Source organism: Phyllostomus discolor, chromosome 7 (genome assembly GCF_004126475.2).
Source record: "Phyllostomus discolor isolate MPI-MPIP mPhyDis1 chromosome 7, mPhyDis1.pri.v3, whole genome shotgun sequence".
NCBI classification, from domain to species: domain Eukaryota; kingdom Metazoa; phylum Chordata; class Mammalia; order Chiroptera; family Phyllostomidae; genus Phyllostomus; species Phyllostomus discolor.
In genome coordinates, this window is record NC_040909.2 from 136286753 (window position 1) to 136569494 (window position 282742).

A 282742-nucleotide genomic window follows, 5' to 3' on the forward strand; every position below is an offset into this window, starting at 1 on the left:
TCATGGGAATGTAAAAACGGTCCCTTTCAGGTCTTTTACACGACCTCCTTTCCCACCGTGTGACGCCCCGACAGCACAGTTATCGGCGGGAGCCGCTCACGACAGCAGACTGCAGGGACCGCACTCCTGGGGGTGTGAACAGACACACGACAGTCTCGCTGGACAGAAAGTTCTGGAAGGAGCCTCGGTTGGCCTGGCGGGGCAGGGAGGCAGGAGGGGAACTCAGGGCTTCATCCCTGGGGACCATGAGGCGAACCAGGGAGAGGATTGTGAGTCCTGGGGGCCCCGAGGGGAGAGACACGGGGACAAGCAGGGGGCTTCTGTGCCTCCCGTTGCCGCCCACGTGCCCGAGGAAGACAGCCAGGCAGGACTGCTCCCGACCTGGATTCCTTCAGCTACGGCTCAGCTGTATCCACCTGCAACGTGACATCGTCTGTATTTCTACATTGTGTCCGCATTCCCATCACCACGGAGGCTTCTGTGAACGCCCAGCCAGGGTCTCCCCTGATGATGTCCTGGCATAAGCACCTCTCGCTGTGCACCCGCGGGCTCTCCCTCTCTCACCCTGGACCGGGCACGCTGGCAGCACCATAGAGGGTGGCCACAGACCCGGTCCTCAGCCGGTCCCTACAAGCTGGGGCGATCCTGAGGCATCTCTTACACTGCGCCCCACAGGTCCCGACGAGACGGACTCGTAGCCACAGCAAGTGCCCGCCCACCAGCCCAGCCACAGCACCGACTCTCTCCTCCCCCTGCTCCCCCTTCCCCACCGCGCTGCCAGTGACCCCAGGATGGGCTGCCCACTCCATCTCTTGTCCCGAACCCTGGTCTCAGGAACAGCCTCGGGCATCTCAAACAAAGGCAGAAAAATCGGCTTCCTATTCTCTCTCCCTCTTTCCCCCACAGATAGAGTGGCTACAGCTCTCAGTGTTCATACACCTTCAGGTGTATTATCCTTATCTAAGTCCGTCTGATGCCACCGCTTCAAATTTCAATGTTGTGAAAAGACAAGGACCTGAACTTGACTGACCGCACCCCGCCTTTGGGAAGGCGGGTCACATGACCTCCGCCAGGACAAGCTCCGCACCCCTCCTTAAGGAGCGTGAGCCCGGGTGTTTGAGGGGAGAGGAGGGGCAGAGAGGGTGAGCATGCAGTTCGGCCTCAGGTGCGGACACGCAACGAAACACACGTGTGCAGCCTCTGAGCGCACCAGGCGCCCTCCCAGTGCTCTGTGAATGGTGACCGTGTCACTCCCTTACCTCCACAGAAGATGACCCCACTGACTCCTGTGCAATCGGAGAAACAGAGAGCTGAGTTCCCCAGAGTCCATGCCTACTAAGTGGCAAAGCCGGGACGTGAGCCTGGATCAGACAGAGCGGACCCCAGATCAACAAACAAACCGAAAAACACCCCGAGGCTCCCACTGGGTCCTGATGTTCTGACGTCGGATGAGAAAAACAGACCTGGTCAGAGTATTAGGCTGGGCTCCGCCTTATTTTGGGCGAGAGCTGCCTGTGGGTGGAGCTGGATCTCTGCGACCTTGGTTTTGGGTGATGAGGGGAGGGCGAGCCCACAGACCTGGCTGGTTTCAGGGCAATGCTCTGTGAGTCTGACTTACATTACGTCATGAGAAAACGGTCCTACCTGCCCCTCATGGGACACGCCCACACCGATAGGGCCCTCGTGTCCGGCTGGACAGGCTGTGACCGCGGCAGCTCAGAACACAGGCTCCAGCTGGCCCGCCTCCCAGCTCTTCTCTCTCTAGGCGTGTGACTGCAAAAATCGATGAACTTCCCTCTCAATCAACGCTGCCACCCTCAGTCGAGGTAACGATGTGCCGACCTTTTGGATCATGGTAAAGACCATAATATATATATACACACAAGGTCTGTCTGGAAAAGTCCAGCCATAGTTCATACAATGAGAACAGTTTGCGCGACATCCGTGTAAGCCGGCAGCCAAGGAGAGGGGACTGGAATGTGCATGTGTGAACAATGACGACTTCACTGTACAGTCAGTGGGGGCGGTAGATGCCATTGAGTGAGCATGTGCGCTGTGTGACCATTGCATTCAAACTGACTGAGCAAGCAGAGCAACAAATCTGCATCAGATTTTGCATTAAACTTGAACATTCCTCTGCGGAAGCTATTTGGATGGTTCAGGGACCATAGCTGTGGGCAACTGGTGATTGACAGCTTCATCATGACAACGCACATGCTCATGCATCATGTCTGGTGCAGAGTTTTTTTGGCAAAACATCAACTCATCCAGGTGACTCAGCCCCCCTACAGCCCAGATTTGGCACCCTGTGACTTCTGGCTTTTCCTAGAACTAAAGTCAGCTTTGAAAAGGAAGAGATTTCAGATTGGTCGATGACATTCAAGAAAATGTGATGGGACAGCTGATGGAGACTGGGAGAACCGTGTGAGGTCCCAGGGGGTCTACTTTGAAGGGGACTGCAGCGTCATTGTCCTATGTACAGTGTTTCTTGTATCTCGTATATTCTTCGAGACATGTCTCTATTTTTCATACTATATGACTGGATACCTTCTGGGTGGACCGTATGTACATCTGTATCTGTATCTGTATCTATATCTGTATCTGTATCTATATTTGCATCTGTATCTAATCTATATCTATATCTGTATCTGTATCTATGTCTGTACCTGTATCTATATCTAATCTGTATCTAATCCATATCTATATCTGTATCTATATTTATATCTGTACCTGTATCCATATCTGTATCTATTCTACACCTATATCTAGAGAGAGAGAGAGAGCGCGCGCACACACACACTCTTCCAAACTCCCGTGGGCAGCGCCCGGCCCCTCGGGCCCAGAGTTGCAGATGCCTGGCCCGCAGTTCTCTCCCTGACTCAGGATCAGTGGCCAGGAAAACACTGTCTCCCTCTTCAGCACACGTGGTTTACATGGCGCACGGAAGGTCGTATCTGATTTCCTGGACTGTCATTTGCTCAGGACATCGCCAGGTCCACGCGGTTTCAGAGGACGGGTGGCCGTGGGACAGGGCTGTCGGGGGCGCAGATGCCTGGATGCCAAAGCACATCAGGCAACAGCACCTCGCCGGCTCATCCAGAGGGGTGCTGGTTACAGATAATTATTTCTCCCCTTTTGTGACACCTGTCTCATCCCTCGGGAAAACGCTCTGCTGAGTCCCCAGCTGGCCGTTCCGACGGGGCATGCCACCACTCAGGTGGTGCCGCTCAGCAGGAGAAAATCAGCCGGGGAAGCAGTACACAGCCACAACCCGCCCGTCTCTCCACGAAGGGCCCCGTCATCCAAGCCGAGGTCCGCAGGGTCCCCGCCAATCACCGAGCTGCCCCCCCCCCACGGCATTCCCCCACCACAGCGTGGCACGAAGCGGTTAAGTAAACTGACGAGAACACCTCATTTGTATCCGTTACTGGTACCACGGCTGGTTTTCCTAATATGTCAGGGAAATTGCCCATACTACACCTGTCACAGGTGAAAAATCTGCATAGACATGCATAATGCATGAGTTTCCAATCCCAAAGAGAAAATTGCCAAGAGTTGTTATTGCTCCGATGCCAGTTGTTACAGCGACGTCTCAGGTATAACTGAAGACTCTGGGACACGGCCACGGGTGGAAGAGGATGTTCCACCCACTCCGTGCCCGAGACGGCCTGTCGCGGACCCAGGTAGCTGATGCTGCTCAGTCCCAGCCCCCACGCCCCGCCCGGCAGGGCAGCCCGCAGGGGTGTCCCCGATGGGGCCGGATGTGGGGCAGCTGGCACGAGCTGACGGGATGAGCGGGGTGGGGACGGGGTGGGGACTCCCTAGTAGAATGTGACAGACTTTCAGGCACCAGAAAAGACAATTTTTGTACTTTCCATTCACCTCACTGCTTCTTTAGAGAAAAAACTTGGATTCAGTGACATTATAAGCTTTGACCTTTTCCCCTACAATGTCTGAAATGTTCCCACACTCCTCTCTGAACACCCTTACATCTGGCCACTTTATTGTTTTACTTCAATGAGGTAACAGTTGTTGTAACATTGTAAGGCATTTAAACGCTATGAAAATATACACATTTTTTCCTTTGAGTTAAACTTTAACACTTAGATGTGTATATTCTGTGTATACATTGATAAACTTCCCTTGGGTATATGCACTTTGTATACACATTGTTAACTCTTGGGCGTGTGCACTTTGTGTACACACTGTTAAACTCTTAGGCGTGCACATTTTGGGGGCATTTTCTATGCATTTGTGTACATATACAGGGCCTGGCAGAAGTGACGCCTGCTTGAGTGCGGTGGGTAGGGCAATACTATGGGTGTAATAACTTACAGCTTGAACTTGAACATTTCACTTAAAATGCCACATGGTGTGCTCAAGTGTGATAATGTTATATTACAGAATGACATGCTTATGATTTTGTAATGAAAAACAGGTGTTATTGGTGCTGGACCCTGCATATTACAGATACAAATATTTTTATCACATGAATTATGCTGTCTGCATTATCCATCTCATTGCTTTTTTTCCTTTTTGTATTTGAGCAACGTTTTCATTTAAGAAGAACTTTAGACTGACCAGAACCACCTCACAGACAGCACGGAGAGTGCACGTGTGGTCCGCACCCAGTGTCCCGGTCGTCGGCTGCGGACCTACAAGGCGCACTGGTCCCACTGATGAGCCCCGATCCGGACACTGTCACCAGCTGTGCCGCTCCAGCCGGAAGGTGGACGGCTTGGCCTCTAGTACCAGAACCCTTAGGTCATCAGCAGTCCACGTCACTGGGACTCCTTGTTCCCGTTAGTAAAATACTGAAATAACAGTAACACTCTCTACGTTGTTGGGGGCGTAAAACCAGTGTGTCCGTGCATGTGTGCTCGTTACTTCAAATAGGACCTGACGTTAATTAAAAGCTGAGTATAAATATATCATTTAACGAGTATATTGCCCTTCAGTAAGAGCCGTGTCCTCGAAAGGAAGGTGTTGTTTGCATTTACACGTAAAGTACAGCGCACACACCAGAGACCGCCGGCCTCGCTCACAGCAGGCTGGGCACGAGTGTGCCGAGCTGGCTTTGTGAGAGCAAGACTCTCTCAGAATTACATCAACATTAAGGTGTTGTGTGAAATCTTAGGAATTTTTATATCTATTTTCTTCTTTGAATAAGTATGGGAAATGCTGTTAAAATATCTTCTTTAAAAAAGAAAACAAACATTTCGTGTGTGCCTTCTCCGTGATGTGCACGTGGGATGAAAAGAAAAGACATGGCTTGCCTTTTAACAGAAAGTTTATCCCTTATGGAGGGAGTCCTTCCTAAGAGCCCAGCATCAGAGGAGCTCTGTGCAGAGTAACCGAGAGAGCCTGGGGGGGAGCTGGGTCTGGCTGGAGGAGCTGGGAAGCTTCTGGAAGCCGGCCTGTCTTCCGTGAGACAGAGGTGTCCTTCAGCTGTGGCAGCTGCCAGTACCCAGAAGGCCCCACGTGAGGCTGGGGGCTGGAGGCTGAGGCAGACGCAGATGGCTGGGCAAAGAGGGAGAAGGGGTTTGCTCCCATGAAGGGGGAGAACTCTGGGAGGGCTGCCTGGTTTAGCATGGTGCATCATACCCACGTATTACAGACACCCAGAGTCCGGGGCTGCCTCTCTCGGCCCCGGCACTAATGCAAGCACAGCAGGCTGGGCGGCTCATCTGCAGTTTGAGGCTTATGTATCACGGGTTGTCAAGGGCATCCCCAGGCCAGGGCGTCGCGGAGCCTCCAGGTCTCACCTGTCCTGGTTCCCTGTGCCAAACCACACGGAGACTTCAGGAACCAGTTTGACTCCTTACTCCCCCAAGAGCATTCCCTGAAGGAGACCCCCACCCTGGACGTCGCCACCCTGGGATGAGCGGTGAGCACTGGTCCTTTGGGCTTCTGGCATTGACATCTGCCCAGCATGCCAATCACCTTCCTCGTCGGACTGGATTCCGCCCTTTGTGAGCTTGGGCACAGGGCACAAACCCCCTTTCGCCGTGCAAGAAGTCACATTCCGGCTCTCTCCTGCGCCCCGGCATCTCGGGGTCAGCATTATGAGCAAGTTCAGCCTCCTCATTCGCACCTGAGCTGAGCCTCGACTCAGAAACACCGTAGGACATTTTCTGGAGAGAAAAGGCAGCATCTTCCCCCGTACCTGGGGAGGTGCAGTGAGCTGCAGCGTCCCTGGTCTCGCTTCCTGGTGTCGGCCACCCGTCCACCCCGGGGTCAGCATGCAGGTGCCCGGGGTCAGGTCACTGGCACGGCACCTGCTGGCCTGGCTGTCTCGCCTCACTGCCTGGCCCTCTGAGAACCACCCAGCAATTTCTAACAGACGGCTTCCTCTTTAATTAGCCGGCACAGGGTTCAGTTGGCTTCGGCTATTGCTACTGATAAATCACATCTCGTGAAAAAGATGATCTTTCTGAAATATTCCCAGCTGTGGGGAACTGAACACTGCAGCCCAGAGCCACAGACGCTTCACGGGATTTGCCAGTGGCAGCGTTTGGCCGCGCTCGCTCCTTCTCCGTGCACGAAGGGAGTTGCTAACGGCGTGCCGTTCACCCGCAGACATCCCAGCCTGCGTCGTGGAGAGGCAAGGGCGGCCTCCCACATCATCCCTCATGTGCACAAGAGATTTAACATTAAAACCATGGCTTTCCTAAAAATAGTCCACAGGCAAATGTCCCTCAAGTTTTCAAAATGTCATTTATATGTTTTTTTTCATCCAAAATTCAACCGAGCGTCGTGTTTAGTAATTGCCTGTTATCAGTCTTTAATCTCTTTCCATGTCAATGAGCTGCGTTCCCACCTCTGTCGGCCTTTCACTACATCACCACGTCTGCAGCGTCTGGGGGGAGTCCCCGCACTCCGGACCCCGCCCCACTGCTCCCTGGTTGAATGGTTTTTGACAAGAACACCAACCACCTGGGTCACGTTCCAGCTCCGCCCTCCCTGCATCCTGTCCCGAGACTTGGGGTGCCGGCTGGCATTCTTTCTCCCTCTGGTGACAGACCAGGGGTTGCCTGTGGGAGGGGCCCGGCGGGATCCGGGAGGGGGTGCGCGCGGGGCGAGGGGACAGGTTTGGGGGTGACAGGTGTGCTCACTGCTGTGCGTTGATCCTGCGGACGGCCCCTCAGCGTTCGTACGTAACAGAACAGCGAGCTGCTCGACTGAAACCCGTGCGCTGTCTGTCCCCCAACGCCGCCTCCTTGATACCGTTTATAAAGCGTGTGAGACAGGTCAGGACGTTTGGTCGAATACGTTTGCTGACATACTAAACAAGAGTTAAATTTCAATGCGAGAAAGCCCTGCCCGGTAGGACTCGCAGAGATTACCACCAGGCAGCATGCGTTCTCACTCCGCCGGGTCTTCCCTAAACCTTGCAGACAAGATTGGGCCCTTTGTTCCTTAAGAACCGGTGGGCGGTCTTTCCCAGGACTCGGTTCCCCGGTGCAGAATTTGGCAGGCGTGGATGAAGGGCAGTGTCTGAACGCACGTTTTGCACACAACGTCAGAGCCTGGGACGCACCCGGAACAGGCCCACCCTCTGCCTCAACGCCTCAGCGCGTAAAGCACATGAATATTTTGTAACTGCCAAACTGCACTTCTTAGACCCCCTCACAACTCTCCCACTGAGGCGTGGGCATGTGAAGTAAGGACAGGGAGCGTGGGCCGTCACATCGTAACGACTGTGGGTGATGACAGGTGGGCGCTAGGTTTTGGGGGTGATCCCTTCCGAAGTTATAGAAACATCTCATCACGATGCTGCATGCCAAAACCAATGCAATCTTGAACGTCAGGTGTGACTTAAACACAAAATAAGATCAAAAGCATGGCTCAAATCTGCATCTGCCGCAGGACCGCAGCGAAGCACACTGAAGCATGTGAGCGCGGTCAGCGGGCGGCGGGTGAAACACGGCCGGCCTCAGTGCAGCCACACGCACGGGGCATCTCCCTGCAAGGCGCTGCCCTCCGGCAGTAAGCGGTCGTCTGTTGCTCCTGCAACAAACCGCCGGGAGTCCAGCAGCTGACAGCTCTGGAGACCAAGCAGATCGCCCGCAGGTCTGCAGTGCAGACGGGCTCTGGCGGGACAGCTGGTCTCTGCCCCGCATGGCGTAGGCGGGTCTCGGGCTGGAGGACGCAGTCAGGCCAAGGGCCCGGGAGCCCCGCCTGAGACCGTGCCTCCGGCCCCTGCGGCATCCTCTCTGCGCAGGCCCCCCGAGGGCCTCTGGAGCTTCCTCACAGCACGGTGGCTGGGTTGGAAGGCAGCACTCCCCAAACCTCTAGGGAGACGGGAATGGCATATTTGGGTCGTGCTGTGCATGGCCCCTAGGGTCCCTTCTGCCCTTCTGTTTTGGCTAGGTCAGTCTCAAGTGTCCACATGGGGTTAAAGGAAGGGGACACACCTCCACCTGTGGGTGGGTGGGTGGGGGTGCACCTCTGTAAAGCAGCATGTGGGAAGCACGTATTTCTGGGGTTTTCTTGGCAAAAGACCATCTGCTACCACGGGGTCCATGTAAGATTCACTTCGTATTTCCAAACTGAGCGCTCTCACAGCGCTGTGGTGCTTTCTCACCGGGGCGGGGTGTCCACACCACAGCTCGAGAGCCGTGTGCGGCCCGGGATGGCTGTGAAATCACCCAACACAAGATCGTAAATCTACTTAAAACTCTGAGAGAATTTTTCATGATCACATGCCACAAGGTGCCATGTTTAAGGTGCCGCCCAGGACAACTCATCTTCTTCCAGGTGGTGCAGAGACACCCGAAGGCTGGACACCCCTGGTTTCCGGGGTCTTCACGGTTGCTCCCCTTCAGACTGAACTCACTGCTCAGAACCCCCGGCTGCCTTCACGCGCTTCCCTGGGGAAACAGGAACGGAGACGGAGACATCTTCCAAAAAATGTTAAGGCTCACATTTTAAATATGAGTGTGGAACAATTAAAAAAGATTAAAAAACACCCACACACAGTTGTGAAGTAAAATGCAAGGCATGTTGCCATGAAAAGTGATGAAGTGAATTTGGTGGAAACCGCCTTGGTGCCAGGATATCAACAGCCCATTTGACCGGTTCTGGAGCTGAACGCAGGTTGAGCCCAGGCTTTCAGGTGTCAGTCTGTGATCCCTCATCATGTCCTTCACCTATATTTTAGTTACATCACATAATGGAGGGGGTGTGTGCGTGAGTGTGTACCTACAGGAGGCTAGGCCAACATGATAATATATGATATTTATTATAGATACAAGGCTCGGCACAAATAACGCCCCTTCTTTATTACAAAATCTTTTATTACGAAACCATAAACGTGTCATTCTGCAACATACCAATATCACACTCAAGCACACTACATGACATTTTAGGTGGAATGTCCAAATTAAAGCGATAAATTATTACACCCTTATTGTTACCCTACCAACCACACTCAAGCAGGTGTTACTTCTGCCAGACCCTGTATGAGAGAATAAATATAATATATGGGGAGAGAGAGACAGAGTGTGTGTGCTTTTTATGCTGTCATATTATACAAAAATTGATAAACACACCAAAAATTGCAGTTCGCTAGGAAAAACAGATTTGGGGTTTGACATAAATTATTTAAACTCTGTTCCCACACCCGTGAGTTGCGACACTTCAGGCAGGTTGTTCACCTTTCTGAGCCCCAGCTTTCTTCCTCTGCAGGACGGAGGCGACAAGACCTACTGGACCGAATGGCTACGTGACGTAGAGGGTATTTTAACTTCCCGGCACACAGCAGGTGCTCAATTAGCTTTTGAATTGCTTTTCTGTCCTGTGGCACCAATCGATAGACAGTTTTCCATCGACATTTCCACCTCTGACTTTAATATGTAGCCCATTATGCTCCCGTTCCCTGTCCGAGACCTTGTGTATCTGTGATGGTAGTATGACCTGGGAGAGACCTGATGAGCGTTAAACAATAAACATTTGGAAAAGCAAGTCACTAATATTGACAAGCTTTTTCATATTTAAACAGCTCCTGCAACACCGTATTCCCACACTGTGCTCAGGTCCGCCAGCTACAACTCTGCCCGGAGTGCACGAACGAAGAAACTGCAGCCCGACTACGTTAGCACACTTTATTCCAGAAGGCTGGGAGTCATGCACGCGGGGACATTTGCAGAAAGGCAGGCTGACGTCGTCACTGACGAGCCAGCCTCCAGAGACAGCGCTAAGCAGTCACTGTGAGGGGACCGGGCCAGGCACCTCTGGAGGGCACCGCTCGGGGAGACACAGCCGCGAGGAGAGCGTGGCTTGATCTTGTCAGGAGCTCATAAATGTTTCATGAGGCCTCCTCGGAAGAAAAGGAAGATAAAACCTCTCCAAATGACCTCTTTTGATTTCCTCATAATGGGGAGATAATAAATCCAGATGAAACATCGGGCCGGAATGAAGACCTGCCTTTTGAAAACCTGAAAACGCCTTGTCAGAACCCATTTTCTCCTATCTGATCCTGCGAGCTCCCCACTCCGCTGCACTTGAAGGGAGGGAAGGTTATCAGATCGTCACTGCAAGGGCGCCTGGGAGTCGCCGGGCCGATGGCTCAGCTGGCTGAGCTGACTCTCTTCACCGACAGGGACCCACTGGGGCTGAGCCTGACTCCATCCCAGGCCCCGGGAGTGGACTCTGCAGCCCCACACCCACACTCACGCCCCCTGTGGCCACTGGAGCTCAGTGACCGCCCAGGCGAGGCTGAGGCTCCCGAAGTGAATGGTGTGAAGGCTGCACCCCAGAAATGGAAGCATGTGTGAGCCAGGCCTCTACCTGCTGAGCCAGGCCACGCTATACCCCGGATTTCTTACCATAACACAGGTCCCTGTTTATTCCATCAGCATCAGTGCTCACTGCAGAAAGACAGACAATAGGCCTGGATCTCGAGACTCTCGTGCTAAGCAATGTAAGCCAGGCAGAAACAGTCAAGAGCCATAGGGTTTCACTCATGTGTGGGATGTAAAATGAAAGCGACAAAGGAACAAACAAGGAAAACAAGCAAAAACTCATCGACACAGACAGCTGCATGCTGGTGACCAGAGGGAAGTGGGTGGGGGTAGGAAAGGGAAAGGGGGGTCAACTGCATGGCGGTGGGAAGAGACCTGACTCGGGGTGGTGAGCACGCAGCGCAACAGACAGATCAGGTGCCACGGAAATCCACACTTCGAACCTGTATCATCGTATGAACCACATGGCACCTCAATAACTTGAATTTAAAAAATAAAATGAAAGTTAAAAACTGGTGGATGATGTACCCAAGAACAAAGACAACAACACAATCATTTCCTCAAGAAGCAAGCACAGCCGCTGCTGGTGTGTTACGGGGAAGAACCCTCCCAGGATAAAAAGTCCCGGGGGCGGCTCATCTGTCTCTCCAAAACTCTTTTTCATGCTGCCTTTGAAAATCAGGGGTGATTTACCTGAAGTTCAGGTGGGATTCACCTGGCACCACCGCATACCTAACTCACCAGTCCACAGGCCCCGCGGCAATAGGGAGATAGAGGGCAGAACGTGGTCAGGGAGGAGGGGACGGCAGGTGTGTGCTCAGCTTCCTTTGGCCTTGAAAGAAAGGCCTTCCAAGGTCATTGTGGTTTTTGCCTAAGGCAGCTCACCAATTTAGAAATACATATAAAAAAAATCAGGGAAAGCCCGGAGTTTTAAGTGCCATGATACAGGTACAGTGGAGGCCAAATGCACGTTTTACAACAGGTTTGAAAGTGCTAAGGACATACTGGAATCCACAGCATTCGCCGGTATACACAGCCACACATCAACCGTCTCCCCAAGGTGCCCTGCCGGGAGGCACTCTTTCTCAAAAGGCCCGCTTCCTCCTGCGGGCGCCGGACTCGGCCCCTCCAGGATCCTGCGGCCTCAGGCATTCGCTCTCAAAGAGCAATTTCTAAACATTGGAAGGCTGCCGGACCGCAGCCCCTGGGCGGCACGCAGACCAGCCCTGGGGACGCCCCCGGTGTTCCCCGCCTGCTGGGAGTATTCTAGCCAGCTCGTGCTGCCCCCACTCCCATCTGTAGCTCCGGCTGCTCCGCCGGTTTCTAGCCCGGCAGCAGGGGTTCTGCGGCCACGCCTTCCCCCAGCCGGCAGGGGGCGCCCGCTCACTCGTGAGCCCTGACGTCTGCAGGGCCAGCTGCCCCGACGGCGCATCCGTCGGGAGAGGCTGGGCTGCTGCGCAATAACGCAAACCCTGATGGCCCGACACAGCGCACGCCGACGCCTTGTGCTCGCAGCGTCGGCTGCAGGTGCGGTCCACTGGTGGTCCGGTCTCCAGCAGCGGGGGACGCTACGAGAAGGGAGGCGTCCGACCTGGGGCCGCTCCGACCCAGCCGCCCTTCCACCGCGGCCAGAGCCATAGAAAGGGGCGGGGAGAACCGAGAACGCCGCAGCCGGAAGGGGCGCTCACATCACTTCCGGCGCATCCTGTTCCCCGGGAGTAATTCCCAGGGCTCAGGACGGGAGCCTGGGAGGCCAGGGTGACCTCCGGGCCTTCTGCCCCTTGATGTCCGCAGCGCCAGGAGGGGCCGTGCCTCCAGAGGGGCTCGTCTCAAAGTTAATGCACCCACAAACCCCCAGGGATCTTGTTAGAGTTCAAATTCTGATTCGAGTCTCCACATTTCTAACAAGCCGCAGGCGATGTTGATACTTCTGGTGCACAGACCCCCCCCAGGAGCCAGGCTCCCCGACACAAGGAACGCGGGGAGTCCGCCGCAAAGCCCTGTGCCGCCCTGGGGGAGGAGCTCCAGGTACACCGACCGTCAACCGACCGCAGTCACCGCTGGTCACTGATTGGCCACGTATAAGACAAGATTAGCGGCAAGTTCGAGACTGGACGCACTTGACCCAAACTACCCGGGCTCTCACTCTGCTGGGCCAGTTGCTCGTTGAGGACCCTGGCAGGTCGCGTCCCCTCTGACCCCTGACTTCCTTGTCCATAACGTAGCCATAGTAACAGCACCTCTCCCTCGGAGTCCCGGCAGGGAATGAGACACGGCGCGCATCGCTCTTAGCACGGTCCCCGTGTTCCAGGCACTGCATCTGGCTCTGTCTCATAGGCACCGCCCCATTTCCCTGGCGGGCCACTCCCAGTCCTCGGCAGGGAGAATTGCTGACCCTGAACTCAGTGCTGCCCGAAGTGCCGAGGCTGACAGTGGCCTGCCCCGGGTCTCCGTTGCCTCTAGATTTCTCCACACCATCATCCCAGCAGGCCGCAGCCTCGCTGGGGGACAGGCGGGCTTGGCCACTGAGGGGACGTGACAGGTCCCTCCAGCTGGACCTGGGCCATCGGGGGCTCCTCACCCCCACCCTGGGCCTTGAAACGGACGCTCTGCCCACCCTGCCCGCAGTGGGGCTCTCTTCAAGGACACAGCCTTGAGGCAGCCCAGGGGCCTGGGGACCATCTGGGCGGTCTGCGGGACTGAGCCCCTGAGGGCCTCTGCACGAACTTGAACACTTCCGGCAGCAGGGGCAGGGACCCACACTCTGGAACCCCCGAGACAAGCCTCCCACAGAAGTCCCCTCGCCTCTAGAACCCACCCCAACCTGCCCGCCCTCAGCAGCCCGCCTCTCTTCCTTCTCCCCTGGCTCTCTCTTCCGGGGGCCAGTGTGGGAACCGGCAATATCTCGGGGGGTCAGTGCATTCTGGTTTGGATTACTTAATGTATCAGATAACTCAGGGTAGTTCTTTAGACAGGGTAGTCCACCTCTGTCTTTAGTATCAGACATGTTCAGAAGTTCCCTTCTCACTAAAATATCTTGTTTTCTGTCCATTCCCATCGTTCAGACCCGGTTAAACTGTGTGCTTCTGGGCAAACGGCCCCGATGCCCAGGGAAGCCCCGTCTGCCTGGTCTCAGCCCCCGAGGCAGGCTCCGTGAACCCCGTTGTGGCCATTCCCTTACAAGACGAGTTTTCATGCTGCATGTCTATATATATTGTCTTTTTATTTCTATCATGAACTTAACATTAATTTTTAAAAATCTCGAATAATGAAGGGGATGGTCCCTGCATGGGTAAGACCCCGCCGGGTCAGCTGGATTCCACGCGAGGGGTTAGACTCCGGAGGTCAGGTAGATCCACAGAACACGCAGACTCAGGTAGCAAGCGTCTCAGAGGGAGCCCTGACCATGTGGTATAAGAAAGAGGAGGACAGACAGGCAAGCAGAAAATCACGCCAGCGTAACAACTGAGACAACCCCTGTGGAAGCCTGGGCAGACTTCTTGTGACGCCTCAGAGGAAATTCCACGCTGAAATAAATAAAGCACCATGCACTGTTGACGCCCCAGCCGTGCAAAGCGTGGAGGGGACTGGTGCGGAGAGCGAGTCTACACAAGAGAAGGTCGACCGCAGACTGGACAGCCGCTCCCCGAGGCGGCCGCCGATGCTGCTCCAGCACCTGGCGAGGAGTTCACTAGGTGCCGTGCGACCTTCGCTCCGACTTCAAGGATCCAGGACTCTGCCTGAAAGCCCCAGCAGGTGGAAACCATGACCCCGGACCTCCAGCCGGGGCCCCGCCCATGGCATGGGCACTCAGGAAGGACAGACAACGAGGGATCACACCCGTTTCCCCCCAGGCCCCCGGGAGCTGTGGATCCGGCAGGCGCCCTACACTCGCCTGTTGACCAACAAACACCAAAGCAAAACATTTGGAGCCTCTGGGTGCCGAGTTAGTTTTGTGAACAATGAAAGAATTTTGGACTAGAGACAATCCCTCCCCCAACCTTCCCGTCCTATTGGTGAAGACACAAGCAATAAATGTAATCACCTTGTATTCACATTCGTGCCATAACTATTTCTTACCTGGTGCCTATAACTATCTCCATTATCGGAAATGGTTCAATGCCACAGCCAAACACATGTGAGAGTTGGCAATAACAATAAAGCTGAAAAGGGTCCGGGACACTTCATGCCTCTGTGGAATCGTTATGTTCTTCAGTATTCAAGTGAGGCCAATAACAAGAGGACATTAAAATTTTAGCATCCTCAAACAATGGTATGGTTATTGCTTATTAATTATACCAAAGGAGCCCAGCTAATTCATTTAATAGGTAGCGCTGCATGTGCCAGGGACGGATCAGGCTGAGGCAGCGGGCGGGGAGAGTTCTTTAGAGGGACAACGGCCATGCTCTATTAGCAGGGACTCAGCACGCCTAGGGCCGGCAGAAAAACAGAACAGCCTGGGAAGGACCTCCATGCACTGCCCTTTTGTTTGGAGTGCAGGTTACAATTTGTGCATCATAACCATCGTTTTTTTAAAGATTTCATGTATTTATTTTTAGAGAGAGAGGAAGGGAGGGAGAAAGAGAGGGAGAGAAACTTCAGTGTGTGGTTGCCTCTCGAGCGCCCCCTACTGGGGATGTAGCCTGCAACCCAGGCACATGCCCTGACTGGGAATCGAACCCACGACCCTTTGGTTTGCAGGCTGGCACTCAATCCACTGAGCCACACCAGCCAGGATAACCATCATTTATAACACGAATTATGTTTTCTCCTTCAGAGAAAACTAGAGACCCTCTGCAAACTTCTTTTTTCTTAGCTCTTTCCTCCCAGTGAGGGCAAGAGAGAGGGAGGGAAGGGTGGAGAGAAAGATCTGAACGATTGTTTGGTGTAGCTATCATGACAAGAAATGTACAGAACAAAAGGGAAGCACATTTTGAATTTTAAAAACGCTGAGCCATTGTTTTCTAAGAGCACTTCTGAAATCTGTATCCCATCTTCACGTGTTAATGAATGTATTTCACCACCCAAAGGGGATGGTGTTAATGTTTTTATTTTTAAATCCTGCACCTAATAAGTTGAAAATTATATCTGACAGTTGTTTTAATTAATATATCCTTCATTTCGAGTGCACTTTTCACTGTCAAGTATCTGCCACTGAGGTTAGTCCCGTAAAAGTCCAGCCATTGTTAGTTGTTAATATAATGAGAACAGTTTGCACAACATCGATGTGACCTGGCAGCCAAGAAGAGTGGACCGGAATGCACATGTGAGAACAATGAGGACTTTACTGTACTAGTCAGTGAGGGTGGTAGATGCCATTGAGTGAGTGTGTGCACTGTGTGGTTGTCACATTCAAAGTGACTGAGCACAGCTATGAATCTGCATCAAATTTTGTGTTAAGCTTGAACATTCCTCCATGGAAACTATTCGGATGACTCAGAAGGCCGCCGCTGTGGGCAGCTGGGGATGGGCAGCTTCGTCACGACAACACTCCCGCTCATGTATCATGTCTTGTGCAGTTTTTTACTGAAACATCCAATCACCTGGGTGACTCAGCCCCGCTACAGCCCAGATTTGGAGCCTTGCTACTTCTGGCTTTTCCCAAAAACTAAAATCACCTTTGAAAGGGAAGAGATTTCAGACCATCCATGAGATTAAGGAAAATACAAGAGGGCAGCTGATGGAGATTGGGAGAACTGTGTGAGGTCCCAAGGTGCCTACTTTGAAGGGGACTGAGGCGTCATTGTCCTGTGTACAGTGCTTCTTGTATCATACATCTTTTTCAGTAAGTGTCTCCAGTTTCCATATTATTTGGCTGGATACTGTCTGGACAAGCCATAGACAGACAGGCAGACACAGACACAGATGCACATGTGTAGACAGAGATACGTGTGTTTGTATGTAACTTCTATCTGAGGCCACTCAGTTAACTTGGCATCGGAGCACCCAGCGTTCGAGCCACAATCACCTGCCCAAGAGCCTCCCCCAGTAGCTGCTCGCTCGCTCTCTCTCTCTCTCTCTCTCTCTCTCTCCAAAACTATCAAGTTCTAACTCAGCTAGAACAGTATCAGTAATGCAGCAACATTTCCTGGGAGCGCATTCAGGAGCAGAATCCTAGTCACCCGCCCACCCTCCGACGCCCTCCCCCACCCGGGCTGCATGCCCTCGGCTCCACTGAAGCCCGCTCTCTGCCCTTCATCCCAGCCTCCCCTGCTACCTCCTCGACCCTGCGAGTCTTTCTAATCATCGTGAATGGATACATTCTTCTGCCAATGCACTAAAATTGACTAAGAGCCACCCTCCATCCCTCCGTCTTCCTCTCCACCAACACCCAACGCACCGGGCATCCTGAAGGCTCTAAGGCCAAAGGTGTGTCGAACCTGTTGTCTTCTGTCCGCCACGGGGCTGCCCAAGTGGCCGCTCTCCTCACCTGCTGGAGGGTCAGCGGCGTCCTGTCCGGGCTTTCCTCCTCCAGCCCCACCTCCGGCACGGCACGCCTTATCCCCCCCCCTACAAGGGACCTTCAATCAACACACCGTGTGTGTCGGGACTGTTGCGATTAAAACTCTCCAAAGGCTTTTTTTTTTATCCCCAGAATGAAACCCAGACTCTTCACCACACAAGGGTGGCCCACACAGGGTGGGCACGCTACAATTCGGTTGGATCAGCGACATTAGTATCTCCATTGCCGTTACTGCTGTTTTTATCAATTTAGTGAACATTCTTGCATACTTATCGCATGCCAGGCACTGAGCTACATAGTTCATAAACCCTTATAAACGCCGCCGACCTTCTCAAGTAACTGCTCACGGCAGTCCAGTTGTACGGATGCGGGGACTGGAGTCCGGGGTGATCGAGTACCACACTCAGGGTCCTTGGCACCAGAAACCCCCACTGCATGGTATGCATGTTTCCAGTTTAACTCATTCGAAAGGACCCCACGTCCCTTCCCCAACCCACTGAACATAACATGTTCTGAAAACCAAATCTCCTAGTTTAACTCCATGCTTGCCATCCAGGTCCCTGAAACGCATCATGTTACAGGAAGACAGGCTGTAGGAAGCCAGCTTGACCACACACAATGCAAAGGTTTGCCCGATACAAAATGACAGCTGCCAGAGGTGAGCCCGGACACGTCCTGCAGGCTCCTCCCCCCGCCCGTGCACCTGGGTGACACACTCACGCCTTAGGGAGGGAGCGTCGCCCACCAGCGGGCAGCTTCAGATGCTATGACGTTCACTGTTGCATCGTTTTCATGGCTGCTCTCCAGTCCTGCCTTCCGTGTTTCCTTTCCGGGGCTTTGGAGCCTCAAAACCAACCAGAGACAGTAATCACTTTGAAAATCGGCTCACCTGCTTACAGCCCGTGTCACTTTGAGAATCGCAAAAAAACACCTATTTCCATCCTCACCTGACACTGAGAAACAAGCATTTTCAGTGTCTCCGGTGTACAAAGACCCGGAGAGGGCAGGTGGCTGCCCCCAGGTCAGGTTGTAGAACACGGACCAAGCTCTTCCTTGAACACATTTTCCTAACTCCTCGTTGAATATTTTCTCCTCTAGCCTAAGGCAGTCCTACCGGTGTGGTCCACCGGATTGCACCTGTCTGCTCTGGTCGAAACGGAAATCTCGAGGTTGACATTTGGAGGTGCACGTGAGCCGTGTCCCCAGCACAGGACTGGACGCGGTCCTCCTGTGTTTGTGCTCTGCCTGAGGGCGGGAGCTCAGGTGGGGACCACCCACCCAGCGTAAACCTGAAGACGGTGACCCTGTGGGGGGAGCGTGGAAACTGTCACATGAGGAGGGGCGCAAGCGTCTGCACTCAGCCCCCCCATCAGAGAGAGGAGGGGCATGGGCCTTCGAGTGTCTGGAAAACTTTCAGAAAACCCTGGGTGTGTCTGCACAGCCCTGGGAGCTGCACTCGAGCAGCAGACGGACATTCCAGGGCAACAGACGTCAGCCCCCCAGCCTCGTCCTGCTCCAGCCTCGTGCCTCATTGTCTCCCGAACCCTTTCCACGCGTGAGCCCGTGAATGCGGGGGACGGGCTTTCCCCAAACCGGGCCTTTGCTAATGGAAAGCAGGCGTCTCACAAGCCGGGCCCTGAGCACCTGCCTCCGGAACCCTCCCACTGGGTGGGGGGTTTCTCAGGACCCACACGCCATCCATTCCCCCGCGCCCTGTGTCCATGTTCTAGTTGAAGTCCCCGTGTCATCGTCCTCAGCAGAACTCTGGAGTAAATCACTCAGGAAGGCTTCTAGCTCCCAGGCAGCAGGAAAGGAGACTGAGAATACACGGCGTGGAATTTCAGAGCTCACTCGCCACGTCCAAGCCACACCATCTGAGGCTGGACGTGCCACAGGCATGAGACAGTGAACTTGACGTCAGCAAACAAAGTCTCGTTACTGGCCTCCAACACAAAACGATGTGAGGGAAGTCTCACAGAGAGGGGGAGGTTGGTCCAAATTGTCTGATACGGGATTTCGTGCTCCTCTGTATCCCAACACACGTTGCATGGAATCCATAAAACTAGTTCACTGCAGTTATGTCGTGAAAGAGGCGGCCCTGGGTGTGCGGCAGTGCACACGCGGCTGGAGAACAAGCGCACACGCAGGGAGATGGGGTACACACGCTGCCCCCGGTGCGGGCGGGCGGTGAGCCTGCACGGGACGTGGAGACATTCCCGCGTCAGCAGCGGGGCAGCCACACCCCGGCCCCCCTGGGACCTGGAGGGCCGCCCCCTGACGTGGCTCAGAAGGGCTCTTTCTGCTGGAGATCAGCCCAGTCTGGCCTGCTTTCCCGGGCGCTGGGAAGACGAGCCGCCCCTTTGTGAGGCTCCTTAGAACGGCAGGGCGTGTTCTGTTCTGTGTTTATTTCTTCGTGCGTGCTTCCCCAGCACCCGTGGTGACGTCGGCCCACGGGAGTTGGAGCCTCATCGCCGCAGCGCCCACCGCCCACGATACGGCACGGTCCTTGGCAGTATATTTCAGAAACATGTCAGCCATTTAGGCAAATCTTCCCTAATTCATTTTCATTTAATTGTATTGATGAGTGTGGAGGCTAATCACTTGGGATCGATTTCTATCGATTTGTGTCTGACTGACTTCAATTAAGCCCCGGTGAGTGCCCCGAGCGGGTTAAACTGCGCAGGCGGACGGCACCGGAGGGCCCCCCCCCCACACCGTCCCACCCCCCAGGCGGAGAGTGCGCCAGGGCATGAGCCCGCTGAGACGGGGCTGGGCTGCAGGCTCCTGGGCTGAGGGCTCTGGAGCAATGATTGGGATTCAGCAGGTGTCGCGATGATGAAACACACCTTCTGCAGAGAGATGACCTGCGTAGGTCTGGCCGTGACAGTGAACTCTGCCCCGGAAATAAATAGTTCAAGACCGGTTCTAAGTGCCGCTCCCCTAACAGAGTTTGACCGTAATCGTGCGAAATGGAAAATGTGTACAGAGACGAAAGAAAGGCAGAGAGGGGAGGTCACGCTCATTCAGCCTGGGGCGGTTCTTGTACCTCTGTTTTCTAACAGTAATCCGCAGGATACACCTGCCGACAGGTGCCGGTGCTGACTGCACCTTGTGTAGGGTTTCCGGTCCTCCCAGCATCGCCCGTCCCTCCCTCCAGCCCCCGCTGCAGAGCCCGCCCTGCAGGGTGCGTCCTGCCAGAGCCCCGCCTGGGACCCCTGCCGGGCTCAGCTCCTGGGGCCTCTCTGTGGACCCCACTACAAGGGCCCGAGGAGTGACACTCGGAGCAAGGACCAGTGGGAGCTGCTGCAAACTGGATGTTGTGCCCCAACTCCAAAATGCACTTCCCAAAGCCCCAGCCCCCAGTGCACTGGTATTCACAGGTGAGGCCTGCGGAAGGAACTGCATTCGGAGGAGGTCACGAGGGTGGGGCCCGCGTGATGGGACTGGCGCCCGGAACAAAGACGTGGATGAGGGATCTCTCCGCCGCGTGAGGACGGGGCAAGGAGCAAGCCAGCTGCGCACCGGGGAGAGGGACCTTGCCAGGAGCCGAACCCACCGGCACCTTGATCTTGGACTCCCTGGCCTCCAGAACCGTGAGAAAAACACCTGCCGTTCAGTCGCCCAGTGTCTGGCATTCCGTCCGTCACAGCAGCCAGGCGGACTCACACAGTGATCGGTGAACAAACGTCTCCCCGTCTCCTCTCGAGTGGAGGGCCCGAGACGCTTTTCCCAAGGCTGTGGGAGTGGTTATGCGGGATCAGAGGGTCAGTCACTCCACTCCGTGCGCATCTTCGCCTCAGTGCTGCCTCCCGCAGAGCCTTGCTCCTTCCCTGGCCCTGCTCCCCACAGGCAGTCGAACCCCCGTTCCAGCTCTGGCTTCTGGGAAGCCCAGGCCAGGCCGCTGCAGCTGTCGTCTCAGAGCTGCAGGTGAAGCACCTGAAGCTCACACAGACGTTACTTAGCCGATATTCCGCACACAGAGTCCATCGAACCTGAATTCGCATCAGGGCGTCCGCCACGACGTGCCTCGTGGCAGGAGAAGCCAATCAGCATGGCCCATCCGTTGTCCACGGGAACGAAGGTGACCTCTGACCTGACCCTAGGGGCTGCTGCCCCACCCCTGGCTGTGCTTTGGCAGGCTCTCCAGCACCGACGGACGGACATCCACCCACCCGAGCAACCCACCCATCCAACCAGGAGCGACACAGGACGGACTTCAGGAGCTCCGATCATGGGGTTAGTCTCCGAGGCTCCACGCACCGAGTGACGTACATATGAGGGGTGAGACCCAGCTGACCTCGTGCCCAGGGCTGCCACAGGTCCTGCGCTCCATGTCGTTGGCCTTGGACTCTTCCCGGACTTTCCACTACCGACTACTGATGGGAGAGCCACCGCCGGCCCTGGGCCTCTGTCACCGGGGTCCTGGCGTGCCCTGCGCTCCAGCAGGACCCCAGCCTCCTTGGGACAGGTTCCCAACTTGGGTAAGCGGCCGGCCCCTAAGGACCCTGAGAAAGAAGGGAAGGGGGAGGGAGGGAAGGGGGAAGGAAGAGGGAGGGCTGAGGCTCGGGCTGAAGCTCAAGCTGTGGGAGAGCCCCAGGCCAACTCGCCCTCCCTTTGCTTCTCTCCAGATGCGCCCCACCGTGAAAGACACACGCTTCTCTCCCTCCTCCGACTTACCCTGCATCTGACGGTTCCTGTTGTGCTTTTGTGTCACGACCTCAGTTTTCTCGAGTTTCCCAGACCCTGCAGAGGGGGGGCCAGCAGCTCGGGCCAGAGGGGTCCCCAGGCTGGCCCCGCCTCTTGCATTACATAAAACAATTGTGTTTTAAAGCCCCAGGTGCTTGCCAACTATCTGTTATATAAATTAAATAATAGTTATAGTACAAGGGAAATGAGCTTTATCTTCCCATGGACCATTTAACTGTTTACTCTACAGATGGATGGCCTTTATCTGAGAGGAGGTGGAGGTCTGGGAATCGCAGGTGTCATTAATTACTGAGCATCTGTGATTGGACACGGACTGAGTATCCACAGGCTGTGTTACAGAAAGCAACCATGAAGTTACTGGATTTGCTCAGAAGAGAAGAGCGCAGGTCAGAATTCTCTGCCGACGAGGCCCACTCTCTCAGTCAAGGTCAGGCCCTGTGGGCCAAGGGCGCGCACCCAGGAAGGATCTAGTTAAGGGGACAGGGGGCGAGGGGACAGCCGAGCGCATTTCACAGAGGGCTGTATGCACACAGGACAGGAGACGGGGCTAACCCATCATCCCCGGGTAGGCACCCCGTGGGCACCCGAGAATGCGGGGCCTGTGGCCAGACAACCTCGGGCCAAATGGAGACAGATGATTAAACTGCCTGTGGCCTTGAACAAGCCACCCACCTTCTCCGTGCCTCAGTTCCATTCCCTGTCAAATGAGGCAACTATGGGAACCTGATTCATAGCATTTCATGGTGAGTGAGAAGTGAAATAAATGCTGTAGAGCACGATACTAGGAAATAAACAACACTGATATGTACTGGCTATTATTATTATTATTAATTATTATTATACTCTCAATAGGTTGACTCTCAGAGAAATGTTGAGTCATGGCCCCTGGAAATGTTTGTAGCTCCATAGGGATGTCTTCTTTGATTAAATCTTTTATTATAATTTTATTGCCATTTTAATAGTATTATTGTTATCATTATAGTAAACCATTCGTAACATCACTAAAGGTAAGAAGTTTAACTGAGCTGACATCAGGCAGGTAAAAGACATAGCCCGACTAAGCTACGAATCTTGTTTTACTGTGTCCAGAACAAGAAGGGGCAGAGACACCGTGTATCCAATACCGCACCAGGCAGTGCATGGGAGCCCAGGGGATTCCTGGGGCGACCCCGCCCTGTCCAGTCCAGAACGAGGTTGTATTTCACTGAAGGTATGGAATGGGGTGATGTGGGATAAAGCAGAAGTGAGTGGGAGGGGATGAAACGGGATAAAAAGACCCAGAAGGGGATGGATGGGGTGAATGGGGTGGGATGGGTGGGGTGGGATGGGACAGGAGTGGATGAGATGGAAGTGGATGGGAGGGGATGGGATGGGAGTGAATGGGAGGGGCCAGAGTGAGTGGGATGGGATGGGATGGGAGTGAATGGGAATGAATGAGAGTGGATGGGATGGTAGTGAATGGGGGTGAATGGGAATGAATGGGAGTGGATGGGATGGTAGTGAATGGGGGTGAATGGGAGGAGCCAGAGTGAGTGGGCCGATGGGACGGGATGGGTTAGAAAGCCAGGCTGCTCTGAAGACTGCATCTGTCTTTTTCTCACTTTGACCCAGGGCACCATTCGCATGCCCTGTTCCCGAGGTCCGATGCCCTCCCCACGCCTCCCAGGCCCACCCAGTGAGGGAAGGAGGCCCGGGTGCCGGCACAGTGCCCCCTCTGGCCAGCCGGAGAGTTTCACGTTTCCCCGGGTGCGAAGCTCATCCTCGCTTGGTATTTGTTTTAATGGTTAGAGCGAATGGATTGTGACTATTCGATGATACTGAAAATTAGGTTTATTTGGAGATAAACTCATCTCAAATTGCTAAAACTGTCATCTCAGGTTGCAAATATTCTGTTCACGCTTGAGCAGAAAAGAAAAATACGGCCTCTCCTCCCGCCCCCCCGGTGATCTATAGGAGAAGACGTGAAAACCCATCAAATTAGAATCACATTGTTCTCCCTGGCACGCCGCCAGCTCCTCGCAATATTCAAGGCAATCATTTCATTTCAACAGCCCAGGGAAAAGAATATGTTTGTCTCAGTTTAAAAAAAAAAGTCGGATTAAAACTTCACATTTTAAATAACACCAGGCCCAGCCAGATTCCTGGAGCCCGGCTGTGTGAGACGAGGCTGGCGCGGACACGCCGAGGGAAGTGAGGGAAGAGGGCCGAGTGACGAAGGTGCAGGGGCCCAGCAGTGCGGGCTGGGAGTCACAGAATGCCCCAGGGGCGTGGAGTGCCCCGCGGGGAATATAGCCGGTAACATCGTCATCACCGCTCAGGGGGCCGGGGCGGGTGCCTGCAACACTGGGGGCCGCCCTGTAAAGTCCATGAGGTTCCAGCCTGTTGCTGTACAACTGAGACAAATACAGAACAACGTCGAAGGTAAACTGTAATCGAAAAACAAAATCAGCAAAGGGGGCGGCTCCTCCCAGGGCCCTGCAGACCTCTGGTGCCTTCCGATGTCACGGCTGTGTGGCGGACTCTCCCCTCGGCCCCCTCTCGGGTCTGGTCACCACGGAATGCCGTCTCACGGTGCTGGGACTGTCGGCACGAGGCTGCAGACAGCCCCCCCGGGTGGCCGCAGCAGCCTGTCCCACCGCCGTTCCCAGCTCGAAAGCCCCAGACACAGGCTCCTGGAGCCCACGCCCCTCCCAAACCCGCCGGCTTCACCGGGCCCACGCACACACTTTGCGAAGTTCACCGTAGCACGGGAGAGTTCGCCACAGGGGCCCTGAAGCCAGACCACCACGACCGGACTCCTCCGGCTGCTGCCTACCAGCTCTGTCTTAGGAGACAAACGACTGAAGGTCTCTGGCCCTACACAGGCCCAAGGAGCCCACAGGGATCCCCTAGCACACTGCCATCTGGTGGTGACTCCACGCATAATCACTAGCACCGAGTCCCTGACACAGGCTGACTGGGCCCCTCCCTCTCCACCCCCCACCCCCACCACGAATGCCCTCCCTGAAGACACTCAGCGTCCTGAGACAGTATCAACACGGCCTTCCTCCAGGGCCACATTGTATCCCACTCATGTTCATGTGCCCGCTGGTGGATACAGTGTCTGGGGCAGACAGTTTCAGCATAGTTACTGCTCTCACCCTCCCCTCCCCTCATTAATTCTTTACCAGGGTGTACAAACGGGCCAGAGAGACTTGAAAAACAAAACGCTCCAACAACATGAATAATTACGTGGTATAGGTATAAAGTATTTCTAAGGCTAAACCCTCAGTTATATGTTGGATAACGATTATGAGAACAGTTTGAAAATATAAAGCCCGCACTGTGCATTTTTCTGTGGTTAGAAATGGACTGAGGCAACCCGTACAGTATTTCTTCCCCTCTCCTTAGTGGGTCTGCAATTCCACCAATCTTATTTCCAGTTCAATTATGAAACCGACACGCCACACATACCATACGTTCAAAAACAAATTTAGTTTTCCGAATAATAATTAACGTTGTTTCAAAGCGAGGGCCGCTGTTTATCATTGATTTAAATTAAATATTGAGGAGGAAATTAAAGAGGTTTTTATTTCATTTATTCAGGAGCAACATTACAATTTATACAAATGAAGGCATAATTAAACAGCCTGCCATTAAATTACAATCTGCATCTCGTGTAAGCAAACACATTAAAGCCAAAAATGCTCGTCGTGAATACGAAGCCAGCCTGCCTGGGTGAGAGTTACCCCAGACGGGGGAATGCGCATTGCAGCCACTGCTTTGCTTACTTTCCAAAAAGCCTCGAGGCTCTTTGATACGATCAGACTCGCAGGTTGTGTTACTTTTAAGATACCTAGTTGACACAAAGTAATTCTAATACTACCAAGAATAGCTGGTACCGGGATAACCCCTGGTAGGCACTGAACTCCCAACAACGGATTTCATAACCTCCTTCCCGAGGGGGTGCCACGGCCACCTGTTTGAAGAGCGTCCCTGACTGGCTGGTTGGGTTGACTGGTGGGTCGTTTTGTCCTGTTGTGGGAGGGAGAAGGGGCAGTCCAGTCGTGGCGAGCGGCCCTGGGAGGGAGGAAGGCAGGAACGCCCTCCAAGCCTGGCTGCCCAGAGGGTGTGGGAGGAGAAACGGGCACAGAGAATGACGACACCCAGCACTCGAGTCTGGGAGCCAGGCAGCAGGAGAGCGAGAAGGTGAAGGACCCAGACAGAAGGTTCCGGGAGAAGCTCAGTCCTGCGATCCTTCGGTGGAAGGTGTGTGCTCATCGAAAGCCGTGGTCCTCGAGGTGTAGGTAGGAATTACGTACGAGCTTTGAAAACTCAGGATAAGAGCGTTCCCTTATAGTAGCTGGATGATTTAAACAGATCACTGGGCCTCTCTGAGTCTGCGCTTGCTCATCTGCCAAAGAAAATAACATTCAGGAGCCTCCCCAAGCCCCCAAGGTCAATGTCACATGGTAATAGATGGTGGCTGGTAGCTACTAGGCCCTCCAAAGGAACATTCATGAAATGCTTGAAAATTCGAACTAGAATCGAAAACAGCTTGCAAGAGAGAAGTGCCATCTGGACCATGAATCAAGGAATAGCGGAGATTCCAAAAAAAAAAAAGGGATCTCGGAGAATTTCTCGTTAGTTACCTTTTCCGGCCTCCTCCTCCGCTAGCCCCGCCCCCTTGATATCTGACAGCACGACTGGCCACCAGAATGGCTCCTACTGACTTATGGGCCCTCCAAGGGTGCAGCGCCCATGAATGCTGACCACGGCAAAAACACGCGGAGCAGCAAATACGGACATAGATAAATAAATGAGCAAGCGAGCTGAGCCGCAGCGACTCTGGGAACCACCAGACGGTAGTCGCAGAGCAGCGGATGAGGCGGGCGACAGATGGATCTGACCCAGCGAAACTGGGTGCGGAAGAGACGCGTGTGACGCAGACAGACCTTTCACAGTGGGGGCGCACCTGGGCAGAGACAGCGCGCCTTGTCGCCAGGTGGGTGGGCTCCTTTGAGACGGAGGAGCCCAGTGCTGCCTGCTCCCGGAGCCGGGCTGGGTGCCCAGCGGAGCGCGAGACCCCCGCGGCTCCAGAAGCAGAGCCACCGGCCTGCGTCCGGTCAAGTTCGGCTCTGCAACGCCCTCCGGGGAAACGGCAGTGAGCTCCCCGGTTTCCGAGCCTCTGCCCCGGTGCTGCCACGCGGTTAGAGGCGCTTTCGAAAGCACAACGTGGAGCCTGAAGTCTTTGCTTCTCACTGACGCACCACAGCTCTTTCTACCGGGAGGCTTACCCCGCGCCTGCTTGTGGAACAGCAGGAGAGGGATCCTGTTGCTGATAGACCACGCGACCCAAACCGCGAGGGGTCGGCCCAGGAGCGCAGTGAGGATGCATTCTCTCCGCGGCTCCCCACCCGGCCCTGTCTTAGCTGGGCACACACGGAGTCCTGGAGATTTTCCGTCAGAAACACTTCGGTGCTCCTGGTTTACCTCCTTAACTCCACGTAACCAAACAGATACACTTCAGGGCTTCCAGGGGCTTCTGGAAGCTTCTTTTCTCACATAAAACTATGACTTTTTTTTCTAGCGGATTCTAGCGGGATCCTCTGAACTGCACCTACCTTCCCAGCCACGTCCCTACCGCCTGCCTCCAGAAGGGCTTCAGTTGATCACCGCCCCATGTTGACTCCCCCCGCTCTCTCTCTCCCTCCCTCTCCCTCCCTCTCTCTCTCTCTCTCTCCCTCCCTCCCTCTCTCTCTCTCTCTCTCTCTCTCTCTCTCACTGCTCGCGTCTCCCTCTGCTGAGGGTGAGCATCACTCTTTCCCCCGACACCCTCTGGGCTCTCCAGCCAGCCCCGCCTCATTCCACTCGGACGGACCTCCGTGCTGCCAGCCGGCCAATGAAGACTCTCTCCTTACGTAGGAAGCAGAAGTGCACCGACACCCAGGGGTGCTCCCGCCTCGGGTGCCGTCCACTCCACGAAACCTTCTGGGGGCCACATCGCCTGTCCCGTTAACGCTCCCCCCTCAGAATCAGGGGCTGCCTCCTACAGCTCAAGGCCTGGCCTTGACCCTGACCGTGGGAAAACCGTTCTCGTCCGCAGAAAACATTCCAGCTGCGAGGACACGGCGCCAGGAGTGGCCCGCGCCGTGGTCTCGCTCAGTGGCGGTCGCCAGCTGGGTTGCTTCAGGAGACAGTGGGTGAGACCGGTCATTACCTCTCGGGAGCCACAGCCCTGAAAATTGTTTTCTTTGCCGCTTCCTCTCCTTTCTACCCGAACTAGCAGGGACCACGACAGCTCCCCGTTTGGCTGTGGTGCCTCCAGATATAACTGGTTGTTCCAAAGCAAGATCATTAGCATGATGCAAAATTAATTAGAAAAGTCTGTTGCAATTTATAAATATGCATACGCGGTTCAATAAATCTGGAGCTCTGGATTTCGCCAGGCGCCCCGGGGCGGGAGTCCTGCCTGCCCGTGGCCCACGGAACAGGAAACCTAACCAGGCTGGCTGTGCCGTACACAGAAGCCGTTTATCGGGCCCTAATTGGGATCGGAGACGTTGTGAAGGCGTACTTTTTGGAGTTCGCTCAAATTAATTATCATGGAGCCAATGGGTTTATAGGCAAGCTACTGTCTCACACACAACATCCTCCCCTGGACCAGCTGTCCCCTGTGCTCACGAGCGGCAATCCGATGACTGGGGTGAACATGAGGGGCTGTGAGAGGTGGGGAGAGAGGCGAGGGGGGTTGGGGGGGGGACCCGGGTTTATGGCAGAGGCTGGGGAGGTCGTGAAATAAAACCAGGGGTTTTGCACCTCAGCTCCCGGAACCCAATTCGCGCATCCCTTCCCAGAAGGGAAGAAACACAGTTACTGAGAGGAGGAAGCATCCTGCTACTCGCTGCAGAGGGACAGGCAGCTCCGTCCCGTAGATTTAGACTCGTCTTTAACGCGCGATCGCCAGCCCACTCGAGCGGCCCTGGCGCCGCAGCCCCTGGCTCACGGGACGGGACGGATGGGCGCAGTCTGCCTCCAGGTTACGGGATTCTGGGCAGGGCTACCTGGGAGGGAGCTGGAGTTTGATCACACCCTGGCTGCGAATTTTTAATGGGACCAGAGCCCAGGTGTTTATGTCATCTGCCCCTTCTCTAAATGACGCATGCTAGCTGCCTGGGTCGGGATTAGGATTTGTGACGCTAAAAACACATTATCATCTTAATCAGCGTTTTTAGTTTAATGGGGGCCCCCTATCAGAGCGTGGCACTTGGAGGCCATCTGTAACCCGGCTGACCACCACAGCAGGACCCCTCCCCGCTCCTCAGAACCAGGGACCACAGCCCGACACATCATAGCCCTCGATCACTTGATGTCCAGAGCTGTGTTCAGAGTCGGCCTCGAAGAGCCACCCCTCCCCGGGGATGCCGCTGCTGAGCGGACCCAGCGCTGTGTATCCGACCCAGCAGTTCCACACCTGACATTGCAGACAACGCTCTGTGTACAGCAGTGGAACTCGGAGTGGGGGGGGGGTGCACTTTTGTGTGTCCAAGCCTGCTCCCCAGATTTCACCCACAGGCCTTCTGTGAAATAGGTCAACGTTCTGTGTCCCCGGCTCGTTAAGGGCCAGCAAACTTTCTCCTGACCCCTCGCCTTCCGTCCTTCTCCTCACGCCTCTCTCCCCGGCACGGCTTTCTCCGCCACAGAAGCCCCCCACATCCCCCGGGGGTAATCCCAACAGCTGTCACCCTGTCGGGGGCACATGGCAAACACGGCACGGTCATGCTCCAGCACGCCCTCTCCCACTCCGAGAGTCAAGAGGGGGCACCATCAGACGAGAAGGCACCCTACCCACCGTCCGGCCACATCACACACGGGGAACGTCACGAGTGATTTCTACATAACGGTCTCTAAACCCCTTTTCTGTGAAAGGGACCTGGGGCAGCGCGTGCCTCGGCCGCTCCCTGAACTCAGTGAGAAGCAGGTGAACGTCACACTACCTTGGGGAGGCGTGCGGCCGGCGGCGAGCTGCGGGGACTCTGGGGGCGCGACTCCGACCTTCCGCATTTGAGAGAGTGAGGCTGACAGCGCAAGCGGTTTCCTGGGGAAAAGAAAGAGAGAGACACCGCATCTGAAGCACAGTTCTCGCAAAAGAAGTGACGACTGGTCCCTTGCCCCTATTTGACCTTCAAAATAAGGTGGGGACCATTCAAGGACGAAGGCGGGCAGCGGGGAAGAAAGAAAGCACCAGGGTGGGGGCGATCAGGAGAAAGGCCACCCCCAGGGGAGAAAGCATATGGCAGCTTTCCTGGGACCCTGCCCCAGGTCACGGCCACCGTGTGGGTGTCGGGAAGTTGGGGGAGGGACACTGGAGGGTCCTTCTGGCGGGCAGTGACAACCAGGGCCCACCTCACCTCCTCCTTCAAACTTCATGCAAAAATATGGCAGACCCTGGTTTCAGTGTAATTTCTTTTTAATAAGGATTTTTAAAAAGATTTTATTCATTTATTTTTAGAGAGGGAAGGGAGGGAGATGTCCCATGTCCATCAATGTGTGGTTGCATGGGGCCGTGGCCTGCAACCCAGGCATGTGCCCTGACTGGGAATCAAACCTGCGACACTTTGGTTCGCAGCCCGCGCTCAACCCACTGAGCTATGCCAGCCAAGGCTTAGTGTAATTTTTTTTAAAAATAGCCTCTTGCTATTGGCTGTTTTCAGCCAGCAGGTGACGAGGAGGTGAGCGGGAGGCTGAGGAGCAGAATACACACAGCAGTGGCCGGAACTCGTCACAGCACGTGGATCTGAAGACACTCCCAGGAAGGGCCACGAGGATGTGAGGAGATGGAAAACGGAAAAGTGTGGAATTGCATTAAAGAGAGGGCAAGGGCTTAGAAAGCTTGTATCTAATCATCATTCTAGAGACAGAAAACGGAACAGAAACTGTAGCTTTTGAAGTGATTGCTGATAATTGCACAGGTGTTTGAAAAACACGAGCCCACGGATGTGAGAAACACAGGTACCCTGAGTGGAATAAATACAAGGGGATCCAACCCCAGATCCCGTCTCAAAAGCAGACGGCTACAAACGAACTGGCAGTGCCGCCAGCAGCAGGAGAGAAAAGATTAGTCGTTGGCGAAGGAATGATAACGAGACTGATAGCAACTTCTCAGTAGTCAAGACAGAGAGAGAGACACAGTAAAGAGGAAAAAGAAGCCAAGAAACGTCAACTATCCTCAAAGCACCGAGAAGGAGTCCCTACCACGTTAGCACTCGGCATCGGTAAGACTCTCGCCCACAGACGAAGGCACTTCCAGTCGGACACACAAGTGGAAACCGAGTTTGTCCTGAACAAAATGTCACTGAGTTATTTATTTTGAAAAATAAACACAACCCAGAAGGAAGATCTCTGAAGCAAGATCTCAGCTTTTAAGCAAAAATTTTGTGAACATGAGAAAATATAAACATTGCCTGAATAAAATAATAATAATAACAACAATTCCGTTAAATTCGTGGTTGATAAAATGAGTCACAACCGAAGTTTTGAACAGCTCTCAGTGTAAATAATGGCGGGAGAGAGAAAACCCCCTTGTCAGGGAGAGTGAGGTTAATCGCTCAGTATAAAGATCCAATGGGAACATTTGAAAGATGAATGAGATGCATAACTTAATATCCAAGAGAATAAAACACCAGAAATAAAATGAGAAAATAAATAAAACAACCATGATCAGTTCAAAAGAGAGGCAGATGAAGCTTAATTTAAAAGTTAAAAAAAATAAATAAAATGAGAATTGTAAAAATAAGTATAGATACACTGATAATATAAATAGGCCAAACTCATTAATTAAAAAAATTCCAAATGGATTAAAAATTAACTTCAGCTATGTTTTGTTTATGAGATACCACCCGGAAATATTGAATGTAAGTGTATAGAAAAAGGTATACCACAAAAATAATCATCACAATAAGGCTGGCTTCATTTTCAAATGTCATACAAAATACACTTTAAGACCAAAAGAATAGTTATGAATACAGATGCTTAAATACAGTTTCATACCTATATGACCCTGATAAAATAGTCTCAAAATACTATGTAAGAATAGAGAGGAACAGCCCTGGCTGGTGTGGCTCAGTGAATTGAGTGCCAGCCTGCAAACCAAAGGGTCACCAGTTCGATTCCCAGTCAGGGCACGTGCCTGCATTATGGGCCAGGTCTCCAATAGGGGGAGCACAGAGGCAACCACACACTGATGTTTCTCTCCCTCTCTCTCTCCCTCCTGCCCCCCTTTCTAAAAATAAATAAATAAAACATTTTAAAAAAAGGATAGACAGGAATAAAATTTAAAAATTCCCACTCTAGTAGAAATTTTTGACTCATGTTTCTCAATGATTTACTATGTCAAGCACACAGACTTCGATGTAGATGGGTAAGATTTGAATCACAGAGTAAAGAAGCCAGAGTTAATGGACATGTGGAACCCTTCCTCAACCATAGATCATGCTTTGTTCATAACTAACAAAATGTTATAAATTAAGAAAAAAAAACCTCACCCCATTCTGCACCCTAAAGCCGGATTCAACAGTTTAGAAGTGCTGGCATCATTCAAGGTGCCGTCTCTGGTGCGGGCACGTCAGAAGCCACAGGGTGACAGACTGATGGTGGCCTCTTATGGGACTCTGGGCTCGGCCGTGGGACTGGCAGGAGCTTGGGAAGGAGCTTGGTCACACGTCCTTCTGGGTGGGGCCCGGGCCACTGCCTAGGGAGGCTTGCAGGGGGCTGTGCCAGGGGAGGGGGCACAGAGGCTGTTCTGGACCAGCTGGGAGGCCCACTGAGGTCCCACAGGATCCTGACCGGCCAGGATACCCGAAGGGGAATGGGGACCCCCAAAAAGCCGACCCACCACCACCAAGAGCAGGCAGTTCTTCAGCATGAGACTTTACAAACAGACCAGGGGCGGGGGCGCGGGGGGGTTGTGTGACCAGACACAGAGTTCCAGGCTACCAGAGTGAGCAGGCTTCCAGGGGTACTAGCCAACCCCTCCTCCGGCAGACAAGGAGAGGAAATGTGTCCCTATAATCTCAGTCTTGACTAGGAGAAAGTGAGGTTACAGCTCATGTGGGTATATTTTGCATTTAAGCACTGAGAGGTATTAAGTACCACCAGGTCAGGTCTAGAATAAAAGGAGCTCAACAACTAGTAAAGAAAATAGTAAATAATAACTTTTTTGTTATTATTGGTTGTATAATGGTGTTATCCATTACCATGTATAGCGTGCAGGTAATTATATAATCTATAATATCACGTAACATATAATTTGCATAAGTTATAATGACATAATTTATACTACTATGTAGCACATGATTACATATTTTTATAATTTAACATTTGCTATAGACTGTGCAATTTACACAGTTAGACTAGAATGTTTATATATGTTTTGCGTCATGTGCACACACTCCCCATGCCGCACCGGCGCGTTCGAGGCCCCTGCTCGGGGAGGTCTGTGGATCGCTGGACGGAGGAAAGCAAGCCTCCCCCTGGAGTAGCAGGATGATCCATCCGCACCAGCCTCCGCGGAGCCTCACTAATGTATGTAACAAGAGCACCTGTTCCTGCCAGCTGTGAAACACTTGGTAAGGGGACCTGAGGCTCAGTCCAACTGCCTCGTGTCACCTGCATGGCCCACAGGGAGGGGGACAGTGAGACGTAGGAGGGAGAGCTGCTGGCACCTTGGAAGTGGCGGTGGTTGCTATGGAAACCCTTCTGGAGGGTGCAGAGGAGAAAGTCTGTCTCCTGAGTTCAAGGGACAAACTTCTGAGGCAGGTGTCAGTTGGGGGAGGGGCTGGACCACGGCCCCAGCCACTCGAGGCCCCGAAGAGAAATCTCAGTCCCTAATCGTGGGGGCAGGAGGGTGGAGGGGGCTGACCCGAGGGTCCCCGTCCCTCGGAACGCCTCCATACGGCACTCTCAAGAGAACCCCGAGTGCACACAAACAAGGATGAATGAGTGGTCAGGTGATGAAGTGTAATTCCACCGAGTTCACGGGAAGCCCGCACACACTGCGGGAAGTTCGCTGTGCCGGTGCCGGACCCAGAACCGGCAGTCCGGGAGTTTACGGACAAGGCGGAGCCCCGCCCACAAGGAGAACGTCAGGGAAAGACGCAATACAGCCTGGGCAGCACCTGGGGCTACAGGAGAGCAGGAAGGAAGGGGGGAGCCCCCCAGTCTGCGCCCTGGGGCGGGGCCTGCCGCGGCCTTCCTCGGAGGGAGGGTTGCCTCCTCACCAGAGCCACCGGCGGTCTCCCTCTCAGACGGGGCCTGGCTCCCCTCTGAGCGACCTCAGAAGTCTGGGAGAAGAGACTGGTCCAGGAAGGCGAGGTGACAGACACCCCTGTGACCACCATGTCCCATTAACAGAGGTCAACATGCTCACCTGCTTCAGAATTTTAAATAAATAAAGCTAAAGCACAAATTCAGTAAACGAGTATTACAGATAAACATCTCTTTGTATTTTTTCCCAAGTCTATTCCCCTTCCTCTGCCCTTACAGGAGGTGGTTGTCATGAAGTCACTGTAATTAACTTCTTCTATATTCTTTCCATGCTCACCCGAGGATGCGTGTACTGATTCTTTAGAGAGAGAGAAAGGAAGGGGGGAGGGAGGGAGGGAGGGAGGGGGGAAGGGAGAGGTGGGGAGAGAGAGAGAGAGAGAGAGACATCAACGTGAAAAAGAAACATTGATCAGTTGCCTCCTGTTCACATCCTGACAGGGCATCGAACCCACAGCCTTTTGGTGCACAGGATAACACTCCAACCACGTAAGCCACCCAGCCAGGGCTCAACAAATATTACTAACAAAACAATTACTGTGGCCGGTTTTCCTGGAGCACCTGCTACGTCATCAAGTCGGCCGAGTGCTTCCTCTGTGCCGTCTCCTGACAGACCCTTGAGACACACTGTTATTCCCCCCCCGTTTCGCAGCTAAGCAAACAGAGGCACAAAGAGACTGAAAAAAGTGTACCAAGCGTACATAATCAAATTGCACAGACATGTTCAACTTTGCAACAATGTTTCAAGTAGACATCACCATCGTTCACCCATCGGTTTTTTCTAGAAGACCCCAAGCCCTGGAAGATGGATAGAGTGTGTCCCTTTGTCCCGGTGTCCCTGGGCCCCTGAGAAGTAGCCCTCGACAGAGGAGCACCCTGACTAGTCATAAGTGGGTGAAGGACGGACAGGACAAGGTAACGTCTCCCCCACAGCGCCCCGTTTCCGATCTCAGTGGCAGGAGGCCTTCCTCTGCCCCCCTCCCTTCCCTCCCCTCCCATGGGCCATCTTCCTGCTGCTCCCAGGAAAGCACCCCACCCGCCCACCCACCCCCACCCCCTGCAGGAGAAGACCAGCCCTGCTCAGTGCTTCACATTCTCTTTGCAGTGCAAGCATCAGAGGCAGCTTGGAAGACCAGGCGCGTGCAAGGTGGGCGTGAGCCCCGAGACGTCACAGAGGAGCCGCAGTGGCCCCGGGCAGGCCTGGCTGGGAGGGGCCCCTCGTCATGTGCCAGATTCAGTCACCGGTGCATCCCAGGCTCAGAACCGTGCGGGGCTCGGAGGCCAGGGCGTGAAGGGTGAATGCATGCACACACGGATGAACGGATGCACGGACAAACAGGGAACACCGATGCACCCCTGAGAAAGTGGGCCAGCAGGAGGTACTAACAGATCTCCAGGTGTTGCCGGCTGGACCAGGTCAGTAAATCCTCCGGACTTCCGGGGGCTCAGGCAGGCACCTACTGCGGGGCCCCAGCTCTGGCTCAGGACCGCGGCCCTCTGCTGCCCTCCAGTGGTTCAGCCGGCTACAGCGGGCAAACGCTCCAGCCTCCAAGGGCACTTCTGTGCCCTAGACAGGAACCTCCGCCACGTCGCTCACAGGTGTCACTGCAGTCAATGTCATTGCAGGGAAAGGGAGACACTGACTCTGAGCCTGACCGAGAAAGTCCCAATCCTCTTCCGAGGACCGCTGCTCCTCAGAACGTGTGTGTCGCTCTTCTGCTCATCTTGTGGGTGGGGAACTGTCAGGTGGCGAGCACCGTGACCGGTCGGGAAGCTGTGCAGGTGCTGCATCGGGGGCTGACGGGCCTGCCACGTGGGGACAGACGGCCCCACGTGAGCCCCCGCTGCACTGTCACACGGGGTTCCGTGCACGCCGGCTTTCCGTGAACGAGCGCTTCTTACAGCAAGAGAAGGAAATCTCGGCCCGAACTCCTAAGTTTATTTCGCTCTGTTCCAGGACTGGACGTGTCCTTTGTGTTATAAAGTGCCTTCCTTTTCGTTTGGGGTGTTTCTTTGACCTCGAAACTGACGTTGGCCGTGGGTCCTGCACGTGCCCTGGACAGCATGCCGTGCGAACCCTCCCTGAGGGCCCTGTCCTGGCCAGCGCGGCCCCACCGCAGCATCCCAGAATGACCGGGGTCACATGCAGGAGGGAAGTCGGAGAGCTCTCCCCCAGCTTCCAGCTTCACCGTTAGAACGGGAGAACTGTCGCTGCTGGGGCGCGAGCGGCAGATGTGAGCAATGTCCAGCTCCTCCACTGTCACATTCAGTTCCATTTCAAACTGATCCGAACGGAAAAGGGGAGACAGGACACGAATTCATCCCTTGCTCTGTGCCACGTGCCACGCTCGGCACTGTGCGCACACTTGCTCCGTAACCGCCGCTCTGCCGGAACGAGGAGGCGGCGTGTGGCCATCCGGTGCTGCGGGACGGGCTGCCCAGACTCCCTGGCTCAGCCACAACCCACTACTCTTTCTCACCACACCGTGCGTTGACTGGTGATGTCCCCTGGACCCTGCCATGCGACTGCAGCGACACAGCGGCTGCAGAGAGTCCTCCGAGGGCTGGCCCTAGGCCGATGTCCCGGTTGGCGGTTGGTGCTGGTTATGGCGGAGCTCAGGCGAAGCCGTCGGGGTGCCTGGGGAGGGCCTCTCCATGGGACGGGGTGGCCTTCCAGCACGGTGTGTGGGTTTGGAGAGCCCGTGTCCCAGAAGTAGGCATTCCACGAGGGAGAGAGCAGGCGCTCCCGGTCCAGTTAAGCACAAGGACTAAAGCTGGCCAGGCACCATTTCTGCAGCATCCGAGCAGCCAGAGCGCTCCCAGAGCTAGGTCAGACTCAAGGGCAGGGAGACATGAATACGCTCCGCCTCCGGACAGGGGCCTGGCCAGACCACACAGCAGAGGGGCATGTGGGCTGGGAGATACCGCCGGGGCCGTGTTTAGAAAACAGGGTCTTCTATGACAGTTCACGTATCTTCTCGGGGAAACTGTGCCTCCCACCCCCCAGGGACGTCAGCAGCTAACGCACCGCAGCGTCAGCTCCAAGCTGTGGTCTCGTGAGCCAAACAGGACTCGGCTGTGGCGACCCCTGCGGGGCGAGCCCATAAAAACAGGCCCCGTGAGGGCGGTTTATCTCCGTCTGCAGAACTGTGAACTGAAGATAAAACATCACGCGCTCTACACGGGTCAAAGGTGCAACAGCAGGAGGGGCTGCCGCAGGCCCCTCTGTTAGGAGGAGGGTGCGCGGTGGTACCGGCCTCCGCGCCGCAGGTCCGGAATCAGAGGGGCCGCTCGCGGCCTGAGTCTGGACGCGAGACCCACCCCGATGCTCCCGGAGTGGTGCTGGGGGCTCTGCCCTCCCATCTGAACCGCCCACCGGTGCCCACAGCAACTAGCTCGCTTGTCTGCCGGCAGCTGCTCCCGCCGCTGCCCCCTGCCCTTCTGATGTCTGAGGTCCATTTACAAGGAGGCCCTTTCCATTTGGGACAGTTTCTGTCACTTCTGTCCAAGCAGACAGTGTTACTGCCTGAACAAAACAAGTAACTGAATAACAACAACGAACTAAGCACATGTCTTGTAAGCACTGGGGGTTTGAAGTGAATCTTCTTGAGGGTTAGTCCGGAAGAAAAAAGTCACACAAACAGCCCCCTCTCCGGCTTCCGCCCAGAGCCAGGGGTCTAAGGGAAAATACCCAGAACTTTCGTAGAAGTCTTTTCTGGATTGTGGAGAACTATGAATAAAATTTTGAGTTTCTTTTTCTGAAATGCTAACAAAGAATTTCACAACCACACACCTGAGATGACCTCTGCCCTGTGGACATCTTGGGGGCGTAGCCCTTTGTGGCTAAGAGAGGCTGGTTACGAGAAACAATTCTATTCTTTCACCCAAGAGGTCCTGAGTTCTATTGCATCCAAATTCTTCTGGAAAGCGGAGCAATTACATTTTCAGCTTGTTCCTTTCTGTGTTTACAATGTCATCTGTGGTAAAAAGAGAGAATTTGGTACGTCTGCCATTATGACCAATCATCTGTGCAGCCAAACCCACCAGGTGATTCTGTCGCGTCACCGAGAGCGGGGTTTTCCCTGCCCGGCTGTCTGCCCGCACCTGCCCCATCTCTCCAGCCTCCTCCAGGGCAGCGCTTAGGGCCCTTTCAGACCTGCCCACCGTTGTCTGTCGTCTCTGCGAGGACCTCCAGCAGGGGGTCGCAGAGCCGGGGCCGCCTGCTCTGGGGTTTGGTCTCAGCAGCGCCCCCTTCACCTCTGGTGCCGGTCTCCGCCCTGGTTACTGACTGCTGCGTGACGGCACACCCTGAAACCTCGTGGCCGGAAAACACTACTTGCTTTTGTCTTTCTCGTGCTGCTGTGAGCTGTCTGGGCTCCGGTGACTTTGGTTCACACTCAGGGGCTTTCAGGCTGTTCAGACAGTGTCTGGAGTCGTCCACAGGCTCAGGTGGCCGGACCTTTGCCACAACTCACCCACGAGCCGGCAGCCAAGCAGGGGCCGTTGGACGCTGCACTCGGACACCCTTGACCTTGTCACAACACGGAGCCTGGGTTCTGAGCTGGAACGCTCCAAGAGCAAGTGTCCCGACAGGCGGGGCATGCAGGCTGCTGGCCCAGCGCTGCGCCTTCCACTGGCCCCGTGGACCTTCTGCTGCTGCGTGTTGTCGGTGAGAGCACAGAGCCCTGAGAGAGGCTGGGCTCCATCTCCTGCCGGCCCCTCAGGAGGTCGCACTGCAGAAAGGCTCGTGGGGTGGGAGACGGGCTTGTCACAGCTTTAGAAACTTATTACCCACAGAGGCACTGTTCTCTGATCGTATACATTTTTTTAAAAAAAGGAAACAAACGTTTTGCATTATCTCCCTCACTCAAGGGCACCGCTCAAACAATTATCTTCTATCGATCGTCACTGCTCCTTCTATTTTTAATAAATCGTTTCTCTCGCCTAGAAACATGCCGTGATCTCTCTTATCATAACTCGAAAAACTCTCCACTCCGGAGCCACCTGCCGCTGACCTCCGTCTGCCCTTCGCTTTGTGTCAGGATCTCACCTTCTCTCGCGGCTCCTTTAAACCCCTGGGTCAGGCTGTGCCTTCTCTCCTCCAGCCTTCTCTCCCCGACACCATCGGAAAGGCCACTTTCTGGCGGAACCCGGTGGCCACGGCCCAGTCCTCCTGTCACGTGGCCTTTGGCAGCACCGGCAGAGCTGGGGTTTCCCCTTCAGAACTCCCCACCGAGTTTCCCAGCATCGCTGCCCAGGGCTCCCCTTCTACCCGACGGACTCCTCTTTCTCATTTTCCTCTCTTGGCTTCCTCTCCCTTTGTAACCTTCAACTACGGCAGTACCGCGAGTCTTGGTGTTTGGTCTGTCCCTTTGTACTTTAAAAGCTGTGTTATTTATTACTCCCGATGGCGTCATCCACTATCACGGGTTTCAAGACCTCCTACGTGCTGACGTCCTCCGAGACTGCAGCCTCAGCTTGGACTCTGAGGGAACCCCAGCCCCACATCCCCCAGACCCCCCGCCTGCCCACAATGTCTACCAGGCACCACATACTTCAAACGCCCCGAGCGGAACTCCTGGATCCGCCCCCACCACACACACCTGGAGCCGTTTCTTGTTTGGAAGGTTAGCTGAGTCGATGGAAATGCCAGTGTTCCACGACGTCAAACCAAAAATGTATCAGATCCTCCTAAATGTGTCTCGTCTGCTCAAGCCACAGGCCTAACCCATCGACACATATTCTTTGCCTTAAAAAAAAACCCGAGTGTGAGCACTTCTCATCATTTTCATCACTGCCAGCCCAGCCCGAATCCCGGCCAGGGTGGTCTCAGCCACCTCCTTCCTGTGTCCCTGCATTCAGACTTAGTCCCTGTGACCCGCATTCAACCAATCAGCAGGCCATGCACGTGAAACAGGTGTCCAATCATCGCACCCTCTGCTCACGCCTTCCGCAGGCTTTCGATGTCACTCAATGTCACAGTGAAGCTCTTTCCGATGGGGTCTCCTGCCTGCGGGAGGCGGACTGGGAGGCAGACCGGAGCCAGCCCGGGACCATCAGGAACCGGGCCGCACAGAGGAGGGGAGCTCCGGTGTAATGCGCTTCAGTCAGTCTGAAACCGTCCCTCCCACTCTGGGCTAAGGAAAAACTGTTTTGTCTTCCACCAAACTGGTCCTGGTGCCGAAAAGGTCGGGGGCCGCCAGGCTCTACAGGACCACGTCTTGGGAGGAGCACCGGTCTCTCCCAAGATGCAGCAGCAGCAGCCATACAAGGGGACCCCCGTGCTGGAGGGTCCGTGTGTAGGGCTCATTCCTGACACCGAGGCCTCCTCGCTCTCTACGGCCCCTGCACGAGGCTGGGGTTGCTGCGGGCAACCGTGGCCACGCCCCTACTGCTAGGTGTTCCCGGCGCCTCTTCCGTGGCACGTGCTCCCTGGTGGGCGTGGATCCACGGGCTCCGAGCCACGCCTCTGTGCCCTCCCCCCTTCCCCGTGCCTCCTCCTCTCCATGTCCTTAGCTGCTGTGTGTTTCCCATTGGGGAACCTCCTGGTGCTCTTCGAATCACCCTTGACCAGGAGTCTGTACCAGGGGGAGACAGCTGGCCATCACCCCTGGCACCTCAGCCACCTTCTAGAACGCAGGAGACAGGATGAGTTTGCACACGGCCACGGTGCAGCCTGGGCAAGGGCTGAATTTGTGGATTTCTAGGTTCTTACAAGGACACACACAGTGAAGAAGTCACGAGTTCCCCGTCGGTAAAAATGCCCTCCAAGGCCCTGGCCAGGTAGCTCAGTTGGTTAGAGCAGCCTCCCGATAAACCAAGGTTGCAGATTCGATCCCGGGTCAGGGCACGTGCAAGAAGCAACCAAGGGGCACATGGACGGGTAGAACCACAGATCGATGTCTCTCTGCATCTGTTCCTCTCCCTCTCCCTGCCTTCTTCTCTTTCTCTAAAATCAATAAACAAAACGTAAAAAAGAAATAATGCTCTTCAATTCCCATCCCCGGGAAATCAGTGAAACGTGCAGACACGAGGGAACTTGCAGCAGGTGTGGGGATTCAGACAGCTATAAGTTATCCCTAAATTTGGCACCAAACAGAGCGGTATTTCTGAATAATTCTTTGATGCCTGTCATAAGAATTCGGCATGCGATCCTGTGCTGCGATGCATGCCATAAATACAATAATTTACCGTTTGTTTCTACCCACTAATGAGCGGTGTCGTACTCAACTCGGGAACAAGCACAATTAGAACTATAATCAGTTGTGACACTTTTTGAAATGTTTCTCTTTCATTATTTTTTTTGCTACAGACGAACATTAATAGCTTTTTTGTTTTTTGAGAACACAAATCCCAGTAATTATTCCAGAGAAAATGACAAAGATAAATGACATCCAAGCAGGAAGCAGAATTGATTCGGAGACTGTCGGGGGGGTCGAGATGTGCAGCGGCAGGTAACAGTTGGGGGCTCCCTCCTGACCGGCCCACCAGCACTGTCTAAAGAACAGACAGACAGGAAGGGATCCAGCTCAGCCTCCGGGGCCCCTCTGCTCGCCTGTGCAAAATCGGCCTGCCCCGGGGCCGGCTGTTTTCTGAACAGCCCGCCGGGAGGGTGCAGGCTCCGGATTCAGGAATAGGATGGGGGGGCGGGGCCTGGCTCACCCGGCACTTGCAACAATGTGACTACGGCCAGGAGTTTACCTGCTGTGTTCTGGGAATGCCAGCCCCAACTTTTCCAGCGCTGGTTTGAAGATTTGCTGATATAATATCAACAGGCAATGAAGTAGCAGAGGTTTGTTTAAAAAAAAAAATGGGCTCTAGAGTGGAGCTACCTTGATGTGAATTAGATTTCTGACACTTTTTCGTTGTGTTCACTTAGACCAATTAAAAAGAATAACTAACACGTAAACGAATTGTATGGGACCTGCTCCCTGCCAGGCAGGCTGATCCGTGTCGGCCAGTTGGCGCTCCTTCCTCGTTTAAACAGAAGATCATGACCTTATTCTCCACCCTGCCGCCGTCACTAAGTGCAGGTGAAACCCTCATGAGGACCCCCCCCCTCCTTCAAAAGGCGCTCCCCTTGTGTGGCCGCAGCCCCGTCCTCGGGGGAGGGGGGCTCTCGGAGAGCCCTCCCCTGCCTGCGTTGGCCGTCCCTGCGCTAACCCTCCGTAGCGGGGCTGTCACACTCGTTTTCACCGGGGGCCACATCAGCCTCGCGCTTGCCTTCAAAGGGCCGAAACAACTTTAGGGCCGTGTAAATATAGCTGCTCCTTCCGTGTTAAGGAGTCGAAGTTACATCCGGCCCCTTAGAGGCGACCGGGAGGCGATGTGGCCCCCGGTGAAAACGAGTTTGACACCCCCGCTGTACAGGCTCTTTCTCTCATGGTCGGGCGATCCCTCTGGTCCCAATCCAACCGTATCCCTGCCTGTTTTCAGAGGATTCTATTTGAGACTTTTTACCTCTACAGCCAACGGCCCAGGGCCCAGCCACCACAGAGCACGCACAGACCCGCACACCATGCTGAGGGTCCTCTCGGGGTCTGTGGGAGTGAAGGCTGACTCCCTAACCTCCTTGCCCTCCGCCCTTCTCACACGCACACACACCCACGTGCACACATGCTCATACACACTGGCGCACACAAACACACATTCACACACACACACACACACTAGAGCCACCATGCATTAACTCAAGACAGGTGGCCCCTCCTAGGACTCCCCAGGGCCCCGGTGGCCCTCCAGGCTCCGGAAACGCCACCTGGTTTGGGCCTCTGACCCTTGGCCCCGGTCCCTCCTCAGAGGGGCAGATGGACCCGCGCTCCTCACGGCTCTGCTGCCCTTCGGTCCCGGCAGGTGCCTGCCAGTCGAGGACATGGCTCACGGTGCTGGGTTGTGTGTTTTCCTTTCTTGTCAACGGCACGTATTTGCCGAGGGGGGAAGCAGCCCCCGCCAGCGGGGGCTGGGCAGTTTGCCGGGGGGTCGGTGTTTGTGTGGACAACATTGCATTCTCCTCAGCAGAATCCCACTTCACAGCTGGGCGGCCAGGCACGCCCGGGGCGGCCGGCACGGCATCGCGTGGTGGTCAGCAAGGGGCCAGGCCACGCTCGGGCCAAAGCCACCTGCCCCCCAGCCAGCCGTGTTCCCAGCATCGCCGGGCAGCCTGGCTGCCGGCAACAGCCTCAGGAGAGACGGCGCCCTTGGGCCTCGGGGCAGGTGGGACAGAGCGCAGGCCCTCGCTCCCGAGGGAGAGGCCGTGACTCATGCGTGGCGTCTCTGTGCCTGTGGCACCTCTGTGCTGGTGGCAGGGGCGGAACGCCACAGACTTGCCACAGCCCCGGACCAGACCAGGGCTGCTTCCCGGCTCCGTCTGATGAGCAGCTCCAGTTTCCTACTCAGACGGGAGGCACAGCTGAGACCAGATGAAACACGGGCCCTTGGAAATGTTGACAAAGAGGTCTGCGGAGTACAAGGGGTGTAATCTGCGACATTATTCCCCTTCATCGCTGGCTGGCGGGCTCTTCTGTCTCTGCTACAATGAGACGCTGGTTTCTCTCGGAATCTTTCCCGGCGCGTCCTCCCTGCCCTGACCCTTCCATCTGCAGGTGCGGTGGACGGCGCCTCTTCTCTCTCTCCTCTCTCTCTCTCTCTTCCCTCTCTCTCTTCTCTTTCTGCCTCCCTCCTTTTTTTTTTTGTTCGGTCCCACTCTCCTTTGCACAGACCCCTCTCTTATTAGCTCTTGCCCTCGGACACCGACGGCATTTGTTTAATCTCCACCTTCCCTTGACGTGGAGCGTCCGGAAGGAAAGGCCCTTCGGACTCATCCTTGCATTTCTGAGCGGAGGGTATCGATCACTTCGCAGGTGTCTTTTACGGGTCGTCGGGGTCTGGACAACGCGGAGCAGCACAGCCCGTCCCTCCTGGTACGGGCTAGACACGGCACGGAGCGGCCACCGCTGTGCTCTGGTGCGACGCGGTGGCTCACGGTGAGCTCCTCGGTGACCGAAGCTGGGGCCCAGGCCACGATGGCCCTTTGCGATGAAAGGCAGCACCATGGGCCAACACGCTTTCCCAGTGCTGCTCGCCACCGCTGTCTAGTTTGAAACTATTCTAGTTCGTCTGAAAAAAGAAAGAGGACGTTGTATCCTGGTCACCTTAAGAGTATTTCCACCAGGTCCCCCGCTATCATCCTTTCATTTTAATTGTTCTTTCTTTTTTTTTTCCTCTTTGAACTCCATCTCCGAGAGAGAGGAAGCTGGCAGGGGTCTGCTCACACCCCTTCCTCCGGAGCCGAGGACCCAAGGGCACCCACCGAGGCCGTGGGCGGGCGGAGGGGGGACGACCCCCTTCTCTCCGCCCCGTGCCCTGGCGCCCCAGCTACTCCCTACCGAGCAATTAACATTCAGGCTCATTTTCTCAACTTCATAAAACCTTTCATTTCTGAGCTTTTATTTGGGCCATGTTTTACTTTTCCTAACACCTTTTCCATAATTTATCACTCATTTACATTTCAATTAAGGACGCTGGCTGTTTGTGGAAGCCGCCCCCACGGGAAGAAACGGCGGGGGCTGGGCTCATCTGCATGCCCGTCACTGCAGCCGCGTTTGCCCTGCCGGCACCGAAGAGACTGTCGCCCTCCACGGAGTCCATCCCAGTGACGGAAACTCCCTTTGGGGTGGGCATTTGCATGCGGCGCTGGACACGTTAATGAGGCCGATGCCGGCTGGACTTCACCCCAGGAACCTCTGTCCGGGGGAGTCTCCCATAGAGACGAAACTGCATCACCCAGCACCCCCAGGAAGAGAGATGCCCGTGGCCTTGAAGAACGGACGTTTAACAAGGGAGCCGTCGGAGTCCCATCGCCGCCATCATAATTCCCTTGTTTTCCGTGGACCCGTCTTGCATGAGTCACTTTGCTTTGGGCAGGGAGACGGGGTGTGAGGGAAGTCCCCAGGGACGCCACCGGCTCTGTGGGGGACGTGTTCTGAGGACTTCCTGCCCAAGAGGCACGGCACCTCCTTTCCTGAGGGACCCCGAAACGAGCAACATGCACAGACAGGCTCCCTTCCGTGTCTCTGCTTCAGGAACAAGGGAGCTGTACCTTCCCGTGTGGCATGGAGCTGCACGCTCCAGGTGCAGGTGTGCGTTCAAGTTCACTTCCAGTGTCACTGAGGCCCCTGGATAATCACCGCTCAGATGCGGTGTGCCCACTCCGGGCAACGCACCCACCTCAGTCCACTCACCTGGACTCTCCACGTTTCTCAGAACCCTGCACAACACGCACACCTTGCTCCGTGTGCCCGGCCCGTGCCGGAATCATCAGTTCGACAACTCATCCATTTGTTATAAAAATAGCTAACATTTATGGAATGTGTGCCATCTGCCAGGCATTGTGCTAAACGCTCTACATATGGTAAAGTATTTAATCCTCACGAGAGTGCTATAAGGGACAGGCTGTTATTATCTTCCGTCATTTCTATATTTCTAAAGTTCTTTCTTGCAGGTTCTTTTTTTCTGTCCTGTTTTGCTCTCTCATTCCCTTGTTTTTCTTACTTTGCTTCTTCCTTTTCTCCTCATCCTTCCTGAGCACCTGCTTGGAGATCCCAAGGGCGCCTGGGTCGGTCCGTCAGTTGTATCGGAGATACTGCCCGGCGTGGGATTTGTTCGGTGGTGGGCGAGGCCGTGCGCACCTGGGGTCGGGAGACAGGTGAGCATCTCTACCCCTTCTGCTCAACTCTGCTGTGAAGCTAAAACTACTGTAAACATAAAGTTTACTTCAATAAAAAGTAGCGTTTATTTATAAAAAAGAACGGAGGGGGTGAGAGTGGCGGCCCACGCACTGACCGAGGAGGTGCGAGTCTGTCCGAGTCACACGGCAGAGGAGCTGCATGCGGCGCTGACTTCGGTCCAGCCAGGCGGGCCCCAGGGTGCTGCCCTCGGCCCCTGCAGGGCACCGCGCCTCTGGCCAGTCCTGCTGCAGACGGGGGTGGGTTTCCTGAGGGACTCATGCATGGGGACAGCTTGGTAAGCGCCTCGCTACAGGTGAGTTCTGAGAGCCGGTTTTAGGCATCAGGAGGGGGCGCCTTTTTCGGCCTGACATGGACAGTGAGAACCGGGGTGTGCGGGCACGGGGGACGGGTGTGGCCGGCAGCAAGAGCCAAGCGAAGCCGGCGTGTGGCCAGATAAACGACCAGGGACCGGGCCCTGCCAATGCCAGCAGAGGCCCTGCATGACAACCAGAGCCACGCCGGCGGTCGCCCCGCACCCGTCTCCCGGGGCTGCCAGAACAAATCACCGAGAACTTGGTGGCTTAAAATGCCAGAGAAATATTCTCCCAGAGACCTAGACATGAGGAGTCCAACCTCGGTGCTCCGGCGGGTCCTTGCCCCCTCCGAGGTCCTGGGAGACAGAACCCGCCCCTGCTTCGCCCTGGCTTCCGGCGGCTCCCAGCAGTCCCCGGCTGGTCTGTGGGCGCCCGCCCAGGCCTCTGCCTGCGTCCCCAAAGGGGCATGTCGCCGGCACTGGGCTCTATGTGCCCCCTCACCCCCCCCCCCGCCCCCGCCGCTCATTATAAAAGCGCTCAGCACCGGGCCTGAGCCACGTGCTCATCCAGCGTAGCTTCGCCTCAACCGATCACACCTGGGATGATCCTGTCTCCAAACAAGGGCACGTGCTGCGATTCCGGCAGAACAGAGCTTTTCAAAGACACTAGTCTCCCTCCTGTCGTGCGCCCACTGGCCCCCTAAAAGTCTAGTCCCCCTCACCCGAAAAAATGCATTCGCCTCACCCCAACAGCATCAACTCTCAACCCACCCCAGCGTTAACGCCGAGTCCGGAACCTCATCTGAACGCCGTCAGGTCCACGCGGTTCCCTATCTCGCCTAGATCGCCGAGATCAGGGACGGATGAGGCTAGGACACCCTAACTTACCTGTCGCACAGCTTTTATCTCGGGGTTCCTCGTTCCTGGCCGCCTCGAGTGAACCCCTGCCCACGCCAGGGTTGGCCGGAGACCCGGCCGCCGGCAGGGGGTCCGGCCACGGGGAGGGTCGCTCTCCCTCTGCGGGCCCGTGAACACGAGCCTGCGTCCAGAACACGGTGTAGGGGCAGGCGCAGGGTGGGGCTCCGGGCCCACGCGGGAGGAGAGGGAAGGAATGAAGGAGCCACTGGCCAAGCCAAGTCTGACACCCAGCAGGGCGAGAATCATTGTATACAGCCTGTAGGAAACCCACAACGGTCTTAAAGACAGTTTAACAGGTGGCAAGGCTGGGGGCTTGTGTGGGAGAGACGGACACCGTTCAGAGCAAGCCGCCAAGTGTTGACGGGCAGGACCGGGCCGAGGGAGCTGCCGGGCTGCAAAATGGAGTGTTCCCTGTGCAAGAGAAGGGAGATGCCACAGGGAGGGAGGAGCCCGCGGCCCAGAAGGCAGGACCCAGAGCCCGGGGAGTGCAGCCAGGAGTCAAGGTCACCAGTGGGCAAACACCCACCTCGAGGAGCAGGCTGGCCTGCCCCAGGGGGTGGGGGTGGGGCAGTGTCAGAGCGTGGGGTCGTGGCAACGGGCCCGTCTGGACGCCGGCGTCGCTGTGCGCTTGCAACTTCCACAGGCCGCCGGTTCCTCCCCGTTTTCATAGAGGGGCCTCCGTGTGTGTGTGAGGGAGGGGGGAGCAGGGACCTTCCGTCTTACCTAAGAGGGGTCTAGCCCACCAACGGGCGCCCCGGGGCACACACCTGCTGCAGAGGGGGCAGGACAGGAGCACTTTCACACGGAAGGTGTCGCTGGAGCCTGCTCCCCGGGTCAGAGAAGCCCCGCCCTCGTCCAGATCCAGTGCAGCCCGCCAGGACCTGGGCTTCCGCCGGCTCCGACCCCATAGGGAGGGGAGTCTTGAGGGTCCTGAGCCCGAGAACTTACATCAATTGAGGGGAAATTGTGAGTGTTTTGTAACCTTAGGGCAGGCTCTGCTAAGCTGCCAGAAGTGACCACAAACTCCTCCTCTGTCAGCGTGCCCCCCTTTGGAAATGGGGCGTGGGGGCTTCTTCAACCAGGAGGCGGGCTCTGTTTGTTCATCCACTTGAACCCGTGTGGCCTTGGGGCTTGCTGTAGCAGCGTCACAGCAGAAACGCCGGGACGGGGGTCTGAGCCTCGGGCTGCTGCCCTGCCCGCTCGCTTTCAGATCTCCACGCACACAAGTCCGAGCCCTCATGCCGGAGAGGCTGGTGGGAGGGACAGAGGTGCCCCGCCCCACAGTGCACAAACCCCCAGGTGCGGGCGGGAGGCCACCTTGGACCCTATGGTCCCTGTTCTGTCACCTACAGTCAGTGAGTGACCCCAGGCAAGGCCAGGGGCCCCCAGCCCAGATGGCACAACCAATTTTGAGCAAACTGAATGATGGCTATTATTGTAAGGCCTTGCACTGCGGGATGGCTTGTTGTAGAGCATTAGAAAACCAAGACATGAAGCACATTCTCTTATGCAACCACAGCGATTCAAAAAAACACGGAGGACATTTATTATTCATAAAAATGTAAATAATTTCTTACATGGTTTTGTACCGATGAGGTTAACATCAATCTCCGGAATTGTTCTGATTCATTTCACAGATGAAGACGTTACAAAAGCAGTTACGTGCCTGGATAGAAAAGCTTCTAAAAACTTTATGTTTACACCACTGTGTGTGTTCGTGTCCATTCGCACAACTCCAGGGCAGAGGTAGGGTCACGCCCTTGCCACACCAGACCGCACGGGGCCAGTGCGGCACACGAGCGGTACGAACCGTACGTACAGTGCCTGGGAGACGGCGGCTGCACGACACGCATTAGTTCACGGCCCGCAAGTCCGTGATGCCCCGTGCCGTTCTGTCTCCCTGCAGTTCCCCCCATCCGGAATTTTCTTCTACGGCTCCTTGTCTGACTTTGAACTGAGCCCGTTCAGATTCTCTGCCGCTGGCTCTTGCCACCGCGGTCTGTTTCATTAGTATTGACGGCAGTGACCCCTGGCATGTCAAGGCGTGAACATTAATGACGATGGCTTGTAATTCTAGAAGCCGAGGTTACACGTGTTACTTCTGTGGGTAATTTCCATTCGCAAGTTCATTAAGCCCTTAGAAGTGAAAAGGTCAATAGCAACTCGTTCCCGTGACAGCAAACCCCACAGCACCCCTGCGCAAACCACCCCTCCGCCCCGACGCGCGGCCGGACTGATGGCTGGTGAAGGCAGCTCATAAGGCGGCGCGCGGCCTCTGTGACCGTTTTAGAAAGCCCAACATCACACAGACAGAGGACGTCCCCACGGCCCGCCACCCGGGTGAGGAGGACGCAGAGTGGGGGCAACGTGGGCCCGGAGGCCTGCGGCTGTGCCCACTCGGGATCCCGGCACACAGAGCACAGCGGGGCATGGACACCACGGGCAGGAACGTGTGCGGCCGGGCCTTCGCCGTGCTGCTGCTGCCTCGTGCTGGCGGAAAGAAAAGGAGGAGACACGGTGGATGGCACGGAGATGACCCCGTGCGGAAGGCGGATGGCAGGACGGGAGCCAGACGCCGGGCAGGCACAGCCTGAGGGCAGCAGGGATTCCCAGGCCCAGCGGCTCCGACCTTGGCCCTGACCTGCCCCCCACCCACCACCGCTGGTGAGAGAGAGATGGACACTGCGAGGAAGCTACGCCTTGGGAGCCCGGCTGGGCCTCTCCCACTTGCCCTGTGTGTCGCGGCCTCGAGTGGCCACGGGCCTGGGCAGGGTCTGGGGCCCGCTCCAAGCCTGAGCTGGGGAAGCAAACACAGGTTCTCCGCAGGTTTCCCGCCTCCAACACCTGCATCGCTCACCTGCCACACTCGAGAGCGGAAACCGTGCATTCCAGCGTGATCCGGCCGGGAACCAGTCCCTCCGCGTCTCCGTCTCCCGGGGGCCTTGTCTACAAGGCAGATGCTTTCTCCTTCCTCCTTATCTCCCTCCCTCCCTTCCTTCCCCTCTCTAGTTCCCCCCCCCACCCTCTGTTTGTCTTTCTCTCATTATACACAGGGTCTGGTACAAACAACGCCCTTTTACTACAAAATATTGTGTTAAAAAACCACAAGCATGTAATTCCATAACATAACAATACCACACTCAAGCACACCGTGTGACATTTTGGGTGACGTGTTCACACTGCTGTCCATCTCGTGCGAGATGAGAACCACGTGCCCCGCCGACCACGCCCAGGCGAGCCCCACTTCTGCCGGGCCTGTTACAGATACACATATGAAATCACATGTGTGGTAAAACATTCCATACTCTTTGGTGCCTTATTGTCAATAGGGGCTCAAAAAGCAATCGTGAGGTCTAAGATGCACATGATTGTTTCTCTCTGAGTACTTCTCCACTTCTAGCAGGTGATCACAGCCAGAGTGTTTCGAAGGCACTTACACGAAGGATTTTACGAACGCCACACCGAGCCCAAGGGAACACAAATCATACCGCCCATCGCCCCCGAGCCGAACGGCCGAGGTGTGCAAGCATTACTTCCTCAGCTCACTGCCGCGGAATTGAATTAAAGCCGAATCTGTGTCTGTGCTGTCTAGTTAGGGCTTGCAGGTGAGGGACAGGGCCACTCTCGTTACCGGCCATCTGTCTGTAACGATGCACGAGAGCCAGTTCCCAGGAACGCGGGCGCAGGCGGGCACACAGGGACTCCGGGCGTGGAAGCGCACCCTGGCGGTTCTCACGGAGAGAGGGCTCGCAGATGAAGGAGGCACGGAGCTAGTTAGAGGTAAACCTGGGCTACGACCCCATCTATCAGCCACCTCACTTGAAATGCATCTTCCTCTCTAGAACCATCTCTTCCCAGGTGTCCAGATGCCTGCCCACTGGGCATGCTCAGTGAACAACCGACAGGCGAGTGGGCAGCCAGCTTCCAGAGCAAGTCCACCTGGGACGGAGGACAGCAGGCCGTTGGCAGGACTTCAGGAGGCACGAGGTCTCAAGGACGACCCTGGCGTCTCAGCAGACGGTCCTGGCCCAGGGAAGCTGGACGGACCTGGCAGGCAACAGGGTTGAAGCACATCAAGGCCCAGGGACAGGAAATGTACATCTCACGGGGCTGGCGCCGAGTCCGGCGAGGAAAGGCGGGGACAGCGGAGTCCCAGAGGAGGTCACGAAGGAGGGGAAGGCCCAGCCCGCCTGCCGGGGCTTCTGGGAGTGAGACCAGCACGGCTCCCGTTCTCCCCGCCTCCGCCCTTGCCCGCAGCGAAGGCAGCGGCTGGGGGAGGCAGCGTGGGGCCCGGTGCCTCGTTTTCATGATTGATTGGTTCAGCCTCCAGCGGGGTGAGGACGGAGAGAGCGCTAGGTAGCACGCACTCAGGAAATTTATGTTGCGTCGCTAACCACCGTGTCCGTCTCTCTCCGCCCGGTAAGCTCTGCTAATCCCACACGGCTCCGCATTCCCGACATCCGCACGGTGGCTGGGAGCGAAGGTGCTGCGTGAAGGCAACGGCTATAAAGTCATCAGAAAAACAAAGCTTTCTTCGGAACATTAACTCCTTTCCGGAGAAATCTCCTCCGTGCCTCAAAACGCATTTAGGAGCTTCGCGTCTTCATCTCCAGGCACCACTTTTCTCCCGCAAACGCCCTCCTGGCATCGAACGGGGCCTGGCGGTAGGCAGCGCGGAGACGTTAGCATGAAAAGCATGTTGCCGGGACAGAGAGGCCCGGGACCCTCCTGCCACGCGGGTCCTTCCACCCGCCTTCGGCGCTCGCTTTGTTTGGTAACAGCAGAAACTCCCGGGGGGGGGGGGGGGGGGGCACAATCCGGGAAGACAGTAACTCTGTCCGCCCTGCCGTAAACTGGCCAAAGGCGTGGAACTCCAGGGCCGGGAGAGGTGGGATGAAGAACCACCAAGTGGTTCCACTGGTTTTTAAAATGCCTACAGAGCCGCTCAGCACACAGAGGCTGTCTCTCCTCTTCCTTCTCCGCGTCTCCAGGGTTTCCCTTTGCACTAACGTGGGGGAGACGTCCTGATGGGACGCACCGCTGTCAACAACTCTGCACCTTGGCAAACACTGTGCCATCTGCCAGATGCCACCCCCCCACCCTGGAGTTCCTGGCAGACGACAGCTCCTCTCCCTCCGAGATTCGGCTCACGTGTTTTCTGCCGCCTGGGCCCACCCGAGCCCCATGAAGCGGACTCGGCGCTCCCGTCTCTGAGCCCCCGGGAAACCACAGGCACCCCTCTGGTTCCGTCTCTGCCCTGACAAGCGCAGGGCCCTGCTGGGCTGTGCGCCACACGCTGGGCGGGGGCCGGAGGGTGGCGACACACGAAATCTCCCTCCCTGGACGCTCCCCTGGCACACAGTCGGACATGCACCGTGTTTCTGGGTGTTTGTTATCTGTGGCTGCCTCACTGGTGCCACAAACATCACAGGTTAAAACCACACTGGTGTCGCACGGTGTCTGCGGGCCAGGGTCCAGGCAGGGCTAGCTGGGTGCTGTGCTTTGGGTGTCCTCAAGGTGGGCTGGGGCTGGGTCCTCATCGGAGGCTCAGCCGGGGGAGGGCCTGGGTCCAGGCTCTCTCGGGGTGTTGGCGGAATCTGCTTCCCTGCGGCCGGGGACGCACGAAGCTCTCTTCCCCAGGGAGGGCAGGGCTTCGGCGAGAGTCTGAGAACACACCCGAGGCTCACAGGGCAGAGCAGAACCACGAGTGCGGGACTCTGTCGCCCGTTCACGTCCCCGTGGCCAGGAGCAGGTCGCCAGCCTCCCTCCTTAGGGTGGGGGGGCACGAAGGCACAGAGACCTGGAAGTGGGGTCACGAGGCCCCCTCCGATGTCCGCCCACCACACCACCTGGTCAGCGGCCCTTCACCCCAAACAGGCCGCTCTGTCCACCTTCCCCAGCCTCGGCGTTACGGAGCCTGGTACTGCCGCACACCCTGTCTTTTTAGGTGTTTGAGGGCCTTTGCTCAGCGCCCACCTCGGAGTCCATGGGTCCTCTGAGGACAGAGCCCTGTCCATCCTACAGGACGTCCATAGCACCCAGCACAGGCTGGATGGGTGCAAGGGCCGCAATGCTGCATCTCGAGTGGACGGCCTCTTCCGCTGACAGAGAGAGCAGGCGAGCGTGCACCATCTGGGTTCCCCCAGAGCCCTGGCCCGGCCCTGCCTCCTGCTCCCCTGCGCCCACACGCTCCCCCTGCGCCCTGTGGGGCCCCCCAGAGCCCTGTCTCCCTCACCTCAGGCAGGCTGGACTGCCTTTTGCTCCCAGAAGTGCCCGTCTGCAGGCGGTCACCTGCCCATGGCCGCCCGCCTAGCAGGGCCTGGGACAACACACAGGACCCGGGGGACTCCCGGGGGGATTCCTACAGAGTACCACCACCTTCTCCCAGGTTTGTGGGTGTGAAGACACCAACGTGCTCACTGAGTGGGCAGCAAAGACACGCCACGCACAGAGACAGTGTGTCTGAAGCAGCACGCTCGCACCCCTGTACTCGGCAATCCAGAGCCCGGGAGATTAAGAAGGAAAAGCTCTTTGAAGCAGCAAAGGGTGGCTCGTGCGAGAAATGGGAAAACTGGGGCTTACACAGACGGGGCTTATTAAAGAGCGTGCGGCTTGAACAGTCTCCCCACCAAATTACGAGCCTCTTGAGGGCAGAGCTCCCACCTTAAAAGTCTTACTGTCCTCTGCAGCCAGCACCGTTCAGCGTGGCGCGGGAACTCTGCCACTGATGGTTGGACACATCATCGACCACCAGTCATCAGGACGTGACCACACACAGACACAACAACACATAACATAAGAAATGTCCTGTTACATCACTTCCGGGGACAGCTACTGTCTGATCTTCCCGGGACCTCCTCTTTCTTGGAACCGCCCCCCACGCCGCCAGCCGCATGGTTCCTGCAGAAGCTACTGTCAGTGAGTGACACGGGACCCGACCGTGGTCACCCTCGGTGTTCCCAGGGACGTGCCCACGATACAACGAGGTCCTCCTGTTCTTTTCCCCATGAGTTTGAAACTAGAACTGAGCAGGACCCGCCCCCTGGGTGCCAGGAGCTGTAATGTGTGAAACTCAGTACTGTTTACAGCCACGATGACCCAAAACGGGCTTGAACCTCGGAGGACGCCACCCAGGGGAGCGATGACGAGGAAGACGCACAGAAGAAAAACAGGGAAGAAGGACACAAGAGAAAGCGTTTGGAGGGGTTCGTGTCCCCATCCCAGCGGACCCCCGAAACCCGTCTGCACCTCCATTCCCGGCTCCTGCACGAAACCTGGACGCCTCCCCGGGACTCCTTCTGGCGCCAGGCGGCTCACGCTGCATCTGCGCTGGGTGGAGGGAGGGCGTCAACAACATGCGCACTGACCCCTCACGGCCACTTCAAGCAGGCACCGCTCGCCCACTGGCAATCTTCTTAACCACGTAAAATGGAGACATGGTAAGAAAACACACGTCAGCCCCGGCAGCGGGATGGTTTCAGGTGTGTGTCGGGAGGAGGGACCAAGGGACGGACCTTTTTTTTTTCCGGCGCCCACACGTTTCACGCATTAACAGCCCGGCCTGCCTGTGCAGCGGGCAGGTTCAGCCCGGTGCACACGGGCCGCCAGTGAGAAGCCGAGGCCGTGAAGACCGTGTGTCATGTGAGTATGCGGTCGACTGTCTCATTATCCACCCTCCATCGGCTCCATCTGCCTCCGACTGGCTCGCCTTCTCTCTGCATGTGCACACAGACCCTCCCCCGCCCCCACCGCAGTCGGACCCCGCTCCCAGTCACCTCAGTGTCTCAGGGTCTCAGTGAACAGTACAATCCACTCAACTTTACATACAGAAATGGGATTCGCAGCCCTGGCTGGTGCGGCTCAGTGGATTGAGCGCAGGCTGCAACCATAAGGGTCAGTGGTTCGATTCCCAGTCAGGGCACATGCCTGGGTTGCAGGCCACGTCCCCAGTGGGGGGCACTCCACAGGCAACCACATATTAATGTCTCCCTCTCTTTCTCCTTCCCTTCTCCTCTCTCTGAAAATAAATAAAATCTTTTTTAAGAAACTGTAAAAAAAGGATTCTCAGTTCCTACCGTCCACGTTGGACGATGTTTTACTGGGAAGCTGGAGCGGGGTGAACTAAGAAAGCAGGAACATCGAGGCACTCTGGTCAAGTGGCTTCCAGTCTCCGCTCTGTGAGGCAGTCACACACCCACACCCCTCAGCACACGCGCACACACACACGCACAGACACATACCTGCACACACCGCGGGAGAGCCTGGCGCCTGGCCAGACACGGTAATTACTGCCGTACATTTTCTGAGACAAGTCACTTCTCAGTTTGTTAAATTAATCAAATAACCTTTGCGCAGTGCTGTGACACGGAAGAGAAATGTAAATTTGTTGTCCGCCCTCAGGAAAACTGCACTGTGGCAAGGAAAGAAATACACTCGTGAAGAATATTTCTCAACAATTAGGAAGTGGAGAATGTACCAGCAAACACACAGAAACAACATGAGCAAGTTCAACCGAAATAATTTTACGTAAGGAATTAGCTAAGTAAGTGCTAAAAGACTGGAAAAGCAAAGGGAAATATGGAGGTGGCACAGTGACAGTGACCCCGTGAGTGAGCCCCCCGTCTAGCACCGGGGCCGGGGAGCGGGGGCAGGGAAATCACTCGGGTTCTGAGCCGCTTCAATGAAACACCACTCGGCAGGGCTCCGGGTGTCCGGCCCCCAGCAGGGTGATCGGGGTGATCGGGGCTCTGGCCCCAGGTCCCCGCCCAGAGCAGCCCCCCCCACCCACGCTGCCTGCTCGCCCCTCAGTTAGTTTTCCTCACGCCACCAGGGCAGCAAACGGAGGCCCAGAATGAGGAGGGGAGAGAAGGAGACACAAGGGAAGGGTAATGCCACCCCAGGGCGAGCCAAACCGATTCGCCCTGGACAAAAGGGAGTTGTCCCAGGATGGGTGCTCCCGCCACCTGCTTGATCTCACCCCACAAGGTCCCGCTAGCAGAACGGAGGAGCCGCTGACCGCCGTGGGGGCCCGAGGGGGACAGGTGTGCAAGGAAGTCTCGGGACAGCAGTGGCCGTGTTTAGGTGGCGCTCCTATTCGATATGCACACGTCTAAGGAGGCAGCTGGGCGTGTGCGCCTGGAGTTCAGGGGCGAGGTCCTCCCTGAGGCAGTAACCTTGGAGCCCTCGGCTGACGGAGAACTTTAAACAGTTGGCACTGAACGCCGTGACACTGACTGAAACCCCCAATGGAACGAAGAAGGTAGAAAGGAAAGAGAAACACACTGAGGGGTGAGATCTGAGACATCTGAGGGTCCGTGGCTGGGGACAAGGAAAATCCAGGGAAGACAGTGAAGAGGAGACCGTTCCCGAAGAGCCCTGGGGAGCCCTGGCCACCAAGGCGACAAAGACTTTCAGGCAGAAAGACCGATTACATTGCCCGATGCTTCTGTTATCCGAGATCCAGTGAGGAGGCAGGAAACCCGGCAAACATTTGAACAGAACAAGTTTGAAGGGAAGAGTCATTAGCTGGACACTGAAGACGGGACAAGGGGAAGGTGAGGCACCAGGGAATCCCGGGGCTGGGACCTCAGGAGGCTGCCACCACCCCCTCCGGGGCCGGGGAGCAAGGAAAAGAGACTGGAGCCAGTCGGTGCAGGGGCCTGGGGGCAGGGACCCCGGGGGGCAGGGACCCCGGATGCAGGCGTCTGTGAACTCGGAGAAGGGCCTTTGTGGGGCTGCGCCCCTGACTTCCAGCCAGGGACAGCAGCCAGCCGCGCCAGGTGTCCCTGAGGAGAGAGACGCGGGAAAGCTGGCCGCGGGCCTGCCTGTGGGATTTGGAACCGGACGCTGCTGGTGGGAGGGGACCACCCCAGCCTGGACGGACGGGCACTGTGGGCCACGCTACCAGGAGTGGGGCAAGTGCAGGGACAGAAAGCAAACAGGAAGTGTCCTTTTCCCTTTTACAGCCTTCCCCCAGGCTCGGTCAGGCTGATGACGGCCTGGGGTGGCCGGGGTAAGGGGGAGGACCAGGATGGACCAGGGCCTGGGTGACCGGTGTGACCAGAGGGCCATCTACGTGGACACGAAATCACGGAGAACTGGGGACAGTGAACCAGGAGCTACTACGTGAGGGTTCGGGGGGGCCCTGCGGGGGCCACCAATGGAGCAGCAGCCCCGCTCTGCCAAAAAAAGGGGGGTGCCCACCCGACTGAGCACCACGGCCCTGTGTGCAAGGCGGAACTGGGAGTCTCAAGAGACAAAACAGCAACTTAGACAGAGGGCTGACCTTTCCTCCTGCGAAGCACCAGAGGGTAGGCACCTGGGCATGTTCAAGTTCAAGTTCGTGGCCTGTCACCGCCCAGCTCCACCCACGAGGCCTGAAGGCTGCCATGGAAAACATCTAAGTGGACGCACGTGTCCACATGCCAAGAAAACCTTATTTGCTGACGTGGAACTTCACATTTGCTACAATTTTCACGTGTCACAAAATGGCACACATCTTCCAGCCGTGTAACCATGTGAAAACCATCGCACCTCCTGGGCCAGGGCAGGCAGGCAGCTGGCGGCGCCGTGTCATCCAGGGACCCCGGGTCTCAGCTCAGGCTCCGTCTTCACAATTCAGGACAACGGCGGGAAATGAGACGTGGGCACCGCCAGGCCTTGCTAGAGGTGGGAAGTGGGAATGGGGTTTTGGAAAGACAGGCAAAGAAGTTCTGTGCAAGTTCAAGGACCCGGGGACACCGTGGGCGAAGTGGACACATCAGAAACTGTGGTGACCTAGAAAGGGATGACGCGGGCGGGGAGGGACGCGGCACACACCTCCCCCCACCCAGCCCCGCACTGCACCTGCAGAGCCGGCACCTGCCACAGGTGTTCCTGTCGGGGTGGGACCCTGCGTTTCTTCACCGCCCCTCCACAGCCCACCCCACCCCCGCTGGCCTGGCTGGCTCCGTAAACTGGCCACACCAGCGGGCAGGAAGCCATTGATTTCCCAGTGTTAACATGCTCAAGTCAGATCTGTCTTCACGCATCCAGGTCACAGCGGATGTGAGAGAAACCTGAGACCACAGAAGAGAGGTGCCCAGACCCCGGCAGACGAAATACCGTTCGCCCGCGCACGGATGGCTTTCCAGAGACCACCGGGAGGACGTGCAGAAATGCGGGGGGGGGGGGGGGGGGGGGGGGGGAACTGGAGCTGCCTGGGAGAAGTGAGCTTCCCCATCCACCCCGAGGTGCACCAGCATCACTCACACTTCCAACCAATGCTGGTGAGCACTCGACCCCTGCCCGCTGTGACCAAAAGTTGTCGGAGACCACCGCCCTCTGGCCCACAGCACCCCGCCAGCCCGGTTCCACCGCACCACCCGTGACTCCGACGCGGGGTTTGGCTTTGAAACTTGACAGTTGGGTTTGAGCTTACCTGTGGCTTCCTCAGAGCAGTCCGAGTCTCCGCCTACCTTCATGTGTTCGCTCATTTCATCTGGTGAGATCGCTGCTGGTGTTATACTCATTCTACAGAGGAGGGGAGCGGACACGGGGGGAGGGACATTGCCAGAGACCCCGAGTGATAAGGAAAAGGTCTGGGGTCAGGAGCACGAGGGAGCCTGGTCCTGCCCTGGAAACCCGCCGGCCTGTGGCCTTGACTGTGAAGTCGTCAGCTCACACGGGAACCACCGCGCCCTGGTGACCTAGTAACCAGTGTTCAGAGCAGAATCATCGTCACCTGACCACGCCTGTTAGAGGACTGCCTGATATACAGGGTCCCCTGCAGAGGGGACCAGTTGCCCCAGGCAACTGACTGGTTAGGCATTTGGGGGTGAGTTCTGAGAGCCTGCAAAGCTGCGACTATAAAGAGGGCGGCCCCTTTTGGGTGATAAGCAGAACTACTTGGTAAGACAGGTAGTGGCTCTGCCCTAGTGGAGAATTTAGTACAACAAAGCGAAAGACAAATGACTCCAAGGAAGGTACTGGGAAAAATAATTAGCTATTTAGAGGAAATATAATTACTCTGGGTCCTCACCTCCCCATACGCATCCAAATAAATCTCTCAGCAGTCAGAGGTAAAAATTTGAACAGTACTCAGAAAAAAAAAAACAGAATTGAAAATCTGCCAAATCTTTTGGGAAAGGCTTGGCGTTTCGCATTCCAGAAGAGGAAAAAACACCAAGAATGGAGAAATGGACAGATTTGAATACGTACCAGTTGAAATGCTTTCTACAAAAAAGTAACCTCAATTAAAAAAGGCAAGCGTGTTCTGCTATTCTCAGCAGATAATTTCCCAGGGGTTCGGTGCTGCATAATACAAAAGGCTCCGGCATTAATAAACAAAATAATGGCAAGTCTCCGCTGGGGAAATGGGCCAGGACATGAATAGAGAGAGCTTACAAAAGCAGAACCACCTGAATTTATCAAGCATTTTGAAATACTCAACTTTAAAAATAACACAAACCAATACACCTAATATCATGAGAAATGGATTCGTGCCTTAACATTGGAGAACTCCAAGCTGTATTGACTGTGGGTGGTGCGCACACCGTGCAATATGCAGATGGTATGTTACAGAACCGTACACTGGAACTTATACAGTCTCAGTGACCAGTGTCACCCCAATACAGTCAGTGAAGTTTACACACTCAGAAACCCCCACATTTACCGGCCTGCCTCCTGCGTACACGGGCACCTGGCTGCCCCCCGTCTGGCCTGCCCACAGACAGAGACCAGGACCCCACCTGCCGTCACCGCTCGTGCAGAGCATGTCAGGGTCCACAGAGACCTTCATCACGTCCAGCTTTCTACACTTGAGACAAACGTCCACCGTGGCTTATGTGTGACCCTCGAAACTGGAAACGACCCAGACGCCCATCGCCAGCTGAACAGCTAAACAAACCACAGTCCATCCCTACAATGGGATTCTGCTCATCAACACGAAAATAGACTATTGGTACATGCCACAATGTGTATGGACCTCAAAACAACCCTGCTGGGTCAAAGAAGCCAGACTCCGCCCCCCAAAATAGAAAATCAATGGGAAAATGGCTCTTTGGAAAGATCGATAAACACGATAAGCCGCCAGCCGGACTGAGGAAGAACAGAGGGAAGGAGACGCAAACTGCCGACACCACAAGTGGAAGGGGGACTTCACCAGCCGTTGACAGGGTAAGAAAAAAGTAGGAATAAAGTTATACCCGCACACCAAACAATCCCGGTGAAAGAGACAATTTACCTAAAAGGCATGAACACAAAAGCTCAATGAAAAAGAAACAGATTGCTGAATAGCCCTTTAACTAGGAAAATAATTGAATTCATAGTTACATGTGCCCACACAAAATGAAACAAGAAATATTAAAAATCAATCATCTAAACATCTGCTTGCAGAACCTAGTCAAAAAGAGAAAGCAGGCCAAGGCCAAATAAACGGGCGAAAGGGAAGGTTGACGTCAGAAAACGACGTCATCAGAGAGCAGTAGCAGGTGTGCGCGCGCGCGCGCGCGCTCACGAACACCACGGACATCCTGGAGACACACAGGCTTCTCCTGGGCGCTGAGTCGGTCTTCGCGCCGAACCCCGCAATTCTCTGCCAGACCTGCAGGGGGCAGCGAAGGGCGGGCCCGCTGCCCGGCAGCGGTCCCCGGAGGGTGGGGACCGTGCGGAAACCGCAGTCGGGGGAATTCCTCACGGGCCCCTGGGCCCGTCACCCCGACTTCCCACCGAGAGTCTCAGGCCGTTTTCAGTCTGTGCCTCGTTACAGAGCGGCGCCGCGGGCATCCCAGGGCCCCCCCTACGCCCGGCCTCTCCTCCCTCCCGCCCCGCCCCCTCCACCAGCGTCTGTCCCGCGGAGGCTGGAGACCGCCAGGGGCTGCTCTGGGGCAGCGACCCCCAAAGTCTGAGCCGTCCCCCAAAATGCCTTTCTCTCCATTTACCTGGGAGCAAAACACGGGACAGGTGTCTGCCGTGCCATCGGGCCACAGGAGACTGGGCTCTCGTGGTGTCCCTCCCTTTCCCAGGCCGCCGCGGGACCCCAGATCTCGTGTTGGGTGGATACGACCATGTTCCTCCCAGCCAGAAGGGACGGAGAGCATCCCCGGATCGCATGCATTGCCCTGGGCTGGCCATTAGCCGCCACACGCCTCCGTTTACTTTTCGGGAAAAGGGGGGCAATCAGGGTCGGTATCTGGCCGGTTCTGAGGATGGAACGGACTCTAGGGTCCTCGTCAGCTTTGCATTTCTGCTTCTTCCTGGACCCAAGACACTCCTCCCCGGGAACCCCGCCCCCTCCCCCTCCCCCACCAGACTCCAGGAGGCCTCCCAACGGGCACCCTCCAGCCTCTGTCCTCCGGGTCTCCGCTCAACACAGGAGCCCTTCCAGACGCGCCCACGGGCATAAAGCAAGGCTGTCCAGGTCAAGTCCAAGTCCCTCTTTTCATCTCAGTTAGAGTTAACCTCATCTGAGTCCAGTGGTTCTCCACCCGGGATGTCTCCCCCTCCCCCCACCCCCCGCTGTCCGGCTCTGCTCCAGGGGACACTTACCAACACCGGGTCATCACGCCTGGGGCACACTGTCTTGGGTGCAGGGGCCGTCACTTCTGCTAAACACCCCACAATGTGTAGGCCGTCCGGCATGGCAAAGAGTGACCGAGCCCAAAAGGTCAATGGCACGGAGGAGCCCTGCGGGAACCTGCCACCTCTGACTTAATCGGAGACTCCCTGGGCCCCCCCCGCCCCGGGTGGAGTGGATTCCTGCGCATCTCTCTCAGCCACGAGCGGCGTGTTCCCGGGGGAAGGAAGTTCTGAGCAGCAGTGACAAAGTGTGGGTGGTGATGGGCGGCGGGCTGAGCTTGGGTCGCCTGCTTTCCAGCTGGATTCACCTGCCCAGGTCAGGAAGCTCATATTATCTTGGGGGCCACCGGCAGAGAGTAGCAGGATGTTACGGGGAACCGTTAGGCTGATCGGCACGCGCTGGTGTCACGGAGTTAAACCCCCCACAGACAGGCCTGTCCAACCGTCCATCACACACCTGAAAGCCGCGGGGAATTCTGCACCACCTTAAAAAATGCACTGCCCGGCCCTGCACACTGACGCCGCGTGTGGCCCTTTTGGGGAGAGAAAGCCCTCACTCACGATGAGCGGCTGCTCGGCTTTGACGGACCTTTCAACGCAGCGAGACGAAGGGTGGGCTCTGAAAGCCCCACGGAAGTGCCTGCAAAGGGGTTCTGCTTTGCATCTCCCTCCCGCACTTGCGGTTCCAGCTGTGAAATGCCACCCGCACACCATAAGGGGCACGGCCCCCTGACCCAGCGTGACCTTGCGTGTCCGCCCTGACTTGGGGCCGAGGGTGTAGGCCTCGGCCCAGGCGCCCCCACCTCGGGCCCGGAACACCGCACATCCCAACAAAGGGCATCGCCTGTAAGCAGCAGCACATACCCGGGAATGCTCATAAAACGTTGTACTTATTAATTTGTTTGAATAATACCTGAAATGTGGGTACAGTACACTGCCTTTTTCTCGTAACAGCAGTTGGCCAGGGTGGCGCCTCTCCCAGACCCCTTCCCACCCTCCACGGTGAAGCTTTTGGGGGGTCTTGAGGACCCGGCAACCGCCTCCTGTCCGCACCCCCATTCTGGCCCCATGCTCTCCAGGGGATGATTTGGGAGGCGATGTGCTTGCCTCGAGCCCAGCGTCCCCACGTCACACTCTTTTGAACATTTCTCAGTCCCATGAAATCCCACCTTGGTCTCCGCTCACAGACCCTTCCCATCTAGAAGGATCTCCAGACACCAGCAGCTTCATTGCCTTGACCCACAGTTAGCAGGGTCATCGGGGGGTTCAAATAGGTCACTCATTTTCAGTCGTACCTCACAACATCCTGGGGGGACATGGCATGCCGTCTCCATACTGGCACCTTTGGGGGTTCCAAAGATGGAGGGACACACTCCCCGTGGGTGACGGGCCTGTCCTGGCACACCGCACACCCAGCACAGTGCCTGGGGACACGTGATCTGCAGAATACATGGGTAACTGAATGCCCACCGCTTACTGAACACTTACTATTCACCAACTGCTTGCCACACAGTATCTCGATTCACCGAGACACAAATCTAGGGGCATGGGTGCCGGCGTCACCAAGGAGCACACGCGGACCCTGGAGCAGATGACGGGTAGATCCCTGCGGGGGGCTCACAGCTGGGCTTCACAGCCGCCTGGCCCCACGGCTCCTCAGAGGAGGGAATGCGCATGTGGACCGGGGACCGAGGAGAGGGCGCACGAAGACCCCGGGCGTCTGGCCATGTGTCATGCCAGGGTCAGGCGCAGTGACCCTCAAGGAGGCTGCACCTTAGAGTAACTGTGGAGATTTTAAAACATGGTGCGTGGGCACCACCCCAGAGATTCTGATGGAACTGGGCGAGGGGAGGGCAGGGATTTTTTATAAAGCTCCTAGGTCGTATCAATGTACACTCCGGCGTGATAGCCACTGGGTTAGAGAAAAGGTCCTTTTTCACCGGGTCTAGTTGCTTGATGAAAGAGATAAATGTATGGGCTTCTGTGGGAGGCCAAGAGTGTATCTTTTTAATATTCATATCCGGTGATTCTTATCTTCTCATGAGTGCGGGCACCATTGTACTATGGGTGAGGCCGCTGCGTCCCCTGGCTGGTGGCTCAGTAGATTGGGCAGCAGCCTGCGAACCAAAAGGTTGCTGGTTCGATTCCCAGTCAGGGCACATGCCTGGGTTGCGGGCCAGGCCCCCAGTAGGGGGCATGCAAGAAGCAACTGAATGATGTCTCTCCCTATCGCTTTCTCCCTCCCTTTCCTTCTCTCTAAAAACAAATAAAACCTTTAAAAAAAAATAAAGGTAAGGCAGCTGCTAAGAAGCTCCTGCCCTTGGATTAGGACTGGACCTGAACCTGACCGGGGCAATAAGCCAGATTTCACAAGAGTCAGGGGTGGGTGCAGGGAGCCACTGGGCTGGAGCAAAGAAGATGCTCTCTCCACAAACAGGCCAGTAACTTGGGACTCCTCAAATTCACAGCCTTTAAATATTTGTTTAACATTCATTTCATGGGGTCCAGGGGTGATTGATTTGCTATTAATGTGAAACGTGGGCACAGTTTATTTGGTTTGCACATTTTATTGCTGCGACGGCGTTTTTGTAAGAAGAAAAATCGTTTAATACAGTGTTAGTGTTGGTTTTTTTTGTTTGTTTTGAATCATTTAAATTTTCAACTTGGTCAGGCATGACGTCAGGTTCCATGAAACCCCTTATCCCGTGGCTGTCGCGAGCCCCCGAGTGTTACCGCTGAGAGGCGCAAAGGCTGCCTGCCCTTCTGCGGGGGGGGGGGGGGGGGGGGGGGTTGAGGGGTCGGCTCCTGGAAGGACAGATACAAACGAGCGGTGAGCTCCGCCCTCTAGTGGAGCGAGTTCTAGTTGCAGGAAGTCCCAGAGGAGGGGTCTCAGGGGTGGGCCTGCCTCAGAGCTGCGCCCTTCAAAGGGAAATGGCAGAAAGGGCTTAGTCTCGCCTCGGGGTGCCCCAGAGGGCTTAGCCTGGGTGCGCCCTGTGCCGTGTCCTGGCCGACATGCCTTGGGTAGAGGCGAACAACACAGACGCAATCCTGGCTTTCGGGAAGTCTATATTCTGGCTGGGAGACAGACGGTGAACAAAACTAAACAAAAAAACATCCCTATGGAAAAATGAGCCCTGGCTGGCGTGGCTCAGTGGCGCGAGAACCGGCCTGCAAACCGAAGGGTCGCTGGTTCCGTTCCCCGCACCAGGGCACCTGCTGCCTGGGTTGCAGGGCGGGCTCCCAGGAGGGGGCGCTAGAGGGGCACCCCCACGTTGACGCTCCCTTCTCTTTCTCCCTCCCTTCCCCTCTAAAGGTAAATAAAATCTTTTAAAAGTGAAGAGTAAAAATGAGCCAAGGCCTAGAATAGACATTTTTGCAAAGGAGGTAGACGAATGGAAAGGTGCTAGACATCACTGCGATTCAGGAAAATGCCGATCAAAACTGAAAGGAGGCGGTCGCCTCCCCCCTGTGAGAACGGCTGTGCGGACCCCGGGAAGAGAGAACCCCGAGGCGGACTTACCCGCTGAGACGGACTCCCCGCGGTCCACCGAGCGCCCCAGAGCTTATTGAGGGAGACTCCAGCACGGGAACCCCACGCACTGGGGAGGCAACTCTTCGCTTCCCACACTGTGCCCCACACGTCCCCGCCACCCCTTTCAGCCAATCAACGGAGACCTACCTCATCCAATCAGAACTGCTCCATAACAACCAATCAGGAATCGGCAATACCGACCAATCAGAACTGTGGGAATTGGGATTCCTCATTTACATAAAAGTATCTAACATGGTACTTAGGGGGGATCTTTCTATATCAAAGAGCTCCTCTCCTCTGTCTTTTCCTCTGGGGAGCACACGTTTTTGTTTGGTTTTGATTTGTTTTCAGGAGGCTGCTTCTCCTGCATTTGCAAACTACCTCCATAAAGCCTCTCCTTTTTTTGTTCTAGTGCCTTTTGGATTTATTTACAGCTATTATTTTAAAAGAGAGAGAGATGACAAGTGTTGGCTGCGATGTGGCGAGAAGGGAACCCTCACGCCCTTTTGCTGGGACAGTAAACGGGTGCAGCCACTGTGGGGGGGAAAACAGTATGGAGGTTCCTCAAAAAACTAAAAATACAATTACCATATGATCCAGCAATTCCACTCCTGGGATTACACCCAAAGGAAGCAAAATTATCGCCCCAAAGAAATACCTGCACCCCCATTTCACCGCAGCATTATTCACAATAGCCAAGGGGTGGATGCAACCCAAGCGGCCCCCGGGGGATGAACGAATAAAGAACATGTGATTTTACATACCATGGAGTATTTTTCAGTCTTTATAAAAAAGAAAATCCTGTTATTTGCCACAACATGGATGAATCTGAAGGACATTATGCTATCATACTAAATGCTAAATGCAATATGCCAAAGACAAATATTGCATTATTGCCTGTTGTCACTTAATATGTGGAATCAAAAAGGAAGGAAGGAAGGAAGGGGCCAAACTCAGAACCAGAAAGCAGGAATGTGGTGACCGGTGGCCGTGGGTTGCGGGGAAAGGGGGTGGTTGGTAAAAACGTATGCAAACCGGCTGCTGCAGGACAGTGAGTCTGGGGCATCTGGTGTAACCATGTGGCTAAAGTTGGTACCACTACTGTGCCCTTGGAATTTGCTAAGAGAGTAGGCCATAAATGTTCTCACCATTTAAAAAAGATAAATGTGCAAGGCAGTTTAATTAATGAGACGGGGACAATGCTTTTACAGGGTACATGTAGACCGAATCACCACATCAAGCACTTCAAATACCTCACGGTTTTGTGGATCACAGCACAATGAACCAAAGCCGGCAGGGAAGCATAGGGGGGCCAGGCTGACTGTGGGGTGTGGTCAAGGAGGCCCCCCCAGCAGGTGGAGCTGAGCGGGGAGGGGTTTCACTGAAAGGGAGAGCCATCTGAGGGTGCTAAGGGCGGGGGTGAATTATGTGCTGGTTCCAGCCTGTGGACGCCAGCGCTGTGGCCGCACCAGCCCGGCTGGGTCTCAGGGTTGCCAGACGCACCTCAGCAATAATCAGCAGGGGACCGGGGGTGGGGCGGGGTTGCTCACAGGTGCCCGGGGCCACAGAGTGAAGCCCAATCGAGAGAAAGTTGAGGGGCTCAGGGTTCTGCTTTTATTAGGGCCCTGGCTGGGGGTCTGGGATCTAGGTCTCACTGTTTATCAAGAGCAAGAATTTAAAGTGCAGAAAGGGAAAAAGAAAACAACAAGCCCAAATGGTCAATTATTAAAATCAACCAAGATCTCCAAAATGAAGTGCGGTGGGGGTGGAGAGGGGCTGTGGGTGAGGAAGGGGGGCCACCCAGTTCTTTGTCTGGTCCCAGCTGGCCACTGCGTTTATCCCAGACCGCATCTTCCGGGTGCAGGCCTCAGCTGGCACAGCCTCCTGTGGGCACTTGCATTACAAACCCCAGAAACCCAGCATCGGGACTGACACCCCAGGGTGCCATGGGGTAGGGAACCTGGCTTTGCTTTGGGACAGCAGCTCCTAGGAGCTGGAGAGACCCGTGATGGGGAGCAGTGGTGGGACGGCATTGAACCCAGCCTGGACGAGTCCCCAGCCGACCTGGGTTTCATCCCCTCCAGCTCTGCAATGGGAGTAGCCACCCCTGCTCCGCTACAATAGGACGCCTCTCCAGGTGTCAGAAGAAGGCACCCAGGGTGACACCGCTGGTAACTCAGGGAGTCCCTGCCCTGGAGGAAAAGGAACCTCAGCCTCCTTGGTGGCCCCTCAGTGAGCTGCGTGACTTCCTCCTGCAAGTCCCCCTAGAGTGGCAGCACCTTGTGAAATGAAAGGATCCAAGGATTCCCTTTGCTCTGCGGGCGGCAGAGAGTGCTCCTCCGAAAGAAAGCTGGCCAGTCCTGTCCTTCTCCCAGCGGGGTCGGGGAGGCCCTGCTGAGAAGGCGACTCCCGAGCTGAGGACTGAATGCCAAGCGGGCCTCGTCCTGGTCGGGGGACCCGCCTTTCCTCGCACACCTCCTTTTCCCGGCCCTGGGGCCTGCTCACCACACAGCTCGGTGGGGGCTTGAGGATTGAAATGGGATACATTTATTCATCTAGTTAATCCCAGCTACAAGTCCTAAAAAGCCACACTGCCCCTCCCTAACTCTACCTTCTTCTGTGTTTCTCTCTTGTTTACAAAAACCAAAACCACCTTCACTTTCTCCTGCGCAGACTCCAGGCCAACTGTCTCCGAGGCAGGAACCAAACCTTCCCGCTCCAGCGAGCTTTTCGCTGTTGGCCAGCCTTTGGGCGCCCTCTGCAGGCCACATGGATTCCTGCCAGCTCCGCGGCTCCAGCCAGGGCCCCCAGGGAAGGGTGTCCCCACAATGGTCCCCTCAGCCACAGGCTGCATTTATCATCTGTCCTCCCTGAGCAGGGGACCCCTGTCCCTGGGCAGAGCTGTGAAAGACGCCCCAGGGAGAAAGCCTGCTGGGGCAGAAAGGCTGCTGCCAGCTTAGGAATGTGCTGGCACCTATTTTGCACCCGGTGTGAGCCCAACTCATTCATTCATTCATTCATTCAACACATTTTTATTTAAGTCCTACATGTGCCAGGGCACAAGAATTTCCCTGACCCTCCTGGAGTCCAGTTTGAATTCCCTCTCTGCCTTGCTTGGCCCCCTGAGATACCCTGAGCCCTTCCCACCGTGTGCACCCCGGGAATAGCCACCCCACTCCGGGGTCCTCCCAGCAAACGCAGACGTGATTCCCTCAGCCCCGCCCACATCCCGCAGCAGCGTGTACGGTGCATCCCAGAAACACGAAGTCCGGGGCAAAGGGAGCCAAAAGAGTGTTTATTAATATTGTTGCTGATATATACACATATATATGTGTATATAGACATATATATATATGAGCTACACAAAATGCCAACCCAAGAGCCAAGGTAGAAAAACAGGGGGATCCTATCGGCACTGATGACGTGGTGACCGCGGTCGCCCCTGGGCTGCAGACGGCGTGCGAGGGTGCGCGGTGGGGGGGGGGGGGGGGGGGGGGGCTGCGATCCTTGCCTACGGGCGCGGTGGGCGGAGTAAAGACGCATTAGGGTTCACAGCGGCATGACCCTATAGGTCCAGGTTCCTTTCCAGAGAGGGGGGCCGCACCGGAGGCCCCGCCCCACTTCACTTTCCACGAGGCAGCAGGTCGCCCTCGAAAACTAAAATAACCCGAAATAGACCTAAAGTCACCAGATGAAATGACCCCCGGAGCCCTGCAGCGTGTGACCGGCTCTCGCAAGCCCCCGCCCCGCCCCCCGGGTCTAGCCCGAGTGTGGCACAGCGCAGGGACGCGAGTGGGGTTTGATAGCCTGCTTCTGTCTGTCGGCTGGAAGGGGAGCGGAAAGGGCAGCCAGGGACAGAGTGGCCGAGGACGGCCCTCCAGACCGGTGACGTGTGACGTGCGCAGGCGCAGGTGCGTCCCGGCAGACCGGCCGGACTGGGCGCCTCTCAGGGTCTCCGCTTGCAGATCCCCTCGTTGGACCCTGACACGTGACATCCTACCTGAGTGGCCTGGCCGTCATCAGCGTGGCCTTTCTCCGGGCAGTTTCCTGCATCCACACCCCGACGGGATGTCCGACCCCAGCACCCGGAGGGTGGCTGGTGAGGAAGGGTCCTCAGTGTCCCCCTGCCGGTCCTCCTGCCCCACTACCCCAGCTGCCGGGACGGTCTTCCAGCTTTACGGGCCTCCATTCCCCCCGATGACCCACTCCTGAAGGGCAGGGTCCCACCCGACTAATGTCTGTAGCCCCCGGCGCTTAGCACAAGACCAGGCATTTGTTTTTAAGAAATGTCTTCCAGGATAGGTTGTGGGGACATGGTGCAGGTGACAGTCACGGACCTTCTGATGAAGCTCCGTGCAGACACGTTGGCCCACCCAGCGTGGGGGGCGGAATGAAGGGCCCCCTCCAGGGAAGTCACACAGAACCAGCAGAGACACCTGCAGAGGTCATCGGACACGCCTGAATTACTATTCGCCTTCCACGAGCAAGAAATTGGTGAAGCAGGGAATTTTGTCCAACACAATAATCAAGCCTTTTCTGCCCACGTTATCAAAGACATTCCCGTTGGTTGCAGTGAAAAGTTGGCCAAGGGACATTTGCAGAATCCACACTCCCAAACACCTTAAATTGGACGTCACATTGTTCTGTGTCCGGCTTTGGCCTTTCCCCCACTCTCAACCTAACAATGGCTTGCACTCCGCCCTGAGCAGGAAAAGGGTTTCATTACGGGGATCATCCAATCACGCGCTGAAGGGAGCCGGACCACTCTCGCGTGGAGGCTCCTGGGATCGCGATAAAATAAAATGCTCTGAGAGCTGGAAGCTCAGGCCTCAAGTCTCAGGAGGGTGACCTGCCTCCAGGCCATCATGGAGGACGCACCGTGAGGCCACATAAAGTTTTGACTTCCTATAAAGTTCCCTTAGCGAACCTCTCATGACAAGACATTCCTACGGTACCCCCTAACATTTTGGGATACCCCCTCTCTGCAGGCACCGTCCCAGGCACTCTGCCTCCCCTTCTCATCCATTGCCCCAACAACCTTTCGAAGAAGATACTTTCAGTTCGATGGTACAGACCAGGAAACCGGACCCACGCCCACGGGCGTGGAAGCAAGCCCCAGAGCCTAGAGAGGCCCTGCCCCTCGCAGACACCCGCCACCACGCTGCCTTGCCCCTTGGAACTACTCTGCCCTTGCAAATTCGGAAGCTCACAGGGTCAACGTGAGCCAACGTCAAGGCTTTTCTGCAAAGCATCCGTGGCTGTGGATGGGCTGGCCGAGGAGCTAGAGACGACACCGTGAGCTTTCGAGGAACTGTCGTCAGCAAGTGCCCCCTGAACCCCGACAGCGATAAACTGGGTGCTGATGAGTCAGACAGGCGCCTGTGCTCCGGGAGACACGGTCACATGAAGGAGACCCTCAGGGGACGCACAGGAGCACACGCGGACAGGGGGGATTTGAAAGGAGCGGGCCCCTCCCCCTCTCCCCAGGGCCGTAGCACCCCGGCTGCTCTCACCCCTAAAACTGAGGCGTCCCGTCGGCCCCAGCAGTCTCAGTATTTATTAGCCACAGTTATTTCTAAGCCGTTCTGAGAAGCACAACAAACTGTGAGAACAAAACTGATGCTGGGAATGAAGACGGACTAGAGAGTTGTCTTGGCAGGCATTTTGTTTATAATTTTTATCATCAATAATAGAATGTCCCTGTTTTACATTATATATATTATATGTATATGTATATATATATATTAGATATCTATGCTTCAATAGAAAGAGACATAGAAAACCCTCCGGAGAGGAGGCATGACATGTAACAGCTGACACGCATGTACAACACAGAGATGGACGTTCTGCACGGTTACGACGGACGCTCAGAGGCCGGAGAGTGTTCACGCGGACAGCAGAGCACCCCCAGAAAACAGGGGTGCGCCATGCAGCTGGACGTTTATTGCCATGAGTTCCCACGATGTCCAGGCAGCACATGGAAGTTGAACATGGGATCTGGTGTCTGGCAAAGACAATGGTCGTCGGATGTGCCCCGGCTCCAACACCGCCGGCTCCGTGGTCTTTCAAACGGCCAGGGAGCGGCACGCGTGGCCGGCGGGAGGCGGACGCCCACGGTGGGAAGCCCTCGTCAGAGGGCAGGGCCCCTCGCTGGGCGGAAAGGGGCCGTCGCTGCAAAGGCAGGGTCCCGCCGTGCGTGTCCGGCCGGGACACACAACGCCCGGAGCTGCCCTGCAGGCACCGGGTCCCCCCGGGCCGGACCGCGTGGGTTGGCGCAGGTAACAGGGTCTGCGTCTGTCGGGAACTTGGAAACGGGCCCGGTGGGAGAGGGACCCGAGGACGGGCTGACCCTGCCGTGTGAGGACCGGGACGCCGGGAGAGTCGGAGGAAGACCCACAGGAGGTCCGTCTGCCTCTGCAGACCAGGCAAAGGCTCCTGCCCCCTTCTGTCCTTTCTCAAGGAACCCACCACAGTCTGGCCACCGGCACGGTGGCTCCTTGGGATGCATTCCCCCACCTCTGACCCGGTTTTCCCAAAGCCACGCTGTGAGCATGTGAGGCATCCCTTCTCAGATGAGCCCTGGTTTTATGACCATGACCTTGGGTTACCCAAGGTCACGGTCCAGGTGCTGGGACCGGGAATCTGGTCCCAGACGAGTGTCCACACGTTACGAGGCAATTCCACACAAGCAGGGAAAGGGGCCTGGGACGATGACGTTGTCCACGCCTCCCACCTGCCTTCACACCTCCAGAAGGCGTGTCTCTGGGTCGGTCCCCCCACTGTCCAGGTTCATGTGTCCCCCGGCACAACGCAATCATCCTCTGGGCTTCCTTTAGCCCCACGGAGTGACCTCGGCCTTCGGGGCCACGTTAAACACCCGGGAAGTCTCCGAACTTCCCCTGCAGCCACGGAACAATCCAGGTTTTGTCTGCCTCGCTGCTGTTGTCCTCTCTGACCTCACTTTCGTCCCTGCTCTCTTGGGCTGTTTTTTCTTTTGTTGAACTCAATAGTAACCTTCCCTAGCCCTTTATTTTCCTAAGGCAAGAAGACATTTCTGTGGAAAGATACCCAGCACCCTTCTCAGAGCTCCCCTGAGGTTGTGAGCCCAGCACGCCTCCTCCATTGAGATGTTCTGTCCTTCCACAGACAGGAGGAGCAGCTGGCACGTTTAATGGTTTTGATTTTTTTTTTTTTTGCAGTTGCATCAAAGGCTAACCTAGCATTTCTTTGGAAGTATGCCAGCAGGAGCCACACACACCTGTGCATTCACCTCGGCGCCCCCCTCTGCTAGCTCAGGTCAGAGTCAATGCTCCCTACCACAGACAGAGATGTAAGCAACCACAAAAATAATGTATGGACCGGGCTATGCGTAGAGGACAGCTGGAGAAGTAGGGGCGGCGACCGCTTCACCGAGTTCCAGCCAGCTGCGTCTGCAGCATCACCTTCGTCCCCCCCACACACATACACACACATCCCGCCAATCACCCGCCCACTGCTGTGACACCATGGCTGCTGCGACACCACGGACTTGGAGGCCAGGAAGCATTCCTTCGCCCCTTGCTGACAAAACAGGAGGAGGGAGTGACAGCGCGGCATCACACGTTCCTGCACAAGTGGCACATGGAGTCCGTTAAGGGGTCTATTTACACAAATATGCTCCCTCTGCACAGAGGTTCACCTGAGTTCTGAGGTGCTTGTGTGCACTCCCTTGAGTCAAAAATGGTAACGCTATGCATATGTCCCGGACACACCTCGTTAAATCGGGGCGCGCTCTCCCTGCGAGCCCCTGGGGCTCACCCAGGCTCGGGCTCCCCAGCTCCCAGCACTGCTTCTTTTCTCGTGTTTCCCCTAGAAGCCATCTTGGATGAAACGCCAGGGGGCTGGAGTCTGCTCGGGTAACGTCTGTTGCCTTTAATTAACACCGTGAGCTCGGCCCTTGCAAGTCTCTGACGCAGAGGCACCCGGGATAGCCTGTCCCCGCCCCCTGCCCCCCTCCGCACCCCCGGCCGCTCGGAGCTCCACCCCGGAACGGCCGAGATCTACAACAGGGTGACTTGGCCGAGGCTCTCCTGGGTCTTCGGTGGTTGCGGCGAGCTCCCCGAGGCCATTACTTGAAGTAGTTGAGTCCCACCACCAGGAAGAACTTCTCCAGGAAGAGCTCCGAGTCCAGCACGGCGATGTGGGCGGCGCGGCCGATGAGCGCGTTGGCGGTGCTGGGCAGGGCGTGCAGCACGTTGTGCCGCACCAGCGTGCAGCCCTTGGCCTCCACCAGGGGGCGCAGGAGGTTGTTGATCATCTCCGCGTACACGGGCCCTGCAGGGGGGAAGCGAGCAGGGAAGTGGGGGGCGGAACTCGGCCCGGGAAGCGGGAACAACGGACACTGGGCGTGTGCGCAGGGCAGCGGACGGACCCGGCTGGGCAGAGTCCAGCGCGGGAACGGATGCCGCTCTGTTAAGCCGTCACCGTGAAGGACGCGCGGCTTACCAGTGTGCCGGTCCTTGAGGGCCGTCTTGCACATCTCGATCCTGGCCGAATGGAACGGCACGTAGCGGTCTTGGGGCGAAGCCACCAGCACGACGTTCTTAAAGTACTGCAGGCCTGCAACGAGCCAGGCGGGCGCACTGACCCCGGGAGTCTGCACGCGCCCCCTCCGGTTCGCACGCGCGGGACAGGCCCGCCCTAAGACACAGTGCCCGAGCAGACACCTGGCACGCAGGTGTGCCCCTGCAGAAGGACCTTCCGGGCCGAGAGGCCGGGAGAAGAATCTGCTGCAGAGGAGTGTTCATGCCGCAGAAGGGAGGTGTGGGCGTTGTGCCCGTCCGGCAGGGACGCTAAGGTGACACGGAGCGAGCTACTCTGGACGGGACAGGGGCAAGGTGTCGGGACAGCAAGGTTCTTGTGGGCTGGGAACACTCAGGAAGCCTCGTCCCCGGCTGCCCTCTGCTCGGAGCCAGGACAGGGGGCGCCTGCAGCTCTGAGCCCTTCCTCGCTGTGGACAGCGGGGTGGGGCCGGGTGGCATGCCCTGGGGCCTGCCTGGGAAGGACCAGCCTCCCTGCCCCTGTCAGCGTGAATGGAGAGTGTCTGTCTGCCCTGGGAGGGGGGGGGGGGGCGGGTCTGCCCCTGGGTGAAGGGGCTGTGAGCCGGCCCCCAGGCTTGGGGCCTGAGTGATCGGGGGGTGCAAGGACTGCTGGGAATCGGAGGCCACAGCTCTCCTGGAGAGCGAGCCCCCCCTCTACCCCGGGCACGCACCTCGGCCGCCACCTGGGATGCCTCCCCCAGGCCGTCGGGGAGACTGGCAAAGGGGCGGCTGAGCCCTCGGGTGGCCTCCTGCGAGGGAGAGGCCGTGCCTCCTGATCAGGCCCCACCACGAGCGAGTCCACGTAGCTCGGATGCCAGCCGGGGCTGCAGCAGAGCCCCGGCTCCCATGAGGGACACACCTCCCAGGGGAGGCCACGCCGCCCAGGGGAGGCCACGCACCCACCTGTCTTCTGGCTGAGCTGGTACAGGAAGCACTTGCGCAGGTCGGCATTGTCCCTGAAGGTCAGCTGCAGGAGGGACCCGGATTTCTTCAGCTTCTGCATGAGCCACAGGCCTGGGGACACCGAACCCAGCCGGAATCAGACGCGCGAGACCAAACAGACGTGACCAGGGAGAGAGCAGCGCTGGGCTGTGCTTTCTCGTGAGCACGGTATGGGAGCTAGTGAGCACCCCCTTGTGGCCCCCAGAGAGCTAGGAGCAGAGGAGAGAGCTGCACGCCCAGTCTCAGCCCACGCAGCACCAACCAGAGGCCACCTCGCTCCACCCGGGTCGCCTCCCACCGCCCACGCTCGGAGGAGGTTCCGGAGCCACGGGGTTCCACCAAGAGGAAGGTCTGCCTCTGGCTTCACCCCCCTACGCCCCAAACGAACGGACGGGGACCGGTGCCAGGCTTGGCCGGCCCTTACCTGTGCTCACCAGGGTGCTGTTGTTGTACAGGGTGCCCAGGTGGGGCCCCGACAGCGACAGGAACGTGTGCAGTTTGTTGAGGTAATACCGGAACCGCGGCCTGGTGAGGACCGATCGGATGATGATGTTCCCGAGAGAGTGGCCGATGAAGCTGTTTGGAGATACAAGCGGTGATGGTGACGGTGACGGACGGCAGGCCTGCCACCTGAGAGGCCCCGCCCTGGGAGTACAGGCGCGGTGCCCGCCAGCTCCCACCAGATTTAGGGGCCTCAGCCATGAGATTGGGGCCACCGATGCACCCCCATTGAGCTCAGGACTGGGGTCTCTGTGCGTGGCAGCTGCTGCGCCCGGTGTGGATGGAGAGACGTGTGGGCGGCTGCCCGGCTTCGTATTCTGGGAGCAGCCCCCTCCCCCATCTGTCTCCCTGCCTCCTCTTGGTCCCCCCGGGGGCCCTGGCTGAGTGTCGAGCCGTCCCGGTCACACACAGGCTGCAGCACCAGCTGCTGCTGAGGCCCTCGTGACCCGACCTGGGACCACCTCTCCCTGTGCTCCACTCCTCTCTCATCCCCCCAACGCCCTTGGCCCCCCGCCTGCTCCCCATCCACACCGGCGACCCCCTCCTCCGAGCCTGCTCCACTTCGACTGTCCTCCCAGCTCTGGGGATGCAGCGCAGCGGTACTTTCAAACCCAGTGACCACCGTGGAAACCCTGCCTGTGTCCCGTGCTGGTGGCCGCACCCCTGGGGGCCTGTGTCCCGTGCTGGTGGCCGCACCCCTGGGGGCCTCTGCATCCTCATTTGTGAGACGAGGAGGAAGTGGCATTTTCCCTGAGGCCCCCGTGGGCGGGCACACGCCAGACAGCCCACCGCCACGCCCACACGCGCTGCAGGTACGAGCTGGCTCCCATCAGCCTCGACGAGCACACGTGTCAGCTGAGCCGCCTGCCTCAGTGGGACGCCACCGTCCGTGCCCCTGGAGGCCCCGTGCCTGGGCAGGGAACCCCCCCAGCTCTGTGACGCCCCATCTGGGTGGGCCGGGCCCATGTCGTGGACACAGAGCCTCAGACGTTTCAAGACTTGAAAAGGTTACAGCCGGGACTCAGGCTCAGGGCGTCGGAAGAACAAAGATTCACACCTGGGAACGTTCCACTCAGTCCCAGTCTCTCTCTCCTGCGCCTCCAACGTCCCCTCCCCCGCACACATGCTGAGACAGTCACGGTGTGCCGCCTCCGCTCTGGGAGCCCTCTATGCCACAAGGGTCACCAGTCCATGGCAGACAGCAGGCGTCACGCCGCTCTCGCACACAGCCAACGCTCGGGGCTCCCCCGCCGCTGCGGCCCGGGGCCCCCCATACCTGATCCGGGACACGGAGAGGCTGTACAGCTGGATGTGCTGGATGATCTCGTCCAGCAGCCGGTCCGTCATGGTGTCGAAGTCTGCGAACGTGTCCGTCTGGAGGAGGGAAGAGGGAGAGGAGACGGGGTGGGGCGGGGTCGCGGCGAGGCCGGGCTCTCCCTCGGGCCCTCTCCCTCCACGGGACACCGAGGTGCATGCTGGGAGCGCGCCGCCGCCGGACGCTGGGCCGCAGCCTGGAACTCGCAGCCTGGAACTCGCAGCCCAGGGCCCTAAGGAAGGACCTCGGGGACACCGCAGAGCCCTCGGTCAGATGGAGAGGGGCACGCGAGCCGTCCCCTGGCACCCTGTCCCCATGTCACAGAGGAGGAACCCTGCTCTCAGAGGGGACACGGTCCTGAGCCAGGACCCACACACCCAGGCCGCCCACCTCCCAAGCCCCTGCCCCTCCCCAGCTGGGTCTGTGGGCGTAGCACGGGGCCCTGTGTGTGGGGGAGGTGGCAAACGTCCACTTTGACAAGGATCCCCGGGCCATCCGGGTCTTAGGCAGGATGGTCAGAGGACACGAGAGCGTGACAGGCCAAGGAGAGAGGTCACACGTGTCTGAGTGTCTGGAAGGGCAGACACGGGGCAGATATTCCGGAAGGGTTCCTGTAACCTCGGGGACTGACGTTTGGAAGTGCAGACGGGACCGGGGAGGGAGACTTGGGGTCATCATAGGGGCAGTGTCTCACAGGTGAGGCTGCCCCGCCAGGTCACGGGCTGCCTGGGGCTGTGTGCTGGGGCCAGGAGGTCCCCTGGGCACCTCTCAGGGCGGGGACGGGGCGGGGGGAGTGACGAGAAGGCCCACAGAGCTCCTCATCGCCTGCCTTCCTCGAGCCTTAAGACACTAGAGGGGTGAGGCCAACCGGTCTACTTCTTAGTGTTGGTGGACGAAGAAAGGCCCGTGCCGGCAGCCAGGCCCCCTGCCATCTGCGTGTGCACAGGCTGCCCTGGTGGCTGCGCTGGCGACCTCAGGAAGCCCAAGTACCACGGCCCCGGTACCTGGTTCTTCTCCGACATCAGGAAGTCCAGCTTGCCCCCGGGGAGCCCCAGCTCGATGAAGGTCCTCACCAGCCGGAGGTCCGCGCTGTTCCCTGGAACGACAGGGAGCCCGCCCACGCTAATCCCCGTCATCGGAGCAGGCGCCCCGGGGATTCCTCCCTCCTTCCCCTCCATTTCCCAAATTCACCGTTTTCTGTTGGGGCAGCTCGTGTAACTAAAGCAAGTCCGACCCAGGTCTCCCTGCGTTCACTCCACTGGCCCATTCATTCATTCCATGCCTGCCTGCCTTCCCCCCATGCATCCAACCACTGTCTGGGCAGGTGCGTGTGCCAGACGCACCTTCTCCCCAGGACCCAAGGCCACGTCCCCGTACCCAGCACACTTCCTGCCGCCCCACCGTTGCTGACCGACCCCTCATTGAAGGAGTGGCCGATCCAAATGAATTCGTGTTTATAAAGCAGAGGTTTCTTTTAAGATTTTATTTACTTATTTTTAGAGAGGGAAGGGAGAAAGAGAGGGAGAGAAACTTCAATGTGTGGTTGCCTCTCGAGCGCCCCCTACTGGGGATGTAGCCTGCAACCCAGGCATGTACCCTGACTGGGAATCGAACCTGCCATGCTTTGGTTCACAGCCCGCGCTCCATCCACTGAGCCACGCCAGCCAGGATCGCGCAGAGTTTTGCGGGGGACACCGCTCGGACACTCACCGTCCAGGCCGTGGACACAGACGACCAGGTGAATCCCGTCCCCCAGGCTCTCCTCCTCTTCCTCTGGTGGGAAATACGGCATGTCAGAAGCTAGCACGGATAAGTCACTGTACAGACATCCACCAATCTTCAGCTCTCTCTTAAATTTCTCTTTGGCCTGATAGAAACTGGAGAATACACGAGTTAATCACACGCCGCACTGCGCGCCGAGCGGGGGAGGAGTCGGGCTGGGACGCGGGAGCGATGGGCACCCAAAGGAAGTGTCCGCCCAGGGGCCGGGGATGCGGCCTCCGGGGAGACGGCGGTGGGGGAAGCTCTGTTCTGAGGAGGGAGACGGGTGGCACCCCAGGAAAACCGAGGGCTCCCCGGGTCTGGGTTCTGCAGATTTCCCCGTGGTTCCTGCCCTGAGCAGGCCTGGTGAGGTCCTCTCCAGCCCCCGGGACCCACACAGTCTTTGCAAAGACCTCCCCAGAGTGAACGCTTCTCGCCCGTGGCCCAGGCCACCACGGCCTGGCCACCGCCGGCTTCCCCAGGGCCACCTCCCAGCCTCCGGCAAGAACACATTTCTCTCAACGCCCTGCACGGGCGATGCGGCCTGGTCCCCGCGCCTGTGTGCCTTCGGGCCTGCCTGTCTGAGATGCCTGCTTCTCCCACAAGGTGGCGGTTGACAGCACAGACCCGGGGGTCACACTGCCAAGGTCAGAATCCCAGCTGACACTGACAGCTGGGGGCCAGCCAGGTAACCCCTCTGCCTCCCACTTCCCCGTGTGTAAGAGGGGGCGACCTCATCACCTGCTCAGTACAGGTGTTTTGCGTGGTGAGTGATACAATCTGTGCAAAGTGCTCAGAGCATACTTGAAACGGGTTAAGTAGAAAGCAGCTATCTATTACGAGCCACATCCTCATCATCGTTATCACCATCACCGGCAGCTTAGCTGTCGCCTTCATAAAAAGCCTCTCCTGGCCACCACATCTATTCATACTCACTGTCCCCAGCCCGACGAGTCCCTGTCCCCACCCTGGCCCAGCTGCCCACCCATAAGCCATCCTCTCTGCCTGCTTCCCCTCACTGATGGCTCTCCCCTCGCTGCTAGCCTGCGGGCACAGTGGCTGCCAGGGCAGCACTGGCCGGGGACTGAGAGCTGGACTGGGAGCTGCCCGCCAGCTGCTTGTTACGCTGACAGTGGGGGCATGTGGGCATTTAATAAATAATCTTCACGGGCCCTGGCTGGCGTAGCTCAGTGGATTAAGCACGGGCTGTGAACCAAAGTGTCGCAGGTTCGATTCCCAGGCAGGGTACATGCCTGGGTTGCAGGCCATGGCCCCCAGCAACCGCACATTGATGTTTCTCTCTCTTTCTCTCTCTCTCCCTATCTCCCTCCCTTCCCTCTCTAAAAAAACAATAAATAAAATTTTAAAAAAAAAAAATAATGTTCACAAAACAGCGGTCTGAGGTGGGCCTGCCTGGGCTGTTTCTGTTGGAACTACCGTGACAGAGGTCCCCCTCAGCATCTGGCAAGACGGTGTGTGCGGTGGGGTGCTTCGGTAAGATGACCCTGTGATACACCTAATCAAACACAGAGTTTGCAGGTGCGGTAGCTGTAGGGCTACAAACCCAACACGAGGCTGAGGGGTGGGTTGGGACATCGCCCAAGGGAGGGCAATGTAACCACACACACAAGGGCTGACGAGGCGAATCTGATGAGGTCCCAGGACTCCCGGAGGCCCCTGAAGAGCTGTCCTCCAGAGCGTGCGAACACGGGCGTGCGCGACACTCCTAGAGAGCTGTTCATCATCACAAAAACCAAAAAGGAGACTTGGGTGCCCATCCCTAAAATACTTGGTTAATAAATCATGGCACGTCTATGCAGTGGGACATCATTTAAACAGGAAATGATCATGCAAAAGTAGACTGCTAAACACGGAAAGGTGTTTCCAGTACAGTAGGCTAAAAAAAAAAAACCCCTTAGTTTGTACAGAACTACCCAGTTTTTGCATAAGAAGGATGTATAGATATAGACCCAGGCAGAAGAGAGTGGAAGAACTGACAGGGCGGCTGCACGTGAGACCGGGGCTCACGGATGCTTTCTTTCTACTTCCGCCTGCTGCTCCGCACTTCTGACTGGCACGACGCGAGCGCGTTACTGCGTTTGCACTAGGACACGGCGACCTCGGTCTCGGAGTGGGGTGCACGGGACTGAGCAGCGTGCAGGGACGCGTGGCCGCCCGTGCCGGGCCGGCAGGCTCACCTGAACATCCTCTCGCCGACGTCTTCCTCCCGCTGGCTGCACGGGGCGGACACCACCCCGAAGGACCCCGACGGCTGGTGCGTGATGGGCAGCGGGGTCTGCTTGGACGAGAAGCCGGCCCTGGCGGGCGTCTCCTTGGGCACAGACGAGAACGGGAGGCACGTGGCCGTGCAGGACACGGACAGGTTGACGACCTCCACGGCTTTCAGGCCGTCTGCGGAGAAGGCCTCTGCGGGGGCCAGGTGGGGCCCCGAGGCGGAGGGGCCAGCCCGGGGCTCTTGGTGACTCACGGCCTGGGGGTGGGTGGGGTGAGTCACGGGAGAGCACACCGCCCCTGCCTGGTGGCCCATCTCCGGGGGCGCCACCGCCTCAGGGCTGCAGGGGGCGCTGCTGGGCTGGCCGCCAGTGGAGCTCAGGCTGATGGCCTCCATAGCCGGTGCACAACTCAGGTCAGGGACCCCACGCTCCATGAGGTGCTCCACACCTGTGTTGCCGCCATCGGGCAGAGCGCTCTCCCCCAGGAGCCCACCTGCAGGCGTGCCCTTTGGGGTCTCCACTTGCGCCCTAGGAGAAGATCCGTCCCAAGGGCCTTCAAGGGCTATGATATGCGGAATTGGAAAATTAAGACCTTTGGTTTCAACCCCCGGAGGGGTCTCGGTTCTGCCCTCAGGGCGACAGGGCCCTTGAGGATCCGAGTGAACCCCTTTATCTTCGGGGACGTCTCTGGAACCAGGGCCCTGCTGGCTGTCCGCGTCCTCAGAGACCACCTCCACGAGAGAACAGCTCCCCCCAGCGTCCTGGGTTCTGGGGCCACCCCTGGGCTCGCTGCAGGGTCCTGGGGCGTCTGTGCTCTCGAAGTGCCCGGCCGGAGTTTCGGGGAGACCCCCTCCTCGCGGCGCAGCGTCCGTGTCTTCGGCAGGCTCCTCGGGGCTGCTGATCTGGGGCGCCGACGCCGACTTGGTCAGCTTGGTGAGCGCCAGCTCCCGCTCCTCCTCCTCGAAGGGCAGGGAGCTGATGGAGGTGAGGGACGCCTGGATCCCGCTGGGCAGGCTGGCGTTGCTCTCGGTGCGCCCGCCCTCCAGGGAGTTGCGGTGCAGCCCGTGTCTGCGCGCCAGCTGCTGCGCTCCCTCCCGGTCCCCGGGCAGCTCCGGTGCCCTGCTGCGCGCCTCCGACCAGGCCACGGAGCTGGGCTCGCTCTCGATGCCGGAGTCCGAGATGACGGAGGAGGACCTCTTGATGGCGGCCCCCGAGAGCACGGACGCGTCCTCCCGCTCCTCCAGCGGGGGGTCCCTGGGGGGCGCCCTCCCGGCTGCAGCAGCGTGCAGGGGATCGCACGGCTCGCCGGGGGAGAGCTTCACGTTGAGCGGCGGCGTGGGAGCATCCTGGGTGGTGCCCTCCCCCAGAGTCCCGGACTCAGGGGGCGTGGTCTCCTCTGAAGAGGTGGCACCGGGGCCCCTCCCACCCGCCACCCCTCGGCTGTCCTCTGAGTCACAGTCGTCTCGAAAGTGCTCGCGCCCATGCTGGTCACTGACGACCACTGTGGGCTTGGTGCTGGACCTCACGTCCACGTAGTCCGGGCCACCCTCTGGGCTGGGGCTCCTCCCGGGCCAGCTGTCGTCGGCCAGGGAGCGGGTCCCGACGACGTCAGGCCCCTGGCCGGTCCGACGCGCACCTTCGGGCGAGCCTGCGTCGTGCGGGAACTCGCCGAGGGTCAGGTACACCTGGGACTCAGAGCAGACATCCACGTGGCCGGGGGTGGCCACGGTCTCGGCTGACACCGCACAGCCGCTCGCCTCTTCGTCCGAGTCCGTGCGCGGTGGCCCCGGGCTGGGCAAGACGAGGTACGGCCGGAAGGGCGATTTTCTGCTTTCCGGATGGTTCTCTCCTCTGCCTCTCAGACACGTCTCTGCAGGACTGATTGCTGGGACACCAAAACGAGGGTAAATGTTCGAATCTTGCCCTGGGAAAGGAAAAAAGAAAACCACGCACTGTAGTTTAAGACTCTATGGCCACAGAGTACCCCAAAGCCCGGCTGCATCAGAAGGAACTGGGCGGGACTCTGTGCCCGCCTGGCTCCTCGGAGGTGAACTCTCAGTTCTCAGGATTCCCCAGTGGTGGGGGCGTCCCGGCGTTCAAGGGCCCAGACAGCCCAGGGTGCCCAGGTGCCCCACGGTGAGTCCTTGGAGAGGGTGTGCCAAGGCGACGACTCGGATGGGGGTGGCAGTGACCGGAAGACCCGCCATGCCGTTCGTGGTTGGAGCTTTGTGCCAGGTGATACCAGTTCGGCCTCTGGCGGGGAAGGTGGGCTGGGGGGTGAGGTCAGCCGTGTGGCCGGCCATTCAACCGACCACACCTGCATAATGAACCCCCAATAAAAACTCTGGGTACCGAGGCTTCGGGTTCCACGTACACCAAACAGCAAAGATTGGGGGGTGGGGAGGGCTGGTCATCTATTTTATTTAAAAAGTTTAAATCCTCCTTGTGGTTTTAATAAAAGGTAAAGGATTATAATCACTATCGAACGTTCACCAGAAGTAAACCACGGAGGCACTTGATGTAAAAACGGCGTGGGGCTTTGAAACATCATCGCCCCCTCCCTGTCAGTGAAGTTCATGGTTGGGTGTGGATCAGCCTCCTCACCTGGACACGCTCTCCACATCGTGGGAGGCAAAGCCGATGTTGCCTCCTCTGGGGGAACCGCCCCCCAAGCTACAGCAAGGCAGGCACCCTGTGCGGCAAAGTCCCAGCACCCCTCTGCACACACGGAGTGCCACACGCCCACCACCACACTGCGATCCACAGGGCACCTCTGGCTGCCCCGGGAGAGCAGGGCTTGCGCTGTAGGGCTCTCTCGACCCCCAAGGCTGGCACGCAGTCAACGAACTATGTTTGTAAAATGAACTGAGAAGCGAATGCCAGCAGCACAAAGCCGACGAGTCTCACTAACTGTTTGTGTGGGTTTACAAAAACGCCAGTTCAATTTCACGTGGCCCCACAGACGGTCCCCAGCACACCCCACAGGCGGGCCCTGCACTAGACAGACTGTGGCCAGGGAGAGGGGAAGCGGGGTTACTGATAACAGCGAACCAGTCTGTGCCTTTCAAGGACTTAGAAAACGTGGAGAGACACAGGCAGGAACAATGGAGTTGGTTCTCCTGTCAAAAGAAGGCGGCCGTATCTGGAGAACAAGAACTGACCTTCTTTCGAGAAGCGGGTGAGGGGTCCCGCCAGGAAGGGGACGGCGTGGGCAGAGGCCCAGAAGTCCGCAGGGCCCAGCCTGGCAGAGCACTGGTTAACCCCCACGAGGGGGGGAGTGGGTGTGACCGGGGTGGGGAATAGGGGGCCCGGTCAGGCAGTGGAGAAAGCCTGCCATCTGGATGAACTTGAATGCCCTGCACAAACGTGGAGTCCGGGCTTTGTGTCATGTTTTACTGTCACCGCCACAGCCCAGGCCGCGTGAGAGCCGGGTGTCACTGCTAACCAATGCCATTCGGGGACACCCACTCGGGACCTCCTTCGTGCGGTCGGTCTGCAGCGTTCTGTGGACGGACCTCCCCAGGGCCGGCGGGGTCCTGCAGACGGCACTCACTGCCCTGTGGCCCGGTTCTACACCGTCACCAGTGGCCGGAGCCAGCAGCAAGTGCAGGGAACCTGCCCCGCTGTGCAGGCCCCCGGCAAATGGCTCAGCCCCCTCGGGCCAGGGGAGGGAGCGTGGGTGGGAGCAGGGACCACAGATAACGGGGCCAGAACCTGCGAGTGCCTGGCGCACAGTGGGCGAGTGCGCAGCGCACAGTAGGCGCTCTAGCCGCGGTAAGGTGGCAGACCACTCTGGTGTGCAAATGCAACTCTTCTAGTTCCCTTCTCACTGCACTAGAGGGTGGACTGCAGACGCGGCAACATCATTTAAAGTTACAAATATTCAGGCGGCCGCCCGGCCCTTGGGGAAATGGAAGACAGTTCTTGAGTCGCCGACACTTGTGCTCTGGGATGGAGGAACCGTCCGAGCACATTGTGAGGAAGTGGGAGGCCCAGGGAGGCGTCGGGCTGTGAATGGGGACATGCATGTGTCTGTGCGAGTCTTTTTAGGGACGGGGTGGGTCAGGCGAGAGGTGCTGGGACACAGCCAGGCCTCTGGGCGCAACGGCCCTCAGGCAGATGGCCGGTCAGTGCTGGGGGCCCCGTCTCAGCCGAGCCCCACGTCCCGAGCACACGACGGAGGCCGCAAAGGGAGGCCGGCCCTGAGACACGAAGCCGATCTGGACAATGGGCAGCTCAGAGGACCTGCTGGGGCAGGTGTGTGCCCGCAGGGGGCTGACGTGGGGCGGGGAGGGGCGGGGAGCCCCCTGCAGACCGAGGTGGGCTCTCCAGCTAATGCTGCAGGGCGGGGGTCTGTGCAAGTGCAGCTGGTTTGTAAAATCAAAGCTGGGCACTTCGACGGTTCACAGGAGCTGATGGCGTCGTAAGGGGCGCCTCCACCCGGGACCAGGGTGCCTGCCTGTGAACACGGGCGGCACAGGAGACTAGGACGCAGCTGCACCCGAGCCCAGTGACGGTAACAGCAGAGGGTCTGGGAGCGAGGGCTGGCTTCCTTGCAGTTCCTCCGCCAACCCCTCTAGCCCTCTGTGGCTAAATCATTAAGCTCTGGCGGATAAGAACATAGAGACGCGAGCGCGCGCGTGCACACACACACACACACACACACACACACAGAGTCTCAGTGCTGAGGCCAGCTTCCTCCCCCAGCCCGGCTGGCTGCCATCGCGAGAGCCGCAACATGGGCGTCATACCCCGTGTGGACACCAGGTGTCAGGGTGCCACTGACAGCCAAGGAGCATCCTTCCTCCCCGCAGGGCAGGCAGCACTGTCCTCGGAAGTCACCGGGACTTTTGAACATCCTGCCAGTCTCGGCTTGCGGACACCCTGGGCCGTGCGTGGGCACCTGGGCCGTGTGGGTAGAAATCCTCGCTGTGGCGGCGAGACAGGCGTCGTGGCCTTCAGAATCAGGGTGAACTCGGCTGTGAGGGATGGTCTTGACTTGCTGCCTGCTCTTTCAAGCACACTCACACGCCGTGTGCCTCAGTTTCCCTCCGTGAAATAGGGCTCGTGGGATTAAAACGCTAAAACGTGGAACGCCTCCCGCTTGGCAGAGGGCCTGGCATGTTCTGACCCCTGAAGGGGTCGTGGGCGTGTTCCAGCTGCTGGCTCCCCGGGGCGGGGCTGGGGGGCGGGGGGGGCACAGAGACGGGCCTCAGTGCCTGTCCCGGCCTGCACCAGGCTCTGCCGAGGTGACCCGTCCACTCACTGAAAAACAGTGCAGCGCCAGCAAAACACACTGCGTGTGAGCCAACACACACAGACCTGCTCTCCTTCCTCCCTGAAAGGAGTCGCTCTGGGTTAGCGGAGGAACGCCCTTGCCGTGGGACCAGGAATGACTTTCCCTCTCAGCTGCACGTGGAGATAAGAGAGGCCTCCCTCCCCGGCGCTCTGGCAGCAGGGAGAACGTGGCTGCTTTGCAGGTGAACACATTCAGGCACTTGGTGCCGTCCCTCCCCACACGTGGGCGAGGGAGTCTTTACTGCAATCGTCCCGTTGTTGCTGGGCTTGTGAGTGTCACTGGAAAAGGAACATTCCCAGCAGCCCCTGCACCTCGGTTTGGTGTCTCCCCTACGAAGGGAGAAGGGGCTCCTTCGTTCCCGCTGCCCTTGGGACGCGCACAGAGCCCCTGCCTGGAACCCCCTGGCAAGCCCCTCCCGCCCCCGAGCCCCTCCGGAACAAAGGAGACACACCTGTCGCAGGGCAGTCCACGTATCTGTCCTCAAAGATGACCGGCAGGGTGCTCCAGTCGCCGTCGATGTCCAGGCACTCCGCGGGCAGCGGCGGCATGGCGGTGAGGTACTCCGAGCTCCGGATGTCCAGGGACAGCTGGCTGTGGGACTGGACCCTGGGGAACGCACGGCCAGGTGAGCGCCCGAGGATGCGCTCGAGCGCCGAGCCCCACGCTCTCCCCGTTTCTGGTCCGCCGCTGCTCATGGCCCCTCCCGCCTTGCCCAGAGCAGTGTCTCCGCCCGACACAAAATGCCCCTCTCTCCCCCACAGTTCTTATTCTCCACAATCTCATCAAGAGTTTATTTCGTCTTGAAGAGTGCGGTGTCTATCCTAGCCCATGCGTCAGGTTAGAGGCTCCTATCTACTCTTAGTGGAGTGCTTGCAAACTCGTCTCTTCCGAGTTATGCCGCGGGGCAGATGTCACCATCTCCTCCCACAGGGACGTGTGTTTTCCCACACGCTCACACATTTGGCCTCTCCTGTCCGTGTGCTCCCTCCCGCCGCTGGCGTGCGACGTCCTTGAGACGGGAGATTCCTGTTGTTCCCCCCGGGGACCCCACCGACACCCGAACCAGGTCCGGGCCACGGCCCGCAGGGAACAGGTGTTTGCCGCAGGAGGGGTCTCCCCCTCACATCTAAGCAGCTCGTTCAGGGGGGCTCGGGGACTGGTTTCACGTCCCAAGTGTCACACGTTACAGAACCAGGATCTCACACCCCGCAAATGGGAGCTGACATTCAAGGTCTTCCCGCCACTCCCACCGGACACTAAACGAAAGGCGTTAATCACAGCGGTCACGGTACGACGTCCAAAGTCTTTACCCTGGTCAACGCGGCCCCCCAGGAGCGGGCCCCCGCCGACCTGCCCGGCCCACCCCGCTCCCTCCTCCTTCTTGCCGCTGGTCAAACACTTTGTGTCCCCACGGGGAGCTGCCCCCGAGACCCCTGCCGCCTGCACAGTCTGTATCTCGGTCAGGCAGGGCCTGCGACGCCCCGGGCTCTCTCCTGTCCTCCCGCTAGCATGGGCCTCCCCTCCCCCAGGGCAGGGCGGAGCCAGTTCGCCCTGGCTTGTGGGAGACCGTTCGTTGTCCACGCGTCTCCCCGAGTCCGTGTTCGGTGCTCATCGAGGCTGACCACGGAGGGAGCAGCCCCACGGCGGGACGCGGCCACCGCTGCCGGCCAGAGCTGACTGCACTTGCTGGTCTCAGGGCTGGTCACTGAGAACCGCCGAGGGCAGCGGCCACTCCCCTCCTCGCCGCTACAGCCCAGCCTGCCCATCTCTCCCTCTGCATGAGCAGCCCACGGGCACTGTGCCTTCCCTTCGCTCCCTGCCGTGTCCTCGGTGCCCAACAGTGAGGCGGGTGGCTGTGTCACCCATGGGTCCCTGTCTAACCTCCCTGTAGCTGCTGCTGTGGGCTCCACCTGTGGGGGTGTCCTTGTACGGTCCTCACAATTATTATCCGGCCCATTTCAAGGGAAATAACGTTAGGGAAGGTTTAGAAAAAAAACAAACAAGGAAAAAAGGAAAAAGCAAAGGTGACATTAAAGGAACTCTCCCAAGGACCCTCCGGAGGGAAATGGAGGGGCAGCTTTTGAACCCAGGTCGGCCAGGGCTTCATCGTCCATCCACCAACAAAACTCTCCTGGCGAGGGCTGTCCGAGAGTCCCAGCGCTCCCCCACGGGCACGCGCTCCTTGGGAACTCCACCGTGGCCGGCCGTCGGAGGCCCCCCGTGGCCAGGGAACCCAGGACGCAGACTCCCCGACACCTGCCATTTCCCCCCAGCTCCCCTGACCTCGGCTGTAGAAGACACATCCCAGCGGCTCCAGCTGGGGGCCGGACTGAGCGCAGGAATAAATGACGGAGGGAGAGTCTCTCCGTGTCTCTGAAGAAGCTATTTTAACCGGCAGATGGGTCTCTGTCTCGGTGCCCCCCTCGCTTCCACGGTCCACGAGGCAAACTGTGAGTGTCGGTGTGCGTCCCACACGCAGGGGAGGGGCGGGGTGGGGGTGGAGGGGGGATGAGAGCGAAGACCTTCGGGTGTGTCCTGAGTGATGGGGGTGAGGGGGGGCAGCACCTAAAGGGTCTCTCCCTCGGGACCCGCCGCGGCACCGCTCACACCGCTCCGGCCGCCTGTAGCTCTCCTGGGGCACCTGTCGCCCGGAAACAAGGGAAACCCTGGGACTTGTGTGGCGAAGGCCATACACCATGGAGGGGCCGCTGCCCCTCCCCTCCCCACCCCCGTCACTCTGAGCGAGGAGGACGACACCTTGCCTCCGCCCTCTGACCTTTCCTGGTGCGTCCTCATTTCCCCTCTGATTTCGCAGGAAGGGGAACTTACAAATCCATCAGCCCCCCGGAAGAGGCCATTTGGTGTTAAGTCTTAGGCTGAACGCACGTCATAGCCACCGCACGGTCCCTGGCAAAATCTGTTTTTTTTTTTTCCTGACATAGGCTGTAGCCACACCATCTGCCTCTCACTCATTCTGCAAAGGACTCGCACCCACGTCTTCAGGGCCCAGGAAGACCGGCCTCAGTCTGCGGCTCCGCCACGACGCTCCGGGACAGAGAACTCGGCCGCTGGCCGCTGCCGCCTACAGGCGCCCGCCTCGGCCACGCATCTGAGTCCCCGGCCCACAGAGCAGCCGCAGCCGCAGCCCCGGGGGCACAGGCGGGGTGGGGGCTCTCCCGCGCAGTCGGAGGCGAAGGGCGGCAGCCGCCACTCGCTCGGAGCACCAGCGTCCCGGGTGCCCATGACGCGGGGGCACAGGTCGGGGGCTACTTACAGGTTCTCCTGGAACGTGAGGGCAGCGGGCTTCTGGTGCTCCGTGTAGAAGAAGGCCTCGGAGAACCTGCGGACCTGGGGACGGAAGGCGTGGGGAGGGTTTCATTCCCTGGGTGTCGGGTGGGCATTGCCTTGATGTTCATGAGGAGCCTGGGGCCCCAGGAGGCAAGCACTAAGAGAAGGGGCTGAGCCCCCACCACACCCCACAGAGGTCAGAGGTCAGAAGCAACAGCCTGTCTCTTCCTCGGAGAGGGGCAGGGGCGGCGCCTCTCCCAGCTCTCGCTCGAGCCTGCTGTACGCACACAGTGTCACGCGTGCGTACGAGTCTGCTCTTGTTCAAGCTTTCTGTCGTTTTTGCATCTAGGTCTGAGACACTTGACAACAGGGACCATAAAGACACATGGGTGAGACAGAATGTGGGAAGCCAGTCACACACACGTGTCCCCGACACGCTTTGGGGACTCCAGGATTCGGTCCTTTTGCCGCCTTTGATTGTGTGTCAGGACCCGCCCATGCTGGGGGCCAAGAAACGCACCCAGGGGGATGCCTTACACTTCGAAATACCGTGTATGTTTGCCATGTACATTGCACAATTTTTGCCCAAGTTTTTGAAGGAAGAAGAAGGATGGGCATTACACTCGGGTATGACGATGACATGCCATGGGTATGACGAGGATCCTGGGCATAATGCTCACAGAGACATGGGCGGGTGCTATACGCAGCAAAACACGGTGCTTTCCAAAACACCTTCGGGGCACCTGGAATACCCCGTGGCTCGGGCCCTGCCACCGTCCGGTAGCCGAGGGAGGTCTCTTATGAGTGGCGGAGCCCTGGCCTGAGCGGCTATGCCAGGCCACAGCCACCTCAGGGCAGCAGGTACACGGGCAGCCAGAACCTGCCCTGGGGCCCTCGGGGTCCCCCCCCCCAGTTCTTGCTCTGCCCAGAGAACGCACTGCCGGGAAGCTTCACCCAGGGGCCACTGGCGTGGGACGCTCGCCGAGTGACACCTTACCCTCAGGGTGTGATGCTCCTGCGCCAGGTGAGTGGTCACGTGGGCGTGCAGGGTCACCGTGTCCAGGAACTGGGTCCACAGAGCCGTCAGGTGGGAGGCGAGCCAGGCGAGGTCCTTACTGATCTGCTCGGCTATCTGCTCCGGGTTGTTCAGCACCTGGGGAGGCGAAAGGGTGGAGGTGGGGGTGGGGGTGGAGGGCGCTCCCCCCCGGGCACCACTGGGGGCTTCTTCCTGACGGTGCTGCTGACGGCTCTGCTCTGGCAGCCTGCTCTCCTGTCTCGAGGCGAGGCTCTCTGCCCCCCTGCACCCCGAACTCTGCTCTCTCTGCTCCCTTGTACCCCAAACTCCGCTCTCTCTGCCCCCCTGCACCCCGAACTCCGCACTCTGCAATCACCACAGCTTCCACCCATCGACACTGGCTATTTGGCCAGGGGAACACAGGCAGTTCATGTGCAGGACCGCCCACCACAGAGCCACGCAGCCCCCACACAGTAGGTGTGGCCACAATGTCTCCGGGGAGGGGGGGAGGATAAGGTTCCCTAGAGCCTCCCAGCCCCAAGCCGGTTCGGCGGTTTGCCCACAGTGGGTGCCCGGCAGCCCCAGCAGCCTCCTCTCCCGTTACTCCGGACTCCTCCAGGGGGGCCGCAGGTCGCTCCCCGGAGACTCACAGGAGCCGACCCACCGACTCCCTGCTTCTTCAAGGAGAGTAACTTGAGCTCAGGGGAGGTGAGACAGAGGTCAAGTCTCCCAGGAGAGGCCGGGAGCCGACTGACAGGCCTGACCCTGCCTCTTAGGCCTCGCCATGTACTCAATAAGCACTCAGGTCCCCTGACAGCCCCCCGGCCGAGCCCCGACCCCTTCTGGCAGCTTCTGCCTGATGTGTGAACCAGCCATTTCCCAGAAGCCTTCTAGTCCTGGGAAGGTCTCTTCCATCTTTATATTCCCAGTAAAAGGCGCAGAGTCAGTGCTTAATAAATGTACAGGACGTTCACATGGAGCAAAGACACATACGGGTCGCTGCATTACTGTAGAGCTCCGTGTTTGCAAACTGTCACCTGAAACAGTTTCCACCTGTGACCCCATCCCTGGAGAAGGATGCAGTCAAGACCGGATGTGGCCACTAGGTGGCGATATCGTGCCTCTAAAACCCTCAGGGCTCTGGACCCAAGTTTTAGGGGTGTTGTGTGGTGGTGGGGTTCTGTTTTTTTCCACTCCAATCACCAGGCTAGCCCTGCAGCAAACCACCCCCGTGTCCCTTTCCCTCCCTGTCACCAGCCACACCCCTGCAGCCGTCGGCTAATTCCGTTGCTTTGTGTCAAATAAAGCCCAGGCACCCTGGGGCCCGGCACCGAGTGGAAAGCCAGCCGTGGGTCTGTCCCTCGTGAGATACGTCTGGCAGACTCATCGGCTGAGTCCTCCGCTGAACCGCTGCAGGGACTGCATACGACTGTAGGACAGGGACTCCCATGTGGCCTTGGGTTCAGGCCCCAGGCCCACAGCCGAGAGGCTCGGGGGCTTCCAAGGAGCCACATACTTTTGCGAGCACTTGCGGGAAGTGAGTGGGGACACGCCCGTGCCTCCCAGCGGGGCTGCTGTGGGGGCGGCGTCCTGCAGCAGGGCAGGTGGGGGTGCACCCAGGACGAGGATGCGGGAGCTGGCCTCGGGACTGTTTTCGTGTGAATGTGGTCGCCTGCTGCTTCCCGCCTAAAGACGCCCCACTCTCCTCCCACCTCCCGTCTCCGGCCCCCAGAACCTGTTGCTTCCCTTCTTCATGGCCCCCTGTGACTGGGAGTTAGTCCTAGCTTTGCCCTGGGCGCGGCACACAGGCCCCTTCCCGGGGAGCCTGGGCCCCCCCAAGGGCCTCAGTCACCCCACTGCCTCCCTCCCGAGGGCCCTGCTCATGGACCCCCAAGCGCAGCCCTGCACCCACACCCCCCGCCTCCAGCCCCCGGGGCCTGGACGGCCCTCCTACATAAGTCAGGGCTCCCTCCGTGCTCCGGGCTCGGCTCCCACGCAGCCCCCCCTCTCTGGGGCCCACTAGCTCCTGCCTCCTCACAGTTCACAACACGCCCTGCTGCGGTCCCAGACCACGCAGGCGTCTGTGTCCACACCTGTGACCCCCATGGCCTGTGCTCCCCAGCGGGGTGACGCGCCCGTCTCTGCACCTGTGTGAGTGCCACCTCGTCCCAGCCTCACAGTGGACAGGAGGGGACAGGAAGGTGCTGGAGAAGGTGTCACTAGTGACATGCACCTGCCCAGCCTTGCTGAGCACACGTCCTTAGTACGTCCTCCATGAATCTGTGGCGAACGCTCACTACCCTCTGCATCATCGCATGGCCAGAGCTTGCCCCCTGCCGGGTCTGAGTCCTCCGGGCACAGGCACGTGGTCCCCATCGCCCTCTGGGAGAGGCACGTAGCTGGCAGCCAATCAGAGCTCGCTACAGGGATGGGTCGTGGACAGGGAGGCGTGGCCTCGGCTCCACAATACAGAGACCTGTCAACCCAGTGAGTTGGTCCAAAACGTGCAGCACAGAGCCAGGCGCACGGTGGGTGTGTAACAGGCGTGCAGCGACTTAGGGTCACGGGATGTTCGTGTGCTTTTCCGCCTGGAGGGGGTCCTGTCTTTCGTCTCCATGTCCTTATCAAGCACGCAGCCACGTCTGCCCTGCACAGGACAGCCCCTCGGGCCCGGGGGTCAGCCCTGCGCTTACCTGCAGCTCCGAGCACAGCTGGGACAGCGTCTCGTCGACAGCAAGGGACTCTGGGGAAAGAGAGGACCGCACACCGTGAAACGCACTCGCCGGGAAACGCAGCCGCTGCCGACCGCGGGAGAGAAGCAGGGTGTCACGTGGGCACTAGAGCCACGGAAACGGGACGCCCCAGGGGGATGCCCTTCGGCCGGTCCCTGCTGCCCGCGGGGGTCGTGCTGGTCAAGCGGGTGAGCAGCCGTGGAGCCCTGCGACTCCACTCTCCCTGAGGTCACCACAGACTCCTGGTGCCATGGGATGCCACGTCCTTTCGTGCCTTTGCGGTACCTGTGCGTGTGCACGCACACACTCACACTCACACGTGGGAGACCCCTGTGGGACAGGGGTTTGCATCTCCACTGTGTGGACGGATGAGTGACCGGAAGTGCAGAGAGGGCGAGCAGCGGAGCTGAGCCACCGCCCAGCCCTGTGCACTCGGGTGCTCCTGACCGTCACCGCCGTCCGTGCCACGGGAGCGGCCCTGGGACCCCGCCGTCTCGTGGGCAGGAACCCGGGGCCGGGGCCCTGTGTGACGGCATGCTCACAGTCTCGCCCGTGTGCGAACTCTCCCCCAGCTCCATGGCACTGGGGTCAGGGGGCAGGGGACACGCAGCAGGCAGGGGGCCGCAGGGTGGGCGTCCCCTGGGCCCGGGCCTTACCCAGCTCCGTGTGCGGCAGCTCGGGCACGTCCCGCATGACGCTCAGGAAGTAGGCGCGGAGCCCGCGGTGGGCGCGGAGGAGCAGGAGGCACAGCCCCCGGTGCCACCGGTGCGCGCGCTGCATGCAGCTCTCCGAGGGCGCGTAGAAGCCCCCCTGCTGGGTGACAGAGGCCAGCGTTCAGAGTCGTCGCAGCACGTGGCCTGGTCCCGAGAAAAGTGGGGAGAGGGCCCGGGGTCTCTTCCCTGCCCCCCCCCCCCCATGTGCATGCAGGAACGGCACTGCAGTCTGCCACGCCCGTCTTAGCACGCTCACGTGACCAGAATAACAGCCGCAATGACAATAATGGGCACAGTAAGAATAACAGCAGAGGCTGATGATGACGAGGAGGAGGAGGGGGAGGATGGCAGCGCTGGCCTCACAGGGTTGTGGCAGCCAACGGCACCCCTTACAGGCCCCTCTCCCTCGTCCCCGTGAGAGCAGGGCCTGGGGACAGACAGAGGCGGGCTCCTCGGAGAAAGCGCACTGCTGGCAGCCGGGAGGGCGCTGTGAGGTGGCCAGGGGGGCTTTCCGGGGGAGGCTCTGACCGCGGACGCGCAGGGCCTCGCGAGAAGCCCGGCTCTGCGTCCCGAGGTCCCTTCTGGTTGGAACATAAGAGACGCGTCCCACAGGGTCTGGAACCAAAAGGCTTTTCCGTCTCATAAGCACAAAGTCCCACCGCCGGACGCCTGCGCCCCCAGGCACGCATTCGCACGTCCTGTCTTCCCCACCCCAGGGTGGGTGGTCAAAGGTCAGCCCGGCTGCGGAAAAGCAAGAGGAGCTGGTGCAGAGCCGGGCGTGAGGCTGCCTGCCCGGACCTCAGAGCAAGGGCTCCGCTGTCTACGGAGCACCTGGGGCGTCCAGCCACGCTCCCTCTCATGGACCGCCCACAAGCCCCGCCCATGAGCCCCGCCCACGAGCCCCGCCCACGGCAGATGCTCCGATTCTGATTCTCCACGTGAAGTGGAGATACGCAAACGAGGAGATGCAGCACGGAGGGCCCGTTCCCCCGGACCCGTGCTCTCCTGCGTGCCCTTCTAGAACATGTGCAGGCATGTGTGTGCACACACTAGACATGCACAGATAGGTCCCGAAAGCACACGCAGACACACGCGTCGGCGAAGGCGCCGGACATTCTCTGGTCCTCGCTTTGCTCGCTTGTGCCTGGAAGCTCTCTTCCTTAGCGGACCAGGTCGTAAACGGTAGGAACCCCTGTTCCCATTGCCCAGATTGAAAGACGGCGGCCCCAAGACCCGAATGACCTATCCGAGGTCACGCTGCTCTGCCGGCAGTGGACGTGACCCCTGCGTTCCAGCGCTAATGGGGGCAGTCCTTCCTCGGTGTACCGCACAGGCCTCTGGGAACCGCGAGGGGTGGCGGGCAGGTGTCCGGCCAGGTCTGCGTGCCTCGAGGCGTTAACTGAGGTCCTGCAGTGCGTCCGCTCACTGCGACTGAGCCCAAGTGAAATCAGACAGCGGACCGGCGATGCCGTGGACTCCAGCGGCTCCGGGTCCTGGGCTCCGGTGCCAGGCCCTGCCGCCTGCTCACCCCACGTCGTCCCATGTACGGACGGTGTCTGTCTCCTCTAGAGGGAAAGTGCCCGGCCCATGGAGGAGGCTCAGGAACCATGAATCTGTGATCGAGTCTGACTTTGGGACTCAACGCCAATGTTACGGAGTCTTGGAGAGAGACATAGAAAGTTGGGGAATCGCCACACGGCTTACTCAGCATGGTTACTGAGATCAGACGAGGACAAAATGCTAATCCAGAAACAAACCCAGGGGGGAATCATACGGCCGAGGAGTGTGATACACAGAACAAAGAAATTACTCACCAGTGCCGCCCTTGGAAAGAGGCTGATTCGAGGGCCCTTATGGCCGCACGGAGCCCGGGGCTGCAGGGCCGGGACGGGCACCCCCATTAGGACGGCACGAGGAGGATGCAAAGCCTCCCACAGTTGCCCCCGCACAGCGAGAGAACTTCCCCCCAGCACCACACACAGCCCACCAGTCCTATGATTACCATCCGTGGGAACCCCGCGTGGGTCCTTCCTCTGACGGCTTCCGTGACAGCTTTCCCGGGAGCAAATCGGTCAACTCCCACACCGCCGAGGGGTTCTGACCGATTTAACCCTCTGAAAGCAGTGACTCGTTACTAGTCAGGTAAGTTGACAGAGTACCCCTGGGTGATTCGTGGTTACGAAGAGACAAGTCCAGAATTCCCGATCAGTGCGGACATGCTCTGCTGCCCCACGGGGTCCTGTTCCGAGGTCAGCAGCACCCGGTCCTCTCGGCGAGAGCCCGTGAGCGGAGGGATGACGGACGTGGCAGGGGGAGGGCGGGCCGGCCGTCAGATAAACCGATTAGTCTTGCGGCCTGTGAAGGGTCACGCGATGATCCCTCCCGGCCCCAGGAGGCCAGTTGCGAGATCACAGACGCAGATGCATCTGCGGAATAAGTGAGCTGTCAGTCTCTGGGACTGACACCGCCGCCCCGGGACACTGTGACCATTGTCACTGCCCCGGCTCTGGAAGCCGGAGAGGTTCACTACGGTGTGCCGAAGATGTAAAACAATTCCACACTCTGTGATTTTAATTAGGAAAGGTATTGCATTGCTTCCACGGACACCGAGGGGGCCTGGAGTCGGCATCTGTAATCCCTCTCCCGCTGAGTTCTGAGGTCTGTCCCGTGAGTGTGGCCCTTGTCTCTCCCCTTGGGACTTCCAGCAGGCTTCCCACGCATGGCTCATTCCACACGTGGGAACCTGAGAAGCAGACCTGAGCAGGCCAGCAGGCCCTAAAAACAGACTTCACCGCCCACTGCCGCACACACACGCACCTCACGGCACAGCGGCCGCTGTCTGGGAGTCCCTGGGACCACGGCCAAGAGGGGGAGCGATGGGGACCGTCAATGTCAAAGTCAGAGTCCGTCCAGGGCAGAGCTGTGACTGCAGTGAGATGCGCCTGACTCCAGAGTCCGCACTCCTAACTGCGGCCGGTGCCTGCCCCCGTTATCGGACGCTCCGTGAACCCTGGCGCTCCCGACCCCCGAGGGAAACAGGCCAGTCTGCTCCGAGAGATGATCAGGGCAGGCGGGGGCCCGCGGCATCGAGATGGTGGTATTAGAGCGTCCTGGTCTCTGTGAAGCCAGCTTCAGGCACGTCTGGTTGTTATCGGCACGATCGTCATCATCGCAAAATCAAAAGGAGAGTGTTTTGCACAATAAATCACTGCTTGCTTCGGACTTTCCGATCAGCTCTCGTGAAGCGTGTGTCAGCTCCGCCTGACGTTACGGACGATGAGACAGAGGGGTCAGCCTCCCAGGGTGTCAAGAATCAAGACTTTGCTACAAACCAGTGTTTACCAACATTAATAGACCAAAAATAACCTGAACGCATTTTAAGTGAAGTTTGGATGGTGTCGATGGTCACATCGGGATCTAGTGTCGCTGTGTTCACAGCTGTGTTTGCCTCCGGGTCCGAGATCACGTGTTAGACGCAGGGCTACCAAGGCGGCAGCACTTCTGTTCTTCACCGCGGCGAGGGCGCCTGACTCGGTTTCCACGCCGGTCGGCACCTGCCGACTGCCCGTCAGCTGGTGATCCTCTGTTGGGTGCGGGAGCACCTTCTCCGTGGCGTACAGCCCCCTGTGTGTTTGTGACCACTGGTGAAGCAGGAAGAAGAACAGCAAGACCCACGAGCAACGTGGGAGCTGAACAGGTAACGTGAGGGAGGCGCTATGCTTAGCAGAGTGTCTGGCAAAGAAGGAGCGCTGGGCAAAGCCTGGGAGACCGCACTGTGGGGATACAGGCGAGGGGCGCGCCAGCCCGTCTGCAGGTGTGGGGGGCCAGGTGACAGAGTTCTAAAACGCACAGAGGGGCCAGGGCGGAGGGCCCAGCCAGTGGAGTGAGGACACAGCCGTCACGCCGACACCCACACTACACCAACACTGCTCCTTCTTCTCTGAGCTGCAGAGATCGCGGTAGAGGAAGGGGACATTGGGGGGGCCGGCACCCCATTTCCCTGCAGTCTTCCTAGCCCAGGGGCCCGCCCCCCGCTTGTCGGTACTGTGGCAGAGCCTCCAAAGGCCGTGAACAGGCCGGTTCCCGCGTCTGCTGGCACCAGGGCTCTGCAGACAGCAGACCCTTTGACCTCAGCGAGGAGGCTCTGACCCCCCCCCCCACGTGAAAAGGCCGACCCCCTCTGCCCGGACGTCTGCAGCGGCAGCACCCGCGCCAGCCCGCCCTCCCTCCCTGGGGCGCTCCACTCCATCGGCTCCTCGTTAGAGGGATTCCCCCGGCCGCACGCAGCGCTCGGGAAGTTGCGAGCAGTTGGCAAATTGGATTCTAAATATTTAATTAGGAACACTCCACCACTCAAACGGAACAAACAAATTTGTTGTCAGATCATCATAAAACCCCAAACATCTCCCGACGAACGTCTTTATTTTTACCGTCTCACTCGCAGGGAGGCTGCGCCTGAAGGAAAGGCGTCACTGTTCTCCGGTGTCACAGGGGGAGCGCGTCTGGTCCAGACCGCCCGGCCGTCGCTACGTGGGATGTCTTAAAGCTGCGAGAGACGGTGGGCGGGGAGAGGCGGGCGCAGGCCCCGCTGTCGTCGGGGCCCACCCGGACGGGGACGCTGCTTTGCAGATGGCAGGCTCGGAGACCGCGGGCAGGGACCACGGGCCCACGGGCACCACTCCACGTGGGAGGGAGATGCCACCCACCGTACACGACAGTTGACAAGATGCAGCTATGTCATAAATCACTGCCTCTTTGATGCTGGGTGCACTGTACAGCCACTCTGTGAGTCGTAGCTACACTGAGTGAAACGGTGCTTATTACTATGCTCACTGTTCCAGTGAATTCTATTGTCTGTACTGATACCGCTGGAGCGTCAGGAGCCTGTCACCTCATGTCCCCACACCATGAGGTCACGCTCAGGGGGGAGGGGAGGCGGGCGCGAGGGGGAGAGGAGGAGAGGACGGCTCGGGTCGCCGTGCTGTCTTCACTTTGCTGTGCTGCTCTTGTTTTCCAGGGCTGTGGTTCTGTACGAGTGGGCTCGCTGCTCCGGCAGGGGCATCTCTGGGGGCAGGATTCTAGCTCACAGAGAGTCAAACACGGAGGCAGGTTCTCTCCCCGATAAGCTGTTGTGTGTGGATTGGAGCTAGAGAACGGTGAAAGCAAGAGGCGGAGAGACACGGGAGGGACCTGGGGGCTGTGGGGGGCGGGTGGTGGTGGATGGACTCAGAGAGGAAGCCAGGCTCCTCGGGGCCGGGACCCACTGGCAGGCCGCACGGAGCGGGCACCGCACAGAAGGGGCGGGGTGGATGGACGGGAGTGTGCCAGCCCACGGGCAAAACTAGCAGTCACCCCCCTCCTGTTACTTCTGACTGTGATGGCACTGAAATCAATGAGACCGATAAAAACAGGGGAAGGGAAAAGTTAGCTCGGTATTGACCCTGTGCCAATCACACTAAAACCTACGAACCGTGAGCACGGCTGTGAGGGGCGTGTGTTCTGCTGGGAAGCACGGTTTCAGTGCGTGCAAACACAGTGCACAGGAGAGAGCCCTCTCTTCGGAACCATCTAGAGCCGGGTTAGGATTCTGGTCCGAGTAACAGTGATGAGGAAGGATGCCTGGGCTCCCAGATTCTCAGTTTCCTCACGTGCAGAGCGGGTCTCCTACTTAGAAACGTTCAAGGACGTCAGGAGACTCGGAAGAGATCAAGCTTGCCAAAAGCGAGCACTGGGCACAGCACGTAGTAGGTGCTCAGTAAACCCCCCTCCTCCGCTCTGCTTCCTGCGTACTGCATTTCTGCGTCCTGGGGTTTGCCACCGCCACCGGCCTACACTCCGGAGATCCTGTCCCACCCCTTCAGTGCCCTGGCCCTAAAGCACACGGGCGCGTGCACGCACACACACACACACACACACACACACAGAATAGACTGAGCGACACAGCCAAGGAACTTCTCACTGACGCTGGCGACGTGCCCTTCGAAAAATTAAATCGAACCAAACCAGAAAACGCAACCATTTCTGAAATCCCCACGACACACATCAGCTGTGGTGAGCCGCGAGCACGCTGCCGGTGATGCCGAACGCTGGTGCACGCCGCCGCGCCGGCCCGACACGCGGGCGCGGCAAACGCCGTTAATAATCACCCCGCTGAACGCGAGTGATTTGGTTTCCATGGGAACGGGAGGTAATATTGCACCACGGCGCTTTGATGGATCTTTTATTATTTCAATATTTGTAATCTGATTTTTCAAGACAATAGAAACTATCAAATATATTCAATTATGCATAGCACCGGAGACAGGGAGCGTGGGGTTGGAATGCTCCTTCCATCCTGCGAGTTTTTCGGTGAGGAAAGGACGCGGATGGGGAGGACAGGCCGAGGTTTTGGGGGCAGGACCCCAGGAGCCAGCCCCCCTGTAGTCTCCAGAGCCACCGAGCCTGGATCCTGCCCCTGGCGGCTTCCACCACGGAGGCAGCCTGGTGACCCGCCTGTCACAACAGCGTGTGTTACTGCTGCGTCACTGACTCACACTCCAGCACAAAAGCTGGTCCGTGGCAGAGTCCGATTTAAGTCTGGATCATCTCCTCCGAGTCCAGGACGGGAAACACAGGGACCCTTTCAGCAGCCCACGCCCAGTCCTGGGCCACTCGGTGAATCATCACGAGCAGGCGGCGGTTTGCATTGGCTGAGATGGAGCGGTCAGGAGCACGGACCAGTCAGGGAGCCCTCCTGCCGTGTTCGGGAGGAAGGAGCGATCCATACAGGGTGCAGGTGGGGTGGGGCGAGGGGTGGACAGGGCGTGCACCGTGGGAGGCTGGTGCCGGCAACTTGGGGCTCTTTCCCGCCGTGTGCCGACCTGAAATCAGGCCCGCAGGTGTTGGAGCCTGCCACCCTGGCTCCTCCTCCCCACTGTCCACAGTGGGACCCGGGCCCAGTCCATCCAGCTCTCCAAGCCTCCGTTTCCTTATGTCCAAGATGCAGGTGGTGCTCAGCTCAGGGGGCGATCGGGGGCACTAAACAGGACACAGCACAGGGAGCATCGGGAGCCAGGTGGTGACGGCCGCCCAGCTGGGGCCCACGTCCGGGGCCCACGTCCGGGGCCCCTGCTGGTCTGAAACTGCACCGTGGGGCTAGTTACTGCCCCCGGTCTAGGAGCTCGGAGTCTGGTGAGAGAGCAGCTGGGAAACAAGCAGCGACAGTGAAATGCGCAGGGTCAGTGAGAAGAGTGAGCAGGAGCCACGTGGGGCCCAGGGCAGGGACTCCTAGGCCGCCCCGGGGTCAGGGGGTGGGCAGCTGGAGGGCTCTGGAGGAAGAAACCTGGAGTCAGCGAGCCCGGCGGGACACGCAGAGGCACCGCGGGGAGAGCTCCCGCTGCCTTCCGCACGGACACGGAGCGTGCCCTGGTGGAGCCGGCCCGAGCCTGGACTCCACACCCGGTATTTCACGTGTGCGTGCTCTCCAGCTCAGAAAGGCGCTGCACTCGAGCACTCGGGCAGAGGGTCCGGGCGTGGGCCCGTGTGCGCCCAGCTCCCAAGTCGGAGCCTGTGGGTCCACTCCCGGAGACCTCCCCAGGGAAGGGGTAGAGGGAATCACCGGTGGGGGGCGGGGGGGCTTTTATAATTCTCCTTTCTTTTTATTTCCTTTTTTTTTGATGTTGACACTGTTACAGATGTACCCCCTTCTCTCCTCCTTCGCCCCCTCCTCCAGGTCCTCACGCCAGCCGGGCTAAACCGGACCCTCGAAACGGGGCGCAGACACGCGTGAGGTCATCCGAGGCTCCCTGGGAGGCCCCGCTGTGCGCTCCTGGCCGACACCGACCGCGCCGTCCCCAGCTTCAGGGCAGCGCCAGGGAAAGACTCTCCCTGCCTGCCTGTCACCGCCGTCATGTCACCGCCGTCGGAGCTACCGCACAGTGCCAATCTGCTGGACTTGCGACAGCTACATCCATGTTGACAAACACATCCGAGCCAGGAAGCGGGGAGGCTCCACAGACTCGTGTCGGCGGTGGGCAGAGCGGTGTTTGACAAGGGAACTTTGACAGCCCGAGCTCCGTGACAGAGTCCCCCGAGCCAGCTTCGGGGGCCAGGGGGGGGGGGGGGGGGGCGGGTGACAGCGACGCCAGCCTTTCTCAGCTGTCTCTCTGAGTTTCCCTTCCTTCCTCTGAAACGTTCGTGTGCCTCTAATCCGGGGCAAGACATGGGGAGAGAGGAGGAAGAGGAGAGGAAAGCCGGGCTACAGGTGACAAATAACCCTGCACACTCAGGGCACACACCACGGGAGCTAGGTCTCCGTCCCTGCAAAGGGCACACTGGGGGTCAGTAGTCTGGGGGCCCGTCCTAGGAGCAGGGACCCAGGGACCCTCCCACCTGTGGCCCTCTCAGCGCTAGCGTTCTCTGAGCCACCGCGCAGAGGGACGGACAGTCTGGAGCCTCCCGCAAACCACTGTTAAGGAACGAGCCCTGTGTATCCCACGGGCTGGGGCCCGACCCGTGGCCCCGGACTAACTGCACGGGAGGCTGGGAGGCTGGGGGGCTGGGGGGCTGGGGGGCTAGGAGACGTGCCTTCCACTGTGCCTGTTCACAGGACGCGGGGCTGGGGCGCATCCGGCCAGTCTCTGCCACCACCACCGCCACTCCGATCGCCCACGCTTCTCTCTCTGTCCCCCACCCAGAACAGCCTCCCGCGAGGGGAGCTCTCTCCTGCGCTCACGGTGTCCTATTCCAGCTGCAAGATTTCTGAGGACCTGGAGGCGGGTTAGCGCTCCGTCCGGATGTGGCTCCTCTCGGCCCAGCATGGCTCCTATGGCTGTAAGCGAACTGTCCTACCCGGCGCACCAGGGAAGGAACGGGAGGGGGGCTGGCGTGGATACCCCCCTGGGGAGGGGAGGAGAACGGGGACCCAGGGCAGCCGCAGGTCTGCCGCCACCGGAAATCCCGCTGTGCTGGGCGGGGGAAGGGCTTCTTCCCTGGGGCCAGGTTCTGCTGCTGGTTGGGTCTCCTGGGTCCCTCCCCCTGATCCACGGGGCCTGTGGTCCCTGGGCCTGCCTTCCGGGAGGGGGAGGGGGAGGGGGACAGTGGGGAGTACGGCCCTGGGGACACACAGGCGAAGCCCACTCCTGGCTCTCTGGCAGGGGAGGGCCAGGTGTCGGGGTCACTCCCCAGTGGTCTCGAAGTCGAAGCTCGCGGTTTTGTCGATACGGCCAGACTGGGCATGCAGCTAACCCCTCTGTTTCTGGTCTCTGCTACGTGCTCTTCAATCTGTTTCATTTCTTTGATTTTTTTTTTTTTTTTTGCTTCTGGGCCTCTCTCCGTAAACGAGATGGAGGCTGGCTTGAAACTCTCTGGGTCGATACGGAGGAGACTTGAGACGTTAATCCGGTTTCTGCCCAGGGCCGCCGTCACTTGACTCAGCTGAGACGTTTTCCTGGGACCTGGCCATCTTAACGTGCGTGTTCAAGAAGAAACAGGCTTTTTCCCAGGTCTGCCCATCGCCGTACTTCTGCACAGACCTTCCCGGCTGCTCTCCCGGTGTGACGCACGGACAGCCGGGTCTTCTCCGCGCTCCCCTGCTCCTCGTCGCCGCTCCCTGAACAAGCCATGGGCAGCGCAGCCTCCAGCCCCAGCACAGCGACGACCATCACGGCTGAGTGGGAGGAGCTACTGGCATCCACTGGGTGGGCACCCGGAATGCTGCTGAACACCCCGAGGCACAGAACAGGGCCCGTCAGCGAAGACGCACCCAGCCCCCCAGGCTGTGCTCCCTCCTCACGTCCGTGACCAGGACACAAAAACGAGGAGACATGATCGCTGCTCCCAGAGCCAGATTATGACTGCTGGGGGCACAGACACCGGTGTGGGGGTTCCCCGAGGAAGTGAGGGGTGCCGAGTTGAGGGGGACACAGGGGGGAATATTGGGACCCCTGTCACAGCATCATCAATGAAATATAATATAAAAATAACTAAAAAGATTTAAACTTATATTTGTATGGCTGTGTTGATATAAAGATGAAGATAATCCAAACTGGATCAGAACCAATTTTTTAAAAGATTTTATTTATTTATTTTCAGAGAGGGAAGGGAGGGAGATAGAGAGAGAGAAACATCCATGTGCGGTTGCTGGGGGTCATGGCCTGCAACCCAGGCATGTGCCCTGGCTGGGAATCGAACCTGCGACACTTTGGTTCGCAGCCCGCGCTCAATCCACTGAGCTACGCCAGCCAGGAGAACCAATTTTGTTCTGACTTGGAACACAACTAAAGTCCAGCTGGCCTCTGACGGTGTCGTGAGCCCTGGGCTCTGGGCCGGCTACGGTCAGCCCTCACGCAGACGCGAGAACCTAACGCTGCAGCATCTCACCGCACCTGTGCCCCCAGCGCTGCCTGGGCACCTACAGCCTGTCAGCGACGGTGGGAATGCGGAAATGGAGACGCCCCCAGGTGGAAATGGAGACGCCCCCAGGTGGGGCCCGAGGATGCCATTCTGTCAATTCTGTGTCTCTAGCTCCTTGCACAGAGCCTGAGACACCTTAGGCGCTCCGTAAGCGCGTGCTCAGTAAACAAACCTGCGGAGACACCGGTGTCCAGAGGCAGCCACACAGCACAGCGTGCCAAAGGCTCTGATGAGGGTCTGAGTCTCTCCCACGTGACTCAACACCTTCGTGAAGGGGACGAAGTGTCGACGACAACAAGCACAGGTGTGTGTAGAGCACGGACAAAGTGCAAAGCCCCCGATAAAACCAGAGGGGAGAGTGAGAAGGGGGGCATGCCTGGGAGACGGGAGATGTCTGCCCAGGAGCTAGCTCTGTGCCTCAGTTTCCCCCACTTCACCTCGCCCTGCCAGAGCCACGCCTCCCGTCAGCAAGAGGGGGCTGCCACGGTCCGAGGCTCAGCGTGGAAGCCAAGCGCCCCGTGGAAGTGTGTGAAGTGAGCGTCAGTCCCTTCGAGGCAGGTGCTGCCCTCAGTCCCACGCAGCTTGACTTACACAGGAGACGGCCCCAGAGCGGCAGCCTGCACCGTCTCCTGCATCTGGGAGGCCCTCTTCCAGGCCAAGCCGAGGACGGAGATGTTTCCCTGCGGTGGCTGCTGCCGAGTTGCTCCCCGACAGAGCCACCTGCCCCGGCTGCGTGCCACACCCCCAGCGGAGCCTCAGGGATCTCTGCAGGCCAGCAAAGCCCCAGGGCCAGCAACGGACCCGCTGGGGATCCCTTCACCTGCACAGTCAGCCTGCGAGGGTGTCCATCTCCTGCCCTCAGAGGTGCTCGGGCCCCGGGCTCTGACCCTTGTTCACTCAACGACGGTCTCCCGAGGGTGTGCCCCGTGCCCCAAGCCAGGCGCACACAGGTGAGTCGTCGGCACCACCGGGCAGAGCAGAAGAGCCCGCGTCCCTGCTGGGTTAACCGTCGGCCTCGTGGCCAACGATGGGGGTGGGGAGGAAGCATCGCAGGCCGACGAAGTCCACACCCCAGCCTGGTCGCTGCCTGGCCGCATGACTGCGGGGACCTGGCTGAACCCCTCTGCGTCCATCTGTCTGCCTGCAGAAGGAGCACCAGGGGGGACAAGGTTCCCGGGCATCAACAGCGCACCCGGGAGCAGCGCGGGTGTGCACCAAGGAGACCTGAGGCGGTCGGCATCAGGTCTGCAGCCTGCCGATCTACCCTGCGGTTTGGGGGGTCCGGCCTCAGCTGTCGCATGAGGAGACTCCTTAGAGTGAGTTCACCTCTCTCGGACACGTGTGTGTCTGCCTGCACGCACCTGCCACCCGCTCCGATTCTCCGGAGAATCGGGACTCACTCAGCGAGCAGCTGTGGAGCGCCCCCCGCTGTCCAGGCAGGGTCAGAGCTGCCGCAGGACCAGCAGCAGAGCGGCCTCCGGGACACCCTCACGCAGTCCTCCTCCCACACGATGGGAAACTGACGCCCAGAGAGGGCATGCGTCCCACGCAGGGTCACACAGCAGGTTCAGGCTGGCGCTGAAGCCAAGAACAGAATCACACTGGAGTCCCTTCCCTTGGCTTCCGGCCCGCGCAGCCACACTGGGGCCCTCGGAGCAACGTTCGATTGAATTATTATTCGATGTAAGTACGTGGATCCGCCAGAAGAAACATAACGCTAGCAGAGGGTTTTACGGAGCACTTTGATGCCCGGCCGTAAGCTCCGGGCTTTCATGCGCTTACTCCTCTGATCCCAGCCGCCCCGCCGGGCGGCACCGGTGCCCCTCTCCACAGACAAGCCGCGAGTCGGACGGAAGAAGTGATTCCCCCGGGGCCGAGCTGCTGGCCCCGATCGGGAGAGACGCAAGCCCTCACTCCGACTCTGACTCCGAAGCCCGGGAAAGGGGCTCCGGGGGGAGCGGGGCTGACGACGCAGGGACGCAGGGACTTGGCACGTCACCGCGCCCCTCTCCTCCCCGTGCTCTGTGACTCGTCCGGCCGGTCAGCTCACTTTGCTCTGAGACGCGAGTTTCCGCAGACGCCTCTGCACGGAGAGCCTTGTTGTGCAGGGAGCACCTGCTCTCCAGCCCCTGAGCTGAGGCTGCAGCCTGCTCGGACTCCAGGGGATTCCGGGGGGATTCGCTGGTGCGTGGGGCTTCTGGGGGATTTGGGGGCAGAGCCCGCAGGGCTGGCAGGGGCGGTGCAGTGGGGAGGGGGTGTATTCTTTGCCTGGCTGCCCTCGCCCGGTGGGAAGGAGGGGTGGGCGCCGCACGGAGCCCTCGGCATTGGATGGGGTCCGGAAGGGGTCCAGATGGGGGGCGGGGTGCGCGGGAGAGAAACATGTCCTGAAGATACGCCCGTGAGCAGAGCTCCAAGAGCACGCTTGCAGCTGAGTGCCCACAAACAAGCCCTTTCATCCGACGCCGGCAGAAGACACGGATGTCTTCTTTGACACACAGCCCCAAGAACAGCCAAGAAGAAGATTATTTAACAAAGACGCTACTGCATCCCCTGCCTGGTAGGAATCTATTTCTGTGCCGTTTTTACACATATTAACTCCCGAAACCCTCTCCGAGACGCAGGTGCCACCCGTCTGGGAGTGGAGGAGCCTGAGTCCCGACGAGGGTGAAGGAGTCCCCCCCCCACGTCACACCGTGTTCCACGCAGTGGGACTCTGTGGCCAGAACCGTCTCCCTGCGTGCCCCGTGGCCACAGTCTCAGAGGCGCCGATGTGGCCGGGTCACGCTCTGCCTCCTCAGCTGAGAGGCAGGGACCCCCCGCCCGCCATCCCGCACCAGGCCGAGGGGCTCTGAACAGTCCCCTGGGCACACCCACGTCCCTGGAGACCCCTGTCTGTCCCTCCACCACACTCTGTCTGCGGGGACAGGACAGAAAGTCCACGTGGCTCCACTCCGTCTCCGCCCAGCCTTGCACGTGAGCACGACTCACACAGTGGCATTAATCACTGGCCCCACGCCCGTCGCTATGACCCCGGGAGGGCCCTGAGTGTCAGCAACCCCGCTCTGCAGGTGGGGAAACCGAAGCTCAGGGATATGAGCCAACGAGACTCGCAGCCAGATTTCGAAGCCGGCTGGGGTCCGCCCAGCTTCCAAGGCGACCACGTGCACGGGGGGAAGCCCTGCACGACAGGCCCGTGACCCCCAGAGAACCACGCCCTTCAAGGGGCCACGTGGAAGAGACACTGTAAGAAGACCCTTTCCCCGCCGGCGCTGGCCCCAAGGCCTGGCCTTCGGGATGGGTCTGATGAAATCGCAGCAGCGAACGGATGGGTCAATGACAGGGAGAGACACACACGGAGCGAGGAACCTCTAAGCGGGACACTGAATAACGCTGGACTCTCACGGGACCCGCGGCGCCCCGCCCCCTCGGGCGTTACCTCCGAGGAAGTCGGCTTGCAGTACCCGGCTCCGAAGACCAGGTTCTCCAGGGAAAGGCTCGACTGCTCCGGCCCCGCGTCCGGGCCGCCCTTCCCGAGCCAGGAGCCCCTTCCCGGGCGGGTGAAGCTGCAGAGGAGAGAACGGAGGGGGGAGACGGGATGTACACGGGGTGACGGCGTCGCCACGTCAGCCCCCTTGGGGGGTGGAGGGCCGACCACAGAGACCCCGTAGGGGGGTAGTTGCAGTAGGGCCATGGGTGTCAGGGACCGCCGTCCGCGGTGTCCATGGTGGCTGGAGACACGGTCATGTGCCCCCCACACAAGAACAGACCCTGTCCAGTCCCTGTACGTCACCACCGAGATCAGCTGACCTGGCGGGACAGCGGCCATCCAAGGCAGCCCCGAGGGGGACTGGGGTCACTGGCAAGATGACCTGAACTTATCTCCTTTGGGTGTATGGCCGCCCGCTTGACCTTTCTGGCTCTCATCAGTCGACACGTGGACAAAGTCCCCCCGCACTCGGTTCCTCTTTCTTCCCGTCTCTTCTACTAAGGGTCCCGGTGGTCATCGCCTCAGAGGGTAAACGCTACGGGCAGACTCGCCTTATTCCCCAGGCAGGTCCCGAGTCTCCCAGGGCAAAGGCGTGAGAGATAAGCAGCAGCCTCAGACGGCGGCCTCTCGAGCGCAGGTGGAAACCTCGGGGAGGGTTCTGATCCACTCTGCGTCTGCTGACTCCACTCACTCACACGTTCCTGCAGAGGCTCGCGCCACACGCCAGGCAGCGAGTCGGTGCCACGGAGGCAGGATCGTGGAGGCGGGGGGGACCCTCACCGTCAACATGGCCTGGTCTGGAGAGCGGCAGGTGCACCAGGACGGGGGCAAACCCAGGCCAGCGGGCACAGAACGGTGCGTGAGCCAAACGGGGGGGACAGGACGGCTAGACACAGCTGTCACTTGAGGACAGCATGGCCGGGTGGTCAAGGGGCAGCCCGTGAACCCCACGGGCCAGGGCTCGGCCCCCGCAGTGGCCCCCGTCCGCCCTGGGACACGGGCACAGTTTCTAAATGTCCTCATGTCTCTGTCCCTTCGGGGGGGCCGCAAGGGTTTCTCGAGGTCAGGCAAGCTCAGCTTTCAGCCCCGCGTCTGGCGAACCGTGACGACTCAACAAATGCGGGCACCTCCTATCGGAGTATCACGCACATAACACAATCCACGTGAATAACGTAGTCATTATTACATTCATACAGCTCTTGTTGATCTGATTTGTTTCTAACTGAGACTAGAAGCAAGTGTCCAGCTTGGCTGGGAGGAACGTTCCAGAAGCCACACAGAATGTATCTGAGCAGCGATGCACGCAGCACATTCGGGGGCCACACTGCACATGAGTAACTAAGAAGACGCGTTATCTGGCCAAGGCGCGGTCTAGCGGAGATTTTCCAGTGCGTCCGAATCCCTCCTGACTGAAACCCCGGGAGGGTTAACAGTGGGATACTTCTCCTCAGTCTGCTCCGGGGGAGGGAAGGTTCTTTCGAGGTTAAGTTTTCCTTTCACACCTGCTTCCCTCTGGCGGGGCTGAGCTGGCGCCTCGCAAACGGCTTCGCTAGGAAACCAGAGCCCGGCCTGTCTGACAGGCATTTCCACCTCTGCTGTCCAGGCTCCCCCTCGGTCCCAGCCGCGGTGAGCGGAGGCACAGTCAGGCTTCCCGAGGAGAGAGAGAGCACGCGCAGGGGACGGCTCTGTTCTTAGCCCTGCCCTGGAGGGGCCGCCCCCTGAGGGTGAATTCCTGCCCCGGCCGGGCTGCGGGGGCGGGCGGGGGGTTAGGGGTGGTGCTGAGCCCCACTCCGGCCTGGCCACTAACACCTTCAGGGGACAGGACCCACTAGTGTCTCTGTCTCCGAGAGGAAGGTGGCTGTCTCTGGGCATTAGGGGACGTCTCCGACGAGGCGCAGTGAGAGAGAGAACAGCCAAGCTGGGCGTAGAATCCATGTCTCCAGGGCCGATCTGTACTGTGCTGGTTACAGTCCCGGGCTCCCGGCCTGTGTCCCCGTGGCTCCTAGGGCCCTCGGCTCCCCCGCCCGCCTGTCCCCTGCCCCTCAGTGAGGCTCAGCGCCGGACCCTCCGCTGGGGACAGGCTGCTGTGGCCTGTGCTGGTCAGCACCGGCCACCGCCGTACCTGTCGTGCACCCCCCACGGAGGCGGAACAGAAAGGGGCCCCCCCGCCGTGCCTCGGGGCCCGCGTGGCCGTACCTGACCAGGGGCTGCTGCAGGGCCACCAGCGCTGCGTGGACGGTCACGGTGATCACCGACAGGTGGAAGTAGTCGAACATGACGGGGACCTGGTGGTGCAGGCCCCTGCGCGGGTGGAAGTGCAAGCCAAGCGTCCGGCTGCTGATCACGGGGGCCCCCGCCACGTCCCTCAGCCTGGAAGGCAAGCGAGTGAGCTCCCGTGAGTGGCGGCGGCAGGTGACTTCTGCCTTCGTCCGGGCAGGCATGCACGACAGCCTGGCCCCGGCCACCCACTGCACACGGGTCATCCTGTCCAACCCCTGCACGGACGAAGGGAGACACTGCTTTTCCCACCAAAGGCAGGTAGAGAAACTGAGGCTTGGGGAAGGGAAGACAGGCATCACAGCTGCTCCCTGTTGGGTCGGCCGCCCCTGACACCACACCCCCGTTGGTGACCGCAGGGAACCTGGACTCCGTCCAGGTCCAGCCCCACAGGGCCCCTGCCTGGCCCCCCTCACACACACGCCGCATCTCCCGCCAGGTGTCCCGTGCTGCGCTGCCTGCGTGAGTCCGTCCTTCCACTCCACTCCTACCCCTGAACCCCGGGAAGGGTGACCAAGTCATCTCCACGGCCCCAAGGCCTAGCCCAGCACGCGGCAAACTGCAGGAGCTGATCAGACTTTCGCTTATTGAAAGGAGTGACTGGAAGAACACAGGCACCCTGCGTTCGCTGCAGCGTCACTCACAGTCGCCGAGATACCGTGCCCCCAGGCCTCTGCAGAGCCGCCGGTGGTGACGCGAGACCAGACAAGAGCAGGGTCTCTCGCCCCGGTGACGCTGACGCTGGGACGGAATAGTGCTGTGGCCGGCGGGGGTGCCGCCCTGCGCTCTGCAGAACGCTTGGCAGCAGCCCTAGGCTCGATCCGCTGCGCCAGGGTCACAACCCCAAGCGGCTGCGCACATGGAGATATGTCCCCGGGGGTCAGGCTCCCCGCCGCCCCTGAGGTGAGCCCCTCCGGAGAGCCCCTCCACCCCGACACCGCGTGCCATACCCCTCTGCATCCTCCCCGCGCAGACCCAGTGGCTCTGAGCCGCCGTCTGCCTGGGGGCCGTGCCAAAGCCTGGCGTCGACACCCGGGACGCGCTGCGGATGCCTCGTCATCCTGAACCCCGGTTTATGAGAAAATATGGCATTTTTGATTCTTCCGCAGCCGCCGTCTCCCTGTTCCTCTCAGCTAACCTGACACTCCTCGGGGGCCTGCTCTGACGGGTATTAAGTGCTTCCTGTTGTGGAGAGGAGACGCCGTGCGGTGGCCACGCCCTTGGGCTGGCGTGGGTATGGTCTCCCTTCCTCGGCACAACAGACCTGGAAGGGGCGGGGTCTACAGTGAGCCCGCTGCACACATCGGGCTACTGAGGTTTCGGAAGGGGCAGGGACGTGTCCGTGGCTCGGAGCCCACAGGGCACGGTGGGAGAAAGCCCAGAGGGTTCGGGGGGACACGGGAACAACGCCGGTGGGGCGCTGCTGCCGCGCCCGCAGGTTAGGAACCGGCCACCGTCTGGAAGGGCTCTGCGCTCCGCTGGGTGCTAGAGTGACGGTTCTGGGGACCGAGGGGGGAAGAGGAGACTTCTCAAGAACCCACCATCCCACCAAGGGGCAGACAGAAGTGATGAGGCCAGCAGGCGGCCGGAGGGGCTGGGGGTCCGCACAGGAGTGAGGACTCGGTGATGCCACACCCAGACAGCCCGGCAGCACCACGGACAGAGGCCCCGACTGCACACCAGCAGAGAGAGGCCTGTCCTCACTGGGCACTGCCGTCTGGTCTCTGACGGCTCAGACCCCTCCTCAACTCTCCTCCCTGTGGGAGCTCCTGTGACCATCAGACACACCTCGGGTATGGGCCGTCCCGGAGAAGGGGGCGCGGCAAGTTCCGACAGGGAGTCTGGGCTTCGGGGGAGCTGGGAGACGATTCCGCCAGTTCTGGCCCACTGGCCCCCGACTCCCCGCTCCCCAGGGGATAAGGTGACCTATTGCTGGTGACGTTGTGGAGACCAGGATCGAAGATCAACCCCCAGAGTGGCCAGAGCGTGCTGTGATGCCGCCAGCAGAACCAATGGAGGGGCAGTGCCCCCCGGAACCTTAAGCCTCAGGAGAGGGGTCTTCAAGTGAGCTCACCCTGCAGGCCCTAGAAATGGGGCCCTTGGGCCTGGGTGCCTGACTGATCCCGCAAGCGCCCTCAGGAGGGAAGATGAGGGCGGCGGCCGCATCGGCCAAAAGAAGACCGAGCCGCAGAGCAGGGGAGGGGACCCCACCCACCGGCGGCGAGGGTCGGAGGGCCGGGGTTCACTTCCCAAAGGCCAGATGTGGGTTCTCTGGAGAAGAATCTTACGAAAGAGCTCCCTGCAAGGGGTGAACACGCCAACCACGGGAGGCCCCGCGGCAGCACGGAACGGCAGGAGAGGAGCTGGAGGGCTGCCCGAGGGCGCCGTCTCCAAGGAGCACCGCGAGCAGCGCCAGGGACCAGGCGCCTCCCTCTGCACCGGGCGGAGAGCCCGTCAGCACGCGCGCCTGTGGGCTCCAGCACTGCCCGTGCAATCTGCACGTCCCCGCCGTGCCCGGCCTGCACCGCCTGCACTGCCCCGTGGGGAGGCGGGAAGGACACACGGCAAGCGGCCTGCTGCCCAGGGAGTCCCCTCCCCAGACAGAGCCTGGGGCCCGGGGGGTGAAGCAAGGGGACAAGGACAATGAAAAGAAGCTACGAACTGGGTGAGAGTTTGGAGATCCGGTCATACAGTTGACCAGATTTCTCAATGCCTGGAAATAAGGACTATTTATTTATTACCCACCCCTCCCCCACCGCCCCGAATCCCGGAGGGGCTCTGGCTCTACCAGTGACCCTAGGGAGGGAGGCGGAGCCTGCGGGAGAAGTGCAAAGGAAGCAGGTCCGGGAAAGAGGAGCGCAAACAGATTTTCGGTGTCAGATGGCAGGGACCCAAGAGCAGATATTTGAATCAAGTCGTGGGGTGTCAGCGGACCCTCCTCTGAGTCAGGAGGGGCCTTGAGTCAGAGGGGGCCAGCTCAGAGAGGCCTGCATCTAAAAACCTAACGAACACCGTGCTGGAAGTGCGTGGCGGGGCCAGGCAGGAGCAGGTGCAGACCCCGAAAGCCGGGAGTCAGGGTGCCCTGTGCCTGAAGTGCGGAGTTTGGAGTGACTGACCACGCAGGTGAGCTGAGCCCCCGCCCCTGGGGAAGCCGTGGGTGCGGACGGGGCACCGCAGCAGCGGGTCGGCACCTGTCTGAGGGCGTCCTGAGGCGCGTGGCCATGAGGAGGCCCCCAGGGAGGGAAGGGCCAGGGCCCGGGGGGGGGGGGGACGTGACACCACGATCCAAGGGTTTTGGGGGACACTCACTGCTGCTCGCTGTCCGTGAAGTGCAGGTCCACCTTGAGCTGGAAGTCGACTTCACTCAGGGCCTCTTCCACCTGCGAGACAGACAAAGTTCCAGGGAACTCAGGGGCCAGGTCAGGCCCAGGTGAAAAGTTCAGCCGGTCCCTTTCCTGAAGTTCAGAATGGGAATCTCGCCACGAAGTTAATGGTTTAGGACTGGAGCAGAATTTCCACGTCTGCTCCGTGGAATTCTGATCGAACAGGATGTTTGTGAGTATTACATTACGTGGAAAACAGGAGGGACGGATGTACTCCAACTTGGGGGAAATCCAACCTGCAGAAAACCACTAGTGAGACCCCTTTTCTACGTGGCCGGGCTTGTGAGAGACTCCTTCTGCCCACAGGTGATCTGGGGTCGCTTCGAGCAGGGTGCGGTGACCCAGCGCAGCCCCCACGTGGGGACATCGGAGGCGTGGTCCCCTCTGCCCTCCGGCACCCTCGCCTGCTCCCGCTGCGGCCCAGGGGTGCAGAGAAGCAGCTGCTCTCGGGACATGCAAGTCACTTCCCACGGCGGCTCGGCATCCTGAGAAAGCCCATCCTTTGTCCTGAGAGCCGGTCCCCGTCACCATTTATTCTTCAAGACACCTCAGCATCTTATGTCCTATCCAGGGCTGCATCTATTCTTAGCTTTCAAAAAATATCTGTTTTCACTAATTAGCACAGGAATCTGTCTGTCTGTTGTACCTGCCGGGTGCACACGTACCTTTCGTAGATGCTACCCCGCCCCCACAGGAAACACTGTCACCTCCCTCCCCAGAGGGAGCTGCTTGCTCAACACCAGACCTCACCCGGCTCCTCCCCGTCCCAGCCCGGGCAGAGCCCTCCTCTCTCCCCTGCAAAGCGCAGAGCCCTGGTGTGTTTGACCTTGGCATTCAGTGCTCCCTGTTAAATTTGCTTCAGGTTTATGACCTGGAAGCGTGAGAGTCCAATTTCATCTGGAGACACCAGTTTTTTAGCCCTCATAAAGTTGCAAACATTTAAAAATCAAGCAATGTTACATTTCTAGTATGGGTTTCAGCTTATGGGGGGGGGAGAAGGAGAGGGAGGAGAAAAACAAGCACCACAACCACCACCCCCACAACTCAACAACCCCCGGCCATTCCTGTTGCCCCGTGTCCCAGTCAGCCGGTGTCAGTGAGGGGAGACTCATCTCCGTTCCTTCCGGGTCCCCGGCTCCAGGGGTAGAGCGTGCCATGCGGAAAATATTCATGTATCCTGAGGGATAAATAGAGCTCTTCTCCACCCCCACCCTTCTTGGGTTCGTTTCTTTGCCAGAATGCTCTCATCCACCGGGAAGGAAATCTCTCACCTAAAAGCCTCTTCGGAAAGAAGTTCCTGGTTAAGCATAGCTCGGGCAGAGACATATGGGTGGAATTTATCTTTAGGTCCCCGGTGTTTTAAAATTTGTTGTGAAAAAAAGCATTTAAAAGTTAACATTCTGTGGATCCGAAGGCTATGAATAACTTCGTCTCCTAGCTTTGTTTTGCATAATCAGGAAGCTCGCTTTGTACACACAGCCCAAGCCCCGCAACCTCCTGCCTCCACTTCCTGGGGGGGGAGAGCCAGGCCAAGCGTGGCCCCCCCCACCCTTCGCAGCTCGCACTGGCGGCTGAGCCAGGTCCACAGTGCACGCCAGCGCCGCACCTGCCCGCCACGCCGCCGGAACCTGGGGGCCAGTCCTGGGCGGAGCCCGGCGATGACGTCACCGATGTCTCAAGAAATCTTTCACTTCAAGGTGCTCCAGGGTGAAGTCACCGGCTGCTCTAACCACTCATTTCACATTTGGCTGTTGGCTTCCTGCCCCGCCTTCCAAACACACATGTTCACAATTGCACACACACACGCTCACACACTCACATGCAGTCCACAGGTCCTTCCGTCAGTCTGCCTCGTCTTGATTAAACATATCCCCTTCCTCCGAAGGTCATTTTTTCCAGCATCCGGAAGCAGCTTTGCACAGAGTCGTGAAAACACCGGGAGCCAGCACCTACACAAGGCTCACCGTGTAGCTCCCGGGATACTGTTGAACATGCATACAACTGTGAGTTAAGAAGTACCGTCCCCACTTTCAAAGGAGGACGTGGAGGCTGGGTGTGGCAGAGCCACTCTCCGAAGCCTGGCACGACAGACGGGATCGCTGCCCCTCCCTCCTGTAAGCACCCGGTCAGCAGCGGCCTCCTCTCCGCCGCGGCTGCCGGGACGCTCGGCACCGCGCGTGCGGGCCGGCGTGAGCAAAGGTCCCTCTCCGCGTGTGTTCCCGCTGCACGGACCCCGGGCTTCCCCCCTCTCTGTTTTCCTGCACTCCTGCCCACGCTATTGCTACTCTGCTTCCTTTCACTAGACTTGGCACGCGGGAAGCTTCCCCAGATCTCCTGGGGGGTCACACAGAGTGTTTAAAGTAAAAGACCCACCCAACCTCCGCACCCCCGCTCCTCACGGCCATCATTCAAACACCCCATCTCATGCCTCAGGCTTCGGTGGCTTCTGCCCTCAGTCACCCCTGGCCCTGACTTCCTGTGTCCCCCCTGGGTAGACGGACCCTTCACGGCTGCGTCTCCTGCAGCGCGTGGGACACAGGCTCGACGCGTGGGTGGTGCCTCAATGTCTGTCCGCCATGATGGCTGTGTGCTCGCGTGACCGTGAACTCTGGCCACCCGGCATTTCAGATATCGTGAGCAGACAGATGGTCGCTGGGTAAGAGCTAACGGGTCCATGCGGACACGCGGTTTTATGGGCAGATCCAGTTAACTCCCACCGTCGCCGATCTGTACCCAGGGATCAACCGTAACAGCGCAGCCGTGGGGGTGGCCCCGAACACGGGACTAAACCGCCAGCTTGCAGAGCCCAGTGAGTTCTCCCGCAGAAGGAGACAAGACACACCGTCCAGCCGACGCCCCGTTCGACCGCAGCACGCAGGCCGGTGCCGGCTGGCGTGAGCCACGCCTCCAACTCGGTGTCCGGAACCTTAAACGAGAACGGCTGGAACCCGCTGGGGCCGGAGCGAGGCTCCGAGGGCGTCAGGAGGGAACAGTGACCGAGGCACCCGAGGGAGGCCCAGACCCGGCCTGCAGGGACAGCCGCTCTGCCCAGGAAGGAAGGTCCTGGAGACCAGCGACAGTGCCCCCTTAGGAAGTGCCCTTCTCACCACTATTCGGGGGGCCTGGGCTTCAGCACGCGCCCTACCCTGAGCTCCGCAACACTCAGTCTTTTCCTGGCCTTTCCCGTGACCAGCAGGGTCGGGGAAGGAAACAGGGGACACACTCCAGGTGAGGACTCCCAGGACAGTCCCTGGAAGGAGGAACTCACAGACCCTCCGTACACTGGGGCTGCCGCACCCCCTGGGGCCGGGGGAGTCGGAACGGGAGAGGGAGCTACTCGGCACAGCCCCGCCTGAGGCCTCTGGTGGAGGCACACAGACGGTGACAGGCTGGCGAGCACTGGACCCCCGCCTGTCTGGGGGGCGATGGAAACCCTGATTCGCAGCCCCGGCCGCTCCTGGGGGGGCACTCGTCCATCACAATCGGCTTCCGGCTACTGGCGAGAAGCCGAGGAACTCGGAGGCGGAAAGAGGTGGGGATCCGCGGCTCTCCGGCGTCACACTGGCCTCGGCACGCCCATGGGCGCAGACCTGCCCGTGACCCGGCACCCACAGAGCCCGGACAGGGGATACGCTGGCCCCGTTCCCCTCTCTTCCTCCAACCACCTGCAGGGCCTCTCACGGGCCAAGCCCAAACGGGACCCACAAGGTAAGGACACAAGGACACAGCTGGTGGGTGTGGGCAGGCAGCAGCCTCCAGGGCCCGAAGCAGGTGTGGAAGGCACACAGGGGAGGGAGGGAGGGAGCAGTGAACGGATAGGCAGCACAGCTGACAGGGGGTCATTCTGGCTTTTGATCTGCTTTCTAGAGCAAGTGCCCGTGGCCACTGTGAGGCACCCGGCTGACAGGGACCCGGCTGACAAGGCTCACCGGGGAGAGTCCTTTCTGTTTGCCAAGAAGGGCTTCCAAAGGCCCCCAAAAGAAGGGGCTCCAAATTCAGCTTTCCCTTCTCCCAGCTAAGCCACCACCCACTCATTATTTGCCGGGATGCCCCCGTGGCCGGGATGCAGAGAGAGACAGGAGGCTCCAGCCCCGACCGGCCCGTGCCAGGCGGGAGGGTGGCCGCAATCTGCAAGGAAACCCGTGCCCCTCACCGCACTGCACCGCCCCGACAAAGCTGCTGGCCGTCCAGCGCCGACAACATGCCCTGCTCCCCTTCCCGGGGCCTTCGGGCCTCGTCTGGGGCCTCCAGGCCCACCCACCTCTCCAGCCTCGTCTCCCGCTCTGTTCCCTGCACCCACCAGGCAGGTCGCCTCGGCTCCACTGCTTCTCCGCAGCTCCGGCAGGAGCCACCGGCCTCCTGCCCCCCTCAGGGCCTCTCTCTGTCCCTGCCAAGCCCCTCCAGGCAGGCCCTGCCCCCGGGCTCTTGGCATGCCAGGCTCTTCCGCCCCCCAGCACTCGGGTCTCAGCTCCACGGTGGCCTCCCTGGGAGGCCTCTCCTGCCTGCCACTCGTCCTCCCGAGAACAATCTCCACCCTCGCGGAGTCGGGTTGAAGCTGAGTGCCGGCGGGCCATCTCGTTGCTGGAGCATCTACCAGGAGGCGGGGCAGGCCCTGCAGAGGGGGCGGGCCAGGAGGCCTCTCCCACGGGCCTCCACCGGGGAGCGAACTCCTCCTCCTCCTCCTCCTCACGCCCCTGGAAATTTATCTCACCGTCGAGCGAGCCAGCCGAGCACACAGCAGTGGGAAGGCCCAGGGACAGAGGCCCACGATTTATTAATCGGACCACGTCGGGATGTATCGATCTAACACTAACAGAGCGGCCCCGAGACACCAGGGGTATTTTCCCATTTGCTGTCTCATCTTTCGCCCATCATTGGTGTGTGTAGTGGGAGGTCAATAAACCCTTGGTGGAAGGATGCGCTAACGAAGGGAGAACCAGTGAGAAGGCCGTGCCTCCAGCCGCACAGGGCACGTGGTCACTACCCAGACCGCAGGAGAGGAGGACCAGAAGCCACAGGGGTGAGAGGAGGGTGTCGGGTGGCCAGGAGGTGTGCCTCTGCGCACCACCTGGGGACGCCTCTTACCAGGCACCCTGGGCCAGGAGCGCACTTCCGCCTCACTGCAGAGGGCCGGCAGGAAACCCGCCACTGGAATGAGGCGGCAGGGAGTGGAGGTGGGACCCGGGGCCTGGAGCAGTGGTCTGGACCTCGGACATTCCTCTGCTGGGCGGGCATTAATCTGATGGGTGAGGCTTCTGCGGTCAGGCTCCGGGCAAACGGAATGAGGCTCCCGGGCCTCTGGGCTTTTACTCATGCTGTTCCCCGCTGACACGCCCTCCCCTCTCTCTCCATCTGCCGCACCTCCAGTGTGTGCCTCTCAAAGCCAGCTGCTTGGAGAAGCCGCTGACCCCTCCCAGAGCACACCCGTCCCCCCCCAGAGCACCGCTGCCCCTCCGTCCACGCAGAGAGCACTGTGGGTACCCTCGATCCGGGTGCGTGGTGACACACTGCCAACACCGCGTTCCTGACCCTTCCCAACGCCTCCAGGGCAGGAGCCTGCTGGCTGCCTTCCTCGGGATCCCCCTCACCCCAAGCCTGCACCCCCGCCCTGCACCAAGCAGGTGCGCACAGAGCATGCCCGGACCGATGCACAAAGGGGCAAAGGGAAAGTGAGGAGGAGGGTTGGCAGGTCAGTCAGTGGGAATTCCCAGAAGAGGAAACGGGCGAGTGCAGGCGTGGAAGAAGGGGCGCGCCAACGTGAGCGATCGCGGGCGTGTCCTGCAATCACGGACCCCCCATCGGTCAGGCTGCACAGCGAACCCACAGCTTCCGTGACCGTCCTCCCCTCGACGGAGAGGACAGGCGCAGGGAGGGACCGCGCGTGGCTGCCGGTGGGTCCCACGACTCACCCGTTCCCCGTCCAAGAGCAGGTGAGCGCAGAAGACGGCGACGTCGCCGATGGGCACCTCCTCGTTCCTGTACAGGATCTGGAAGACCCGGCTGTGCATGGTGCTCTCGCAGACGTGGGCCGAGTGCAGGCTGCTGCCGTCTGCAAGACACGAATCCGCGGGCGTCCGTGAGCCCCGGGACCAGCCAGGGCCCGCTGCCCCCTGGGGTGTCTGTCCCCATCAGCTCAAGGGAAGGAATGGCCCCAAACCGCACTCCACGCCCAAAGATTAAAACCACGGCAGAATGAGGCACCATCACGTAACGATTTCTGTTCATCGAATGGGCTGGCATCTCAGAGAACCTGGCTCAGCCCCTTACATAGACCACGTCACTTGGCCGGATCACTTGCTACACTGTCGGCCATGCTAGGTTCCTTACCTGCAGATGCGTCCCCTCCTCCGTGAAGCCCTCCGTGACCCTCTCCCCCAGGAACAATGAGGAAGCCGAGGACAGAAACTGCCCTTCGCCTGCAAGGACACCCACACAGTCGCCCTCTTCTGCAAGTGGCATTTGCACAGCACGAAGAGCACTCTGTCTTGTGTTGTAGGCAAAAGGGCTCATTCTAATTGCATTAGATACCAAATTTTTTAAGGGAACTTGCCCATCTCCATGTCCTCCGACATGTCCCAGATCTACCCTGACCCCCCAAGACCATTTCAGAGTTCGGTGGAACTTCTAGATGACACATCTCCCCAGCGAGCTCGGGAGACCAGCACCGCTGACCCGAGTCACCGCGGAGAGCAAAGGGCGGATGCCCTCCCAGCGCCTCACGCGTGCACGGCCCGGTCAGGAAAACACAGGACTGCTCTGAAGTAATCGATGCTCGTGTTTACACAGGGCAGCGATTCCCTTCGAACAGTGGCCACCGGCTTGTACGTCACAGCTTCCTAAGTGCTTTCCAGGTGCTCCTGTCCGCAGTCCTTGCAGGGAGTTGCTGGGCCAGGTGTGGCTGCACACGGGAAGGCCCGGGTCCTGAGAAGAGGCAGGGCCCCACTCTCCGCGGTGCCACAGGGCACTGCGTGGATTCCTCCTCGAGTGTGTCTGTGTAACACCTGAGAAAACGGCCTCCAATAAATGCAAATAAAGCAAAATGAAAAGCACCCACCGCTCACTTAGCAGAAGGCCGGTACTCTATGAAACCCCACTGAAAAAATGAAATAGCACGGTTACAAAGGGAGCCAAGAAAATAAGGAACATCCTTCCAAACAGCAAAGGAAAAACTGCTCTGGTACCTTGTGTACTGTTCCCAGACGGCTTCGAGTCCCTTGGAAACGAGGACAAAACGTCCCTGTCACCTCCCAGCACACAGTGACATCTCAGCCGACACCTGCCTTGCGGCTGCCGAGTGGGAAGCAGAAACATGTAAAACCCCAGCTGGTTTCCAAGGCCGCTGGGAGGCACCTGCTCTTCAACGGGAACTTCGTCGTGAAGGGCCTGGAGCAGCCCATTTGAGCCTGTTGGATTCACAGTGACGTGGCCCTGAGGTCGCCGTGACCCTGTGTGCAACTGCCTCTCCGTCTCTTATTTGCAGCGCCAGCCCTTTATCACTGTCAAGGTGTAGTTCATCCATCAGCCAGACCGACGCCGTGGCAGAGGACGGAAGGTCAGAGCAGCACGGGGAGGAACAGCCAGCGTGACGGTCCAATCACTTGTCTCCCTGGACAAGTGACATCACCCCTGTGACAGCGGCTTGCCACGTGACAAATGGGCATATCCACAATGGCCCCCTGGGGGCAGCGTGGACATAAGGAGGATAAAATAAATCAAGAGCCTAAGCCCGGGCATGTAGCAGGCAGGTAATGCGCAGCAGGATGACCTTCCAGTCGGGGTCGGACGCAGGCCTGAGCCCTCTCGGTGGACGCCATGCTCACTGGCCGCACTTCCGTGGTGGACTGAACGACCCTGGTTTGGAGGTTGACACACTAGGCCGCCCGACTCAGCAGTCTCTGCAGAAGGCCACCGAACCCCACGGTGCCCCGTGACGCCCAGGACAAGGCACCCCTCACACCCGATGGAACGTTCTATGTCGTTTTCTCACCACTGTTAAGTAGGACGTAACACAGGTGTCTTCTTCCAGGAGGAGGCTCGCTGATCACGAGGAGCCCGGTGGGACGGTGGGATGGTGGGCATCTCGGGGACAGCGCCGGCCTGCTTTGCTCCCGCCGGAAACCTCCCTCCTTAAACCACAACCCGCACTTGGGCGCCCTGCCCGCCCCCTCACTCTGACACCAGGAAGGGAGCACTGCTCTCTGCTCCTGGGCAGGCCGCACCCCCCCACACACTGGGGGATGTCCTGTGCCGGCTCTCCTGCTCACTGTGCTGAGCTCTGCTTGGAAGACACGGGGCACCAGGCACCTCCCGTGCTGCTCCCCCTCCCGGCACCCAGGCCCTGGGCACCCAGAGGTGCGGGAAGCGCGTGCTCTCTGAGCCCTGGAACCGCTCGCTCATGCTGTGGGGTGCTGCCCCTTTCTAGCTGCGGGGTAAGAGCCACTTTTTATTTACTGTTTGGCAGCCAGACTTCTATTGAAGCAGCCCAGTGGTTAGGGGCCGACTATGGGCGTCTGATGTGTCTCTCTTTGGGTCGGGGTTGGTGCCACGCGCACGTATCTGAGAGCGGGGCTGGAACTTCCAGGGGAAGACAGGCGGAAGGCAGGTGGGAGGAGAAGGAGGGGGCGGAAAGGAAAAGGGGGGGCTGGTTGGAGGAGAGAGAGCAAGGCAGGGAGGAAGAGGAACCAGTCAAGGGCCCCACCCCACCATCTAAGAACCCACTCCGCTCCGCTTCATCCAGAGTTCCAGGCCAGAAGGCAAGGGGGGAAGGCCTTTTGGTTCTCACGTTTCTTCTCCCAACAAAATGTGAGCCATCCACACTCTGTGTACCCACGTGCCTCTAAGGGTCTGCAGCTCGAACGCCGACCTCCCCTCGGCCAAGCGCCCTGCCCAGCCCTCCCGGTCCCTGTGGGCGCGATCACAAAGTTCCGGTGCTGTTCCCGCGGACCGCGCTCTCTGCCCAGAGTCCAGGCCGACAACAGCACTCCCCGGGCCCTGAGCGGCAGCCTGAGCCCTCGCCCACCCTGAGAACTCGACCGTGCGCAGAGGGCCCCCTCCCCCCACAGAATCAGGTTGTGCTACATCGTCAAAACGCTGGGAGAGCCCCCCCACCCCCCAGGCATGAGGACGGCCGGGTGAGTCTGAGCTGTGACCAGCGCAGGTGCTGAGAAGCTGCCGCCGGACTTCCTCCGACCTGGGCCGCCCTCGCCAGGGAGACCCCTCCGGCACGCTGGCGCTCACGGCGCTGGAGAAGCCAAGTCAGGTTCTAAGCAACTCAAGGTCAAGACCTTGGCTTTCTGATGGTCTAGAGCAGGACCCCCTTCTGTAGGGCAAGCGTGCAGGCTTGCCCACAATTCTAGACTTGCCCACCGCCCCACCTCCGTGCTCTGTGGCCTTGGACGGGCCATGACGTCTGAGGGAGAGTCACGCCCCACCCACTCCTCATAACAGACCCAAGGCTCCAGTGAGACGAGGAGCCGAGGAGTGTGCGGTCAGCTGCACAACTCTTCAGAGCCCGAGCGGGTTTCCTGCGGAGCCGAGGGTGGCGATGGCACTGATTCCTCACGCCAGACAGTCTTCTGCCCACGTCTGGGAACAGGATGACAGAAGGCCCCTCGAGGCTGAGCTCCACTGTCCTTTCCTAACCAGGTCAGAGAGCAGGCAGAAGAGAAAGCCGCCTGGAAGTGGGGGTTCGCTGCTTCCCCAGGAAACGGCCGGCGGGGTTTCCCCTAACGTGGGGGTGTTTTCCGACTGGCAGGGAGGGTGAACACAGCACCAGGGTGAGGAGCTAGAACCTTCTGCAGCCCCAAGAAGGCTGCTGCTTCTCCTGGAGACCTGTCACCCCAGCACGGTGGACCAATGTGCACAGGGAGAAAGGAGACCCCTGGGAGGGAAGGGGACAACATCCCGGTGACTCTGTCTGGAGTCTGGAGGTTGGGGAGGCCTGCTGGTCGGGGACAGGCCTGTCCCACCGCCGAGGTGTCGGCACACTGTGTGCATCGGGCATCACGGGCAGCTGTTTCCAGGAACGACGGTGCCCTGACAGAAGCTGGGGCCCCGGGTGGTGCCTCTGGATGCTCACCCCAGCCCCAGGGCTCAGGAGTGAGAGCTGGTTGGGCCACACTGTGGCCTGCAGTCTCATCTGGCGCAAAGCCTGAGCTTTGACGAGCAACGGTGGAGAACGTGGGCATTGCCTGAAGCGGCAAAACCGGGACTCCTGAGGCGTGGGCCCTCAAGGCCCAGCAGGCCCCTGGGCCAGCAGGGAGCTCGCCATGGAGGGTACGGTAGTCCCCCTGACTGTCGGGCACCTGTCCCCAGACCCCCAGGGGCCGCCTGAAACCCCAGGTAGTCCCTAGCCCTATCCAGGGTGGGCAGGAGGAGGCTCACGGTTCTTCATACGGAAAAAGACGTGCAGGTCATGATGTTAGTACAACGGCTTTATGAACTCAAAGGCACGTCACAGTGCAACTGTGCGCCCACTGTTGCCCACACCTGTACATACTGTTTTTTCCTACAAAAAAAGGTCAATTTATAAATTAGTCATAGTAAGGGGTTAACAACAACTAACGGCAAAGTGGAACAATAATAAAAGTTATCGACTGTGGCATATCCTTCCTCACCTAAGGGTATGTGCATTGACTTGAGAGAGGCAGAGAGGAAGAGAGAGAGAGAGAAACATCAATCGGTTGCCTCCCACATGTGCCCAGACCAGGGATCCAACCTGCAACCCAGGAATGCACCCTGATGGGGAACTGAACCTACAGCCTTTCTATTACGACACGACACTCCAACCCACTGAGCCACACGGCCAGGGCCGACTGTGGCATGTTTAATTATAACAAGGGTGACCGAACACAGGCCCTGCCATGCTGCCACAGCCCCTCTGACAACCCAGACGCCGCAAAGTGACCGGAGGGCAGACATGCTGGACGAGGGGATGACTCACATCCCGGCACGATGGTGACATTTCAACACGCTATCCAGAACGGTGCACTATTGAAAATTTATGAACTGTCTATTCCTGGACTTCTCCATTTAACATGTTGGACCATGGTGGGCCGCAGGTAAAGGAAAGCACGGAACGTGGAACTGTGGGTAAGGGGCTCCAGAAACCCCCCTTAACAGGGGCTCCTGATGCACGGCAGGGGTGACCAGACCCCCTTCCCTCTGTGCTGGCATTTGGAGGGCCCCATCTCCCTGGGGAACCTCGGAGCTGTCGGGCGCCGGGCGGTGGGAACGCGGTGGGCACCTCTGTCTCCGGGGCATTTAGACCCACAGGCACCTCCGTGGAGTGTCTGGAAGGATGCCAACGCACCTGTGCCTTCGGTTCCTGAAGCGCATCACTCGGGTGACACATCAGTGCGGGCTGCGTTTCACTTGTCATTTTTATTGTCTTTTGAAAGAATATCCAGCATTTTGAGTGCTTTCTACTTCACGTGTGCTGCTGCACACAGAACATTAAATACCTGGCTTCCGTGCACGTGGACGAGCTTGTGTCTTGTCCACGACCCCATATTAATACGTGTCTATGATTTATGCCATCACAGACATGTATCTGTTTATTAAATTCTTATCAATCCCCTTGTGCATCAGGCCCCAGGCACAACCCTGGGACGCAGCAATGAGCCATCAGAGGGGTCCCTGAGGGGGGGTGTCCCCCACACCTGTCCCCGGGCTGGTAGTCCCCCTGCTGTCTGTCCCGCAGGTGTCTCCTTGTGTGAGTGAATCCCTCATCCTTCCAGACCCACTGCCTCGTTGGCGCCATCTTGGGCAACCCACCCCCCCTGTTCCGACTGAGCTGGCCACTCAGGCACCACACTCGCACGCTGGGTGTGAGCAGAGCTGGTGCTGTTTGTGAGCGCTGTGACCTGGGGAAGTCCCTTCTCTGTGACATGGACTTCACACCGAACGGCTTTGCTCACGTCTCCCATCCAAGCGCTAACCGGGCCCGACCCTGCTTAGCTTCTGAGATCAGACGCGATCAGGCGCCTTCAGGGCGGTGTGGCCACAGATGGGTTTGCTGTACAGAAGCTAGCCTGAGTCCGGGGTACTTCCCATTCCTCTCCCACTTGGGCATAAGAGCCTTTATTTCGCTCACGAGGAGACTCAGGGTCCGCCGAGGGTAAGTGCAGCCTCGCCGTTGAACACAGTCTAGAAGGAGATCACACAGTGACCTCAAACCTCAGGGCTTGTCCCTCATTCTCTCACCCCCTAGTGTGAGGGTTCCCTCATCTCTCACGTCACCAGACAACCGCAGGGGCAGCCGGTCAGACACACTGCCTGCCCCTGGTGGTGACACAACAAGGACAGAGGGCTCCCTTCCGCGCTCAGCCCGGAGTTCCCCACCCCGGCCCCTCCTCGCTGCGCTCCCACGACTCCGCCACTTCCGCTGCACCGCAGAGGACGCTCCGTCCTGGAAGGCTGGCTCCGCCGGTTGTGCACATTAGGGCCACTCGAACTTCCCTCCGTGCACCCATCCGTGGAGTATTCATGAGTGCGGGGGGGGGGGGGGGTGGCAAGGGGGAGGGCTGGGGGACATTTCCCGACGTGAGCGGTGGCTGGCGTATCCGGGAGTCCGACTCCTTGCCCACGCCGCATGAAAACCCAAGCCGCGGGGCAGACCCTGGCCTGGTAGAAACCCCCGTCTCCTGCAACCGAACCAGAGGACGGAGGACAAAGTGCCACTTAACCTGCTGAAAGCGACCAGGCCTGATGCCACAATTTACTAGCAAGTGTCCGCCCATCCACACCGAGCGGGCTTAATTACTTAATTACAAACCAGCCTGACGGGCCCATTAAGAGAGCCCAGCGAGGTGGTCGCTGGAGAACATTGTGTTAGCCAACCCCGTGCGTGCGTTGCTATGCAACCTCAGACGGAAGCGGCCAGCATGCGCCTCTCGAGGATGCATCTCTTGGCCACACACCGAGCTGAGCCTCGGTGTGCTCACCTGTGCGGTGGGGATGGGCAGGAACAGCCGGCCCAGGACGGGGAAGAGGCTGCCTGGCAGAGCACCCAGCGTGGGGTCTGGTATTTGCCAGGCGCTCGGGGAAAGCGCGGTGAATGACTGTGCCACTGGGCGGGGGGTGCGTGGTGGGACTGTCCGAAACGAGCCACGACAGAACACCGCCTGCTCACCGAGAGCTCTCGGGGCAGTGGGTCGGGAACCCTGCCGCCCTGCAGTGCTGGTGTGGCCCGGGGCTGCGGCCGCCGCCTGAAAAGACAGAGCATGGGGCAGCTCCCTGCCTGCTCCGGGAGACTTGGGCTGAGATTTGAACTCGGCTGGCCTCGGTCCCTTCTTAGCAAAAAAGTCAACAACAGCAGGACTCCGCACCCCCCTTCCCTGCTGACAGAAAGGAGGTCCCAGCACCCCTCGCTCCTTGGGATGGCCCCCCCAAGCCTCCCGAGTTTCCAGGTGGTAAGCCTGCGCACCGGTCTAGATCCAGGTCTTTGCTCCCTAGCAGGGGTTCCTCTCTCCCCAGGGACCCCAGCCCACCCCAAGGCTCCCCGGACGTCTCATACACTGAGAATGTGCGAGTGGGTGACGCCAGCCCACCTCCCGAGAGTGCGTGATCTCGCACACTCCCCGCACTACCCTTTGGGTGTCAACTACACACCGTAAACCTACACCCCCAAGACAGAACCTTCCATTGACGTTCCCGAATGCGCTCCCCCACCCCCGAGATCTCTTGCCCAGAACGGCAGGACACCTCCTGGTGGCCGCGGATCCTCTTCCCCTGTCTCCCCTCGGTTCCCTGCGGACGCTGGGGGTTCGCACTCAGCCCGCGGTCCCAGCGAGGCCCTGCGGTGCCCTGCAAGGGTTTTCTCTCCGTGTTGACCCTGGAGACTTTGTCTTCGGCCCCTGCCGCGACCACCCTTCAGTCTACCACTGGACAGTGTAAAGCAGGCATCATGGACCCCCCGCCCCAACACAGAGAAGGAAACTCAAGTTCTTTGCTGTGGTGCGATTGGCCCCCTTGATCAGTGTGGAAGCCACAGTCAAGGTGACGGCTTAACACCGAGCTGGCCCTTGTGCGGTGTCCAGGCCGGGCAAACAGTGACCAAACGCACAGCTGACCATGGCTCCCCGTGAGCCAGTCCACAGACTTGGCAGCCGTGGTCACCAGCACCGTGTTCGCATGAACTGGGCCTGGGCTCGGGCAGCGAGTCCGAGGAGGCGGCTGCTTCCTGCCAGGTCCTCACACTGAGGATCTGGCCTCCACGCCGCCCCTGCCCTTCGCCAACAGCCTGCACTAAGTCCACCGAAATGCATGATGCAGGGCCTGCTGAGAGGGGTACAAGCCAGGCTCCCCCTCCTCACCCTAAACGCCATTCTGCCTGCGGGTCATTAGGAGACACAGCCAGTGGGAGGCAGAGAGCCCCGTTTACGTGACTCAGACTTTCCTGGGCCACCTGTTTGGCCACACGCTTCCTGAGAGCTAAGCATAGTCACAATTTTGGCTAAGCGAACATTTGTTCGAGTGGTGTCCCCTCCCAGTCGTGGCCCCGGCGTGTCCCACGGAGCACAGAGCTGCTCTCCAGCCCACGGCGACCTTGGCTTTAATGGGAGACCAGGGAACTCAGGGTCGGCTGCGACTTGCTGCAAAGCTAGTGCGGAGCCAGGAGTCACTGCCGAGGCCAGGCGCTACTCGGCGTCTATCTGGACAGAGATGGGGGTTCCCTCGGGGGGCCAGTCCCACTGCCCCAGAATGAGCCACACGGGCCAGGCCAGGAAGATCAGCAGCCTCAGCGCCCCCCAGGAGCTGCACCCCCATCCCCCCGACACGGAGCCATGAACGAGTGGAACTCCGCATCCAGAAAGCCTTCTCAGCTGCACCCTCTCCGCCCGTGCCCCACCTGCCCCTTCTGGACTTCGCCCTGACCACGGGGGCGCACGCCTGGGTCATGTCTGCGGTCAAGAAAGGGGGCGGGATCGTCCACGAGGGCCAGCCCAGGAGCCGCCCGTCAGAAGGCATGCCCGGCACGGCGGTGGGCAGCATCCCACGGGCCACCTGCCGCCTTGTGGGCCCTAGGGAGCGAGAGGGCCTGGGGGCGGGGCCAGGCCTACTGGCCAGTGTGGAGGAGGCTTGGAAAGGTCAGGCCAGTGGCCGCTGTTCCAGCTGCTCGCAGCAGACGCCCTGTGTGAGTGGAAATAAACACAGCGCCTCCACACCCCATGTGGGTCAGCCAGCCGGTCTTCCCAAGACCTGGCCCCACGGCCAGGCTGGGTGTCCTTGCTTCAGCCAGAGTGACCTGAGCTCTTGTCCTCCAGGATGCGGTGAGCTATGCAGCTGACAGTTCCTCCTCCCCGTCCTCGGTCCATCCTTCTGCTGCACATCTGTGCCACATGTCCCAGCTGCGCCGTCCGTCTGTGCACGAACTTGGGAATGACTGCCGGGCTGGCTCTCTCCCTCCAGATGGCCTGCAAGCCTTAGCATCCCAGGTCACCTGGTGACTTGGATGGGTCACCCTTACTGCACCTGACACCTAGTCGTTGACCTTGGACTCGACACACAGCAAATGCAGGATGGACGGGTTTCTACCACACAGCCAGACCAAGCTCTGGGACGATTCTTGATCTGAACTCCTACACGGCCACCTTAGCCCCACCTACAGCTGGCCCCGCCTCGGACACAGCTGGGGCAGCTGGAGTGAGCAGCAACCACCCCCTTACAGGACCCGACACTTTGGGGAGCAGGACCTCGAGGCACTGGTGCGGGAGCTGATCCCGCCCCCTCGTGCTGGCCCATTTCAAACCCTGGTGCACGGCCCAGGGCGAACGTGCTCACCTCTGTCTCCTATTCATCGACTCCTGGACACCACTCAGCCTCCGAAGACGCCGCTCACACCCCCAAACCCTCACACTCCACTCATCAAAAGTATTAACAACCCCAAGGCCCGGGCAGGGCTGGAGACTCACGAGAGTCCCCGCTGCCGAAAGAGGCCCATTAGAACTCTCTTCCCGTGCGTGAATGTCAGGAGTGCCACACACCGAACTGCCACTTCTGACGGCCCGTCGGGGGCCGGTAGTGTGGGGTCCAGCTCAGAGACACGGCAGGATGACACGAGGAGTCTAGAGAGCTGCTATAGGCCACGGGGCCCCAAGGGGGACACTGAGGGGCTTGGGTTAGCGTCTAGATTTCCCCCATTATGAGGGCACGATATTCCTGTAATCGCTTTGATTTCTTTCTGTAAAACGGAGCTGTGATCCTCCATTCCAGGGGTGTCGCGTGGAGCAAATCGGATGATGACAATGAGCGTCTGCGGCTCGCTGTAAAGAAACACTGCGGTCCGACGTTCTAATGCCGTTCTGTCTCGTCCGGGGGGATCGGCTCACGCTGACACCTGCTTTGCCAACCACAGGTTCCCTCCCATCAGACCTGGTGGTCTCTCGCTAACTCCCAGGGGTCCCTGCATGGTGCTGCCCCGAGGGGGGGGTCGCTGACATTCTCTCTGAACACCCTGTCTCTCTGACACTTTCCTCCACCAAGCTTTCTCCTTGACACCCCTCAAGACCCTGTGTCCTTTATCCCTTCTTCCGAGGTCCTTCTCTCACTCCCGCCTCTGTCCCGGGAGCAGTTACCCCCTGCTTGCTGGGAGCACCTGTCACAGAGCGTCCCAGAGGGACGGGTCTGTGTCCTTCTGTGACCAGACCGAAGCACGTCAGGGCTGCTGAACTTGCCCCCGCCCCCGCTCCTGCCTCCTAGTGAGGAGCTGGGCCCAGGAGGCTGGGATTCGCATTGGTTAATGAACGGAGAGCCTCATCCTTCCCTCAAAATCCTGCCCGTGTCTCTGTGGCCTCGCAGGCCATCGCCTCCGCCTGGAGATTGTGTCACTGAGTGAGGCTGGAGGCAGCAGGGAGTGAAGAAGTCTGATCTGTATGCAACTTCCGGCTCTCCACTCGCCTGCCAGGGCTGACCCTTCGGAGCCTAATGTCCTTCCTGGTAAGTGGATCTCGGGGACCTCCTCTTCCGGAGGGTCATTGTGAACGGGAGAGGACACAAGGACAGGTGTTGCTGTTTTGACTAAAAATGTGTACCTACTCCCACCTTATGCCCCCCATTTACACACGCGGGTGTCCCATACAGTCCCCGTGCTATTTGATCCCCCATTCCCGCCTCGCCTCCATCATTCTACGAGCTGTTTGGGGACCCGGGGCACAGCACCGTCACATGGGGCCCTGCCCTGTGGCCTCAGTGAGCATTTTGAAGAAACTAAGACTCTGGCAGAATGGCTGGTGGGGCCCTAGCCTGGGACCTGGATTCTGCCCACAGAGGAGCTGAGTCCTCAGTAGGAAAGGCCACCTCTCTGTCCACCTCTGAGCCACCATCCTAGGTCTGAGGTCAGCGCATCCAAGCCGGGGGCTGGGAGCTAAAAGGAAAGCACACGGTTCTGTGGACCCATTTCACAGGTAGGAACTGCGAGGCTCGGGGTGGTGGAAACTCAACCCAAGTGCAGACCAGCACTGAATTCCAGGATCCGACACCAAGTCCAGGGCCCTCCCCTCCCCCCTCCCCCACGCTCCCTGGGACAGTGGAGGACCATGTCTAACGATCTCTCAGTGCCTTTGTGTCTGAGCGAATTCTATAACCAGCCCCTGAAAGCCGAAGCGACACCTGCCTGGGCGTCGGCCAAGGCTCAGCCAGCGGGCTCCAAACTCCGGGCTCGCGTAGCTCTTCATCCTCAGAACCAACCACTGCCGCCCTGCAGTCACCTACCAGGTGGCCCGTCCACGAGCTAAGTTCTCTCGGCCCAGACAGACCTACTGCCCCGGGCAGCACGCAGCTGCTTGCTAGACGCTTGTTGAAGGTGGGTTTAAAGATATATTAGTTTGGAAAAAAAGGATAAAGCCATTAATCCATCGACCTTTAAAAATTTTTTCAAATAACTTCCTTCCCACTTGATCATTAGAAAACAAATGACAGAAACATGGAGAAGTGGGGTCGTCTGCTCGACACGACGGGGCGACCACCGGCTGCAGCGTGAGCCCGAGGCACCCGGCCCCTCGGCCCTCCTCGCTGACGGAGTCTCGGAGACGCGGGCTCCTCCTTCGGACGCAGAAACGGGGGCCCATTTCCCCTGGAAGCGGCGCTCGGCGTACGCCTCGGACGATGGATGGACGTCTCCTTGCGCCGCGGCTACAGGTCTGTGAGGACGGGGTGGGCCGAGCACGCCGGTTCAGAAGGCTGAAGCAAAGCGCGCTTGCTTCAAGGAAGGTAAATGGGAACATTCATTTTCAGGAGTCACGGCTTTTATGGTGCTCTAAACCGGACCCATATCCACCCAAACTTCTCCACACTACAGCAATCAATATGGGAACGGTGCTCAGGTGAGGCTGGCAAGCCGGATGCAGGCGGAAGGCAAAGCGTCTTTACATGACGTCTGGAAGGGACGTGAGGTTCTTGCCACTGGTCCTCGCACCCTTGCAGCCACCCATCCAGCCACCGACTCAACACCCAGCCCTGGGTGACACAGGCGTGGCACCACGCAGATGACCTGTAACGAGTCTCTTTCCTCGTAGGATGTACAACACAGAAAGAGAAAGAAAAGCAGCTCTCGGGTCATGGATGCCACCAATGCAAAAGCAGGAGGAAACAGGAGTGCGGACACTTGATTTGGGGCGGGGGTGCTGACGGCCTGAAGATGGAAACAACCATGGTTACGGGCTGTTGAAGTTGAGTTCCACAGAGGCCGCAGCAGACTGCCGTGCGAACCAGTGTGCAGAGCCAGACTGGGAAGCAGAGCTCCCGGAGGCAGGGGCTGTGGGCACCGCCCGCGGAGCCCATGGTGGGGGCAGGAGAGAGGCGTGGTGCCCGTGGAGGGGAAGACAGGCAGCGGACAATAAATTCTATTTGTGTAAGAATGAAAGCCCCACTTAGGCTGATAGGCAAAAGCTTTGATACATCAGACTTCAAAGTGAACATTTATTTTGCTAAAAATATCCTAAACACAAAGTGAAATGCCGATGTACAGAATAGGAGAAGTGATTTTCTGTGTGATGGAGCGAAGAATCGCCCTCAAAGACACGGCTGGCGGGAAGGTAGGAAACAGAGTGACATCACTGAGGAGCAAAGGATCCGAAGGAAAAGAAACCGTTGTAAACAGGCCATTCATAAAAAAGAAACGGAAACAGATAAGCATTGTGCACACAGACGGTCCACCCTCGCTCCCCGCAATCAGGGAGGTGCAAACCCGCACAAGACACCTGATGCGCCCTCCCAGGTGTGTAGGCTGATGCGCCCTCCCAGGTGTGTAGGTTGTGCGCCCTCCCAGGTGTGTAGGCTGATGCGCCCTCCCAGGTGTGTAGGCTGATGCGCCCTCCCAGGTGTGCGGGGGAGACAGCCTCATTCTCCACCAGCAGAAGCTGCCACGGGCACTGTGAAACACATGCCCAGTCTTCTCCCTGGACCGGCTCTTCACACAGGCGTGCCCAGAAAGGCTCACTGGGTCACTCACCATCATTTACAAACCCCCCAAGCAGGGGCACAGTCCCCAACTGGGGGCACAGAGGGTGTGTCGGTGGAGAAACAGGTGTTGATGAGTGATTCTCCCTGCGTGAGGACGCACACCTCACCGGGAAGGAAAGAGGGGTTGCAGCAAGGGTGGCATTGGGGTGAGCCTGCAGGGCAGGGGTCCGGGGTGGGGAGGCCCTTCCAGGTAAACAACATCCTGAAGGATCTGGAAGACAGGCGGGGAGACGAGCGGGAAGGGCGGAGGGAGGCGAGGCCATGGCATCAAGCCCACACGCGCGCAGGCACGCAGGTGAGAGAGGGGCAGGGGCTCTGACGGACAGCCCGGCCTGGGGCGTGGCAGTCTGCTCGTGCAGCATCCAGGGCTCCAGATGCCTTTGTCCCCGCCCCTCCTCCTCGCATCCGAGCTAGGGGATGACTGAGAAAAACATCCTACCGCAAGATTCAGGCACTGCCATGCACGGCGACTTGTCTGAGATCCCGCTACCCTTGCTTTTACGTGGAGTCCAGAGTCACGGCAGGGGAGCCCACGGGCACAGCCCGGGGGCTGGGCCACGATTCGGACTCCCTGGGCAGCCCCAGCCTACAGTGTTGCCTGTGACAGGCAGTGGGAGGCTCCGCTCAGGGGCTGCCAGCTGGGCTCTCGGCACCTCTGTCTGCAGCCTGCTCTGTGCCCTGCTGATCTGCAAACCCACCCGCCGTGTGCTACGTGAGACTTTTCGTAAAGTGGACACGCATGTGCTGGCACTAACTGACCTGCGCCGGCTGATACGAGCCTGACTCGCACGCAACACACAAGCTGGCTGGGCAGTGTCCGGACCGAGGTGGTTGTGTTTAGACGCGAAGGAGAGCCAGTCTCGGGGAAGGGCCGAGGACTCGACAGGTCATCTGCGTGCACCCCCACGAACGAGGGTGTGCCTGCCGCGTGGCACTCCTGAGGCCGGACGGGTCCTGGGGGCTCCTGGGCAGAGCATGCCCGTGTCACCCTCATGCAGCCTCCCAGAAAAGGCGCTGGGCTCCAACCTGTCCACATCGCAGAAATGGTCAGACACATCCCATGGCATACATGACATGCAACGTTACGGGGGAGTTAACACCCAGCATAAGGCATAACCACAAATTCACAATAAACAAAAATAAAAGATGTAATAAGTGGCTGAATTATCTCCGTTTTCTTTACATGCGGAGAGAGACTAGAAAGAGGCGTCTAGAAAGAAAAAACGGAGGAGAGGAGAGAGAAGAAGGGAGCAAGGAGGGGAAACGGGAAGGAGAGAGGGAACAGTTCGACAAAGGAGATGACGCGCCAAGTGCCGTGCTTACATCCATATGACGCCCAGCAGGTGGCGTTACGGCGTTATTTCTATCCCAGCCCTCCTGGTTTGGGATATATTCTCAGTGCACCCGGGTGCCTGCTACAATCAGAAGAAACCCACCCCAGGACGCTGCCCGCCTGACGAGAGACACAGCTGCCCGCAGTCCCTGCTGCACCCCCCCCCCCCCCGCCATGACCCTGTCTCTCCCCGTCCCGGCTCCCAGACCTGGAGGCCGCCACCTTCTGTCCTTTCTCCGTGGGAGCTAGCTCGCCGGGAGGAGAGCGGGTCACCCCGGCACCCGACACACGTCTGCCTCAACGCTAAAGTTCCGCCCTGGCGGCTCCTCCCTTGGGCTAGTCATGCCCTCGCCCAGGCTCCTTGCTGCAGGAGCCCAAGGACGGCTGACGCCGGACACGGAGAGCCGCTGGGGACAGACTCCTCAGACCGAGTCCAGTGAGCGGGGCAGCCAGGCCTGGGGGGAAGGGACCCCACCTGAGGGCCCCAATGGGCTTCACCATGGACTCACTGGAGCTGCAACTTCGCAGAGAGACAACGTCTCCTTGTCTAGAGAACATGGCTGCTGGCCCCTGGGTGCAGGCGTTGATGACCGAGTGGGGGAGCAGGGACGAGTACCAGCGGCGTGATCCTCGCCGTCACTGAGCCCTAAGCTCTGGGGGCCTGGGCAGGGGAGCACCGGGGTCTACACCCAACTATGTGCACACAGGGTGAATGCCACAGAGCAGAGGCACCCGGACTCGGCCAGGCCTGTGGACGGAGTGCTGAAGGAGGAGGAGGAGGAGGAAGGCGAAGGGGTGGGAAGACAGAGGGAGAGACACACACGTGCCTTGTCTCCCACACGTCAGTGGGGACGCTGACCCCCGGGCAGCACCGATGCGTGCTGATGGCAGTGAGAGTCGTAAGGGACGGGAGCGGAAAACCTTGTGGGAAGAGGACGAGAAAGCAAGGCCACTCCCACGTGACGAGGCCACGGAGCTGCGGGTGCGATGATGCAGTGACACAGGGTGTGAGCAAGGAGAAACAGAGGGTGTCACACACATCCCGGGGCCGGGGGGAAACAGAATCAACCGAGGCAAATTAGTTCCTGAGAAAGTGGGAAGCAATCCAGGCTGAGCCAGGGCAGGTGTCTGGGGGGGGCGGGGGGGAACTTGAAAAGTTTCATTTCAAAGACCTCAAAGACAAGGCTTAGAAATGGCTGGTAATGGGCACACTCTCGGCCACATCAAAGGCCTCTCCGTGACTTGGGCCCTGTCTCGCTGAGACTCCCTCTTTGAAACCCAACCCCATCCTGTCTTTCTCTCTGGGTTCTGTGGCCAGTCCCTCGCGAGCTGCTTCTGATCGGCTCCCCGCCGAGTTCAGCCGGCCAGAGGTCCTCCGTGGCCGGGCTTCAAACCCGAGGAATCTCCACGGGGAACTCATGCTCGACTCGGCCTTTAACCCCCGGTGTCTGCTGGCGAGCTAACCTCAGCTCAGACCCTCCCTGGGGCCGACGGCGACTCCCCCGGGCTGGGCCACCGATGCTCTTTGTCACCACTCAGTCCTTCACAAACTCAAGTCTGTGCCCAGCGCGGCGGTGTGGTTCGGGCAGGCCGCTTGGCGGAATGATTCCGATGCCCAGCGTCTGCTGGGGGAGAGCATAGAGCCACGAGGCCGGTCTGGTTGGCACGCAGGCTTGGAATCCGGGGCTGGGGAGCCTTAGACGAGGTTGCTGGGTTTGGTTTTTTGTTTTTGTTTTTGTTTTTTTTTCCCTGATTGTATAAGGCAGGGCATGTGTAACGCTTACAGTAATCTCTGTTTGCGTTTGTGTGACAGACACCTCCGTGCTCCCATCCACCCCCACATCGGTTTGGGTTCCGCTTTTCATTGTAAAGTCTCCCCCCGTGATCACTCTTTGCCTTGGTGTTATTCAAGAATTCTCAGGTTGATTCAAAAAGGAAGGTTTCAGCAAAGGTCCCCGTGAAGGGCACCAGCCTGAGCCCGTGGGGGGGACCCTGGAGTGGGCCACGCACCAGCTCGCCCTCCTGAGCCCACAAGCTGGGCACATGCCCCCCGACTAACCGCCACAGGGTCACAGCAGGAGCTGGCGGTGCAGGCAGGGACAGTGACAGAGCACTCCCGGGAGCCTGGGGCAGACCTCCGAAGCGGCCCCGGGTGTCCGTGACTGCCAGCCGCCCTGCAGCGGGGTGGCCTCCTGGGCTGGGCGTGCACAGGCGCTCGAGAAGGAGCTCCGACTCATTGACCAGGGAATTAGCCATGCGGCAGGGGTTGGGGGTTGCTGTGGGAACCTGCGTGAATTCTCTCCGCCAGTCCAGTGGGTTGGGGGGCCGAAGGTGAGGGGGGAAGGGGTAGGCAGTCGACACGGAAGGAACCGCAAGGACGGGGCAGGAACGCCTGCTGAGGACGGAGGGCCTGGGAGGCCGGGCAAGCTTCCCGGTTCCATTTCCAGGACGAAGGGTAAGTGACCAGTTGGGCCCGGACCCCAAGGGAGCGGGGTCACCAGTCCAGCGGGCCCAGCAGGTCCCTGGCCTGGGCAGGGGGCCCGAGGTGAGTGGGCTTCGGCGCCCCGCCGCTGGCGCGCATCCTGCAGTCGCAGCCTGTGCAGGCTCCGCCCCCCGGGGCAGCTGAGCCCCACTTCCCTGGGGCCCCAGCGGGGTCCTCCCAGCCCGGGAGCTGCAGTGTTTCACCTGCCTCATCGTCTCCATGCAAACAGGCATTTTTGATATTTAGGTGCACTTTAATGGACCCTGAAAGGAAATTAGACTGATTCATTTGAAGAGTAAATGTCTCTCTCTCCCCGCCCCCTATGCTGTGAAACTATTGAATGCTTCCACTTAATAGAAATGGAAATTACCTCTCAAAACATGACTGAAGCTAATCACGGCAATTTGTACACGTTTCCGCGATTCCCGGCGCTCCCTTCCCTCCCGCATCCATGAGCGACGGCTGGCAGGGGCCTGTCTCGGGCCAAACCACTGGCCAGCCTCAGTAAGAGGGAACGGTTTCTGTCCCCCGAGTCGGACTGCAGGGGTCAGCCCCCTCAGGCAACCCACTGTTTGTTTAGCACAACCTGGTAGGAAGAGACGGCGAAAATCTGCGAGCTAGCACCGTTTCGGTGGACGGGGAGAGCCAGAACGAAGTGCACTTGATGCGGACTCACAGCCACGGGCGTGCCGAGGGCTTGGACCCCAAACCAAGGAAGCACACCTCTGGGACCCAGAAAAGGGGAGCAAGCCCCTGAGGCCAGGACGGTCACATTTTTTAATTTCTTCAGGTTCCTCTCCCTGCAATACCTTAACCCTCACATTGGAATGGACTATCATTTACCTCTGTTCTCAGGCCCATGTGGCACTGTGATTTGTAATAAATAATATATATTTGGTCTTTGCCCCTTTTCTGACACAGAGCTTCTCAGGCCCTTGGAGTTTTCGGAAAGGGTAGAAAGGTGTCTTTTGGTTCGTTCAGGAGGCCACTTGCAGGAGTGAGCCCCTCCCCTGGGGGTCTGACGCCGTGTGCAGGCGAGACGGGGTCAGGATCGACCTGGACCATTCCTGCACACACATGTGTATGTATGTATATGCATAAATGCTGACACACATAGAAAGTTTGAAACCAGTTGCACATGCATTTACATGGGTGTACATAATAAAATTATTATGCATGTGGGCATACATGTGTGTATATATGTGCATATGTATCCCATGTATGTATGTCTTGTGATTATTGCTAAGAATAATGAAAGTCACACTGTGTGACTTCTAAGAGCCCCTGCAGCCCAGAGGAAGAGTGTGGCCCCTGTCCTCTCCGGCCCAGCCTCTGCCGCACAGCTCCCGGGGGCTGGCCATGTCTGTCCACAGGCCTCATCTCAGCAATGGTCCAGGGACGGGGGCTGCCCAGCTCTGACCCATCTCTGTAGAGCACCCGACTGTGGCCGCAGTACAAGGAGCCTCACAGTCTGTGTCCTTCTTCAAGTCCAAGGTGCTCGCACACACCACACAAACCAGGGAGCAGCACGCCCCACTGGTCTCAGGCTGGGTTCCAGCCCAGTGGGCCCAGCCTCCTCAGGGTCCATCCTCCTATCCAGTCTTCAGCCGTCACGCGCAGCCACACCCTGCCCAGGCAGCCTCAGCCCCCCTCAGCCATGCTGCGGGCTCCCTTTGTCTCAGTGAGGTCAGATCGCCCTGTTTCAACGTCCCCCCTTGTCACCTTCAACTCGGGGACACTCCTGTCGGCTCCCTGTGCAGGCAGTCCTGGAGTCCCGGCCAGCATCCTTGTGAGCAGAGGAGAACGGCAGCTGTGCTTGCTCCCCCAGCTGCGGTCAAGCACTGAGCTGGGCCTTCCCCCCGCCCCTGTTCCCCCAAGCCCGCCGCCCCAGGCAGAAAGCCTCAGGAGCCCCGTCAGAGTGGAAGGGAAGCCAGGGCTCCCATGTGGAAGGGCTGGTCCCGGCACCGCCGTGTGGCTCTGCAGTAGACGACAGGGACGCTGATGTGCCTGTGAGTCTGCCGTGGGACCTGCCTCGCTAATCACCAGATTCCTCCATCTAGCGCTCTCCGTCGCACGGAAGTTCAAGGAGCACAACTGGAAGGCATCACAGGGACTTCCCCCTCGGATGTTCTGGAAGAGCCAAGGACGTCCTGGCCTCGGCGACTCATTTAGAGGCTCACCTGCGAGGGATACTTTTCTATTTCCGGGAACGACCAAGACCCCGTGGACTTGAGACTGGTGCTGAACTTGAAGGCCAAGTGCTCCGCGCGGCTCCCACACCTGCACAGAGCGTCTCCCTCTGCACCGCGCTCCCAGCCCCACCAGCAGCTCTGACGCGCCGTCACAGCTGCAGTGCGGCCGCCTGTCCCCATGTGTGCCCCTTCCGTAACGCCGCGCCTGGGGTCTTCCTGGAGCGCCCAGGGGGAGGTCCGCTCCTGCCTGCTGGGAGCTCAGAGCCTGTCTCAGTCTGTCCCGAGACACACGACGGACTCGGACAAGAACAAAGCCTGGGTTTCCAGAGAAACCGCCCCCCCACCAGATCACCTTTTTTAAAAGCGTTGAGAAAAGACAGCACAATGAGATGCGAGCTGTGGCTGCATTTCGCACGGGGGATTGTGATGTTTCCCCATTCACGGGGTCGAGTCACAAACATCGAGCTTAGAAAACTCAATGAGAAACTGTTGTGCCTCTAGAGGAGCCGCATCTCAGCCACCTGCATAGCTGCAGTGCATGCCCACGCAACGTGGCTGCCGGAGCGCGGGCAGGTTGCAGAGGAGAACCGAAGTGCGGAACTCTGCCCCCTCCTTTGTGAGACCACAGCGTGCTCGGGCACAGCGCGGGGCTCGTGTCGCCCCAGCGCTCTCGCTGAGTCTGGCTGTGCCTCTGAAAGTGAATCCAGCTGCCCGGAGGGCCGGCTGGGCCTTGGCACCCACTGTCTCCCTTCTCACCTTGGCTCATTCTTACCGCCCGCCACCTGTCATGCCATAAACACCTTCGCTCTGCTCTGTTCAGGTCCCGGGGACATAGGTCACGGTGTCCCTTCTGCCCGGTCTAGCCTTTCCCACCTGTATCTGTGGGGCTACTTCACCTGGTCCTTCCAGGCTTCAGGTGAGGCCCCATCTTAGTTTCTACCTCTGCTGTACCCCTGTGGCACCTCTGTCCACCCACCTACTCCAGAGGCCGGGCTCCTCCGGGCCAGGAAGGCAGCCTCTGCACCCCAGGGGTGTGTCCTGGGACCAGCAAAATGTCCTTAAGCCAACAGCTCCTCTGTGCCTAGCAGCCACCTCATCCAGCTACCAGTTATTACGAGCTGGCACCGTCCCATCACTTCCGTGCCCAAGTCATTCAGCCCGACCGCAGCCTGCCACCTCCCTGCACAGCGGCGGGGCCTGAAGAACAGCTGGTTAAATCGCGTGTCCAAATCCGCCCAGCGGGGAAGTGTCTGGGGAAGGATTTGAACCCGGAAAGTCTGGAGTCGGCGGCCCCCCCACCCCTGCACTCTGCAGGCTGCTCTGGGTACAGCAAGCCTTTTCTATTTCCACATTGGACATAGGCAGACTAGCCCCGTGAAATCATTCGTCCCAATGAGACCGCTCAACTAGTGAGTGTCGGGCATCACTGGACCCCGAGTATGTTTTAACTCTTTCTGGCTCCTCGTCAATAGGTCATGGCTCACTCGTCAATAGGTCATGGCTCACTGTCTAATAATATGTCATATATATATATATGTATGTATATATATTTCCTTTAACTCAGAAGCAGGTGCAGGAAGTAGAACGTTCGTCTGGATGACTGCCTGCAAGTGTGAGTGGGCGCTCCCCCCACCCATGCTCCGCGTACAGAGGGAGCCCGTGGAGGGTGGAGTAGGGCTCCCTTCCCCTCCAAGCCGGACGGGCCCTGCCAGTGACCCTGACCAATGGCATGTGGGGGAGTGGCCCCGTGCCAGTCCCCAGCCTGTGCCTGAGGAGACCTACAGTCTTTTTCTCTTCCCTTCCCGGGAAGCTGAGCCACCACGTGAGAAGTCAGGCCACCCAACGGGACGGAAGCCCAGCGTTCCCTCAAGCGCTGCAGCCACCCGAATGCAGGGTGGGCCCGGCGAACGAACACGTCCCCGATGCGCCCCCTCCATGGAGCCCGCAGCAGAACGCGGCACCTGAGTGCCCAGCCGAGCCCCCGGTCAAACCATACGATCTCACTCCTGTGTGGAACCTAACGAACAAACCGAACTGACAAGGCAAATGGGGACGGACTCACAGATGGAGAGCAGGAGGACAGCTAGTCAGGGGTGAGGGGTGGAGGGGTCGAGCGAACGGAAAAAGGACTCACGGACGAGGACAACAGGGTGGTGACTGCAGCGGGAGGGGGATATAAGGAGACTAAATGGTCGTGGAAAAAATACGATAAAGATTAGATTAAAAAAATAAAAAGAATCAATCAGTGTTTTAAGCCGCTAAGGTCTGGAGGCCTGTATAACGCAGCGATGTCTAACCGGAAAGAACACAGGCAGGAAGTCCAGGTTGAGGAAGCCATCGGAAACCCCGCCCGCTCCCGCCGAGCCCGGGAGCGGGCCTCACCGTAGCTGCGGCTGGCCTGCGTCAGCCTCCTGTTCCAACTACTGTGCTCGCGTGAGACTCCCGGGCACTGAATGCCTCCTAATGACCCCGTGTCAAACTACACCAAGGAAGAAAGTCGCTTTTGACCTGCAATTGCATTTCATTTTTCTTGTCTTTCTCTCTGTATGGCCCTGTCTTCATCCTTCTTCCCCAGGCTGCCCGCTGGGCACTGCCCGCTGGGCTCTGCCCGCTGCGGGGGCCCCACCTGCCCCTGGTCCTCACGGCAAGGGCCTCCCGGCTCCCAGCGGGGCTCGGCCACTGCCACTCTACTGAGTCACAGAAGACCTGGAGCCCTCGCCAGCCTGGCGTGGCTTCCATCAGACCTGCAGGGCGTTAGTCCCCCCGACTTCCAGCTGTCACCCCCAAGTCGGCGTCCTGTCCATGCGCACAGGGCCCGCCGGCCTCGCAGCCCCGGTCCAGGGACCACGCACAGGTCGGACTGATGGGACGCTGACCGTGGGCCAGGTCCTGCCCCGGCTCCTCTGCCCCCAGAACCTCTGTGGAACGCAAGACAGACTTTCCTTTGCACACTCTAAGGCAGGAGCCTGTGGAGGACGGATTTTTAGCCACTTCTCGGGTGAGGAAAGGAAGCTCCAAGTTGCCGTGGCCCAAGGTCACACGACTAGTTCATACAACATCAGGGTTCACACCCCCTACTCTCAGTCGAGTTCTTCTGGCAGAAACTGGGGTATGGGGGGGCTATAGCACAGGCCACGGCAGAGCTGGGGGTGACCGCCATCTCGGGTGCCCGACTTCTTCCCCAGAGAGAGGAGGAGCGTGGAAGAGAAGAAACAGCTTGGGAGTGTGGCAGCTTGACTAGCGTTTAACACCTGACTCTGCCGGAGTCGGGGGAGGAGCAGGAGGTGTCCAGTACCTTCCTCTTTCTAGAGCACAGGTTCCAGTCACCCTGATGCCTGGCAACCACTGTAGTCCCCTGGATGTCCTCTGAGTGATCCGAGGGACCCGTTCCACCCTTCCCACACCTCTCACGCCTCCTCCAAGGAGGGGCGGAGCAGACCAGGGCATGTACACTCCTACTTGGTGGGAGTGCAAGTAAATGCAGGCAATTTTGTGCACCGTGCCACAACTCCCACAATGGACGGTCTGACAGCCAAGCCATTGGCTGTTAATCACAAAAGAACTTTCCGGATGGCGGCTATAACTAGAACTCTTATCTCCACTGGACTTACTTTGTACAACATTCTTGGCCAGTTTCGCCTGTCCGGTGAAAGCGAAACAGATTCTCCGTAGTTCCGTGTTTTTATCTCCTGACTTTCTCTCTCCTCCATCCTGAAATCGGTCTCCTTCTCCCTGAGGTCGGGCTGAGCGGCACATTCTCCCAAATCTACCAATGTCAATCTCTCTACCAGGCCATAAGCTCACTGCCCAACCTTACTGCTTACGGAATGAGGTTTCTATTTCTGACCCAAAGCCCTATTATGCTGAATACCTCCTGGGAGCCCTGGACACCCGCCCGTACACCAACTGCCCCCAGTTGGAACATGGACTGTGTTCGGCAGTCATGCCCCGAGCTGAGAGTGTGGCATCGGACTCCCCCTCAAATGCCTACTGACTCGGCCCCTGCACCCGGCTGAGCTTCCAGGTCCCTCTGACAGACAGCAGGGCCCCCTCCTACCCCCGCGCTGCTGGGTGCCGTTTCCACCCTCTTCCTCCCCGGTGCGACTTGAGCGAACACTCCCCCGGCCAGCTTTATACCAGGTCCCCCGAGACGGCGTTTCCTCCAGCCAGGCGTCCCTTGCAACAACGCACATGCAACGGCCACACCAACGGCGCGTCTCCATTTCTAAACTCACGCAACTGCCGGCAGGGGCTCGCCAAGTGTCTCCGTGTACCCCGCACTGTGCTTAGCCCTCGCGCACAGCCGTCAGCGCCGGTCTACCGCCGGCGGCGAGTGCCCCACCGCCACCCTCCTGCTCACCTGTCTGTCCAAGGAGCGAGGCACTCAGTCTGTGGGCGATCCTGGAGGGCACCTTCAAGGTCACTCGGATCTGGTAATACCTAAGGAAAGAGCAGAGGGCAGGCAGCTGAAGCTCACACTTCTTTTTGTTGGCTTCTTCTGAAATCACCGCGTCTTAACCCTTAAGGTCACAGGGAACCGTGGGTGTTTCTAGGCAGCGGGTGTGCGCATGTGCCATCGAGGGGGCTCGGTCCATCGGCAGGAGAAGTGGGCCAACCCGGACGGGAAGCCGGGCGCACCTGAGATCACGGGAGGCACACACAGGCCGCTGGGGATGGGGGCAGGAAAAGGGACAGACAGGTCGCAAGGCACAGGGACACGAAGGGGAGTGGTTTCTCTTTAGCCAGAGACTAAAGACTGTGTTTGCATGGGGCTTTGCTCCGTGGTGGAACACACATGGAGACGGAGTCACCTTGCACCATAGACAGGCACTTGCTCCAGAAGCCCAGCAGCTGAGCTGCGCATTCTGGGTCACAGCCGATCACTATGCCCAGTGCGTTTCTCTGGCCCGTCTTCAATCTGCCAGTCCCGTTTCCAGCTTCCACCCTCTTGTGACATGGTGTGGGCTCCTGTGCCACCAGGACACCCTCGGAGCAGTCCTCTGCGCGCAGGTGCGGAAGCATCTCCTGCAGTTCTGCGCCTCAAGGTTAACGGCCCTTTCCCTCGCGTGTTACCGGGCACATCTGTCCCATCACAACTGTTCTCCCCTCCCACTGATGGTGAGCTAGCCCGTGAGTGAGACAGAGCGCAGCGGGAGGGAAAGGGACCATGGACACGCCGGTCGCCCACGGCTCCCTGAGCTCATGGCTGGGGGCTCCTTCGCCGCCGATGTCCTCGCACCGGGAACATACGTGTGGAGTGTTTCTGTTGACACGCCCGTGGTAAACTGAGGAAATGTAGGGCGAAGGGCCCTGGCACTGGATTCTTGTAGCTTGGGCCACATCGTCTGAGAGCTGTGTGGCTTTGAACACATCACACAACTGGTCTGGATTTGGTTTTGTTGCTGTAACATGGAAGGTTTGTACAATGGTAACTGTCCTGATGTCTGCTTCCAAGAAAGACTGTGTGGACATACGGTCTCCTAGCCTCCCCACTAAGTTCGCTACAAACTCTGGGCAGCGTGCACACGGCCAACAAAGCAGCTCCTCCGAGGCGGAAATGAATGCGGGGGCCACGTGGACAGCCGGGCTCTCCGCCCGCACCTGGCAGGAACAGGAGCACAAGTACACCCAGGTGGTTTTGACAAGGACACCCAGGTGGTTTTGACAAGGGCTGAAAAGCAATCCAATGAAGGGAAGTAGCCTCTTCAATAGATGGTCCCGAAGGAACCGGACATCCCTTGGCCAAACTGAAACCCCAGCGAGACACTCAACTGAAATCTCACACCTGATGCAAAAACTAACTCAAAGAATATCACAGACTTAAAGGCAAAGGGTAAAACTATAAAACGTTTAAGAAAAAAAAGTAGAAGGCAGCTTTGGAATCTAGAGCTAAGCGAAGAGTTCTTAAACTTGACCCTAAAGCATGGTGTGGAAATTTAAAAATCGATACATTCAACGTCATCAATACCAAAAACTTTTCCTCTGCAAGGTGCTCTGTGAAGACGGTGAAAAGACAAACCACAGAGTGAGAGGAACTGTTTGCAAATCCTGTGGGAGTGACCCTCCTCAAGGATTCTGCGTCTGTGGATTTCCCTGCCCGCTTCGTTGGGGTGAGTTATGGTGCCATTGGCCACAAGTTCAATGTCAGCGAATCAGATATAATGCAGAAACCCACCCAAACAGAAACACACCTAAAACAAGGTCAGGTATTGGCCAGCTGACCGAAGGGCCATGGCAGAGGCTCCCAGGACCCTGTCGTCCCCTGGGAGCAAAGGCTCAGCAGACGGAGACACTTCAAACCTCCACGAGATCCCACAGGGAAGCCCCACAGCCATGGGCTGCGAGCGCCCTCGTCGGGTGAGGGAGACCAAGGCAGACCAGGTTCCCGCCCTGCGTGCCGGGGCAGCCGCGTCGTAGCAGGAGCCCGGCACCGCTGAGCGGCCACATCGGTGGTGCACCATGGGACGCTTCAGCATTTCAGGGAAAGGCAGACACTTGTATTTTCATAAAACAACTCTAAAACTGTAAATGGTGGCTCCTAAATCAACGACAACGGCGAGAGCGGTACCAGCCATCCCGAGCAGAATTAGCGGCAGCGACCCGGCCCTCTGTCGACAGCACGAAAGACACGTGCAGGCTGGATTCCGGCGGGCCCGTAACTGCCAAACTCTGATTTATGCAAACGCAAAAGGACCCTGGTAGTCCTTCTTTAATAAAAGACCTACTCGTTTCAAAAATCCCGTCATTATAGGAAAAGACACAGATCCCACCCCAACCCCCATCACTACCACCGGCTGTCAGGTTCCAACGGCTTCTTCGCCGGACGTAAAATGGGTCGGTCGTTGCCAGAAGCAATGCATCACTTTCCGATCAGACCGCGCCGGGAGCAGCCACCGTTATTATAGTTGAGATTTACGGAGCACCCCTGCGCCGGCGCCTGTGTCAGCGGGACTTTGGAGCGCCCGATCTTGCTCGGCCCTCCATAACTTCTCCGTGAAAGAAAACACCCTCGAGAGTGCCAACCCGATAAAAACATCAGGTCACTGTTGATATCGGACTACTTATCCGAAGTCGGGAGGCCAGCCAAGGGCAGGCGGAACTCTAACGCTAGAGGCACAAGCTTTTCTACGCCTTTCAGGAGTCACCGTCGGTTGCATAAATCAAAACCCTCTTATAAACGATTCCAAGGCACCGTCTGAATCGTTACTCCTGAAAAACACTGATGCCACTGAACGGTGGGTGCTTCAAGGGCTTAGTCGTCATGGTGAACGTCAGATGCTCTTACAAGAAGGTGTTGAAAAGAAATGAGCTTCAGTTAGGCTCATCCGTTCGGGCCCCGTCCTGACTGAACAGAAGGCTTCAGGCTCCTGAGCTGTCCCCTTTGTCTGACATGGACCTTCTGCCGGCTCATAAATCCACACGCCAGTTCACTCGTGACATACCCGACGGTGTTTAATTCTCTCAGGAAATCTTTGATGCGTTTACCATGATTTCCGTCCTGAAGATGAGAACACTGACCTCCAGAGTGGAGAAATGTGTAAATATTCAGCACATATGCATTAAATAACATTTAGGAGCAAATCTCCAAAACGAGCTTCTTGTTTCATTACAAACACCCTTTAACTACCTGTAGAGCCACCCCCTTCCAGCCAGACCCTCAGAAACACGCTGTGAGGGAAGGCAGCTCGCAGCTCCTTCCGTCCCCGGGGAAGGGGCCAGCGGGGGGAGAAGGTGGGGGAGTGAGTTCCGGTCAGAGAGAGCAGAGGTGCCCAGCACAGAGGGTGGACGACTGCGGACTACGTGCCAGAAAGGCTGAGTCATCCATTTGATTCCTCAGGGGGAGTAAAAATAAAGAGTCATCCTTGGCTGACGTCCCTCAGTCAGCGCGACCCTGAAGTGTGCCCTTTCATGGTGTGGTCAGCAGGTTGGTGCCTCCTCCGTGATGCTTACGTCCCCGCCTCTGGCACCAAGAGAAGTTCCGGTGTTCAAAACAATTGTGAAAGGAGACCCAGGAAATGACCGGGACATTTCCACCCCACACTCACAGACTGATGCATCTGTTCTGACCGTCCCCGCCCACCGGGACCGGACTGCCAACATCCCGCTAAGTCTGAGTGGCCTGCACAGCAAACCGGATAGTTTTTTCAAGAGGAGGTGACTCCAAGAGCTCGGTAAAATTTGTGTGTATATTGCGACGTGGTCAAAACTTAACGATCGTGACGATTCCTGTAGATCCTGCCGATATTCACAGCGACGACCCTCCTGGTCTCCCTGCCAATCTGCAAGAGCCCACGGAGCTCGCGCTGTCCGAGGTCGGCTCCGAATCCACAGTTCCCCGCCCCGTCCTTCCAAAGAAAGAGGACTTGGCCCAGTGCCCTCATCCCCCCGCTGGGAGAACCACGAGCCAGGGGACCGCAGCCGCGGAACCACCGTCCCGTCCCCCATCCCGGAGCTGCAGCGTTGCAAGCGGTGCCCTGCCCCCAGGCAGCGAGCGGCGCGTCCTCCGTCCGCCCACTGTTCTCGGGGACGCTTCGTGTCCTCTGGCTCCAAGCGGCGAGCTCGAAACCGGCCGTGCTGGGGGAGTTCGCCTCGTGGAAACCACCGATGCTACCGCTCTCCCTTTCTAGGCCGGTTTCAGCACCGAGCAGCACCCCCTCCCGCCGCGGTCCTCTCTCCTCGCGACCCGCATCACCCCGCTCTTGTAACCAAAGGAAACGTGAACCCTGAACAGGGTCGATGACTGGGCGATTTGGAATCATTCTAAGGGAGCCACTGCTGGGCGCGACTCACACTGTCAAGCCTTCTGGAAATATCTGTTTGATTCCTTGGAGACCCCTCATTAAGGAAAACCACACGAATGGGGCCCCTGGGACAACTGTCCCCTGACTCGCCGGCAAGAAGGGCCTTCACAAGGCGCGTGCCCTTTGCACACGGACTTGGAGGTTTACACACAGTGTCCACACCTCTTCCGCCACTGTCCCCTCTTCCAAACCCCGAAACAAAACGCCAGTGGCAGCAACGACGATGACGGCACCCAGTGTGGTGACTTCGGACTATTTAAACTTCTCTGAACTCCCGTCTTCTCACTCGCCAGCGGGGGCGCCCGTGGCTTTGTGGAGTTGCTATGGACAGGAATGAAAACTGCGGGCATTACTATCGCTCTTCTAACTCCTGCATGTCGGCTCCAAGCTGTTCATAGACACAGGCCCCTATTCATGCAAGCGGCTTCTTAAGAACTCAGACCAGCAACCCAACCAGGTAGCCTCGAGGGTGAGACACTGCACACAAAACTCGGGTGGCTGAGCTGCCGGGGCCGCGTGCAGGGCCTCCGGTCCCCACATCTCGTCTGCCGAGTCTGCTCACACCACCTGGAGGACCTGTTGCCGCGCCTCATGAGTCAGTCCAGATGGGCTTTCTCATCTGCCCGGGCAGCCGTGAGTCCAGGCTGGTCAAAGAGAAGCAGCCAGTGCAGCTCCCTCTGCAGGGAGAAGGAAGGCTCCTTCCAGAGGGCCAGCGCGGAACGGGGTTCGTCACGAGCTGCCTGGCACCGAGTGACACTCGACAGGTGGCGGCCCGCCTCCCTTCGGATTCGAGGGAGCGTTTGATTCTCCTCGCGTGCGTGTTGCTTGATTAAATGAGGCTGCGTGCGAAGCCGGCTTTCAGGCTTCTCGCACAGCTTGAAATGACACGGGCAATTTAGAACCTCAGACCAGAAAATCTGCCATGCAACCTCACACTGCGACGGAGGTCTCTGCAGGAAGAACACTTCTAATTGGCGAGACCGGATCCTGCGCGGGACCCCAGCCATCGGGGCGGGGGCGGGGGGGAGGGGGGAAGGCTTGGGAAGCAAACACCACTCACAGGTGGTTCGGGTGCACGGGACAAAGGCGAGGCATGAAAACGCGACGGAACCCCAGGGTGCTGGCTTCCACCCCAGACAGGCCAGGTGTTGAATCCTGGATTTGCCACTCATGGGCGGGGTATGACCTTGAGCGATTCATTTTCTCTCTCCGAGCTTTGGTTTTCTCAACTTACAAGTCAATCGCTGTGACGGTGAAATGGGCCACGGCCCGTGGAGCCCCCAGCACAGTGCCCGAGGTACCGCTAACACCGAGTCCTTTGCCAGCCGCCGTGGTGCTCATTCCCAAAACTCCGCTCGCCCGGACTGCTAACGGGACGTCAACACAGAAAGGGCGAGGAGGGCCCCAGAGGCCACCCAAGGGGTTTGCGGGGTCCCTGGTGTGGACTCGTCATCCACCCAGTGTACCAACATATCTGGGCATCGCTTCATTCTTGGATACGGACTGATACTGAGTGATAAGAGGAGACCTTCGACCAACAGATGGACAAGGTATCTCATTGTTCTTTGAAGCACATCGTGATTATTAGCAACAACAACAGCCACAACGTCAGAGGGAGGACACAGGAAGTCGCCCGCTCCTAGAAGCCGACCTTGAGCCGGGCCCCATCCCAGCTGTTCGGCGCGCCGTCTCATTCCACCTGGAGAATAATCACGAAAGATGCCCGCTGTCTCCTCCACGCTTCCTACCAGGAACCTGGTGTTTCAGAAAAGGTGTGTCTTACTCATAGATGGATAGCTCAGAAGGAGACCTGAGATGGAAGCTCGTGGCTATGACACTCCAAGGATGCAAAAGGACCCTTCAGAGGGGAGTCAACCCAACCACGCCCGCAGCAGATGCCTAGGTACGTGATGACCCACAACCAGAGCACGAAGGGCCCGAACACTGAGATGCCGTGCCAGTGGCAATCACAGAAACGCCATTGCACGCTTCTGTCTGCTCCGCTCACACGCCTGCCGCTCCGTCACGCTCAACTGCAAACTGACCGGCGCTGGGTGGGAGGCGCCAAGACTGGGGCTGAGGGCGCACAGGAGGGTGATGAAATTGCTCTTGCCCTTGGGGGGCCTCCAGGCAAGCAGAGGAGGTGGCCAGACTCACAAATGATGACCGTAGTCCCAAGGAGGCAGGTGCTCGGGGTTTCTGAGAAGCGAGGAAGGCAAGGTCCGCTCAGAATGTGGAGACATTCCCTGACGCGGGGGGCAGGGCACGGCCAAGTCAGAAGGGAACTGACACTGGTCCCTAAAGGTAGTGGAATGTGCATGAGAGACCCCTCATGTCAAGAAACAGGGGCGAAAACCAGAGGTCAAGGCCAGTGGGACAGAGTGGCTGGCCGCAGAAGGCAGGATCCCGGGCGTCACCCATTTCCAGCAGAGCTGCACTATGACGCTGGTCTCGGGGGAGCCAGGCTGGGACTGTGTTCAGTAGGTCTACAACTCCTGGGGAGTCGCCGTGTGCTTGTGCGTGTCAGGGTGCAGGCTGCGGCTGAGCGCGGGATGGCGGGGGACGCCGTGCACGTTGTATGCCTCTATGCCTGAGTTCGCCTGCTCATCCAGGGTGTGACCCACTTTCCAGGAATAAGTTAGTGCGGCTGAAGCCACACGCTCCCCTGAGTACGCCCCGAAGAGCGGGCAGGTCTGGGCCGGGCTGCGGAAGAGGGAACAGCGTTCAGGGTCAAAGAGGAGTCTGAGAAGATGCAGAGGGTGTTCCTGGAGAAGGGGAGAGTACAGGGGCCGGGGGGAGTCGAGTCCGGCCGGAGCACAGGACGGAGAGGGAGGGACGAGGCCTGGGTGTTTATGCTGGCACGGGCTACTGCGTACCCAGACGGCCCCGCCCCCTCCACCCGCGGGTGCGGGTGTGCTGGTTAAGGCACCACTGCGAGATCAAACAAGGTGTGTGGTTTCAGTCTCAGATTCACCGCCCCCCCACCCGTGTGGCCTCTCCGAGCTGCCACTTCCTCCTCTGCCACCTGCAGGTAAACCATTAGACCCACCGCGCAGGGTTGGGGGAGGGTGACATAATGTGTAGCACCGCGGCCCCAGACGCGTCTCCCATAACCCTCAGCTGGATTAACAGCATCATTGCCACTCTCACGCTAACACAGAAAGCCAGCGGGAGGCACCGTGTGCCTCGGTGGGGAGGGGAGGTCTTTGCAGTCACGCCTCGGTCGGACCCCGGCCCTGCCGCCTGCCAGGCGTGCAGCCTCAGGAAAAGTGTCCCTGACTCAGTTCGGGGCATCGCCAGTCCGAGGCGGACAGCACCCCGCCTCTCCGAGCCTCAGTTTCCGCATTTGCCAGAGAGAGGTGAGAGCACTCATTTGCCGCTCTGCCGTGACGGGTAAAGGAGGCGACACAGGAAGGTGCCGGCACTCGGGAGGGACTCGGAAACACGGGCGCCGAGAGCACTGTTTTGGGTGACGCCGCCTTCGGCCCGGCCTCCCTCCTGAAGAAGAGAACCACACAACACGCCCCGGCTGGTGTAGCTCAGTGGATTGAGCGCGGGCTGCGAACCAAAGCATCGCAGGTTCGATTCCCAGTCAGGGCACAGGCCTGGGTTGTGGGCCAGGTCCCTAGTGGGGGCCACATGAGAGGCAACCACACATTGATGTCTCTCTCTCTCTCTCTTTCTCCCTCCCCCACCATCTCTAAAAGTAAATAAATAAAATATTTATTTTAAAAAAGAACCACACAACCTGGCATGGGTCATGCTTCCCCACACGGGCTATGACGGCAGGTGAAGTAGGTCACTACACCGTGCCCGGGAAACAGCCAGCTGGCTGAGTGTGGGGGACGGACAGGCAGAGGCAGAGAGATGACGGGCACACACCCCCGCCCACCGTCGCTCGGAGCTGCGCCCCGATGGACTGACCCCCCACCCCCTGCCCTGCCGGCAGAACTCGCCTTCTGAGAAGGAACTGCCACCACCATGTTCCCCTCCCACGACCCTCTGTGTCTCTCAGCTGTCTCCTGACACGAACACTGCCAGGGGCCTGAAGCCGTTCTGGAGTCTTCCGGGGACTCTCCTTTTCCCCCTTGGTGTAAGAATGTCCATGCCCTCATCCGTCAAACCTGTGTCCGGGCGGAACTCTGCAGACAGCTCGGCCACCCAGAAGCTCCCTCTGGCTGCAAGGGCCGCTCGGCCAGGACGGTGAGGGGGGACGCTGAGCCTCACCGTCACGCTGGGGGGCAAACTGCAGCCGGAACGTCTCCGCAGTCGGGCTGCCTGGGGGGGCCAGCGGGACCCCCGCAGGTCGGCCGAGAGGCTCAGAGGAGCAGCCCATGCTGCTGGGACCTGGGGCCTCGGCCCCCCGCCTGACGGGGCTGCGGCCTCGTGGTCACGGCTGTCGAAGATAACACCCCCAGTACCGTGAGGGCTGGCTCAGCAAGTTGGCCAGGCAGTGGGCACCATCTAAGCGGACTGGACAGAGGGGAGAAAGGGACAAGATCCCCCACGTGTAGAGAGGGACACAGAGGCCGCCTCGTAAAGCTCTGGGCGCTGAACCAGGAACGGCAGCTTGACTGGGACCGTGCCCGTCACGTGGCCGGCTCCAACAGGCTGCGTGTGTGCTCGGCTCTCCCAGTGCTCTCTCGCACACACACACACGCACGTGTGTGCACACGCACACACTTCTCTGCCTATAAAGCCAGGGTACCTGCTCTTGCTTCTGCCGCAGGCACGCCCAGCTCATTTTCCCTGTCAGTTGTTTTGCCGCCGCCTCAGCCTGCACTGCAGGCGCACGAAAGCAGCAGTGGGGTCCTTCCCAGCTCTAAACTCAGCGCCGTGGTTCTACGGCATCACTGTTCTTGCGGCTGGTTCCACGGCTCGCAAAGCCTCGGGAGGCGAGACCCGGGCCGGGCTTTGGCCGGAGAAGGTCAGTAACTAGCCATGGTCTGGCTAGGGACAGGAGAAATGGAATTAGAGCCGAGACCTCTGTCTCTCAGGAGACACAGCTGTGTCCCTGCTGTTCCCCTCGCTCTCTTGAAGAGGCCTGAGTGGGAGCCACTTGGAGTGCAGAACCGGAGGGGCCACACACGGGGGGCCGGGCCCTCGGCTCTGTCCTCAGTCCACGGGGGGTAGCAGGGCCTGCGGGGGGTGGGGAGGGCTCTGAGCTTCCCACAGGCATCCCTGCAGGGCTGCCATCGCCCCTGCCGGGCTCTTCCCCCCCCCCCCCCCCCCCCCCCCGCACACCCACCCGCATGTCCTCAGCTGGGGTTAAGAGGATAAAAGGCTTAAAGCAGCAGCAGCCTGCTGGAGTCACAGATTCTAAAGTAAAAAAAGAAAAACCGGGATCATGGTTAACAGGAATGTGGATTCACTGGAAAATAATCCAGAATGTCCATCTCTGTAAGCACTTGGGTAACCAACCTCTGCTCATTCTCCGTGGAAATGATTATAACGATGGTGTTTTATGGGGAGGGGAAGGTCACATTTGTATGGAAATATTAATGATGGGATTTGAGAGAAACAAAGCCTCTTAGAAATTATGGGGCCCGCCCAGCCCCCTTGTGCTGGATGGAAATGCAAGAATCCCAGGTCAGCCTGATTTAAACAAACACAGAGAACGATTTGGTTTGCATGGGTGGGAACTCGTGGGACTGAAATGGCAAATTACAGCCATGGCGTTCAGTGTCAAAACCGTACCCCCTGGCCATTCATCGGGGGCACACTGTCTTCACAGATGTGTCCCTGGTAAAGCCCTGGCCGTGCTGACCTTGTGGGTCCGCCTCCACTCCGACCTCCCAGCCCTTCCCTCTGCACAGCTGAGCACTCGGGGCGGCCCTCCCTCTGCCATGTCGAATGCCCTGTCCCCCTTGAAGTGGGGGTGCTTTAAAGGAATCTCAGCACAGGAGGCCTGTCCGGAAAATGTCCAGCCACTGTTAACATAATAATAACAATGGTGTGCATGACATCCATGTAACCTGGCAGCCAAGGAGAGCGGACTGGAATGAGCAAGTGAGAACAATGACGACCTCACTGTGCTAGTCAGTGGGGGCGGTGGATGCCACTGAGTGAGTGTGTGTGCTGTGTGGCCGTCACATCCAAAATGACTGAGTGAATGGAGCAGCGAGTCTGCATCCGATTTTGCATTAAGCTTGGACATTCACCTGTGGGAACTCTTCAGATGACTCAGAAGGCTGCCGCTGTGGGCAGCTGGGGACTGACAGCTTCATCACACAACATGCCCGCTCATGCACCGTATCTTGTGCAGTGTTTTTTTGGCAAGACATCAAATCACCCAGGTGACTCAGCCCCCTATAGTTCAGATCCGGCACCCTGAGACTTTTGGCTTTTTCCAGAACTCAGATCACCTTTGAAAGGGAAGCGATTTCAGACCATCAGTGAGATTCAGGAAAATACAACGGGGCAGCTGATGGCGGTTGAGAGAACTGTGTGAGGTCCCCCAAGGTGTCTCCTTTGAAGGAGACTGAGGCGTCATTGTCCTGTGTACAGTGTTTCTTGTATCTTGTATCTTTTTCAATAAATGTTTCTATTTTTCATATTACATGGCTGGATACCTTCTGGATAGACCTTGTATTTTACTAAAAGAAGTAAAAAATAAAAAAAGGGATTGTGTGTGACAGAACCAGACGAATCAATTCATTGATCCCTGGCAAGCAAAGATAATTGCATCTCTGAGTCTATTAAGGCCCATCAGGGCTGGTTAGCTCATCTCACAGCGAGCTGGCCGTCCCCGGGCGTCAGGCTGTGAAGGGCAGCGTCGCGGCCTCAACGCAGACAGCCTTTTCTTTCCAGAGCCACCGGACGTACAACTCAGCCGGTCTCCCTCCGGGACAGGAACGGCGGGTGGGTTTGCTCCAAGAGGGTCGCCGTCCTAACATTCCTGTGAGCGTCTGAGCTCTCGTGTCGGATCCGAGGGTCTGGCTACAGGTCCTTCCGGCACACCCGCTCTGCGGACAGGACTGAAGCCACCTGCAAAATCCCCGGCCTCTGGGAAGGGAACCTTGCAACGACACTGTGGAGAAGGCACAGCAGAGAGGCTGAAGATGACTCTGAGCCTCCAACGATGAAAAACTTCGCTCCATGAATTCACTCTCAGTGGGATTGAGAGCCTCGTATAAATTAAGATCAAAGATGAAATTTAAATTCATTTTCAAGGACCTATCTCAGCTCCCTTTCAGCTAACAACATTAGACACGATGGCTCACATTCTCATAAATAGGGATAAACCAGTTACTTATACACTGATGGCTTCCAAATACCCACAGAATGGGCTGTCACTAGTCGCTCACTTAAGGACTGTATTTCCTCATGAGAAAGTTACTGCACATAAAACGACGTCTCCCCCTGCTCTCTGACCCCCAGACCCACGCTGGAAAGCCCACCCGGGGGCTCTGCGGGAGCTCGAGCAGCAGGAGTACATGGCGGGAGCTGAGACCCACTGTCCCATTGCGGGACGGCAGCCGGCATGACCCCGTTGAGAAAGGGCTGGTCTGGGCCATGAACTTCCCTGCAATCACGAGTCTGACAGAGCCAGGCTGGGATGAGTGCTACCTTCCTCCACCTCCCGCCCCCACCCCCCATCTGTGCGCTTCCCCTCACTTCGATCCTCCGGGCGTCACTGAGCCCTTCTGAGCTGCGCCTGTCTTTCCAGGGCTGCTGCATGGCCGGCTCCCACCCATCAGGTGACAAGGGACAAGTGACAGTTCTGACACTGTCTCCTCCCAGGGCAACTTCCCTGACTCTGCCCACAGATTGGATCCTGCATCTGCATCCCCTCCCAGCACCCCAAACCCGTCTTTGTTACGGAACGCACTGCCCATCACGGGCCCTTTCTGTGGAGTGTCTGCCTTCTCACTGGCGGGTAAACGCTGGAAGGGCAGGCTGCCTTGCCTCGTCCCGGCTCGAGAGCCGACTATAATGACACATGTCGGTGTCCATAGCACCAGGTGTGTGAGCGGATGACAGAACCAAACATAAGGTGTGCCCCAGGAAGAGGGAGGGGATTCCTAAAAACTGGCTGAACACAGTCAGTAAGAGCCGTGTGCAGGATGGTTGGGGGAGGGCTTCAGCGAGGAGCCAGACTTTGTGCAGGGCACAGTTTTTGTGGCAGACATTAGGAGGAAGAGGAACAAGGGTCTGAGCACAGACAGCAAGGTGGAAGAAGGTCAAGGTCGAGCCGCTCAGGCTGTGAGCACGGGCTGAGGAGTGAGAGCGGGAGTGACCATTTAGACAGCAGCTACCTGACGCCAGGCACCACGCCAGCTGTTCTGCCTGTGCTAATTAATGCAGTTAGCACGGCGACCCCCTGGGGCAGACTCTGCCATCGCCACTTGATGGGCGATAACGTGGTGGCTCCGAACGTCTTAAAGAGATGTCCTCCCATCCTCAGCGCTTGTAAGTAGTGGATCCTGGCTTCAAAGTCAGGTCTGAGCCCCAAGCCAGGGTCCCCAAGGCCCCCTGGGCCCTGCCTGTTGCCGGGGTGAGCGTGGCTGCGAAGCACAGGGGCGACAATTCACGATGCTGGTGGGCTGGTTCGAAGAGGTGCTTTTCCTCTGAGGATCCGCCTGGGTCAACACAGACTTTGGGTAAATGCGGGTTGGCTGTTTGCTCCCAGCAAACATCAGCGAGAGGTGGCACACGATCTGGGACCGGACGGACCACCCACAGGTAAACATAAATGTGCCACAAGCAAGCGGCTCCCGGATCGGGGTGATTCTCATGCAAAATTCTGAGTTCGGTGTCCATGTGGCTCCAACACAGCATCTCACAACAAATCCCGGGGAGGAATCTACTCGGCCGGATGGGGAGACAATGAGCTGAGGTGCCTGGGCCATCCTTGACCTCCGTTCAAGGGGACATTTGTCATCAACTGGAGAAGCCAAGTGACACTTGGATGACCACGGTCAAAGCCAGTGTGAGGAAGGGTGCTCTCCTTCTTTTGCAAGCCCCAACTCTGGTTTCTATCACCCAAGGATCCCACGGAACCCGTATTTAATCGTACATCCCCGTGACCCCCAAATGGAACGGCTTCCCCAGTCCCCACCTTCCTTCTGTGTAATGCCGTCAGCAGACCACCCGCTGCCTTGCACCCAGGCCCCGCCCTGCGCACGGGGCTTGGGCTGCAGCAGTCCCTCCCCCGCGGAGTGCTTACTGGGTAGAGCAATCACGTTTCCCCACAAGCGTGGCTCCAGGGGGACTCAGAGCAGAAAAATCCTTAGCCCTGGAACACCGAGGACTATGCCTGTTGTCAGAAGCTCCCCTCACAGGTATAGATTCTTGACTGGCATCACACCCAGCCTATCCGCAGCTGTCTGCACTAGGACCCAGGGGCCTGGGGACCACCAACCTCACCACCTGATTGCCGAGGGGACCTTCCAAGAGAGAGAGCCTAGAACTCGCTCCGCCCCCTGAGAGGTCCACCTGCCTCCACCCAAATGCTGTCTGGGTCAGTTTAGGAACGTAGGTCCTATGAATCCCACCCTCGAGCACGTGTGATCGTAAGAGTGTGTCCTTATCCACACGGAAATGATGTCCCTAAATGTCCACGCTCCTCGACACCACGGAATGCCGGCATTAAGAACGAGGAGGCACTTGTGAGGGCCCTCCTTGTTCTGTCACACGGACCAGGGGTCGGGCACCAGCTCTCGATGGTCTGCATGTTGACCGGTAAGACCGTTTCTGAGCATGCAGCCCCTCAAAATGTGTACGTATTTGTAAATCGTGCGCATGTGCAATTCTACTCATGCGTACAATGTGCACTATAAACATAGGAAAAGGTCGTTCAAAAGCTAAGAAATGCAACAATCCATGCTTTAAAAAATAATTTTATGTTTAATGGAACACACAATCTTTTTGTTCATACATATACACGTGAGTGATTCAAAGTTCTGGCTGTAATTCTCCCTAACTCACTATTAGAGCTCAGTGGTGAGCATGGCTAATACGATGCCTCCCAAACCACACGGAGCTAGGAAGGTCAGCCGGACGACCTGCTGAGTGAGTCACGATTTCCGTCCTTTCCTTGCAGCCTGCCTTCCCGATGGCACGGGGGTCTGCTCGTGTTTGGGGTGCGTCACTCCGGAACATCTGGGTTTCACACAAGCCTTAGGCAACACCCGGAGCCCCAGTCCACAGGCAGGATGAGGTGTGTTATGAATAATGATGCTCACAAATCTATCTACCAACTTTTTACTAAGTCCAAGTAGCTCAGTCCACTCATTTTTTGATCTGATGAACTCGTCATGCCATCTCTGTGGGTGTCATCGACAGGCTCGGACAAGGGGAGCATGGGTGGGGCTCTGCCATTTCCTGGGGTTTGCCACCACGCTTCCATTATTAACATTACCTTTGATTCACGATGCTTCTCTTACAGGGCTTGTTTCTGAGCCATTTGCTACTCCATGGGGGTCGATGCAGTTAAAACAAGAAAACAATGGGCAGACGTCCGTGACTAGCTGGCCACCAACTGCAATACACTGCAGTGCGAGGGGGGCACAGTCCACTCAGCGGACCTCACTGAGAAGCTGCAGGGCACCTGCTTCTTTTTGACGCTCGAGGGACCGAGTGGAACTCATGACCTTGAGCCGTGTGGACTCGACAAGGCTGCCAGGGGCTGCGATGTGGGGGTCTGGTTGTTCAGGAGGCTTGACTTCTCGCTGAGTTCTGGCTAAGACAATTGCAGATGGACACGCTGTGCACCCCTGGGGAGGGCGCAGTCCACTTCAGGGCCCAGGCTCACGGAACAGGAGCGATACAGGGTCTTGGACGAGGAAGCCCGTGAGAGCCGTGTCCCTGCCACTCTCTGCCCAGGCCCAGGTCACCTGCCTGGCACCATATAGGTGACACCACTTGCTCCTACGGCTGGTGATAAGGCGTCAGGAGACAATGAACAGAGAAGTGTCTAACACTATGACAGACCCATGACATTATCAAAATGCTTCCTGTTTTTAAACAAATGAGGAACCTGGAGAGCAGAGCGGAGGGAGATGACCAAGAAGCAGGAGCCAAGCCAGGACTGAGGGGTCCAGCCCCAAGTCCAGGCCCCTCTCGCCACTCCACCGAGTTCTGGCCGAGAGAGGGGGGCTGGACCAAGGGCGATGGGTGTCCAGAGACGCAGAGCTTTGCCAGGTCAGAGCCCGTCTCCAGAGCCCCGCCCAGAACCCCCCACGTCGCTCCTTCCCCTGGAGCACACAGCTGGCCTCAGACCATTTCCTAGTGACGCAGGTCAGCTGCCCCAAGGACTCCGAGCCACCCAAGTCGGTCTTCCGTACCGAGACACGTGAGAGGCACGTGAAGCTTTCACTTCAGAACACTTTGAGTCCCTTTGAAGCTCAACGTGGCAGACAAACGCACACAGGTTCTTCCTCTTCCATCAAGAGATGGCGACCTTTTCCCGATCTGGAGTCCAGCCTGGCCTTGTCCTGGCTTTGGTCCACAGAAGGCCGTGGAAACAGCGTGATGCTGGCCCTGAGGCCAGACTACAAGGGGCTGTGCACGTTCCCACCTCGCTCTCGGGGCCCAGCTGCAGACCAACGGGCCAGCTGGCTGCACAGTGAGAGCCCGCAGAGGGCAGAACCCCAGCCTCCCGGCTGCCAGCCCCCCACCCTAAGCTCACCCAGCAGAGACCAGCTGAGCCCTGGTCCGGCTCCGCGGAAGGAACCTGCAGGCTGAGCCCAGCTCAGGTCACCTACGCGCATCAGGAGCTAAACCCAAAGTCACCGTGTCGAGTCTCTGAGGTTAGAGTCATTTGTCACGCAGCGAAAACAAACCAACGGGTGCCGACGGCTCTGCTCCCTCACTGCGCACACACCTCACACAGCGTCTGTGAAGGCAGGTTCCCTGGTCCGTACCTGGGGAAGGGCCGCAGTCACGTGAGCACAGAGTCCTGGGCTGCGTTTAGGTGCCATCTGTAACCATTCCGTGTCCTTGTTGCCACTTGCAATGACCCTGAAAGGTAAGCCTACCCTGCGAACCCACTGGGATCCTGCGTGGACCGGCCAAATTCAGAGGACGCCCTCACAAACTGGACACCACTGCCCTTCACAATGTATTTCAAGAGGATGCCGTCAAGTCTCAGTTTCTGAGAGAGCAGCTTATCAGAACCAAACAAGCTTCATCTCCGATGAATTCACTTCCCCCTAACACGGACTGACAGCTTTAGCGGAAAGACCGACCAAGAAGAGAAAAGGCAGGAGAAAGTGCAGGAGGAGAGAAATTAGCATCTCTAGTCTCTCGTATACGGCTTATTTGTAAATGCACTAGAGGTCTGGATTTTCCACTTGGCAGGAAAAATAATGGATGTCCCGTTTCCATGGGTCCCAAAGTTCCCAGGACCTGTCCTCCCTTCTCCACCCCCGCACCTCCGCCCCGCCCCACCCCCCGCCAAGAGGAAACACACACGTACCCCCACAAAACACAAATAGAGGAGCGGACTCACCCTCTCTGAAAGAGGTCCACGTTATAAAACTTGTGGAGCTCTACAGAAAACTCAACCGTTCCTTGTACTTCAGACATGATCTTTTTGGCGCATTACCTGCAAAACAAGAGAGAGAGGACAGCTTGAGCTCACACCCGCCCGGCACAGACAACCCGCGCTTCCAGGACAGCAGACCACGCAGCTGGACGCAGGTGGGCGGGAGCATCTGACGGACGGGGCCGTGACGTGTCTGTCCCTTGGATGTCCTCCCATCCCTCCTTTCACGGAGAAAGGTGCAGGGAGGTGAAGTGACCTGTTCAGCATCACTCAGCTCATGCCTGGGGGCGGGGGCAGGACTGGGATTCCGAGATCCTGGTTCTAAGGCGGGGTTCAGAGGCAGCCCTTCCCCCCACAAGCACCTGCTTCACGGCCAAGAGCCAATGGAGCCCGGCCACTGTGCACCTGGGCGGCCCTGAGCTAGTCACTTCCTCCTCGACTTCCCAGCGTCCTTGTCTGCAACGTGGGGACGGGAAGTAGCACGTGGCTCTAGCCGATGGCATGACCTTGAAACGAACTTGCCACACAGAGCCCTTGGCCCAGTTCCCAACATGCAATAAACACTCAACAAATGGGACATACCAGGAATGACAATTAATAATTGAAAGCACTTTTTATCCTGGTGAAAGTGCTACAGAGCCCATTTTCTTTCTGCCCCCGAGACAGCTCAGGAGCAGACCACCGGACTATGGTTCAGAGCCCCCGCTCCCCGACCGCACGAGGCCGCGCTGGGACTCCCCTGCGCCCCAGCCCTGACGAAGGGCCGTCCGGGGAAAGGCTTCTGAGGACGCAGAGCGCCACCCGCCCCAGCCTCTATAAATCCTGCCGGAGGGAGTTTCAGGCTGATGAGTGGGGACAGGCCTGGCGCCCACAGTGTGCCGAAAACCCACTTCCTTAATGGCTCAGCCGTGGACACGTGCCCTGGGTCCCCTAGCTCACAGGAGCCAGTCAGAGTCCGACCGCCTCTCAACGTCAAGTTCAAGCCATTTCCAGGAAAAGGCAGGTGGAGGGGCCAGTCACTGAAGCCACCTCCAGGCACAAGGCTGCACCCGCCCCGCCCAGAGCAGAGCTGAGCCGGAATCAGCCTCCCTTAGGGCAGGCGGGCCCCTGAGGACTCCTGCTCCCTTACATGCGTCGGGGAGCACGTCCGGCCACGGGGGGGCGCTGTGGAGGTGAGCAGGTAGGTGAGAGGCTTCGGTCACTTCATCACCACTCATCAGAGGTAGCAGTTAGTACTGCCATTTCTGCCTTCGGCTCTGTGGGCACAACTCGGAAGGCCCCCCGTGGGTTCCACACCCGAAGCACTGGGCTTCCCCTTTATTGCTGAGGTCCCCGGCCGGCTGGGCGCCGCGTCCGTTAAGGCTGAATGATGTTTTGCACTTTCCACTGCAACATGTCTAAGATGTTTACTCAGTTGTTTACATTTTCTAAAGCGTTTGAGAACACTTTCGTTGCCTCTGAGGAGATTTGGCAAAAACATCAAGAACCACAGAATATTCTGGAGAAATACCACGATCCCAAACCCGCCGTCAGCTACTGCTCGGCAGCCGACCCCTTTACACACGTGTTTTTCTTTAAAACGTAATCTTCCTTCTCAAACATCAATCTTCCAAGTGTGTGGCCTTTGAAAGGTGGAACGAGAAAAAGCTGCCGTGCCGATCTTCCCACGCGCCAGCCCGCACCTCGCGGAAAGGGCGGGCAGAGTCAGCCGCTCGGAAGACTGTAAGTCACAGAACCACGCGGGGTGCGTGCGCGGGAAGGTTTGGGGTGAACCTGCTCCTGCAAGAGCTGCAGCTCGGAAGGGGCCGGGCTGGGAGGGCGCTCCGCATGGGGCAAGCTCCCCAGCCCCAGACCTCCAGCGGGTCCCAGCGTACTGCTTCCCCCCCCCCCCCCCCCCCCGCCGCACGGAGAGACCTGCAGGAACCCTTTCAGGACGCCCTACAGCGGCCCCCCCCCCCCCCCCCCCCCCCCCACTGTGCCCTCAACTCCAGGCGACCAGTCTGACGAGGCAAGAGACAAGGCACCCCAGTTTTCCTCCTGATGACTGTGGGAGCATCTGCTTCGCGGCCCAAGAAAATGATCTCCTTAGAGACGAAAGCCGGCATTTCTTCATCAGAGAAGGAAGCGGCACCCAAGAGCATGCTGCTTCTGTCTGCTGCAGGACCATCTCGGCGGCACTGGGGCCCACCCCAGGCTCAGCTCTGCGCGGGGCCGTGCGCAGGCCACTCAGCATCTCAGAGCCTCCGTGCTTCCCTCCGGGAAAGGGGCCCACGCCGCCGTCCCTGCAGGGCTTTGCTGAGGCAAACACGGGGTGTCTGCCGGGGCTGCTGGCCGCGTCAGCTCACCGGGGCCCAGCCCACAGGACCACTCCAAGGAAGCCCCAGGGAGAGCCGGCCCCCTGGGCCACACGCTGGGGCCATCGGGTCACACAGATCAGCAGGGAGAGAGCCAGGCCACCGCTGTGGTCCACGGGGACAAAGGCCACGACAGAAGAATGTACAGAGAAGGCAAGGACACCCAGAGGTGATGACGTTGACCCGTGGGACAGCCTGCCCGAGTCTGCCCAGCCTGAGGGACACGGCTCAGCCCATCGGCACCTGAACCACCTCAGGCAAGACCTTAACCTCTTACGCCTCAGTTTCCCCAGATGGACATTGCTATGGAGTCTGGCATATAGTAAGTAGTTAAACGAGTACAAGCTGTCACCATAGAGCGTATAAAACCGGTGTTGTGGGCACGGCAGGAGAGCAGCAACGGCTCACCTAGGCAGGCTGCATGCTTCCCTGGGGCGTCTGCCCGGCAGGGGCCGGAGCGACACCAGCACTTGGGGAGGGGTGGGGTCTCTGACTCTCCTCCGTCCCAGCAACGGCAGCCCCAGCAGCCCGGCCCCTTGACCTTTAAAAGCACTTTCTTTCTGTCCCTGTGGAAACCACCTACGTGGGAGCACTGATGGGTTTATTCCGCACGGGAAGGCGATGGTAACAGAAGCAACCACACTGTACCAGGGGGTCCTGCTTTCCTCGGGGTCTGTGCCCCTCACAGGCAGCACCCTAAGAAGTGGGTGTGACGGCAGGCAAGGTCCCACGGCCTGGGCAAAGCCAGCGAGTGCAGCTCGGGCAGAGGCCCTGAAGCCCACGAGACAGAAACCACCGCCTGGCTCTTAAAGGGCAGGAAGGCGGTGCTGTCCCTCCGTCCTGCCTGAAGGGGATCAGCGGGGGTGGGGGGGGCCCCCCCCGCCTCTGGGCAGGGTGCCGGGACTGACAGCACCGCCCGTGCAGCAGCGGGACGCTCTGTTTGCCCTTCCCGAAGCCGCGGCGTAAACAGGGAGGAGGTGAGACCGAGCGCCAGGCTGCCACGGAGCGCGTCAAGGCTGGCATTTCCCACGCGCTGTCTGTCGGTGCCCCGGCCACGGCACTTTCCACTGTGATTTTGCACGCCTCTGTCATTAGCTTCCCAAGTGTGACCGTGACTCAGCCTGCGTCTGCGGTCCCCGAGGACCCGCCCACGAGGTCGCCAAGGCTCCACTGCCAGCTCGCTCCCCGGACGTGGGCGCCCAACACCCAGCACCCCTCGCAGCCAGAGCAGAGAGCCACGTAGGGACACCACAGGGAGGCCTGCACTCGGATCTGAGCCGGCGTTTTCTGGGGCTTCCGGGGGGCTGACAGGGAGGCAGGCACCCCCCTGCCTGCCCCGAGCTTCGGGTGGGGTGCAGAGACAGCTGAACACGCAGCAAAGCCCCGGTTCTATTCTGGTCCGGCGGGCCAGCTCCTTACCACGAGCCGCTGTCCCGCAGGTAGGCGCGGCCCAGGGCAGGGGGACGCTCCCCGGCCGCACGGACCCAGCTCCAAGCTCAAGGGCAGCCCAGGGCGGTGGTGGGCGGGACTGAAGACTCACCCACCCCCCGAATGGAAACAGCTCTCAGGCTGCCTGTCACACATGTACATGAGGTTCGGAGTTTAAGCATCCCCTTGAAATAAAGTCCGGCCTTCCCTGTCTCTGCCGCCATTCCTGCAAACTGTTCCTTCCTCTTCTGGTCCCCGGCCCAGGGCCCCCCCTCCCAGCCAAACCCGGCCCCCCCCCCCCCCCCGCGACTTGTGCCTGGAGTCTCTTCAGGGAGCCCCCTCAGCCTCGGCCTCGGCCAGAAGACTGGGCAGCACATTGCCGAGTGTGAGGACTTCGGCTGATGAGAGCTCACGCTGCAGTGGGAACGAAGCGGGGGCGGGGGGGGGGGGTGCCTGTCCCAGCAGCAGCCCAGTCCACCCTGTCCCCCTCCTCACCTTCTCCTTCTGAGCCACATGGGGCCAGAACAGTGCTGTGGAGGACCTGAGTTTGAACCCCGCCGTTTCTGGCTTTGTGGCCTGGGGCAAGTCATTAACATCTCCCCAGCTCCTAGGTACAGTGGGTGGGGGGAGGCGGGGAGGCGGGGGGTGGGTGACATCAGCTCAGCACAGCCCTGGCACCAGCAGGGGACAGTGTGAGGGGGTGGGTCTCTCTTCCCCAGGCCGACCTTCCTGCCCTCTCTGCACCCTTCCTGTCCCCTGGGAAGGAGCTGGAAACGGCCTCCCAGTCTCTGCTCAGAGGAACCTCTCGGTCAAGTTGTCTGGGAATCACCCGAGAAACAAGGTCCCCTGCCACTCGCTGTCCCCCTGGGCACGGGCTCTCACTCCACCCACAGCAGCCCTGTGGGGGTCGGCATTCCTGTGTTACCCACAGGATCACTGAGGCTCAGACTGGCCACAGGGCCCCGCACCCCAGCGCCACTGGCCGGGGGAGACGGGTCCCAACCCAGGTGTGTGCACCTGAGAACAGCAGCAGGGGAGTCAGGCCGCCAGCTGCGCCCACACAGGGAGTCGGTGCTTCAGACAAACCCCTGGAAGACGGGGAGGGACGTCGTGACAGGCACAGTTGGGGCACACTATTTAGCAGGGGACGACTGGGTCACTTGCGTGCCTTCTCAAGACCTTCACTGTGCCCCACGTCTCGGCCCGTCTCCCCACCACCACCCTGTGAAACCACCCCCACACCCCAGCATGGCGCTGCCGACACCTGGAGTGGACACCGAGCCACTCGGTGCCACCTGCTCCCACCGGGAAAGCCTGTCCCGAATCCCTAGGGCTCATCACCGAATGAGACTGCAGTTGCATTAATTGTATCTAAATGCCTCCACCTACACCGCAGACCCGCCTGCACAGCCCTGCCGGGACCTCCCTCCCTCTGCTCTCCGGCCCCGCCCCGGTCCCTGGGTCCTCGGAGGGGTCCCCTGCAGAGCCGCCAGCCCCCAGATCAACGGAGCCCGGCAGGCAGACGCCCGCCCTGCTGGCTTGGCCTGGAAGGCCTTTAGTGTGCACCGCAGGTGGGCCCCACCCTGAGCCAGACACACAGCTTGGGAAAGCCAAGGAGCGCCAGGGGGTGGCGGACACAGAGACGCCTGGGTCTGCCTCCAGGCTCCACCCCTCACCACCTGGAGGCCCTCCCCAGCCTCTCCTGGGTCCGGCCTCTCCGCTTCGGGCCCACGGGGTTCCAGAGTCTGGACGGGAGGGGTGTGAGGTGGACTCCCATCCCCCTGGGCCCCGGCTGCGTCTCCCCGGAGGCGGGCGGGTGTCTGTCCTGGAGGCAGCAAACATCTGTCGAGCACATCTCATGCCCCAGACGGCGTCCGGGGCTCGGGGCACTGCAACGAGAGAGAGCCCTGCTGACCTCTGGGCACTGGGGGCAGCAAGCCGGAAAGTCCTGGACTCCTAGAGGCCGGGATGTTGACTCTCTACTGCTGGGCAAAGGATTTGGGCAGATTATTCAAGTGTGCCGTGTCTCGTGTTCTTTGTCTACAACATGAGAACAACAGTGTAATCACCACGCATCTGTGATGATCACAATAACACACGCACGTCCCCACCACAGCCTGGCTCACAGCCTGAGCCCCTAGTCGATGCTCTCCTACGGGCGCCCTGCACAAGGGGCCCAGGGCTGCAGTGTCGGCTGCCCTGGCGTGAGCTCAGTCTCCTGGGCGTGGGCCTCACTGTACCCATCTGCTCAGCGGGAGGAGGGCAGCTCCGCTTCCCGGAAACACTGCGGGCTTCAGGGACAGTCAGGACCCACTGGCCGTGTGGCCCGGGCTACAGGCTCTCTGGTGGCCCCTTTCCCTGCTGTCTCCCCCAAGGGACCACACACCCCGTGCACGCCCCTGACCTTGCGTCTATCGGGGAGGCGCAGTGGCCAGCACGCAGTCCCAAAGACGTCAGTCAGTAAAGGAAGGAAGGGAGGGAGTGCGAAGACAGACAGACGCTCCCCAGCTGTGCGGTGAAGACCACATAAAACAGCTTAAGCCCCTCCTTGGTGATGCGCAGGCTCGCTGAGCCCCCAGGACCTGGGGACAGAGCAGGGGGGTGAGGAGGGTCTGCAGGACAAGCAGGGTCTCGGGGTCCTACCTCCCCAGCACCCACCCCGGCCCCATGCACTGGAAGTGAAGGCCCGATGAATATGGTCTGTGGGCGAGTTCGTTCATCTAGTCACACCTCACAGCTACTTGGGTGCAACCACTGTTACGGGTGCAGAAAGCTCACCCAGAGCTGCAGGGACACCGACCCTGCTGGCCCTGCCTCCCAAGGCCAGTTGCCCCGTCACCCTGCCCCTGGCTCCGTCCCCCAGGCAGCACCTGCTTCCGCTGCAAAGGGCACGCACGCCCCTCACTTGTCGTGGAACACACGTGGCTCACTCAGTCAAGAAACCAAGGAGACAAACTGTACACGTGCAAGAAGTGGTTTCCTGGGCTGACGTGTCCCAGGCCCCAGCTAACCTTGGCCTGAGCCGCGGTGTGTGGTCCCCCACCCTGTCTGGGAAGCAGAGTGGTGGGGTCACCCACCTGACCAGGCGGCCAGCCCCATCCTGAGCTGCCCATGAGCTCAATGAGCAGCTTCCATGCACGCAGGTCCCACAGGCACTTGCGGCCACACAGGGGCCTGGCTCTGGGACAGAGGAAATGGTTCCTAAAGCTCCGGAGCCAAAGGCCAGCACGCCAGAGCCTCACGCACAGCAGGGACAGGTCTCAGAAGCACACCCACGAAAGAAGCCAGACACTAAAGGCCACGCATTGTATGAGTCCAGTCTTATGACGTGTCCAGAGCAGGGAAATGCATAGAGATGGCGTGTGTGGCTTCCAGGGGCCGTGGGAGAGGTGTCAGTGGGCGACGGCTACCTGGTCATGGGGTGTCCCTCAGGAGCGATGACCACGTTGGGGACAAGACAGAGGTGACAGCTGCACCACACGGTGATGTGCTAAAGGTCACCGAACCCTACACGTCAAATTGCAAATCTCACATTGCGTGAACTTCACCTTGATTGCAGGTAGGCAACCCCCAATATCACACCTGTGTTTACAAAGGGACCCTCACATCCGACAGCCCAGTCAAGACACACGAAACCATTCCACACGAGAACCCGTACGGCCTGATTGTGTGTCTCCGCTCTGACCTCAAGGCTGCCTGCCCCCTGCCTTGGGTTCCAGTTCCTGGTCTAAACTCCACTGTCATCCGGGAGTGACCTCAGACCTCCGGTCCCTGGAGACCCTTCCTCTGAAGAACGCACTCCCTGGGGTCTCCCGGCCTCGAGAACAAGGTGCTGCTGCCACCCCTTGCGAGTCACCGCCCTGCTGGGCCCCGGAGGAAGGCTGACGGCCCCCTCCCCCCAGGCACCACAGCTGAGCTCGGAGCCTGGGGCAGCATGCCCCGCCTCCCCCGTCCCTGCCTGGCCCTGGCCTGGGAGCTGGGCTCGCCCAGACATGGACCCCAGCCTGCTCCTCTGCCTCAGCTCAGGCTGTACTGACTCAGAGGGGGCCCGGGTTCTGCGGCTCAGCGCCCCCAGGGCTCTGTGAGGGTTGGTGTGCGGCTCCGTCCCTCCTGTACCACAGTGACGTGCAGCTAAGTGGCACCTGCGGGGGCTGAGTGGGGTCAAGGTACAGATCGGCCCAGTCCCCTCGGGGGCTCCTGGGGTCCGCACAGATGGAAGGGCGCCGGGAGGGAGGAGGCACCCATTGCATTTTCAAGGGTATGAGGGTGCATCTCCAACCAGAAGGATCCTGCTAAAAATAGCAGTTCCCCTCTGGATGATTTCACATGAAATCTGCTCACTTTCCATGTCAGAACCTCACTACCTGCCTTCCCCACCCCTGCAGGCCTCGGGGGGGACCTGGAGCAGAGGTCTCCACGCTGCCTGGAAGGCTGAGCCGTGGGTGTCCATAGAAACCAGCCCAGTTCAGAGACGCCCATGGGCGGCTTCCGCTCACCCACGCACCTGCAGCCCCCACGCCAGGGCGCGGAGTGATGGGGGCGTGCTCTGGGGAATAACGCTGCGGCAGCCCCTAGAGGCTCCCGGGGGGGGGGGGGGGCAGAGAGAGGGCGGTGCAGGGAGCGGGGGCTGGGGGGAACGTTCCCCCAAAGCAGAGGTCTTCCATTCATTTGACGGCAGCGGGCTGATGTCATGGTTTTATTCGTGCAGTTTAAAGGTGCCGGGGCAGCCCCGGAACATACTGTGTGCCGCCGGAGAGGGCGGGGGTCAGGCCCCAAGAGGAAGGAGGGAAACGCCTTGTCTTTCGTGTGGACTCGGTCCCCGCCCAGCCTGGCCCTGCCCCAGCCTCTGCGTCCCTCACACAGAGCCTGGTCAATCTCGGGCAGGCCCGTGCTCCGAGGCTGGCCGGGGAGGGGCACACGGCTCGTGACTGGGACTTGAACCCGGGCCTCCGAGCCTCTGAAACAGCTCGTTCCACCCCGAAGTCTTGCTGGGGAGCTTGAGTCTCAGCCCCTCGTTAATAAAGGAAGAACAGGAGTAGAAGAGTGGTTTTTTCAAAGCACCAGTTTAGGGCTCTTGCGACACAGCGTCCGTGTCATTATCACGTGCTTATTTTCCAGCGGCTGTCCCGGGTGGCATCCCGCGTCCCAGCAGAAACAGTGACAGGGCCCCCACTCACTCCCAGAGCGGCGGGGCTGGACAGTGTCTGACTGTCCTGGCCACAGCAACACTCTACGGCGTGCCTTGGTGCCACTGGCCTTTTGCTCACGAAGCAATGGAGGCTCAGACAGATGAATCATTTCCATAGGTGCACAGTAGAGTTCAAGTCCAGTCCGTCTAAAGGAGGGGCTGAGCAGTCACCTTCACCCACCATTTCCTCTCAAAATGAGTGGTTTTGGGTCGTGTCCCATCAGCCCCAGGGTTCGGGAGAGGTGTCCCTTATGATCCATGGAGGGAACTAAGGGGAGCCAAGTGGGAGGGCTCAGGGGTCCTACCACCCCCACTGCCAGGAGACCGGGCCCTCTGTCTATTGCATGGAAGACAAGGGCTTCTGCATGACTTCCTTAGCGAGGGGGGAAAGTCCTAATAAAATTCGCTACCCAAATAGTCACGCCTGTGCCACCCCACCCCAACCTCAGAGGGCAGAACACGGAAAGACAGCAGGAAGTCCCGATCACAGAAGGTACCGGAGCTCACCTGGCCTTGGGGGCCCTGGACCAGGTCATAAGCCATGAGTATCTGTCCTCGTTGACTGAGATCACCCAGCCAAACACAGTCTATTTTCTCCTTAATGTTGCCTTTCATTGGCACGCACCCTCTCTGACCCCTGAGCTCCTGCGTGCGCCTCCGTTTTGCTGCAGCGGGTCGCAGGCTGTTCCCCACGCCCGTGTTTTCCCTTCACGTCGGGGGCCCCAGGAAGGGGATCTTGTTCCCACCTGTTCTCCAGGGGCCTGCGGAATGCCTGGCACTGTGTGAGCTTCGGTGAATGGCGGATGGGTGCACGGATGCTTGCGGGGAAGGAGTCAGCTCCCCGTGCCGACCCCTCTGGAACCTGGGCTCTAGGGGTTCTAGAAGCATGGCGGTGCTTGGTCGCAAGGCCACCTGGCTAATGGGGCAGCCAGAGGCAGCCCTCAGAGACCGCTGCTCAGATGGGGAGGGAGACCTCGAATGTCCCCGAGCGGGGGACATGGGGCACATGGATGCCACACACCGAGACGCCGTGCAGAGTGGCGGGCTGCTGCCTCTCCGCTCAGGCGTGGCTCAGGCACACGTAGGAGGCACTTCTGGGGACCAGGGCCTGGGCGGTAGACCAGAAGCCCGGTCATTGCCACAGGCTAGCACCCCGGTGTCTCCCCTGGTTTATCCCCATCTCACCCTCCACCCACCACCTTGGGATGGAAGTGGGAGGAAGGGGAGAGTGAGCGGGGGGGCGGGAGAGATGACTCAGGGGAAAGTAGGTCAGCCGCCTCCTCTCCGGCAGAACCCCACGGGGAAGGCGCCGCCTGGCACCGCCTGCGGAACCCCCTCGCACGCCGGTGCCAGCCTGGTTGAAACCCATCCTCGGCAGGGACCTCGCCACCTCCCGAGGCTACAGGACCTTTTTGTCCCTTGGGCTACCCACGGGCTCGCTCCACACTGACGGGGGGGACCAAGCCCTAACTGTAGACAACTCCAAAGCCCAGACTCACACGCCCTGTTCGTGGGCCGAGCTCCAGGCGGCTGGGAGCTGGGAGGAGCGCTGCCCCCCACGGAGACCCCAAACGCTGGCAGACGCCGCGGTCTACTGGTGTCCGGAGGCTGCAGAGGCTAAACCGCCAGCCACATCGGTGCCCGGAAGGGGACGTCGCAGTGCAGCATGCTGAACGGGCAACGGGGAAACTCAGAAAACTCACACAGTGCCTGGGCTCCGAGGCAGCGCCCCCCTGAATCACACAATGGGGCACCGTGTTACAGAATTGTGAACCTGGGCACTTTTATCCGAAACGTTAGCTGGTGTTGGATCGAAAGAGGTTTCCACGCTCGGCTGCAGCCGGGAGGAAGCAGGTCAGGCAGGGGTGGAGACCACGGGGCTTCTCGAGGCCTCTGCCCTGACACCTCCTGACACCTCCTTCCACGCACGTCTGGGGCGGCAGGTCCTCTACCTCCCCCCTCCCCCCCCCCAACTGAACCTTCCTCAGTGCGTGTGGTCTCCTTGGCCGTCCCTGCCCGACAGCTGCAGACCCACCCAAATGGCGGGGCCGGGAAAATCACCAGCGAGCCCACGGGAGGCCCGCGGCGCACACCCCCACCTTTCTTCCCCGAGGCAGCGACAGCCACGGGCTGGAAAGGGGCCCAGCGGCTTCCCAGCCCGGGCTCGGAGCCAAAGATGGGCCCTAGGGACGTTTTCCCAGCGATTTCCCGGCTTTCAGCAAAAAGGAGGAAAAATGTCCTTTTAACACCGGCTGACACAGCAGCGGGACCTGGAAGGACAGGGACGAGAGTCTTTCTAGCTAATGCGGCGTTTCCCTGCAGGGATCTAACGACCCAGGGCGCTTCCCGCCTCCAGAGCCCGGCAAAGCGAGGGGCCGCCGGGCAGGAACTGTTGTTGCTCTGGGTAGTCAGTCCGGTTGCAGGTAAAGCTACGAGAGCAAACTCACGCCACCACTTCCGAGCACCGTTTGGCTTAAGAGGATCTTCACAGCAAGTATCAGCATCCTGGGGACTCAGGCCTGGTCTTCCCCGGGCACGCCGGGCTCGCCACACGCATGCACACTGCTCATGTGCCAGTTTTCAGGACCCCATCTGGGCCTCTCCTTCTGTAATGGGAACCCAAGACGTTTCCTCGATGGCTTTTCAAAGCACGGCTAACACTCACTGCCACCAGGTACCTCTGCAATGCTCCGTGGGCCACGGTCAACTCCAAGGACCTGTCTCTTACTTCCAAACACGCTGGTCACAAATGCATCCCAAAGCCATGTGGAGCCAACCACACGGTCACCATCACCTTGCACTGAATCTCAAAATCGCTCACTGTGGGTGTTACCCTTAATAATCAGATCCAGCCTGAAGTGAGCGGTCCCTAGCTGCCAGGCGCTCTGCTGAGCATGGACACTCGTGGACGACTTGATCTTTACGATGACCTTTGAGGCGGGATCACTCCAGCTGAGAAAGACTCAGAGGGGGCAAGCGATGTGCCCACAGCTCCAGGAGGATAAATGCGACGTGGAACTGGACCCCAAGGCACAGCCTTTGAGGGGCTAGACTTCAGCCTTCGAACTCACTGGGAAATATCACGTGTGGTCGGCGAGAGGACCACACCGCTCTGGGCAAGGCTCCTCGCCAACGAGACGTGTCCCGGAGGGAGCTGGGACGGAGCCTGGTCGTGCATTCACAAAGCCGCTCAGAGAGCGAGCAGTTCTGTGCCTCCCAGGGGTGCTCCCTACAGAGGCCACATTCGAACGTCCCTTGTTCACGGGGACCCCCTCGCCAGCTCCACAGAGCATCCCTTCTGCAATGCGCCTAGCCCAACCGAGACAGAAGGGGACCTAGGTTTCATTCATTCACCCTCTTTAGGGTGGGCATAGCACAGGCTCAGCATCAGCCAGACTTGACGTTCCATCCTGGCTTCACCTCCTGTTGCTCCGTGTGGACGGACTCGGAGGTTCACCTGAGCTGTGTAGCCCACAGACCGGCAGGGCAGGCTCTGTCCTTGGTGCTGACGCCACACAAGTGCACGAGGCTCTGCAAGAACCGAAGGATTTCGTCCAGTGAGGTCAGCACGGCGAGAAAGAATCTTGAGCCTGAACTCACACCTCAAAATTGTGTGTCAAAGGACTCACCGTCATATGACTAGGTGCCCAACTTTATTTAGAATCTGATCAGGGTAAATGAAAATAAAAGCAGGGTACTACTTCCCACGGACCAGGATGGCCATGATGGACAAGGCGGACAGTAGTACCGTGTGTGTGTGCTCATGGGGTGAGTGGAACTTTGATGCGCACTGAGGAAGCGTAAGTCGGTCTGATCACTGGGAAACTATGTAGCAAGCAATGTCTATTAAAACTAAACATGCACACACCTTACAGCATATGTGATTCTTAGCAATATATTAAAAAATGCACACACGTGTGTTCAAGGACATGTAGAGGAATTCTGTACCATTTTTTGTAACAGCCCAATAGTGGAAATTGTACAAATCTCAGCGGGATGGACAAATGAATCAAGCTGGGCTCACACTTTGCACACCATGTGTCAAGGAATGGAATTCCACTGCACACACTGAAATGGGTGAATTACACAACCACACCTGAGGAAGGAAGCCAAACACAAAAGAATATGGAGGGTGTGACTCCATGTATGTGAACTTCAGACACCAGTCAAAACTAACCTACAGCATCAGAAGTCGGGAGGGTAGCGCCCCTTGAAGATGGTGGTGGGTAGTGACCAGGAAAAACCAGTTCTGGGAGTGTGGGTGATGTCCTGGCTAAACCAGGTTTTTGAGTTTGAGGGAAAAAACCATTGAAATTATCATTGAAATGTGTACTTCAATGACAAAAATGTTTAAAAGCTTCTTCCATGGCACTGCTATGTTAAGATATGCCTTTTATGTTGATTTTTTCAAAAGTCCTATGTTTTATCCTGAAACAGAAACTATGTTTCAAAGATACAAGTAGAAGTTTCTGAGCCTTGGCCTCTAAGACAGGAATCATGTCTACGCTCCCACAGTGGCCGTGAGAACCGAGTTGCAACGACACCCTAGAATAATACACGCCTGCAGTGCAGAACCACCCAGCTCAGTAATGTTGCACCAGGCTCTTCCCCCACAACCCTCTCCCCAAAAGACCCCAAGGCCCAGCGATCTTAGTGGGGGTCCCTGCCAATTCCCTAACGAGGGGCTAATGAGGTCCCACTTTCTGTCTAAATTGTCCTTATTTTTAGATTTACCTTTGCCCCTGCTGCTTAGGATCTGTCCTTCAAAACCTAACTCACACATTTCACTTTGTCGGAAGTCTTCCCTGATCCTTCACTCGAGTATTCTGTTCCCCGCGCCGTGTAGCAGGCAGTGGCCGAGGCCCTGAGGACCCGAGGGTGAAGGAACAGTCACATCGCCCGTCATCCTGGGGCGTACAGACCTGGCGGGGAGGGTCCCCTGGCATCGCTCTCAGGTGCCATTCCCCATGGCGGCCACCCCCGCGAATGGAAAGCACAGGGAGCTTCACAACCACGCGGCGGGGCCTTGGGGCCGGCGCCGGAGGTCAGTGGAGTTAATCAACCTGCTCCCCGGGTGCCACTGTGCCCGCACACACTTCCTTGCGCTGTAATCCATTTTCCTATCCGCGGCCACTCCCGCCCACGAGCGCCAGGACCACGTCTCATTCACGGCCTGATCCCATGTCCTAGAAACCTCGCATGGCCTATTACAGGTGGCCCGCCAGATCGCCCTTGCACTGACGGTTAGCGTCATCGCCGCCATCCCCGCTCTCCTGGTGGCCGCCTCCGTGGTCCGAGGGAGAGGCAGACTCCGGCTGAGCGAGCCCGGGGGGATGAGCTCTATTCTAAGGGTATGTTCTCGGCACCTAAAGGAAGACAACAACAATTTGTTGACGACAAAGAAACCAGAAAGCTGACCAGCTGCAACTGTCTGTCTGAAACGCTCACTTGCTCCCAGAACCTCCTTTCCATCTGGCTCCCCGAGAGCACCTGCCAAGCCGGGAGCCGGGCAGCTCCCCGTCAGAGCCTGTTTGCAAACCCCGGACCACAAGTGCATTTTGCACTGAGGCTAGGAAAAACCTCCGCTCCCGAGGAGGACGGCCAGCAGGGACCCCGCGAGCCCAGGGCACCGATCCCCATCGCTGCCTCAGCCCAAGAGATGTGCTCATCAGTTCCTTAAAAAAAATCAGACCTGGATTTTAAACAACATCTTTAAGAAAATCCTCTCCAGCCACCATAAACAGACACACTCGCTGAGACCAGAGAAGGTGAGTTCCAGCACCCAGAGCAGGCCAGACAACACCGGGCCTTGGGCCTCGGCTTTGCTGGGGTTTTGTTTGGTTTTATTTTCTTATGCAGGAGCCCTCCCACGGTTCCCAGCTCCTTGGTTTTCTCCCAGTACTTGGTGGGCTTGTGTTGTGCTTTCTCCCTTTCTGGGGGGCGGTGGGGGAGGGGCGCTGGACACGAGGCGGACCTTCCAGTGCACGGCTCAGCGCAGAGTCGCGCTCTCTGCGGGCACAGCGCTGTGCAGCGGGGCTCCGGAACTTACCGCTCCCGTGCACCTGAGGCCCCGCGCCCGCCGCACCGGGAAGGGTGGCACTCCAGCCGGGGCAGCGTGTCTGGAGAGGAAGGACTGCACAGAGGGAGGGTTCTGTGTCACCTTGTCACTCCCGCATTCGATCCCTGCCACCCCTTGGCGGCCCCCCGCACTCTGCAGGTGTTTCACGCACACCTCACTCGGCCGCCACAGCCGCCCCTCCCGCTGTGCTGTGACCGCACCCCCTCTTCGCTGATCGCCTACTGTGAGTCACCGCCCAGTCAGACACTTGGCAGAGGCCACTGGGGAGGCTGGGAACACTGCGGGGACATGCAGTACACGTCCGGGTGTCTACGACAAGAATGACGATGCGTGACAGGATCACCCAGAGACTGCGTGACTGACGCAACGACGACTGTGTTCGCTCCTGACTCAGCGGGTCAGGGATTCAAGCAGGACGCCGCCGGGTGACTCCACATCCCGCCGGGGAGCCCGCGGGTGGGGCTGGGAGGTACAAGACGTGTCTCTGAGACCCCAGCCTGCCTGGCGAAAGCATGGCTACCGGCTCTCCCGCAAGGGTCTCTTTCCTGTATAGTCTTCCTTGAGTCTTCGAGCGTGTCCTCGGCCACATGGGGCTCTCTCCCTTATCCAGCCCTCCTTTCCCCAGCCAGTCTTGGAGCTCTTTCCACTCTCCTTGGCACAGACGGAGGGGTGAACCCCCCTCTCCTAGTAGGATGCAAATGCCTTAAGGTCCACGACCCACCTGACCCAGATCCACAGCCGCCACGAAGACACCGAACACAGCATGAGCACGCGCCGTGCTTTCGAAGGAAGCCGCTGAGCTAGACACAGCAGTGCAGGCGGGGCCATCACTGGCCTCAGCGTCTCGGGTGCAACGGGACCCCAGAGGACCCTGATTTTCTCGCAACGTCCAGGCACCCAATCCAAAGGAACACGGGGAGGAAAGGCAATGGAATGGTATCCATCCGAGCACTGGATTTGGGAACTCGGATGGGAAAAGTTCAAGGTCAGACAGAGCACTGAGGCAGGAGGCGGGAGGCAGCATGCAGTGTATAGACGCCCAGGGGTGGAGGGCAGGCGGGGGCGGGGCCCAGAGTGTCACAGGGAAATCAGGTCGGACTTCTCCAGCGAGGAGGAGCTACTTGTGCTCTGGGAGCCGTGTTAGCGGTTTGGTGCACACCTACTCCTCATAAAGGAGACTGGTGAACAGACAGCCTCTCTCTTTCAGCCAGGATGAGGTGCGCGCTCAGCAAGGGTAGGGGGCTGAGACTCTCGTGGCCACAAAGCGGCCGGCGCCCAGATCTCCGGCCTTTCTTCCCGGCCACCCAGGTGACCGAAGCAGGAAGAACTCCCTTCGGAAAGGAGAGAGAGAGCAGGGTTGCCGGAGAGAGAGGGAGGTACGACAGGCCGGGGCATCCGTCAGGAGCGGCTGCCATGACCCGCGGAGACAGGAAGGAGTCGTCCCCAGTGATCCATCAACCCTGGACACTGAGTGGAGGAAGAGAAGGAACAGCCTCGGATGGTGTGGAGGCAGCCGCCTAGGGGAGGGGCTCCCAGGGGACAGCCATCCCTCCTTCTGGGGCCCCTGACGTTGAACCGAAGCCCCCGCCGAGGGTCCGGGGCTGCCGCTCTAGCTCCGGGACGCACGCAGCCGAGACTCAGACTGGCATCGGCCGCGAGGACGGAGGGTTGTTAGCGGAGCTGTGTTCCAGCCCCCGCTTCCTCTCTGAGTCATGTGCGCGTGAATCATCATTGCCCGCCTCATATTCTAGAGGCAAGTGTGTAATTTGTCTTCGCCAAGAAAAGAAATAAATTGCTGCCTAAATATGAAACCAACGTTGCTTCTGAAGTGCTCGGATTTCGTCACCTCTGACCCTCTGTCTTTTCTCCAGGGTCAGAATAACCTGGAAAGGGGTTTTTTTTTATAAGAAAAGGAGTTAGCATGAGCATCCGCTGAGCCCCTGCCCTGCCTGCGGCTCCGCCCCGGGCTTTTCCACGTCGAGGCAGGTGTGATCATTCCCATTCCACAGGGGAGGGGCCTGGAGCTATGAGAGCCGTTTACTGGCCCAGGTCACAGGGCCAGCGAGGAGCAGAACTTGGGGCGCCGTCGGAGTGTGTCGGGCACCACTGCCCGGCTTCCGACGCTCCCGCCCCCTCCCACCTGCTCACGGCATGAGACAGGTACCAGAGCGACTCCGTATCACAGTTCCTTTTGGAAATGACCTTCAGAGCTCTCCGAATCATGCCTACATTTGTTGTCTGACGCCACCTTGGGACACCCAACCCGTTAGCTGCACATGCAGAGGGGTTACCAGCCACGCCTGGGTCTGAGGGTTGACAGTGGGGGAGGGGGGAAAGGCCAGAGTGTTCCCCTCATTGCACAGGTGTGCCGCTGTGCTGCGGTCTCACCACTGTGTCCAAACACAATGGTGACACGATTACGTCACTTATTACCATGCGCTAATTCAAACATTACTCGTCAAACGCAGTAACAATACAGACAGTTTACGTACAGAGTTTGGGAAGGCGCCGTGTATTTTCCAGTTCACTGTCTCACCGGGCCTTGCATTCTTTATGAGAATTAGGTCTGCAAAACGATATTTCTAAATAAAACCCTCACAAACGAATCAAAACACAGAGCTGAAGATCGCAGATGGCCTTCTGGTCCGCGCTCGAAGTGATCTCTCCGAATCACAGTTTTGATCGCGGGAGCCTTCTGTTTAGACTATGGAGGGGGCGTCCATCTGGCTCCCCGCTGGGATCCACGTCAGCTGCCCCAGCCATGGCGCTGAGGACTGGGGGTCTGGACTGGGGATCAGGGCTCGGCAGACGCTTCGGAGCCCCAGGGACACACGGCCGTGCACCTCCCGACTCCTGGGCGAGACGGTCCGTGACAACCTGTGCTCCCCGCTGCACTTGGAGGGGGGCTGGCAGAGTCCCGCTCTGTAGTGACAGTCATCAGAGAGACGTGGCTGGGGCCCTTCACCTTCACCCAACGTGACACTTGGGCAGCATTTCACGTAAAGCTTGTCTTAGCTACGACCATGGGGCCTGGGAGGGCAAACGCAGGGCTAGCAGTGTCCTCGGTGACAAAATGATGAGAGGCCCTGAATTCACAAGAAGAGAAGTTCATCGGACGTAACTTCGTAATGATGGTGTATCTAAATGGGTGAAAAGATCACCCTCACACGGTCGCTTTTCCCATTTCTCTGGAAAATAAGCGTGCATTGCATGTACAAAGTGACCTTTGTCACGGGGATAGGAGGGGGTGGCAGCAACGCGGCTGGAGATGTGGCTTCCTCCACAGGAGCATTTGTCGGGACGAGATCATTGGAGGCGGGCAGCGGGGGGTCCAAGTGCCCGCTGGCTTTGCCGGTGACCCCCGTGCCTGGGGAGCAGCCTTCTGGGAAATGCGCAGGGCGGCTGCGGCTGCATCCCAGCACATCCACCGGCTCCTCGTGAACCCAGCCCGAGCACAGAGGGAACCTCAGCCTCACAACAATCGTAGGAACAAGGCGGAGCTCAGCACCACGAGGTACCGCCCCGGGCTTCTCTTGGGGCGAGGCCGTCTCTTTGCCAACGTGATAGGACGGCACAGAGGCTGGTCCGGCAGGGGGAAGGACGCTCTGTGTTCTGCTGATACAGCCAGGCTGGCAAACGACAACAGTCCCCAAATGCAAACTTAGCAACCACACGTCCACCCTGGAATGGAAAACCCTGACCCAGCATGTCGACATCGGTGGGCGGATTCGATTCAGACCGGGCTGGCCCTGAGGTCTGGTCACAGTGTGGCTTTTTAAGCAGCGTGAGCACAGCAGGAACCTGTCCTGGAGCTGAACAAGCTGGCGACATGTTCCCTAAGGGCTGTGCAACCTTGGGAGCATCTTCAAGTGTTTCCGAGTCCTAGCTTCTGGTTCTGTGAAATGAAGATGAGACCCGGCCTCTCAGGCTTTGGGGAGAACAACATCAGATAATGTGTCCGCTGCAGCGTCTGCCCCTGGTGCACACGCACCGGAGAATGGAAAGCTCCTGCCGCCGGCCTCTTGGACCACCAGGTGCCGAAGACCGACGCTGGCAGACAATATATGAGGCAGAATGAAGTCCAAGTGCCTTGGCTTGTGTGTCAAGGCCACCCTCCCCCTGCCAACACTGTGACGCGCCCCAACAGTCTACCTTCAACCCCTCTGTCCGCCGATAACTCCCATTCCAAATCGGCAGGTCTGGGATGGGATTCTGCTTCTGGTGGGACTGTGCTCCGTGCCTCAGGACTTTAAGGGGAGGAGGGGAACGTAGTGAACGTTAGGTGATGACCTTGGCCGAGAAGGAGAGCACAGGCATCAGGGTCAGGCTGGCTGGAGTGGAGACCCCAGCCCGACTTGTCCCTAGCGGGAAGGCCCACGGCCGGCTGCCTAACTGCCTCAGCCTCGCTTCCTCAGCTGTCAAGAGAAGACCAGAGCCACCCACAGTGGCATGGAGTGCAAGGACACTGGGAGGAGTCATTTTGTCAACGAGGACCACGTGGCAGGCACAATGCCTGCCTTACATTCGCTGCACGGTAGCACTGATTCCCACACACAAGCACCAGGATTCATGAATCACTGACGTCATCATTATTCCTAGGAGGAGCCATGAACTTGGCGAGGGGGTCACTGTGCTCAGGCTAAATTCAACTAACTGGTTTAAGACCTTATTTGTGTCTCAACTACAAAAAAACACCCGAGAGGACAAAAACAGTCACATTCTTTTGGGGGGAATATGCTCATATTAACCAACCCCAAAGGCTTCTAGCGACTCACCTTTGCAAGACACTTTGACATCCTAAAAATAAGAGGCAATTTAAATGCCCAGTTTTATTATAACGTCTTTTTATGGTATTACTCAAGGGGGTCTCAAGTAAGGCGCCCCCAGGAGTCCACCTGTCTCCTCCAGGAGACGGCTCCGCAGCGCCTGGGTGGGGGCCAGGATCCCATGGGTGCCCGAGAGTTCTTGGACTCCTCTTCCTCGGCAGAAATGTGGAAAACACAGTAAAAGACAGTAAAAGGAGAATTCGAGTGCTTTCAAGTACCAGCGACATTCTGATTCCTCCTAAATCTAGTTCAAATGGCACTCCTGTTTTCTGTTTATATGGCTTTAGCGGGGCGGGCGGGGACACCCCCCCTACAAAAGACTACAGTATTTCTGGCCCAAGAGACCAGAGGACAGGACTCGGGGCAATGGCAGCCCCTGTAAAGTGAGGGAGCAATGAGGAAAGGGAAGAAGCCGAGAGGACAGCACACTCTCCACATCCACATCCCGCCCAAACCTCCGGCTGACCCCTACACTGTGCATGGGTGCGTGGGTGGGTGGGGCAGCCCCCCGGGGGCTGGACTCAGGATGGACTCACCAAACTGACACTGAAATGCCGCCTAAGGGGCAGAGTTGCAGTTTGAGTTCGACTGAGTTAACCGTCCACGACAAACCACAAATCACAGGAACATCCACAACAAAGAACAGCCGCTAGAAGAAGGTTACAGGCCCTGGAGTCTCCACGACACAACACTGGCCATCTCTGAGATATGAGTCCAAGGTCGCTCCACACGAGAAGAAACATGAAAGTGCGACCCATTCTTCAAAGACAAGGTAATGGAGACTGATCCCCAGATGATCCAGATACTGGGATTAGCACAAGTTATAATTACGCTCAAAGACATACTGGAAAATATGCTCGCAATGACCGAAAACTACTTATAAAGGTTGTGTATTCCTCAGACTTCAAGGGGAAAGTGAAGAATCACAGAGGGTTGGAGAGTTTTATCTCGCAAAGAGAGCAGTTTTAGGAAAGTTCATTTTCCTGGGGATAAAATATTTGATTAGACCAGCTACAGAAGATTGGGAATGCAATTTAACTACTAATTAATTAACTCAACATATAATTACATAGTTGGTTCCAAGCATTGTCCCGGAACCAACCTAAGCATGTTACCAGCTTTCTAGAACCTTCTGTATTACGTTCACCATAGATTACCCTGCCTTGTGTGAGACAGTGAACTTACATTACATAATTGACTATTGAAATTATTTTGTCTGGATCTTTTTAAATTTTATTTCATGCACCTGCCCTCATCTTTTCCCCCCAAAAGCCGATCTAGGTATCAAAACATTGGCTCCCCACGTGCATTGGACACAAACACAAATGTAACTCAAAACTGTCTTGTCCTCTCCCTCCCCACCCCCACCCTGGCTCCGTGCACACTCTGTGTGGCACTGTGGCTGCTCTCATAACACCCACTGGTGCCTGGTTCAGATGGTCTCCCATACCCCAGTCAAAAGCCAGGCCCTCGAGGCATGGGGGTCATCGCTGCTTTTCCTTGAGCCCCTCCCTACCCAGGCACCTGGCACACAGCGGCCCCAAGCCAATACCAATCCAGCTGCTCAATGAAGTGTAGCAATGACCAACACCAACCCTCCTAAAGCTGCACCGCACCCGTTAGCATTTCATCCCTTTTCACGGAAGGATGCTCCTCCCCTGTAACTGCCATGGAGACGTTGTGAGCGGGGCGGGACTTGGTTAACCCCTGTGGTTAACACAGGTGAACCGTGATGGATGTGACTTCTGTTCAATAACTGGTGCCTGAGAAAAGAAGTGGGTGATCCCATTAGCTGATTCGGGACGTCTCCCACCAGACCATCGGTCTTTACAAAACTCAGATCCCCACTAACTCTCACGGAAATCCCATGATTTCCTGCCCATGGGAAGGCCTCCATTTGTCCACGGGGAGCTTGACCAGGCAAAGCCTCCCGAGCGTGTATCCGTGGAAATCCTTGCTGAGGGGACTCTGCCAGGCTGCAAAGTGCCTTCACAGGTGTGGTCAGCTGTCATTTCGTGCCGGCCCTGTGTGGTCAGCACACTGAGCAGTAAATGGGGGTGAGGGTTAGGTGGCTAACCACATACGGTGCCACCGGGGCGGAGCGTAGGCGTTCCTGGTCCCGAATCCCACTCTAACTCCACCGCGTCGTGTGCCCACCGTGCACCAGGCTCACCGCCAGTGCCAAAGGAAATGCTTCACAAACGAAGTCATATGACGACATCAGAGGGGGACGTGACATCGGGGAAGGGAGCAGTCGGGGCTTCCCTCTGACCGGAGGGCGCCGAGAGCCCGGGTCCTGTGAGTGGGGTGCTGTATCCGAAGCAAAAGGGAGAGGACTCGCCTTGGTCCGGGCTCACTGCGTGCCCAGGCCACTCCCGGGCGCCCCCAGCCGCTCTGCAACTGGGGACCCTGCCTCCCCCGCCAGGCCCGCCTCCCTGAGCTCTGGCTGTGCTGCCGCCCACGGCGGCCTGGACCACAAAACGCATCGGTTCCAGGGAAGGCAGGGCCGCGGCTGAGACCGTGACTCTGCGAATTATCGGCTGCGAGCCAGACCTCGTTCTGGGCCCTAAGAGGAAGCGATGGTGACGGTGAACTTGCTGCTGGCTTCAGGAAGCTTCGGGTCCAGTGGGAGTGGCAGCTGCACTCCAGTCCAAGCCGTTCAAAAGCCCGCCGTGTGCTGAGCTTCGTTCGTGGCAGGGAACCAACGATGCGGGTCGTTAACGCGTCTAACGACCCTGTGTGGCCGGCAGCCGAGTCTCCCTTTCCAGGCGCAGCAGCTGAAGCCACCCGGGCAGACTCAGGTGGCGGCCCTTCCCGCCAACCTCGACCGTCTGGCCCCAGATCCTGTGCCCTTCCCCTTCCACCCCTGCGGGAGGTGTGACGGTAAGTAGAACGGAGACACGCACAGCCTTCTGAGGAAACACGCACACACATGGACCTGGAATGCAGGCGCTGGAGAGGAGGCGAGGACCGAAGGCGGCCTCGGTTATGAGGAGGTGACGCGCAGGTGGCCCAGGGACAGGAGGAGAGGGGCAGGTAGAGGCGAGCACGAGAACAGTGACGAGAAGCACGACAGCACATGACCCGTGAGGACGAACTCAGCGGGACCACCCGTGGTCTCTCGGGAGCCAGTGGGCACGAGGCTGGCATTTCTCCGGGGGCCCTGCTGGGCCACTGAGCGCTTCAGCGGGAGGAAGGGGATATGTGTCTCTTTAATCTGGAAGGACGACCATCTGACAGCAAAGTGAAGGCATGAGCGGAGGAACACGCAGAAAAGGAAGGAGATTAGACAGATCCTATAGTAAAAAAACAAAACAAAAAACAACACAAACCTGACACTGTGCTGTACTCAGGGGAACGAGGAGGAGAAATGGACGGCGAAGTCACTCTGGGGGCGACAATCAGCAAGACTCCCTACAATCAGCTGCCGAGGGCGGACAGTGACGGAGATGCCGTCACAAGGGCGGCGCCCACGAGTGGGGTGGGGCAGGGAGTCCTGCCCGGGACGACCTGCGGTGGGGACAAAGCGTCACTCTGAACGCTCACGTGGTCCCGACTAGGTGTGGGGGGCCTTCCCGGCTCCCAGGACGCAGTGGAGACCCCGGGGTGGCAGCTGGGCTGGGTGCCTCCCCCCGGCTCTGCGGGGGCCTGGTTGCCTCTCCCCGGTCAGCTCCAAGCCCACCTCCTCCTGTTCTGGGACTCTGGGGCTGGGAACCTGCAGGGCACTATACCCAGCTCATGACCAGGCTGACTTCCGGTAGAGGCTGCTGATGGAAGGTTCTAGAGGGAGAACGGGAAGGTACGGGATGGGCTTCTCTGATCCTTCTAGGTCCTGCCTCAGCAGCCCCAGCCACAGAGCCCAGCTCCAGCTCCGACGCCGGTGTCCTTTGGCCCTTCCAGCACCACCCTCTTGAAGCCACCTGCACAGAGATGAACCGTGTCCCTGCCGGCTGCGTGGAGCCCCCCCAGACCACCAGGCACAGCTCTGCAGCAGGCCCTGCCCCGGGGTCTGGGCACGGAGGCTGCGCCCTTGCAATCAACACCTCTTCTTGCAGTATGATTGATCAATAATAACAACTACTCAATTAGTTAATCAATCGTCACATAGTCGTGAATCATCATGCTCCTCATTGTTCATCACTGAGTCCTGCCCACGCCCACTCCTGGCTCTGCCCCCTCCCGTGCTGACATGAGCCATCCCCTGTATGAGATGCCCCGCGTCTGACATGGCCACTGGCGGTTCCAGTTTTCCGGCTGGCCGGAGGACCGCTTTGCCTGGTGCCAGGAGCGCTTCGAGGGGGCACCCCGTCCAAGCCAGGACCCGAAGACCAAAGGTTTGCTGATGTCTCTGAGAGGAACGCCACCTGTCGGTGAGAAGGGAGATGCTGACGGACTGTGGCGAGTCCGACAAGTCATTCCTCCATCGCCGAGGGACTCTTGGGAGGAGGTGACTGTTCCGGCCAGCGCCTGGAGGACCAAGTGGTCGCTGAACTCGGCTACAACGTTAGTGGGGACCACAGGACCCTGAGTGGGGTGGGTACTCCTCACTGCACTGGACACCCAGCAGGAAGAAAACAAAAAAAAAAACCTAGGCTTCAAAATGTCATCATCGACTCCACTCTGACCAGAGAACGAGACTGCTACTGCGGCGGCTTCGAAAGCAGCTCTCATCTCCTAGCTACAGCGCACATGAGGCTAAAGGTCGAGCAAACCTCACTTCTGCAGGTCGCAGCGTCGCAAGGAGACTGGAAGTTGCACATTCACCGAGTCTCCTCTGTGCCCCTTCGGGCATCGGAAGGAGTGGGACACTGACACTTTCTATGGGGACACTTGGCTGGATTGAGACTACCCTGGGGACCTCCTACAATTAGCCGTCATCATTACCGTTACGTAAAGAACCCGGCACGTTGCATTTAACACGTCCTGACATGCTATTTGCATATTTTTTTTCTTTATTCTTTGCCCCACTAGCAAATATACTCCATGAGGACAAGGATATTTTTGTTTATTTGTTGCTTTATTCTCTACCTCAAGCAATGCCTTCACAGAGCAGACACTGACTCCCTGATTATCAAGCAAAGAGGTGTGGTGGAGGAGGTTTGGGGGGGGAAAGAAAGCCAGGGGGGAGGCGAGTGTTGAGAAAGTGCGTCTGTTGGCACACAGAGAGGGAGATGAGAGCCAGTGAGTCGGATGCGCCGTGTACCAGGTTGGATAAGTGGCTCTTTGTGCAGTCCGCAGAGGATGTAACAGACCGTTTACTTGCCCCTCCCCCCACTTCACAGATGAGAAAGGAGAGGCCTCCCAATATGACAGACTTGTCCGAGGTGCGCTGCGCAAACAAGACTAGAAACGAGCCTGCCCGAGTCTTAGTCTAGAGTCCTCAGTTTAAAAATAGTGCGGTTCACTGTGCATAAAAAGACGGGATTACAACACCTCCTGAGAGTTGAGCGTCTCTCTGTGGGTCGCTGTGCGTGTGCATGGGTTTCTGTGTTTAATATTTCATTTTCTCAACACATGTTTACGAAGCACCTGCTATGTGCAGGCACACACATCGCTCACGCAGACGCTATTGATCATCCCCTTTTACCAGGTTTTAAAATCCCCAGGGATAGTGCGCAGCTGGGCCTCAGGTTCTACCTTTCAGATGCAGAATCAATGTATTTATCCACTGTATTACCTTCACCTGCGACAACGCAAGGCCAAACAGAGAGAGAGAGAGAGAGAGAGACAGAACATCAAAGTGAAATGACTCTGGAGGGTAGCCAGAACATTAGGCCAGGCATTCCACAGATTGCAAAACGTACAAAGTAATAGATCTTCAATTCAGCGATTCCCCTGAGGAATGAATTTGCAGCAAACCAGAGGCGTCAACGGGCCTGGCTGTGCAGGGCGGGGGGGCTCCCGCTCCCAGGGGAAGGGCTGATGGGCCCTGCTGGGTCTGTAATTCAATCAGAAAAGAGCAGCTGTGGAGATTGGAAATGGAGCGACTTGGAGGCAACGCCACTGAGAAGTCACAGAGGACCCGCGAGTGGCTCTGGGGAGAACAGCACGCCCCTGTCACCTCGTGGTTTAACCTGAGCATGGGTTACCTTTAATTCAGTCAGTGGGGTCCTGCGGGAGGGCAGCTTCTCCCGAGGAGTCGGGACCTTCCTAAGGCTTTGCCTGAAGTGGAAGAGCACACCCCACAGGGTCCGACCTGCACACAGCAGCCTGCATTCGTGCAGCTGAGGGAGACGGAGATGCAGTCCGTGGTCGACCAGAAAGCCGGGCAGTGGCCGTCTCCTCTCGCACTGCATCAGGGGGAGGCAGGGCCGGTCCACCCCAAGGAACGGACCAGGGAACTGCTGCCCCAGAACTGGTGACTGGGACAGAACTTGAGATTTAGTCTCCATGACTCAAATAACCCTTTTATTATTTTTTTTACCCGAACTGATTCCAAACAATGTTCTGCAAAGACAGAGCTAGGAAACATGAACTCATTCACAAATTCGGCTCTGCAGGGGGTGCACTTATGTGTCTGCACCTTTTCCTACAAGGATCCAAGTTAGAAAATAAAACGCAAACGAAAAGAGACATTGTGTGTCAACCTTCTCAAATCTCACATCGAACCTGGAAGGCAGAACTCACAAATAAAACGGCTAATTAGTCAAACCAAAACACCTTTATTTTCAAAACTGTCGTCCATTAAACTAAGTAAGTGTTTACGACCCACGGACTCTGGGACAAACCCGGCTCAAGGCACTGAGAACAGAGGGGTGGACACAACTGTCCCAAAGAGCCGAAGGCCTCTTGTTGGGGACAGGATCGGCGACAATAACCCAAACAGTGAAAACAACCAAACCCACGGCAGCGGAGTACGGCAGTGCATGTCAGGGGGGACGCCCAGCTTACACGAAGACCAAGAAGGGGAAGGGGCAGCACCCCGGGGAGCCACCCGGACCTCAGCCATTGCAGAGCCCACTCTGCAGGTGACAGCAGCCCCTCGTGTCTCTCCGGCCCCCGCCCACACCTGCAAGGGCAGAAGGGCCTTGCCATGGAGCCCTCCCCCTGGGAGCCGACTTACTGAGCTGAAACAGGGTCCTGAGCCAATCCGAGGGAGGGACAAGAAAGCCCACTGCTTTCACGAAGGAAAAGATCCGTTTTGAAAGGGTCTGTATACCAGGCCGCCCATGTGTTGAAGCCATTGCTTCGGCCAAAGTTTTCTCTTCAAAGGCCAGCCCTCAGGGCCAAGACACCGGCGCGGTGAGAGGGAAAGTGGGTGCCTGGACCACGGCCATGTCGTGGTGTCCCGTCGTCCCTTGGTTCGTCAGCTAGAGAAATCACGGCCCTCGAGGCTACCCTTACAGGACGGCTTTTGAGGGACGTCTAGTCTCCATGCTGCTGACAGTCGTTTCCAAGGGCTGTCGGGTCCCGGCACCTCGGAAGGGACCAGAGAGCCACTGCCTTCACCAGGCAAAGAAACCCAAATGAAACACATTGTGAAACTGTCCCGCTATCGCCAAACAAATAGTGCAGAACCGCGGCAAGTCCGAGGGTGGATCTGGGCATCCTTTCTTCCTGTTTAACTCAACACTTAATAAAATAAAAAAATCCTTGTGGCCATGGATTTAGATTAAGTTCACCGGCAGTGGCTCGCTCCCTGCTGGCGCGGCTGCACAAACACAGAGCACCATTGAACTCGCGATCGGCAGGGATGGGAACAGCTCGTTCCTGGGGACCTACTGTGCGCCAGGTACCCCGCTACACGTCCCACATGCAGCATGTGCTCCCCACAGCACTTCGGGCTCCACGAGGACAAGGACCCTGGCCACCCCGGCTCGCCTGTGCGTCACCGGCCCGCAGCCAGGGCTCAGCCTGGGGCAGACGCTCGATAAACAGGTTGAGCAAAGAAAGAACTCAGTGACGTCTTAAGGAACCAGGTGAGTGCTGGTGTGAACTGCGGCCCGGCTTCACTGAGTGATTTGTACGGTCCATCAGGGCCTACGCGTGGGAACGAGGAGCAATTGTATGACCTTCGGAACGAGGAAGTCCCCCGGGATCCGTTTTAATGTAGGAGCGCGATTGCCCCAAATCCAGCAAAACGGAGTGCTGTTAACACACGGGTCCTTTCGAGGTGCTTCGGAGGTTAAGTGTATCCCTGAGACGTTGTTCTGGTTCTGCCTCGTACGCTCAGCAAAGTCCTCGACTCTCACCCACAGTCAGAGAAATGGAAACCACATTTGGAACCGCGGTCGGCACAACTGTCGCCAAGGCCCCCACGAGCCAGAGCCCCCCGGTCCACAGATTCCGCACAGTTGGTCTGACAGCCTCTCAGCCAGTTCCGGCCAACTACATGAAATTAAGCATAATACAGTGCAAATGATAATAATCACAAAGTGCCAGAGCTTTACATGTTCTGAGAGCTTTAAACGTGTTGCCTCGTTTAATCCCCACGGCCATCTAACAAGTGGGCGGCTTTCATTGCTGTAACGATCCCCAGGCTGCACATGAGGAGCTGAGGAAGACAGGCGTCGGCAAGGCCAATGGACCAGCCACGTCTAAATTCTGGCTCCGCTGCTTCCTGCCTGGCGTTACCCTCCCTGTGAATAAATGCGTGGGTGGGTGGCCGGGTGGGTACATGGGTAGGTGCATGAGTGGATGGGTGGGTGAATGAAGGAACAGCGAGAGACAGGAAACGATTTAGAGGGTGTCACTGCTGTGGATATACAGTCCCTACGTATCCAACTTAATCCATAATTCATGCGAACTGCGGTCGTGTGGGCTGAGTCATGCCAGCGCCGTTGGGGAGGCCAAGAATGGCGGTTGTGTGGGCGGGCTCCGGAGTCAGATACGCCCACCCATCTGCTGGCTCCGCAGCGTGACAAGCTGTTTGGCCTCGAGTGCGACATCTCTGAGCCTCCATTCCTATCTGGAGAATGGGGGGGTGGGGAGAATAAATGATCTGCTGGGAAGACCGTGTGAGGGTCAAGCAGCGTGTTGGCGTGGAGTGGGCGCTCCGGACACGTGTGTGGAAAGAATGAGCCAATGAGTCAGCCACAGCGCCCCCCACAGTGGACGGGGTCTGCATGAAAGCCAGTGGGTTTTCCTTATGTTATGGTTTGAGCGGCAAAACCCCGCCAATGCTACAAAGCCGCGAGAATCTCCAGCTTTGCGTTTGAAACCCCATGCACGCCACCAGGCCTGTGGCTGAGATGCTCTGGCTTTGCTCACGTTCGAGTCACCGGAACGGACTGACTGCCAGCGGTGACCCAGAAAGCCAGAAAGTCAGGTCACCGTCCTATGCCCTCTCTGCATCTTTCAACAGCGGACTTACACGTTGCCAAGCCAAGCGCGTTTCTAATGCAGGCAAAGGGTCTGGAGAAAGCATTTTCACACACGCTGCCCGGGAGGACCAGCTGTTGGCCTCTCTGGTCTGAGACTCTATTGCACTGGTCCGAGAGCCCAGCCTAGGGAGAAGGCATTCTCCCCACTCACGTGGGCAGCCCGTCCTCCAGGTCACGGCGGGCTTAGCTGAGTTTCCTGAGCTGACCCGCCGGCTCTCAGGTAAGACTTGGGTGCCCGGCTAGGAAAACAGGATCATCTGAAAGTCTCCCCAGCCCTCCCCTTCGCTGGACGGCACACCAAAGCGCCTCCCACACCCCCCGAGGCTCCCCAGGACACGTTTCTCTGTCGGGGAGGAGATGAAAAGGACTTTGCCTTGGAAGCGTGGAAGCCGCGATCCTGGCCTCACTCACGCTCGCCTTTGATCTGCATGTCCCCGGATGAAGGGGACGCCGGATGGCGCGGACGGAGCCACGCTGCCTCCCCCGGACCGGGCCCTCTCTCTCGGCTCTGATGTGGCCAGATGAAAGGGAAAGGAGGCCAGGAAAATCCTCCTGGGGAGCTCTGGGGAAGACAAAACTGGGACACGACAGCGCTGTGACCAGGAAAAGAAGAGGAACAAACCACAAAGCTTTCACAGAACTTAAACACACAGTAACGGAAGAATATGCAAAACGTCCCTGGAAAGGAAAGGGGGTCGCAACCGAGTGTCCGTGCGGGAGCTGGAAGGTGAGTGGGAGCCGGCCGGGCCGGGGCCAGGGCCGGGGTGTGCGTGTGCAGACGGAGCAGGTGGGGGTGGGGGGGGGCCAGGCTTGCAGAGGCGGGAGGGTGGGGTCGTGAGGGCCTCCAGCTGTGCCCACCGCTGCGGGACTGAGGCTGCGGAATCCCGTACACAGACCGTGGGCGGCGCCGTGGGCCACCAAGGTCTTCACGTCACTCTGTGCAGGCCAGAGTTCCTCCAGTGTGATGCCCAAACGGATGGCTGCAACGTCACCCAGAGACAGGCACTAAAGATCTAGATCCCGAGCCCTTCCAGGGGGTTTATGGGCTGAACTGTGACCCCTGCTGTGGACTGACTGTGTGTCCCCCAAATTCATAAGTTGAAACCTCAGGCATGGATGGATTCAACAGACACAAAAGCGCGTGGGGCGGGGGAGCTGGGCTCCTAGGAAGCGCCCCGTGCACATCCGTTGCTATTTCTCCGCTTTTCTGCAGCCGCAGCGCCCGCTGGGAGAGGAGCCCTGTGCTGAGACATCCCGTCCTGCATCACCCTTCACCCTCAGGACCACCGGCAAGGCCACCTGCGAGGCAGAGGCAGCCCCTACGTTCTGCAGGGAGGACACTGGGGGCGCGGGTCAGGGACACACTGTGCCCGGAGGCACCTGGACAGTCGGCGGGGCAGCCGGGACCGGAGGAGCCTGCAGACTGTCTGGCTTGGACGCCCCGGGATGTGAGCCAGTGCCCACTCACCGTGCCCAAGTCGCCCACTGTCCCGGGAGCTGGCCCTTTCCTTCTGAGTCCAAAACACGAGCCTGGAGGGTGAAACACTCCCACGCCGGACGTGGAGGGAACAGAGGGTCACGGGAAGAGTTGTGGAACAAATCCACGCCAGTTCGGCACTAACCCACACCTGGCAGGTGCTACCGGGTGTCCCCACAAGGGCTGCTCAGGTGCACTCTCCTCCTCTTGGACCTGCCTCTGAGCAGAAAGGCCCAAGAAAAAAAACATATTCATCCACTTCCCCAGCATTCCCTCCAGCTAAAATAGCCATGTGACCCTGCTTTGGCTAAGGAAATAAAAGGGGAAATATTCTGGAAAGCTTCTGGAATGACTCTTTGTTGTTATAAAGGGGCAGACAAGGCAGGTGAATGGCTGGGGCTGCACTCCTGCTTTCCTTCTTCCTTGAATGCAGATGTGATGTCTGGAGCTGTGGTCATCATGTTGTGACCATGAGACAACAGTGAGCCCATAGGGAAAGATGGCAAAGGACTTCACTTGAAAAACACAGAGCTGATTCTTTTTCAGCAGCATGAAGAAACAGAATGTCAGGAGCCAACTGTCTCCAGGCTTTAAAGTAAACAGCAGCTGCAGCCACCGCTAGCGAAGTCCACTGTCAGCAGAGCCGACAGTCACCCTGGCTGACATTCCCAGGCCGCTTGGCTCTGCGGGGGCATTAAGTTCTCACCATAAACCGGAGAGTGAGCCAGGCTCAGGGGGTGGGTCCCTGTTCCCCAAGGAGATGCCCCACCCCCAAAGCAGCGATTGCCATGGGTAAAAACAGAAACAAAACGAGTTTTCAGGGAAGGTCTGTTTCTATTCAGTTAGGGGATCTGATAACATCTTGCAGCGGGGAACGAATGCAGGAGGTCTGGGCAGCAGCGTGGCGTGCTGACGGCAGGGCGCGCACACCCAACATGGCCCAAGAAACCAGTTACCGGCAGCCTCAGGGCGGACAGGGGACCGGCTCTTGGTTTGCGAGTTCATGTGAAGGCATGCAAGCGAAGTGTCGACAGACACCCCGTCTCTGCAGGGCCACCAGGTGCGGGACCCCCGCGCGGTTTCCTGCACACATGCCCGAGTCCTCACGAGAGCATGTGGAACAAGCAGGGTCACTGCGCTTAACCAGAGGTAACGCTCCGACTCCCAAGGCCGAGTCCCTCCAGGAGCTCACGGCCAGCCCCGACCCGAGCCCAGGCCCGGCTCCCCCGACGAGCCGTGGCCACGGTGGGTGGCGTGTCCCCAACTCTTCCGAACTCCCGCACACACTCCCAGACGAGGATCTGCTCGCCTCTGTCGTCAGCCACTGGGGGAAGACTGCTGCTAATAACCACCCACCTGGAGCAGCATGACTCACGTGGCCGTCCTCCTGTTCAAAGGACAGGAGCCGTTACCGCGCGGTGGCCGGGCTCCTCTCGGGGACCTGAGTCACCCTCCCGGCCAGCCCGGCCAACCAGCCAAGGCCGGCCTGGCAGACGCGGCCGCTGACGGCGGCAACAACAATAATCAGTCCGTCCGGCGTCAATACTCCCAGAAACAAAGGGAAAAACCGACATGGAACAATCCAAGTATTTCCTTGTCCGTGCCGTGGACTCCTGCTTTCTCCAGACCGCAGGCGGTGCGGGGATGGCGCATCTTCCTCCGGGGCTCTTCCCCTTTATTTTGGGTTCGGGGGCTTTGCAGAACGCGTCCCTACCTGGCAGAGCAGGCGGCGTGCAAATTCTTCCTCCAAAGGTTCTCGAGGGCGGGGAGCAAGGCCCCAGGGCCCCAGGGCCTCGCTGGAAAGCAAGTCATCTCCGAGGGGCGACGCTTTGTGGCCCAGCCCAGCTCTGCACGGCCGTCAGGACAGCACGGGGCTGTGCGGTGGGGAGCCTGCCTCTGAGAGCCAGGGTCGGGGGCTGGCGGGCAGCCCAGGCTCGGGGAGAGGCGGGCTGCGTGACAGCCAGGGTGAGCGAGGGAGGCGCTGGACGCCCGACTCACGAGTCAAGCCACGTGGCTCTCCGCGTGTCCATCTTCTCTGTGGGGATTGTTCTGTTCAACTGCATCTGGAAAACAGGGTGTCGGTGCCTTTCCAAGAGCACGGAGAAGAAAACGCTAGCGAGTCACCCATCTAGCAAGCGCAGGTGTGACACGTCAGGAAAGCAGGTGTCCAGCTTCAGAAAGGAGGGGGGGACCCGGCGCGCACCTGGACGTGGGCCCCAGTCAGCATGGTCAGGCGAGCTGCTCTCGGCCCCCCCGGTGGCCCCCGGGGTCGGGGTCGGCAGTCTGCTCTACACGCTCGTCCAGAAATGAACTGCCGGTAGACTGTTTCCGCTACACTTTGTAAAATAAGGGAGAGAGTGAGACGTAACAGTAGTTTCTAAAGAAAATAGCTCTCAAGCCTGCTGTAAAGCCAGCCCACGAGCACGTCCTCTGTGTTAGAAAACAAAGCTGAAGGTCGTGAAGGTCAAACGCCCAGGAAGAAGAAGGCTCTGCCCCCGAGGCTTGGGGTCCACAGGCCCACCCCCAGGACACCAGGCCCCATGGCCAGGTAGTGTGCAGGGAAGGGATCGAACCAGACGCTCTCACCTGCAAGCCCCTAAGTTCTCGAGGGGGCAAGGAGGCCGAGGAGCTGACACTCACGCCCGGGGGGCAGGACAGCCGGGCAGCGAGGGTGGGGGGCAGGAGGAGGAAAGTGGGGGACAAGGGCTCAGCAGGCCGAGGAGGGGAGGAGGGCTGAACCAGGGCTTGGGGGGGGGGCCTGACGGGCAGTAGGCCCCTCGCACAGCGTGACGCCGTCTCAGAGGTTCTGAAGCCTCCCCAGAGTGGGACCCGGCCACCCCACCTCCTGGCGCGTGGTCTGGGCCTCGGCTCCTTGGGTAAGATCAGGGGGACACTGCTCGCCTCGCAGGATGCCGTGAGGGTCCAGCCACCAGGTCCAGCCTGTGCGACGCTCAGAGCCCCGCGGAGACCCTGGGCAAGTGCAGGGAGGCAGTGGGGGGTATGTGCCAATGCGGGTGGACCCTGAGGGCATTACGCTGAATGAGAAAGTCTGACAGAGAAAGACAAAGACATACCACCCGGGTTCACTCGTTCATGGAATCTAACAAACAAACGAAGCACACAAAAAGTCACAGACGCAGGGAACAGAGGGGAAGGAGGGGTGGGGGCGGGAGGGTGGAGAGAGATGGGGGGATACAGTGGGTAAGGGGCCCACTGCGCGGTGACGGGCGGGAAGCCTGAGGTGGGCAAGCGCACACGGCGGTGTGTGCACGGATGCAGATGCACGAGGCTGCACACCTCGAAATTATGTGAGGCTGTGAGGCGATGTTACCCCAATACAAAAGGAAAGAAGTCAGGTGGACGCCACCCTTGACCTCCAGAAGGCTGCGGCCTAGCCTGGGGGACCACCAAGACGGCTGAGATGTCACCGAGCAGAAGTCAACCAAGGGAACACAGGGGCGGCCAGGATGCCCGGGACATTCCCCAGCCCCTCGTAAGGTGGGGGCGACATGACCTTGGTCTGCTATGTCCAGCTCCCAGGGTGGGTCCCATAAAATAGCCCCCCTCTCACCTCCAGATCCCCAGGGATGGACTTCTCAAAAGTCTGTCCAATAGGCACTCAGGCCAAGATGGACGGATGGCACAAGACAGACAGGAGGACAGCCCAAGACAGGAGGACAGCCTGTGCCTCCTCGGAACAGGAACCCCACTTGCAGCTCTGAGCCCTCTGGCCTCGGGGACAGCCCCAGACCAGGCCGCTTCCAGGGTCTTCTACACGCAGGGAGCGTTGGCCTTGGACTTGAGGGCGAGGGGCCGTGCTAGGCAAGGAGGGGACAGAGGCGGGCTCCCCGGGGCTGCAGTGCGAGTCTGCGGTGGAAAAACCCAGGATGGAAGGGTTTCAGGGTGCTCTGCCACCCTCCCAACAGAGATCCTCGGGGCTGCGTGGCAGTGGGCCCGCTGCCCAGATGCCAGAAAAACAAGTGTCACCGGAAACGCATCCAAACGGCCTGGAACTCCGCACTGAGAGCCGGCCCTGCTCCTCGCCCCGCAGCGGGCCCTGGGACGGGCAGCGGCCACACGGAAGCCGCCTTCTCCCGCACCTCGGCCGCAGAATGAACGACCTGGACAGAGAGTCACAACGTTTTAGCAAGTGCCGCACGCACTCGGCAGCCGGGGAAAGCTACGTCACGCTCACTGTTTAAAGAACAATTAATGAGGAAACAGCCACAAGCTGGAATCATGGGCTCCAGGGCAATTATGCAATTAAAAAGATTAGAGCCTGGAGTTCTGCGAGAGGATGTGTCAAGTTGGGAACTGGAAGGAGAAGGATACACAAAGGAGGCGGGCTCTCCCGGCCCCAGGCAAATATCAGGACGCGGAGCGGGGGAAGGGAAGGTCGGAGTCGCACACCCCAAATGCCGCCCCTCGATCCCCCTCCGAGATCCCTTCCTAAGGGAGGCTTGGGAGGCGTGGGCCCCGTGCCCAGCCCTCCGCTGAGGTCCTTCAGATACAGCCTCTCCCGTGACCTTCACCCTCCCAGGAGGGTCAGTCCTATCCCCAGTTCACAGATGGAGTAAGGGGGCTAACGGGTGGGCGACTCTGTCCTAGGATGACAAGGTGGGGAACCGGTCACAAGAGGAACTCAGGGCCGTCCACGTCCCCAGGCACCCCGTCCTTCCCCTCTGTCCGGCTGCCTCTCTGACCCCTCTCTCATGCTCGTGGGTCCATTCCGACCACACCGAATGGAATCTCCGCTTCACTCTGCTGAGCCCCGTGGCTCCACCACGCACTGTCCCCTTGAGGAAGCCACGGGGGCCGGCAGGAGCTCCAGGGGCCCAGCTCTGCCCACAGCCCACCTCACTCCTCCCACCCCAGCCCGGCCTGGCCCCTGGGCCCTGCTCAGCCCCCTGGCCCCTGGGCCCGTGGGAGGAAAGCCCCACGAGTCAAGGAGAAGACCGGCCCGTGCTCTTGACATCTCTTTCCTGGCAGCGCACCGAAGCCAGGGCATGACGAGCACGCAGCTGCAGCGTGACCCAGTTAGAGAGAGTGGGTCGGCATCTCGGCCGGGAGTGAGAAGCAGGTCAGCACGGGCGGAGCAGGAGGCGGGCCTGGCAGGAAGACCAGAAAACGCACGGGAGCGGGCAGTGCGGTCAGGTGGGCGGGTGGGTGTGGGGGTCACCTGGGGGCCACAGAGGGGACGGAGCCCACAGAATGCCCACTGGGCAATGCTATGTCCACCAGCGTTTGCTGGAGAAATTAACAGCTCGACAACGGGATTAAAAATCTCCAGAAAGGGTGGCACTGTGCCTCACCAGGGAGAGGTAGTGCTAACTACCAAGGTAGTGCTTAACTACTGCCAAGGTTCCGGGCGCAGGTCGCAAGCATTCTCACCACAGGAAAACAGAAGTTAACGACGTGACTTGACAGAGACGTTCAATATCTTCAGCTCCGTAATCACTCCACAGTATTTATATACATCAAATCGTCATGCTGTATGTTTAAATATTTGCATGCTGACCATTTAAATAAATGCAATTATGTTCATCAGTTATTGCTAATACAGTTGGATAAAATTAAACCAAATGGATCACAGACCTAGAGGTAATATATAAAACCAGGGAACTCGCAGATGATAACTCAGGAGGAAATCTAGAGGAGCGTGGGGTTGGCGATGACTCTGCAGCTCAAACCCAGTGGCGGGATCCATGAAGGAAAGATTTGAGAAGCAGGACTTCTTTAAAACTAGAAATGTCTGTTACGCAAAAGCCATGGTCAAAAACACTAAAACACTGGTCATAGACTGGGAGCAAATGTTTGCAGAAGACACATCTGATGAAGGATTAGTATCCAAAACATACAAAACAATTCTGAAAACTCAGCAATAAAAAAACAAACCACCTGATTTAAAAATGGGCCGGAGACCTCAACAGAGACTTCACCGAAGAGAATATGCACACGGCAAGTAAGTGCATGACCCACGTCATCTGTCATCGGGGAAATGCAAATCAATCCGCAGTGAGGCACCACCGCACACCCATTAGAATGACCCGGAATAAAGAACACGGCCAGGGTGCGCAGTGACGGGAACCCACGGGTGGGTGCAGACGGTGCAGCTGCTCTGGAGGGCAGTTCAGCGGTTCCGTACAAAACTAAACACAGTCTCACCACACGATCCAGTGATCGCGCTCCCTGCTGTTCACCCAAAGGAGATGAAAAATCATGTCCACACCAAAACGTGCACAAGGATGTTTAAAGCGGCCTTATTCATCATTGCCAAAACCTGGAGGCAATCGAGATCTCCAGTGAGTGATGGATAAATACACAGGCCCATTCGATGGATAATCCATGGAGAAAAAGAAACCGACCACCAAACCGTAAAAGGACATGGAGGAACTTCAACAGCACTAGACACAGTGAAAGAAGTCACCCAGAAAAGGCCACCTGCAGTGTGCTTCCGGCGGTATGACAGAGCCTCCTGGGAAAGACAGGGCCACGGAGACGGTCAGCAGACCGGCAGCGGCCAGAAATTCGGTGAGAGGGACGATGGCCAGGCGGAACCGGAGGGTGTTTAGGGCACTGGAAACATCACGTAGGACCCGGTAACAGTGGGTGCAAACCCACGGACTGCGCCCCACGAAGAGAGAACCCTAACAGACACTGGACTCCAGGTGACAATGATGTGTCACTGCAGAGTCTTCACCTGTTGTCCCAAATGTGTCCCTCGGGTAGGAGCTGCTGTTCGCCTGGAGGCTCCACGTGGGAGCAACAGACACGTGGAAATGTGAATCTGAAACTGTTCCAGTGAACAAACCTATTAACATTTTTGTAAATAAGTGCACAAACTTTGAATTCCGTCCAAAAATAGCTACAAGCACCCTTCTTGAACTATTGGGGAAATACAAATGCGGACCACTCCTTGCATGGTGCTGTGGGGTATTTTTAATTCCCTTCGCCGCCGCGATGATACGTCGGAGTCACAGAGCAGGACACCTCTCCGCAGCTGAAGCACAGTGAGATGTTTGGGTTGCACTGGCCTGAGCTCTGCAACTTACATCCCCACAACCTAGAAAGGTATGCGTGCACGCATATGCCGGTAAAGCAAATGTTCCCCAATGTTAACGACTGTGCAATCTAGGTCTAGAAAGTGCACGTATGCATCACACCCTTCTTCAACTTTTCTGCGTGCGTGAGCATGTTCATCATAAAACTTCTGTCCCACAGCCTCCCTGTGGGATGCACGGGGCCTGGCAGGTGTCACAACACGAAGGCAGTTTGTGTGTGAAAGCGCTTTTTGCTTTCATTACCTGCTAATGGGAGACTTCCATCCCTCTAACGCTGTTTTATTTACGTGTGTCAGGGAGATAAAAGGAGAAAGAAGAAGTTTATTGCGCCTTCTGCCTCATTAGCTCTCGGCTTTTCGCGGTTCACGTCCAGGGACAGAAGGAAAGCTGCGCATCGAACCAGCACGAGGTTTTCAGTGCGCTGGTCCCAAACAAGTCAAGGTCATTGCAATCCCACCTGGATGACGGTCTCTCTTCTCCTCCTTTCGCTCCTCCTTTCTCTTTATGCATAAGGCGTTGAAATTTACATCAGTATTCAAGTTTGCCCGTTAAGTTCCAGGGGCCTCATTGCTGCCGCATCTTTTCCTTGCTGTGGACTCAGCCAGCGCTCACAACAAAGCCTCCTCTTAAGCCCCGAAACTTGAACAGTATAAATGTGATAATGCCCTTGAACTGAAAATAATCGTTTCCTCTCGGCAGGAAGAGCGGAGGGAAACAAAGAGCAATCGAGTTCCTGGGATTACGGAGCCACGTGAGGAGGGGGAAGAAGGAACCATCACGCCTGGACCCAGGGACGGGGTGGCGGGAGGGGCAGGTATGGGGGCGACGACTCTCTGCTCTGGGAATTGAATGGGCAGAGGGGCTCCTTATCCCCTGAAGGAGGAACTTTGGCTGCAGGAAGGAGAGGGAGGCGGGGCTTGTGGAGGGTGAGGGGCCTGGAAACGCGCTCCTGGGGAAGTCTGGCAGGATGCAGGGGCTGCAGAGGGCGATCGAGCAAGGTGTACAGCCGCAAACCCACGGAGAGTAACTGAAGCTGAGGTTCGATGACAACGCCCAGGTCCGTGTTGGCCATGAAAACATCAGAGGACCAGCGCCCATACCAGAGAGAAACACGGCGGCATGCAGGACGTGAGCGGAGAAACAGAGGTGACACGGACCACGGGGAGACAGAAGCTCGGTGACACAGGCGGGAAGAGACCACGAAAGAATGAAGTCAGCAGGAACTGGGAGGGGAAGCAGCTCATGGAGGCAGGGTCCAGCCAGCGAGGCCGCTCCAGGACGAACGAGTGAAACGTTTCCCACGGGTTTAACGACGAGAAGACTCCGGCGATTTGCCCCGGGACAGCACGGTGTGACGAGGACACCACATGGGAGGCATCGGCGACAGTGAGGGCAGACAACCTGGCCACGCTGGTTGTGAAGGGCAGGCGCGAGAACGGGAGCAGGAAGGGGCATGGTGTGTGTTGTGTGCGATGTGAGTTTGTGCACGCTTGTGTGCTTGTGGTTTCTGTATGTGTGTTGTATATGTGTTGTGTGTTGTGTGTGTGGTGTGTGTGTGTGCATAGTTGTATGTATATTGTGTTTCTGTGTTGTGTGTTGCATGTATGACATGTGTTATATGCTTTGCATGTGTGGTTATATATGTGTTGTGTGGTGTGTGTGTGTGTGTGTGTGGCTTCCCCCAGCAGCCTGGACAGCGTCTCCTGTTCAGTGTGCAGTGAGCAGCCCCACACTGAGAGAGGCCGGGACCTGGGCGCAGGTGTGATGCCCTCCCTCTGCCGACCGGCTGGTTAAAGCAGGTTCACTGACTCGGACCGCCGCGGTCCTTCCCCAAAGACGAAGGGAGGAGCCCGTTCACCCCGGATTCGCGTGGAATCCTGTGCATTCAGGATGGAGCACGTGGGGATCAGCACAGTTGTTACTGCGAATGGCTCCAGTTTAGAGAAACGAGGATACACGAAATGAGTTTAATCCTTCTCAGCGTGGAACCTTTTCACCTTTTGTTCCACATAAGACTACGAGCATACGATAGGCTTTTCTCCTTGCCACTGAGAGACGAACGCAGTCGGACAATCTGCAACTTAGCCAGAATAAGCACTGACCTGGTATCCATCCGGGCACAACCTACAGGTGCCCCCCCTCACTCGTCACCACAGAGCAATCCCTGAAAACACCCCAAATCCCCACCCGCCCCGCCCTCGCTCCGCACTCCAAGGACACCGCGGCCCGGAGGACGCAGCACAGCCACCCCGGTGCACCTTCCAGGTCCCTGGGTGGCAAGCCCCGCCCCCCCCACAGGGCCCGCACTCCACTCGGGACTATAAATACCGGAGCGTCCTAAATCCGTGCAGCCATCTCCTTCCTGACGCCTCCTGAAACGGGAACAACGCTCCAGAGTCAAAGCCATTGCTCGAACCAGATTCAGTCTGATGAAGGTCTTTGAGAGCAACTTCCTGAAGGCTCTGGGCCCCGAAGGCGGCTGTCTGAGCCGAGGAGGACAGCCCACGGGCCAGTGTCCGGCGCGCAGCCGCCGCGCACGCCAGGAGCAGCGGTAAAACCGAACGAGGAGCGAGGCGCTCCCGGCCAAGCGGCAGCCATTTTTGTGTTGTTCTTCCGCGCCCCACCGAGACCGGGGGGTGGGGGTGGGGCCGGGGGCGGGGGCGGGGGCGGGGCGGGGCCGGCGGAGACAGACCCGGGGAGAAGGCACCTTCCTGTTCCATTGTAACGTCAGCTTCTGGGTCCCTCCTGCGCACGGGGAAGGGCGCAGGAAACCACAGGCGGAAGGAGCTGTGTCCAGGACGGGCCGACCCCACGGGGCTTCGCCACCGACGGCCGTGGGACGGACGCGCTCGGCACGTTCCACAGCGATCAGTATTTCAGGCGTTAGTGTCCGGTGCCATTTGACGCCATCGGCTTGTCGCAGGCAACACTTGGCAGAGATGTAGCGCCTCTTTCTGAGGGTTGCAGAACCCTTGCCCGCGCTCCGGGGAGCGGCGTCAGCTCCGATTCCTCCTGCACGGGACACGGAGTCGCGTCTGCCCTGCGGACAGCACGTGGCCTGTGCTCCCCGGGCCCTTGGCAGAGGCTGCTGCTGCAGATGTCAGAGCCCGGAGTGCAGACCTCCCACTCCGTCCCAGCCCAGCTCCACCACAACGGCGGGACCCCGGGTCCTCTGCTGCAAGCACACGAGTAATGCCGCCTCTCTCACTGGCTCCAGGGACAGACGGCCGAAGGTCAAGGGGTGACTGCAGGGACCAGCACATCCTGGGCATTCCCTACGGCTCCCTCCTCCCCGTGCGTGCGGGTCTTTGTCCAACGTCCTCGGACCAGACACGGCACCCTGACCGCTCTGTTAGGTCAGCACGTCTCTGCACCCGCTGCCGTGTTTTGTTTCACTGCTCTTCTTCCTATTTGTGTTTTCTTTCTAAATTTCTGCCTTCCTCCCCTAAACCAGAGTCTGTGAGAGGGAGGGCTGGCTTGCTCGCTCTCGGTCCCCAGGGTGTTGGCGAGTGTCCGCCGTTCAACTGACAACGACCTGAAGGGGATGCACGCGTGTCTCAGGCAGTGAAAGAAGCCCACCCGAGAAGCCCACCTACTGTGTGATCACGGCTCTGCGCCATTCTGGAAAAGGTCCCACTACGGAGACGGCCAAGAGGTCAGGGCTCAGCAGGGCCGGGTGAGAGGAGCCGTAGAGGCCCACAGTCACACATTCATCCAAACCCACAGACCACACGCCGCCGGGAGGACCTGCAGTGAACTGTGGGCCTCGGTGATCGGAACACGTCAGAGTCCGCGCATCAAATGTCAGAGACGCCCACCGGGGGGCGGGGCGCTGACGCAGGGGGATGGGACGCTGGCCCCAAAGGAGACGTGGGGAGGGGGGGGGGGCGTCCGCCAGAGATCTCCGTACTCCCTGCTCCGCCTCGCGGTGAACCTAAGACGGCGGTAACCATACAGCCCACTCACTAACAACAGGCGAACGAAAACCGGTGTCCCTCCTAGCATGCGGGTCCCCCCTGGCCCTGGCTAGTCGGGCCACCACAGAGCCCGGAAATTACTTCCAAATGAAAACTCTGACCCAGGCACCCCACTCCCAGGAACGCCTCCCCGGCGAGCCGGTAGCCCGCCGCTGAAAGCGCCCGGGGCAAGGAGTCGGCAAACGTCCTTCCCTCCCGCAGGCTCAGCCCCACCGCCGGGCCAGCCGCCGGGGTCGGGCCCTCCGCGTGCGTTTGAGGGCTAACCCTGCCTGCTCCCTCTGCCTCCTGAGGCCGTGGCCTTTATCTTCTCTGCAAAACTTATCTGCCAAATAGAGATGGACACAGGGCCGCCCCCAACGGGCCAGGCGTGTGAGGAACAACGTGTGTAGCGGCGTCCCTGGAGTACAGCGCCCTCCGGATGAAACACGGTCAGGCGCCGCAGCGCCCAACATCGCGCCCGCTGAAACACGTTCCGTAAACTTCGGCACTGGGGGAACGACAACCGTGATCGTGAAGGTGACAATTGTATCTCCGTATCCTCAGCGCCGCGCTTGGCCCAAGGGACGGCCCCCAGCAATGCTTTCTGGATGGATAAATGAAATGAATCCCAGGTCCTTTATTCTCGGCGCTCAATGATAAAGCGCTCTGAGGTCCTAGCCCAAAATAACGCACATCAAGTGGTACCGCTCTGCACCTGCTCTTCCCACCGGAATAACTGCTGCCGCGTGTCCCCCGGAGCTCTCCCGCTCGGGCAGGCTCTGTGCCTGCCTGAGACAGTCTGTTTCTGAGCACAGCGACAGCCCGGGGCCGGGACACCCCGAGGCAGTTCTCAGCGGGACCAGCTGTGCAGGCAGCACTGGGCTAATAATAAACAAGGCTAAACAATGCAGCTCTCAGCTGGGTCTGCTGGCCGCGGGCCCCTGGGAGCTGAGCGCTGGACTGGCCGTTCTTGAACATCTCATCTTCCTGCAGCCCGTCCCCGGGGCCTCTCTGGAGCCCGGTGAGGGCTGGAGAGCCGGGAGTGGCCGTTCACAGCTGGTGCTGAGCTTGGGGAGCCTGGCTTGGCGGTCAGCTCTCCCCGCCTGTGCTGGCGGCTCCCAGGGACACCGGAGCCCCAGCAGCATTCTGACCCAACTGGTTCCGACATCTGTGCTGGGCTCCGTGGGCTCACCCTAGTTCTGTGGGCTGTGGGCTTCCAGCTGTACAAGGAAACCCCGACTGAACAATGAAATGCTACAAACACTCCCTGGACACCGATGGTAGGACAGCACTGGGGGCAGGGACGGGCCGTGAAGTGGATGCCGTCTTCACACTGCCCACAGTTGAATAGGGAAGAAAAACACACAGACACATCCTTCTACTAAAAGAGAGAATGACACCAAGTACCGGTGAGAGAAATCAGCAGGGGAAGGAGAGGTCCAGAGAAAGAACTGGAGAGAAAGAGAAATTACTTCTAAGTGGAAGAAAGCCCAGCAGGAGAAAACAGGAGGATTTATGCCTCCGTCCCTTCTCATCTTCAACATGGGGACCCTGTCCACGTTCACCCGGTGCCGTGAGCGTGAGGGGGCGCCTCGGCGGGGCAGCTAAGCCCCAGGAAAGGGCTTGGGGATCAGCTGGACTCGGCCGGAATCTGGGTTCGGAGACTCAGTATCTGTGTGAGTTCGGGCCGGCCACCCGGCCTCTCTGCACTCCAGACGCTGCCTCGGCGCAAAGGGATGCGTAGGGACGCTTTCGCTTTGTTCTCTGATCGGTTGTAAAAACATTATCTGTTGTGAAGACGGCCTAAGGAAGTCCACGTGCAGTGACCGGCCTGGGGAAAGGTTCGCCTGTGTGTTGAATGAATGCGCACATTCAAAGAGTGCTCAAGTGCGTTGTCTGGGGGAGGAAAACAGAGAGAAACCCCTGCCTGTTGCTTCTGGCCTCTCCCCACTCTGCCCACTGGAAACATATCAATTCCGGGAGAGAGGGGCCGAGTCTGTGTCGGCCTGCACAGCGCCCCCCGCAGGGAGCACGGTGCTCGGCACGTAATTTGTGTGGGGTGAAATTTCCTTCACAGCCCGATAAGCTAATCTTTCTCAAATCGTTCGCCCGAGGTCGGGCTTTTGTTAAGGGCCGTGCAGGCAGTAGGTCTATTCCTTAGCCATCCAGGCCAACCATGAGAAAAGTGGTCGGCTTCTCTCTGTTCTCTGGGAGAAGAAACAGGCTCCGAAGAGTTAAACTAGTTTCCCAAGTCGGAGCTAGTGACTGGCAGAGTGGAATCCGGGCCAGCACTTCCCAAACCCCAGTGCTCTCCTTTTCACCTCCAGGTCCCTCGGTTGGCGCATCACCACTGGGTGTGTCGGGGTGGGCATGGGACGCAGCACAGACCAGCAGGGCAGGGTCCAGGCGAAGCGTGGACGGCTGCCCCATTCTGTGCAGCGGACCAGAGCTCAGGCTGGGAGCCTTCGGACCAGTCGTGGGAGTCCAGCCCTTTGAGGCTGAATTCCACGCTGTCTGCCCAGCTGCGCGGCTTCAAACCTAGCCAGCCTCTGCTCGTGCACTGAATGACAGCCCCTCCGCTTGGTTGCATTTAACCTCCTGCTCTGTCCCATCCAACCCAGGGTCTGTTCGCGTGCCCTCCTCCGGCTATGTCGGGTGTCCATGCTGGAACAACCGGCTGCCAGAACCACGGCCTTGCCACGGGACTGAGCCCGACAGTGCCGGGGCCACCCACGGCTGGCTTCCCAAGGGCACATGGAATAGCCAGACACTGGCAAGCAGACAAGGTTAGCAGGTGACGTCCCTGCCCCAGTGGAGCTCAGAGTCCACAGGAGAATGTGAAATCCACCAGTTCCATGATGGACGTGCGTCTGCACAGGCCAGGTGACCAGCAGGGGGAATGGGCAGTCCATTCCACACCAGAGTTCAGGCTTAACTGGTGACAGAGAGGTGCACCGGAGATTCTCAGACTGAAGGGGGGACAAATGCCATCTCAGCAGAGGGGGCATGACCGTGGGCTGTGGAGCTGACACCTACCTCGTTCCCAAAGGTGTGGGGAAGGGCCATGGTGCAGAGGGTCCCTCCGTGGCATGGAGAAGGGCAGGGGACAGAGCCAGGGGCACGGACAGAAAGAGCCTCAGAAACCCGCTGGAGAACTGCCTTCCCTCCCGGATGGCTGTGGGATTCTGGAGAAAGCTGGTCCTGCCGGGGCTGGTTTTATAAGTACCTGGCCTATGCAGTCACATGGGGCCCGACACCTGGCCGAGAAGAACCCCAAACTTGGCCCAATGCTCTTTTACCATCTTGATATAAATAACAATTTTCATTTTCATTTTGCACCAGTCCCTGCAAGTTACACAGCTGGCCCCAGGTTCCTTAGTGATGACAGCAGCTCACGCCTGGGAGTGTTCATGGGACAGTGAGCAGGGACAGTGTCACCACCATTTGCTGGTGAGAGAACTCAGGCCCAAGCAGGTCAGGGACCTTGACAGGGGCTACTGGTGGAGGCAGGATATAATCCAGTTAGCTGGCTTCGGAGTCTGTCCTCCTGGCCACTCGCACTGGGTCTCTTCACTCTGCATTCCCACCAGCGAGTAGAGTGCCCTGGGTAGCCATGCCTTTACAAATGTGTTTTTATTCTTTCCACGTCCACTGACCAGCCTTCCACCCATCCATCTAGCTGCTCACCCATCTGTCCACCCACCTGCCACTTCATGCATCTGCTCATCCATCCATTCATCCACCCATCCACCCATCCACCCGCCCACCCATCCATCCACTCGCTCATCCACCCACTTGCTAATCCACCCACCCACCAATTCATCCATCCACTCATCCATCCACCTATCCACCCACCCACCCATCCATCCACTCACTCATCTATCCATCCACCCACCCACCAATTCATCCATCCACCTATCCACCCACTGCCCATCCATCCACCTGTTCATCCATGCATCTACCTATCCACCCACCCACCCATCCATCCACTCACTCATCCATCCATCTGCCCACCCACCAATTCATCCATCCACTCATCCATCCACCTACCCACCGACCACCCACCCATCCACCTGCTCATGTGTCCATCCACCCAGCTTGGTTAAATGTTTTTACTCCCTTGATATAAACAATACCAGTTCATCTATCCACTCATCTGTCCATCCATCCATCCATCCATCCACCCACCCACTTACCCATTCACCCCACAACTCAATAAACTGCATTTTCCTTCGGTTTCCTACAAAACCCATGCCAAGATAGTGCCTGCACCTAGGAGCTTAGATTAACTTGGGTCCAATGAGACTGTGTTCCAAGCACCATGAATAGAAAGTTGAAAACTACTCCACGGGCCTCCACAACCAGGAACCCAAGACTGTCTGCAAAGGAGACGCCCAGCCCGACGCATCTGCTCCGTTGCGGCCGTGACTAAGCCCCCCCCCCAACCCACGCAGGCCGCCAGGGGCCAGCCCGGCCTCGGTCTCAGCTTGAAGTGAGATGCATCTCCGAGGAACATACTGACTTTAAGTTAGATCCACATAATACGTTACACTGACGTCCCAGGCGTTGGACACATACATCACTCACTGGATTTTGAGTCAACAGGCCCAGGGGGACCTCAGTTAAGCCACACAAACGCAGAAGAGAAGACAGGTCTGTGACTGCAGTGGATGTGTTTCCTTGCACTTTGGTTCCAGGTAGTCAACAAAGTATAAAGCAGAAAGGCAAACATCTAAAAGGTCGATTATTTCCCCGAATGAGGAGGGAGGGCACAGACTGCCCTGGGTTCTTTTCTTCCCCCGCCCCCCACCGCACCTGCGCGGGCTCCCGAGTCTACAAGGCGTCCTTCCTGCGTGTTTCAGAATCAGTGACGCAGGGGGAAGGCCTCACGGGAAGGGTCGGCCAGCACCCCCCTCTTCACCCCTTTCCCATCTCAAGCCAGACAAAGCTCACCCACTGCCCAGACCCACACCGCTGAGTGGTTAAAAGCCACTTATTTTTGACTGGGTAGTTTCTGAGTTTTGTTTTGCTTTTGCAACAGATGGCTGAAGTCGAGACGCCCTTCGGCAGGGCCGCCGCCAGGGAGGCCGAGAAGAAATACGCGTCCAGACCAGATGGATTTGGGGTCAGCTTTGGCCTCCCACCCTTGCTGGCTGCGGGACCGTGACCTGATCATTGTCCCTCTCTGGGCCTCGGTCCCCTCAGCTTCCCACAGGGCTCGTGGGGGCCCCACGTGAAGAATGAGTGAAACCGGCACCAGGAAAAGGACTTACTACGGCCGCTCTCACACAGTAGGTGCCTCCCCTCGCCCACGCACCACCACGGAACGCAGCCCCAGCCGGTCACTTAAAGAGGATTTCTGACCTCTTTTTGTTTCCAGTGCCCGCGTGCTTTTGAAGGGAATCTCATTCTATTATCGGAAGCAATTATATTAATATTCATTTTATTCTCCCAAAAGGCAAACACAGGCTGGCACATTAAAATACCAAGCTTGCTACTCTACCTAGAGCACAGGATTCCAACGATAGTCTTATCTTTAAATATTTCCTTTAAACAAACTAAAAGAAAAAGGCAATTTGTTCTCAGTGCATTTTATATGCTGCTTTAACATCAACAAGACTCCACAGCACCCGGGTTCCGCCGTCGCCTCCCTTCCCTCTGCCCGCCGTGACACCTCAGCCATGACGGTGCACCCAGGGAGGAATTTTTCAGAAAACTTACACCAAGTCCTTAAAATGGCAAGTGCTTTTATATTTAATTGCAGCCATTTCCGGTGTAACTTATTTTAGAATGTCTACGCCCCTGCCGCCCTTCAGCGGAGTTCTCAGACCGTCACTCAGATCTTCCTGACGAGGAGTCACTGTCACATGGGAGCGCGAGTCACTGTTTAGGGTCCTCGTGCCTTGGCATCCCCCCCCCCCCCCGCGAGTCCTCAGGCACGGACACCTCCAGAGTCCCTGCACCCACGACCTCAGCCCTCGGCCCCGGAGGGCCCCTCAGCCCACCCCCTGGAGAGGGTCCCTTCAAGGAAGGGTCTCCCCAACTGGCTCAGTTCTCACAGCAGAACGCCAGCCTCACCCGCCTCGGAGCCCACGAATACGGGCTCCGGTCTTCAATCAGAGTCAACGCTGATGCATCTCCACTACCGGGGACCCAGTGTGACAATGGACTCTATCAATTTGATTTATGTATTTTTTCATTGGATTGTCATTCGAACTCCCTAGTGGGTTGCCCATTACGAGAGTTAAAGACGCTAAGGTCGGGACAGGTCAGGTGCCATACGATGACCATGACCTGGAGAGAAACCGGGGTGACGTCTGGGTTACGGGGAAGAGGACCGCACAGACCAGAGCCAGGAGGGGGTCCCAAAAAGGGAGCCAGTGCAGGAGAGACGGATGGGGGAGGGCTCACCGGCCAGGGCTTCCCGCAGAAGCCCAGAATGACCACGCCGGGGAGGCGCAGCGCACAGGCTGAGAGGGGAGGCCGTGGCCCATGGGTGGCGGGAAGGAGTGCGATGTGGGAGTGGAAATCCTCGTGCATCACTCTCGGAGCGCATGTACACGCAGCTGCGTGGAGGGGGGAACAGCTGGCCCAGGTGACGCAGGCCGGCCCATGTGCCGCAGGGTCACTGCGCTGAACTCGGAGGGCCTCCAAGACAATGGTGGGACCTGTGGGGGGAGGAACACCAAGCCCCGGGCGCCGGCATGATGGCCGACGAGCAGCAGCTTGCTCGTGGGTGACAGAAGAAGGTGAGGCTGGTGCAGTGCAGGGCAGGCTGGCCGGTGGGTACCGAAGCGGCTGGCACCCCACTGCCACCCGTCCGATGGCGCTTTAGGAGACGAGCCGGAGAAGGTGGGGCCAAATCGAGACCGGAATCGGCAGTAGGGCCCCTTGGACTCCAAGCACTGCAAAGCTTAGGGCGACCTCTGCTCAGTGCATTTCTGTGACCCCCTTGGGGCACAGACACTCAGGGCGTGGCATGCCCGAATGTCATGGCCCCGAGGAAGCAGCTGTGGGGGAGTTCCTTTGTCTTAAAGGGAGACTTGGGGGCCCGCATGGGAAACCAAAGAAAACGCGGTGGACACGACTGGCGTCTGGCCCCGAGCACCACGCCCCCACCAGGCTGGTGTGGGGCTCGTCACTCTGCTGCGTCACTCCATGGCCGTGCTGGCTGGGGACCCATCGTTGCCCTGCTCTCCTGAAAATCTCGCTCAGCGGGGAGGAGCTGCCCTGCCCAGAAAAGCCTGGGCGGGTGTGCCTCCCGGGGTCAGGTTCACGGCCATGGAGGACTTGTCTCAGGGTGGAGGACACATGGGGCCTTGCTCGCCTGGGCCCCCCTGGCGCAGTCAGGCTGGGACAACGTGAGGCCACGCCCCCATGCATGCCTGTCTTCTCCCCCGTGTTCTCTGCCCCCACCCCCCAGCAACTCTGAGACCCTCACGGAGAGCAGCACCCCCTCAGGCACTCACACAGGAGCCCCTTCAGGGCCCACGTCTCAGGACGGAGGATGCAGCCCTCCCCCTCAGGACCGCAGACAGGTAGGATCACTCCACGGAGGCCAGGTACCCCCCAGCCACTCGGCCAACAAAGGTCAGGCGAGGGTGACCTGCCAACCTGGCCTGTCCAGGTGAGGGGCTTCCCTGCATGCAAGACTTTCCGTGTTCGAACTGGAACAGTCGCCCCAAATAAATGTTGGTCACTCCACCCAGAACTGGGATTTGTCTATACGGCCCTCTTCCATTTCCACGAGAGTTGCCTCGTGCGTCCTGCACACCCGCTATCTCAGGCTTCACCAGAGGCTACGCTGCCCTGTGGGGGCGGGGGCAGGGGGTCTGCAGGCTCCGAGAGCAGGCATCCTGAGGCAGGGGCCGGGAGAGGCCTTCCTGGGACCCCAAACCCCTCTGATGCATTGGTCTTTTTTCTTACAGAGTGACTGCAGACTTCGTTAGATGCTTCGAGGGACCCCTGAGATGATTAAGGTGAAGAACAACCGCCCCGAACCTTGCTGTTATCTCCGGATTACACAGGACAGCGGGGCGCCGCACCGGACATGTCCTGCTCGCGGCCCCGCCGCTCCCCAGCGGAGAGCTGAACACCCTTCTCCGCAGTCGCCACAGCTCGGCAGGTGGGAGCCGGCCGCCGCACTCCTCAGGCTGTCCCCAGCCGTGTCCCCGGAGGGACGTGTCCCTTTCATTTCATTGAAAGGCATTCATCAGGCTTGGCTGGGAGGAGAGGACGGACAGACTGTTCCGGGAGGAGGCGGAGCAGCGGCCACGGCCCCCGTGCGTCTGTCCCCGAACTGAAGCCCTCCTTCCGACCAGGAGCTCCCGACGCACCGGCACAGGCCCAGCTTATTTAATTAATTGTCCCCGTTATTGAAGACCTCCGGCATGACTTCTGCCATACGTGCTTGGAGAGAAATCATCTGCATGCTCACGGAGGGCGGGGGCTGTTCCAAGCTGCTGGGTGCGGCTGCAAACAGGGCAAAGGCCCTGTTCCGGGGAGCGGACCGGCCTGCGGAGGAGACGGCCGATAAAGAAGGAAACGAGCCCCCTGTCGTAACGTCACAGACACGGATGTGGCGAGGGACACGGTGAAGCAAGCGCGAGCGGGCTCCGTGGCCGGGGGCTGGAAGGGGCTCAGGAGGCCAGCGGTCCAGGGGGGCCTCTAGGAAGAGGAGACCTGAAGGAGGGAGGGACCCTGGAAAAACCAGGGGCAGCTCATCCTGGCCAAAGGTGTGGAGATGAAGGGAAGGGAGAAGTCCTCAAGGCAAGAGCGAGCTATAGGGTGTGTGGCTTTCGTCTTTTTTTTTTTTTTTTTTTTTGGATAGGCAGAGGCTAGAAGGACCTTCTGCACCCTCACTCCACACTGCTCCCTTGGGTGGTCAGGTCCTCTGCACACTCTCAGCGAGCACCTCTGTGCTGGCTTAGGGGGTTCCTTAAGTCCACAGGTTCAGCCAAGAACTCTCTTCTGAGCTTGACCGGTATCTCTAGGTCCCTACAGTGTGCACGGATGGCCTCAGCGAGCGAAAGCTCTTCTCATGCAAAACGGAATTCACCGTTTCCCCCTCGAGATCTGGTCTGTCCCCTGTGTCCCCAGGCCCAGGAGCACGAACAAGGACAATCCATCAGATCAAGTCGCCCAACTCAGAGGCATCCCTGGTCCCTCCCTGTTTATTAGACGCTGCAGGATGAGTCATCCGGAGCTTGCCACCACTCTGCCGCCTTTGCATTCCTCGGCTTTGTTCCATCATCTTCATCCCCAGCACCTTCGCCTTGGTGGGGGCCGTCATCACTCCCATCTACCTGGAAGCCCCCCACCACGTCTCTCAGCCCCCTTCTTACTTCCCCGCAAGGCGCTCCAGTCTCCACGCTGCCACCAGAATCCAAAACGCCTACCTGTACCCATCATTTCCCAGTTTGAGACCTTTCCACTGGTGGACAAAGCCAGAGGCACCCCGCTCCCTGGTATCGAATTACACTACAAAGATACGGTCGTCAAAACGGTGTGGCACTGACGCGGGAACAGACACACAGACCCGTGCGGTGGAGAAGAGAGAGCCCAGGAATAAGCACACGCGTGTTCGGTCAGCTGGTCTTTAGCAAAGGTGCCAAGGCCACGCAGTGAAGAAAAGATAGTCTCTTCAATAAACGGTGTTGGGGAAAATGGGTAGCTACATGCAAAAGAGTCAAATGGAACTATTAGCTTCACCCATACACGAAAATCCACTCACAATGGATCAAAGGCTTAAACCCAAGGCCTGAAGCTGAAAAACTAGGAAAACAGGGAAACGCCCCTTGCCATCATCTGGGTGATTATTTTTTTTTTCCATAGAACACCAAAAGCACAGGAAACAAAAACAAACAAAGAAACAAAATGCTACTCCATCAAGCTTAAAAGCTTCTGCACAGCCAAGAAAGCCATCAACAGGGTGCAGAGGCACCTGTGACATGGGAGGGAATATTTGCAAACCAGATGTCCGATAAGGGGTTCATGTCCAAAACGTGTAAGACACAACTCCATACGAGTAAAAATGACCCAGCTGAGAAACAGCCGAAGTCTGTGACCAGGCGCATTGCCAAAGCACACCTGCGAAGAGCCACCAGCTCCCTGGAAGGATGTCCCCCACCATCAGGGAGACGCCAGCCCGCATTGAGATATCGCTTCACACCTGTCAGGATGCTCCGTGTTAATTATTTTTTAAGTAAAAGAAAAATCGGTGAGGATGTGGAAGACAGGGATCTCTAGCACATTGTTGATGGAAGCACAAATTGGCGCAGTCACTGTGGAAAACAGGATGAAGGTTTCTCAAAAATTAAAAATGCAACTGCCGTGTAACTTGGCAATCCCGCCTCTGGGCGTTTACCCGAAGGCGCTGCAGCCCGGATCTCACAGAGACCCCAGGCTCCTCGCAGAGACGCCCGGGCGCAGCCGCCATCTCCACGGCCGAGACGTGGCCGCAACCCCGGCGTCCTGCAGCGGGCTCGTGGACCCAAGTGCGGTCTGCACACACAGTGGACTGTCACTCAGTCCTAAGGAGTCCTGCCATCTGTGAGGACGGGGAGAATGGGCCTGCTCACCACTGGCTCCCAGGGTCTGGCAGGAGGAGGGACACACGGCAGGCTGCTGGTGCAGTCCCTGCAAGGGCACGCCACCGCGCCTCCCAGGCCCCCAAGGCCGAGGGCCCTGGGCCCTGGCGCCAGTTTCCGCAGCGATGCTGAGACGCCCCACCCAGCCGCTCCTGGGGTCTGCGCAGGCACCTCCAAATGACTTCTGACTGAGCAGAGACGCTCGGTGCCACGGGGTGGCCAGCGTCTGGGAAGGCCAGTGAGTACTCAGGATGGCCATGAACTCCCTCCAGCTCTCGGGTGAGGTCGGGCTTCACCCCTCCGGTGTGGTGAAACCTGAATGACGGTGATCTCCCAGGACGGGTGGAGCAGCGGAACGGGGGGTCAGGAGAGCACAGTGCCGGGACCAGTAGAGGTGGCTCAGAGTGGTCAACACCCCCTATGTCCCAGGGTCCTCTCGGACATGCTGGCCCTCCAGACTGGGGATGGTTCCAAAAGGGTCAGAAATTTGGAGGTAGGGATGTGGGCCCCTGGTGCATCGGAGGGTAGAGGTGGACCGGGGATGAGTTCTGAGCCCAGGGCAACCTGAGGGCTACGGATGGAACCTCGGGGAGGAGCGACACAGATTGGTGTGTGGACACACGGAAAAACGGAGCTGGCTGGGGCCACTGACACCATCCAGGACAGGGATGGGTATGGAAACTAAGGCCCAGGAAGGTGGGGAGGCCAGGGCACCAGGCCTGTGAGCAGGCAGTGTCGGAGCTTGGGGGGAGGCCTCAGTTCCCGTAGCAAAATCTTTAGCGTCTTGTACCCTCTGTGGTGTCTCACAGACGGGGCTGTTGGCAAGGGGTCCACTGCTCCCTTCTTACTGCTTTCTTGCTCTGTCTCTCAGAGGCAGGTAAACTAAAGGGAGAAAATGCATTTGGGGCATTTCAAAAACTTCCGGAGTCTCTTATCATTGGCCATTTTATCTGATCTATAATTTGGAATTCGCACATGTCATGTGCTCAGTGCCAGGCACGGCACCTTTCTGGATGCGCACCTTCCCGGCCCATCTCGGCAGGCCGTGGTCATGGAGTCCAGAGGAGGCGGGTGGCGGCCGAGTGGGCGGAGCCAGAAGCAGAGCAGCCAGGGTCCCCCGCCCGTCCCGTCTGATGCTGCGTCCATCAGACAGGGAGAGTGTGCTTACTTTTTTAGGACAATAAAAAAAAGACAAGAAAAATAAACGATTTTTTGGCTAGAGTATTTTGCAGTTTGTGAAATTTCTTGCACCGCCTATGCAGCCACTCCAGCCCTCGGCCTCCCTGGGGGGTGGTGTGACCAGCCATGTTTCCCAAACGAGGAAATGGGGGGACAAGAGAATCAAGTGTCCTCCGCCCAGGCCCCCTCGGAGCCGGGACCCCAACTGAGGCTTTCTGGGTCTACCCTCGGAGCTTTTCCATCGCACTGGGCTGAACTCAGGGAATGGAAGGCAGGGAAATGCATTTTAAAGTTTAAAATCTTCCATCAGATGCTTTCAGCAAATGTTACGCGAAGGCCATTCAACACTGGATTACAGCTATTCCAAAATACCCAGTTGAGAGAAAGTGAGCATTTGAAGGCAACACATGCATTCTTGTTTTCCTTCCTCTGCTTCAGCAGGCCAGCACTCTCCGGGCCTGCTGGGCGTTCTGAGGGCACAGGTGAGCATGCACCAGCTGCTGGGGCCACTGCCACAGAGGAATGGGGGGGTGGGGTTCCTGTCCTCAGGACATCTGAACTCTAGAGAGGGGACAGGCCTGGGTGCAAGCAATGTCAACACGACACAGCACAGGCTGTCACAGAGCTGGTCTGCAGAGCTCTGGGAGCAGAGGGGAGAGAGACAGGAAGGCTTCCCGGAGGAAGGGGCATGTGAATTTGGGCAGCGAAGGGAAGTGAGAGTTGGTCATTGCGGGGAGAGACCAGCATGATCAGCGCAGGGGATGAAAGGGCAGGACACACTGTCAGCCAGTCCTGGCTCCGTCCAAAGTCACGGTCCCCTTGGCGATCCCATCAAGCCACAAGCATCTGGTCCGACCGGGCCAACCCCTGGTGAACATCTGGGCCTACAGAGCAAGTTGGAGGAACGTGAACCCTGCCCACGAGGGGCCCATTGTGTGTCCAGGGTTCCCGCCTCACGCACGCTGCAGTGAGCCCCAGTGTGTGCCCCTCCTGTGGACCTATCCGGTGCTTAGCGCGGCCCCGGCTGAGCAGACCCTGAGTCCCCGGACTAGACAAGAACTGTGTTTGACGGCAAAGCCCTTGACCTTCACCATTTGTAAACAAGGGTGACGGCATGCTGGGTTTCCCTGACAGAGACCCCTTTCTGTGTCCCGAGGGGACTTTGGACCCCAGCACAGCGTCCCTGCTGTGAGTCACTGGCCAGAGTTTCCACTCCCTTTCCCTAGCTGACGGCTGCTTAACGACTCGCTGATCGGAGGAAAGGGGGTACTAGAAGCTAAAGAACTTACAAATATGACACATGGACATGAACTAAAGGGGGGAAGTGGGTGGGAGAGGGTGTACAGGGTGGAGGGGAGTGAAGGGGGGAAATGGGACAACTGTAATAGCATAATCAATAAAATATATTTTTTAAAAAAGAAGGATAATCCCTCTTATCTTCAGGCCACCTTAGGTTTGGAAAAGCGCCCCCCCCATCCATCACCCCACCCACTCGACTGTCACCCGAGCAGGCAAGCTGCAAGCATCGTTCATGTCCCCATTCTACAGATGAGAAAAAGGAGTCTCGGGGAGGAGGAGAAGCTCAAGGTCACACGGCAGGTACGGCATGGGGTCAGAACTCAAATCCGTGTCTCCGCGTCCCTTCTCCGCACCGTCCCATCTGTGTGATCACAGCCACATCTCCTTATGACGACACAAATCCCAGCTGAGATGCTGGGCAGCGCACATGCCCGCCGGCTACGGCATAAATTAAAAGCCCAATTAAAGAACAGGGCCTTTTAACTGGGGCTGATCCCCGTCCCCAGAGGCCGGTGTGCAAAGAGAGAGCCCCAGCTGCCCCTCCTGGAAATCACCTAGAGACCCACTTACCCACAGGCAACAGCCTTGAGACCCGAATTCTTCGCCTAACTTGACCTCCCTTCTCCATCATCTTCTGAGGCCCTGGCCCTGCTGGGCTGGGTCTGGGGCCAGCCCTGGGCCCCTGGCTCCCAGCCTGCAGCCCAGGACAACAGCCCACACCTCCGCACGGACAGCCCGGGCGCCTCTCAGCGCCGACACGTCTCTTAATGTCAAGAGCAACAGAACCCGATGGAAAGCAAACCTCCCTGGCTCAGCCAGAGAACGGAGGCACGTTCTCCAGCTCTGCAAGTGGAGTAGTCTGCCAGGGGCCAGAGTCCTGGGGGTGGCCAAGGAGACGAAGGGTGTCATCATAGCCCCTGTGGTCTTGTTTCGCTGGCAACGGCATGGGTGGGGGTCGCTGGAAACAAGGTGAGGAGAAAGGGAGGGGGCGTCCTGACAGCTAGTTTATAATGTTATTCCCATTCTCGCCCACCCCCTCCAGCCAATGGCAATAACAGCATCAACCCCAGGGACACCCCTGGGTCCCGAAATGGCAATAGTTCCCCCTTCCCTGGTCTAAACAGCCCTCCAGTTGCCGGGTTTGAAGCTGACTGGACAGACCGCGGGCTGCTGTGAGCTCTGGTCCCAGTCCATGTCATAGCTGAGCTGCAGTAACCACCCCCCCACCCTCCCCTTGTCCCCAGCGGAGCCACAGCAAGATGGGTCTCTGGGTCAACCTGAATCACAGAACCACTACCACCAGCCCGCTCACCCCTGCACCGTCTTCTTGCAAACCGGGAAGCAGGACCAAAGGCCGCTCGAACCTGCTCACCCAGGGTCTGGACCAGCTCCCTCAGCCTCCAGCTGGGACTTCCGTGGGGACCACCTCATTAACCCCAGATCCCCCCCCTATGGCTTCAGATCCCCCCCCTCTGCCCTCTCCGGCCCTGTCCAGATGTGCCCGACACCAAAGGACGGGGAGGTTGGGGGAGATCCAAGGGGATAAACCACATTTCGCGGCGGAATCCCTGTTAAGTAATAGAAAGCCATCCAACGAGCATCCACGCTTCCAGAAACGTCACCGCCACCGAGGAGTTTTGCAGCTGCCGACACGGAGCGCTCTCACCTACCTGTCTCCCACCGCAGGGCTCCCCTCCGTCACCTCCTGGGCCACCACTCCCGGGTCCCTCTTGCTCCTCTCGTCACCTTCACCAGCCGCCAACACTCGCAGCTGCGGTGGGTGGCCCGCGGAGTCCCGGGCACCTGTGAGCTGGGTCTCAGGTCCCCTGGCGGCGAGGCTGCCTGAAGGGGGAGCGAGAGGATGCTGCCCTCGCCTCGGCCGCCGCCGTGGTGCTGATGCCGTTGCTATGGTTATGGAACTCCGCAGCTGCCCCCTCTCGGCGCAACAGCTGCCCGGCCGCGGCCTCCGGGCAGCCCCGGCCAACCCGCCCGGAGGCAGCCCAGTGGACGCGGGGACCTGGGCAGAGCCGCCGGCACCACTGCCAAAGAGGAACTGCCTGTGTCTGCGCCTGAGCCTGCCTGCGGGCTCTGCTCACCTCGGCGCCCTTGCTCGTCTCCTTCCCCCGCCGGGACGCGCCAGACCCCGGCGCAGCGCGCAGCGCGCAGCGCGCCCTCGCGGCCTGGAGAGCGCGCCCCGCCGCCGTCGCCGCCGCCGCCGCCCGGCCCTCAGCTCGCGCGCCGCCCGCGCTGCGCGTGTGCCCGCAGGCCGCCCCGCGGCCAAACCCCGCCCGCGCGCCCGTTCGGCCTGTGCGGGGCGCCAGCGGCCCGCCCGACGCCCACGCGCCTCGCTGGCCCACGGGGCCTCGAGCATGCTCAGTCTCTGCGTGGGGGTCGGGAGCTGCCCACCTGAATTAGGGGACTGGGCGCAGCCAAATGTAAAAGGTCCTTCCAGACCCCTGGGGGCGGGGAAGCTAACCCCCACCCCGTGGCTGGGGGAAGGGTGTTCAACTTTGAAGAGGGGCCCAGGGGCAACCCAGCGGAGAAAGGAGCCTCTTGCTCTGCCCCAGCTCAGAAAGGGTGAAAGCCCCACGGGATCTGTAGGTCCAGCACAGTTTTGAGTGTGGATCAAACCCAGTCCTGCCCCGCGCCGCCCCCACCCCCACCCCGGCCGAATCCTTCGATTCAGCACAGCAGGGGCGGAGTGTGAGGACTGGAGGGTGGCAGCGCTCATCCAGGGCCTCAGAGCAGGGAGGGGGTTGGAACTTGACCTTGAGTACAACAGAGGGAAGTCTGGGTCAGCCTTACAGGAAGGTCCCCCAGGCTGCAGTCGGGGGCAGGATGCTACTAAGGCTGGGAGTCGGGGAGTCCTGAGGAGGTGCGCTGTAGTGGTGGGGGGCGGGGACGGCGAGGCCAGTGCGCCTGCCTGTCTGCGGGGGCCGGCCCCGCCCACAGCGCCTGCCAGGCCTTGGACAACGCAGGTGCTGGAAGTTTGCAGAACGGCCGGTGAGTGAGTACTTCTCCGCAGAGAAAACGATGCCCTTCTGTGCCAATGTTAGTCCTTGCAGTGCGAGCGAAATCGTAGGACATTTATTTTGCTGTTAACATTGCATTTTCATGCAACCGTACATTTGAAAGTCAGTGCAAGTCCCCCAAATTTTCCTCTGCGTTGGCTAGTCCCCAGCTGCACGGAGACGCGGCCGGAGTGCAGGCTTTTTGTGTATTCGGATATGTTTCAATTGCCCAGATGAGAGGCCTCCAGGATGCACTGCTGAGTCTAGAGCAAAGGGCAGAAGAGCGTCTCTAAGCAGGCAGCCAACTCCGTGGAAGGAGGCGGGGACAGGTGTGCACGTGACCTGGCTGGCATCGGCGTCAACAGGCAGTAGTGGGCTGCGTGAGAGACTCGTGGGGTGGGTGCGAGCCGTGGAGACGGGCTGGGCGGGCAGCTGGGTGTGCGAGGTCCGGGGTGGGAGTGCAACTTTTCAACGTACACTTTTAAGAAACTTTTCGATGTTTGAACCAGGACTTTATTGCACGGGTCCATACAGACAATGTGTCGCCACCCATGTCTAGAATGTTAATGAAGCTTGAGGTGACCTCTGACGAAACATGCGACCCGTTCCCCCCAGCCCCACCAGACCTCGGTGGTGAAGCAGTATCATGACTGACCACTGTGAAGCCTCCCCCTTCGGTCCCTGCTGTGCCCGTAGACTAGGGGTGACGAGCAAAGGGGGAAGGACAGAGACAGGGACTGAGGGCTCCAGGGTCCAGGAGCACCGATGTCAGCATGAGGGAGCCGTGTGGGTGTGATGTCTGTGTCAGGACCTGGGGGTCTGCACCACAGTGGCAGTCACCAGTCTGTGGTGGCCTGCATGGCACCCATCGGCTGTCCAGCTGGAGGGATGCCCCATGGGCCCCGAGAGTCCTCAGGGGAGCCATGAGTCCTCCTTTGGAGCAATGCCCCACTCCAAATGGTGCATTCCGGGCCCCCCAGGGTGAGACTCTGAACAGCCGGGGCTGTCGGAGGTCTGGAAGGCAAAGGCCCTGCCGCTGCCCAGGGTGCGTGGGTGTGGCCCTCCACTGCCCCTGCCCAGGAAATGACCCACCAGCCATTGAATCCCCTGAGTCAGAAAGCTGACGTCATCTGAGGCTTTCTGGCCCCTCCGTGTGGGTCTCTCCCCCACCCTCCCCTCCCACTCGTCCAATCACATACCTCCTTCTGCCACTGCCACCTCGCCCATAGCGTCTGCAAAGTCACCTGTCACAGGGGCCCCACGAGAGAGGCAGGGAGTGATGCCGTGGACAGAAACAGGTGTCATCATACCTTTCTTTCTGCTTCAAGGTGAGCCACCGGGACAGGGTCCTGGCACCACTGGAAGGGGACACCCCATTTTAAAGAGCCGAGCAACACAGCAAAGCACGGGGTACTTCCGGTCAAGTTTAGTCCTGGCGGCTGAGCCCGCCCCCCTCCGGGGGGCCCCGTGGGTTCAGAGTGGGGATGGGGTCACAGCAGAGTGTGCCAGCATTTTCCTGCCTCCTGGAGAAGGCAGGTTTTCAATGCTGACCTCCTGTGGCAACAAGAAGCAACTGCCAGGAAGGGCTCAGCAAACTCCCGTTACCAGGAGGACCGTGGGAGCCCCCGTGGTTGCAGAATGGCTGGGAGAGGCCACATCCCCAAGAAAGAGAATGTCGCTGCCCGAGGACAGAGGAACACACACCGGGCAGCTCGCCTGGCCTTGGGACCCGGCCGGGCTGCCCTCCCCCCGCACCTCCAGTGCAGTGCCACTTGACCTGCTTGTATCTCAAGTCCCCGTTCTGCGAAACAAGGACGAAGGTAAAATACATCGTGTGGGTTTACAGTGACGTTTACGTGAGTTAAAACTTCTGTGGATTTAAATGGGTTCACACTTAGGACCGTGCCCAGAGGGGAGGGAGGACTCCCTGGGTGAGAGCTGTGGTTGTTTTTTAAGTGTCGGATGGAGTTGTAGCGATCGGAAAGGTGCTCGGGGCGCTGTGCTTCTATCAGTTACGCTTTCTTTCTGTCCCGGTTGCTTCTGAAGCTCCTGAGGGTAACCTCCTGACCCGCAGCAGCCAGTGATGGACAAAAATAAAAATAAAAAGTTCCTACTAATGTCGCTGGATTTTAGAGTTTATCTGATTACATAGCACTGAATAGCTCGATTCTGACTAAGGCGAGTAGAGACAGACCTAACCCTAACCCTAACCCACACCACCGGATAACCCCCCCAAAACCACAGCCGCACCTCACGTGGCCGCTCCAGGGGTGGTGGCTGCCCCTGTCTGACGGCCCCAGCTGAGGGCACGGACCCCCGGCTCCCAGAACCTCTCCGCACGAGGAAGAGGCAGAGCCCAGATCCCGCACAGGGTGTGCCCACGCGGCTTCCCCTCGGCCGGGTCACAACCTTGGGGGCTTCCTGGGTAAAATCCCACAGTGGCCCCGTACACGGAGGGCAGGGGAAAATCCAACAAAGAGACGCGCTGCTCCAGATCCAGGGTGGGCGGCAGGGTTAGGGAGCAGGGCAATTTGCAAGACTCGTCTTGGGCTGCTGCAAGGTGAGCAGATCTCCACGCCCCCGCTCCGAAATCTTGCAGATGTAGAGAGAGGCCTCAAGAGGGCTCAGTCACATCCGCTTGAGGGGCCTCCTATGGCCAGGGTCCAGCTCACAGGCCCCTCGGTGGCCGCAGGCTCTCCAGGACCTCCTCCGACACACTCTGAGAGGCGTCCAGAAAGGTCTGCGTGACCAGTGACTGATGAAATTTCGGGCACAGGATTTATGTTTACGTATCACGTGTAATGATGTCCATTACTTTGCTGCTGAAAAAGCTAGATTTACTACCGAAAAAAAAAGGGGGGGGGGAGTTGGTAACAAATAAATCATTTGTGTCTTTTAGAATGTCAGCAACTTTGAAAAAAAAAAAGAAGACCGTGGAGTGGATTGTACGGTGACAGTAACAAATAACGGCCCTAAGTTGTAAAATAATGATACCATTTTTCAACTGGAGAAAGGTAATATGTATATAAAATTTGTCTCCATCATTTTGAGTTTGTGGATCATTAAATTAAGTGACGACAGTATTGCTTTGGGGACAAATTCTTCTTTTATAAAGGGCACTGCCTTGCCTGGGAGTCGGCCAGAGCGTCCTCACTTCTCCTAATTGAAGCATTGGGGACTGCACCACCGCTCCAGGCCCTGCTCCAGGCCCCCCCACGCCCGCCCCGGCGACGTCCACAGGGAAGGAACGACCTGGACCACAGCCCATGGCCCTCTTCTCGGAGACTCACTTCCTCCTCCCAGTGACAGGGTGCGGTCGCTGCGCCCCATGGGACCGGCTGGGGAAGGAAACCACCCTGGAGTGTGCAAGGGTCCCGCGTCCCCCCCAGACCCCCGCAGTCTTGTGCTGTCCCCTTGGACACAAGTCCCTCCTCCCAGCTCCCCTTCATCATTACGTGACATCCTCAGGGGGATGTAAAGGGCTCGGGGACCGGGGGCAGTTGCCCCCCAAGAGTAACAGGTGGCCACACTGGCACTTCGCCTCCAGAACCGAATCTGCCCGCACGGTGCGCGGGGACCTGGGGCCGTCACCCTGACCCCGGAGCCTCGCTCCCTCTCCATGGTGGAAAGGATGGTGAGAAGAGTGAGACGTCCCTGCTGATTGTGACCGGTCCTGGGTCCCCGGGCCCGCACTCCATTCCCTGCACCCCCCGGGGCTTGCGTGAAAAAGCTCAGGTTCAACACGGAATGGAGCTAAAATGCACACATTTCTCTTACTTGGTGTCAATGCGTGCTCTCTTAATTGAATGTATTTTCGATTGTTTTAAGGGTTTTCTTACGAAGTAGACCAGGCAGATAAAAGCGTATGTCACAAATGCAGAAACAGCACACACACAGAATCAACGTGCACAGTCACAGTCAGTAGTAATAATACTAACAATAACACTCACAATAATAATAATAATAATAATACAAAGCTAAACTGCAAGTGCCCTGTATACACAGTTTCGGGAAGAGCACGCTGCCCCAACCTTTCAGGGGCCCAGTGTGCCCTTGCTGATCGGGGTCCCCTTGGTCCCCCCGCCACCGACTGATGTTACTCTGAATTCTGTGTCACGGAGTCCCGGGCTTGCTTACAGTTCAGCACACGCGTGCACCTCGTGAAATGCCTTCGTTCTTTTAGTGATAGCAATCCGACAGCACGCCTCCTTTGGGACCTGTGTATCTTTTCCCACCACGTGTTTGTGAGTCAGTCGCGTCAATGCAGGTAGCTGTACATTCATTCCTTTTCATTGCTGTGCAGTATTTCATTTAAGATTGAAGAGAGGAGGGGTGGGGGCTGGGCGGGAAAGGCGCAGGGACAAGGCAGCACCAATCAGTAGTGGCGGAGCAGCCAGAGATGCAGATGGCAGCACGGGGAACGGAGCCCATGATATCGTGACAGCCGCGGGTCGGGCCCAGGGAGCACGGGGAGCAGCGGGGGACCCCTCTGCAAAGAACCTGATTTTCCAACCACTCTGCTCTGCCTCTGAAACGAATACAGAATGATGGTGAATGTAAACTATAATTGAACATTTTTAATAAAGTGGGACTCATTTAAGAAATTCTACTTTTGAGGTATACTCACATGTGGGCCGTTTTATCTGTGTGTGCCTGCCTGCGCACCATTTCCAATAAAGCCACTACGAATATTCATAAACTCGTGAATATTCATGAACACAGGCCTCTCCTGGCACACCTGCGCCAGCTTCTCTCTCTGTGCAGCAGGGCGGTTGCTGACAGAGCACACACGTGCTCAGATGGACTGGGTAGTAGCCTGCGATTTTTCAAAACGCACCGTTTCACACCCACACCAGCCGAGGGCCCGAGGCCCCCTGGCTGCCTGTCTCTGTCAAGGCCGGCAGGGCCAGACTTGGCTGCCGCCGACCCACTGACCGGAAACGCTCCCCACTCAGGGACGGTCTGAGGCCGCGCCTTTCTGATGACTCAGCACGTCCACCCTCCTGTGCGCGCTCACTGGCCGTTCTCGATTCCTTTTCCCCGAAACGCTCTCGTTGTTTTGCTGATTTTTATTATGGGATCTTTTGCCTCTTCCTTACGGGTTTGTATGCAGTCTTTACATATGGGTAGCATTCCGTAGGTTCTGTGTGTTCAAATACCTTCTCAAAACATGTGGCATTTGTTTATCCACAATTTCTGCAATGTCTTCTTTGTATTAATGCCGAGTTTGCTTAGTTTTTCTTTTTTCCTTTTCAATTATTTTTTTTATTTTTCAATGACAGTGGACATACAATTCCCTTTGCCTTTTTAAATTTTTTATGTTCTCTAGGACACTTCTCTATCTTGAGGGCACTAAGATCCTCTCCTGTGTTGTTTTTCCTTAAGTTGCCTTCGCTTTTTGCCTGTAACTCTTCCATCCTATTCCCTGAGGGTGCTCACCGTCCCGGCCACTCTCCGCAGGGATCGCCCCGCCGGCTCTGCCGTGGACGAGGGGTCGTGCACAGAGGGGCTGGCTCCGCGCTCCCTGCTGGCTGCATTGATGCGGTTTTCCTCCTTCTTCCCAACAATATGCCACCGTGCACGCCACGCCAGGTTCATGGAAAACTTCGCCATCTAGCAGGATAGTGTCGCACACCTGGCTCCTCCTCGGGAGCGTGTCAGCAGTTCTTGACAACAGGAGACAGCAGGCGTCTGCCAGGAACGCGACCCAGATGTCCTTCTGCGTTTAAGTGTTACACTAGGCTTGGTGAGCCCGGGGAGGCTCCTTCCTGGCATCACGTTGCATCCACGGAACACCCTGGAAATAACTGACATGTTTAGGAAAAGGACGACACAGTTATTTCAGTCTTCCAGTATATTAGAATTGCATCATTTTTATCTTTGTAAAGATTTTATTTATTTATTTTTAGAGCGAGGGAAGGGGAGGGAGAAAGAGACAGAGAAAGACATCAACGTGAGAGAGAAACATCGATTGGTTGCCTCTTATAGGAAAGGGGGGAAGGGAAGGGTGACCAGGGACTGAACCTGGAACCCCGGCATGAGCCCTGACTGGGGACTGCCCAGACGCCCCCTCGCTCGGCGGGGTGACGCCCAGCCAGCCGGGCCACACTGGTCGGGGCAAGTTCATCGTCTTTAAGTTACTTGCAAATGTTATGTTAGGTGTTGACCTAGGTACTATTTATGTATCTGTGCCCAGTTTAAACATACCCTTTTGAAAATAACATTCTCCAACTCTCGGCAGGCAGAAATGCGGCACCATTATTTTCTGTCGTCCACATGCCTGTAATCGGCTGCTAATTCAAATGGCTCATCTGTAGAGCCTTCGGGTTTCTCGCACAGAGAGTTGCATCACCTGAAAATGGCAGCCAGTGGAGCGCTTCCTGTACTTTGTGTTTCTTACAAACGACTTGCCCTCCGAATGCCACCGCTCTCTGGCCGAGCCCCCCTGCGGAAGAGCGAAGAGAGGAAGTGCGGGCGGGACGAGCCCGCGCCTTCCTGTTAGGGAGACCGCTTTCGAGCCGCTCGCTAACGTAGCAACATTCCACTATTTTATCTGTGCGTGTTCATGGATGACCTGCTTGAGGAAGTTTCCTTCCATGCTCGTATTATTAAAGTTTTAAATAATATATCATTCTTGGAATTCTGTCGAATATCTCCCCGTCTATGGAGACGAGAGACTTTGCTCCTCACGGCTGGTCACGGGCAAGTTGTATCAGTGCATTATGCAAAGTTGGCGTGCATTTGCATTCCTGGGATAAATGCCCGTCGGCACAGTGTGCCTTCTTTTCGTATGCACTGTTCTCTTCAGGCTGCCAAGGTTCTACTCACAGTGGTTCCACGATGCTCATCAAAGAGCTGGGTTTGGTCTGTGACGACAAGGTCACTCGCCTCCATCCAACCCGGAGAGGACGGGCCGGGCACGCGGAGCTGGAGGTTCCCCTCCCGGGACCAGGGGCGGGGCCACACTGGGCGCGCCTGGGAAGGGGAGGCTCGCACAAAACGTGTGTCGTGGCCCCTCCTGGCTGTGACAACCTGGGATGCAGTCCCCGCCCCCGGGACACAGGCTCCCTGGACCCGCCCCTCCTTCCCTCACACCCGGCGGGGCCCAAGCCTCAGCAGGTGGCTGCAGCAGACAGGCTGGTGGGGCTAGGGGGGGTTGGTCCAGCGTGCTTCGGCCCCAAGAAGACGGGAGGAGGTGCCACGTCCGTGTGTGTGTGTGTGTGTGTGTGTGTGTGTGTGTGTGTTGGTCCCCACGTCGAACAGCGTGCTCTGCAGTGGGCTCAGAGAACACAGGACAGCTCAGTGGCATCTTGGACAACGGGTCATGATCGGGGAACAGGTCGCCGAAGGCTACAGGCGGCCCACCAGAGGACCGCTCACTGGGCCCAGAACAACCGAAGAGGCTTCAGTAGATGGGGCGTCCACCGCAGCCTGGCTGTGCAGCCCGAGACAAGCCCTTCCCGCAGCTCGTCTGGGAGCCTCGAGGGTGCAGGGGGCTCCCCATAGCTGCGAACTGCTTGACCAATGCTGACCGTCATTAAGAAGGTGATTGCCCGGGACGTGCTCAGGTTCCACCTGTCAGCGCAGCAGCCACGGCGGCCGAGACACCCTGGGCCGGGCCACCAGCTCCTCAGTGCAGCCTGCGTACAGACACACGGGCGTCTGCCAGGCCCGGCTGTCCGTCCCCCGCCCGCTGAGGGGCGTCTGTCCATGCCCCACCCGCCGCACCTCCAGGCCTGCGCTGCGGTCCTGTGGCTCCTTATCTGAATGAAGTTCGTTTTAATACACCTCTCATCAGAACCGCCTCCACCGACCAGAGTGAGTTCATCAGGACGAACATCTGACGTCACACCCACGTGCCCACCCACAGACACGGACGAGGCCCCCCGGCTCTTCCCTCCTGGGCAGCGTGGTGGGTCTCGAGACGAGTCCGCCCAGTCCAAACCCATTCCACAACCCTCAGTCACCTTTTCCAGCCGTCCCCCGGTTCCGATCGCCCAGCAGGTGCGAAAGAGCCTTAGCCAAGGTTTTCCGTTCCCGAGTCAACCCGCAAATTCTCGGTCAGCATTTCTTCCGCAACACAGATGCCCACCTGCCCTGCCCCCGGCAGCGGGGACTTCCGGACAACAGCTGCACGCGGAGGCTGGGCGGCCGGCCGGGAGGGCAGGCGACAGGCCATTAATCAGATCAATTACTGCAGTTATGCTCTAAGTGTGTTTCCAAATGGAGAACACTGGTCCTAGTAAATGAAAACATAGCTTTTATGAGAGTTTTATGGTGTGATCCATTTTGGTACAAAATTAATAGAAAAAAATATAGCGCCCCAAAAGGATTCAAAACCGAGATGAGCTCTGGGAGTGGAGAATGCGGATGATTTTAATTCTCTTCACTGTGTTTTGCCACATTCTCTAAATAGCTATAAGAAATCATTCTTTATGTCGTCAGGCAAAAAGAAATGTTATTTAAATTTTTAAAAATCACCTCAATTCAAATGAGCCAAAATTTTGAATTCTAGTCTTCTGTATATCCGAGCAGTCATCCATGCTCCTTCTCCCCTTCCTCCTCCCTCCCTCTCTCCTTCCTTCCTGCCATCTGTCCATCCATCCTTGCATCCATTCCTGTGTCCATCCTTCCATCTGTCTTCCTTCCTTCCTCCCTCCCTCCCTCCCTCCATCAGGGGGGAGGGGCGGGGACTGTGGTGTGGCCCTCCCTTCACAGCAGCTCTGCTTCTCACTGAGACCTAAATGCATGTCACACAAGGAACAGGGAGCCATGGTGGCTCCGTGGGGCGGCAGCAGCCCCATGAGCAGACCCAGAGCCACGGCAGGCAGGAGCGGCGGGCCCGGGGCCTGGTGGACAATGTCTGAGGTGGCTCCCGCGTCAGACCCTGTGCCAAGACTCAGCAAACTGTGGCATCTATGAAGAGATCGCCGGACGAGGGTCCCAGAAGCCGAGCTGGTGGTGACGGTGATAACCAGCCTGATCCCAGCCCCCCATCCCACCTGTGCTCCCCAGGCCCTGTGCAGCCCCTGGCTGACCCTGAGGAGGCGAGTCACCCCTGGGAACACCGTGCACCTAGCAGGCTGGGGGGCGCAGCCCCGACAAGGAGCCCCCTTCCCGCTTTTCTCCCAGGACCCCACTGACCCCACTGGCTCTGTAGCCTCCAGGCGAGGGCCCCAGCCCTGTCCTCAGTTACAGCATCTGTAAGTAGTGACTGCGACCTCCATTAGCATTGTCGGCCTTTTAGGGCCTTTTTTTTAACATGTATTTATTATCTTACAGCTCTGGATATCTTTTTTTTTTTTAGATTTTATTTATTTATTTTTAGAGAGGGATGGGAGGGAGAAAGGGAGAGAGAAACATCAATGTGCGGTTGCTGGGGGCCGTGGCCTGCAACCCAGGCATGTACCCTGGCTGGGAATCAAACCTGCGACACTTCAGTTCACAGCCCAAGCTCAATCCACTGAGCTACGCCAGCCAGGGCTCTTTTAGGATCTTTTAAGCAACAAAAGAACCAACAGATGTGGAAACCACTCGAGAGAGCGTCCCTTGTGGGTGACCTGTGACCTTCCTCACCCAGGCAGGCGTCGCGCCCGCACATGTCACGTTGCAGGAGCCCGAAGCACCCCAGGAGGAACACAACTGTTTTCCCGTACGGGCTGCTTCTCCGGAGCCGCGAGGGCTCCGGGGACGGTTTGATGTCTGAATAAACACGCGCACCGTCTCCGCGGATGTGAAGGCAATTCACTAGCTTCCCACACAGAGGATCCTTCCCGCTGAAGTGGAGAAGAAGTCTTCATAACAGAGGGTCGCTTTGTGAATAGGAAAATGATGTATCTGTTGCACAATCAGCCATTCCCTCGGCACGCCATCGCCTCTCCCGGGGAGAGTGTGGACGGATTGGAGGAGCCAGGAGACAGAGCGTTTCAACACTTCTTTTCAGAAACAACGGGCCTGCTCTTCTGCTGAAGGGACAGGAACTATCCAATTCAAACCCTCCGTGACGTATTAAGCCCCTGCTGTATGCAGAGAGAGTGTTGAAGGGTTTACAAGCTTCAGGGAGATATCGCTCCCCTGGGAAGCTCCCAATTCAGGCGTAGGTATTACCGTGCAACCTGCGTTACAACCTGCAGGAGGAAGGCCGATCCCAGAACGAGAAAAGGGAAAATGCATGTTTCAGGCTCCGCGGGGGGACAGGGCCGCCAGTGCACGCATTCTCACTGACCTCTCAGCGCAGCGCTGCCGGGGTGTACCGCAGCTCCGTCTCCCAGGTGAGAAGCCGAGGCCCGGCCGGGCGGGCCCACCTGCCCGAGCAGCCCGTAGAGATGCAGGAAGAGACTCACCCGGGTTCCAGCGTCACCTCCTTGCTGCCATCCTGCCGTCTCTGACTGCACGTGTGGCCAAGAAGAAATGTTCTCTCGGGGTTTCAAGTCGGAGCCGCCGCCCCCGAGGGCCAGAGTGCTGACCGTGGCCCAGGGAGCAGGCGTGGCCCACGGGGGGCAGGGCTCAGGCTGCGGCCAAGGGCGTCCACGAGGCAGAGGGCGTCCTGAACATGAGCAGATGGGGCTGGCCGGGCGCGTGTCTACACCTGACAGGGCGGGTGGGAGCAGACGGCGGGGGGCTATAGGCACCTTTTCCGCAGGGAATGCTGGGCCCCTGGGCGAAATGCTGAGCCCACGCCTGCCTGGGCCTTGTGGGGGGCAGAGCGCAGTGGAGGCCCTGCAGCAGGCAGCCCCTCAGCCGGCAGCTTCCGTCTCAGGGTCTCAGGGACTCAGGGTCCAGATGGGGCCTCTCACCTCGGCGGAACAAGGGGCCGGCGTAGTTGTCTCAGCGGAAGTGGCAGGGCCAGCAGGGGCAGGGCCCAGCAGGTGGCAGGGCCCAGCAGGTGGCTGGATGTGGGGGTGGCGTCAAGGCGAGAAGGACTGAGTCGAAGCGATGACTCCGCAGAAGCCCCAGGACCCAGCCTCCTCACCGGGGGGAGGTTGCCGGACACCGCGGAGGACAGAACCCTGGGACACTTGTATTTCAGGGACACACGTCCCTTTGGCCCAAGTGTGCCTCGCATAGTGTGCAGAAAACCTTAAACTGAAAAGGCGAGTGAAATCCGGATATAACTGGGCGTCCTGTGTTTTATCTGGTGGTCCCATCGGAAGGGACACTCCTCTAAGTGTCCCAGGGATTGCTTGACAGAAGGGACCCTGAGTGCTGGGGACCGTGAGCCCATACCCTCTGCAGCTGGCTTCGTCTGCCTGGGGGGTGGGGGGGCGACAGGGGAGCTGCGGGGCTCCCAAACAGAGCAGCTCGCACCCAGTTCGCCCGCTAAGGAAGGGGCCGCCCCTGCCCCGAGGGGCTGTCCCGGTCCAGGATGAATGCCAACGAGAGGCGGGATTCAAGTGAGGGACACAGATGCCACCGTGTGATCGCTCGACTGGGGTTCAGAGAGGGGCTCGGACCGCGAAGACTCCATCCAGAAAGGGAACTCCACTTCCGGCGAGCCCTGGAGTTCCCCACCCCCCCGCCCCTCATCCAGCAGACACGCACTGCCCTCCTCGGATGTGCCGGGCATGGTGACCGGCAGCTATGCAGGTGAGGGGGGGGCTGTGGCCCCCAGGAGGCCTCCTGGTGTGCCGGCTCCCAGAGGCTGGCTGTGCTGCTTACAAGTGGCCCGATATTTCGCTGACCCTCAGCTTCTTGACCTGGAAAATGGGGGTGATGGTGCCTCCACACAAACCAGGTTTCAGGGCCCATCTGAACGAGGTGAGCACCCAACGGTGCTCGCAGAAAGCATGTTGTCCTACCTGACCCCCGCTGTGTTTTCTGTTCATGGAGAGAGACAGACGAACTCGAAATCAGCCAGTGCCACGCAGGGCTACGGGGTTTTAGGAGGGAGGAGGGAGGAGGGGCTCTCCACAGAAGAGGGCGTCTAGCTGCGTGATGAAGAAGGAGTACGGTGTCCTCGGCAGGGGCTGGAAAAGGTTACCTGCCCAGGAGACCTCCTGCAGCCACCCCTCCACCCTTAGCAATGTTCGTCAGCCCCTGAGGTGGGTTTGCATCCTCAAAGCCCCCAGGCAGGCACAGGCCCGAGGCGGCCACCCAGAGAAATCACACCTGGGAAGGACGAGGCACACCTGGCGACTCAGCTCCGCCCCCTTGAGCTGTCTCTGAGGCCAGACCCACCCATCCCGTCACTCCACACTGGCTGTTTCTGCTCCAGCGAGTTTGGCTCTGAGCTTCGTCACGGCTAATTACGCAGCTCCCGTGCTAGGTGACATTTGGCATTCATTTCTCCAACGCTCCGTGTGACCCCCTGATAAATAAAAGATACGGTTTGGTGAAACGTATAAATCGATTCCTATTAAAATTTAAGTGACCCTTTCCTCGGGAAGTGGCGGGCGGGCTGGCTGCTGGGACCTGCATCTCGAATGAGGCATTCACATTCGAGTCTGGCTTTGAACGTGGACACTTCAGGAACTGGACAACAATAAAACAGTGAGCACCACTGTTGCCTGATACACAGGTCCTAATACATGAGTCTCCTCTGAAATAGTGTTGATACTCCTGCAGACCCTCAACGAGCTCTAGATGGTGGCAAAACCCCGAGGAGACGCCCTCGCCTAACTGTTTGGAGATTCAAGCTGAGCTCACGTCACAGACGAGCAGGTGACGGCACACAGTCCATCTTCCTGCACCACTGAAACGTTTCTGAGCCAACATCAGTACGGTTGTTTTTCCTTCCAGCACACAGAGAAGGAGTCCGGTTTTCTTATTTCCTGGGCACGTTAGGAATATTTGACATGTGTGCTTTTTCCTCACTAGTTTTACCTTCGCAAACCAAGGAGAACAGAGAGTCTTTAACTTCAGAGACGTTACAGTCTGACTTATCAACAGCCTCTGCCCATAGGGAAGCACCCCCCATGCACGCCGGTCACCAGAGGCCCGTCTGGGGCCCGGGCAGGGAGCGCTGGGCTTTCATTTCAGCCTCAGGCCAAGGAATGGAAGGGACAGAGGCGGATTCCCAGCGTCCGTCCGTCCGTCCGTCCTTCCCCGTGGGCACAGAAGCCTTCATCCGACTGAGCCCGAGTAAACAAGCAGGCGTGCGCACGCGCACACACACAGCAAACAGGACAGAAACAGGGTTCTCTGCCACCCCGCACCCCACAGGGGGCGGACCTCTGCTCCCCACCCGATGGCCCACTCCCCACACCGACCGCCTACCGTGCTGCCGTCTCCAGGGCAGCTGACCAGCCGGCCGGCCCCTGGCTCTACAGTGGCCTTTCTCCAGGATTTTGCAGCCCTTCCCTGCCTCCCCTCAATTGGCCCCACTTACCTGAACTCCTTCCACCAGTGTCCACACCCCTTCCCAGGAGTCAGCCTTGCACACTCCTCCTCTTGCACCAAAATGAGCTTATCCACACTCACCTCTGTGACAAAGGGAGAACACCCAGGCGATTCTGCCAACCAGCGAGGATCCGGTTCAGGGTCACCGAGGGCTCGTCTTGCTTCAAAAGCAAAACAATGAAATATCCTGCCGTACTGGGCATCCTCCGTACCAGCCAATGTCGTTGTTACAAGCGCCCAACTTGAAATCATTGAAGAAAACTTAAAAATAATAATGCAAATAATATGCAGGAAGGTATTGGCCCACGTGACCAGGAAGTCCCCCGGGGGAGCCCGGCTCAGATGAGACTCAGCCCTGACCTGGCTCCGCTTCTCCCGACCTCACCACTCTCGTTGGAGAGACTGTCCCCACATGGCTGATGGCAGAACGGTCCCCAGGAAGTCCTGCCTGAAATCAGTCACCCACATGAGCCACCAGGCCAGTCGGTGTTCTACGGGTCAGGCTGCCATAACCTCCAGGGTCATCTTTTCTACTGGACAGAAATTACTTGCGTTATTACTAGAGAAAATTGGCAAGTAGACATAAAATGTCACAGAGAAATGTCAAGTAGCAAAATGAAACAGAGGTAAATTCCCCTCCACAATTCAATAATCCTCGGAGGCGCTTGTCAAACAAGGTCCTGTGGGGACATGTCAGGGTTTGCTGTACTTTCTTGACCTTATTTTCAAGTTGGGGGTATTTTTAAAATCAAGTATAATGTTGCAACAGAGAAGTCTAACATTCATGTAACAGTGAAAGGTAATGACAGAGGAAAACTCAGCAGAGAAAAAGATTGTGTACCAACCTGCTCGGGATGTTTATTAACTCCTTACTAATTAGTTCTGATACTAAAAAGAATGTTTTCAAATAATGTTCATATACTCCTGCAAAGGAGCAATTTATAGATGTTGAGTGCTGTTTCATAAGGTCAGCGAGTTTAGGGTGTGGGCGAAATGTCGCAAGGATGAATGGCCAGTGGAACCCGCCTGACAATGACAGCTCACGTAAAATAAATTCTCTACAGGAAAAATTCTACAACTGTGATTTCATAAAATAAGTCCTTATAGTGCAAAAGGTATATTCATAGATCTGAAGATCATTTTTCATTATCTTTTAAATGTTTAAATGTTATTAAATCTTGGAATTATAGAGAGAGGTCTTCATCCTATCAGAATATATGCAGAAATTTGATTTTAGTATGATGAGATGATATTGCAGTACCCAGGTGAGAAAGTGGGGTGGACCAGAGAGTGCGGTGGGGTAGAGGCGGAGGGAGCAGGCCACTGTGAGGACATGACCCCTGAGGGTGCATGTGGACACAAGGCAAGGAGGAGCCTGGGGCAGACACAGTGGGACCAGATGTAACACTGGTGACTCATGGGACCAGCTGGCCAACTGATAGGTTATTTGGGACGGCAAAGGAAATTTCACATAAAAATTCAGATTTCTGTCTTCTCTTAAAAAAGTCAGATGTTAGCACTGGGATAGCAGTCTCCTTGGCCGCTCTCTGCTGGAGTTGACAGGGGGCCGGGTTTTCTCCTGGAAATGCCCTTTGCCTCGACATCCCCAAACCACTGACCCTCCATTGAGTCGTCCGGCCTGGCTCCGGCCCACTCCCCTGGCCCTGAGCTCTGTCTGGGTCTCACCCGGCTGTCGGATCTGATTTCAAAAATTGAAAAGTGGCTCTTATGCAAATGTAAAATGAACCTGCATCCAAGGTGTATTTAACTCATTGACATGAAACCAGCAAGAGAGTAAGGCTAATTCAGAGGAGAATTCAGGAAGCAGATAAGAAGCACACACACACGTATACACAGTCCAACGATCTTATTTCATGTGTGTGCGGGTGTGTGGTTTGTGCATGTGTGCAAGAACAACTTATTTCAGGTGAAGGAAAGTTGTTACATTAGAGACCAACTAGTAAATGCCAATAACACTTTAAGCTCTGTGGTTACCTTTCTTGCCAGGAAGCGAGCCTTTACATTTCTTCTGGGCTGAACCCTAAACATTAGCATTCCAGGCCAGAGTCTGGACCCTAATCGATAGTGAATAGAAAGTAAGAGAAAATCCCTGGAAAACTGGTCACTCTGTGCCTATCGGACGCCGTCCCATCCTGCCATCGACAGGACACGCAGTCATTTTTCAGTGATTTCTGGTATTTTAAAACAGGTTGTCGTTCTGTCTCTCAGCACTTTTACTCAACACTGTATTAGAAGACTTATCTACAACAATCATACAAGAAAAAGAAGTAAAATGCATCCAAAAGGAAAGGAGGAGGCAAAACTGTCACCCTTGGCGGATGACACGATGCTGCGTACAGAAAGCCCTGAAGAGCCCACCGAAAACCTGTCAGAATTAATAAATGAATTTAGGGAAGTTGTAGGATACAAAATTAATTTGTAGAAATTGGTTGCATTTCTATATACTGGCAACAAGCCATCAGAAAGACAAATTAAGAAAAGGATCCCATTTGCACTTGCATTAAAAAGAACCAAGCACCTCGGGCTAAATCTTTGCTTGCTTCTAAGCGTTGGAAAATTGTGTGCTTCCTGCACTCCTGGTTTGTGGGAGCTTCCATCTACAAGGCTGTGTGTGGCCAGGACCCCTTCGGAAACCCGCCCGGGGGGCCGTAGCTGCTGGCTTTACAGGTGCGTTATCCCACCATTAGTCACCTTAATTTTCTGAGAAAATGCACGTAAACCCTGAACGCATGGTTCGGAGACTCAGCTCCCTGCCGTTATTTCCAATCTTGCCCCTACCTATTCCTCCCTCTTTCTCCTGTTGCAAATAATGCTTTTTGATTAAGTTGTTTCACTCTATGAATAAAAACTGGGGCCCTGGGTTTGGCTGGAATGGCATCATTTGCCAGCCAGCGCCTTCAGCGTTTCTCTGAATAATGACCAATCCAGTCTCTGCTCGGCTGGTTGTTGTCCAGTCTCCCTTTGAGAGCCACAGCGCGTCCTGGCTGTGCTTAAACGCAATGACTAGAGGGGAAAATGGATGCAATTATCCCAATAATCTGGGCAAAAAGGAAAACAATAATTGAGTGGAAAACAGGCCTGTGTCTGCAGACTTTACAAGCGAGCTGTCTTCATCACACAAACCCCTCCCGCTGAGGATTCATTTCGTGGATTCTCTCGGGTGGGCTCTCCTCAGAGATGTGGCGGTGCAGAGCACTCGAATCCACAGCCATTTGCTCAGGAATGGACTGTGGGGAGAGCTTTGCCCCGTTGGGGGGGACACAGGGGAGAGTGTGGCAAGTCGGGCAGACCCAGCTGCAATCCCAGGTGCCTGCCCCTGCTGTGACACTAGAACAGAGGTCTGTGCCTCCTGTCCCTGCTCGTCAGGTGCAGACCGCCATGCGGACGTCATCAGGAGGAGGAGATGAAGCTGTCCCTGAGAGCATGGCACCCCACATGCAGCGGGCACCCAGCCAAACCATCCCTACGCCCTGTCCCTTCTGCTTCCGGGAGCTTGTGTGATGGGGGGGGGGGGGTGCCCTCCTGGAGCCAAGAAACCCTCCGAGCACTTGTCAAAGTGTGAGCGATCGTGCCCTGCCGAGACCCGCCAGGTCCGGTTCCGGGGCAGGCAGGCCTGGGGCTGAGGAGACCCTCAGAGGACAGAGAGCCTGGGGTCCCCGACCTCAGAGCCGAGGGTTCCCCGGACAGCTGACATTGCAAAGCAGCTCATTTGTTCTCTTTGCAGGACTGTGTCTGCCAACAAGGCTACACTGGGAGTGGGATGGGAGAATCAGACAAAGAGGGTCCTCTGGTTTGAGTCAGAGGCTGAGCGGGAGTTTTGGGGGGCACTCATGTTGTGGTAGACACACTAACACCCCCCTCACAACAGACCCACACCCTGATTCCCCAAACCTGTGACTAGGGGACCAGCCATGTCAGAAGGGACATTGACGCGGTGATCAAATGAAGGGTGGGGGGCACCTCCAGATGAGCTGGGTGGCCCGATGCAGCCACAGGCGATCCTGCAATGAAAACACCTCTTAACCCGAGCCGGGGGGTTCTGTGAGCTGAGCGACGGAATGTCCCCGGGGGGAGCACTGGTGCACAGGATCAGTGCAGGGGACAGGCACCGTGAGCACCAGGAGGAGGCCAGCGAGGACCCACCGCCCTTCCTTCTCTGGGGTCTTCAGAGCGGGCATGGGAGAGCCGAGACTTACCGCCAGGGCCTCTGCAGGGCCTGGAGGGGAGCACTGGCCGCAGTGCGTGTGAGTGTGTGTGGATTGAGCTACATTCCGTGGCAAGTAAAACAAGAATGAGTGGAGTAATTATACTGAAAACTTTCAGATTTATCTGTGTTGGATTACTCAGTGTCAGAACAGCACTAGCCCGGGGCCCGGGATACCAGCAGAGACATTAAACGTAATTTTTAAAAAAGCTCTCTTGGAACGAGTTTATATTTGAATGCTCTAAAATAGCAGCAGAATTAGAACACAGAGGACTTCTCTCCGCTCCCTTTATGGTTTATTACTGTTTCTATTTTAATGCCTCGTCAGGCTTGATGTTTCCCAGGGCCTAGAACCTGCCACGGCCTGTGTCCAGGGCTGCGGTGGGGACAGAGGTCTGTGTGGAGGGCTCTGTGGTCACCTGCCGCATCACTGAGCCCGTGCCTGACAGGGAGGCGCGAACCCCAACGACTAACAGCCGAGGTTCAACATAAAAGCTTCGCACGGAGACCCGCAGTCACCTCCCCTCACAAAGCAGACGAACAAGGGTGACGACGACCACAGCGACAAGCGCAGAGCAGAGAGAGAGAGAGACGGCCCCCAACACGGAGTCAGGGCTGCCTCTCCGAGAGCCCAGCGCAGTGGCATCAGGGAGAGGTCCGTCCTGGGCTGCCCGGACTGACGCTCCGAGCCCTTCGTGGCTTCTCGGTGGTCACGGCACCTCAGAGCAGGTGCGGGGTGGGGGTGGGGGGGTGACGGGTGCGTGCAGCGAGGGGAGGAGCACAGGCTTTGCAGCCAGCGGCGTGGGCTCTGGTACCACTCCTGCCCCTTAAGGGTCCATGCGAGCCCGCCCCGGGACCTTGGCCTCCCCCAGCCTGGGTGTCTCATCTGGAACTGGGGGAAGGCGCCTCATCGGCAGGCTGCTGAAACCAGTAGGAGTGGCCGAAAGTGTGGCTCAGTGCCCAAGGCAGGCAAGGGCAGGGCCTGGCTATGGACCATGTGAGCAGCCAATGAGTGACCCTGGTCCTCCGCTCTGAGGGACATCCAGGATTCCCAAGGGACCCCGACACGGACTCCCGAGATCACCAAGACTCCCGTGATACACTTCCAAAGCCATTCCACCGTGTGACCTTGACATTCACTAAAGGCGCCTTTCAACAGTGAAGGTCTCTAGAGGCAGGGAGCACTCCGCTACTCCCGGAAGGTGGACACTCAGCCCGTGTCCCTACAGGCATCTGAGCGCAGCCAGCATGACAGGCTCGCACTGCGGCAGGGCCCGCTTCGCCGGGCTCGTCCCTTTGAGTGTGCCGGGCTCATCACAGCTGTCCATGTGCATGCACTCAATCCCTCAGAACAGAGCAAAAGGCACTAGTTATACAGGGAAAGGCTGGGGAAGCCCATGAAGGAAGGAATGGAAAATTGAAAATGACAAAGTTTAGATTCAAATCCTTTGTCCTTCCAGAACTTCGGTCTGTCTGTTGTCCTACATGCGGTCACCGCAGAACTATTTAGAAATTGTGCTTGGATAGGACCTCGGACATGGGAAAGGCCCCCAAATACATTAGTTACTATGGCGCTAAAAGAAAGCGAACCCCACCAGAACCGTGGGACCCCAATGAGGTGATGCGCAGAGCGTGAATTATGCAGAGACGAACGCCGGTGATCAGAACCCCCCCTCTGCCCGGGGAGTCGGTGGCAGGGCGTGGATTGATTTTCCCGGAGGAGGAGGAGGCGCGGGTTTCAATGAGTGAGCTCGAGAAAGCCGAGTTAGGGGGCCGAGGAGAAAGCCGCCACCGCCCGCAGCGTCCCGAGGTACACCGCGGGGACTTTAATGGGTTTGTGATGCGCTCCATTCCAAAGTCATACATGCTCATTTGAAAGGACTTGGAAGTGGCAGCGAAGCAGGAAGAAGAAAATGAAATTACTCACCTACCGGCCAGAGACACGCTCTGTTAATATCCTGATGTTTCCCTTCCTGCTTCGATTTTCCTCTCCGTGTTGCAGGCTTTGACAGGAAGCTGCAGAATGGTTTGTAACCCGGCGGTGAGAACATGACGTGTAGGACTTAGCGTTTTAGGTTATGCCCATCTTTTACGGATAAACGTTTTCTCTTTCTTTGCTCAGGTTTGGAGCGTAATCGTTGTCGCCTGCCAAGACCCCCGCCCCCGGTGACACACCTGTTTTATGTCATCGTCGCCATTAGGTTATTCCTACTTTTCATTGGTCTCTGTAATGATGGAGTGAATATCTTTGCGTGAAACGTTTTTTTTTTCCTTCAAAGTTTCGTCAGTCCTTGGTCGTAGATCCACATGTTATTGTTTGCAAAGTTGGTTCCGTCTGCCTGCAGCGGGGAACTATTTATGGAGCATCTGGTGCGTGCCGGCCCTGCCCTGCGTCGTGAGGATTCAGCAGAACAGGACGGAGAAGGTCCCCACTCTCCTGGGGGTAGTAAGTTCTAGAAGCTTGTAGGCAGCCTCTCCTGAGCCATCCCAGGCACCGGGGTTGCGGCACTCACGGCCACCACCAGTTCAGGCACGAGGAACTTGGAGGTTCAGGTGACAGAACTTGCCTAAGGCCAAACGACACCGAAACAGAGTATTCCAGACATGGGCCCATGCACTTCCTGCCCTCCCACCCTGCAGCCCGGACCCAGACGGAGCTGGGGGCTGGCCTCATGCCCCATGCAGGGCCAGGCGCACTGCGGTGGGTCGCCGTGTCCCCAGCTGTCCGCCCCTGGCCTGTGAGCTCATTAAGGGCTGGCACACTCTCCTGACAGCTCCACGTCCCCAGGGCTCAGCTCCCGAGATGGTATTCAACAGAAAAGCCAACGATCTTGTCCCCTTTTCTCCTTCTAGGGTCTGTTAGAGGAAAGCTGCCTCCTTCCCCCTTACTGTCAGCGAACTCCCGTCTCTGCGGCCCAGCCGTGAACCTGTTGCCAAGGGGGTCAAAGCCACCTAAGACTCTGCCGTCACCAAGGGCTAGTGCATGGGGGACAACACCCACCGTGGGCCCCCCACACTTGAGCTGCCTGCCCTGGGTGGGGTCAGCAGTGAGCACCCAGGGGTTGGGGTTGGGGGGGTCCCCATGAGACTGCAAGAGAGAGCAGGGTTCCGTGAGAACAGGGGGACACTCGCCGTCCGGCCATGGACTAGGCTTTTTCTCTGGTGCTAATGACAGCAGCCTGGTTCCAATGTGACTAATGCCTTCCATTAGCACTTGGGCACAGCCCAGCGGGGACAGGCAATCAGGGGCTTTACCGTGATTCCTTCAAAGCCAGAAATCGCATCGTCATTCCAAACTTTCCCTCGATCCTGCCCCGTAAGGCTAAGCCCAGATGGACTGAGACGGGGCTGAAAAACAGCCCACCTGTCCAGTTGCTGGGTAGCTGGAGGCCTGGGGGCGATTCCCCACCTCTCTGAGCATCACGGTATTCTTCTGGAAAATGGGGGTGCTCACAGCTGCCCAGCCGGCTTCCCAAGTTCATCGCGAAGATCAGATTTTGAAACAACACACAGCAAGGAGTGCTATGATGTATGAATGCCCTACTGTGTGCCAGACGCTGTGCAGGGCACACAGTAGGGTACTTGACTGTCCACGTCTCCTGTGGCCCTCGCTGCCATCCTGGGAGATGTAGTAGGTGGAATGCCGGCCCCCAATGTGGGCCACACCCCGCGCCCCGGCACCTGTGACCATGTTAAGATTGCCCCGCCAATGGGGGTGGAAGCTGCCGGTGGAAAGGCGGTTGCTCGGGAGCTGACCTCAGCCCGGGGGGTGACCCAGGTCGGCCACAGGCCTTCTCAAATGCGGGGGAGTCAGAGGTGCGGCCGTGGGAGCGAGGCCGGCGCGACACAGTGTCAGAAGGACCCCACGGAGGCTGCCGGCTCGGGGGATGCTGGGAGGGGCCGTGAGCCAAGGAGTGCTGGCAGGCTGTAAACGCTGGGAAGGGCAAGGGAATTAATTTTCCTCTAGAGCTTCCAGAAAAAAAAAAACGCAGCGCACTGACTCCTTGACTTTAACCCCTAGAGCCCCGGGCGTGACCCCTGAGCTGCAGAAATGGACAATAATGACAAACGTGTGTTGTTTTCCGCTGCTGAATCGGAGGCTGTTTGTTAGGGAAGCCACCGAACACGGTGCACCGCTATTTTTCCTTTTCTTTCTGTCTGTAAGAGACGAGGAAACGGAGAATCAGAAAAGGGGAATGTCTCACTCGTGGTCCGTCAGCTATCCCTGAACAAAAGTCCGTGCCCTTAAATCAGGCTCCAAGGGCACCGAGTGAGCGCCAGCCGCCAGCGAGCCGAGGACGCTCTGGGGCCGTGTGAGCACGTGATCCTGGGTCCTCGCTGTAGCAGACACCCCTCGGGGGACCCCCCAGGCAGTGGGCCTGCGGTGCGGCCTCCAGCCGGCTATGCAGGCGGACCTGCCTCCTTCCAAAACGGCCCCAGGGCACGTTTATAGACTGGCTCCCTGGGTCCGAGCCAAATTCACCAGCCCCGTCACGGGAGGGAGGTCTGTTTCATTTCTCAAGTTAATGAACAAATGGATTTCCTATTCATTATTCATTGGCTTTTGAAGTTTAATGAATAGCTCAGGGACAGCCATTAAACTTTGGTATTTATAGAAAACCAGCAGCAACCAGGCTCATTACGCAGCGAGCACTCAGGTATCGGTTTATTGTATATCATGAATTTCACGCGTTACTTTATCTGGCGTTTATCAACTCTAAATGTTTAATGAAGAAGGAGTGATGGATTCGTTCGGAAGGTCCTCCCTCTTTGCTCTCCTTCGGTTTTGTTACGTTGTGACCATCCGATGACAGGTTCCCCGGCCCGCGTTGCCTTTTATCTCTGCCTGCGTTCCACCTGTTTGCTTGCTTGTTTGTTTTGTTTGCTCGTTCCCAGGAGAACTGAGCTCTCTCTTGATCTCCATCGGCTGGTTTCCATCATTCCTCTCTCTGCCGGGAAACCAATGTCTTCCCTCCTCTTCTCCCCAGAAAGGCCATGGCTCTGGGGGGTCACGGTAAGGCACACGAGTGGAAGGAAGGGCTTTCCGACACTAGCGCTTTGTGTGGACTTCAAACCAACAACAAAACTACAAGGAGAGGAATGCAACTCCATCTCGAAAGCCCGCCCCCACACCCCGTGTCTGTGACTAGACACATTTCAAGAGAATCAACTTAGATACACTGGCAAATGGAAGACGTTGAGATTGCCATTACACCACAGCCTCTTGGTACATGTATCATTAGCCTAATAAGGAATATCGTCTTCATTTACGTCTTGGTTTTAGGGAGGAAACCAAATGCGCCAGGAGGCGGAACCTGCAACATTTTACTTGTGCAGTAACGGTGACCAGCTCTCACCTGCTCGAAGCGCCCTTCCCCCGGAGACTGGTTCTCTTTAGCCTGTAGGTCAGGTTCAGGGGTTTCTTGTGTTTGTTTTTTTGTTTTGCTTTGTTTTATTTTGTTTGTCGTTTCGGCTGTTGTAGCCCTCCTGCTTAAGTTCCATGACGCGCCCTGTTCTTCCGCGGCAAGAACTTCTCAGCCCCCCTGTGGGGGCCCTCAGCCAGCTGCGTCCCCGCCCCCCTGTGCCGTGGGGCCTTGGCACGGCCAGGGCTGACTTCAGTTACTTTCGGGAAGGGACACGAGGCCAGCGGCCATCTCTCCTTATTCTGCATGATCTCGTCACCAGGCCAACCTCCTCCAAAGCTCTGTTGCCTGCTCCAAGGAGACCAGCGGGTCCACAAGCCCAGTGGGTGAGGGGCACTCAGCTGGAGAGCCACAGAGTCACCCCTCTTCTAGAACCCCCACATTTGTCCTCAGCTTACAGGAGAGGCTGCCTGGGGCCCCCATCTGTGGGGTTAGTTGGGGAGAAGCCCTGCGGGGCCTCCATCTTGCAGCCCGCTGCACCCTTGGCAATGAGGCTCTGTGGCCTGCCCTGCCCTCCCACCCCTGGCGCGTGGGCTGGCCTCGCTGCTCGCTTTGGCCAACAGGATGAGGTAGAAGGGATGCGTTTCTTGGGAGCAAAGGTCGTAGACCGTGAGAGGTTGCCGGCTCTCTTGCTCACTCACTCCTGGAATTCTCCCCAGCCCTTAATTAATAGCTTGCCATTATTTTGATATTTATGCAAATGTTATCTTGAGAACAGGAAACCTGCTAGTTTTGTTCTTCACTGGCTACTCAGCTTCTGGCGCATCGGCCAGCCCGCAGCGGTACCCAAACGACCCGCACTGGGGAAGGGGGGCAAAGAGGGGTGTCTGTGGGGGAGGCCCCCTTGGGTGATGATGACACTTCAGAACTGAAAAGCTGGTGTGACTCTTTGTAATACAGTGAGCAGCATCAACCCCTCCCACCATCCCTGTCAACCTCCCCACCCGAGGTCACGGGTAGAGTCAATGCCTCTGATGAAGTTCATTTGTCTGCATTTTGTGGACTTGTGTTTGCTGGAAGAGACAGAGGGAGGGAGGGGTTGAAGGTACGTGGGAATCAATATGGTAGAGAACCAAAAATGGATGCAAGGAAGACGAGCCCCAGGGGGAGGGGAGACCGAAGCAATGGACACTTTCCACAGACGTGTATGAATATGGGGGGATGTATGGACTCCCGAGGGTGTGGAAGTTCGCACCCAAGCCAGCCCGACCTGGAACTCCGCGGAGGGCCCCATCCAGTATCTGGGTCACATAAGGGAGAAAGAGACGTGATTCCTGACCTCGAGGAAGTTACACTCAGGTCACAACTGACCCTCATGGGCAGGCTGACTTGTCGCAGTCAAGAGTCTCCAAGACGGAGCCCCTCCCAAGGCTATGCTCGTCGCCAGGGGCGGCATGGGTCACAAGAACGTCACAGAATTAGAAGGCAAGGCCCGAACGTGGACCTCTCCTCTGGTCCTGCCTCCCTGAGTGCGCCCAGCCTGGGGCCCGCTCGCCCGGGGGCTCCGCTGGGGCGAGGTGAGCAGACCCACCCAGGGGACCCCCTCTGCCCGGGCTGCACGCGAGGCCACCAGCGGGGCAGAGACATTATGGGGTGGAGGGTGGTCTCCTCTGCTTTGCACCCGGTGTCCCAGTCACTGCCCCCTGCACCCACCCAGGGCTGCTCCGTGGCCACCCTAGCGGGCAGACTAATCAGTATAGGAAGGACACGTGTGTCAGAGACGGAAGGGACGCGTTCAGGGAGAACCGTGCCCATCAAGAACGGTCCCTGTGGCAGCCAGCTCCCCTGACAGATGGCGGAAAGAGAGACGGGACCAGGTTGGTGAACCACGAAACTCTCCTCTCCCCTCAGACGGGAGGGACCGTGTGTGACTGCCTGCGTGACATTTGGGGGAGAAAACGGGGATAGACACTTCGGTGGTTGCTAGGCAGCCTGAAGGCTTTGAAAGATACCAATGTCCTTAATATTAAGGATTTTAAGGCCTGATGGTCAGTCTTCCCTAATACCCTTTCTCTCCACTCAGCAGGGCTCCGGCCCCGGGGCACTGCCCGGGCAGAGTTCTCAGCAATTATGCACACACGATGGCGTTTAGAAAAGGTCAATGATGAACAGGCTTTTAAATTGTTTCAAGATGTGCCCCTCATTAACCCACATAAAAAACCCCGCTGGTGCCCCCGTATCCATCCAACACAAGCGCCGGCGGGGAGTGTGCAGTGAGCGCTGACTGCCAGGTGCACGGCTGGACACTTGAACTCGGGTGCGTTTATGTCACGCTCCGCCGTATCCTCTGAGACAGAAGCGCACAGGCCATCAACAGATGAGGCAGCGAGCGGAGGCCCAGAGAAAGATGCCCCCCGGGACCCGGGCAGAGTCGGGGCTCGGGTCCCGCTGCACCTTTGCCAGAGCTGAGCCGTCTCCCTAATCTGATAAACCGGTGTGCCAAGATACACCCCAAACGAAATGTGGGTTATTTCTTCGTTTTCATCGCCACAATGCTTCTTCGGTTTGGTTTTGACTCTGGGTGGGGTACCGTTCTCAGTGCTCTGTTGCATTACTTCCTTCGATCCTTGTCAGAGTCGGGGGAGGCAGAGACGACTGGAGCAGGTTTTACGGCTGAAGAGCCTGAGACGCTCTGGGGGGTAACGTAAGCTGTCCGGGACCACCCGGCTGGGAAGTGCCAGGATGTCAGTTGAAGGCCCCCAGGCCGCCTGCTCCAGGGCCCGCCGCTCAGCCCCACCCCAGGGTCCAGACCCCAAGCCCACCCCCTTCCTGAACCCAGCCAGCCGTGCTAGGTGTCAGACGCATGCAGAGACCCTCTGAGGTCGTGACCCCCCGCCTGTCATGCACACTACCCGCGGCTCCACCCTGCATCTTGTGTCCCCTCGCCGTCCACCAACACAGCCTGCTGGCTCCGAGACCAGACGTGCCCGGAGCCCCTCCATGCCCACCTCCTCCACGGCTGCCCCCTGGAGAGAGCGAGCGAGCGAGCCCCGCCTTGCACCGGGGCATGACAGTGACCTTCCAGCTGGCCCCCCGCTGGCCTCACTGGAGTCCGTTTTATTCTCGCACAACCAGACGGATCCCTTTAACCCGCCCCTCGGAACACATCACCCAGGGCTCTCGGGACTGCTGCGTGTAGGTGGCTTCCTGTCTCCCGCGGGGGCGTCGGGAGGATGAGGCTGGGGCCAGCCCGGCTCGGGAGGAAGCCCCATCGGCGTCTCTCGGCCCCGAGGTGCGTGAGCAGCAGGCAGCCGCCGGTTCCACGGAAGCTGCAGACACAGAGGAGGTGCCTGGGGACGAGCCGCCGCACAGCCTCCCTAAGCGGTGGCTCTGACCAGCAGGTGCCCTGCCGGGAAGAGCCGGTGCCCAGCGTGCTTCCGAACTCTGCAGCAGGGCTGGGCCGGGCCTCGGGGGAAGCCAACGCTGAGCTCCAGGCTGGTGAGGAGTGCAGGGTGCCTCTCGCATCCTGTGCGGTGAGGGCACGGCAGTGCGGCAGGCCAGACGCGAGGCTCCAACACCCACCTGGGCTGCTCCCCGGGACAGGACTCTCGCTCCAGGCTCCAGGGAGGGGTCCTCCTCCTGCTGACTCAGCCCTGCCTCGGACTGAGGCCCCAGGCACACAGGAGAGACAGTGGGGACTGCAGGTGGCACAGAGTGACAGCAAGGGTGTGGGGAGGGAGCAGGAGCCTGGAGACAGAGGGTGAGAAGCCGGCAGAGAAACAAACAGATGGAGACAGAGGGAGAGAGGGGGGCGTGGGGGGAGGGGACAGACAGACAGAGAGAGGCTCACTTCGGTCAAGACGGAGCCCCCGTGGGATCAGTGCTCTCGTGGGAGACCCCGCAGGGCCCCTCCCTCTTCTGGCGCCCGAGGACACAGGGAGAAGCCACCACCTGCAAGAGGGCCCTCCCCTGGCCCTGCTGCCCTGCCTCAGACTTCCCACCTCGGAACCGAGAGAAACACAGTCCCAGTGTTGACAAGCCCCCCCCCACCCCGCTCTGTGGCCCAGATGGACTGAGACGGACCCCGCTGCTGAGTGGAGCCCGGTGCCTCCGCCCGCACCTGAGCCGACAGGGAGCACATGGGCTGTGCCTTGATCCAGGCCACCGCCCACTCTGGGGCCCTGGCTGCCTCGCCTCACCTCCCAAACGAGGACCAAGACGGCACCCATAACTGCCCCCGGGCCGCTCCTGGGGGTGCCGGGCTGATGGCCCACAGAGTCAGGCCCCTCCTCCCCACCCCCACCCCCCCACCCAACTCAGACCTAGAAGCTGCTTTCCGGCACCGTCCTGGGACTGTGTTGTGGCGCCTGCCCCCTGCTGCCGCTGTCCCCCAGGAAGGAAGCCCCACTCCTGAACCCCAGAAACGACTCCCCTGAAGCCGGCACCGTGTCCCCAGCCTGACCCCACGCAGGGGCGCAACCTCAGCCCCCACAGCACGCGGGACGTTCTCTGCCGCTGCAGGTCTCCCAGCGAAGGGGCCGCCGGGAAAGGCCGGAGCCGCAGGACTGCGGCCTCCCCGACGTGGACCCAGCACGCTGAACGGGTGAACACGAAGAGCTGTCTCCCACAGAACCCGGCTCGTCCCCTGCCTGGCGATTCGGGGTGATGGGCCGGAAGGAGAAGCCGGGGGACAGAGCCCGCCCTTCCGGGGGGACCTGACTACTCACCGCTGTGCGACCCGGAGAGACGCACCTGTCACCTGTCCGGTCGCCGTGTCCTCACCTGCAAACGCGAGGCTAACGCTACGGCCCCGAGACGCTGTGAGAGGCGGCGGCAGGACGGGCTGGCAGACGCTGCCATTTTATCGCTATCGCAGCCTCCTCCGCGCCACCCACGGATCTCACCCTCCGTGGCACTAATGACCCCAAACTCGGCCTCTGTCCCGCCACCGCGGCTGCCGCCGCCCTCTGCACTGCCCAGAAACAGGGCTTGGAGTTCACGGCATTCCACCCTTCCCGGACTGTGACCTCCCTGTGTCCGGGTCACCGGCCACCCCCGCCCCTGGCGCCACGGCTGCTGGGCTTAAGCGTGTGAGCGCCCGTCTGGGAGTGGCCCCATGTCCCTGCTCAGTGTGTCCCACTGCCCACACTGCAGGATGAGGAGGCTGCTCCCAGGGGCAGCTGGCCCAGCGACACCCGCCCACTCTGCATCCCTCCCTGACCTCGGGGGCACGGCAGGGTGGGGGGAGCCACCGAGACTGGCCCGAGCACCCCACCCACGTCTCCCTGGAAACAGCCCGCCCTGCCACACGGGATCTCAGTTAATTCGGCACTTGGAGGCCAGGTTGTCGGGGACGCCTCCCGGCACGCGCCCCTCCCAGAACCAGGTGGGTCCCCGGCTCCAGGTCATGAGAGGCGGGGACCCTAAGGGACGACTCCTCAGGAGGAACGGCCGTCGGAGTGGGAAACCGGTCTGACGTGGTCCGAGCAGGTGTGGCTTTGTTTCATGTTCAGGCCCTTCACCCACGTGCTCCCCCTCCCCCCGTGGACCTGGTAGTGGCGGGGAGACGAGGAAGGAACAGCCACACGGAGCCCAGGAGGAGGGCACAGATTTATTGAGCGCCTGCCGGCGCCGGTGTGTCGCAGACACACGCACACTCGGTGCCGTCCATTGCAGGGCGGACCGGAGGCACGCGTCCCCTAGCCCCGGCCCCGGCCCCGCTGGCCGGCTGCCTGCCCCCCGGAGAGCCCGGGAGTGGCCGCGGGACCCCTTCCTGGACGATGAGAGCGGGCGGCGTCCTCAGTAAGGTGCGCACGGGTCCTACCACGGCTCGGGAGCCTAGTCGACGTGCGGGGGCTGCCCCTCCACTCCGGCCTCCCCGTCGGCGGTCCGGACCCAGGTTCCCACGGGCCACGGCCCACCCAGGGGGCACCACTGCAGTTCCACCAACGCCGGGAGATGGGTCTGTGGCCCCAGGAGGCAGGAGGCGAGGACACTCCTCGTCTCTGTAAACCCCTGCCCCCGCGTCACTGTCTCTCCCGCGGAGGGTGTCCCGGGGGCGTCTGGGCGCGACCGGAAGCAGACGCGCGCCGACTCAGTCTTTTCAAGTTTCCTTCGGAGGAAAGAGGTAAGGCCGGCCAGGGTCTGGTCGGCCTCCGTAGCACCAAGAGTCTCCTCCGCGTGGGCCGCATGGCCCGAGGGGCCGCCAGGAGAGCCGAGAAGCAGGCCTCTGCCCCCCAGGGCACGCTGCCCAACTTCAGAGGTGAGGGCAAGACTTGAGCAAAGCATGAACAGGTGAAATAATAATAATTAATAATATTATTAATGATAATCTGACCGACCGCCAGCTAGCACCTGTTGGTCTTAATAACACGGAGGTCTCTCGAGAAAATAAAACAAAAAACAATAAAAGAAAAAAAAAACGAAGAAAGAAAACAGGTGGCTGAAATGGGTCAAGACCTCTGACCTCCTCGGGCTCTGAGTTCAAGTTTCAGAAATCCGCCGCAGTTTCCTGGCATTCTGGAATCTTCTAGGGGCCCTTCACGTTCCCCGGGCGGGCGGCGAGGCTGGCGAAGTAGGCGCACTGGGAGGGGTCGCACTGGCCGGGGGGGCCGGGCGGGCCGGGGGGGCCGGGGTGTCCCGCGGGGCCGGTCTCCCCTTGCGGGCCGGGCCCCCCGGGGAGCCCGTCTTTGGCATAGCCGGGCTGCCCGGGCTGACCTGGCCAAGGGGCGAGAGACATGGAAAGAGCGTCAGGTTTCCCCCGGAGCAGCCACGCCCCAGGCTCACGGCGTCTACCCTGGGTGAACCGGGCACCGGGCAGCAGGAGCCCTGTGACCTTCGGGACAAGGGGTGGCCTTAACTGTCCGGACGAGGACAGCAACCGGGCACCCCTGGAGAGGAGCAAACACGGGTGGCTGGCGGCCAGGTGCGGAGCACGCCCTCTGATTGAGGGGCGCGGGGAAGTGGCCCTCGGCGTCCTCCCATGCCCCTCGGAGAGGCCCCTGCACTGGGGGAGGGGCACCAGGGCCTCGTCCTTAACCATCAGCCCCAATTCTCGTGTCCTTAGAGTTGCCTAGCGACATGCCATTACCCAGCATCCAACTTGTCCCACAATTTCTCAGCTTTGTCTGTGTGTCGAACTGCAGGCTGGGCCTGCATCAACTACTCTGCACATCGTGGTCAAAGACGATACGAACAGACTGCAAGCAGCTGACAGGTAGACCAGATGGACCCGGAGAGCATTACGCATACACACACTTCCACGCCCCCATGCATCTAGCATTGTACTGTAACATATAATCAACCTGGCTCCCTTTTTGCTTCGGTGACTGGGAAGCTCAGCACTAAGGGCTGCAGTTCACCCTAGCAATCAGATTCCTTCTGAAGTCTTAATAATCACATTACATAATCAGAGTCCCCCATAAAATAAACTCGAAGTAGATTGTTACCTTAAAAAGGTCTTTAGACATGTCATGAATATTAAAATTCATGAGTGCTTTTGTAGTCATTATGTAAACAACCTATAGGCTTAATATTCAGAAACCACCGCACGTAATCCCATGAACGAAAATTAAATGAAACCAGACACCTCAGGGATGCGGGGTTCCATGGCACACCGTGCAATTCCTTCCACTTCCCACTCTGCACTGCGTCCCGGCACGCGGGCCGGCTGCCCTGCCTCAGCCCTGAGGGAGGCCAGCCCCCAGGTCCAGGCTCTCAGAGAGCACACCCCTGGCTCCAGGAACAGGCCGGCCCAGGGCCAGCCAGGAATGCCGGCCCCCCGCCCCTTGGCCACCACCCCCAAAAATGCGCTCTGAGAAAGAGTCATGGGGTGGTAACAAGAGCAGAGAGGAAGAAAAAGGGTTCCACGTTCACGCGAATTTGGGAGAGGGCCAGCTTCAATTAAACACATGTGGGTTTTCAAGCAAGCGTCCTCGGCACGGGTGACAAGTTCACGCGCACCAGGAGCAACTACCAGGGACACGCGCGGGTCCCGCACAGTCTGGGCTCGCTCGGTCCCGACTCGGCTTTCTCAGGACCCGTGCCTGGGATGTGACCTCACAGGCCGCGCCTCAAGGACTCCTGGGATGTGCCACGGCCGCCCAAGCAGGTCTGGAGGCCGGCAGAGAAACCAACGTGTTCCCGTGTCCTTGCAGTTGAACCTGACCCCCTCTCCCACCCTTCCCTAGGGCCGGTGGCAATGCGAGCGGGCTCTGGACACCATGCCTACCTGGGATTCCGGGGGGGCCCATCTCGCCTCGGAGGCCGACACCTGGTGAACCTGGGTCACCTTTGGCTCCTCGCTCACCTGGGAGAAAAACCACGATAAGGTCAGAGACAGGACCCCCGCCACCGTCACCCCGAGCAGGAGGTGCAGCACCTGCATTGCGCTGCAGCCTCCATTCAGAACCGCCCTTGCTCACATGCACCCACACCTGGGTCCCTGACTCCCGTTCACACACTCACATGCAAGCACACACACACTCACCCAGAAACATACACACGTGCCCTCTGAAATAACCGGACACTCCCTCCTAAACGCACGCTCAAACACACACATTGACAAGGAGACTCCAGCACATAACTGCCGATTACACGCCCATCTGCACATTCATACAGGTTAGTGACTGTGTACATACGCTCGTACACACACACACACACACACAGATGCCTGCACACTCACCTGCAGATGCACGTGCTCACACACACCCGCTCACGTGGGTCTCTGCGCTGTCCCCAAAGCCAGGACTGCAGCCCCGAGGAGGGCCAGGCAGCAGGCCAACGGAGCACCCTGCACCCCACGGCACACGGCACACGGCACACAGCACACATCTCACGCCCCACGGCACACACCCAGCACTCGCTCTGCTCTCGAGAGGCCGGAAACCTCAGTGGACAGAGGAAGTGGTGCAAAGACGCGCTCACGGGACAGGACGGGTAAGCGCCACCGCAGGGGTCAAAGCTGACAGATGTGCGGGGGGTGTGGGGGGAGAGGGCCCACCCAGCCTCGAGGGTGCCCGAGGTGACACTGAGTTAAACTGTGCAGATCCGACGGCCCTGCCTCGGTCTCTCTCTCCGTCGCTCGCCTTCCCAGGAGGTTTCCCTAGCGCCTCCTGCTGACAGCGTGCTTTCTTCTGTGACCCCGAGCGAGCCCTTGCTGGTTCCTGGACACGGGGGAGCCTGCTTTGCTGCTGCTTCCACTGCCCTCGGCCCGTCTCTGGTCTTTCTTTGCCTCACGCTCCCTCAGGAACGACTCCTTCGTGCATTTTGTGTTGTGAGTCACGAGAGGTGGGATTTGGACACGAAGGTAACAAAGCCTTTTCTTTTCAGGAGGAGAAACATTGCAGGGAATGAGTGAGTGAACGAATGAATGAATGAGGAAATGGGCCGTGGAGGGGGGCAGATGCTGGCGCACCCACTGCCCTAGCCCAGGTCACGCGGTGGCAGCTGATACGGCACCACCACGCAGGCTGTCCCCACTCCATTTTCCTGCACCAGGGAGGAGGAGCCAGTGATCAGGGTGGCGGGCGAGGCCCCAGGTCCCTCCTGCAGCTCCAGGAGCTGTGAGCCTGCCGGCACTGGGAGCACCCTCGCCTCTGGGCTGAGCGGGTGCAGTGAGGTGCTATGTCTGGGAGCCGGGCGGTCCGCCACCCGCAGACGGGGCGGGCTGCAGCTCCAGCCGCCTGAGCCTGCCGTGAAGCTGGTGTGAGTGCCGTTTTTCTGGACGTCATGTGTCTCGTGCCTCAGTCAGCGCTACACTCAGGGGGGCCTCTGGTGGGGCTCCCTGAGACCTGAGCCGGGGGACGCAGCGGGGACAAGGGTGGGGACGGACGCCGATGCAACCCTCGGGCAGAAGCACAATCTCACAACCCTGTCGAGCCCGAAAGCCGCTTACGCACACGGAACAAGCCCTCGGTGTCAGCGTTCTGGCTGCCACCGAGCTGCAGGGGGAGGACGGAGTAAACCCTGCATCGGTGGCCCCGGGGGAGGGAGGCACCCCCCCCCCCCAGACCCTCCTCAGCCCCCCGGGGGACAGCAGCGCAGGTCTCCTCCTGCCCTCACTCACCTTTGGGGCCCGCTGGTCCAGCCGGTCCTTCCAGACCGCCCTGCCCCGGCCGCCCCGGCTCCCCTGTGGGACCAGCCTGGCCCGGAAGCCCGTCTTTCCCAGGGGGCCCCGGGGGCCCGGGGCGGCCCTGAGACGCCTTCACGTGGGCCGGGGGCACCTGCGCCAGGAGGTAGGCGAGTCTGACTGTGGAGGAGGGGGAGACAGAGGACATGTCAGGAGGCGGGGTGAGGGACACAGGCCGGGACGGTGCCTCCCTGCAGAGCCTGGGGTCTTGGGCGCCGTAGCCAGCGAAGCACGGTGTCCTGAAACCACACCGAGGGCCGCCGCCTGGCACTTGAGCACGCCCCCTGCTGGCCCGGCTGACCCGGGGCGGGAGCGGCCGGTGCTGCCACGGCCCCTGGGCCAGGCTGCTGCCATGTGGCCTTGAACAAGCCACCTGACCTCTCTCAGCCCTCCCGCCTTGTATGCAGCCCGGGGGCAGGGAGGTCACCCGCTCCCCGAGGGTCGGTGGGAGGAGGCTGGAGTGGGATGAGGCACGAAAACCGGGCCCAGCACGTGGCGACCAGGGTCGAGGCTCGAGCCACAGCCTTGGCGGAAATGTCGTTGGTCCAGTAGCTGCCAGTTGGGGCCACTGAGGCAGGGGCGAGCTCCCAGCGGCCTGTGTGGGCTTCAGCTTCCGCATCTACGAAGGCTGGGCTGGACGGGGGGTCGTGAATGGCCGTGACGGAGGCCAGCCACTCACCTTCCAGCTGCTTCCCGAGCTCCTCCTGGATGAGCCGCCGCAGCGTGTCCAGGGAGGCTGGCTCGCCCTGGGGGGAAGGGGGAAGGTTATCCCTATCCCAGGAATTCCCACTGCTACCCAGAGCCCTGGCGTTCGGAAAACCGAGAGGGCCTCCTCGTCACACATGCATTCTCTATGCGGCCTGGACTCGGGGCTCGCCGGGGCCCCTGGGGCCCATCCATCCCTCCTGCGCCTTCCTGCACAGGCTGCTCCCCAGCCCTGGGCCCAGGGGTCTGGCCCCGAGTGTCCCCGGGCAAAGGCCTGGTGGCCTCCAGGACCAGCTCACAGCCCGCCGCCCGCATGCATTCGTGACAATTCTCTCTGACCGGCGGGCCACTTGTCCTCCCTGGCACCCAGGGCCTGCTGTCCCTGCCCCTCAGGGTCTGCTGTCCCTGCCCTGGTCTCGGCAGCCCCACACAGGCTCCCCCTGCAGCCCTGGAGCTCAGCTCACAGGAGCTGAGTGTGTGAGTCGGAGGAGCGCCGTGCGGCCTCGAGGCCCCGGCGGCGACGTGTGACTCTCCCAAGACTCTAAGAGAACGGTGCCCACGCCCATCGGGCAGGCTCCTCCTTTGTCGCCTGAGTCCCTCGGGACTCAGTGCTTGCCTCTCTGGGCAGTGTGTGCCTCCGTGAGGAGGGTGTGTAACTCCAGAGATCTGTCCCTGGGGTGAAAAACGGTCAAAGGACAAAGAAGCTGCCCTACACAGGCCTTTCCTTTTCCCTCAGGAAAAGTGAGATACCCCCCACCCCCGGGCAGACAGAGGAGGCTGCGTCTCCCCGGCCCCTCTGCACAGGGCTCTGGGGCCGCAGAGCGCTGCAGCCCACGGAGCGGAGTCTGGGGGTCTCACTCTGAGTCAGAGCGGGGCCAGGGGGCTACACTTGCACTAACAAACCTGTCAGGGGAGGGTCTCCCTGTCCCCGAGGTCAGACAGGGGCTGGGGGGCAAGGTCACCTGCCCCAGGTCTCACAGGTGACTAGACCCTGGAACCCACAGGAGGCCACGCCCCTCCCTGGCCTCCCGCAGGCCCCGAGGAGGAGCCCAGAGCGGACGCAGCCCGCGCATCCTTACCCTCAGTCCCGGGAATCCGGGCTGGCCCGGAGGCCCCGGGGGCCCAGCCGGCCCGCTGTCCCCAGGTGGTCCTTGGGGGCCCATCAGGCCCGTGTGGCCTTTGTGGCCTGGGATGCCAGGGTCCCCAGGCTGGCCATTCCCGCCGGGAGCTCCTTTGTCACCTTTGACCCCAGGGTCTCCCTGGAGGGGAAAGAAGGGTGTCAGCGTGCAGAGGACTGGGGGGCACCATGTGTCAGCTGCAGGGGACCCCCAACCCTCAGCCTCCCGGAGCACTGGAGCGGCGACCTCAGTCCTGGCACAGAGGCGGCCACGGTCACCCAGGGAGCCTGAAGGGACAAGACAAGTACTCGGACCCAGTCCAGGGCTCCCTCCACCTGCCTGCCGAGAGAGGCCCACCGCGGAGTCTGAGTGCCCAGCTGCCAGCCCACTTCTGGCCCGGGCTGTCCTCCGTCACTGGGGACAGTGGCACCCTGGACAGGTAGCCTCCTGCTCTCGCCTCTCAGCTCTCGTGGGACCACAGAGTATGATGCTGCCTGGGGCCCTTTGCTCCCCAGCGAGGACCCAGAGCCTGTCGTCCTAGACCACAGGTTTGGGAACCCTGGCACCCGGGGGACTCTCCGGTCCGCTGCCCCGTGCGGCTGGCCAGCAGCTCAGTCGTCTGGTGGTGGGTCTGAGAACACGGGGGTCACATGGCAGCCTCAGGGTCAGTGGGGTGCCATGGCTGGGTGGTGGCAGAGAGAGGGGGAAGTAGGGGGAAGAAGGGAAGGAGGCGGTCACTGGGAAGGGGGCTGGCAACGGGTGTGCCCCGGTGGCTGGAGCAGGAAGGCACTCGGAACTGTTAGCTGGGGGACCCCATCACTGGGTGTGGGCCCAGGAGGGAGGGAAGAGACAGTGGGTGAGTCTGGCCCATCCCAGGGGGCTGGGCGGGAGGAGCCTGGGAGTGCGCCCCACACAAAGCCACTCACGGGTCCGTCTGCACTGACTGTGCGGTGACGGCCCTGGGGCGGGGCGCCTTCTGTGTTGCATTTGCTTTTTTTCTTTTTTAATTTGCACTGTTTAACTATGTGTCTGGATGAGTTTTTTCAACAGTAAGAAAAAGGGCAGTGAGCCCTGGCTGGTGTGGCTCAGTGGACTGAGCACCGTCCTGTGAACCAAAGGGTCGCCGGTTCCACTCCCAGTCAGGGCACGTGCCTGGGCTGTGGGCCAGGTCCCCAGTAGGGGGCGCATGAGAGGCAACCACACATTGATGTTTCTCTACCTTTCTTTCTCCCTCCCCTCTAAAATTACATAAATAAAAAATCTTTTTTTAAAAAAGAAAAAGAGCAGTGAATTTAAACCCATATTTAGCCAGATCCGAAGAGGTCGCTAAATGTCTCAGGTGTGATCAGGCCACCGAGAGGCTGTCATCTGTCGGGGACCCTAAGTTCAAGCCCGTGAGCGTCCTGATGCTCTGTGCACCAGGCGCCCAGGCTGTCCCAGCTCTGCGGTCCGGCATCTCCTATGCACTGGGCGTCTCAATGCCACTTTGGGGCCAAGGACTTGTCCCCGATTTCACGCGTCCCCGGGAGTGCCGGGCCGGGAGCCTGGCCCTCCCTGGCGGTGGGCCACGGAACCACTTAGTGCGGGAGGCCCGTCTCAGCCTATTGATTAGGCGTCCGAGAAGGCTCGCCCTTGCGGTCTGGACTCCCTGGCTCCCGGCCGAACCCCAAGCCACCCACGCAACAAGGACTCCCAGAGGCACCTGTGTGACACTGGCCTGGGGGCGGGGGGACCCTCGGCCCCTTCTCAGCCACAGCCCCCTCCCCTGGCTCCACCCCCAGGAACCCACAGCCACAGGACGGGGGAGAGAAGGGGACAGAGGTCCGTGAGGGCGTAGGAACCGCTGACATGCTGGGTCTCCTTCCCGGCTGCCTCTGGCCTCGGCGGACAGCCGCTCCTCCCCCCCCTCCATGTGGGAAACACAGAGAAACCTCTGCAGGACCCGGGGGGCTGTGTCGGGGGGTGGGGAGGTGGGGGTCTGGCGGTGACGTCCAGGTGGCACAACAGTGTGACGGGGGGTGGGGGTGGGGGGGGTGGCCGGCCGACCACACGGAGGCCTGCGGGCACAGCAGGTGTCCCGTTCCCCTGCAGCAGGGACAGCTGCTGCAAGTGGGAGGCTGCTCCCCGCCCCCCTCCCCGCTGGCGTCGCTGCAGAAGTAAATGATTTCCCTCTGTTGTTTTTTTTTTGGAGGAGTGACATGTAAAGAAAGGCTTTCTGAGCGTAACGCCAAAGCGATTCATTATGGAAAAATCTGTTCCCTTGTCGCCCCCCGTGACAAAGCTGGCTGCAGGCAGACTGGCACTGCAGGACCCGGGCCTGGCGCCACTCGGGCGCCGGCACACGGGGGAGGGGGCCGTCAGAGTCTCAGGCCGCCTGCCTTGGCTGCGACCCGCGATGCCACTTCTCCAAATAACAGCCAGTGCGGCGGGGGTGGGGCGGGGGGAGGAGAGAACCAGAAGACCACCACCAGCGTGGAGGGCCTGCTGTCCCGCAGCTCCGGGGTTCCGGGGGTCCCCGCAGGGGCAGTCGGTGGCTCTCCGGGCCGGCCTGTGCACGAAGCATCTCGGGCCGATACCCTCGCCGCCCTGCAAAGGCCCCACGCCCACGACTGTGCTCCCACTCACCCTCTCTCCTTTGGGTCCTGCTTCTCCGGGCTTCCCGGGGGCGCCCTGCAGTAAAACGCAAGACAGACAGGGCGGTCACCCCCCAGGGCCGTCCCATTGGCGGGGGCGCCTTCGCCTCTCGGTCCTGCCCGAGCCGAGTGCTGAGGGCCAGGGCCCTCCTCCGGGGGCTCCCACTCGTCCGGACACTGCAGGCCGGGCGGGGTCCACCCCCTCCACTCTCCCACCCTCCCAAACCCCCGCCCCAGCCCATGCTCGACCCCCTGCCAAGCCCTCCTGCCCCCTTCCCGGGGCAAGCCCCTCTCCTTAGCACCCTGGGGACCCTGCACGAGTTGGTCCTCCATAGCTGTCCCTGCCCTGCCACTCTGGGTGACCCTCTCCCGTCCCTCCGCCATGGGTAGCACCTGTGGCTCTCAACACAGGGGGCATGGGGTCCTTTGCCTGTAGCACACTCCCCGTCTGTTACGGACTCACGTCGGTGCCCCCGCCAGGTCACCTGTGATGGTGTGAGGAGGTGGGGAGTCTTTGGGGGTGACTGGGGGTAGGTGAGGTTGTAAGGGTGGGTCCCCCATAATGGGATTAGGGAGAGTGGGCCTGGAGACTCAGGGGCCGGCTAGTGTCATTATGGGGGGCCGAATCCAATCCACCACCCTCTTCCCAGACCCTAGGACTCTGCAAAATCAATGTCTGTTGTCTCAGCCACCAAGTCTCTGCAATGCTGGGGCAACCAGCAAGGACACTGTCCCTGTATCTGGGAGGTGGGAACAGGGGACACAGGGTGACCGGGCAGCAGGAGGCAGGGGATCCCCTGGAAATGGAGTGGGGTCAGGGGAGAGCTGGGTGCCTGCTCAGAGCCTGCGCTGCAGCCACAGGGCACGGGGACACCAAGAAGGCGCCTCGGAGGGCAGCCGGGGGGCCGAGGGGGCTGGCGGTGAGCAGGGGGAGCAGGGGCGGGTCAGGGAGGGAGCGGTGTCCCTGTGAGCAGGAAGCAAGGCTGGGGAGGGGCAGACGCCCCCCCCCCACACATGGGGCCCTCTGACCGGCTTCAGGAAGTCCCCACACCCTTGTCCAGTTAAGAAAGTGCCCAAACGGGCAGAGCGGCACAGTCTTCCTCACTCCAAGGCCGTGTGCGGGCTGTGGGGCGGCCAGGATGATCTCCCCTGACCTCACAGTCCTGGGTGTCTCCCCAGCACCCACCCACTCTCTCACTCACACTCTGTCACAGGTCGTGGACCTGGGCTGTGGCCCACAGAGCACAGTGACCGGGCGCAGCACTGCGGGGGTGTCTCCTCTGCTTGCCGTGGCCAAGGGGGGGTCGGCCAAGGCGCCAGGCAAGGGCTCTCGGAAACGCGTGCCCAGCGCACGGATGCCGCTGGTGAAGAACTCGACGCATTTCAGAACTAAACGGCCGGAGGGACTGGGGCTCCGACCCTGAGGTGGGGCAGGCAGGACGGGGGCACCCTGGGCTCCGTCTGCCGTCAGCGCCCTGGGGACCGAGCTCAGGGGACAGCTGGGAGTGACGTGCTCTCCTGCATGTTCCGGAACCCCAGAATCATCTGACCGCTGGGTGGAGGGGGACAGTGGAGGGCAGGGCTGGACACAAGGAAGCCAGAGTGGAGGCGCCTGCACTCGTCCCGGTGGGAGAGGGTGACCGACCGGAAGAGGGTCCCCGGGGTGGAGATGCAGTGAGCTGGGCAGGGCTGAGCTGGACTGGACCCAGAGGGACGGGTGAGTCAGGTGCCACATCAAGGCGGCGGCCCTGCCCTGGCTGCAGAATCTGGGGGCCCCTTGCAGATTTAAAATGTGGACTTTGTTCAGAAATCACTAAAGCACGTGTGGGGGGAGCTCGGCTAAGCCCAGGGCCCCATAGGAACCCACTGTCACCCCCCGCCCACCGCCACGCCACGCAGCTGGCCCTGCCTCTCCCGCAGGATGGGGTCGCCCACGGGAGAAGATACTTGCCTCCTTGCCTGGCACTCCCTTCTCCCCGGGCTCTCCCTGCGGGACAGAACATGGCACGGTTAGCTCGGCGGCATCGGCACATGGCCGGTGACAGGACGTTTCAAACCACATCTCCAGCCAAGCCACACTCCAGCAGAGATGACAACCGGTGGCCCGGCCCACACGGAGGACACCCCGAGCAGGGCTGCCTGTGCGGCATAGGCACAGACAAAGGGGAAGTTCCAAGTGGGGCGGGGCCCCTGGGTCGGGGCTGTGGGCCCCTCACAGGGCTCCCGGGGTGCCCGCTGTAGGAACCGTCCAGCTGTGGCAGGGAGGAGACCCCTCCGAGGAGGAAGCTCAGTGAGTGAACTAAGACACCAGGAAGACTCTGGGCTCTGGAGTCGGCCTCCTTCCCAAGTTCAAGTCTTGTCTCCTCCCCGTACTGGATCTGTGACTTGGACAACCTCCTTACACCACCCTTAAGCCACCTGTGCCTCAGTGTCCTCCTCTGTGAAATGGGAACAGCAGCCGCACCGGCCTCAGAGGGATGCCACGAGATTTGAATGTGTTAACGCTCATAAAGCGCTCAGAACAGACCACGGGCAGTGGAGGGCACGTCCTGAACGGGAACCCACCCCCCAGAGCCCCGCACCTCGGCCCCGTCGGGGTTCCCTGCTCACCGGAGGCCCCCGGGGACCCAGGAAGCCAGGGAGTCCGGGGCTGCCGTTCTCTCCTTTGTTCCCCTTCGGGCCCTGCAGAGGGAGAACCAGGTTAACCCTCCAAGGTCAGGGCCGGCTCAGGCAGACTCAGGAGGCCTGTGACCCCTCCGCTCTCTGGAGGCTGGAGACGTCAGCAAGACAGAGGACACGGTGCTTTCCTGGGAGGGAGGGGCAGGGGGCAGGGAGAGATGTGGGGCACAGGGGGTCCCCACGGTGCTGTCACTGGCTGGGGACCCAGATGGGCAGTGTCTCTGTAAACAATGGCCTTTCCATTCAAAGAAACAGAGATAAAATGGGACAAAATACAGGGTCCAGCGCAAATAACACCCCTTTTTTTGTTACAAAATCTTCCATTACAAAAGCATAAGCATGCCATTCTGTACCATGACCATAGCACACTCCAGCACACCGTGTGACGTTTTAGGTGAGACGTTCAAATTAAAGCTGCAAATCATCACACCGGTGTCACTGCCCCACCCACCGCCCTCACGCAGGCGTTGCTTCTGCCGGACCCCCGTTCAGCACAGCGCCCTGATGCATCCGTGTGTGGCCCCAGGCGCCCTGCCGTGAGGCTCCAGGCGTCTTCCCAACAGGACGCTGAGCGCGTGCCCCGGAGGCATCACTCCTTGGGAGAAGCTTTTGGGAATCTTCCAGTTCCAACCTTTCCGGGAAGCCACCGTGTGTGAGTCAGCTCTGGCGGGCCCCACTGCCAGGGGCGTGAGCGCCAGCCTCACGACCCAACCCCCACCCCCCCACCCCGCCCGCTGTGTCGCACCAGCAGCAACAAGCCCCGCAGCAGGGCTCCGGGAGGAGGCCACTGCCTTCCCCACAGAGCTAGACCCCTTCAGGGCAGCTGTCCTGGGCCCCCGGGAAGATGGGGCCCCGTGTGCCTGGGAATGATGAGTTCCCAGGGTGCAGGATCTTCAGTGCTAAAGCTGGGGAGTTTCCCGGCAAACCAGGATGGACCGGTCACCCCAATTTCCAGGGGGACAACAGTTAGGGTCTGCGTGTCGCCCAGTGAAAGTGCTGCGTGACTCACCACCGTACCCTGAGGATGGGGTTCTGAACGGGGCTGCCCATGTGGGCAAATTCAAGTGCAGGAGGCTGGGCTGGGCGGAGACTCCCAGACAGGCCCTGAGTGCGCTACGCCCAGAATCCACCCAACACCCGTCTTCCCCAGCACGTCTCCCCTCTGCCAGACCTGAACCCCGAACCCCGAATCCTTATCCAGTGTCCGGGACGTCACTGACCACACAGTCCCCCTTCCTTCTCCCATGTGTCCTTCCTTTTGCCCTCCCCGCCCCCACTCCTACCGGCAGGAGGACCCTTCAGCCAAAGCTGTGTGGCAGCCACTCCCACGCTGGGCTGCCCGCAAACCCTGCTGTCTGACCCCACCTGCTCACCTTCTGAAGACCCCCAACACCGGCGGGGCAACCTCATGACTCGTTTGTAAACAGCCTCTAACAGGTTTGTCCCTCAGGGTGCGCTGGGTTGCAGCCCACAGAGAGCCACCCGAGTGAGTGCGTTTACCTTGAACTGTAAATGAGGTCCTTCCTGCCTCCTCCCGCCTCCACAGCCCACGTCTGCCCACGGGCCCCTGTTTTCCCATCTCTGCCTCTGGGGAGGGAGACCCGAGCGAGCGAGCATCTGTGACACGGGCCCCATGCCCTGACCTGTCCCGTAGTGGGGGCGGGTACTCACGGGGTTTCCTGGGGGGCCGGGCTCCCCAGCAGATCCGGGCGGTCCACTCTTACCCTGGCAGAAGAGACAGAAGCGGTCACACTGCAGGGCCCCTGTGCCCGGGTGTCAGGGCGCAGGATGGTGGCAGGGAGAGGCTGCCGGATGGGGGGCAGGGGGCTGACCTCACACCCAGAGCAGTAACCGGCCCCCCAGGGCTCTCAGTAAGCTGCTTCGTTACCCACAGACGCTCGTGCAAGGAGCTCATAACAGGGAATTCATGACTGAGTCGCTGTGAATCGACTGAGTCAGTCCGTGCACATGTAAAAGCCTCCCCCGCCCCGTGGTGGGCGGCCGGGCAGCACACGCAGGCAGGACTGACCACGCTGGCCCCCTCGTCCTTCCGCGCAGGTGCCGCCTCGAGGAGCAGAGCAAGTGGCCGGCGCTGACCGCTCTGTCCCAGCGGTGCCAGCCCCCGCTGCCCGGGGGGCATGGCTGCACACCGGTCTGGGCCTGCCCCACCCAAGGGTGCCATACGTCCCCACAAAGCAGATACAGATGCTGAGACATGGGGGACGGGGTGGGGGTGTGGCCTGTCCAGGGTCCTGCCACCGCCCAACACAAAACACAAGGCCCGTTCACTCCAGACTCCGGGACCGACCCTTCCACCCCTGTATGCGCTGACTGGGGTGGGGGGCGGGGGGAGTCCTGTGAACCTTTGTGATTTGGTACAGACGCTTAGCCAGCAAGCTTCCTGGGAGCACGGAAGCCAGAACGTCCAACAAGGCTCTTGGCTCCACATTCCCCAAACTTGAGGATCAGACGAATCCCTATTAAGCCTGGAAGCTCAGCCTCGCCAGGCCAGGCGGGGTGGATCCTGTCCTCTGCTCCCCAGGCTCTGCCTGGCCCTTGTCCCTGCCGCCACCGGGAGCAGCCCACAGGCACAGCCAGGGCCTCGTCTCCCCCTGCGCCCAGCACGGAGCACAGAGCACGGAGCACAGAGCCAGACCTGCAGGGGGCGCTCTGCCAGGAGTGCTCCCGGGAACACACGGAGCCCGCTCCCCACGGGTCCTTCCACCCAAGGACGCGGATGCCCTGCAGTCGGAGAGGCGTGCATTCAGACGTGCCGGCTGCCTGGAAACACATTATGGGGAGGAGAAGCCAACCCCACCCGGGCCCTTCCTGCACGCCAGGCCCACGTGCAGCAGCCCGCCACACACAGCAGAGGCAAACACTGTCGTGCACAGAAATGCGACGCCACCGCCCAAAAGGGAAGGGGCGCTTCCAACGCAGCCGACACAGCACCCACCTCGCGCTACCCCGGCCTCGGTGAGGACGCGGCCTGTCCGTCAGGGGTCATAGAGACGGCCTCACGAGGGCACATGTGATCGGGGGGTGCATCTGCCTCACCTCACCAGATCCCACCAGAACCACATCCTGCTGCTGTCTTCCCCCCCCCCCGTGGCGCAGATGAGGAAACCGAGGCAGCAGGAAGCGCAGAGCCGGCCCGCCTGCGGGGCCGCCCCCACCCGCCCCTTCCAGGGACGGTGGTGCGCCCCTCCTCCCTGCCCCTCCCTCCGCCCGCCCACCGACCCATCTGTGCGCCTCTAAAAATACGCGCCTCAGCTCATCCCTGCGCTAATTTTACCTCCCCTCCTCCTCCCCCTGGTCCTCTCCGTCTGCAGGGGGATAAGGGCCAAGACGCGCTCGCTCAGGGCCGGCACAGCGGCGCGGACAGGAGGGGCGGCTCTGGGCTGCCGCCTGTCACCTGTGCGCCGGAGTCCGTCTGGCTGGGGCCGAGACCTGGCTCCCTCCTGGGCCTCAGGCCACTTCTCAGGAGCCCAGGCCTCGGGAGCCCCTCAGGATCTGTGGCTGCCAGGACCCGAGGCCGCACACAGCACCCCCTCAATGGCTCTGGACTCCAAACTCCGGCCCGGTGACCGTTTCGAGGAGGAGATATCGAAAACACAGGCCCGGGAAGGTGCTGGATGAAGCTTCAGAGGTGAGCTGAACAGGCCTGAGCCCAGATCCGGGCTCCGCCCACCCCTCGGCGGCTGCGTGGGCTCAGGCAAGGCCCCCGGCCTCCCCGAGCCCGAGTCTCTCCTCTGTGAGCATGGCAGCAACAGCGCCCGCCACCGCCCGGGGTGTGGGCAGGGCTCGGGCGTGAGTGCTGAGCAGCGGCCGTCTGCCCAGTTGGGGAAGCCCGGGTAGCACTCCCACACCAGCTGGTGAGAATGAGGTCCCTGGAGAAAAGCTGGACCCCGCTTTATGGCATTCAAGAAAATTCTTATTCAGTGAACGCCAGCCATTGACTGTTGGTTACAGATTCTCTACGACGTCTCTCCGCGTGGATGGGGACAAGTCAGAAAACCACGAGACTGCCTTCGGGGACCCAGGCCGTCGGGGCCAAGCCCCGCCTCCTGCAGGGGGCCTGGGAGGCCCTTCCCGGCCTCCCCGGGGCCTGGCGCCAGCATCCGGCACCTCCTACACCTGTCCTGGGGCATCCACTGTTCCCAACACAACCCTCCCTCAGCCTCGTCTGTGCCCCCAAAAGCACCTGCATGCATTGGGGGCCGTTGAGTGCCACTCCACAGCCCGGGAGGGGAACAGAGCCAGGGGACCACCCTCCTCCGGACCAGACGGCATGGGGCTCCTGGGCCCTCACTGCGGGCCCTGGCCGCTGTCCATTCTCTTCCCTGGATGGACTTGCTGGATTCTGACCACCTTGCCCGGTTGACAGGTGAGGAAGCTGAGGCCCGGGAGAGGGGAAGGACCTCACCCAGCCCACATGAGGCGGAAGAGGGGGCAGGCACTGAGCCCAGACAATGTAACCCCGGACCCTGGACGCAGACCCCGACGCCAGGACAGAAGGGGCACAGGGGTGCCACTGCGGGCCTGGGGCTGTCTCGGTGCCGCCACACCCCTTCCCGAGGGGCCCCTGTGGAGCACCGACGTCACAGCCACACCTCACGCGTGTCTCAGTCTGGGTGCATGTGTGTTTGATCTACAAAGAGTCTTGGGCACCCCAAGAACCAACGTGTGCCCCTTGGGGGGTAGCACCCCTGGGAATGCACGCCCCAGGGGGCCTAGGCCCCTGCCGCGTGCGTAGATGATTCCAGGAAAGAGCCCCGGGGGTGGGGGGCCAGTAGGGGGCTTCAGGCAGGGACTGCTGAGTCACACTGACGCTTCTACAACACAGAGGGCCACCAGGACAAGCCGGCCACACGCCACCGTCACCACGGTCCCAGGCCCTGCCCAAACAGGGTCTCCAAGCCAAACTCACCGGCAGGCCCCTCAGTCCCTGGGGGCCCTGTGGCCCTGCGGGTCCAGCGTCGCCCTGGAACAGAGACAGAGTCCAGTTATCGCGGGGTCACTGCAGGTAGGCCTCGGCGGCTCGGTCCAACGTGGGCCAGAGTTCACCGCGTCTCCCCTTAAAGGGGCCACACACCGTGTCCAACACGTTTCCTCGTTGACTGCCACTGCCGCCACGGCCGCCACGGCCAGCCCATCTCGTGCGGCTGAGTGAGCTCGTGAGCGAGCGAACACACCCATCCGCTCGCTGGCTCACTCAGGGCTCCCTCCGGTCCCCCGGGGGCTACAGGAGCGCCACCCCGACTTGGGGGAGCCCCCAGGGAAGGCAAGCGCTCCTGGGTGCCTGTCTGCTCCCGTCCACTGGGCTGTCACCCGGACCTGTCCCCGCCGCAGTCCCCACAGTGGCAACAATGTCCCCCACGTGTGCAGTGCCTCCTCGGGGACAAAGCAGTGGCGGTTCACCACCGCCACCTCGCGTGGACTTCCGCGGGTGGACACGGAAGCTCCCACAGAGAGCAGGGTCTGGGGCACTCCAGAGAAGGGATGGCAGGCGTAAAGAGTCGGACGGTGACCAGGAGGGAAGGGCGCGCTGCCCCCTACCTGGCGTCCTGGGGTCCTGTCCCAGCGGCACCCTGCCCTGCCCTGCCCTGCTGGCCGGGGGGTGCCTGGCAGCCCCCCTTCTGTAAGCACAAGGGGGTGGGGTGGCCATGCCAGGATTTTCAGACTGCCCATGGGGGTCTGAGGCGCCCTTGGGGGCCCAGGCAGCTGCTCTTAGCTGCGTGCAGGGGACCCCACACAGTATCCAAGTTTAATAAAATGGATCCTGCTGCTGAGGAATGACGTGGCAATGGACCGGATTTCTTCTAAGACGCTTCCCAGGCCCCAGACTTACATCTTTTCCCGGAGACCCCTCCCGGCCGGGGGGCCCCATGGCACCAGGCTCTCCCTAGGTGAGAAAAGCAGAAACAAAATACCTGCGGTTAGAGAGGAAGGCCCGGAACTCCAGCTGCCTCAACCAGCGTCTCTGAGCATCAGAGCAGGGGGAGGACCCAGGAGCAGGCCCGCCAGAAAGCGCCCACGGAGTCCAGGCCCCCCACCAGGGTCTGCGGGACCCCGAGGCCAGTGTGGGCCTGGTCACATGCACCTCTCTGAGCTGCTGGGACACCAGCTGCAGGGGCGCACACACCTGCCAGAAGTTCTGCCTCCTCTCCCGCTGACCCATGTGACCTTCCTGCACCCCCCTTCCTCACCTTACCCAGGACATGGCAGGGCTCCGCCCCAGGGACCCAGCTACCTGCCGCTCAGGGCATTGGGAAGAGAGGGAGGGAGCTATGGGACAGGAAAGCAGGCCGCTGAGCTCTGGGCCCGGGGAGAGTCGCCCTGTCCTCTGGCCTCGGGTGCACAGCTCAGCCTGTGACCGCACGGGACTCCAGGCTGATGTGGTCCAATCGGTTGTAAGCCAGAGTCTGCCCCCGGCCCCGGGAGAAATGCCCGGGGCCACTGGAGCAGGAGGGCAGTGCCGCTTCCGGCTTCTCTCGGGTGACCAGGCACCGCACCGGCCTACAGGGCCCAGCGCCCAGTGTCTGGAAGCTGGGACAACCTCCAGGGCCGGACAGCCACTTACCCGGGGTCCGGGCGCGCCAGAATCGCCCGTGTGTCCCTTGAAGCCCTAGGAGAAGGAGAACACGGTTATTCTACCGCAGAGCAGGCTGGCATGGGGCAGGGGCAGGCACCTGGCTGGGGGTGGGGGGCTGGTCAGGGGAGGGGGTCCAGCCAGACCCTGACTCCCCCTCACCCAGACGGACAGGCTGCGAGGTGCGGGGCCCTGCTGTGTGCCCAGCACCGGCCGTGTCCCAGAAGTGTCCTTGACTCCTGCTGACCGGGGGCGAGGCCCTTCCCCCCGGCTCAGCCCGCAGCATGGGCGGGGCTGCAGGGGGTGCCCTGGCTATTAAATAAAAGCCAGGTGAGTTATTGGTTGTTTTTTGTTTTTGTTTTTGTTTTTGTTTACAGAAAAAACACACTAAGGAAAGAGAACTAGCATTTTGACTTCCTTGCCGGATAACTGAATTTTAAAAGATTTTAATTTTCATTAAAAATCATATTTCCCCAAAAAACAAATTTAAGAAATTGTGTAAACAATTTTAAAATTATGGAGTAAAGCATTTAGCAAAAAAAAAAAAAAACCCACAAGAAACTCAACAACCCCAAAATACATAGATTGAGTTCATCTTTATAGAAAAATGCCTTACTTACATCATTAATAGTTTGACAACTAGGTTTGGATATGTAAATGTTGTAACTCATGCACAGAAGAAAAGACCAGAAAAAATACCCTAAAATTTTAATCAAGCTCTTCCTCTGTGTGTGGTAGAATTACAAGTAATGAGATTTTCTCCTCTATCGAATTATTTTTGGTATTTTTCTAAGTATTACCATCATCATCGTTACTGTTTTGCAACAAGAAAAGGGTTACTTTTTCAGCTGGTAAAAAGCTCTCAGCTGTGAAAATGTTCAAAACTAAAGCCGACTCCTGTTTAGGTTCTCTCATCGGAGGAAGCCCATTAAAACGACAACGAATAGGACGAGGACAAAGGAAAACGCGGGTCAGTGACCTCATCACGGTGGTGGCAATTTGGGAAGTAACTTCCACAGCCGTGGACTCTGAAAGAACCGAATTTGTCACGTTGGAACCCCGAAGTCTCAAAGGAGAGGAACTCTGGACCCCGGGGTCGGGCAGTGGGGGTCATCTCCACGCACCCTGTCAGCCACATGGCCGATGGCTTTATTCCACCAGGGGTGCACATGCATGCACATGCATACACCCATGCACACGCATGCACACACGTACATCCATATGCACACATTCACACATACACACATTCACCCACGCACATGCACACACCCACACACACGCACAGGGCACTTACGGGGGGGCCTCGGGCACCCTCGGGTCCTGGCAGCCCCGGCTCTCCGGCCTTGCCCTGGGAGTAAGGAGGAAAAGAAGGGCGTGAGGTTGGCATCTCGAGGACCGTCCTGTGTATTCCTGCCTGCCTGGGCCCCCACGTCCCCACAGGCCCATCACTGTCCCCTGTCGGCCCATCCCCTGGCTCCATGCTCCGCTGTTACCCACACGAGTCCCCACCCTGGCCCCCGGCGGGCTACATCCCGGTCTCCCTGGGGCGGGCTGGTTACAGAGTGTCATCTCCACGGTGACGAGTCCCCGGACCCCTTTGCCTTCTCAGACGTGCTCTGGGCTGGCTGAGAAATTACGTCCACACCCTCGCTGCAAATGACTCCATTCCTGCCCACGAAACCACTCAAGGCAGCTGGTGACTACCACACCTCACAGACGGGGCCCCGAGGCTCCCAGAGGCTCGGCCGAGGTGACGAAGGGCAGGCCAGCCCGAACCCCGGCTGCGTCGGACCCCGGAAGGCCGCTCTGCTCACCCCAGCAGCTCCCGCCTGACCTGGCCCTGCAGTCCCCCAGCTGCCCCCACCCCACCTTCTGGGCACTGCACAGAAGCTGCGGGGACCCCTCTGCTGCTCAGCCTCCTGCGCTGCCAGCAGCTCCGTGCTGCCCTGGGGAGAACCGGCCACACACAGAAGCCAGGGAGCGACGGGCACTAACGTCCAAAGTGGTCAGAGGGGCTGGGGCGCGGAGGGGCAGGACCGTGGGTGAGCCGCCAGGTCTGCCGGGGGCTGCGCAGTGGCCTGGCCCCGCCCTCCGAGTAGCTGGGGGTGCGCCCGTTTCCCCAGAGTGGCCCCTGCCTGGCACAGCGGGTAACCACGAGGGTCAGAGGGGGCCCACTGGTGCAGGGAGGAGGGAGAAAGAAGCGCAGCTGGACTCGGAGAAAACCTTGCAGAGAGAAGGAGGGTGGGCACCAAGCTCGGCTCCCAGGCCGGTTTTCGGTCGGTGTCGTTCGTCTAAGCCCAGCCGCGTGATCTCAGGGTGGCCTTTCCCTTCCTGGATCTGCCCCTCAGGTGCACACTCAGGACAGTCCTGCCTCTCAGGTGTCTGTGACCATCCGTGGGAAGAGGGGCCCGGCCTGGCCCCTAGTCAGGCAGAGCGGCCACCCTATTTCTGGCCCAAGTTAGCAGCAGAAAAATGCAGCCAGCCAGCCACCGTGGAGGGTTCTCCACACGCCAGGTGCAGGTGAACGCTCGTGTGATCACATCACTGACTCCTCGCCGTGGCGGGTGAGGGAGGGGGGCCGCTCTCCCCCCCGACCCAGAGAGGGTGGCTGATCTGCTCCCGGTCGGCCGGCCGGCAGGGGCGCTGAGCCAGGCCTCTTGGCTCCGGGGCCTCCGTACCTCATTCTGAATTATAATTATTGTTCCAGTCACTCCTCATGAAGGTGACGCAGCCGGCAACTCAAAAGGCTGCCACCTAACCATCTGTCTGTGCATCCACCCATCCAATTGTCCATCCACCATCCATCCATCCATCCACTGTCTACCTATCCATCCGTGTCCCCAAAGTATAGAAACTGAGTAAGTCAAACTACAGAGGGACCACCTGCCGCCTCTATCTGCCGCCCGGCCCCGCCCTTGCTCACACGGGAGGGCGCCTGTCCTCTGTCGGACACACGGCTCCTGCCGGACGGAAGGCCATGCACAGACGGCCCCTGTGTGCAGACTGTGAGGTGTGTTAGCCCAGGGCACGGAACCAGGGCTCCGGGAGAACCCCCCGTCAGAACAGGCTGCAGCGCACTGCTGGGCAGTGCGGGCTCACTCGCCCCGGCCGGGGTGCACGCCCAGCTGCAGGCCTGTCTCACGGGTCCTCTCGGGCGCCCAGCAGGGCCGAGCCGGCTGCCTGCTGGACGGACTCGCTGCCTGGCCTGCAGTCAGGGGCTTTCCCTTCCTCATTTCCCTTCCTCCGCCCTCTGTGCTCCCTGGGGTCACCCCCAACACACCGCTGGCCTCCAAACCCTCATCTGCAGTCTGCTCTTAGGGGGTCCCCGAGGCCCCCTGTTCCTGGGCCCAGGCCCTTGGAGCAACTTGGAGTGACAAATGTCAGGATGGCCACAGGCTGATGTCCCAGAATGAACTGATCAGTGAACCCAGGAGTGAGAGTCCCCGAGTCCCGCCCGGGGCCAGGAGACCAGCCTGCAGCCCCATGCACCAGCTCACCCAGAGCAGGCCCGGTCCTAGACCGGTCTGTGCCCCGTGCCTGGCGCGGGCCTTTCTGGAAAAGGCCTTCCATGGAGAGACCCTGCGGACCAACAGCCTCAGGGATGCTGTGCCATCGCACCAGCCCCTCAGGACAGCACACCGCACTGCAGTTCGATCCCAGCTCTCTGCACTCCTGAACCCCAGGGCCCCCACTCCCCCGTCACTCGGATCGAGGCTGCCTGGGGCAGTTAAAAACACGCAGAGGACAGACAGACGGGGCCAGCGCCCAGGCTGTGATTCCGTCCAGTTCCCATGGCTCCGGGCCCACCACCTCCTGCCCCGGGACCCAGCATCCTCAGCTGCGCAGTGGAGATGATGGCGTCTACCCGGCAGGCACGCTGGCACAGAAAATGCCTCCCCTGGTGCCCGGGGCCGAGCAGCCCCCCCGGGGTGCGGCACGGCTGTTCCCGAGGGGGCGCTACCCTGGCCCGGGAATGGTAGGAATTCAGGATCTCTCACCGGCTCTCCGGGGGGACCGGGCTTCCCATCTCGGCCCTCCTTGCCTTCCGCTCCCTGCAAGAGAAACTCGAATGCGTGACGTGTCCGAAGGCCCCACGGGGGAGGGGAGGACACGCGCGGCTCCAGCCGCACACAGAGGCGGTTCACCCGGCAGAACAGGGTGGGTGCCCTGGTTCCTCCCCGACCCCCAGGTTCTGGCTTGGGTGCCGGCCCGCAGCATCTGGCATGGAATGAAAAAGCAGGGCATTGCAGTGGTTCCTTTATCATCATCATCACTGTCGGTCTAGAAAAGACAGCTCAGGACACGTCCGTGAGGTTGGACGTGGGGTGACAGGGCCTCGTATCTGGGGCCTGGGTTGACCGAGGTGGTAGGAGGGGAGAGGCGGATGCTGAGGAAGATGAGGAGGAGGCTGCACGGCACACAGGACAGCCCTCTGCACAGGCCCTGGAGCCCATGAGGGGCTGGGAAGGCCCAAGGCCCCCGCCGCTCCCCAGGGGCGACGAGAGGGCTTCCTGGGCAAGCAGAAATGCACTCACAAAGGCCCTGTGGCACGAGAGGGGGAGATGCCAGATGTCCTGGGAGCCAGAAGTGAGCCAGTGAGGCTGGAATGTGAGAATGCACCTTGGGGGCAGGCCGAGGTCTGTGGCCAGTGGGGCCCTGGACACAGGCCCAGGCCAGGCCGGAGCCTTGCATGAGGCCTCACTCTCAGCAGGGGCCCCCGGCCTCTCTGGACCAGCCTTCCCACTGACACGGAGGAGGGCCCTGCCGCAGGGGGAGGCTGTGGAGGTGACCAGCCCTAAGCAACGTCGGGGGACAGTGGCCGTGCAGCTTGTGTGGAGACCCTCAGACGTGACGGAACTGGGATGGGCGAACCGCACTTCTGGGGACCGTCACCCAGGAATCAGAAAGGCTCTCTGTGTGCAAGCCAGGCCATCGCTGATCTGACAACCAGCCGCAAGGTGTGCGAGGTGTGCGAGGTGACAGGAGCATGGGGGTGCGCACAGGACGGGGTGTTCACTGGACAGAGTGGGGGGAGAACTTCCGACCACGTGACAGCAGCATGGAAAACAGAAAATGTGCAAGGTGTCACAGTTGTCACCTCAACCACGTGTGCACACGCATGCACGTTCTGCCCGTCTCCCTGTGTGGGTGTGCGGGGGCTCTCTTTAGGTGCACACACACACATGCACACATGCACACACGTGTGGAGAGAGGTGAAAATACTATTTAAACAGGCAAACAACAAGTACACACATAAGAGAACAATGCTGAGACGCCCCGCACTGAAAAGTTAATTCTATTTACGGGCTATTTTTCCCCTCATGCCCTAGAGACACACCCACCCACCCACCCCCAGGGGCCATGCCTGCCACCACGATGGTGACAGGCACTGTCACCTGCTGATCTGGGTAGCGGCAGAGAACCCAGATTCCCCCCACCTTTGGTGGCACTTACGGGGACTCCGGGGAACCCAGGCGGGCCTGCGGGGCCGGGAGGACCTTCTTTCCCCTAAAAGATCCAAGACACAAAAATGCCGTTACACCTCCCGGGGAGGCTTTCTGCGAGGATGTGACGTTGCACGGGAGGGAGGGGCCTCTGGGGAGAAAGGGAGGGGGCTCTGCCCCCACCTCCTGCCTTTCTGGGCGTCACCCCCCGGCAGCAAGTGCCCTGGGCAGAGCATAGTAGGGCAGACAGGAGCGTGGGCCTGGCCTCACTATGGCCCTGGTACCCGAGCTCGGGAACTCACGACTGGGAGCCTGCTGCAGCAAAGGACACTGGGGCTGCGGAGCTCACAGACCCAGCTCCAGACCAAACTCTGCCCTTTTCCTCCAAACTGCCCGAGACCCCGGTCCCCGCCATGGAGCACTGAGCACAGCGCCACTCGGGCTGACACGGAACCACAGCAACAACAACACAGAAACAGCTTAGGGCGAATGTTCGACCGTCGCTTGGGGCTTTGCCATGCTGACAGTGGGGTTCCCGGATCCTCAAACCCGTTCCCTTAGAAAGCAGCAAACAGCAGGTGGGCGGGTGTCCTCTTTACAGCGCCGGCGAAGGGCTCCGTGGGGCCAGAACCAAAGCTGGGGCCGGCCTCGTGTCACAAGATCGGCAAACGATTTATATTGTTTAACTCGACCTATACCGGAAGGGTTTTACGGTCGTGTGCCTTTTTAACTACGCCCTGTCTTGCTTTTTTTTATTGCTGTTTCTGAACTAACAACACGCATTGTTTGCCCCTTTGCCCCTAGGAAAACGTTCAAATATTTTCTGGTTTGAGGCTCACGGGGAAATATCAGGACCTCGGACAGCTCCCAGCACAACCCTAAGTTGCCGCTGAGATGGCAACAGAATCGGTGTCTTAGGCAGTGTGGTTTCCTTCCTACCGGCGGAGGGACTTGTCCCTGGGCCTCACGCACAGCCCTCCCTGGGTGACCAGTGTGCCCCTTTGCACGGGTAGGGGGGGGGCGGGGGGGTGCGGCTGCGGCCGCCTGCGGACCAGTGAGCTGCCACTGGCAGTGCGTGTGCCGTTCACTCACCTGGGACTTCGGGGGCGGGGGGGGGGGGGGCTGTCTCAAAAGGCCTGGCCAGACCGTGGTTTGTGCAAAGAACCGTGGTGGCTGTTTTCTGTCATGTGGACAGCCCTCCGGCCCCACCCCTGGCCACCCCGCCCCGTGGGTCAGCGTGGAGGGAGTGGTGATTTGACGCAAGACCGTCAGCGTGGATATTACTTTGTGTGACCTTGGACAAGTGGCATGACCCCCCCCCGCTGGCTTTTAACTCCCCATCTGCCAAGGGGGAGGACTTCTCCTCCTAAGCTCCTGGGCGGTTCCTAAGGCGCCCTTGGCCCCAGCGTCCAGAGAGAACAGGGCCTTGGCCTGCCTGCGGGCCAGACTTGGACCTTGACCCTGAGCACTCGGAGACGGGGTTTGTGCCTGGCACTGACCCTTCCTCAGCATGTGACCCTGAACTGGCGGTTTTGCTTCCATGGGTCCCCACTTTCCTTGTTTGTAAAGTGGAGACAGTGATTCTGGACCACCCCGACATGCAGGGCCGTTGGCCGAGGTAAGGGACACCCATCTGCCGTGCTGTCCTCTAGGTGACGGAGCAGACAGGGGCCGCTGCCCTGGCACCCGCCACCCTGAGGTTGGCCCTTCACTTAGGGCACGGAAACCAGCGAGGGAGGGCCGCGCAGCTCCGGGCCGCGCCTCTGATCGTGGTTTCCGAGCTACACGGCCTGGGTTCCGGGGCAGCTTCAGCAGCGGTGGCGTCACCACCCTGGCTCACGGCCCCCCCTTTCCACCCTACGCCGGCCTCCGGAACAGCTGGAGACCGGCAGCTGCCTCCCAGCCGGCGGGCTTCCCCGAGAGAGCCGGGGGCGGGCTCAGGATGGGCGTGCTCCCAGCCTCCCCACTGCAGACATGGGGCTGGGCCTGACGCCTGTCCGTGCCGGCTGGAGCTGCATCCTGCTGTCCCAGATTCCCAGGCCGTTTCCCCAAGCCTCTGACCCAAACCTCCGACCACCCCCCCACCATGGCTGGCTGGTAGTGACAAGACCCTGGGGACATGAGAGCCACGGAGGTGGGAGGGCCAGGGCCGGGTGGGAACGGCGAACACAGACGGAGGGCAGACCCCGTCTGCCGAGGGACTTACCGGGGGGCCTTCGATGCCTGGTGGTCCAGCAGCTCCCGCGACTCCGTCCGCTCCCTGCAGACGACGAGGCCGAGAGTGAGGCTGGTGCACACCCAGAGGCCCCGGGCCGTTCTCGTGCATGAGCAGCACGCAGCCCCCCATCCCGAGCCCTCCCCGGGGGGCTGGGCCTGGCTCCCAGACACAAGGATGCTGGGAAGACAGCAGCCACACTTCAGGAAGGGACACAGCTGTGCCAGCCCGTCGTCCCCAAGACGACAGCAGATGGTCTCACTCCACGGGGGACATTTTCCATCCTCTCAGGGGACATTTCCAGAAAGAAGGCAAGAAACGAGCAATTGGATTCATCTTCAGGGAGAGAAGGAGGCATCCCTCGAGTCAGCTCAGGTGGAGGGGTGCACGGATGGACGGAAAACCAGGAGCGATGCAGTGCACAGGGAGGCGGTGGGGGGCGGGCCTTACACGCCACTGCCTCAGGGCTCTCGCACATGCTGTTCCATCTGCCTGCGGCCCGATCCCCATGCGGCAGAGTCCACGCCCCGCCCCCTCTGCCTCTCGCCTCAGGTCTCAGCTTCCCAGGGGGGCCCTGTCTGCCCACCACACCCACAACACAGGCCTCTGCCTCCTCACCGCCCGTTTTCCTCCGCAGGCCTGGCCACCCTCTGACATCCTAGTGCTCACTGATTTATGTGTTGGGGAATTACAGCTGTGTCTTGTAGGTGGTGGACAGGAAATATTTCTTAAATAAACACATGGTTTAGGAGCGAAGCGGGCTGGGGGATAAAGGCGAAGGCTCTTCAGACTAATCCACACGTCGAGTCTTCCCGGCGTGGGCCCAGTGGAGCGAGGTCTCCGAGCTTCCGTGCCTCGTCCGGGAAAGGGCGGAGAGGGGCGTCTCCCACGCCGCCAGGCCGTGAGGATGCAGGAGGCAGCGCTCACGCTGTCCTCAGCCCGGAAGCGAGGGTGTCGTTAGGAGCGCCCCACCCAGAGCCACAGTTCCCCGGGCAGGGGTGGGGCGGGGGGCACACCCCGGCTCTCCCGTGACGAGCTGCTCAGTCCCAGGCAGCTGGTTTCGCTCCTCTGCCTCTCAGGCCCGTGTGAAGCGGAGACAAAGATGCCCCGCTCCCTCTGAGCCACGGACAGAACGCAGTCGGCGCCTGTGTCTCGGGGCCCGCACCAGGGCGCACGCCCGGGGCTCCCCACTGCAGGGTCCCGTCGCCGCCGTGCTGAGGACAGAGTGGTCTTGGGTGCGTGGCTGTGTGCCAGCGCGAGGCCAGGAAGGCTGCAGACCAGCCCAGCCACGGGACAGCGAGCACGGTCTCACGGGGCGTCGTTGACACTGTCCCAGAGGTCCTGGTTCACGTGACTCACACATGTGCACTGAGTGCCAGTGCTGTGCCAGGTTCTGGAAGAGTTTTAGGGCCACACAGACGGCCACCCCATGGCCTGGGGCCACGGGGGGCTGGGCACGGCTCTGGACGATGTGGCTGAGGCCCCGTGTCCAACAGTCCCGGGACGGGGTGCAGCCTGACTCGGCCGCGTCTGCCCCCCTGGGGAAGGGCCCAGCCCGTGTTCACAAAACGAGGGGTGCCGCTAGTGTTGACAGCCAACCGCCCGCGGTCCAGGCCGCCCTGCGCCCGGGCTGCTGCCGGGGTGGGGACTGCACACCTAGTCCAAGCCTCGCCGGGTGGGGAGCTGCGGCTGCCAACCTGGACCCTGCCACAGTAATCGGCCAAGAGCTGCCGGCGTCCCGGACCCCGGGGCCGAGCTGAAGTGGGACTGAGCCCCACCGATGACGCAGAGGAAGAATACTCACGCCCACCAGGAGGTGAGCTGCAGGGAGGCTGGTCTGCTCGGCGTCCGGATCCCAGGGCACCGGGGACGGGGCGACGAGTTAAACGAGAGCAAACTGATGGACCCCCACGAGGCTGCCCGCGAAAGTACAGGCGGCAGCGCTGGGGCAGTTAGGGACTGAGGCGAGGCCCGGGCAGGGACAGTGAGCTGAGCGGCGAAGGTTTCAGAGAGGCGCCCGGGACACTCGGAAAGCTGTCCCACTTTGTGGGCGACTCGCCTGTCATGAGTTTGCTGTAAAGATGCCCTATCAGACTCATTTATTTTTAAAAAGTACATTTAAAACAACTGGATTTAGCCCTGGCTGGCATAGCTCAGTGGATTGAGTGCGAGCTGCGAACCAAAGCGTCGCAGGTTCGATTCCCAGTCAGGGCACATGCCTGGGTTGCAGGCCACGGCCCCCAGCAACCGCACATTGATGTTTCTCTCTCTCTCTCTCTCTTTCTCCCTCCCTTGCCTCTCTAAAAATAAATAAATAAAATCTAAAAAAAAAAAAAATACCCAGCCCTGCAGCTGTCTCAGGCCTCCCACCTCCCGGCTGGATAAAAACCAACCAACCCACCAAGTCTCCCCCTTGCCCACGGCCCCCAGTGCCAACAGCATTTGGATTCCACTGTCCCTCCATGCCCCCCAGGGCCCCTGCTCTTGCCCCCCGAGGGCCCCTGGGACTTGTAAGGTGTCAGCTTATTCCTTAACACAGGAGGTCCATCCAGCACAGCTCCATCTCCACTGAGAATGGGAGTATGTTCAAATACAAGGTCAAAAGCAGAGAGGACGACAGAGGATGACTTACGGGTGGTCCAGGGTTCCCTGGGGGCCCCATGAAGCCTGGAACGCCGGGGTGACCCTAGGAGACACAGAGGCAGACCTTTAAAGGGGCTCGTGGACGGCTGCGTGCGCCTGCCGCAGGTCAGGCGGCAGCCCAGAGCCTGACCCTGCCTCCAGGGGCACCGTGGATGGAGACCCGGGCGGGCAAGAGGAGCCCCGTTTCTGCGCCCCGCTGGGGCTTTGGTGGGCCGGCAAAGGAGCCGACCACAGTCACAGAAGCACGCCCATCCCGAAAGGGGCCTGCTTCCAATCGGCGTGAAGAAAGGCGTGCGGGGGAGGGCGTGAGGACGTGGGGGAGGGCGTGAGGACACGGGCAAGGAGAGTGGCCCTGACAGATGAAACCGCTGTGCCAGGTGACAGGCTCAGGGCAAGGAGTGCCCGTCACGCAGGCTCGCCAGCAGACAGAGATACATGCAGGAGACACAACGTGAGCCCACGGGGGACTGGCTAGGCTGACGGAAGTATGATCTCCACACTGTGACAATGACACGGTTATTTTAAGAGAGAGGTTCATGTCCCCATGTGGGGAGGGCTCCGGGTGTATCACAGAGAGCGCTAGACAAGTCCCAGTGTAAAGAGCACTGAAAGGGCATTTAACCTCATACAGCAGTTCCCACGAGCCAGCGAACCACCCTGCAATAGAGGACTCCCCTCGCCTCCACCCCCGGCCCCGGCCACCGGAGACACCAGCAGGGACGCTCGCAATGGGTCCACTGCCTCCAGCCACCCATCCTCACGAGACTAACCCAACCATATGCTGGTTTCCAGGGTCACGGTGGGGGGTTTCCGCTGAGCCCTCCCGTCACTCGGACCTCGAACCCAGCTCGGCCTCTCTGCCTCCGCCCCTTGCTCCAGTGCCTCGCCCCCTCACGGGGTGAACGCCCTGCAGGGTCGGATCCGCGCACCCCCACCCTGTGTCTCCGAGCCCGTGCGGCACCCGGCACGGAGCTGGTGCACCATGAGCACGGGCTGGGGGCGCAGCGAACAGCAAGACATGCAGGGTGAGGGCAGGTGGGAGAGAGGAAAGGAAACACCGGCACAAGGAGTCAGCAGCCAAGCAGTGCACAGGGTGGTCAGCTCAAGCCACAGAGAGGCCGTCCAGGGAGCTGACACAGCTGGGACGGCAGCAGCAGCAGCAGCTGGTGGCTCTGCATACAGGTGAGGGGACTTGCAACGTTCAGACCCGCGGGAAGAGCAGCATGCCATCGCTGGCGCCCCCCTGTGGCGCCTTTGGAGAAGCGGTCCAGCCCGGCTGGATGCACAGAGCCCAGCAGGGGCATCTGCCAGGCACTACAACAGCCCCGTGCGTCACGGGATGGGAACGTGAGAAACACCTGGGGCGTCGCAGGAAAGAAAGGGACGCTTTGTGATAAATGGCCGCCATTCCCGTGGACAAGGAGCCCTGAAAGCAAGAGTCCAAAAGAATGTTGTTAAAAAGGCAGGCTCCCCAGATCACTGAGGAGGAGGAAGGTGACGGTCAGCCAGAGGATTCAGGTGGGAGCCAGGAAAATGAGGCTTAAAAAAAGCCCCCCCTGCACACACACAGGAGACAAGGGACAATGTCAGAAACGGCGGAAAGGTGCCGAGGACAGACAGCAGCTCTCCTCCAGGCGCGTGAGCCACTACGAAGCCCTTACCTGCTCGCCCTTCTGCCCAGCCTCTCCGGTGGCTCCACGCTCCCCTCTGCTCCCCTGGGGAGGACAAGGGAAGCCAGTCAGGGGGCGCTCTGCTGGGGGGGCGGGCGCCCATTCACCTGCCCGTGCACTGCTGCACCCCCACCCCGCTCTCCACCGATCCCGTATCGAGTTCACCCCGTGGCCTGGCCGGGGTGTCAGCAGACAGAGACCCCGTCTGGCTGAACGCCTGCTGGTGGGATGGTGTGGCTGGGCTGCGGGCTGCCGGTGGGGGCAGTGGAAACGGGGCTGCGGGGGGCAGGCAGAGCCCACTTCCTGGACAGCCATGTGCGTCAACCCTTGAACACGACTCGAGGGCCCCGGAGACCGTCGGAAGGCCGTGCGGTGGCCCTGGACATCAGAAGGGCCCCACTGGCCACAGTGCGGGGCGGCTGGAGGGCCAGCTAGGAGGAAAGTGGGACACTGTGGGTGTGGCAAGGGATGGGGCAGGTCAGTACGGCTTCCATGAGCATCGCCGTGTGCAGGGAAGGGGTGACGAGGGATGACGAGGGGTGAGGAGCCGTGGGGGTGGTGGACGGGCAGCACCAGGCCGTGGGCCCAGGAGGGAGACGGTCTCTGGACATGTGCCCCTTGCCCCCTCCCTCAGTGCCCGTGGGACCTCGAGCTGGTCATCTGGACTCTAAGCTGTCGTTTTTACCTACAACATAGAGAGAAGATGACGACAGTCTAGCCCATGGAGTGTTAGGGGAACGAGATCAGATAGAACGTGAGCAACACTCCGTGTGCAGCTCAGCGCCCTCGGAGCTCAGCAAATGCTGGGTCAAAAGGTCATTTTACGTCATTCTGCATGTGAGCCACGGCGCTGTCATTTAGTAATTACGTGTCATGGGCAAGGCACTTAACCTGTCTCCTTCTGAAGTGAGGATAGTAGTAACAGCATCTTTGTCAGGAAGTTGTGAAGATTAAATGACCTAAGGTCTACACTGTGCTTAAGCTAGTGATAAATTCATGGTTAGCCCTCGATAAACATTAGCTATCAATTCTTCTCATCATCACCATCATCACCACCACCACCACCACCATCATCACCATCACAATCACCATTACCATCATCACCGTTATCACCATCATCACCACCACCACCACCATCATCATCACCATCATTACCACCATCATCATCATCATCACCATCACCACCACCACCACCACCACCACCACCATCATCACCATCATCGTCATTATTGTGGGTATAAAAACATCCATGACATGCAACCTGCCAGAAACATTTTTTGCAGACTAACTCTAAAAGTAACATTCAAAAGTTCCGATCTCTCTTAACTCTCACCTGTTTTGGCTCTGCACTCAACTGTGCTAAAAATGTGTTTCAGTAAAATGCTATTTAAGAAAAACAACACTTCAGTTCCTCTGAAAGGATGCATTATGCAGGGGATTAAGTCTTTGGCGGAGAGTCAGGCCTGGCTCTGGCCCCAGGCCTGTCAGCTCGCATCTTTGCCTCCTTGAGGAGACCACGGCTCCCTCCTCGCTCTCAGCCTGTTCATCCGGCGGGTGAAGGTGGGAGGGAGGGGGGCCCACCTACGAAGGCCCTGCCCAGGCCCGAGCCCCTGGTTCTGTCCCCAGAGCATCAGGCCGAGCTTCCTTCCATCCACGCTGCCCCACGTCGGCCGGCAGCTCATCAGCGATGAGCCACCCGAGGACACCACCCCCCCACCAGCTTCCCCGGGCATGCTGGGAGAGTTCGGTGAGCTGGTGCCCACCAAGTGCCACCGCCATCGTGCAGAGCAGGAAAGCAGGCTCCGAGGGGAGAGTGTTTGTCCCGACACATTTGCATGCCATCACTTTTCAGCGGCTTTCATGTCTACGAGGCCAGCACACCGCCTTCAGGCTGCGCCACGGTCCCCACGAAAGGAACCGATGTTGGATGCCACGCTGGTTCTCTGACATTTGGGACAATCGCCTTCAAAAGTAAATGGTTTCCCTTCACATGCCAGCCTTCATTCAGTCTGGGCACGGGGTGGTTCCAATCCTCATCCCTCAGCAATGGGAACGTCAGCAGCTCAAGGGCCTCCGCTGCAGTCCCTGCCCCCTTCTCCCCTGCAGCCGGCATCGGAGCCAGCTCAGCTGCCCCCAGCCCTCTCGCTGCCCGCCGGAAGAGAGGGCCAGCGCTCTCCGAATGAGACCCCATTTCACGCCCCGCGCTGTGAACAGCCTGGGCTGATGCAGAAAAACATAACATGTGTCTACATTATTGCATTTCGCCAGGAAGACTGCTCCACCGGGTAGGGTCACTGACGGAGTGTGCAGATAGGACACCTGAGGCCGCCTGTCACCATTCCCGTCACCTCAAACAGCAGCAGCTATGGGGACCGCTCAGGGCTCTGAGTATCCCACATGCCTCTGGGCCCAGCCAGTCCCCATGTTCGGTGATGTTCCTTCCGTCCTCTTTGCGAGGTAGACCAGGTGAGAGGCGGGAGGTTCGGAGAAGCCCAATAAACTTCCCGAATCCTGTCACTGATAAGCAGATTTCACTCAGCTAGTGAGGGGCAGAGCCGGGCTGGAGAACTGATTGGCCTCCAAGGCCCAGGCGGTCCCCTCCGTCCTGGGTGGCCCCCAGCCCCAGTCTGACCACTCCGAGAGTTGCCGGCCGGTAGGTCTCTGCTCTCCAGCACAGTGTCGGGCCCTGGCAGCCAGGGCCCGTGCCTGACCCGTCTCTGTCTGCACCTCCTGGCTTGGAAGGGGACCGTTAAGGGGACGCTTGGTGAGAATCTTTCAGGACTGAGGCAGCTACGGGTGAAGAGAGACATCTGGTCTTGGAGAGGGCACGCAGGTCACAGCTCCGGGTCACCTCCAGGCATGATGGGATTCCAGGGCCCCTTCTGGCAGCTCTGAGAGCAGCAGAGGACAGGTTAGCTCTGCCTCCCAGAACCGTGCACAACGTGCACAGAGCCAGGGACTCCTGCTCATACAGTGTCTCTGATCCTCACCATCCCCTCCCCCGGCTGGTGGGTGTGTGGGTGAGCAGGGAACCACATGCTTTCTGTGGGGGATAAAATAACCAGCATTTCCTGCCCGGGAGAGGTTTGCACATCTGACTCCGTGGAAATCCATGTTCCCAGGGCCGTTGCTCTGATGACCACCTTGCTCCTCCCTCCTCCCCTACCTGAACCACAGTCCTGACAGCTGTCCCTGTCTCCAGACCTCGGCCCACACTCCGGAGGCCTGGAGTGCGGCTCTGTGACCGACCGCAGCATCAGCCTCCCCAGACCCCACCACCAGCGAGAGCTGCTGTGAATCCTCGAGACAGGTCCTGGGGAGGCCGGCCCGCCGCATGCGGAGTCACCACTGCAGGCGAGCACGCGCAGCCAGCTGTGACCAGGGCACACCCAGGGCCTCGGGCTGCGGAAGAGCATGAGCAACGGTCCCAAGTGCTTCGCCACCGGCAGCGTCTCGGTTCACAGATCCGTGTTCAGGTCCGCACATCTCGCAGAGCTTTGCCTGACACGTGAAGCTCAACAGAGGACAGGACCCCCCATGCTCCCATCTGCTGCCTGGAGGGGCGCGTGGGACGGGCGAAGAGGGCAGAGGCTGGCTTGGGCCGGAGGTCGCGGAGCAAGGCAGGCCTGTGAGTCCTCAGACTGGACACCTCACTTCTCCAGGACTCGTTTTCCCGGCCAAGGGTGGCGCTGCCCCGGGCCAGCACCGCAGGTGGGATTAGACAGGAGGAGGGGCCCTGGGAGCTGTCCTTGGTGCTGACGCCCAGGCCCCAGGGCCGGTGTGACCGGGTCCTGAAGAGTGGGGATCCCGGGACGCACTGGCAGGGGCTCCCCTGGGCTCTGCCTCCTACAGGTTTGGTGCCACGGGCATTCTCGCCCTGCTGAGCCTCAGTTTCCCCCTCTGTGAAGTGGGTCAGTGTCTCTACCTCCCGGGACGTTGTTGAACACGGCAGCAGACCACGTTACAATGCGGGCAGCCAGGCCTGTGGCTGTAACTGCCCCGGGGCTCCCCTTGTGGGGTGGACCTCAAGCCCCAGGGACACCTCAAGGTCGCCATGGAGTCTCAAGTAGAGAAGTTAGGGCCCTGCTATTCTGAGGCTGCACGAATTCACTTTTGCTCTGTTGCTGGATGGCAGCTTCCTTTGCTTTCTCCGTGTGTGCAAAGGAACAAACCCTCTCCCGAACCAAATTACGGAAGAACAAAGGCACCGCCATTGTCCCCAGACAACGGCACTTCGAGCCGGGTTGGGCTGGTGGAGAAAGGGACTCCCGCTCACCGGGAAAACCCCTGAGCCCGGTAACTCATCGGCGTTTGTTTCTCTGAGTCCTGGCCGTTCCTCGGCAGAGGACACACCCAGCGGCCGGCGAACTGACAGCAAAGGTCACGCAGGGATTGGCCAGAGTGACCAGATGCAGAACTCCCCCCGGCGAGACGCTTGGCCCCGGCCGGGACCCCGGAAAGGCAGGGCAACCCCCAGGAGAGAGCGCAGACGCTGCTGCACTTTGCTGGCGTCTCTCCGCCAACGCGGCCCCGGGCCGAAGCTCCCGTGACGTCCCCTCCCCACTGAGGCGGGCACTGTGGCTCCTGGAGCGGCAGTCTTGGGCACGCTGAAACCCGAGGGGGCTCCCCCACGCCCACGGGTGACGGCCGCCAGGCGTCTCCACCTGCTAGCCAGGGCCTGGGAGACCTGGATGCGTTCCATGACAATGCCCCACCGCTTCGGTGTTTTTGCTTGCTGGCCTGCCTGCCTTTTAACAGTGCACGTGACAGCCCCCACCCCAGTCCCCGGGGCTGAGCCTGGGGTGACTCGAGCGGGGCAGTCGCCTTGGGCAAACAAGCTAAGAGGCTCGGGATACCTCAGCACCCCAGATACAGGATATGCCAAGGCTGTTTTTAAATGTTGGACTTAATGCAAAATTACTCAAAACGAAGAAAATATCAACATATGACTCAACAGGCTCCCATGGGGCTGCAGCTAGGGGGGTTAGGGGGTGCGAGAGGCAAGTCACCCAAGCATAGGGTTGGGCCCCACCTTTACGTTCTCATCTTCCGTTTCTCGTGAACCTATTGCATTAACTTAAACTTTTAAAACTATGGCACCGAGTCTAATCACTCTTGGCTCCTGAGGTGATGGCTTCCTCCCACACTTCCGCCCAGGTCTTCACCCCACACCTGGCCGTGCACGCGGCCGTGACCCCCGGGCTCAGGGGGCAGCACCCGGGGACTGGCTGAGGTCTGCAATGTTGCCAGTGGGGTCACCGCTCTTATGGCCCCTCGTGTACCCCGAGGAAGCGGAGGGCGCAGAGGTGAGGCCTGTCCCGGGTCAGGGAGGGGACCCCAGCCCCACAGGGCTGACTCCTGAGCTCCTTCTCCAACCGCAAACCTGTGTTGCATCTCCCGCCACACGAGGCCCACCGCGTCCCAGGCAGGCAGGCTGCGGGAGGAGCCAGGGGGGCACTCTGGGATGTGGGGGTGGCGGTGTGCGGAGCTCACAGCAGCAGAGGCCACAGGGACCAGGGGGCGCCCCGGGGAGGGGAGCCCCAGTGCTGGGGGAGGGGTGGGAGGGCGGGAGGTTGGCCCCCACTCCTCCCTGCCCCCACGCCAGCACTCACAGAGCTAACTGGAGCGCCAATGGCCCAGACGCTCACTCTGGCGGCTGCAGCTTCCCACACTGGCCCTGTGAAACCACAGAGCATCCTGTGGTTCTGGACGGGCGCCTGGTCATTCACGGGGCAGTTAGTGACACTCCCCACGTGGCGTGGCTCCTTCCTAGCAGCAACCACCACTTCCTCTTGGCCATTCCTTCGTCCAGCTCTCACCTGGCTCTAAGGGGTTTTCTCTCTCATCAGTGAGAGCGAGCATTGAGGCCCAGAGAGGGCAAGGGTTGTGCCTACAGCCACACAGCTCCGGAGGCTCCTGTCTTAACCAGTGAGTGAGCACCGCACATTCCGGTGCTGTAGCTCATCACACACTTGCACCCTCCGGGGTGCCTGTCCGTGAGCAACCCGACACAGGCCGAAATGGCCCCGCTGCCGAAGGTCACCGAGACTGCCGGTGCCAAGGTGAGACCTTGAACGTGGGCTCTGATCTGAACGCCATCATTCCTCTACACCGGACACCCGTCCTCCTCACACTTAGATCAACCAGCGGGATGAGCAGAGCGGACTCGCGGTCCTCAAGAAGGCCCACTGACCTGTGCCCCCGCTGTTCCTGGGGGCCCCGGGGGGCCTTGGGGCCCAGCATCTCCCTGTGGCGGGGGAAAAGGAGAGAGAGAACAAGGA

General features: G+C 59.1%; 2 protein-coding genes across 2 annotated transcripts in view; both read right to left on the reverse strand.

Annotated features, from left to right (window-relative positions):
• Positions 1-72775: 72775 nt before the first annotated feature.
• FAM135B (family with sequence similarity 135 member B) lies at positions 72776-216445 on the reverse strand. The gene is made up of 20 exons (XM_028533975.2): positions 216367-216445; positions 159902-159997; positions 143007-143086; positions 119088-119227; positions 113105-113175; positions 109715-109888; positions 107468-107594; positions 93583-93736; positions 92888-92937; positions 90177-90332; positions 89166-89239; positions 86343-86497; positions 80557-82516; positions 78308-78474; positions 77602-77693; positions 76559-76656; positions 75206-75357; positions 74743-74853; positions 73745-73858; positions 72776-73573 (listed from the first exon to the last, which is right to left on the reverse strand). The coding sequence occupies exons 2-20, from the start codon at positions 159976-159978 to the stop codon at positions 73368-73370; spliced, it is 4158 nt and encodes a 1385-aa protein (XP_028389776.1). The 5' UTR covers positions 159979-159997; positions 216367-216445; the 3' UTR covers positions 72776-73367.
• Positions 216446-246631: 30186 nt separating this feature from the next.
• LOC114514439 (collagen alpha-1(XXII) chain-like) overlaps positions 246632-282742 on the reverse strand; it is a 63611-nt gene continuing 27500 nt past the window's right edge. Inside the window, exons 13-31 of the mRNA XM_036031681.1 lie at positions 282655-282708; positions 276453-276506; positions 274781-274834; positions 272140-272193; positions 269944-269997; positions 268488-268541; positions 265784-265837; positions 264481-264525; positions 263749-263802; positions 262828-262881; positions 259569-259622; positions 257829-257900; positions 257170-257205; positions 255211-255255; positions 252547-252726; positions 251442-251508; positions 250700-250882; positions 248864-248941; positions 246632-247350 (exon numbers count right to left, since the gene is read on the reverse strand). Coding sequence (XP_035887574.1) covers positions 247163-247350; positions 248864-248941; positions 250700-250882; positions 251442-251508; positions 252547-252726; positions 255211-255255; positions 257170-257205; positions 257829-257900; positions 259569-259622; positions 262828-262881; positions 263749-263802; positions 264481-264525; positions 265784-265837; positions 268488-268541; positions 269944-269997; positions 272140-272193; positions 274781-274834; positions 276453-276506; positions 282655-282708 — 1434 coding nt within the window. The 3' untranslated portion in view covers positions 246632-247162. The remainder of the gene's footprint in view (positions 247351-248863; positions 248942-250699; positions 250883-251441; positions 251509-252546; positions 252727-255210; positions 255256-257169; positions 257206-257828; positions 257901-259568; positions 259623-262827; positions 262882-263748; positions 263803-264480; positions 264526-265783; positions 265838-268487; positions 268542-269943; positions 269998-272139; positions 272194-274780; positions 274835-276452; positions 276507-282654; positions 282709-282742) is intronic.

What these genes read in the sequence shown, in the direction of transcription:
- FAM135B (XM_028533975.2), bottom strand. Translation starts at nt 159,978, where the DNA reads ATGTCTGAAGTACAAGGAACGGTTGAGTTTTCTGTAGAGCTCCACAAG. An exon ending in GCTGCCGCACACGGAGCTGG is followed by an intron (nt 92,938 to 93,582) that starts GTAAGGCCCGGG and finishes CTCTTTCCCCAG; the next exon opens with AGTCCCTTGCTGTCGACGAG. An exon ending in GTCGGCGAGAGGATGTTCAG is followed by an intron (nt 78,475 to 80,556) that starts GTGAGCCTGCCG and finishes TGTATTCTCCAG; the next exon opens with TTTCTATCAGGCCAAAGAGA.